General features: G+C 41.2%; 11 protein-coding genes and 5 long non-coding RNA genes across 26 annotated transcripts in view; 10 read left to right on the top strand and 6 right to left on the bottom strand.

The window, feature by feature from the left end:
- Positions 1-17,863: 17,863 nt before the first annotated feature.
- On the bottom strand, positions 17,864-55,192 carry LOC143121398 (uncharacterized). Its single transcript, XM_076281757.1, has 6 exons — positions 55,159-55,192; positions 54,632-54,763; positions 54,441-54,503; positions 19,478-19,801; positions 19,302-19,406; positions 17,864-19,117 (listed from the first exon to the last, which is right to left on the bottom strand). The coding sequence occupies exons 1-6, from the start codon at positions 55,190-55,192 to the stop codon at positions 18,903-18,905; spliced, it is 873 nt and encodes a 290-aa protein (XP_076137872.1). The 3' UTR covers positions 17,864-18,902.
- On the bottom strand, positions 20,416-35,091 carry LOC143122237 (uncharacterized). Its single transcript, XM_076283096.1, has 7 exons — positions 34,998-35,091; positions 22,501-22,533; positions 21,981-22,289; positions 21,626-21,889; positions 21,106-21,399; positions 20,676-20,911; positions 20,416-20,424 (listed from the first exon to the last, which is right to left on the bottom strand). The coding sequence occupies exons 1-7, from the start codon at positions 35,026-35,028 to the stop codon at positions 20,416-20,418; spliced, it is 1,176 nt and encodes a 391-aa protein (XP_076139211.1). The 5' UTR covers positions 35,029-35,091.
- An 11,087-nt stretch (positions 55,193-66,279) lies between the features above and the next one.
- LOC143122024 (uncharacterized) lies at positions 66,280-72,082 on the bottom strand. 3 transcript variants are annotated; one of them, XM_076282805.1, is made up of 8 exons: positions 72,029-72,082; positions 70,680-70,709; positions 70,299-70,592; positions 69,778-70,065; positions 69,095-69,418; positions 68,878-69,021; positions 68,437-68,667; positions 66,280-68,173 (listed from the first exon to the last, which is right to left on the bottom strand). In XM_076282805.1, exons 4-7 carry the CDS (start codon positions 70,001-70,003, stop codon positions 68,453-68,455), a joined length of 909 nt encoding a protein of 302 aa, XP_076138920.1. In that variant the 5' UTR covers positions 70,004-70,065; positions 70,299-70,592; positions 70,680-70,709; positions 72,029-72,082; the 3' UTR covers positions 66,280-68,173; positions 68,437-68,452. The 3 variants fall into 3 exon arrangements, with proteins under 3 accessions (XP_076138920.1, XP_076138919.1, XP_076138921.1); XM_076282804.1 differs by having other exon boundaries at positions 70,321-70,592; XM_076282806.1 differs by having other exon boundaries at positions 66,280-66,462; positions 70,321-70,592.
- Positions 72,083-81,690: 9,608 nt separating this feature from the next.
- Positions 81,691-86,367, bottom strand: LOC143122023 (uncharacterized). The gene is made up of 8 exons (XM_076282803.1): positions 86,315-86,367; positions 85,528-85,557; positions 84,982-85,296; positions 84,626-84,889; positions 83,996-84,292; positions 82,939-83,262; positions 82,720-82,863; positions 81,691-82,551 (listed from the first exon to the last, which is right to left on the bottom strand). The coding sequence occupies exons 1-8, from the start codon at positions 86,343-86,345 to the stop codon at positions 82,340-82,342; spliced, it is 1,617 nt and encodes a 538-aa protein (XP_076138918.1). The 5' UTR covers positions 86,346-86,367; the 3' UTR covers positions 81,691-82,339.
- A 3,982-nt stretch (positions 86,368-90,349) lies between these two features.
- Positions 90,350-96,464, top strand: LOC143122022 (uncharacterized). 2 transcript variants are annotated; one of them, XM_076282801.1, is made up of 9 exons: positions 90,350-90,592; positions 92,819-92,848; positions 93,042-93,356; positions 93,448-93,711; positions 93,919-94,212; positions 94,483-94,776; positions 95,010-95,333; positions 95,410-95,508; positions 95,717-96,461. In XM_076282801.1, the coding sequence occupies exons 1-9, from the start codon at positions 90,553-90,555 to the stop codon at positions 95,860-95,862; spliced, it is 1,806 nt and encodes a 601-aa protein (XP_076138916.1). In that variant the 5' UTR covers positions 90,350-90,552; the 3' UTR covers positions 95,863-96,461. The 2 variants fall into 2 exon arrangements, with proteins under 2 accessions (XP_076138916.1, XP_076138917.1); XM_076282802.1 differs by lacking the exon at positions 93,919-94,212 and having other exon boundaries at positions 95,717-96,464.
- A 5,538-nt stretch (positions 96,465-102,002) lies between these two features.
- LOC143122021 (protein KHNYN-like) lies at positions 102,003-124,784 on the top strand. Of its 6 annotated transcripts, XM_076282797.1 has the most exons (10): positions 102,003-102,369; positions 103,204-103,328; positions 119,209-119,292; positions 119,472-119,601; positions 119,687-119,811; positions 119,915-120,045; positions 120,147-120,219; positions 120,318-120,413; positions 120,681-120,738; positions 120,953-124,784. In XM_076282797.1, the coding sequence occupies exons 5-10, from the start codon at positions 119,807-119,809 to the stop codon at positions 121,025-121,027; spliced, it is 438 nt and encodes a 145-aa protein (XP_076138912.1). In that variant the 5' UTR covers positions 102,003-102,369; positions 103,204-103,328; positions 119,209-119,292; positions 119,472-119,601; positions 119,687-119,806; the 3' UTR covers positions 121,028-124,784. The 6 variants fall into 6 exon arrangements, with proteins under 6 accessions (XP_076138912.1, XP_076138915.1, XP_076138911.1 ...); XM_076282800.1 differs by lacking the exon at positions 120,318-120,413; XM_076282796.1 differs by lacking the exon at positions 120,953-124,784 and having other exon boundaries at positions 119,526-119,601; positions 120,681-120,929.
- Positions 116,406-117,546, bottom strand: LOC143121246 (uncharacterized). Its single transcript, XR_012986454.1, has 3 exons — positions 117,433-117,546; positions 116,852-117,008; positions 116,406-116,754 (listed from the first exon to the last, which is right to left on the bottom strand). It is a non-coding gene; the product is annotated as an uncharacterized LOC143121246 (long non-coding RNA).
- A 5,391-nt stretch (positions 124,785-130,175) lies between the features above and the next one.
- Positions 130,176-137,756, top strand: LOC143121244 (uncharacterized). The gene is made up of 12 exons (XM_076281617.1): positions 130,176-130,353; positions 130,734-130,821; positions 131,537-131,623; positions 132,175-132,307; positions 132,657-132,778; positions 132,983-133,110; positions 133,206-133,278; positions 133,818-133,913; positions 134,093-134,150; positions 134,270-134,347; positions 136,248-136,325; positions 136,746-137,756. Exons 1-12 carry the CDS (start codon positions 130,206-130,208, stop codon positions 137,718-137,720), a joined length of 2,064 nt encoding a protein of 687 aa, XP_076137732.1. The 5' UTR covers positions 130,176-130,205; the 3' UTR covers positions 137,721-137,756.
- Positions 137,757-147,448: 9,692 nt separating this feature from the next.
- Positions 147,449-154,862, top strand: LOC143121243 (uncharacterized). Its single transcript, XR_012986453.1, has 3 exons — positions 147,449-147,531; positions 154,481-154,555; positions 154,737-154,862. It is a non-coding gene; the product is annotated as an uncharacterized LOC143121243 (long non-coding RNA).
- On the bottom strand, positions 150,320-151,414 carry LOC143121242 (uncharacterized). The gene is made up of 3 exons (XR_012986452.1): positions 151,395-151,414; positions 150,496-150,556; positions 150,320-150,389 (listed from the first exon to the last, which is right to left on the bottom strand). It is a non-coding gene; the product is annotated as an uncharacterized LOC143121242 (long non-coding RNA).
- A 100-nt stretch (positions 154,863-154,962) lies between the features above and the next one.
- Positions 154,963-162,852, top strand: LOC143122019 (putative ribonuclease ZC3H12C). Its single transcript, XM_076282793.1, has 10 exons — positions 154,963-155,082; positions 155,207-155,467; positions 155,806-155,936; positions 156,457-156,586; positions 156,732-156,818; positions 158,353-158,479; positions 159,278-159,408; positions 159,516-159,646; positions 162,304-162,376; positions 162,473-162,852. The coding sequence occupies exons 3-10, from the start codon at positions 155,846-155,848 to the stop codon at positions 162,570-162,572; spliced, it is 870 nt and encodes a 289-aa protein (XP_076138908.1). The 5' UTR covers positions 154,963-155,082; positions 155,207-155,467; positions 155,806-155,845; the 3' UTR covers positions 162,573-162,852.
- A 2,913-nt stretch (positions 162,853-165,765) lies between these two features.
- Positions 165,766-170,666, top strand: LOC143121241 (uncharacterized). The gene is made up of 5 exons (XR_012986451.1): positions 165,766-166,690; positions 167,419-167,452; positions 167,609-167,686; positions 167,930-168,010; positions 170,294-170,666. It is a non-coding gene; the product is annotated as an uncharacterized LOC143121241 (long non-coding RNA).
- Positions 170,667-171,099: 433 nt separating this feature from the next.
- LOC143121240 (uncharacterized) lies at positions 171,100-172,435 on the top strand. The gene is made up of 3 exons (XR_012986450.1): positions 171,100-171,180; positions 172,089-172,196; positions 172,333-172,435. It is a non-coding gene; the product is annotated as an uncharacterized LOC143121240 (long non-coding RNA).
- Positions 172,436-173,618: 1,183 nt separating this feature from the next.
- On the top strand, positions 173,619-182,973 carry LOC143121397 (uncharacterized). The gene is made up of 11 exons (XM_076281756.1): positions 173,619-173,701; positions 173,938-174,070; positions 175,174-175,275; positions 175,734-175,990; positions 178,235-178,362; positions 178,458-178,530; positions 179,035-179,130; positions 179,310-179,367; positions 179,487-179,564; positions 181,465-181,542; positions 181,963-182,973. The coding sequence occupies exons 1-11, from the start codon at positions 173,619-173,621 to the stop codon at positions 182,935-182,937; spliced, it is 2,061 nt and encodes a 686-aa protein (XP_076137871.1). The 3' UTR covers positions 182,938-182,973.
- An 8,985-nt stretch (positions 182,974-191,958) lies between these two features.
- LOC143122018 (uncharacterized) lies at positions 191,959-211,378 on the top strand. Its single transcript, XM_076282792.1, has 19 exons — positions 191,959-192,035; positions 194,381-194,455; positions 194,637-194,766; positions 194,852-194,982; positions 195,107-195,367; positions 195,706-195,836; positions 196,357-196,486; positions 196,632-196,718; positions 198,196-198,322; positions 198,746-198,876; positions 198,975-199,105; positions 199,996-200,068; positions 200,165-200,260; positions 205,828-205,876; positions 205,975-206,129; positions 207,727-207,760; positions 207,917-207,994; positions 208,238-208,318; positions 210,819-211,378. The coding sequence occupies exons 2-19, from the start codon at positions 194,385-194,387 to the stop codon at positions 210,927-210,929; spliced, it is 2,007 nt and encodes a 668-aa protein (XP_076138907.1). The 5' UTR covers positions 191,959-192,035; positions 194,381-194,384; the 3' UTR covers positions 210,930-211,378.
- An 11,271-nt stretch (positions 211,379-222,649) lies between these two features.
- The window catches only part of egln2 (egl-9 family hypoxia-inducible factor 2), a 31,285-nt gene continuing 21,434 nt past the window's right edge, over positions 222,650-232,500 (top strand). Inside the window, exons 1-2 of one of the 3 annotated variants that reach the window (XM_076282791.1) lie at positions 222,650-222,943; positions 223,939-225,393. In XM_076282791.1, the coding sequence (XP_076138906.1) occupies positions 224,140-225,393 (1,254 nt within the window). In that variant the 5' untranslated portion in view covers positions 222,650-222,943; positions 223,939-224,139. Of the gene's footprint in view, positions 222,944-223,916; positions 225,394-232,500 lie in introns of all 3 variants that reach the window. The other 2 variants (XM_076282790.1, XM_076282789.1) reach the window with 2 other exon arrangements.

The following is a 232,500-nucleotide window of genomic DNA, read 5'->3' as shown; positions in this document are numbered from 1 at the left end:
ACACACGCACACACACACATTTACACTGTACACACACACACACACACACATACAGAGCAGCTCACATGAATGAATGTGTGGGTGTATGTGTGTGTATAAAATGGTGTGTCAGTAAAGTATGTGTGTGTGTGCATGTGCATGCTTGTGTGTTTGAGAAAGAGAGAGTGAGAGAGAGAGAGAGAGAGAGAGAGAGAGGGAGAGAAAGCAACCAATTATCTGATATATTCAGATTCTGTTTTTTCTTGGCTTATATTTTCACTCCCTCATCAAATACCACAGCCTCATTCACACATGATATCAGCCAACTCCAGAAACTGACTTGGCTATGAGCCCATTTCTGACACTGGCCCTCTGGGGATGAGTTGACAAAACTGCTATTTTACAGTCGTTTAAGGCTGTTCTTAGTAACGTAGCGTTGTGTGTAACATCCATACAAGACATATACTCTAGTACAGTGGTCTCCAACACGGTGCCCGCGGGCACCAGGTAGCCCGCGGGACGGCTATGAGGCGCCCCCAGCGCACTTTCTAAAAATAGCCAACAGGTCGCCTGCAGATCACGCTCTAAAAACACGCTCCATTGTGAAGTTTTCAATAGATATTTAAGTCTAGACCAGAACCATTTTAAGAATGTATGTAGCCATACATCTGTAACATTAAATTGATATTGGTGATACCTTTGTAGCTGCGTTAAATTTTAGCCTTTGGCTCCAAATCCGTTTCCCATTCAATCTTTAAACAACAACGGAAGCGGAGCGCATACACGATGCTCGCACGCATAGACAGTAAAGGGGGAAAAAACTTGCTTGTCTGGTGTAGCCAATGGAAGCATATCTTCAAAAGTTCTGTGGCCATTCCATGTTCGTCAAATACGGTTCTTGCATGATTGTTCAAGGACTGAAAAACAATGGCTTTAGCTCACAGGCCTTTTCTCCTCCTAGGCAACTGCCGAATAATAGCGCTGAAAATGTTATAGCATGTATGACTGAGCAGGACTGTGCATTACCCTTTTTGTCAGATCATGGATCATTTCAGGTGTGCAATAACTTTAAAATGAGTTTTCATATGTTAGGGTGGTGTGGGCGATTACTATTGAAATGTTAAAACCGAATTGTCCACTGAAATCAGAACTTAAACAACCCCTGAATTCATAATGGTGGGTGGGTATAAATTGGGTACAAATTCTAACCCAAATTATTAATTGCACAAAAAGATAGTTTTTTTTGTAAAAAAAAAAAAATAGATTAGATTCCCCATGCAAAGTATGAAATGAACAAACTGAACAAAAATTTTGGTAGTGTTGCATAGGTTATTGATATTAAATTTGAAAATACAGTTGCTTAATATATAAAGATGTATAGGCCTGCACAATATTGATAATTTAAAAGTAAAAATCACATACAGTAGGCCTATTATTTAGGAGGACTACCCTCGCAAAAAAGGGGTGAGGGTATGTTTGTTTTAAATGAGTAGCCCTCCATATGATTTCGGGTCTTCAGGTAGCCCTCATTCCCAAAAAGGTTGGAGACCCCTGCTCTAGTACATACAACATACATGACAGCAATGGAAATAAGAGAAATGCCATGGATAACCATTCAGTGTGACCAGCGGTTATTAGAGTTTCCTTGAGACTAAGCTGTTCACAAGGTCACCTTGGGCAAAATGTCTCCAGCCACAGAAGATCCAAGATGGCTGACGGAAGAGCTGTTAATTATCAACAGCGGTCCTCGCTCAGCACTTTTCCAATAGGGATCCAGAGTGGCATAAATCCTAGCTGTCTGTGTCAGTGTGAAGCATATGTACGATGGGCTTTTAAGCATGCATTGATGTGTAACTTGTGTGTGTGTGTGTGTGTGTGTGTGTGTGTGTGTGTGTGTGTGTGTGTGTGTGTGTGTGTGTGTGTGTGTGTGTGTGTGTTTACACATGCATGTGTGTCTGTGTAGATGTGTGCGTGTATGTGCATGTGTGAGTACAAAATGCATTGATCTGAGCCAGAAATACCCTTGTCCCCTGAGACACACTGACGCACACACACACACACACACACACACACACACACAGACACACACACTTGCCGTCATGACTGCTGTGATGTGGTTTGCCTGAGTGATCACCACTGAATTTCAATAAGCTCCCCTGTTCACATCTTTCTCTCCTTTCTTTCACATCCATGACCTCGAGAGCAGCACAGTCCAGTCCGGGAGATTCCAACGTCATCTGCCCCATTACAGGATGGCTTTCTCGGCAACCAAGATCAAGATCATCATGAGCATCTCTCATGCTTTCTGGGTAACTGTGCAAAGCTCAGTGCCTTGTATTCAGTTCGCTTCTGATAAAAACATGAAATATAATACAGTATTTATATTTATAAATCATTAGTAGCTTCAGAAAGGCATGTCAATTAATACAAGTAAACACTTGAAAGTCAGATCAGGCAATAATAGCTACATGGTACTCTCACATATATGAATATAAAACCACTACCCTGGATAAAACAGTCTAATTAATTAGACAGGAATGTGGTGACTAGGAGGGTTAATCGGCTCTCCCCAACCCCCGTCCACACACACACACTCACACACACACAGACACACATACTACATTAATGTGTATGCTAGCTCTCTCATGGCATTACTGAAATTAAACACATCACATGACAAAGACACAGGACCCATTTATAATATGGCTGTTGTTCAGATGTTAATCGCATTTTAAGGGGCTTGTGGAGATGGTTATAGATTTGAAAAAAAAAAAGTACATTTGTTTCAATGGCCTGAAACATGTGTATTTCATATACATCTCATAGTGCTTGTGTCGTCGTGAGATTCAGACAGGTCATGTATGTTGTCTTTCTGCAGTCATAGGTGCGTGCACACACACACACACACATACACATACACACCACTATCACCACCACTTTATAGTGTGACACGGGGAGAAAGAAAGAAAGGAAGACAGAAAAACATTATCATCTAGCCTGACGTAGTCATACTCAATTCTAGTCAGAATATGGGTGCATTCAGGGCACTTCGGAATGACAAGGACCACCCCCATGGCTACTTTGTTTTTCTGACAGCAATTGTTCATTTGCTTTGCCGTCGGAATGTGTGACAAACACGGATGCCACAACAAAGGTTAAAACATACACTCACTAATCCTAAACAAACAACTGTATTTGCCTAAATAGTGTAAGACGCTCGTGAAAGAAAGATATGCAGCTTTCAAGTGCCAAAACAGCAAATTCCCAAGTTCACATTAAAACTGTTGGACATGAAAGGCCACATGGACTACAAACGAACTACAACGTGACGACAAAAGTGATGACAAGCCCCTAACTGCACTGTAAAAAGTTTAACGTAAAATTTACAGCAACTTGCTGGCAGCAAATAACCAGCAAGTTGCTGTATTTAACTCTACAGTACACCTACTGTATATGAAATCACAGTACCTATGCCTGATACTGTAAATGCAAACTACAGTAGTACTACCAGTGCTGTAATGTATACAGCATTGAATTGTCTACCGTATTTTTAATCACAGTACTTATGGATCGATCATACTGTAACTAAGTACAGTAGTAATACCAGTGCTGTAATATTATATACAGTAATTTTGGGAAATTCATATCCTGCTTTATCTACAGCCAGGATAAATTTGGCTAGGCCTAGGTATGGTTTAGGCTACACAAACTTGCATAAATAACCATTGACAACTTGTTATCAGTTTGAAAAAGTACATTTATTCACTTTTTTCCGTTTAGAAATTCTCGTGTGCTGCATCCTAACGTTAGACCAACGGTTGCAGTCAGCCTGATCCACCACCAGTAGCAGAGTGAAGCAGCACCTAGCAGAAATAGAAGAAAAGATAAACAGTGTTAGATAACAATTTTCAACTGAAACTGAAGGCTACTTACAAGTGAAACTTTAGAATAATAATTTATATATATACTGTATGTTTTTTGAGTTTACTGTCAAAATGCCAGGCTGAAGATGATGTTGGCATAACTCAGTTTCGCAAGGTAGCAGCTATATTTAACGTTAGCCAGCTGGGTGAGCTCATTGATGATGTTTGCTTGCAGCAACAGCCATTCGCGCTGTTCGTCCGAACAACGGTTAATGATAGTCAGATGTGACTTAAAGTTAACTTATATCAATATTGCTAAAGTTCGCCTATTAAACTCACAAAACCGTACATGATTACGAGGAGTTAACGTTACATAAGTCAGCTAAACCTCCACGTTAACGTTAACCAGCAACACATCATCTTCAGCCTAACATTGTGACAGTAACATACTAGGCCTAGCACTACTAGTGAATGTTTTATATAAATGATATGAATATAATAAACTGTAACTTACTGAGAACTAAGGTAGGCCTAATATAAATGAGACTACCATAACGTTAACGTAACATAAAACATTAACGTTAATGCCACCGTCACAGCAACAGCAACTAAGTTATGATAGCTAGCCTAACGTTAGCTGCTAGTTGATCCAACAAGCATGGATGAGTTGTAAGTTAGACAGTACAACGTACATAGACTGTACACATGCCCGAATTTAATGTAGTACAATTTCACAATGAAACATTAACGTTACATAAATAATTGCTTGCTTACCATTAAGGTGGAGCTGCGAACTTGTCAGAGTGCTGAACACCGTTGGTCTGACTGACTGAACTGTTGCTCAAAAATGATCTCCCGCCGGACAGTTCAAACGTCGTCGCGCGGTGCACGTTTCAATCACCACGTCAAGATTTCCCAGTAAACCATAAATCCATGACTTTTCAATATCTTTTCAAAATGATGATTTGGATGGAAAATCAACATAATATCAATGTCACCTTGCTATCTGGGAGCTTAACTTTGTATTTATGTGCAAAAAGAAAACAGAAAACCCCAACTGATTTTCCGCCATGTTTTTTCAAAATTTTCAAAAAGCTGACAAGTGAGGGAGGAGTCAGATTTATTACTGTGTTATGATTCGCAGCAAGTTTTTATTACTGTAGTTTGACTATTTTTGACCATAATTCATAGCGAAACCACAGCAACATACTGTATTCACAAATACAGTACACATTTTCCCCAAAAACAGCAGTGATGCTGTGAAAATCACAGAATCTTGTTACAGTGTGGGCAACTCTGTTAGCAAAATCTAGCCCCAGTTTCCGACCTCTGACTCACACATTACGTGACATGAATGACGGTGAATGATGATGTTTTCACTCGGAGAAAGGTTTTTCCGAAGCCCATGAATGCTAGGAATATGAGTCTGATACTGCTCCATTAGGACGTAATTATGGGGCGTGTTTCAACCAATACAGGGGGGGAATGCCTCTGCACTCAATTGGATAGACCTAACCAATCAGAGCAACAAAATAGCTTACCGTGAGGTGTAGGAAGAAAACACTCGAACCATCCTTCTTCTCCTATATCCCCTCCGTTTTTAAAAATAATTCTGTTGAACAGTGATATGCTACAAGCATGTTAAACAGCTGGGAAAGGCTGTCGCAAATCCCTCGAACAGGTGGTCAATCAGAGATTTCAAACGAACGAGGGAACATGTTGCAATGCAACAGCACTGTTTTCCCCTTGAAAGTGAAACCACGAGTTTTCCCACATCTCAACTTTGACCAACGTTTTCAGAAATAATCGTTTTCAGTGATACAACCTCATTAAATAATATGAATTTTCAATATGGGTCTTAAAAGCCATGTATCCTTCTAGCCACAGCATTTTTGTTTCAAACATAAGACTAATCTAAGCGTGCTCAGATGACGTGATAGACCAGGCACTGTTGCTCACCTGTCCATCATCGTAAAGCCTGATTTGATTGGTCCGATTCGATATAGGGCGAGCATACTTCCATCACAATGAAGCAATGCCAGACCGAACTTCCCGACCTCAAATGTTGTGGGCGGGACTCGGAATGGCACCCAGGCTAATTATCACCCCAAACAGTTCAGAACATAGCCAGACCATTCCAACGACACCCATGTGATCATAGCTTACTACAGAATTCAGAGGAACTGTCTAGGATTAAAGTCAAGTCACTCATGCTTTTGTTACAGTACGTAGTGTGTGTGTGTGTGTGTGTGTGTACTACATTTAAAGGAGAAATACAGCGATTTTTCATATAGATCTCTTTTTATTGAGGTCATGAGTACTGTTGGTATGAACCCCCCCCCCCAAAAAAAAACTAAACAAAAAACAATCAGTTTCATCTAGCTCGAGTTGCCTAGCTCGAACAGTTACAGCTTCCAGGTAGCTACGGTGCTACACTCTGGGGGCATGTTCATGAGCCCCCATGTTCATGACCCCAGAGTTTAGCACTGTAGCTGCCTGGCTGCTTTACCAATTGTTTTTGTTGTTTTTCATACTGACATTACTCAGTGACCTCAAGAAATGGAGATCTATATGAAAAGATTTCTCCTTTAAAAGTAGCTTATAGAGTAGCTTGTAGCTTTGCTCACTACATTTTGCCCATCACTGTGTATGTTGCATCAGATCTCCCTTTCTGTGTGTATGTAAACATTTGTGTGTGTGTGTGTGTGTGTGTGTGTGTGTGTGGTTGTGTGTGTGTGTGTTTGTGTGTGTACAAGTAATGCCTACATTATAATACTTGGTGAAGTTACCTTAGTAAGAGTGTAATGGTAGTTTCATGTGCCACAGTGTAATACATGATGATGTTGCATCAGATCTTCCTTTGTGTGTGTATTTGAACGTTTCCCCTTATTCTAGGGGTGTGTGTGTGAGAACGTTTCCCCTTACTCTAGGAGGTGTGTGTGTGAGACGTGCTACATTAAGTAATTTGTGAAAGTCTCAGATAGGCCTATCTCGTCGTACTGTAATAGAGAGTGATATTGCATCAGATCACCCTCTGTGTTTCCTGTTTGCACACGAGCAGAGTTTTATACACCCACACTTAAACACACACACACACACACACACACACAGACACATTCATATTGGCATACGCACACACACACATAGGCATACACACGTGCACACGCACAAACACACACTCAAATACCACCACATAAATGCACATGTACTAATGTACAATCAAGCACATGGGACCAAATACACACACACTGTGGACACAAGGTGTGGGAGCAGCATGCTTGTGTCTAAAAATCATAATGTCCATCAAACAACGTACTCTGTCAACGTGGCGGTGTCTAAAGATAATTGATACACAATAAGTGATAGGTACAGGTACTACTAGGGCTGCAACTAAAAAAACTGTTGATTAGTTGTTTTGGGGATTTTGCATCTTGTTAAATATAGAGGACACAAATGTAATGGGATACAATGACATTTATTTTGATTGGAATACTCAAAGTCACAAATGTCAGACATGATAACTTTACATAACTATAGATGACATGAACACTACAGTACTATACAGTAAAAACAATACAGTAAACATAATTGTAATTCCAGTTCACCTAACCTGCAAGCATACAAACATCACACATAATATCTTCTCTGACCAAATATCTGGGGAAGTATGGTCTTGAATGGAATATGCAGTGGTATCCGTGGTACGCCTCCACATCAATGTTGCCATGGACCCCTCTTCCATCACCTAGAGGAGAGTTGCATGTGTGTGTGTGTTATGTCCTGGTGTGTCTGTGCTGTGCTTTGACCTGTTCTGTCCTGTGTCTGTCTGTGTGTGTGTGAGCTGTTGCAGGAGGCCCTGGCGGTGGTGTAATTTGCTAGTCTGCTGCTGCCATGATTGGTGATTGGGTGTGCGGCTGTATAAAAGAGGCCTGTTCCCTTCCTACGGATCTACGCTTACGGGCCTACGGGCTGTGCTCTTTCGCCCGCCATGCTCTGCCCAGCCACCCTTGCCGTCAGGGGCGTCAGACTGGGGGTAAAACCATTAGTTGTCAGGGGCGTCAGACTGGGGGTAAAACCTTTAGTTGTCAGGGGCGTCAGACTGGGGGTAAAACCTTTAGTTGTCAGGGGCGTCAGACTGGGGGTAAAACCACTACTGATTATAGAGGCCCAAGGGGAGAGGGGGCCCTAGAAAAGTCTGGAATATATTTTATTGTAATAAAAGGAGGAACATGTTGAGAAACATGGGGGCCCATCAGGACTGCCTTTGTAAGGGCCCAGGATCTTGAGCTATGCCCCTGCTTGCTGTCATTGCTGATTTTGCCAGAGTGAGAGGCTGGCATGGCCTTGACGCGAGGCTTCGTCGTTAGGCCTTGTTTTCGGATTATGTTTCTACTTTCCTACCTTTTTTTGTTTGTTGTACTTTTGATTTCTGAGCCAACGTTTTATTTTATTTTCATTCTTATTATTATAAATTCACTTTTTGTAAAATAAAAACACAAATTTGACCGACCTTTTCGTTCATCCGCCTTGTTGGAGGTTCTCGTAATCTCTAGGCCCTACCCTTTTGTTAAGTGTCTCACCCCTGTAGCCTATTGTTCCTCTGTGCTCTATACTCAAGGAGGCAACCGTCAGGATACAACTATAGGCAACTTTTATTCATTTTTCTTCTACCTAAATACATATCGTAACACCTCCAATTATCACCCATTTCGTTTGAAAATTCTAAAACAACAATGTTTTTTAATACTTTAAAATAACATTTTTTTCAGTAGCCATAGGTGTGTAGATTTGAACAAAATTTGGTTTGGTTCTTACCGGGCTTTTACTGCCTGAAATATCCGATTTTGTTTACCGCACATGGAGGTTAGTGCTGGTGGGTCGTCTACTTCCACCGTTTCAATGGGGCACATGAACGGTTTGACTGAGAATTCTCGTCGCTACTTCAAAATTCTACTGGAGCTCCAAGCGGATTTGTACACGCAGCCTTACAAGACTGTTTATAGCTCTTCGAGTCACGGTAAAATGTAATTTTTGCTACATAGCTAATTTAGATACACTTATGTTGTGGGTGCTTGCGTTTCTTTAGGAAGCCGCCGTCTTGGTTTGTATAGAAATGAATAGTAAGTGACACATACACATAAGAGGACGGAAACACGGGACTGGTGGTAATAGGGGGCGATCCGATAGATATCATTGTCAGTAGAGCGGCGCCAGGTGGCCATAACCTATGGAAGCATATGAGTAGCTTTATTCAAATGAGAATGCAATCTGCAATATGCAATTCAAAATGACATTACATTATGCAATTGCCAATTCATTATGTAATTTAATATTGCAATTTGCAATAATTTCCAACAAATTGTATTTTAATTTGCAAAGTGACAATGCAATCCTAAAATCAATTTGAATAATTTTGGTTAAAAAATAGAATAAACATGGATTGAATTGCATTCCATTTTGCCATGGTACTTCAGTCTCAAAATTCAAATGGCAATTCCTTTTGCATTTCAATTTTCAATATTCAGTTTAATCATTTAACTGTCAATTCGTTTTGCAATTTAATATTTAAAGTGCAATGTAGGATTGCATTTTTAAAACATATTTGGCAAAACTGTCAATGCCAGCTTGAAAAGATTTTGGATTATTTTGGGCAAAACGTTTTGCCATCGTTTTGAGGCATTTTATTCAAATAGAAAAGAAATAGCGCCCCCCGTGATTGCATTGCACTTTGGTCACGCTCTTTGTGTTGCAAAATTCAAATGGCCATTCAATATGCCAAACGCATTGCAATCTGTCAAGTCTCTCGTCAAGGCGGGAACTAGGCTACGTCACTTCCGTGTTTACGTCTTACCCAGTTAATGCTTGCAATGGAGAAGTTTGCAGCTGCACTAAGGCTGATTATGTAGAACACCACCGTGTCAACGAGTCTGACTCAACGGACAGATTACTGAAAATGGACGACAGAGTGGGCTATCTAGCCCTAACGTTACTTGTCCGAAATGATGTCAACCTGGTCCGTTCAAAGATTTCTGAGGCCTTACAGCTAATGGGCGCTAGACGGTGGGGAGACCTTCTGTGGATACCACTGGAGGGAATAGAGGGTTACCTCTCCTATTAGGGAGATCGCGGAGCTCTTTGGAGTTCACAGGACAAGTAGGGCTAGATCGCCCACTCTGTCGTCCATTGTCGTTAGTTAGGCTAAAACTCACAGCCTTTCCTTGCCCTGCTCTCTCTCTCTCTCTCTCACACACACACACACACAACGGAGACTCCCCTCCGTGTTCTGGCTAGCCTCATAAGCAAACCGGGGGGTGCGGTCGCTCCAGGCCCACGTTTGGCCAAATCTATCTCGCTGAATTGTTGTATACGATGCTTATTTGTAGGCTACTAATTGCTGGGGGGAGGGATGCTACTAAAGATGCCGCTGGTTGGCAAAGTTATCAGCAGCAACATAAGAGCCTTAATAATGTAAAAACACAGCTGGGTCTCGCGGACACTAGGCCTACTCGCGGTCACGGTTAACATTATTCATCAACTGTGACATGATATGTTTGCGGCGCCAACACCCCCCCCCCCAAAAAAAAAAAATGTGCCCCCTTGAAAATCGCAAATGCCCCCTCTGTCACTGTACTCTACAGCCGGGTCTGTCGGCCAGAGACTGCAAACTCCTCCATTGCAAACGCTAGGTAAGAACAGAGAATGTCTAATTCGTAACATTAGCCGTAGACGGGCTCTGGTAAGAAGACGTTAACACGGAAGTGACGTAGCCTAGTTCCCGCCTTGACGAGTGACTTGACAGATTGCAATGCGTTTGGCAGATTGAATGGCCATTTGAATTTTGCAACACAAAGAGCGTGACCAAAGTGCAATGTAATCACAGGGGGCGCTATTTCTTTTCCATTTGAATAAAATGCCTCAAAACGATGGCAAAACGTTTTGCCCAAAATAATCCAAAATCTTTTCAAGCTGGCATTGACAGTTTTGCCAAATATGTTTTTAAAATGCAATCCTACATTGCACTTTAAATATTAAATTGCAAAACGAATTGACAGTTAAATGATGAAACTGAATATTGAAAATTGAAATGCAAAATGAATTGCCATTTGAATTTTGAGACTGAAGTACCATGGCAAAATGGAATGCAATTCAATCCATGTTTATTCTATTTTTTAACCAAAATTATTGGAATTGATTGTAGGATTTCATTGTCACTTTGCAGATTAAAATACAATTTGTTGGATATTATTGCAAATTGCAATATTAAATTGCATAATGAATTGTCAATTGCATAATGTAATGTCTTTTTGAATTGCATATTGCAGATTGCATTCTCATTTGAAAAAAGCTACTCATATGCTTCCATAATAACCAGCCAGTACAACCCCTAGACTGGCACCTAACAAAATTGGAGGCATTTCCACTTCATTTTTCTCGGCTAATTGTTTTTGGCTAGGTCTTGTTTAGGTGCTTACCTGAGGTGTCAAATCAATGACAGTTACATCTTGGGAGGAATGAACACAATTTTGTCTTTTCACTATTTCTCTGATACCAGAAAAAATAGAAGGAAATGGCACAGAGGAAGGCTGAAACTCTCTTTTTAAAAACAATGTTTTGCATTTTGCTGTCCATTGTGTAATGATTGATTAAAAGCACACAGCGATTTGACAAGAATTTGTGATGTCTGAATGCAAAATTTGCTTTTGCTGCATGTTTTAAAGCGACACCAAAGAACTTTCCCTCTGTCGCACCCACGCTATTTGTTTATCCAGCACCGGCTCTGCAAATGGGCTTCCCTATGTTCCCCAGGTCCTATGTTCCCCGCTCGGGGTTAGGGTTAGGATTAGGGTTATGGTTAGGGTTTTAAAAAAGGGTCCTATGTTCCCCGGTCCCATACAAAGCGGGGAACATAGGACCCGGGGAACATAGGTACGCTCCCCTGCAAATAACGATGTCCACAGACAAGGTAGAATATTTTGCATGACTTATAAAACTAGATGTACCGCGTAGCGGTACAAAATATGACCGCCGCTCAGTCCTGCACATCCATTCCGCGAAAATAAATCATATTAATGAATTTGTCTCCATCTTCTACTCCATTCCCCACTCTTGAAACTTTTGTGTATGCTTGTTTGAAATGTGTGTTTGCACACATTCCGCACACAAAGTAGCCTACTGGCGCTGCAAAGGTGAATAGATTTGTTTCTGGGCCAAAAAATCTGTAACATTGTTATAAAACCTTTAAAATCTCTAAACAATCACAAGTAGGGCAGTTCATCACAGTCCATCCATTCCACTGGACTGATGAAAGGTACACCTGTAGGCTACATTGTATTTGGGAAAAGCAGAAGGTAGCAGCATAATGTATTTATTTATTTATTATTAAACAAAACAATCCCTGTCAGTTCCATGCAGTTTTCAACAGCTATCAAGAAGAGAGGTCATGTCATGGATTTTTGTGAATGTTTCTTCTTCTACATATGCATAAGTTTAGTCATCTAGTTCAAATGATATTCAGCTTTATTGTCAATGCACAAATGAAATACCAGTAGTCTAAAACAAAATGCCGTTTTTCCCAGTGGTGCAAATAACTGACATGTCCAAAGGGCCTTCATGAAATGCGTTGCGAGACTGTTCATACACATTTTAACGGGCAAAGTTGAAGAGCTACTCTCCGTTATTGTTTGTGCAAATAATATGCTGATTCATGTTCCCTTGAATTTTGCAACCATGAGGTCAATGGTTAAGCTCAATCTTTTGATTTTCACCCAGCCTAGTCCATGGTAGGCGCCCGATAGAAATATTGTTTAATTTTGCGATTGAGATATCCACGCACTGGCGCCCCCCCTGCGACGTGTTCGCCCCCCGGTTTTAGAGCTATTCTAAATGCAAAAATGCATAGAGGGAGTTATGACAAAACCGTGACTGTTAACAAACTATAAGCTATATAAGGTAGGCCCTATGCTAGGCCTATTACACAACACAAATTGTCGCTAGGCTATGCTGGCGACCCAAATAAAATCTCCGTTGGAACCAATGGCTTACACCTTACAGTATCAAGCTGCCACCTCTTGGCGAAAAAGTTAATAGTTTTGCATATCAGTAGTAATACATTTCACGTAGCTGTGAATCACGGAAAGGGCGAATGAAGTGGACACTTCTAAACGGAACCCAACCCACTGTACAGTAGCTCAAGGTCTGTGGCTAAAGCAGCCATAATGAAAGCGTTATCATTGTTTGGATACTTCACACACACGTGTTTTTTTAATCGCATAGACTACAACTACCAAGCTGGAATCAAAGCACATCGACTCCCCTCTCACACCCTAAACACGCACTTCGAACAAACAAAAAGCGCCTCAGTCTCACGGAATAGCCATAGGCAAAACTGTATCTGACCCTTGTAACGTTGGTACTAAATCATTCATCGCAAAGAATGATTTTTGTAGCACGTGCAACAAATATGTGTAGGTACAGCCCTGCCCTGAATACATCTCAACGTGCGCTCTAAAACATCTGGTTTAAATGGAGATTGTAGATCATCACGGGATCATAGACAGGTTATCTTTCAGGTAGCCTATATATTTTCCATTAAAAACCATCACGTAGCGAACGTGTTGTGGCTAACTCACTTAGCTCCTGTTAGTAGCCTAGGTTATGGTCATAAGCAAATGAGATGACAGTCGAAAGATACAATTAGTGCTGTTATCGATTTGCTTGGTAGCTTATAAACGCATTTATGGTTTTCTACAAATACATCAATAATCAAATTGGCCTCCATCACTCAACCATGCTAACGGTAACATTATTTTACCTACGTTCTGCTATTGATAGGATTAACGTAGCCTACCTGCAGTAAAAAACAAGCATGTCCGATAAACATTCTCAGATTTATTTCGGCTTCAAGAGGAAATGGGAATTACATGTCATGCAGAAATCATCCTACCCTTAGACGTTTTCTGCGGTAAACTACTGTAGCCTACAGTCTTGTCCTTGTAGGAAGCATAGTGTCTTTCCAACCCATTTAAGATTAACTTCCAACAAAATTACGTCTCACTGCAACGATGCGCCATCTAGTGGACAAACGACTACTTATCGCCAATACTGGAAATGCAGCCATGATGATGATGATGAATATTTATTTTGGTTTTCTTTTAATCCTACTGAATTTGTAATTATGTATCGGCCGTTCTAATACCGATAGTATGTGGGTGCCTGTGTGTGTGTGTGCATGTGTATATGTGTGCACCACCATCTACAGGCCAATGAGTGTAGAGTCACTAAATGTACACATAACTTAATTTTTTAGACCCCCCCATGGATGAAATTCTACGAAACTTGGCATACCCCCAGAGAATGTCAGGTTAATCATACACATAAAATTTGGTGCAGTTCTGAACGTCTTTACTGAAGAGAGGGGCGATTAAAGCAGAATGATATTGCATTTTCATTTTTTACCGGGGGGGTGCAAATCACAAATGAGTGATTATGGGCTAAGTTGATGTGGGCCCTTGAGACCAACATACCATAAAAATTTCTTCATCCTCGGTGCCACGGTTCAGGTAGTTATTGAGGAAAAACTGCATTTTTTGGGTTTCGGGGGGCCCAGCGCGGAGGGGGAGTGGCCCCCGGGGACCAAACGAAATTTTTCCGTAAAAGTCTAGTGGGGCTACATACCCACCAAATTTCATGTGCCCTGGTGTTTCGGTGCCCCGGGTATCGTTGACCAAAATTTCAGGAAGTAGATGACGGGAAAAAAAAAAAAAAAAAAAAAAAAAAAAACTTTGACAATCCCTATATGACCGCTTCGCTAGCTTCGCTAGCGGCGGTCATAATTATGATGTATTGCAACATCAGATGCAAGTCAAATTTGTAGTTTCTTATGTCTCATTCCATCGAACTACAGATCCGCTACCCGATCTGGCAAACTTACATAGTGCGGTTATAGCCGATAGAGGGCTGCGAAGCGAATGCAGAATTGCTGTTCACCCTGTTACGAGTTGATGAACCACTGAAACGATTTTGGAAACATTATTTTAAGGTACAAAAATCTCTTTGGTGTTGCTTTAAATGTTTTAGTGTTAGTCTTTTGCAAGCAAAATGTGCCATTTTGGCCAGAGTGCTTCTCTGTTTAGCACTCTGTTTTGAAAACATGATGTCATAGTTGACTTGTCCACCTTATCTTCTTAGTCCCAGTCGTCCCCTTACACATTGTTGTGCACACCAAACTGTGATCCTGACCCCCTTTAGAGTTAAATATCTGATTTCGGGGTTATCAGATTGGTTACATCTTAGGCTACAAGTGTTTTGAAGTGTGCATTTTGTGTGCAGATTATTGATGGTGCTTAGTTTCAAATTATGTGTCTAATGTATGTGTTTAGTTGTATGCAGAAAGAGTGCTGTAGAATTTCAATTTCCAACATGGTGAAAAGATGACCATGTAAGTCTAAGGTTGATGGTCAATAGATAATATCTAGTTGACTCAGTGGTTTCAGTAACTGTGCCAGAAATACCCGCTCTTGTGTCTTAGCAATTGCAAAAAAAAACAAAAACCTGTAATCGCTCTCTCTGTGTCCAAACCCACCCACGCCAAGCACATTCCACAATGCACTGAGCTCTGTAGTTCCCACAGCATAGACAGCACTGAGGCTCCTTAAATAGTCTACTAAAGGGCTCTATCAGAGAGACTGTTCACTCAGCCTGTTCTGGGTGATTGGACATTTAATGTCAATGTGGAATGAAGTACTGTATGTACTCTGGACACAAGGGCTCTAACTGTGCCTTACTTGACCGAGTGTGATGTGGTGTGTGTGTGTGCTTGTGTGTGTGTGTGTGTGTGTGTGTGTGTGTGAGTGCATGTTAAAGGAAGAGGGACCATAAATATGTGAACAGCTGCAGATTAGAGGAAAAGCACACACGTACACACACACACTCTCACACACAGACACGTCACATATGCAATACACTTGTCATCTACTGGCCATCTAGCGAGTCATGTTTACATATCCGTTTATTGTTTACATTTGATCAAGTCAAGTCCATGTAAAAATGACACAAAGAAGAAAAAAGGTCTTAAACAGTGGTTTTATACTACATACATTTCCCCCTTAGACTGCATTTCCCCCTCTACTAGTTAGCCTACATTTTCCCGTTCACTCCAAGGAGAATTCCATCCTTTTTTTACATAGTTACAGTGCTATCTTTACATCTTGGGTAATTCCATGGAAAATTACATTTTTGTAACATCCATATCGCCAATAAAATGTGATGGTATGGTATGATGTGAATGATTACATGACATTTGAGCATTTGCTATTTTTGGCTGAAGAATGTAAATGAGAAAAAATGCTCAAAAAATGAATGTTATCATTCACATCATGCAAATGCCAAGGCATTTCACTGGCGTTATGGATGTGACAAAAAGTCCATTTTCCGTGGAATTGCCCTCTTACATATGGTGGTTGCTATGCCAAACAAAATGGTTGCTATGTTTTAAAGGGAAACTGGGCAGGATTATCTATATTTCCCCCTCTGCTGGAAAAATTGTACATTATGCTATTTCAAACTGTGGAAAAAAGGTAACGATAAAGCACATGGATTTGTTTACAAGCTAGTGAAATGGTTAGCATAAGCACAACAATGTGGATGTTACAAGGTAAGAAACACGATTTAAAACGAGTTTCTTGTTTCTCACTTCTCTTTCCAGGACGGTAGTCTCAATGTTGCAAGGTTGGTTCTCCGCCTGGGGAGGCTAGGGGCAGCGGGGAAAGTCACCATTTTCACTGGAACAAGTCATTTAACCATCCAAATGATTTCTAAACGGGTTTATTACATTGAAATAGTTGCCAAGTTTCCCTTTAAGTCATATACTTCTTTGGACATGACTTCATATCTTAAACTTGATTACCCCCCTTGACCATGAGGCTGTTAAGGCCAGAGTGGACACCCACCAGGAGCCTCAATGCTCTGCTGCTCCCTGCAGCACCACAGGGGAGTCAGGGGGAAGAAAGGTTGTGCTATACTAGAGTGACCTCTGCTGGATGGCAGTAGATGGTGCAATGGTGCCTTGGTTCAAAGTCATTTTCTGATTCTAATAAAAAAAACGTATCCCATAATTTGCCGCTGCACCCTTAAATATATTCATAATATTGAGGAATTCTTTACTTTCCTTCACTTTACATTCAGATTAATGAAGCAATATATTCATAATATTGAGGAATTCTTTAATTTCCTTCACTTTACATTCAGATTAATGAAGCAATATATTCATAATATTGAGGAATTCTTTACTTTCCTTCACTTTACATTCAGATTAAAGGAGAATTCCGGTGTGATATTGACCTAAAGTTGAAACATGATACCGAGTGTGAACGTATGTCTCATAGCCCATCTTGGCTTGTCCCCTGCACTCCAAAATCTGGCGCTAGTTAGCCGATGCTACCAACAGCTTTTTCAATGGTGGTGCTTCGGCATCGAGCTAGCTATGCATATAAATCGTCTTGTAAGTAAACTACCAGTGCTTTTTTAAAGTTCTCAATGTCTCGTTTTAAATGTCAGGGCCCTCGGAAGTCTACCAATGAAGTGTGGAGATACATTGAGCCTCGTAAATGGTGTAAAACAGTGATTTATTTGCATGGCTAGCCCGATGCCGAAGCACCACCATTGAAAAAGCTGTTGGTAGCATCGGCTAACTAGCGCCAGATTTTGGAGTGCAGGGGACAAGCCGAGATGGGCTATGAGACATACGTTCACACTCGGTATCATGTTTCAATACACTTTAGGTCAATATCACACCGGAATACTCCTTTAACAACAGCACTATAACTTTCTCCTTCAACTGTTATTCCATACATTTTCTAATCATACTGAGAGTAGCTAAGGTAGACAAAGGAGGGTTCTCCGTCGTTTGGCGACAATCCGGTGCAACCAGGCCAGGACAGATACTTTAGAGAGGAGAGACGCCAGTGCAGCTCAGATGTCTTCTTAATTTTCTTTATTCTTTACTAAAAGGTGCAGAACATTATTAAACTTTGACTAACGTTTCGATGTAGTCACATCTTCATCAGAGTCCTTGGAAGGAATGGGGGGTAAGGCCCTAATAAGGATTAACAACAGGTGTGATTGAGCATAAAGGGGGCGTTGGCTACCTGAAGATACACCCAAAGCTACCAAGGAGCTAAAATTAAAACCAGTAAAATACATGCCAAGTACATTATGTTTTTCCCTCAGGGAAAAAATACATAAATTAGCACTTTATTATTTAGATGATATAATAGTTTATTTAGCTTCACCAGAGGAATCAAAACTAATGAAAATGGAAGAATACAGTAGTTTCAGGATACAAATTAAATGAAAATAAATTCTTAATTGCAAAACAAATATTCAAACTTTGATATAAAAGATTGATATAACTACTGGTTCTAACCGGAGGGTTGCCGGTTCGATCCCCGACCAGTAGGAACGGCTGAAGTGCCCTTGAGCAAGGCACCTAACCCCTCACTGCTCCCCGAGCGCCGCTGTAGCAAGGCAGCTCACTGCTCCGGGTTAGTGTGTGCTTCACCTCACTGTGTGTTCACTGTATGCTCTGTGTATTCACTAATTCACGGATGGGATAAATGCAGAGACCAAATTCCTTGTATAGTATACTTGGCCGAGAAACCTGATTTACATTTTACATAATAAAATACTTGATTCATGCAGCAGCTTACAGTGCTGGTTTAGTTAAAACAATGCATAGGCCTTCATACAATGCATTCTGACATTGTATGATGCTCAGCATGCATTGCTTTAGCACAGCACTGTAGGCCTGATGGTAGACCTGAAGACAACTATACCAATCTAAACAAATCATAGGCAGAGCAGGTTATCAATAAGGTGGGTAACACCCAGAATAGGGAACAGGTGGTGATCAAACTTGGCAGGAAGGAGGAAAAAGCACATTGTGGACCAAAACAAAGGCAGACAGTCAAAACACAGAGAGCCAGCAGAGGGCTACACATGAACAGAGTCTCAGGACAGGGATACTGACAGAACAGCTTTTAATCCACATGTACCAGACCGGTCTCAATTATAGTTTTGATAGATGTCATCCTCTTCATAGTCGTTTTCTACGGCAGTTGGGCGACACAGCTCTTCTACATTCACATAGTCTTCTTCCAGATCTCCATCAGCCTCTTTATCATGATCCCTCTGGTCAGCAGACATGACTGCATTCATATAGATGTTCTCATCTTCATCAGGTGACCCACCTTGTCCATGACCATATGAGTTCGCAGAACCTGTTCAAATGGAGTGAATGAACACATTCTTCATGCACAAGTGGAGAAACTTGTTCAGGGTATTTGCCAATTCAGATGTTACATTATAATGGTTTAATATTTCAAAGCATTAGGTCAATACATTACACAAAGATGTAAGATAAGTAATACATTTATTTAATTGATGAGATGATTTCTGACTCACTGTGTGAAAAACACTTTTTCTTCACCAGGTAGAAGATCACAGGGATCAGCAAAAGCAGGAACAACCCTGAAATCACTCCAGATGCAATGATAGGCGCCGGGGAGGCTGGAAAGGAACAGTAAGTTACAATAGCAATCAACAAACAAACAAATAATACTCAAGTGCTGGAGGTTTACCTCTTACGATGACTGTCAGTAGTGCTGTCTGTGTTGACTTGAAGGTGCGGCTGGACACAGTGACCTCATAGACACAGCTGTAGCTGCCCTGGTGGGAGTAGTCTGCCTCAGGAATGTAGAAGGAGGCTGAGTGGTCGACGGCGAGCTGAGTCCTGGTCCTGTTAGACCCATCAAAGATGAGGTGGAAGGAGCCTCCTTGGTGCTGTGGCTCAGTAGAGCAGATGAGGGAGAGGCTGTGGCCCCTGGTCACCTCTGGCCCCTGAGGCCCCCAGAACAGCCCGCCATCTGGGGCACTGAGAGAGATGTTGGGCTGCACAAGCACCACTGGGAAAGGAGGCAGTTTATCAGTGGAGGATTAGTATGAGATGACACGTGACTAAAGGCTAGAATGGCTCTTTATGTAAGTCAACGATGCCTCCACAAATTCCTTAATAACCACAAATGTATTGTAATTATTGAACTGTGTTATACATTGCAGATCTGGGTTTGCATTTAAAAAGTGAAACATTTCACATATTATAAGATGGAAGTTTTCATATAAAACAATATCCTAACTGCTAATATCCTAACTCCTTATGTCTAAATCCATAAACATTTACAACATTACTTAACAAAACACAGAAATATTTGCATATGACATATGATCACATTACCTATTACAGAAAGGCTGACAGTAGCACTTTGGGGGGATGTGAATTCACGTGTGGAAACCCTTGTTTGATACTGGCAGTAGTAGGCTCCTTCATGGATAAAGTCCACTTGAGGAATGGTGAAGAGGGCAGAGGTTCCAATGGAGATTTTTGTCTCTGTAAATGACCCAGAGAGCTGCTGTAGGGTGAATGTACCATCCAGGTACTGTGTGGAGATGGAGCACCTCATCTGGGCAGACTGACCCCAAGAAACCTCTTTACTGGTTCCCAGTGAAATAATTGGCTGCTCTAGTACAACTGGAAAAGGAATTAGGGTGAGATGCAAGAAACAAATATAACCCAGTGGGAAATTTAGTTATACATTTATGTTTTTTATTTTATTTGTTTGCAATGAATGTGAATTCATAATATTCATAACATAAATGCAAGATGTTAATGTTTTTAACAAAAACACAAAAATATGTCCATATATGACATATGATCACATTACCTATTACAGAAAGGCTGACAGTAGCACTTTGGGGGGATGTGAATTCATGACTGGAAACCCTTGTTTGATACTGGCAGTAGTAGGCTCCTTCATGGATAAAGTCCACTTGAGGAATGGTGAAGAGGGCAGAGGTTCCAATGGAGATCTTTGTCTCTGTAAATGACCCAGAGAGCTGCTGTAGGGTGAATGTACCATCCAGGTACTGTGTGGAGATGGAGCACCTCATCTGGGCAGACTGACCCCAAGAAACCTCTTTACTGGTTCCCAGTGAAATAATTGGCTGCTCTAGTACAACTGGAAAAGGAATTAGGGTGAGATGCAAGAAACAAATATAACCCAGTGGGAAATGTAGTTATACATTTATGTTTTTTTATTTTATTTGTTTGCAATGAATGTGAATTCATAATATTCATAACATAAATGCAAGATGTTAATGTTTTTAACAAAAACACAAAAATATGTCCATATATGACATATGATCACATTACCTATTACAGAAAGGCTGACAGTAGCACTTTGGGGGGATGTGAATTCATGACTGGAAACCCTTGTTTGATACTGGCAGTAGTATGCTCCTTCATGGATAAAGTCCACTTGAGGAATGGTGAAAAGGGCAGAGGTTCCAGTGGAGATCTTTGTCCCTTTAAATGACCCAGAGAGCTGCTGTAGGGTGAATGTACCACCCAGGTGCTGTGTGGAGATGGAGCACCTCATCTGGACAGACTCACCCCAAGAAACCTTTTTGCTGGTTTCCAGTGAAAGACTTGGCATCTGTAGTACAACTAGAAAAGAAATACATAGAGTAGTGTGCAACAAGACAAACAATACTGAAAAAAACATAATAAAACACATGATATCATGGCAGCTTTTTATTGTGTTACATACAGAGGGGACATAAGGGTCATTTTGATAACTATGCTTAACTTGTTCCCAGCTTGATATGATTAGTCCATTTACCTAATTATTTCCATCATTGTGTGCCTGGTTAGCTGACACCTCTTTACTCACCTACAGTGATGCTAATGGACTGGCTACGAGTAGAGGAGGAGGAGTAGGCACATGTGTAACTGCCCTGGTTAGAGGAGTCCACATTAGACAGAGTAAACGTAGCACTGCTCTGGGAGGAACTAAGAGCCGCTGAATTCACGCTAACTCCATTTCTGTACAGAAGTAAGTTACCATTGCATTGGTTTGCACTCCTAGAACATTTGATCTTAACAGTTTTTCCAGCTGAGACTGCTGAGTATGAGGAGATGAGAGAGATGGAGGGACCTGGAAATGGAGAAGAGTCACATTCACAAAGATTCACTTTGCTTGAGTTTTCAGCAAGTTTACTTTGATGCCATTATACAAATGCACTCACCTTCCATGGAACACACCACCCCTGCATCCTCACCATGGCCACAGTTATGGTTGCTATTGTAGGAGCACCTGGTCAGAGACTTTTCAGTACCAGAGCATCTGACATCATCCATCAAAATCTCTCCAGTCCCTGCACCATAGAAGGCTAACCCAGGGGCACAAACAGCAGTGCCACAACCATGCTGTCTGCACACCACCTCAGCATCACTCATGTCCCAGTCATCATCACACACAGTTCCCCACTGGTTAGAGAGATACACCTCCACTCGACCTGAGCACCGACCGTTCCCATTCACCAGCCTGATCTGGGCTACAAAAAAATACAACAGACACAACCCTCATAGCCAATGCATGACTGTGAAATGCCATTATATCATCATGATGATATCTTAATGGAAATCTACTGTGCAAGAGGTTTAGATGTGAGATGTTCACAATTCTATTTCAATACAGTAGCCTATAGGCTTATACAATGCTGAGACGGATTGAATTAATGAACTTAGAAGAATTATTTCGCTTACCAGATGCTGAGGTGATCCTGACACACAGAACTACTGAAGAGATAAAACAAACCCAAGAGGTGTTATGTAAATGTAAATGTCATGTAGGTAAAATCAAACGTGATATTTGTTGAACAATAAGAATATTCAATATACACTGTACAATAATTCATAATACATTCTTATTGTGCTATGCAGCATGTTCTGATTACAGTTTTTTCTGATTGCTTAAGCACATTTTGTGTAACTATGACTTTTTTTGCAAAACTCTACACACAAATAGGAAAACCTTTCACCCAATCAGCAAAACATCGTAGTTCTCTTGCAAAAGCCAACACACCTTGCTTAACTCTTCACACCTTCGTAAAAATGGTGTTTTCGTATCAAACAGTAAACACAAGCCATCACAATAGTAAGCACACAATGTGCCAAATACACCCTGATGGTATGAATAAAAAACACATCTGGCTTTTGCTTTCTCTGTGCACAAGGTAGACTATGTCAGTTTGAGGTCATGCTTTTGTCATAGTTCTGTAAACATACAGGGATCCAAACTTCAAGTATTGGTGTTTATTTACACACATCAAAACAAACACAAGTGTATTTTTCCAAGCCAAAACACAAAATAGCAATTTCACTGAGACAAAACAAATCAGTCTACATCGGGTCGTCTCTCTCAAAATTTCGTCTACATCACATGCAATGTCCTAGTCCGAGGCACCGGGGAAAATATATTCTGGAATGCCGTATCCAGGCCTGACATGACAATATCCCCACATGTAGACTGTTTTTTTGCCTGTAAAAGGGCTATTTCTTTCTCTTCTTACCCTTCCTCTTCTAGCCTCGTGAGACCATCCTGATCTCGCGAGCTTCAGGGTTTCACTCGTAGATCAGTCTGGATACTTTCCATTAAAGAAAATTTGGAGCAGTTCACCAAACGAACGTCCAATCAGCGTTGGCTTTGAGGCGGGTTGAGGTGTGACGCAACGAACAACATGACGGCATCCACAGAGATGAGAATAGCTATCGCGCAAGTTTTATTCAAATTAGAAAGTATTCCTGGGTAAACTGTGAAGCTATGAGTCTCAGCCATGCAGCTGGGAGGAATGAACGACACAGACATCCTCCACGGCTGATTCCAGTTCATAATGGAGGAATATACTATCTTCAGAAGTGTAGGGCCTACCGTGAAAACTTGATGGGAATTGTCGTTGATTAGGTTCATAAATGGTAAGTTAAAACATCTTAACGTTTGTCACGTTACCTAACTTAATTGTATGTTAAACGGCATTAGAAGAATACTTTGTTCATCTAATTGGTTGATTTGGCCCGTCGATAACCAACAAAGGTGGTGATAGACAGATGGTTTATCCAATCAGCTAACCAGTATGTCCGCCCCTTCCCAAAAGTTCTTCAATGAAAAGTTCCCAGATGGATATGCGGAGCAAATCCATCTGGCGGAGTCAGGTTATTCCTCTTCCCCCTCCTCGTCCTCCTCTTGCTCCTCCTTGTCCTCTTCCTCTAACTTCACCTCCTTGTCCTCCTCCTCTAACTTCACCTCCTTGTCCTCCTCCTCTAACTTCACCTCCTTGTCCTCCTCCTCTAACTTCACCTCCTCGTCCTCTTCTTCTAACTTCACCTCCTTGTCCTTGTCATCCTCTCCCTCTCACTTTTTCACCTCTGCCTCTTCTTCCTCCTACTTCTTCACCTCCACGTCCTATTCTTCAGCCTCCTCTAATTCTTACTCTTCTCACTCTTCCTGCTCCCTCTATTGTACCCATTGTACATTACCTGTGGCTTATTTTTAGTTCTTAGGCTGATTGCAAAGTGAACTAATTATCTAAAACAGTTTTCACATGAGAAAGTGTGCCAGAGAGTTGGCAAAATAGTGAAAATAATAGCCATACATGTGTATAGATTTGCTAGGAGTGTGTTGATCATTTGGAAATTGAGTGTAAAGCATGAGTTGTGTTTACAGTTCCGTAAAAAGAGTGCTGTGCAGTGAATTGTGCCTACAGTTGTGCAAAGTGTGTGTTACAAAATTGCAAACTGAGTGCAAAGCAGTGTTTGTGCTTTTAGTCTTGCGAACTCAGTGAGTGGTTTTGCTATAATAGAGGGAGAGCAGATAACTAACAAACGTTCAGAAAAAGTCCTGTTGGCAAATTTGAGGAAAAGTCGGTAAAGGGGCTATTTCACACAATTTGAGGGTGCTGAATTCAAATATTTTGTTTACAAAGCTCAATTTTGAGTTTTAAGCTTGCTAATAATTAGCATAATTCACATACTTTTTGGTTTTGCCATCAGATATCATAGGAATTGCAAAAAATAAGGCATTTATATACTCTTTATGTATCAGATATGTTGTAGGACAGGACAGGAATTACCCCAATGACCCTCAAGAAGCAAATGAAAATAAGCTACAACTAAAATATTAATTGAAATAATAGCTAAAATTCAGTATGACGTTTAGAAACAAAATAGATTCCTTGATAATAAATTGATAGAATAGTAGGTGACTGCTCATTTTTCTGTAGAAAGTACTTTGTCACTAACTATTATGAACAGTTGTCAGTCTTTACAGAGGATTTACACTGTATTTTATTTTACTGTAAAGGCGACTGTTAAAACATCTCACTGGTGCTCTTTCCTATCATTCCAGCCATGCAGAAAAATGGAAGAGTGTGCATGTTTGAGGAGAGCTGAAGAGATTGCATTATTTGCAAAAAATGTATGGTTATGGTTATGGTTATGGGATTTTGCAGACGCCTTTGTCCAAAGCGACACACAAATACAAAAACAACATAATATTTAAAATATAACAGGGAACAGATTAGAATGTTGGTCAAACTATAATAAGGAGGATAGCAATAATAAACAACAATGTCAATTCAATCAATAGCCTAATAAAATGAGCAATGAAAATGAGGGAAAAAGCAATAATAAACAATAATGTCCATTCAATCAATAATATAAAAAACAATGACACGGTGAGACTATATTAAGGAGAATATCAATAATAAACAATAATGTCAAATTAATCAACAGCCTAATGGAAATAAAACAATATTATACAAACCATCACGCATAAGAAGCACTTAAAGAACTAAGTGCATGTTGAACAGGGATGTCTTTAGACCCCTCTTAAACAACCCAAAACTACCACATGAACGGTGTGACACTGCCACATTAGTTTAGGTGCCATTACTTAAAATTAGTATTATTTATTACATATATGTCAGTAGGTCTCATATAATATCAGTATGATATGAATATGTACTTATTTATATGTATTTACCATGCTTTATTTCCACTGTGTATGATGGTATGGATATGGGTGATTTGTATGGGGACACTGCCGGCCGATACGCCTATCACCGTGCACCCAAACTTATATAGGGGAGCGCGCTAAATTATGGGGGCGTTCTGAAGAGAGTAGCAAGCGTGTGTGAGATTTTTGAATGTGTGGCGCCAGTACTCAGTGCTGCAGCTGAAAGTGTTGTAAAACTGTTTCTTGTAAGGGGTAAATAGAGAGAAAGTATCCCTACGGAGGAAACGGACTTTATATAAATTAAACGCCGCTTGTACTGTCTGGGAGACCAGCGCGTTACCAAGAAGAGGACACGTCAAGGAAGCCTTTGCAGTCGGCTGGCTGGATTTATTCACCGGAGTTGGTGAGGCCGATTGTTTTCTCCTTTTTCTATTTTGCGTGGGATAACTGAAATCCGATCATCGCATTTTTTCCCTTTTTTGTGGATTACCTTTTTTGTTTGCACGTCGCGGGACAATTCGCAGGCAGCGGCCTTCTCGTTTCCTTGTTGGGATTATACATACAGACTCTTGCGGGCGTCCTGGCAAAGGACATGATATCTTTCGCTTAGTTTGGATTTTTAGGTTTATTTTCGGGACTGAAACAAAGGACATTGAATTAATTTGGGGTTGTGTGGGTCATTTAATGTATGAAAATATAAAGCGCTATACTGTGCGCGATTCTGGTTTATTGTTTGGTGCGTGTTTTCCTTTACTGCTGGTAATCTGAAGATACCGTGGTCTATGCTATAGTTTTGATTAAGTGTCGGAGGCACTCTGATTTGTACATTGTTTCAGGCATCTCATAACAAACTGACCGTGTTTATTGTTAACTGCTTAATCTTTCAAAAGAACCCCTTGTGCGTTTTAGTTAACACATCCAAAGGTAAAAGGTTGATTGTTACAACGGAGACCACTGGGCAACTCATTCCACCAACATGGAACCACTGAGGAAAAGAGTCTTGAATTAGACCTACAGTAGTGTTTATGACTGGTCGACATAACAGACGCTCATCAGAAGACCGCAGTGGGCGGTTGGGGATGTATGCCTTGATTATTGAACTAAAATAACTAGGAGCAGATCCAGTCAGTGTCCTATAGGCCAAAGTGAGAGATTTAAATTGAATTCTGGCTACTATAGGGAGCCAATGGAGAGTAACTAGGAGAGGAGTTATATGCGTCATCTTTGGCTGATTGAAGACCAGGCGTGCTCCAGCATTCTGAATCAGCTGTAATGATCTTATTACACAAGCAGGTAAGCCAACTAATAGTGAATTACAATAGCCCAGCTTGGAGATGACCATGGTTTAAACAAGAAGTTGTGTGGAATCTTGTGTTAGATAAGGTCTGATCTTCCTAATGTTGTAAAGCATACACTGACATGATTTTGCAATAGAAGCTACATGCTCAGAGGTCATCAATTACAACGCCCAAGTTCTAGTTGGGGTTAGTGAAGTTGGGTCAAGCTGGATGTTAATCTGTTGGGGAATAGCTGTTTTAGCTGGAAACACCAAAACAATTTAGACAAGATATCTTTATAGTGCAACAAAAAGAAACATTCTCCAGTGCATCATTACTGCATATGATGCTGAAAGGGAAGTGGACCTAGGACAAATCCTTAGCTATGAACTGATTAATGTACTGTAGCTATTGCAGATAGCGATGGTTATTTGTGAAGTGGAAATAAGTCTATCCTCACTCAAGTGCTGTCTAGCAATGTGGAATGTCCAGTAGTGATCACTGCAAAAACTGCTCATTCAACACTGGTAATAGATGCTCAAGATCTAGTTATGTCATTAGGACACCCATCTGACTGCAGCACATTTAAGAAGTATGCAGCAAAGTTTGTAAGAAACTTATGTATTGTTATTTGGTATTTGTTATGCGGTAGCAAATTATGTTAACTATCAAAGAAATAGACCTAATGTAGGAATGCACACAGATATTGCAACAGATAATGGTGTAGGCCTATCTGATTAAGACCTGAGTGGTTGAAACATACTTATTAAATTACACTGGGAGCAAAGAAGACTATCTTCACTTTTTTCCCTTTGCAACTGTCAAAGAAATCCCATAAACACAGGAAGGCCTAGGGTAGCCTACATCAGATGGCCTAAAGATTGGCTCTTCTGCATAGCATTAAGTGACTTGCATGCAGTAATTTGAACACTGACCTTGATCTAGCCTACTTTGGCTATTTAAAAGTAATTTATTGCCAAAACACCACACAATATAAATGAGCTATAACAAACAATAAAGGACTTAATCACACACAAACTACTATTTTACTGACTACAAAAATAATAATTATGTAGGAAGTTTAGAAGTTTAAAACCCAGAATTGACCAAAAGTGCACCAAATTCAACACATATGACTCAATACACTTAGAGGAGACCTGCGTCCTTTCTTTTCCAGATATTTTAGGATTTGGATATCGTTTCAGTATCGAGTATCAAGATATTTATGGCAGGTATTGTATCGAAGTCATAATTTTGGTATCGTGACAACACTATGCCAGAGCCACTCTGTTTTCTAGATGTCGAGGATCGGAGGCTCTACCACCAATAAGTGATGCTGCTCAATGGTAAATTAGAAGAGCTCATTATCAAGCTCTAGTATGGAGGCAAGCACACATACCAAAATCCAGTGTTACTAGAAGTAAAATCTTTTTTACTTGTCGGTTGTTGCTGACGGTAGATGCAGTTCTGCATTAGGCTTATTCCCGCTATCTAAGTTCATATGTACTGTAGGATATATTATGAGTTGAAGGTTATCTGTGCTATTGTGATTAAATGCATTAAACACCACATGAGTGACTCACTATGTTAGCAATAAAAATATGGTTGTGTTTTGATTAGAATTTCCGAGTTTATTACATGTTAACTGTAATCATGTTCCCATTAAATACATTAATAAACTTATAGTATGGTTTCTTTAATGCTCAAACATGTATTAAGTGTATTTAGAGAACACTTTTATTATGGTTTTAGTGATTACTTTTGAAATCAACCCAATTTAGGGAAAAATAAGCAAAGGAAATCGCTATTTTATGTTAAAATGCTGATTATGTGGCTTAGAACTCAGAATTGAGCTTGGTAAACAAATTATTCAGAATCAGCACCCTCAAATTAGGTAAGAAGGGTGGTTTACCAACTTTTCCTCAAATTTGCCGTCAGAAGTTCTCTTCTGTGAAGCTGCTCTCCCTCTATAAGTATTAATAGTTTTAGAAACTGTGCTATAAGAATCATGGTTGTGTTTAAGCATTCAGAAAAAACTGTAATGACTGGTGTCTTATGCAGAAGTCTTAGTTTGTGCAGTGTAGACTGATTGTTGTTACACAGCCCACCCACAGATCCAGCTTCCTATTTCAACTTTTCAGCTTTTCAACAACGCTTACAATTTTACTTTTGTAAATTAAAATACTTTTGTAAAATTGTGTAGAAGTGTCTTGATGGGGGTAGGAGAGAGAGAGAGAGTGATGTCCCTGGCTTACCTTACTGAAAACTGTACAACTACGGGTTTGAACAACCCATTCTTGGTTTTGCTTTCATTTTTAAATTGTGGGTACAGTCTATTTTCCTTGTAAATTTGAGAACAAACAAATATTTGATTTGACATTTGAGAACACAAATGCACAGCAGATAATTGTATTGAAAGCATGTTAAAAGCATGTAAAACTAAAAGGGAAACACAATTCTTTTCCATATACTGTATGTGCTCTCTAAGAATAGAACACTTTTTTCAGACTGGGTTTTTATTATGTTGAAATTGTATGACTGCAAGTGCTATTGTATGACACCATCAGCACCTGGAGGAGGAAGGGCTGTGCACAGGGATTTTGAACCACAATAAAAACCCTGTTCAAAATTGTTTTTGTTGAAAAGTTGAAAACCAGAGAAATGTTATAAATGTATCTCATCCTATATATGTGATAATAGCCATTTTTTATTTGATTTCTTGTGGCCTGTATAGTTAGCCTGCATGAACCCAGATGTGCCTGTGTGTTAGAATTTGCTCTGCAGGTCAGTCAGGAAAGCATCCCATTGACACCCATTTCCGAATCACTAAAAACCCCCAAGATCCAATCACAGTCGCGTGCATTCAGCACAACCAACGGCTGCGCTGATGGTGACAGTGTTCAATAGGCATGGACGTGTATTTTCTCCTGAAATATTTTTAACTAGATGTACCACAGAGCGGTACAAAATATGAATGCCGCCCAGTCCTGCACATTCTCTCCACAAAAATAAATCACATATGTTAATTTGTCTCCATCTCCTACTCCATCCTCTTGCCACTTTAGTGTATGTAAATTAGTGTGTGTATGCGTGCGTTTGCTTTTGTGTATGTGTGTGTGTGGGGGGGGGGGTTATGGGGTGTCCATGTGTGTGTGCTTGTGTCTGCTTGCCTGCATGTGTGTGTGTTTTATGTGTCTGTGCGTGTGTGTGTGTTCGACTTGTGAGTGGGTGTGTGGGGTTAATGGGGTGTGTGTGTGTGTTTATGTGTGTGTATGAATGTGCCTGCTTGCCTGCATATGTATGTTTTTATGTGTGTGTGCGTGTTTGTGCATGTGTGTGTGTGAGTGTTTATGTGGTGGCTTGAGTGTGCTTGTAAGCAGGCCTGTGTGTGCGTGTGAGTGTGCGTGCGTGCCTGTGTGTGCGTGTGAGTCTGTGAGTGCATGCCTGTGTGTGTGCATGTGACGGCGTGTGTACGTATGGCTGCATGTCTACTCTGTGTGTGTGTACCTGTTTGTATGTGTGTGTTCATTTTTAACTAGGTGGCGCTATACATCAAATGAGTGGATATGGGATGGGTTTACATGGCCCTTGTAGGCCAACATACAAAAAAATATTGGTCATCCTAGGCCCTACGGTTCTTGAGATATTCACAGAAAACTGTCTGGCCATCTACAGGTCAGTTGGTGTCACTAAATGTACACATTAATTAATTTATTGTATGGCCCCCCATGAACGGAATTCCACAAAACTTTTTAACTACGTGGCACTATACATCAAATGAGTGGTTATGGGATGGGTTGACATGGCCCCTTGAGACCAACATACAAAAACAAACAGTGGTCCTCCTAGGCTCTACGGTTCTCAAGATATTCCCAGAAAACTGTGTCCGCCCTACCCTCCTTTCGGGGGTGCAGTCAGACGGAGAAAAATTAGAAAAAAAAAAACTCTTGACTAAATCTATATGACTGCCGCTGCACTGCGCGGCGGTCATAATAAGCAAGGGATAATGTATCCCCGACACGCAGTGGAGGGGTCTTGTTCCGCCCTGAAGGGACTTATTATGACCGCCGCGCAGCGAAGCGGCGGTCATATAGGTTTAGTCAGATTTTTTTTTTTTTTTTTTTTTTTTCTTTTTCGCATGTCCAAATTTCCGTCAATGATTCCCGGGACACTGAAAGACCGGGGTAGACGAAACTTGGTGGGCATGTAACCCCATATGGATAGCATGGAACCATTGTTTTTCGTTTTGATCTGTAGCCCCCCCGCTGGACTGCACCCCCCGAAAGGAGGGTAGGGCAGACACAGTTTTCTGTGAATATCTCGAGAACCGTAAGGTTTAGGAGGACCATTTATTTTTTGTATGTTGATCTCAAGGGGCCATGTCAACCCATTCCATAACCACTCATTTCATGTATAGTGCCACCTAGTTAAACACAAAAAAGTAAAAATGAGGTGTTGTAATCGCAGGTATCTGTGACCTAACTTAGTCAGAACTGCACGAAATTGGAAGTGTAGGATCATTATGACACCCTCTGAATGCACGCCAAGTTTCGTGGAATTCCGTTCATGGGGGGCCACACAATAAATTAATTTATGTTACTATACACCAACTGGCCTGTAGGTGGCCGGAGACAGTTTTCTGTGAATATCTCGAGAACCGTAGGGCCTAGGAGGTCCACCTTTTTTTTGTATGTTGATCTCAAGGGGCCATGTCAACCCATCCCATTACCACTTATTTCATGTATAGCGCCACCTAGTTAAAAAATTAAAAAGCAAAAAATTAGGTGTTTTCATCACAATATCTCTGGCTGACATGGTCAAAACTGCACGAAATTGAAAGTGTAGGATCATTATGACACCCTCCGAATGCATGCCAAGTTTTGTGTACTTTCATTCATGGGGGGCCTTACAATAAAACAATTTATGTGTACATTTAGTGACGTACACCAACAAGGATTCCCGGGACACTGAAAGACCGGGGTACACAAAACTTGGTGGGCATGTACCCCCACATGGATAGCATGGAACCGTCATTTTTCGTTTTGATCTGTAGCCCCCCCGCTGGACTGGACCCCCCGAAAGGAGGGTAGGCCAGACACAGTTCTCTGTGAATATCTTGAGAACTGTAGGGCCTAGGATGACCATTTTTTTTCCGTATATTTGCCTCCAGGGGTCATGTTAACCCATTTCATGTGCGCACATGTGCACAAACAGATACACACACACACACACACACAGTAATCATACGTATGACACATACTCACACAGTAGACATATGTACGCTTCCATGCACAGACACATACGCAGGCACACACACAAGCACGCACACACACACACACTCACACACACACACACCCACACACATAACATAAACATAACACAAACAATCAAGAATTTCTCAGAATTATGAACAGGCAAGATGGAGGTGGGGTTGTATAAAATGAATTTTACATGTGAAATCTAGAGCCCGACCGATTTATCGGCGAGCCGATATTATCGGCTGATATTAGGCATTTTCCAAACTATCGGTATCGGCATTTATAATGGCCGATAAATGACTATTTTAAAAATAAAATAAAAACGGACGAAACACCCTTTAACCATGTCATGAGTGTTGGCGTTGTATAGTTTGTCCACCAGAGGGCACTCTACACCGTTCCTGCTGGCAACACTCGTTTATAACGCGCCACACATCCTGCAACCTGCTGATCCAGCCAGAGTCGGGCAGAGAGAACCAGTTATCCGCGAGTGAGATCATCCGTTAAGTGTGTTCATGGTGATTTGGTATAACAATTGAAAAGAACATCCCCATCAGTTCTCTTAACTCAAGTAAGCATGACAAAATTCGTGAAAACAATGTCCAGTTTTGCTGCTGTTAAATAAGCCGAGTGAAGCGGAATTAGCTAGTAATTAAGTTACGTTGTTACAGTGTAGTTGACTGTCTGTCCTTTTAACTTTTGACAATGTGACTGAATATGACTGTATTTCTTTAATAGCGTGACAGTTATAGCAGTGAGACGTATCATCTCTCCCCGGCCTGTTATTTTGAAAGCGTATGTTTTACAATTTGCAGTATGACGTTATCCATTGCTAAATTATGGCTCATCATAGACTAGCTAACCACAAAGCTAGCTAATGCCATGAATATCAGTGGAAGACCGCTAACATTAACATTAATGAGCTTGGAAACCACAACGAACTTATTCTGCCTAATAAAGTAATGATTACTGTATTTATAACTTGTATATCTGTAGTTACAGTCCCTGCATTGTAAAATGTAAGTTAGACGTGCGAGGAGTGAACATTTAGACATAGAGAAAAAGTATCAAACGTAGCTTGTGCATAAAAGTTAGCTTTTCTTTTAAACGTGTGTGAAATCCAATGACGCCAAGTGTGCGTTTCAGACTGTCGTTCAGCCGCAGCATTAACAAGTTACATAATGGATTTAGATCACTAAATAGTAGGTTTTAGAAGGCAGGCAGCAACTGATGAATGAAAATGGTTTGATGTACTGTAGCTTGATGGAAATAATTTTAAAAGTGCAGGTAAAGGGATAAGCAAGCTGACATTGTAATTATAAGGTAGCTTATAAGGCAATAGGGACTAATTATTACACACGCAAACATTTAGGAGTGACCTTTATCTTGTTTAATGATAATACAAATGATGATGATAGTAATAATGTCATCATTATTTTTTGTAATTAAGTCTTAGTTCAAAGTTATATTTATGAAGCTTACCAAGTCTTTTAATACTGGTAACTTTGATTTGGTTGTTGTTGTTATTGTGTTTTTGTTCAAAAGACTAAGTTTAATATCTTAAGTTTCTATTTTTATACATTTTATTTATCAGAACTTTAATATATTTCGATGTTCCACTGTGACAATATTATTTAAAAATAAACAAGTTTGTTTTTAAAATGCATTATCATATTATTTTAGTCAATACTCATAAATAACTACAAATAACTAATGTTAGGGAAATCTGTTAATGTTTTGTTTCGCGTTTCTGAAAAAAATAAATATATATCGGCCGATATATCGGAATATCGGGTTTTTAAATCAACAAATATTTGTATCGGTATCAGCCTTCAAAATCCTTTATCGGTCGTGCTCTAGTGAAATCTATGAACTAATCATGTTTTGGTACTTGTTGTCTAGCAGATACCAGTGAGAATTGAGTGTGGATAATGCAATTTAGTGAGACAGTTAGAATCATATAGGCCTTTCAGCGTGATTTCTTTTTGTGGAAAAAATGTGCTGGACTGGGCGGCGGTCATATTTTGTACCGCTCTGCGGTACATCTAGTTTTCCCAATAATGACCGGCGTTCTATATATTATCCCGCTTATTACACGGTTGCTTGCCAAAACGAAACAATAAACTCCCCACGATGTGACTCTTTAGCCTACATAGCCTAGGCAATATCCTATAGCCTATTTGTTACCGTTTTGTCGTGGCTTTTGTTGAGAAACAAATAGTTCGCAACAGCACAGTTGATTCGCTGAACTTGAATCAAACATTCTTTAGAACACAGCTGATCAACCGTCTACTTTTACTTTTGAATGAAGTTCCAGTCCTTGGGCAGTAATATTAAAGACGTAAATTAGAAGCACAAAGCCCATTTTCCTTGACAGCGGCGTTGAGAAGGCCAATTCAAGTGAATGGAGCATTCTGCAGCACTCTGAAGAGCCGTGTAATAATCATAGTTTAATGCACCTCTTTAAATTTAATTTCACGGCTGGTTATGCCCCTGAAAGTAGTAAAATAGTTCAGTAGTTCAGAAACGAGCGTCAATGGGATCCATTTCACCGGACCTGCAGAGCAAATGGCTAACAGGTTCATCTGGGTTCACCCAGGATACTGCATAGTGGAATTCAGGAGAAAACTCATAAAAGCACTCCTTAGTACCGGAGGAATTATTTTCTTTACTTCATTTTACACATTCAGATTAAGAGAAATGAGAAAATGTTACCTGAGACTAGAGTGAGAACAGCCATCGACATCTCCGTCTCTGATGAGAATTTTATGAAATGAACAGGTCTTCTTCTTCCTTAGTTCCTTTTAGTTTTTTTTACCAGACCACATTTACCTGTGTTCAAGTTGTGAAAGGTATGTCAGATGTCAGCACAGAAGCACTATTAAAAGAAAACTGTCCTGCACTTTCTCTATGCAAAAACAAATCACACTCGTCAATTTGTCTCCATCTCTAACTCCATACCCTACTCTTGCAACTTTTGTGTATGTAAATTAGTGTGTGCATGTGTGTATGTGTGTGTTTTTATGTGTGTGTGCGTGTTTGTGTGTGTGTGGCAGGGTTTCTGTTGTCCGGTAAAAAAAAATTAAATGTCCGATAAAATCAAATCTCTCCGGTCAAATTGTCAGATTGAAATTGGCTAATAATCCCGTTCCCCTAACACAATCTGAATTTGAGAATAAGCCTAAAATGTAGGCCTATACTAAAGCAAGAATATGCAGTCCTTTGCCCAAAAGAAAAAGAAACTAAACATTTTCCAGATGTTTCTTAATTTAGTGTTATCAAATAAAGAGGCATAACATTTGGGGGTACAGTATGCGTGAGCTCCATTCAATGTGTGTGCTCATCTGCGCAAGTGAAACTACTGGAGTGACGTGGGTAGAAGCAACAAAACAGTATTTAAAACAACGAACGAAGCAGATTTTTTCTGTCCATGAAAACAGCATAGAGACTGGCTGGCCTAATTCAAAATATGGAAATAACAGATCTTTAATATTGACACTATAAGCATGTTTAAGATAGGCTAATAAACATGTTACATTCTATACGGCCTGATTATGTCATTTTTAGTTTTTGCCCATTGCTTGAACACTAAAGACACATGCTTTGACCAAAGTAACAAAACTTGAAGCTTTTATTACTACAAGTGCAGTCCCCGTTCAAACATGCTATTCCTGTAGCCCAATTACATGCCTGCAGGTAGGCCTGCTTTAAAATAGGATGTGAGGGAAAAACATGATATGAGAAGGGATGATAGAGAAAACAAACTATTTTGTGGAATGATGCATCATCATATGAAATGTGCAACGGTGTGACTCAAAAACAGTCTGGTGGCCTATAAGTGACATCACACTCTGCCACTCGTTGCTTTTCGCTGGTTATGCTTTGCATGTGTGGCATTCTGAGACATTCTTTAATTCGGGACCATTATTGTTCGTTTCAATTTAGGACCTTGCAGTTGTAATTGTCGTTTGCTTATTCAAAGTTGTGATGTATTAAACTTTTGAGTTTTGGTATTTTGGTAACTTGGTTGTGCCAGCCTAGCTAGTGAATGCTGGGATATCTGTATTCAGTTCCTGCTTGAGCCGAGTAAAGAGCGAACGTGCAGCAAGAGTGCTGACTGTCTACTGTGTGTTATTTAGTGGAATACACCACAGAAAAATTGGCGACGAGGATAAAACGTCTAAAAGTTAGACAATACGGCGTTAATAGGGACCATAGGGGAATTCGTCCCGAAGATGGAGTCGTGGTCTGCGTACAGTATGTGGAACGTTTGGAACAGTTCTTCGTGGCTAACGACATCAAAGCAGACAAGCAAGTCTGTATGGGAGCAACGACTTTTAAACTATTAAGGAATTTAGTTCAACCACTTAAGCCAAAGGATAAAACCTATAAAGACATTATTGACGCATTGACGGCTCATTTCGAACCTAAGCCGTTTCTTATTGCAGAAAGATTTTTTTAACCATTGCAACCAAAAGGCTGAAGAAAGCGTGACCATCTATGCAGCTGAGCTAAAGCAGTGTGCAGTTCATTGTCAGTTCGGAGCAACGTTAGATGAGGCACTGTGGGATCGTTTTGTGAGTGGTATACGAAATGAGGCATGCCAGCGACGATTGCTGTCGGAAGCGAACCTGACTTTTGCCCGAGCGTTCGAGATTGCTTTGAACATGGAGACAGCTGAGAGGCACGCACAGCAACTCCGGAAAGAAGATTTGCGCGCGGAGGCAGTGCACAAGGTTGAGGTGCGTTCCTTCAACTCAACAGGGAGGAAGTGCTACCGGTGCTAACGGTAAAAATCACAGTCCAGAGGTATGGAACGTTGGTAAACCTCACTCCCCGACGCCTCAAGAGTGCTGCTGGCATGCGAGCCAGTAGCCTGGGCTATTGGCTCAATTGTTAGCGCCCTCGCCTCCCGATCCGAGGTGCTGCTGTTCGCGGGTTCGAGTCCGGGCATGTGCAGGGCTGAATCGCGCAGGTTCAACACAACGCAAGTTACATTGGTGCCGTGACCCGGATCGGGAGTGAGGTTTAGGGGGGTGAGTGTAACGGATGCCAGCTAGCTTAGCTGTGCTTGTGGAACGTTGGTAAACCTCACTTCCCGACGCCTCAAGAGTGCTGCTGGCATGCTAGCCAGTAGCCTGGGCTATTGGCTCAATTGTTAGCGCGCTCGCCTCCCAATCCGAGGTGCTGCTGTTCGCGGATTCGAGTCCGGGCGTGTGCAGGGCTGAATCGCGCAGGTTCAACACAACGCAGGTTACATTATGAAAGGAACACAAAATATGTGGAGGCAGAAGAGAATGAATTGCCAATGTTTACACTAGCCAGTGAAGACTGCAAACAAGCATTCAAAACGAATTTCATAGTGGATGGCAAAAACATGGAAATGGAAATTGACACTGGGGCTGCCGTGAGTATCATTTCCGAAAAAGTATTTCTGACGAAGTTCCCAGAACAGCCACTAGATGTTGCTAGTGTTAATCTAAGGACTTACACGGGAGAAGTAATGCCTGTGCTAGGGCAGTTTGAAGCCAAAGTTAGCTACAAGCAGCAAAGAGAACAGCTACCTTTGATTGTAGTGAAAGGTGCTGGCCCGGCATTGTGCGGCAGAAACTGGCTGCAAAAGCTAATATTGGATTGGAAAGAAATAAAAGTGAGATGCATAAACCAAAATCAATAGAGGAAGTGCTGAAGTTACACGCAGAGGTGTTTAAGGACGAATTGGGCACCGCATCACAGCCAAAATTCCCGTTAACCCAGAAGTCAACCCAAAGTTTTGCAAGAGCCGTCCATTACCATTTGCAATGAAGTGGAGATTACAAATTAACGGTCAATAAAGCGGCCACTACAGAGACCTACCCCCTGCCTCGGATTGAGGAGCTGATGGCCACACTGAGTGGAGGTACGATATTCTCAAAGATTGACCTGGCCTCAGCGTATCAGCAGGTCCTTCTGGAGGATGAGTCGAAGAAGCTACTGACCATCAACACACATCGAGGTCTATTCATGTATAATAGGCTAGCCTTTGGGGTTAGCTCCGCCCCCTCCATTTTTCAACGCATTATGGAGAACCTCATGAAAGATCTGGATGTAGTTGTTTATTTGGATGATTTGCTAATTACAGGAAAAACTGAGCATGAACATTTGCAGAAGCTACAGAAGGTGCTACAGAGACTCCAGGAAAGTGGTTTGAGAGTCAAGAAATCCAAATGTGAGTTTGGAAAAGAACAGATCGAATATCTAGGCCATGTGTTGAACAGCCAAGGCATTCATCCATCTCCAGACAAGGTAAAGGCAATCAAGGATGCACCAGCAGGAGCGGACAGAGTACACAGCTTCATTACTTGAGTAAAAGTACAGATACCCCTGGCTAAATGTTACTCAAGTACAAGTAAAAGTACAACAGTCAGATGTCTACTTAAGTAAAAGTACTGAAGTACTTGTTTTTAAAAGTACTTGAGTATCAAGAGTACAAGAGTACATTTTCTAAATATTGCATTACTACTGCCACAGTGCTTATATTTATGTACAGAAACGTCCTACATGGAGTTATGAAAAATGTTAATACCTTGGAGAATGTAAAATGAATTGAAAGTAAAATCAAGTCATTTCCATCTTTTTACCATGTTGCCTGGGATGGGCAGTATTTCTGATACATGTATTTAAAATATGTATTTCAAATACAAAATACTATTTTGTAATTGAAACACTTGAAGCGAAAACTATCATTAACTTGTTCAGCAAATTGAAATAGTCTGGCGAGGTGGGGCCACGGGTTGGCACATTCCCGGCATCCAGTAACCTGCTGCGTCTTCATCCATTGTTTCGTCCATGGTTTGGTCTCTTATCTAAATCTGACCATGGAGTTGACTTTGGCACAAAAAAAAAATTTTGGCTTTTTTTTTTAGAAGAAGTAACGGGTACTCACGGTTATGGATAGAAATGTAGTGGAGTAAAGAGTACAATATTTGACTCTCAAATGTACTTGAGTAAAGTCATGAGTACTCCCCAAAAATGATACTCGAGTAAAGTACAGATCCCTCAAAATTGTACTCAAGTACTGTACTCAAGTAAATGTACTCCGTTACTGTCCAGCTCTGTGCACCAGCGCCCTCATCGGTGAAAGAGCTGAGAGCGTTTTTGGGGCTAGTGAATTACTATGGGCGATTCATGCCATATCAAAGCACTGTGCTAGCTTCACTCTAAAGGCTGTTAAAAGATCAGGTGGAATGGGAGTGGAAGAGACCCGAGCAAAAGGCCTAAGAGTTGTTAACGAGTGACTACGATCCAGATTTACCTCTCACACTGGCTTGCGATTCATCAGCCTATGGCATAGGGGCTGTCATTCAACATGAAATGCCATCAGGAGAAAAGAGGCCCATTGCTTATACGTCACGGACGCTGACCCCTGCTGAGAAAAATTATTCTCAGATTGAGAAAGAGGGACTGTCATTGATATTTGGTGTTAAAAAGTTTCACCAGTATTTATGGGGAAGGAAATTCAAACTACTGTAGTGACTGATCATAAGCCCCTGCTGACTCTTTTTGGAGAGCACAAAAGTCTACCCACTATGGCTGCAGCTCGAATTCAAAGATGGGCAATTATACTGTCTGCTTAAGATTATACCATTGAGTACTGTGCATCGGAAAAACACAGCAATGCAGATGGACTTTTGAGAGTTCCCTTGCCGGAAACAAGCGATGCAGGGACAACAGCCATATCAGCGAGCATTCACGCACTGCTAACAGAACATCTAGAGCAGGCACCATTGAATGCTGACCAAGTAGCACGCGTGACACGTACAGACAGCGTGCTATCCAAGGTTCTGAAGTTCATCATGAATGGATGGCCTAATGACGTGGATAAAAGCCTGAGAGCCTTCCAAACACGCAGATGTGAACTGTCTGTTGAGCGTGGATGTGACCTTTGGGGCACCAGGGTAGTGTTACCTGAGAAACAGAGAAAAATAGTTTTAAAAGAGTTGCATTCTGCTCACCAGGGTGTTGTAAAAATGAAAGCCCTCGCACAGAAGTATGTGTGGTGGCCTAAGATTGATGTGGATGTGGAACAGGTCTGCAAAGCCTGTGAGTCTTGCCAGATGGAACAGCGGATGCCTCGACAGGTGCCATTGCATCCATGGGAGTTTCTGTGGTGGCCTAAGATTGATGTGGATGTGGAACAGGTCTGCAAAGCCTGTGAGTCTTGCCAGATGGAACAGCGGATGCCTCGATAGGTGCCATTGCATCCATGGGAGTTGGAGCTGGAAAAGACTACATATAGACTTTGCCGGTCCAATCCTAGGTCACACTTTCATGATAGTTGTGGATGCATACTCCAAGTGGCTGGAGGTGTTCAAAATGCCCAACGTCACCTCACAAGCCACCATCACAAGACTAAGGAGACTGTTTGCAGCATACGGTCTTCCTGAGCACGTTGTCACGGACAATGGAACGCAGTTTACATGTACGTCTGAAGAATTTAAAAACTTCATGCGGCAGAATGGAATTCTGCACTCAACCAGCGCCCCTGGTCACCCTGCCAGTAATGGTCTCGCCATACCTGTCAACATTTAGCTTTCCAAAAAGGGAGATTTTTTTTCGGGGGGGGGGAGATGGTCAGTGTTTATACCGGATCTGTGTTTGCATATTTAATACGTTTCATACACGTGTTTCAACACTGCATTTCATTTCGGTCGTTGCTTTTACCTTACCATTACCTTACGCATGCCAGTTATGTATCCACCAGCTGCCTGCCTGCAGCCTACTTCCAAAACTCCAAAGCTGTCAGATTTGGTTCCGAGGGCACAAGTTCAGTGTATCAACAACACTCAATAACAGTTTATTTGATGTGTTAATCAATTAAATTCCCAACAATTTCACAACAGCTAGTTCTGGAGTAGGCCATTCAACTAGCCCGCTTGCTTACGACGAGACTCAGGCTGCGCAGTCGGCACCCGCTTCCTTATTTGGGTTTTGGGTTGCCAGGTTTTAGCCTATGACAAAATGGAATTGAAATTGAAACTAAGTGATCGTGTGTAGGGTGTATTTCATACACAATCTGGCAACCTGAATGGATCAATGATTTTAAAATGAAGTTTGATGGCCATGCAAATTACGGGAGTTTTCCGGGAGAAATAACAAAACGGGAGGGTGCTGGGAGATGACCTTTGAAATACGGGAGAAACCCGGGAAAAACGGGAGTGTTGACAGGTATGGGTCTCGCCGAAAGGTATATGCAGACATTTAAAAGTGGAATGAAAAAGCTTGGACAGACCACAATGGATTTAGAGGACAAGATCTCCATATTCCTGATGCAGTACCGCTGTACTCCAAATTGCACTACAGGCCAGTCGCCTGCAAACTTGTTTTTGAACAGCATATGCGCACTCGCCTGGATCTGATCCATCCTGACACAACGGTCACTGTTCGCAAGAAACAGTACATGCAAAAGTTCTACCATGACCAGCGAGCGGTGAACAGATCTTTTTCTCAGGATGACCCTGTGTATTTGCAAAATACAGCGGGGGGAAGAGAGAAATGGATTCCTGGAGTAATAGTGGAGCAAACAGGACCAGTGTCCTACAGAGTTCAAGGGACAGACACAGACATCACATACATGAGACATGGGGATAAGTTGAGATCTCGTGTCACAGCCGATGAACTGGATCTGAATACTGACTGTGCAAACCACTGACACATCAGCCCTACCCGGTGTGATCCAGGACAACATGTCAGCGGATGCTGATCCTGTGCACATGGACAGTGACGAGTTGCCAACAGCATCTCAAAGTCTACGTCGTTCAGCCAGAGAGAAGAAACCGCCTGAGCGCTATGACCCTTAAAAATGCAGTTCACTTCTTTTTGCAAAATAGGTTCAACATTGGACTATGGGTCGAATGGACTGTTTTTGATTAACACTGTTCTAGCACAATGTATTTAAAAACAAAAAAAATTATCACACTGGTTTCAAAAAAAAAACAAATGTTTGTTAGGATATGGGTATCTGTTACACTTACTGGTTTGAGTAATAAGGCACGGATTTATATGAGTTAAGTATCTGAGTAATAAGGCACTGATTTATATGAGTTAAGTATCTGAGTAATAAGGCACGGATTTATATGAGTTAAGTATCTGAGTAAAAAGGCACGGATTTATATGAGTTAAGTATCCAGTGTAGCAGAAGAGTAGCTTCATTTAAAAAGGGGGGTGATGTGATGTATTAAACTTTTGAGTTTTGGTATTTTGGTAACTTGGTTGTGCCGTAGACCAGCCTAGCTAGTGAATGCTGGGATATCTGTATTCAGTTCCTGCTTGAGCCGAGTAAAGAGCGAACGTGCAGCAAGAGTGCTAACTGTCTACTGTGTGTTATTTAGTGGAATACACCACAAAAGTCTAAAGACAGTCCAAAGTAGCCTGGGCTATTTGAAGTGTCCGATTATTGCACATCATGTTTTACGTCATTTTGAAGAGCCATTGCATACCTGTGTGTGTTGGCGTGTTGTTGCAAAATCCACGGAGTCATTTTATGCAAGCAAACCGCATACAGGGGGTCTTCATTGTTGAGGTCAGACATGTTAACACATCTTGCACTCACTTAACTCTGTTGCAAAATCCGCGGAGTCATTTTATGCAAGCAAACCGCATACAAGGGGTCATTATTGTTGAGGTCAGACAGGCTCGGACTGGTAATCTGTACAACCGGGCAAATGCCCGGTGGGCCGGTCCACATGTGGGCCGGTGACCTCCGGGATTTTTAAAAAAAAAGTTATTTAGCCTATTTGCGGCCCGTCCTATTTGTAGACCTAGGGCTAGCCTATAAATGCAGTTACATCCATTTGGATTGGGGGGTGACAGGTCAATCATTTTGGCCTCTTCATGACAGGTTCAGTGTGTGTTACGCCCCACCCCTCAAGTGGATTTGTCCAAGCAGCCGCTTGGTTTGTGGGGAAATATAGCCTACGAGTCCATGCATGGTAGCCTAGGCTATATAAGTGCCCTCCACTGGCTGGTGTTCACATCATCACAGTTTAACCGTAAACAGCAATCAGGGGTGTCTAGTTTTATTCCATAAATATATTGTTTTTATAGACGTTAGTTGCACGCGCTACGAAAAGCTTCCATTTACTGCACCACGTAGGCTACTGTAGTGCGGTTTGTCTGTCAACATAAAAAAAACCCCGGGTAGCCTACAATTTTTGCACAACTTGGTGGAAAAGTGTAGCACAGGTTAAAGAAAACCTATTCATGTTTGGACTCAAAAGGAACTTCAAAGTATTTCCCATATAGTAGCCTTTTAGCTCACAACGACAGTGAAAGTGAAACTTGGAAAGTGGAAGTCTCTCCACCGAGTGTTACATTATGCACAATCAATCGCGAGTCGATGCAGGTAAAAAGTATCAACTGGTAGGTTAGTAACGAAGGTAGCCTAATTTTGAAAAATGTGATGACGGCACACAAACTTGGGCAAAAACGTTTAGTATACACTTGTGGTGGGGCCTACAGTTAATGTGAATCGCTGACTATAACCAAAGTAAAGGAGAAGATTTGCACCAAATAGGCCTAAAGGCTGTGGTTGTGTTTCTACAACATCGTAATTTGTTTAATGGATGGTTTAATGCATGGGTTAACATGACGTGAGACAGACAGAAGATGAACCTGTCTTTAGTAGCCTATCCCTGAATCCTGTCCCTCTCAAATCACTTTAAAATGGTGTGATTAGCAACCAGAATTTAAAAAATAAATCCCGGAGAGACCCCCCTGGACCCCCGTGTTATTGTGATTATAATAACCTATAGGTCCAAATCTAAATGTTTGGGTTCAGTTTATGAAGTGTTGCTACAGCATGATACTGTGTGTATGTTATTTAGGGGGGGGGGGGGGGGGGTCAGGGGGGATTTTGGTATTGGTGGGCTTGTGTGTGTGTGTGTGGGGGGGGGGGGGTCGTCGGTCCAGTAGTGGGCCGGTCCAGAAGAAAATTGCCAGGGCCGAATTTTGTTCCCAGTCCGACCCTGAGGTCAGACATGTTAACACATCTTGCACTCGCTTAAGTTTTTACCCGTGTAACCTACACTGATCCAGTTCTGCCAAAGCCCTGCTTCTATCCTCACTGGTAGCTTATAGTACAGTGCTGTGTGGGAGGGGGAGTGGCTAGCGGCGAAAGCCAATGTGTGCTTCTTTTACCAATATATTTAACAATATCTTTTGCATTTCTTATTCAAACAACGTCAAATTTGGCGCTGCACTTACTCATGCCCGTAGCAACACCAGTGGCACGGTCAGCGAGATATCCGTGCCACAGACACACAGATTTAAACGGGGCATGTGTGTATAGTTTTGTTGCTATAATTCAATTTTTTGTTTGAATTGAATTTGATTGTTGAGTTTTGATTGCAGTGTTTCATTTTGGCATAGATGTGAGTTGTTTATCTCCAAGTGCTGTCTTATTTGGCTGTGTGTAGAGTTTTGACATAATGAGACAAATTCTGCAAAAATTGTGTAAGCAATAGGCAAAAACTGTAAATGAAATCTCATGGGTACCATTGGGACAACACATCTATGCAAAATACAAAACACATCGGCCTCCAGTTTTCCTCAACTTGACTAATTAAGAAGCGATAATAGGATATTTGACCGGCATATCAGCAAAATGTCTAGAAAATGAAACCTCACCATTTTTTTCAAGCAGAAACGCTGGTGTTTGGGTGTGTTTATGTGTGTGTGTGTGTGTCTGTACTTGTGTGTGTGTCTGTACTTGTGTATGTGTGTTTATGTGTGTGTCTGTGCTTGTGTGTTTGTGTTTATGTGTGTGTCTGTGCTTGTGTGTGTGTGTGTGTTTATGTGTGTGTGTATGTGTGTTTGTGTGTGTGTGTTTATGTGTGTGTGTGTGTATGTGTGTGTTTGTGTGTGTGTGTGTGTGAGTGTGTGTGTTTATGTGTGTGTGTGTGTGTGTGCATGCATAGTGTACAGTCACTAAATGTACAAATATATTAATTTATTGTATGGTTCCCCATGAACGGAATGAACGGAACGCTGCTTTGCTGCATGGCATTCATAATAACAATTCCATGAATTTCCTTAAACAATACTACCAAACAAATAAACAAACAATACTAACAAACAAACAAACCACCTGCATTTACATGTAACATTCTTGTTTTTTTTAATGTTTTTATGGAAAACCAATGCATTCACTTTTTGAAAGCAACACTATGCAAACATGTGGCACTTTTAAACACATGGTTTTATCAGGAAAGTCAGGAAAGTATGGTTTATCAGGAAAGTTTTTTTTTTTTTTGTCACCTTCAAATTAATTTGGTCATGTGACAAACAAATAATCACGTGCGGTTCCCACCAGTCACAGGACCTGCACACCGTTCTGTCTCCGGCAGAAAGACTCGACTCTTTCACTATAGATATGGCCATGTATTATAACACACCAGGGGGTGACATAACCACTATAGTAATGGTTGACAATACTCAACGACAACAACAACAACAAACTGCAAACTGACATCTTCTAGGGGTGTAAAGATTAACCGATACGTATCGGTATCCGTTTTTAACATGTAAGATACGGCTACATCGATACGTGAAGCCCCGTATCGGAAAAAAACTGAAATGAACCGGTCGTTATATCGATTTACTTGTTATGAATCGGTGCACAACCTTTTCTGCTCGCTCAGACTCATTTACGTTCCAAGCAGTGCGTTCATCCCACTTCCGGTTTTGAAACTGCACGTGGCACGGAATTGTGGGTAATGCAGTTCGTTTTTGGTTACATTCATTGCCCAAAGTTGTCAAATGACCTCATTACCCATACATCTATTGCAACTTAACCATGTGACAACTTGCACTCGGTCGGCTTTTGTTTTTCGAAATCCAGCACGAAATTAAGCACTTATAGCATTCCTAAACAGCAATGATAGTCTGTAGAGTAGCATTACCTTTGATGAAGGGATTTCCTTAATGTTAAATAATAATTTGGCCCTTGCTGCTAAAACGATGCATAAATTATTAGCCAATGATTTTGTTCATATTCACTCAGACTTGTGGCATTTTAGGTTTCTGCATTAGGTCTACTGTTGGAACAAAATAAGCCCAGAGAGTTCATTGATTTGTAGGCCTATTTTATTCTTGTAGGGTAGGCTAGGCCTATATGAGAAAAGGCCAAGAGTGTCTTAAGCACTGTTTTATTTTATTTCGGTATTGTCTTACCTCAACAAGGCTACAGCTCCATGAAAACAATCAGATATAACTCTATAAAATCTGTAAAGTCTATAAAAATGTATTTTTATGTTGTATTTGGCTGCTGTGCTTGACTGAAATGTAGACTATTCTTTTTTCATTTCAATACAGTATATGAAACAAACCTCAGTTTAGATAATCATATTCACACATTTTGTTGCCTAATTGACAACCATGACCATGATAATTGATAATATAAAATGAATGTGCACCTTGAGCAAATAATAAAAAGTCTTTCAGAATGCTTTCCATTCTTGAACTGCATCGAATTGCATCGAATCGTATCGCATCGAATCGTACTGAATTGTTTTTTATAAACATGTATCTTTTCTTGTATCGAATCGTGCCCATGTATCTAGATGCGAATCGTATCGTCTTTTACATGAGAGATTCACACCCCTAACATTTTCACAATCACCTTGCTTTCTATCAAGCAACTTTTCCAAATGTAAATAAGAACATATTATGATATGTTATAACAAGCTAAAATAGCAAACTGCAGTGAGTATATGTCCAGCACTTACCACAGAGAGTAAAAAATAGCCAACGTGTGAACTCTGACTACATTCTGTGTTCTATTAATCCACATCCTCTTTCTGCTGTAGCTTTTCCTCAGTTCTTTCAGCGCCTCTTTTTAATGTTTATTTTTTTAATGTTTATTACATGTTTTATTTGTTTAGAGTACATTCACTATCGTATTGATAAGTGTGAATCTACTTTTCTTTATTTCTGTAAGAATGTTTGTTTTTTGTAAAAACTTTTCTTGCAAAAAATGTCAGTTGATTACAGCAGAAATTCTACTTTTGAGTCCAAGAAAATGACAATAAAAATAGAAACACAAAGACTTCAGTGTTTTATATAAAATGCATCAGTGTGTTGCTGTTGATTTGAAAGAGTAATTTAAACGGTGCATGTGTGTATGGTTTTGTTGCAATAATTACATTTTTAGAAAGGATTGTTGAGTTTTGATTGCAGTGTTTCATTTTGGCATAGATGTGAGTTGTTTATCTCCAAGTGCTATGTCTTATTTGGCTGTGTGTAGAGTTTTGACATAAATTGTGTAAGCAATAGGCAAAAACTGTAAATGAAATCTCATGGGTACCATTGGGACAACACATCTATGCAAAATACAAAACACATCGGCCTCCAGTTTTCCTCAACTTGACTAATTAAGAAGCGATAATAGGATATTTGACCGGCATATCAGCAAAATGTCCAGAAAACGAAACCTCTGCCGGTCACTTTTACCGGCAACATTTTTTTTCAAGCAGAAACACTGGTGTTTGGGTGTGTTTATGTGTGTGTGTGTGTGTGTGTGTGTGTGTGTGTGTGTGTGTGTGTGTGTGTGTCTGTACTTGTGTATGTGTGTGCTTGTGTGTGTCTGTACTTGTGTGTGTGTCTGTACTTGTGTGTGTGTGTTAATGTGTGTGTCTGTGCTTGTGTGTGTGTGTGTTTATGTGTGTGTGTGTGTGTGTGTGATTATGTGTGTGTCTGTTCTTGTGTGTGTGTGTGTTTATGTGTGTGTGTGTGTGTGTTTGTGTGTCCTCACAATCACCTTGCTTTCTATCAAGCAACTTTTCCAAATGTAAATAAGAACATATTATGACATGTTATAACAAGCTAAAATAGCAAACTGACTTAAAAATGCAATGAGTGTACAGTATGTCCAGCACTTACCACAGAGAGTAAAAAATAGCCAACGTGTGAACTCTGACTACATTCTGTGTTCTATTAATCCACATCCTCTTTCTGCTGTAGCTTTTCCTCAGTTCTTTCAGCGCCTCTTTTTAATGTTTATGATTCAGTTGTACATTTCTCTAGATTACTAAATGCTTTTTTCAAATGGGATTTCAGACAACCCTTTAAAATTGTAAATTTACTTTTTCCATGAACATCCGTGGCCTACTGCTTAGGGAATCACACTTGTGACCGGAGGGTGGCCTGCTCGATTCGATCCCTGACTGGTAGGGAAAATGTGGGAGGAGTGATTGAACAGTGCTCTCCCACATACACTGATGAGATGCCCTTGAACACCTACTGCTCTGCGTGTGTGTGTGTGTGTTCTCCTAGTGTGCTCACTGATCTGAGTGTGTGTGTGTGTGTGCTCCTAGTGTGCTCACTGATCTGCGTGTGTGTGTGTGTGTATGATTAGGGTGCACACTGTGTACACTGTGTGTGTGTGTGTGTGTTGTACACTACCCCTGGATGGGTAAAATGTAGAGAACTTGACCAATAAAGTCAATAAAGTATCTAAAATAAAACAAAAAATGATTGAATATATATTTGAAGAGTTAAGCAAAAGCCTCTAAATGCCACCTCCGTCTAAAATGAAATGAGAGAACGATGGTGAATGAATGCTCTCACATAGTACACACACATAGTATCGCTAATCAAATAATGCCTCTTTAAAACCCGCTAAATACCACTCTTGTCCTGGTCTGAAATATCGATTTGAAGGCAAAAGCCTATAGAAGCCTGATAGAAAATGCTCATTTAAAAGAAATGTGGTCAGACGGATTTAGAGGGTTTTGCATCTGAACTCGTCATTTTAAAACATATATTTACTACATAAACTTGAACATGGTCATACCAACATCTTTCTTTATCTAAATCACCTCAAGTTACAGGGCAAAACACCATTTTGTTAGTACACACGTTCATGTGTTGAATTGAACTCATTAAAAACAAACTACAAATTGATATATGAGAACTGTAAATGTAAATTATTTATGTTAATTATTATTATGATATGTTTTAATATCACACCAGTTTTGAAAGGTTATAACGTCCTATTCTGTTAATACTTTTAAAGATGGCCTGTACAGTAAAGTTAAAAAAGAAAAAAGTTCAGAAAGTCTCCCATATCTTGTCATTGTTTTTCCAAGTCCAACTACCTTCAAACAATCGAGAGGTTATCCACGAACTTGAGTAAAAACACAATCATGAATTACCTGATAATAGAGTGAGCAGAGTCCTTAACATCTGCAGCGTTGTCTGATGCATGGCTTCCTCTTTCTTTTTTATCTGCACACATTCTCAACTGGTTCTATGGGTGTTACTAACTGATAGTATATTTTTACTACCATACTTCTCTTGAGACTTAATCAGGACGATGCAGATCAGAATCCAGGCTTTATTCTTTTCAATGAGGGGCCAGTGGCCCCTCAAGGGAGAGAGGTACATGTTTGGGTCACCCCATCATTGGTTTCCATAATTTAAAAAGTTATTATCATCAATCCAATTTCAAATTAGTTGTATTTTATCAATTTGAAGAACACAGTATCGTATCTACTCCAATGTTTTTACTTTAAACGGTGGAAAACGTCATTCGACGCCCCAACTATTACATTACGCTTTCAGTTCAACATCTTTATAGGCTACTTCAAACTGTGATCTTAGTTACACAATATAAAGATGGTTTCATACATCTGTTATGACCAGCAACACTCTTATGCAATTTCATTTTCAGGTGAGAGATCCTCAGGCGAGCAGTCCCCCTTTTTGGTAGACTTTTACAGAAGATTGGTCATTTCTCCTAACTACCCCAGAATTTTGACCCCAACATTCTCAATAGTGTCCATAGGACCGACTGCATTTTAGTCTTAAATGCATAGGCTATTTCCAGAAACACAACTGTTTCTAACGCCGAAAGCTTAGATTCATGGAACCGATATGATATTTATTTCAATACCTAGAGCCATTTCCAGAAACAAAGACTATTTCTAACGCCCGACCAGTCTGACTAGAACTGTTTAGGAGCTCCCTAGATCTCACCACCAGAAAATATAAATTACCTTACCTTAAGAGTGTGCCTTCAAACACGATGATGAAGATCTCTCAGCAAAATTTTAATCCAATTTAAATCCAAAATTTTTTATCTCACGGTTGGAACCTCCATAACTGATAGTATATTTTTACTACCATATTTCTCTTGAGACTTAATCAGGACGATGCAGATCAGAATCCAGGCTTTATTCTTTTCAACGAGGGGCCAGTGGCCCCTCAAGGGAGAGAGGTACATGTTTGGGTCACCCCATCATTGGTTTCACCAGATTCTCAGTATTTCTCTTCTAAAGACTACCGGAAGAGGCTGGCCTTTTATGCTCAATTTGCAAGGGTGTGGTTCACGTGGTGATCATAGGTACAACGTCCTCTGATCTTCCCGCCGTTTCCGTCAGCCACACCCAGACACACCTACACACACCCACTTACTATTTAACATACAAGACAGGCTCCTCAGGTAGAAATGTTATACAGGATGTTTTGAACATTCTTACACTTAATTCATTGTACTCCTTGTACTGAGACTATAAAAATGATACCAAACATGAATACATTTACAGTTAATAACACAAACATATGATTCAGCTAAGGTTTAACCCAGGGTCTTTGTTTAACCCAAAGACAGAACAGAGGTGGACAAATGGTAGGAACCAGTGGGGAGCATTTCACACCTACATCTGCATTGAATAGATCAAAGGGAGAAAGAGAATGCCCTCTAAATGTAAATGTGCTTAGCCTCCACCCAGTCTGGAGCAAGAAATGGTCATATAAAAATATTCCCTTCAAAGCTAACCAACTACATGTACCACATAGCTGTGCATAATATGACTGTTGCACGGTGCTGCATGGACTAGCCGATGAAAGTAATTCATGTTTCTCAACTTCTTCTCCACCCCCCACTCCTACAGCTCCTTGTAGACCACAAGTCTCACATTCTCCCCCCTTGTTGTCTTAATGATTGTGGATTTGTTTTGCTCAATTTGTACAAATACATATGTGTTCTAAAGCCACACTCATCCTCATATTCTGTACAAGGTCAAACACTGATATAACACACTGTTTTGCAGTGTGACTAGACTTTTACCATAATGTGATTGTGCGGGTGTGTGTATGGGTGTATGAGTGTATACCCGTATATGTGCACCTGTGAGAGTATGTGTGTGTGTGTGTGTTTGTACAGACTTGTGTGGAGTGCATCACTAAGAAATATCTTCAACAACAAAGTATATTTTGGTAACTCTCTCAATATATTTGTCTGTTTCCACTTTCAATTTCAATTTAATTTCACTTACTGTATAGAGCGCCAAAACATTACACATGTCTAATGGCGCTTTACAATCAGAGAAAAGAAAAGAAGGCCCATGGGTAACAGGGGCGAGGAAATACTCCAAAAGAATTGGAGATACATATAGGAAGAAACCTCGAGCAGATCCACTACTCAAGGGCCTGACCTATCTGCCTAGGGTCAGTTACAGAACAGTAAGGTCTGTATACATGATAAGTTAGTCAGGCAAATCACACGGATGGCGGATGACTAGTGATCAAAGATGAGGGCAAATCACACGGATGGCGGATGACTAGTGATCAAAGATGAGGGCAAATCACACGGATGGCGGATGACTAGTGATGGTATACCTCACAAGTGAGGTAAGGGGGAAGAAAGAGAGATGTAAAGTGGTTAGTACCGGTATTACTATAAATCAAAATGGTTAATATCAATACCGGTATATCAATGGTACTATGTAGTGTTATACCATAGTGAGAATAGGCAAGAGAGGGAGAGTTGAGAGAGAGGGGGGGGGGGGGTTTGTATGCCGTGACACATGAAAAAGTCCATGACAGCACTATAGCAGCATAACTAAGGCATGGTGAAGGGTAGTCGACACCAGCGCATACTATGAAGTAGTATGTCATGGTCGATGTTGTCAAAGGCAGCGCTGAGGTCCAGATATATCCATTATCAGCAGCAATGAGGAGGTTGTTAAAAACTTGATTCAGTACTGTGGTGAGCTCTGAAGCCAGACTGATATAATTCTTGGATTTTGTTCATATGTAAGAAGGCACCAATTTGTTTGGACACTATTTTTTCTAGTATTTTTGAGATTAGAGTTGGCCAGGTTGTTAGGGTCAAGGTTGTACAAGTACACTTTGGCCTTCATGTGGCGGCTCTATTAGCCATCGCTATGCTGTATGTCTAGATTTTTACAATGCGTGTCAGTGTGTGTGTGCAAGTGTGACTGTGTGTGTGTGAACAGTATGTGCATAATTTTGCCGGGACCAATCATAAGCTGGCTTATCCACCTGGGCCCAGTTCCCCGATAAGACACGCTCTTAAGAAGGTTTTCTACAATTCATCTTACGATCGTTCGTTTGTTTTTTCCGACTTTTTCCCGAACATGCTCGTAGCGTGAACGCGTGTGTACTTCTCTTAAGACGCTCTTAAGGGGAGCTGTCCACGTTAATAGTTCTGAAATATCCTCTAATTTGACGCGATTTGACGGTGATGTCAGGTGACTGCATGTCACAGCTATAGGCCTACCATTTAAACTTCGGATCTACACATTAATTCACATCAATACGAAAATAGAAACACTTTGACATCTGCATGTAAGCATCCCAAGTAGGTTATATACCACACAGAGACATAAATAATTGTAATTATTTTAAGATTAGATTGTTGCACCATGCAATCATTTTTCGCGGTGTCACATAAGAACACGTTTGAAGATAATAAAGAAGTCGAGTAAGAAAGTGAGGAAATGTGTAGGCTTAGATTTTGATGCAGTACAGACTAAACCACAAGTTGGTTTCTCCGCTTTTCACCTCATAGGCCTAATAAAATATAGCCTTCACTTAGCAAAGATAATGTCAAACTATTTTGGCAACGTCTCGTTTGATTGCATTTTTGTCCGCTTGTCATCACATTATTATGACCATTAAATGTAGGCTATGCTATTTTGCACGCTAAAATCTGATTAATCACAGGTAAACACAATAAAGAATGGGAACGTAAATTGGATTATGTATTCTAAGTTGTAATTCCTCTGTATGTCCTGTTGGTGACCTCAGTGAGAAGTACTGTTAAGACCCTCTTAGCCGGTAACGAGTACTCTGGAGCACTCGTAGATCTACGAGTGTTTTCACGACGCTCTTAAGCTACGATGGTTTCGGGAAACAGTCGGCAAATCTTAAGACGTTCGTAAGAGGGACTTTACGACGCTCTTAGGCTTAAGATGCTTTTGGGGAACTGGGCCCTGGCGCGCTATTGGCTATTAACCCCTACTGAGTTTCCGTGTCGTGAAACTTGGCATGCATTCTGTGGGTGTCATAATGATCCTACACTTTCAATTTCGTACAGTTTTACCTAGCCTGGATACCAGACTCTCTGACTTTGCAGAGAGTCCAGCCTAGATCCATTGGCAAACGTTTATTTCCTGGTTGGCGGATGCCTGTCTGAAGTTTGAAATCATTGGAGTTCAATCACTAACGTTTGGTAATGACGTATGTTAACCACAGGGGGACACAACGATAACGATAGGCTTGCAATTTAAACGTAATCGCTCTCAGGAACGCCCTCTGTTCGCTGGTTGATTCGGAGACAAGTTGCCAAAGTAAATGAAGTGAACGAGAGCTATTCCAGACAGAGTACTGTGGGGAAATGTAAATGAGCGGAAGTACGTAGACAGGCGGAGTCAGGTTAGTTTTGACTATGTCAGCCAGAGATATTGGGATTACAACACCTAATTTTTGCTCTTTCATTATTAATTAGGTGGTGCTATACATGAAATGAATGGTTATGGGATGGGTTGATATGCCCCTTTAAGACCAACATACAACAAAAAAAGGTGGTCCTCCTAGGCGTTACAATTCACAGAAATATTCACAGAAAACTGTGTCCGCCCTACCCTCCTTTCGGGGGGGGGTCCAGTCCGGCTGGGGGGCGAAAAACAATGGTTCCATGCTATCTGGAGCTACATGCCCGCTAAGTTTTGTGCACCGCAGTCTTTCAGTGTGCCGAGAATCCTTGACGGAAAAATCTCATGCGAAAAAAAAGAAAAAATGAAATGAAAATGAAATGAAAAAAACGCTTCGTTGCGCGGTGGTCATAATAATACTCAAGTGCTGGATGTTTACCTCTTACGATGACTGTCGTGGTGCTGTCTGTGTTGACTTGAAGGTGCTGCTGGACACAGTGACCTCATAGACACAGCTGTAGCTGCCCTGGTGGGAGTAGTCTGCCTCAGGAATGTAGAAGGAGGCTGAGTGGTCGACGGCGAGCTGAGTCCTGGTCCTGTTAGACCCATCAAAGATGAGGTGGAAGGAGCCTCCTTGGTGCTGTGGCTCAGTAGAGCAGATGAGGGAGAGGCTGTGGCCCCTGGTCTCCTCTGGCCCCTGAGGCCCCCAGAACAGCCCTCCATCTGGGGCACTGAGAGAGATGTTGGGCTGCACAAGCACCACTGGGGAAGGGGGAAATTTAAAATGAGATGACAAGTAACCAAAGCTAGAATGGATAAATAGACTTGGCTCATGTCGTACAACTGGAAAAGAAGCGCAGAGTAATGTGCAACAAGACAAACAATAAAGAGAAAACATAATAAAACATAATAACTACATCACTGACAGAGGGGGCTTAAGGTAACCTCAGTGAGGATCCCTTCTATAACTACACTGTATCCAGCTTAATGTATGATTAGTCCATTTACCCAATTATTTCCTGCACTTTATCATTTCCTCCCCCCCCCCCCCCCCAGACACACACACACACACAGGTACCAAGCAATGTTTCACTAATATTACATGATATTTGTCACAGCCATGCCAGGTTCCCCAGTAGCCACACCCAGTCACTCACCTTCTGACTCAACAAATCCCTCAGCCACGCCCATCAATCAGTCCCTCACAGCTCATGTCTCCCGTTGACTTTCCCCTGAGTACTGAATTCCCTACACCTGTGTTTCTCTGGACTCTAGCCCTATTTTTACTCCACTTCCCCAGTACTCCATGTCTGGTCTCATCAGAGAATGACTCAAGAACTCTCTGGTCCCGTCTTCCCACCTTTGTGCTAGTTTTTGCCGGAATCTCCAGTTAAGTTGGATCATTTGTTTGGACTACCTTATTATTTGAACTCTTTAGCTAATCTTCTGTGCTTTGGACCTTTTGCCTGATCTGAATTCTCTGTCTGAGTCAGTGTGTCCTGACAACAATAATAACTGTAAGCTATAACACCTGCAAACTATAACTTTATGGCAAGCTAAAATAACACTGTAAGTTGGACATAGTATTATTTGAAAACAAAGGCTATTAAAACACCACACACACACACACACACACTAGGGTGACCTCTTCCAAACCAGCAAGGACGAGGTTGTGCACAAAACTCTATAGGCTACTATTATTATGCATGTTTTAAGTCTGACTGAATAAAATTAGTCCTGTAATTTCCTATGTTGAGCATTTACACGTTTTTAGCCTACAATCTCCCCAGATACTATTAAGTGAAGATACACACATCCCAAAACATTTTCATTGTTACGGGCTATCATAATTTCTGTGTCATTCTAGTGTCTTTCTGAGTGCGTTTGTGTGTAGCCTACATGTGTGTACCTGCCTGTATGCGCACAGAAATGTGATAGGTTTGCTTGTTGTACTGCGTCAAGATTGACAACAATTTCGACCAATCATGACTGACTTCAGATCTCAAAAAGTTGTGTGCGTTCTGAGGCCGACCACTCGTTGATTTGTTGTGGATAACTTATTTTATTTTTTCTCCTCTCTGCGTCGACGTCAATCGAATAGCACAATGTAAAATGCAGATGGCTTCTTTGCTACAGAGCAGAGAAACACTCAAATGCATGTCAATCGAAAGCGGAGGAGCAGGTGGTCACCCAGCCCTCCACACACACACAACAGCCCTCCCTGCATGAAACGTCCCTCCTTCGTAACGTCTCTCTCCACCTCCTCCGAATCCACCTGTACTTCGCCTTTCTCTGTGTTACTACACTGCACATCAAAGCTGTGTTCCACTCCTTCAGCCTGTGCACTCGATGTTGACGGCCCTGCACCCGCTATAACAGTCGACCTTGCGGTGAACATTTCTGTGATTTTGACACATTTTGCTGCGTCCACTTGTAGGCTTTTTAGCCTTTTGTCTTGCAGCTTCTGTGCGCCCCCCCTATGCTTTTGTGGTTTATTAGGCCTACTATCCATTTTCACAATTTCACAGACGGAAACGCTTCTCTCCGGGGTCAGACAGCTCAAATGGCAAAATTTTATAACCCTAGGAAGGGAGGGAGAGGGCTGAGAGATGTCATTGGACTAGCCCAATGTCCGTCAAGAAAATCAACCAATGGGCCGCGTTTCGTGTCTCAAATACCGTCACGGTGGATATTTTTACAATTATTATTAAATTATGACCGTCGCCAGCCCAAAAATGAGCGTCGGCCCACCCAGTACGCCCGATGGCCAGTCCATGCCTGGGGGTTGTAGAAATTAACTATTATAACACTATCCCCTCTTGTCCAGCACATTTCCATAGCCATACACTCACTATCCTCACTCACTATTAGTCCCCTATATGGCAGACCCCCTTTCACAAAAGTGCAACACCCACTAATTCATATACAAACTTCTTAAATTCCTGCCCATTCGCCACTAGACTTCTAGCATTCCACTGTAATATGGTTAACGGGATTCCTGCCGTCCTTCAGGCTGTGACGGTTCACCATTTCCCTCTGCTAGCATTTTCATCATCTCATCCACAGGCAAACTAGCCATGTCCAAATGTTCCCTTGCAGCTTGTAATATTATCTTAATGCGATCTGTACGCGTAGTTGCCTGGGCAGAGCAGTTGATAACTTTAATTTATAAAAGCTAGAAAATCTATCTTGTCTATCAGCATTGTAGGCCTATCCACTCCTACTGGGGAATCACCCCTGCCTTGTCCTCCACCCTGCATTGATGCTTCTTCCTGACTTATCCTCTGAATGGTTGCAGGCCCCTTTGCTTTGACCTGTTTAACAGCCTCTGCATAAGACACCTGGTTAACTGACCTATATCTTTGTACCTCTTTCTCCTCCTGCTGTTTAACACAACCTTGAAATGCTGCGCTATGAGCCCCACCACAATTGCAACATCTAGGCTGCACTCCCTCCCCACACTGTCCATAGTCATGATCTCCTCCGCATCTACAGCATCTCCTTGCCCCTTTACAAACTGCCGCAACATGCCCCAGCCTCTGGCGCTTAAAGCACCTCAGAGGTGCTGGCACATAAGGCCTGACTGGGTAGCAAACATATCCAATCATTACCTGTTTAGGAAACTGCAGTTCACTAAAATGTAGCAAGATTGTTGTGCTTGGAACCTTTTTCCCTTCCTTGGTAGTGTGAAACCGAGTTGCTTTCACTAGTGTCCCTCCCTCCATACAAGTTCTCATCTCATTACAAATATGGGCATCTCCAGGTTACTTCCTCTTGGTCCCCCTGAAAGTGCTCTCTATCGCCACCTGCTGGTCGGAAAGCCTCGTGACAAAAGGAGCTTCCCCAAATCCTCCTCTGCCTCTCCAGGGCTTTCCTCGAGGAGAGGAAAACTATAGAATGTGTGGAGAGACTGTAACGCTTCCCGGAGGGGAGTGGGGTGAACAGTCTGTGGTTGGGGTGAGAACAATCTTTGATGATGCTGTGCGGCTTAAGCAACCATCGCTTGCCCTGGATGGCCTCGATGGAGGGGAGTGAGGAACCTGTGATGCGTTGGGCAGTTTTCTGCTCTGCAGTGCTTTCCGGTCAGAGGCAGAGTAGTTGCTATTTCTTTTGACAACTTTGTTTGGGCATTACATTTGTAACATAAAAGTAGAATATGGAGAAGTCCATTGCTCTGTCCAGATTGAAAGATTATATGCTCAGGAAACCATTGCTGGTATTTCGATTTAATTAGCTGATTAGAGCTCTTCCCAGGTCGACATTTCTGTATTATAAATTCATTATGCTAATATTTTGAGATTTTGGATTTTTGATCTCCATGAACTCTAAACTGTAATCAAGAGTGGACTAATCAAGATTAAAACAAAAAATGGCTTGAAATGCTTCACTTTATGTGTAATACATATAGATTATATGAAAGTTTTACTTTTTGAAATAAAGTGCAGGGAAAAATTTACTTTTCCATGATATTCTAATTTTCTGTGGTGCACCTGTATGTACATGTTTTCTTCCTTGTTTATAATCGAGGCATAACTTTGGGATAGATACTGTACACTATTCAACATAAATTCTGTGTTCTAACTGTTCTATCCTGTGTCCTCTCTTTGGTTCATTCTCTGTACCACAATCCAACACCAAACAATATCACACACTACACACACACTACCACTCATTACCACACAATATCACACACACACAGACGCACGCACGCACGCACGCACACACACAGACACAGACACACACACGTGCGCGTGCGCGCACACACACACACACACACACACACTATCACACACACACACACACACTATCACACACACACACACACACACACTATCACACACACACACTATCACAAACAACACACACACACATACACCAACACACACACACACACATACACACACACACACATACACCAACACACACACACACACACTACACACATGCATACACTTCCAGACACCATCACAAACAGCACACACACACACTACACACATGCATACACTTCCAGACACCATCACAAACAGCACACACACACACTACACACATGCATACACTTCCAGACCCCATCACAAACAGCACACACACACACACACACACTACACACATGCATACACTTCCAGACACTATCACAAACAGCACACACACACACACACACACACACACACACACACACACACCACCTGCTGTGTCCACACCATATCCTAACCAGCTGCTGTCTGACTAAAGGTCTCCACACATGGGTGCTGACATTGCACTCTGCTTTCTACGTCCAGTTACATTAGATTCCATTGTTTTCAATACAGCCCCACATACCACCTCCGAACACGTTCTCCCTGCAGATGTCTGACTATGTGACTAACCCATGTGCACTTGAGAGTTCACACTGCTGCCATCAGAACCTTCTGACCAATCCACTGTGACCAATCTCACTGTGAATCCCTGCAGCTACATTATCTGACCAATCCACTGTCCACTCAGGTGTTCTCACAGCTGCTATCTGACCAATCCACAGTCTGCTCAGGTCATTATATCAGAGCCAGCTACTATCCAACTAACCCTCTGTACACTAGGGGTTCTCACTGCTGCTGAAACGTCTTCTATTGAACTCGAGGTCACACACTGACCCCCTTCTCACCCATCATCAGCTTTGTTTCTTCATTCATTTGAAGTTCTATATCTTGGTACTGGTACACTTAGCTTCTGTTGTTTTAAAATTGCTTTATCTTGTTGTTGTTTATCCCTAATCACAGAGGAGTGCAAGGTTGCTGATTGGCATGCTTGTCTACTATAACCTCCGGTTGATTGGAAATAACAGTGATAAAATGTGTGTGTATTCAGTTGCTAATTTATGGCTCATAAACATGTATAAACAACATAGCACTTTTTTAAAATGTGTAAAAGTTTTAGGCATATAAGTTGTATCACAAGCAACGTGTTTCTCTTAGACAGTTATTTTGTATTCTTAGCATCATTATGGACATTAGGTCACTTGAAGACCATAAAAAAGACCATAAGGGCCCACAGGGAAGTGTCACATACTACTTCACGACACTGGACATTTATTTTCTCTACAGACCTGTTTTCGTTTGAGAAATTACATCTGTGGGCTCTTATGGGGTAAAGAAGTGTAAACTGCATGAAACAAAGCATCTTCATGATCTGTATTATAGATTTAAACACACCATGATTACTCTCTGAATGGCCAGGTGCTTTGAACCTTGGTGGCCAAAAAAAAAACTTTTACAGTATGTTGTCAGAAGCTGGTAGACTAGAATATCAGGGTGGAGGGGGAAGGGTGTCACCTGCCATATATAGCCTATGCCATCAGGTGGCACATACACTTTTCATACAGCATTTGCTTAATAAGAGCATTTTCATACACAAATTCACCAGGCAACAATGAACAATACAAAGGTGAGATTGTGACTGACAGCTCAATGAGCACATTGTAACAAGTCTGTTCTCTGTGTGTGTAAACAAGACCAATAACCCTGTGCCAGCGTGAGCAAGAGAGGAATGTTAGAATTTGAATTAAAGTTAAATATGCATGATAACTTAAATGTGCATGTGAACTTACATGAGTTAAATGTGCGTCTTAACTTCCAATGTGCATGTTAACTTACATGAGTTACAGTAAATATGCATCTTAACTTCTATGAGTTTAATGTGCATCTTAACTTCCATGAGTTAAATGTGCATGTTAAAGTGCATTCCTCCCTTATATTCATTGTTGATTATTATGACCGCCGCGCAGCGAAGCGGCGGTCATATAGGTTTAGTCAGATTTTTTTTTTTTTTTTCTTTTTCGCATGTCCAAATTTCCGTCAAGGATTCCCGGGACACTGAAAGACCGGGGTACACGAAACTTGGTGGGCATGTAATCCCACATGGATAGCATGGAACTATGGTTTTTCGATTTGATCTGTAGCCCCCCCGCTGTACTGGACCCCCCGAAAGGAGGGTAGGGCAGACACAGTTTTCTGTGAATATCTTGAGAACCGTAGGGCCTAGGATGACCAATTTTTTCCGTATGTTTGCCTCCAGGGGTCATGTTAACCCATTCCATGTGCACACATGTGCATAAACAGATACACACGCACACACATACATTCACAGTAATCATACGTATGACACATACTCACACAGTAGACATATGTACGCATGCATGCACATGCACAAACACACATACGCAGGCAAACACACAAGCACGCACACACACCCACACACATAAACATAAACGTGTACACGCACACATGCACACAATTCAAGAATTTCGCAGAATTATGAACAGGCAAGATGGGGGTAGGGTTGTATAAAATTAATTTTACATGTGAAATCTATGAACTAATCATGTTTTGGTACTTGTTGTCTAGCAGATACCAGTGAGAATTGAGTGTGGATAATGCAATTTAGTGAGACAGTTAGAATCATATAGGCCTTTCAGCGTGATTTATTTTTGTGGAAAAAATGTGCTGGACTGGGCAGCGGTCATATTTTGTACCGCTCTGCGGTACATCTAGTTATTATTGAAGTGATTGCAGACATGAAAGATGAATTCTGCAACCCACATTTGATACAAATATACTTTATAATTGCTACTAAGCAAAAATATGAAAGTTTAACTTTTTGATTTTTTCTATGAAAACTTTACTTCACATAGTGAACACTTTGCATGGTGCTTATGCTGGCCTTCATAGACATACCTTCATGATCAGCCGATGTCAACTCACCAATGAAATTGTCATGGATTGATTTGTTGGAATGTGTCATGTGTCATATGAAACATAAACTCCATCACTCATATGAAATACAATAGATAGCTCAATATTAATAAAAAAACAATATCACACTGTGAAGTAATTTTCAGTCTCAGTATGATGTTCACAACTCTTCACATGATTTTCAATACTTCCCATTTGCGTACACCACAGCTGATGGGAAGCCTTAGCTGTGGACAACTTCCCATGAAAAACCCATATGCAAAATAGTTGGTTGATTACAGTAATAATGGATGAACTGAACACGTCACACCCATCACATAAGAAGATCACAACAACTAGAATTGTCACTGACAGGAAAGTTCAGTGACAGTGTGTACTGTAATACGCAAGTCTATTTGTACTGTACATGTTTATTCCTGAATAATGAATTGGACTCATTTACAACAGTAATTGCTCTGTGTAACTCAAGCTGATGTGAAAGGAAGATCTGACAAATTAGTTGAGTATGGGAAGGTGTCACTCAGAAATTGCAAGTGGTGTGTATTTTGCTATATTCCCGGAAAAGGGCTTTTCATAGATACATTAACCAGGAGAGAGTCAGGAAAACTACAGGTGAGCTCACAATGTTTTCTCTTTTTTAATTTTAAGCAAATGGTGAGAAATGTGTCATTGAAAACATTGTACTTTAAGGGAGACACTCTCAGGACTAGTACAACTACACATATGATGCAGCAGTTTAAACTAATTGAGTTGCTTAATATATTCTGATGATTATACAGAATGGCAAATGTTTTTTGAGAGTAAAGGTTTGTGGATAAAAGTGTCATTAATGTCCATAATTTTTGTCACTTGATCTCTTTAGGGACAAAGAGTACAAGTTCCATCTGAAATGGAGGAATCTTACAACCAGACATCAGCATACATTACACCTACACCACCAGTTTTCCAAGTATGTTCGTATGAATTTGCAAGCAATATTTTTATCTTAGATTACACATATCACAATTTCACAATTAACTTAGATTACATAGATTACAATTTCACTCAGCCTACAGGTTCTAAGGCCAATGTTGCCTTGACAGCTGACTGTCTGATTTTCTCAGCTGCGATCCTTGGACTATGCTTTGTTGTCTATGGATTATACTCTCTGGTCAAAACTGGTCATTCTCAAGTGTTTGTTATAAACCTGTTCATTTCAGATCTGATTCAATCTTTTGTGAAATTGATTCAAATTTCTACAACATTTCTTATTTTCTCGGATTTGATAACAGTCTATCACTACTATAGGTTTTTTTTTTATATCGGGTTAATCTACAATATTGGTGTGAAAGCTAATATTTGCTTTATGGTGTGTTTATCTGCTGAGAGATATGTAATGATTGCTCATCCTGTTTGGTATAGAAACATCCATATGATCAGGACACCAGTTTGTGTGTCTGTCACTGTTTGGGTCATATCGTCCATCACTACGATCATCAGTTTTTGGTTCATGCATTCTATCTATAACAAAATATTGGAACTTTTGGCTATGCTTCTCCCGTATCCCTTTGTGATGTTCTTTTTCGTGGGGACATGGAGGGCTCTCTCCAGGAATACATCAGTACCTCGTCATGAGCAGAGACGGATTATGGGAACCCTGACTCTTGTTCTTGGCATTTACACAGTCTTATTCCTACCTTTTGTATTGGTGCACATTATAATTCCCCCCTTTACTGTCAATACTGTGAAGACCTCCTGGCGTTACCTAACACATTTTGCTCAAATTCTCCTAGCAATGAACCCCCTATTTGATTTCCTCCTTTATTTATTGATAAGAAGGGATGCTAAAGATATCTTGAGGGCCCTGTTCTTCTGCTTTCGTAAGAGGCATGAAAACGACAAAGTTCCAGAATCTGGGATGGAAGGCCAAGTCTAGTTATTTACACTCCGCAATTTCCCGCTTTTCAGGGATGTGTTTTCACTTGAGGGAAAAAAAAAAAGTTTGGTATCTTATTGACCACATTTAATTCACACCCTTTGGTTTTGTGGGCAGAATGGGCTTTTCAACCCGATCACTCATGGAATGTATGTACAAAAAGTTATACCGTGTAGGTCACACTTTTTCACATAATATGGACATCATTATTTTTGGTTGGTTAAATTAGTTTATTCTTGTCCATAACGTAAGAATAGCATTGACCAAAAAACAGAAAATACAGCGATCAATTCATTGCATGGCGTGAATCATCCATTTGTATCTCCCTGACACAAAACAATGTGTTTCTTTCAGAGGTCCATGCATGGATACAATGCTACAAATGTGTGTGTGTGTGTGTGTGTGTGTGTGTGTTTGTGTGTGTTTTTGTTCATAGACTAAAGGCATTACATGGTTTTGTAGTACATTAGCTGTTGTAACAGAATGTGTTCTCTACACTGCTTCACGTTTGTCACAGAGGATGCCCCATAATCTTCTAATGATTATTACTAAGGCTAAGAATAAGAATAAACTTTACTTCATTAAGAATACAATTTAATAAGAATAAACTTTACTTCATTTTATTCCTATCATATAATAATATTGACCATACTCTAACATCTGTGTCTTTTGGACTGAGTGCTAGCCTCCCAGAATGCAATGTGTGTGAATACTGGTTTGTGTAATGTCGGTTTTAGTGAGTGTATTTGCGTTTACCTTGTCATGTATGTGTTAGCTCGTGTAGTCTTTCTTTAGGTTGTACCTCATGTGTTTTACCCAGTGTATTGTATGTGACTACCCTGCTTGTGTATCGTGCTTGTTTTATTGACTTCCCTTGTGTTTCCTATGTAATGGTGTTTATGTGTTTGGCTGATTCTCGCTTCCGCATTAAACCTTTGATTGGACAACTGTGTGTGTCGCATCATCATTACAATACTATGGTTTCAGGTTTACATAAATGTATTCATCCCTTGGGTTTAGCTGGACTTTTCTGCTGAAATTGTCAGTGCATTGAATCCCTTGTAAGACTATGCATGCACTGATGAGGAAGGGTGCTGATTATAGTCTGAGGGCTCCTCTGTTGTGTTTTAGTAAGACACATGATGAAAACACTGTTTCCACGATATTAAATTAAGCGCAAGTCTTTCCTTTGTATTTAAGTGGGTATGTCTGAATATCTGTTTGTTTGTTTGTTTTGGTTATGCGTGCTTACAATGTTTGCAATATAATCCAGTTTGAAAATGTACAACAAGAGGAGGCCTCAAGACCTTCAGTCCACAAAACAATTACTCATCAGAATGTTTTGGACCCGTAACCCACTAGGCCAAATTATTAGACTATTCTTTAATGGCCCTTCAGTAGGGGCAGCAATACTACATGTTGAACATCATCAAGACTAAAGCATTGCCTTTTATCTCACAGCTTGTGTCAACCTTCATTTAACACACTGTTCTTGAATTTGTATTAACAACATAATGTATGACTTATGCAATTACTACTGCAAAGATTTAAGTTCATGTCTCAAAAATAAATATTTAAAATGTCAATGCCATCATAATGGCAACTCCTTGCATCATTGTTATCAAACGAGATCAAAAGACTTTGTCATGTTGTCAATATAATTCTGTAATCTAGGAATTTTCTGATCTAAAGCATGACTAGGCCTGTTGACGTATTGAAAATGCATAAAGCTGTAATTTTCTCTGGCTTATTTCAACAGTACAAAGTCACACATGTGATAGATCGATTGCAAGAGATTGGACGCTTTTCATATTTATGCACTTACTGATTTCTATATGATACAGAGAAAACATTACTGCTGCTTATAGTATTACATAGCACCTAGAACATTTTTCAGATAGAAGTTAAAAATGTAAACGAACACCTCTTGACATGTAACACGTTTACTTGTCAATTGAAGGCTTCGAGATGCATCTCTGAACTACTGTTAATAAATTGGTTGATAATTAACCCAGTGCTTCACACATCCCCATAAGTGAGAGTAAAGAGTCACCAATCTCATATCCTACTCTCACATCTCACAGCAACTGAACAAATCTCATATCCTACTCTCACATCTCACAGCGACTGAACAAATCTCATATCCTACTCTCACATCTCACAGCGACTGAACAAATCTCATATCCTACTCTCACATCTCACAGTGACTGAACAAAACTCCCATCTTCTATGAAACTGCTGCTGTACTCAACACACCTGTAGTGTCATAAGTCCACCAGCAGAGGGCGATTATGTACTACACTAGTTTGTTTCTTATTGGTGAGGAGGCCCTATTTTTGCATCTGGCTAGTGTACACAGTACACTAACCACAAAACCTTAGACCAAACCAGGAAAGCATTACAAATGTCTAGAAAAAGCACAGCATTCTTGCAAAACTATTCAATTTTAAAATGGAGTTTTTGTGTCAATACCGTTCCCACAACCATCATGTGAATAAGCACACAAAGCATCAACTACACACTGATCGCATGACAAACATTGCCTCTGGCTTTTGCTCTCTCTCTCAGAAGGACATATCAGTTTACGATACAGGTCTGTCAAACATGTAGTACTGTAAACATGCATACACACAGGTAAATGTGTAAAATGAGGATGTTTATTTCAAAGCAAATAAGAGTTCAAACAACAAAGCACTAGTAGAAGATAACAAAGTCCTTTCAGCCAGAGGAAAAAATATTTAACATATCTGACCAGATCTCGGGTGTCTTGCTACATTTGGCCATGACATTTCATGGGGTGGCTCTGTGTGCATCAGGGGCAACTGCTCAGAAGAATGGATAGAAGAGAACAGAAGTGCAGAACAGAGGGAAGAAAGAGTGAAAAGAGGAGGAGAAAGTGATGTCAAGGACAAGGGAGAAATAGATACACAGATAAATTCAGAGGAATGTTAGTGGAAATGCTTGAGATGGACTTTATCTTTACAAAAAGTAAAATCTGTCCGCTGTTAATGTTAGGCTAAGCCTGTTTTTGCCACAAATATTTGGACATATATTTAGACAGGTGGCTTTATTGATACATGCTTTACTATGGGTTGGTCCACACAATTGAAGCCTGAGACTGAGCACGGGGACTCCGCTGACTCCGTGCACCATATACGCTATATAGCCTGTGCTCTCAGGTGCCTCAGCTGCTTTTCCTTCAGCCTTGGAAAATAATTTTCATACACAAATTCACCAGGCTGAAAGTGTGCTCTGTTAAACAAGACCCATAACCCTGTGCCAGCTTGAGCACGAGTGCTGTTTTTATAATTTGAATGTAAGTTAAATATAGTTATAGTAACTTACATGTGTCAAATTGTTGAAGTGACTGCAGGCATGAAAGATGAATTCTGCAACCTCCATTTGATACAAATATGAAAGTTGTCCTATTAAAGTTGAACCTGATTTCATTTTCTATATATTTTTTATATATATATACGTACAAAAAAAATGCATATGTAATACAAAAACATACATATGAAGATTACATTTGGACCGACATGCTAGAATTCGGGAGATTAGTTAGAGATAAGATGAGTGCACCCCATTCACTGACTGTAGAGGCTCGAGCTTTATTTATTACTGCCAAGGACCTCTCTATACTGGCAATGCTTCTGTAGTGGCCTAGCTATTGTTATATTGATGGGGCAGCTGGAGTGAACCATGAATGTATGATAGTCTTTTTTGCTGCAGTAAATCCCTTTTTAGCATCTTTTAACCAGACCGCCGTCAAGTTGTCAAAGCCATGTCAGCAAATCAATATGTCAACCTACAAACTCTCTATAAAAAAACTGTCATACACTAAATAATCCAATAATATGACTTTTCACAACTGTTGGCTGACCAACTGCAATATTTCAGTAGTAAGTAATTACTACTCACAATAAATAGGCATATTCCTTAAAATAATATTTTCATGAATTACCTTTAACAATAGGCTACAAACATTGTTATGTCTGACATTTTAATTTCTTTTGAAATGTACAACATTCTATGATGGAAAACAAATGCATTCACTTTCAAAGCAATAGAGCAACACTACAATTTGCCACTCTCTGCGGTTTGATTTTATCAGAAGAATGAAAACTATTTTATCAGGAAAGCAGTCTTTGTATCATCTTCAAATTAATTTTGATTGGAATATGATGATGTAATGTGAAGGACAGATAGACACATGCGTTGTTCCGACCAGCTATAGGATATGAGCACAGTTCTGTGTTCCAGGCTGGACTGTTTTTGTGCAATCTGACTCTTTCACTACAGTTGATGTGGCAGTTGACTGGAGAGTACAGATCTAGCATGAATCAGGGCCAGAGTAAGCTGCTTTCGAGAAGCCCCTATAGCTGCAGTGTGTAGATTGGGGCTGGGCTCTGACCCCTGATGTAGGCTACACATGAATGACAGACTGAGGCAGTATGGGACAGGATCAGTTTGGGCTGAGCTCAACACTGAATTTCATCCCACATGATAAACATTGAGCTATCAGGGGTATTGCTGGAAAACAGAAGAGGAAGTGAAGACAACACAAGTGGATGAAAAATGAACTGCAGCCATGAACAGTAAAAATGTATGGTTATACACAGAGATATACTGTCACCTAGAGGTGAAACCAAATGTAGAAATAAGAAATGCACATTTTGTTTGTGATAAAAACAGACTGTTACAGTCTGATGGCAAATGACATTTTAATATTGTATGAAGCCCAGCATGCATTGCTTCCAGCCAGTGCTGTAAATAGCCTCAGAAGACGAACTCACCCAATCTGACAAAGAATCAGTTTTCATAGATGTCATACTCTTCATAGTCGTTGTCTGTAGCAGTTGAGCCATGCAGCTCTTCTGCATTCACATAGTCTTCTTCCAGATCTCCATTAGTGTCTTTACCACAATCCCTCTGGTCAGCAGGCATGACTGTGTTCATATAAATGTTTTCATCTTCATCAGGTGACCCACCTGGTCCATGACGAAATCCGTATGTGTTTGCAGAACCTGTTAAAATGAGTCAGAGGCCACAATACATTCTTAATGCACATGTGGAAAAACTGGTTTAGGGTATTTCAGTTCATAATTGAATGGTTGACGGAAGGCCTACATTATAATGGTTTAGTATTTTAAAGCATTACATGCCAATTCATTACGTAAAGATATACAATACATGCCAATACATTTATTCAATTATTGAGATGATTTCTGACTCACTGTGTGCAACATTGCTCATCTGGATGGTGTGTGTATTTGTGTCACTCAAACACTTTTTCTTCACCAGGTACAGGATGGCAGGGATCAGCAAAAGCAGGAACAACCCTGAAATTACTCCAGAGGCAATGATGGGAGCCAGAGATGCTGGAAAAGGAACAGGAAATTACAGCAAACAACAAACACACAAACAAATAATACACAAGTTCTGGATGTTTACCTTTTATGGTGACTGTCAGTGGTGCTGTGTGTGTTGACTTGAAGGTGCGGCTGGACACAGTGACCTCATAGACACAGCTGTAGCTGCCCTGGTGGGAGTAGTCTGGCTCAGGAATGTAGAAGGAGGCTGAGTGGTTGACGGCGAGCTGAGTCCTGGTCCTGTTAGACCCATCAAAGATGAGGTGGAAGGAGCCTCCTTGGTGCTGTGGCTCAGTAGAGCAGATGAGGGAGAGGCTGTGGCCCCTGGTCACCTCTGGCCCCTGAGGCCCCCAGAACAGCCCTCCATCTGGGGCACTGAGAGAGATGTTGGGCTGCACAAGCACCACTGGGGAAGGAGGCAGTTTATCAATGGAGGATTAATATGAGATGACCAGGAAGTGAGGAAGAACATTCTTAACCGCAAAATACAAACTGTACAGTCTAGTACTTGCATGGTAGGCTACATTACAGACCTGACATTACATCCAGAAGGTTTCAAATAAAACAATATCCCATTTACTAATATACTATCTTTATATCCAAGTTTATATCAAAGTCAAAACGTGACTTAAAAATAAATTCAATATAAGATAGGCAGCTGGAAGATCAAATAAAACCACTAAGATCCTATCCTTAAATCCACATCCTTCAAAACATAAAAAACTGACATTTTTACATACTGAATATGACATATTATCATATTACCTATTACAGAGAGGCTGACAGTATCACTTTGGGGGGATGTGAATTCACGACTGGAAACCCTTGTTTGATACCGGCAGTAGTAGGCTCCTTCATGGATAAAGTCCACTTGAGGAATGGTGAAGAGGGCAGAGGTTCCAGTGGAGATCTTTGTCTCTGTAAATGACCCAGAGAGCTGCTGTAGGGTGAATGTACCACCCAGGTGCTGTGTGGAGATGGAGGACCTCATCTGAGCAGACTGACCCCAAGAAACCTCTTTGCTGGTTTCTAGATTTGGCTTCTGTAGAACAACTGGAAAAGCAGTGCATCAAAAATCAGTACAGAGAAAACAATAAAAACTGAAGTAATGTCACAGCAGGCTTTTACATCTTGTAACAGATGTAGTTAACAGATAGGCTATAGGTAGTCTGTTGGAAGTGAAGACATTTTTAATAATGCTGCTTCACTATTTAGCTTGTCTCCAACTTGATACGGCTCATATCAGTTTCGATGTCTGTCCTTTTTTTGGATGGCTGACCTCTTACCTCTGACCTCTCATTCACTCACCCACAGTGATAGAAATGGTGCGGCTCTTCTTGTAGTCTTGTTGGTTGTAGTCAGAGCAAAGGTCACATGTGTAATTGCCTGTGTCAGAAGCATCCTCAATAGACACAGTAAATGTTACACTGCTCCTGTAACAATTCTGTGTCTTGATCAAAGCACCATTTCTGTATAAACAGACTTCCACCTATATATCCTGTAACAGCTGATTTCAACAGTTTCTTCAGGTGAGAAAACAGAATACGGGGAGAAGAGCCGGATGAAGGGTGTGTATCGACCTAGAGGAGAGGGTCTTTTAGGATTTGAATGAAATACAGTCAAAAACAACTGTCAGGTTTATTTGAATAGAGAAATATTTCACTTACCAGCTACTGAAGTGACACTGAGGCAAAAAACTAGTGAAGAGGAAAATCAGATGAAGAGGCGTTTAATGAATGTATAAATGTGCTTGCACATTATTCTGTTTACTATTACTATATTACTATAACTAATGCTATAACTATGCTTAGGCCGTTCATGAAAAAAGACACATATATTTATAGGTTATGATTTGTATCTGCTGTCATAAGGCCCCTTTGGTCAATGTTGCAACAAGGTGAAGTTACATTCACAGGATGTTATGACATCTGACTAAACTGGCCTCAGTAAGTATGTTTATTTAACACCTAAGTGAGGAGGGGGAAAGCAACATTGTGACACTGACATCACTGTGTTATCTTCTGTTAGGTGAACAACTCCTTTAAATTTGTATTTGTGTTTGATTGTATGATTTTGGTTTGAGTTTGATTGGATTTTTTAAACATACAATACATTATGATCAGCATATTCACCACTGCAGAGGCCTATCACAACAAGTGACAGATAAAGTCTGATTTCAATGTGTCTGATTCTATATCTGATGTTCTGGTGAATGAGTGGTGTCTTATGCAGAAGTCTTAGTTTATGCAATGCAGTCTGCTTTGTGGTGTTCCACATACAGTACCCAGCTTCCTATTTCAGCTTTTCTGTTTTTCAGTAACAATATACATTTTACTTGGTATGATGTATGTGTTGCTAGGAGTAGTAGAGAGAGAATGTGCCTGGATTACTTTTGCAGACCCCCTGCTTGAAAACTGTAGAGCTACCCATGTGTGAACTACCCATTCATTAGCCTGGCGGGCCATCCTATATGGTTTTGCTTTCATTTTAAGATTATCCAGCCATATCCAACTTCCTATTTCAGCATTTCTGTTTTTCATTAACACTTATAAGAGTGTAGATGTGTGTGTTGATGGAGTATGAGAGAGATTGAGGTCCTTATAGATGACCTTTCTTTACCCCTTATTGAAAACTGCAGTTATGTGTTTGAACAATTCTTGGTTTTGCTTTCATTTTTAGATTGTGGGTACAAACTATTTTTCTTGCACATATTTGAGAACAAAGATATTATTTCCATAATACTATGTGTTCTCTTAGGATAACATTGATCTTAACACTACAGTCATTACATTTAACCACAATTAAAAGCCAGTTGGAAAATTATTGTTATAGAATTTATTAAATTCCAGATAAATGCTGATTGTATCTCAACTGATTTGTGGGCTGTAATGGAATTAAGGAGAAAACAGTATGCCATAATGTCCCATTGCTGTTTCTATAACACCCCTAAAAATGCTCATACCACAGAGGAATTCACCTTATACAATCAGATGAAGAAAAATTAGCTTATTGTTACCTGAGGCTAGAGCGAGAACCGCCATCGACATCTCCCCCGTTGATGAAAATGTCATGAAATGGAGTAAAGTCTTCCTCTTTCTCAGTTCCTTATAACCTCTTTTAACCAGACCGCTGTCAAGTAAGTCATCAAAGCCATGTCAGCAAATTAATATGTCAACCTACAAACTCAACTGGCATCTATAATTTGCCACTTTGGTTTGAAACTTTGGTTGGAAACTATTTTATCATCAGGAAAGCAGTATTTGCGTCATCTTCAAATTAATTTTGATGGAATATGATGATGTCATGTGAGGGACAGATAGGCTACACATACTGTAATATGTGTTGTTCCTTTATGTAGTTATGTTATGTATGAATATTATTATGACCGCCGCTAGCGAAGCTGATGGATTTTATTTTGTAAACATTACATTACATTGTAAACATACTTTTTGGTCGAGTCATACTAGTTGCTACACTCTTGCTTACACAACTTGCGTTGTTTTAACACATCTCTGGGCCATATTTTGTACCCTGTGAAAGTAACTGCATATAACTGTCTGTCGTTGACTGACACCATGGTGAAGTTAGTTTCACTTTGCCAATGAGTTCAAATAATAGACAAGTGCAAATGCGTGAAGGCTATGCTAGGTTTTAGTAAAGCATGGTTTAGTGGAATTACTATTCCATACGGTCTCGCAAGCAGCCTCCTTCAAATGTGCCGTTGAATGTCAAAATACCGATGCATTTATTTGACATCGCGCTTTGCGCTGGTAAAGGGAATGGCAGATGTCATTCTCATTGGTTTAAATGATGTTATACGCCCCAAACACACCCATGACTGATTAAAAAACCTAGGAACACCTTGTCGCGCCATGTGCTCGACGTTTGATAACGAAAACCCTCCCAATGTGGACTGGACATCCTACTAAATTTGAATAAGCTTTTGACGTGTGACAATGCGCTTTTGACTGTCATGATAGAGCCCTCTGTGTCCAGATAGGGACCACACAAGTTTGTGTTGTCTCCTTTTTAAATTTGTTGCACAAAATGTGTTGCAAATAGCACAGCTTGCATTGAATCAACACAACTTGTGTTGTCTTTTTAACACATCTTTGTGTCCAGATAGGGACAACACACTCCTTTTAAGAGTGTAGACACCTGCTCCATTAGTGGCATACAGAAGCCAGAAGGAGCGCCACTTACAGTTCCCATCAGCATAGGACATGAGCACAGTTCCCATCAGCATAGGATATGAGCACAGTTCCCATCAGCATAGGATATGAGCACAGTTCCCATCAGTATAGGATATGAGCACAGTTCCCATCAACATAGGATACGAGCACAGTTCCCATCAGCATAGGATACGAGCACAGCATCAGCATAGGATATGAGCACAGTTCCCATTAGCATAGGATACGAGCACAGTTCCCATCAGTATAGGATACGAGCACAGCATCAGCATAGGATACGAGCACAGCATCAGCATAGGATATGAGCACAGTTCCCATTAGCATATAGGATACGAGCACAATTCCCATCAGCATAGGATACGAGCACAGTTCCCATCAGCACAGTTCCCATCAGCATTGGATATGAGCACAGCATCAGCATAGGATGAGCACAGTTCCCATTAGCATAGGATATGAGCAGTTTCCATCAGCATAGGATACGAGCACAGTTCCCATCAGCATAGGATACGAGCAGAGCATCAGCATAGGATATGAGCACAGTCCGGGCTGGACTTTCTTGTGCAGTTGACTGGACAGTACAGATTTAGTATGAAGCAGGGCCAGAGTCAACTGCTTTCAAGAAGCCTCAGACTGCAGTGTGTAGATTGAAGGTATACTACAGTATAACCTCCGCAATTTCCCCCATTTATTCTCTATGGCGAGTCTTAACAGTACACATGTAATACTCTTTTTGTCCACTGGTGGTTGTTTTGGCGCTGCTTCGCGTTTGCCATCGAAAACGGAATGAAATGTAGGCCTACCTGCAAACAATGTAATGCGAAGCGGAGATACCGCCCACAAAATGGATCTTCTTCATAGGTGTGCAAATAACATACGGTTAATGGTCATTCTAAATTACATAGGACAATAGGAAATTCAACCAAGCAGTGGAATAATTACAGTGCATGAAAATGCACTGTACTGTTCTTCCTAGGCAACAACTTTTTCTTCTTATTACAGTGCATGAAAATGCACTGTACTGTTCTTCCTAGGCAACTTCTACTTCTTCTTCTTATTCCGCTTACTACTTTTTCCGTACGCAATTTCTCTTGAACAGTTTAACTTAGAAACTTCATTCAAACTTTGTAACGTAGGTCTTCAAACAGATCAGGTTGGTATGTCTTTTCAACTTTGAAACTTTTATACTTTTTAAACTATTAAAGAAAAACTTTTTAAAAATCCCCATAGACTTAACATTGCCCATTATGACATCATAATACGGCCGTTAAGTAAGGGATAACGGCCGCCGAGGTGTCCTGTTATACGGAATTAAAGGAGAATTCCGGTGTGATATTGACCTAAAGTGTGTTGAAACATGATACCGAGTGTGAACGTATGTCTCATAGCCCATCTCGGCTTGTCCCCTGCACTCCAAAATCTGGTGCTAGTTAGCCGATGCTACCAACAGCTTGTTCAATGGTGGTGCTTCGGCACCGGGCTAGCCATGCAAATAAATCACTGTTTTACACCATTTACGAGGCTCAATGTATCTCCACACTTCATTGGTATACTACCGAAGGCCCTGACATTTAAAACGAGACATTGAGAACTTTGAAAAAGCTTACTTACAAGACGATTTATACAGACAGTATCTTCACGAAGTTTAGCGTTTGCAGCCATCTTGAATTATTGAGCCTCGTAAATGGTGTAAAACAGTGATTTATTTGCACGGCTAGCCCGATGCCGAAGCACCACCATTGAACAAGCTGTTGGTAGCATCGGCTAACTAGCACCAGATTTTGGAGTGCAGGGGACAAGCCGAGATGGGCTATGAGACATACGTTCACACTCGGTATCATGTTTCAACACACTTTAGGTCAATATCACACCGGAATTCTCCTTTAATGGACGAGGGCGAAGGGCAAAAACTCCCCGACGCGCAGCTTGTTTACAGTTGATTCCATTGTTGGGAAGCCTGCAACCAAAAGATTCTTGAGCGCTGCAACCGTCGTCCTACTATGGTTGTTATAGTTACCATTCATAAGCATTGATATGGAACGTTGTCCTGTTATTCAGAATTAAAGGCATTTGTGTAACCCATTAAACTACTAATGTAACCCATTAAACTACTGAACTTTTTACATTCAACTTTTAAATTGTCTACTTTTAAACTATCATTAAACTATCTATCTATTAAACTAGCTGTCTATCAACAACTTTTAAACTATCTACATTTAACTTTTAAACTTGTAAACTATATACATTCAACTTTTAAACAGTCTACTTTTAAACTATCTATTAAACTAGCTGTCTATCAACAACTTTTAACTTGTCATCAACTATGTCAACACTTGTCAACAACTATGACTCCTACCCACTGTAGCTAGTTAGCATGGTTAGCATAGTTAGCATTGCTAATATTTTTAGCATTTTTAGCAAAACTACTTAAAATGATTAGCTAGGTTAGCTAAGTCAAATGGTTAGCATAGTTAGCGTGTTAGCATTGTTAACATGCTAGTTAGCATAGTTAGCATAACTACTAAAAATGATAAGACAGGTTAGCTAAGTCACATGGTTAACATAGTTAGCATGTTAGCATAGTTAGCATGTTTAAGAAAACTGCTAGAAAACGTTAGCTAAGTAGCATGGTTAGCATGTTAGCATTGCTAGCACTGCTATAAAACATTAGCTAAGTAGCATGGTTAGCATAGTTAAAAATCTTAGTATATCTACTAGCAAACATTAGAGCCATTCCAACTTTCAGTTATCGTCAAATATCTACCTATAGGCCATTAAACTATTTGAATATCAACATTCATTAAACTTCCAGTCTGTCAACAACTTTTCAACTATTTACCTTCAACTTTTAAATGGTCTACTTTTAAACTATCATTAAACTATCTATTAAACTAGCTGTCTATCAACAACTTTTAAACTATCTACTGTCTATCAACAACTTTTAAACTATCTTCATTCAGCTTTTAAACAGTCTACTTTTAAACTATCAACTTTTATTAAGCTATGCAACCACCATGTCTATCCTAGCATCATCGTAGTAACCATCTCTGTATTATCTGTGTTAACTATACATGATATTTTACATCACAACTTTAGCATTTTCATGCACTGGTAATTCCTTGGAATTGCATTTCTAGTTATTATGACCGCCGCGCAGCGAAGCGGCGGTCATATAGGTTTAGTCAGATTTTTTTTTTTTTTTTTTCTTTTTCACATGCCCAAATTTCCGTCAATGAGTCCCGGGACACTGAAAGACCGGGGTACACGAAACTTGGTGGGCATGTAACCCCACATGGATAGCATGGAACCATCGTTTTTCGTTTTGATCTGTAGCCCCCCCGCTGGACTGCACCCCCCGAAAGGAGGGTAGGGCAGACACAGTTTTCTGTGAATATCTCGAGAACCGTAGGGTTTAGGAGGACCATTTTTTTTTTGTATGTTGATCTCAAGGGGCCATGTCAACCCATTCCATAACCACTCATTTCATGTATAGCGCCACCTAGTTAAACACAAAAAAGTAAAAATGAGGTGTTGTAATCGCAGGTATCTGTGACCTAACATAGTCAAAACTGCACGAAATTGGAAGTGTAGGATCATAATGACACCCTCCGTATGCATGCCAAGTTTTGTGTACTTTCGTTCATGGGGGGCCTTACAATAAAATAATGTATGTGTACATTTAGTGACGTACACCAACAAGGATTCCCGGGACACTGAAAGACCGGGGTACACAAAACTTGGTGGGCATGTAACCCCACATGGATAGCATGGAACCGTCGTTTTTCGTTTTGATCTGTAGCCCCCCCGCTGGACTGGACCCCCGAAAGGAGGGTAGGGCAGACACAGTTCTCTGTGAATATCTTCAGAACTGTAGGGACTAGGATGACCATTTTTTTCCGTATGTTTGCCTCCAGGGGTCATGTTAACCCATTTCATGTACACACATGTGCACAAACAGATACACACACACACACATGCATTCACAGTAATCATACGTATGACACATACTCACACAGTAGACATATGTACGCTTGCACAGGCACATACACAGGCACACACACAAGCACGCACGCACGCACACACACACACACACACACACACACACACACACACACATAACATAAACATGTACATGCACACATGCACACAATTCAAGAATTTCTCAGAATTATGAACAGGCAAGATGGAGGTGGGGTTGTATAAAATGAATTTTACATGTGAAATCTATGAACTAATCATGTTTTGGTACTTGTTGTCTAGCAGATATCAGTGAGAATTGAGTGTGGATAATGCAATTTAGTGAGACAGTTAGAATCATATAGGCCTTTCAGCGTGATTTATTTTTGTGGAAAAAATGTGCTGGACTGGGCGGCGGTCATATTTTGTATCGCTCTGCGGTACATCTAGTTAATAACTAACTAACTTCTATTCAAGTCATATTTCTGGGACTTTCTGGGATAATTATTTCTATTTTTTTATTCACTCGTCCAAATATTTCCCAACACTATACTCGGGCCGGGTCGAGCGTTTGTGTTTTTGTTTTTTTTAAATCATTGCTTTATTGGCCTAATCTGATGAGAAATCTATTCCATAAACAAAAATATAAGCCTATATATATTAAGCTGAGTAGGCCTAAGTAACAAATGTGTACAAAGTTACACAAAGTAAAAAAAAACAGACGCGACACATGTTGCAGTTCACGTGTCTCCTCCACTCGCTCGCATCACACAACGGGCCTGCTGTGCTGTGCAGCTAAGGTGCAACATGGAGCCTCTAGATGTTAAGGATAAACTAAAAACAGGAGAATTAACTTTGAGCCAGTCTGGAGGAAAGTCTGAGGTATGGAACCATTTCAAACAAGTTGTGGGCAGTGACAACATATGTGTCGGCTTTGTCCAGTGCATTAAGTGCAGCATGCTGCTAGCCTATGATAGCAAAAAAACAGGGACGTCAACGATGAACAGACACATGAAGCAGGATTGCATTGCCAAAAAGGATGATAGTCAGCCTTTAATATCCTCTTTTGTTACTATACCAAGTATACCCATGAAGGCGAGGCAAGCCCTCACAGAGAAATGCGTGGAGTTTTGCTGCAGGGACATAAGGCCATTTTACGTTGTAAGTGGCCAGGGTTTCCAGGCTATAGCTCAAGAATTAATTAATGTTGGTACTACATATGGTCGTGTGTCGGCCCAGTCCGTCCTGCCTCACCACAGCACCGTTTCCAAGCATTACCTTGAAAAGGCTGATGAGAAGAGGGAAGTTCTGACACAGACTCTCAAAGATGCTCTAAAGATCGGAGACATAGGGATGAGCATGGATATGTGGACGAACGACTACCGAAAGCTAAGCTATATAGCTATAACGTGCCATTATATCTCCCGCGATTATCAATTAGTCTCCAAAACTCTAACAACCGCAATGTTTCCCGTTGAGGAAGCGAAAATGGGGAAGAACATCAGGCGCGAGTTAGTGCGCCTGCTGGTGAATACATTTGGCCTAGACCCTTGCTCCCTCAGCCGAATAGTGTGGGTGACCGATCAGGGCAGTAACATTGTCAAAGCCCTGGAGCCGTACAGAAAGCTTTCCTGTCTGGATCATCTAATAAATACGGTTCTTCGCCATGGTCTACAAACAGACGCACTTGCCGACAACGCGCCTGACATAGGTGAGACTATATCGGCTGCCAAAGGTCTAGTCAGATATTTAAAACAATCTGGCCTGGTTTCGCAATTATCCAAGACGGTGCTACAGATGGGGGAGACATGATTTAGCACAGTTTATCTCACACTCAAGTCAGTGCAAGACATATACCCAGAGCTACAGGAGAAGCTGGAGACCCGCGGTGAGATTGCACGCATCGAGAATATTGCTCCTGATGCATTGAGTTTTCTGGTCACCTTTTTGGAGCCATTCTATAATGCCCAGAGAGAGTTGGAGGGCGACAAATATGCAACCATGAACCTGGTCTGCCTTTGATTTGAGAAACTGAAGAGACATTGCCAGCCCTCTCCCACCAACTCTCCGCAGCAAGCCTTTGTGCGCCAGAGACATGCTGAGTATTTAGTGGAAAAAATCCAGCTGAACATGACGCACAAGATTGGATTTTCCTCTGGCCCAAGTTCAACAAATTGAGGATGATGTCCCCTGTAGAAATATCCGAAGTACATGCCCACATTTGAGAACGTCAGATATAACCATGTATTAAAAAAATGTCGGGTTGAAATCGGGCTCGGGCTCATAATTACAGTTAATGGGTGTGTTCGAAACGGGAGACAGCTGCCTACTGCCTCCCTCCTACATAGAGAGCTGTCTCACTAGACATGACTTTGGATTAAATGCATCTTTTAAAAATGAGCGTAGCACTCTAGAATCTTTGGTTAACACTACGGTATGACGTTAGCAAAGACCTGACGTTAAACTAAATTAGCCAGGGCTGCCAACTTTTCAAAAAACCTTGGAGTGAGATTTGGTGGGGCCAACCAAAATTTTGCTGCATACATTTTTGTTTGGCTCATTCAGCATTATACCGTACAGTAAAAAAAACGTACATCAGTGGTTCTCAGGTGTAGGGACCAGGCATGGACGGATTATGAGCTTTCGGGCCCCTGGGCCCAGATGTATTAAGGGCTCCCCACTAATTGTCGCATATGTGGAAGGGGGGTTTGGGGGTACTCCCCCAGAAATTTTTTAATTTGTTTAATGTGATTTCCTGTATTCTGGTGCATTTTGGGGATGGGCAATACTAAATTCAATCAGATTCATAGCCTACATCCTGATGTGTTGATATTGAGGCAATGATTCCATGCAAAGGCTTGGGCTTCAGGGCCCCCTGACACCTTGGGCCCCTGGGCCTGGACCCGGTAGGCCCGTGCAGTAATCCATCCCTGGATGTACTTGAGTATTGGCATGGCATACGAGAAGAGAGATATGTAATTGGTGTGCTGAATTAACAATTTATTAACCAGTAAACCATAAGGGTAAATGTGACCAATATCGTTTAAGTTGAATGTAAAGTAAGTAGAGTACTCATACTGTTACATACTGTAACAAAGGAACAAAGGAACAAAGTAAGCTTAACCAAATAACAAATTTAAATGTAAACTTAAGAAATAAACAAATTAGAATGTCAAACAAATGTCAAATACACCAGGTAAAACAAACATCAAACATAAAGAAACAAACCCCAAATAAAGGAGAGAGAGAGAGAGAGAGAATAGAGAGAGCAAGGCCTCCAGAAGAGTGCGCAGGCAGGGCAGAGCCTAACCAGTCAAAGAGGCAGAGTCGAAGAAGAGTAAAGAGAAGTGAGAAGAATCTGTGTTCTCCCCTTTTATCTAAAACCAACTTAGCATAATTAACACATAGTATTCACATATGGAGATCATGGACCAATCATCATATCTCCAGATCAACAGGAGATGATGGGAGTGTTTTCATCAGAACACAGACCATTTTCTCCCAGACTACTGGAAAACATATACACACTTATTTTACAGTTCTACAACTGAGACTCTTTCACTTCTCACATGGGACATGATCAACATGCACTGAGGTCAACACTGAATTCTACCCCACATTGACCGCAGCCATCAGGGGTAATTGCTGGGAAAACAGAACAGAAAGTAACAAGACAATACATGTGGATGAAAAATAAACTGCAGCCATGAACAGTAAAAATGTACGGTCATCTACAGAGATATACTGCCACCTAGTGTTAAAACCAAAGATTAAAATATGACCGAAAAAGACACAGCAAAAGGACATGAAAAACAGAACTGTGCAGTCTGCAGTTACCTCTTCTTCCATGAGTTGATAATGCAACACTTTGGTGCTTATAAATATTAATTCCTTTCCATTTGTTTAGCCTCAATTAATAAAAACCACCAACGTCCTTTCAGTGAAAACCTCATTTATAAAATGTGTTGCATGAATACTGTACATCAAAACACGCTAGATGTAGACGTTTTTATATTAACAGCACTGCCAGTTGACCCATTGGATCCCAATGATTTTATCTGATGTTGTAGTTAATTTCTGAACGTCACATTCCATCAACAGAAATGGCTGGGCCATGCTGTACCAGGCTTTTGCTCATGTCATTTTGAGCTTTCTCTGGCACACAATTCCTGCAAACAACGACAACACTCTACTAGCCACTCTACTCACAGTACTGGCGCAGCAATGTTTTTTTTTTATTATTGTAAATGAGCTTCCTCTACCTTCTTTCCTCTGAGGCCAAACTGCTGCACAGGTCCTCCATAGAAAAGCTGCTGCACAGGTCCTCCATAGAAAAACTGTTACACAGGTCCTCCATAGAAAAACACTTGCACAGGCTGTAGTGGGGGGTGAGGGAGGATAGGTGGCTCTGCAGGCTGAGAAGCTGTCAGAGGTACCGTGGAGGGTGATCACTGCAGTAGCAGAATTTATTTATTTATTTATTTTGCCATCTCAGTAGACGGACTGGGAGGAGTGTTGCCAGATTGGGTTCCGCCCAATCACGCTCAAAAACCCGCCCTCTTCAGCAAAACAACGCCTCAACAACAATTTTGTCATAGAGAACGATTCAACTCAAAATTGTATTTGCCCGCCTAAAGCTTATTTTCCCCCGCCCAACCAAGTCAAAAGAAGCCCAATTAGGCGGGCACCTGCCCAATCTGGGCGGGTGTCAGATTGACTGGGAGCATGGACTGGACGAGCGCACAACTGACCATCTGACAAGGAATCACAGACAGAGCAGGGTACTACAATCAGAACGGAGAACATGTGGGAATCAAAACAGGCAGGATCGAAGTTCTAGCAGCACTGAGACAATAGGGAAGGAAATGCATAAATTATCACTCTAATTGGGATAATGTATTGTCCATCTGTTATTATCGGAAAATAAGTCCAAACAGGCCAAACAGGAACCCGACGCGAAAGCGGACAGGCCTTGCTTCATTCTGAGGGGACTCACATGATCGGCGGACAATACATTATCCCGCTTATTATACGGCTACTTGATCAGAATGGGGTGGGGATCAAAATTGAAAAAAGGAGACCAATGGTGGACCAAAACAAAGGCAGACGGAGACAAGTGAACAGAGTCTCAGGACCGGGATACTGACAGAACCGCTTTTAAATCCACATGTATCAGACCAGTCTCAGTTGTAGTTTTGATCGACGTCATGCGCTTCATAGTCGTTGTCTATGGCAGTTGGGCCATGTAGCTCTTCTACATTCATATAGTCTTCTTCCAGATCTCCATCAGTGTCTTTTCCATGATCGCTCTGGTCAGCAGGCATGACTGTGTTCATCTCATCTTCATCAGGTGACCCACCTAGTTCATGACGAAATCTGTATGTGTTTGCAGAACCTGTTCAAATGGAGTGTGGCAGACCACAAAATATTCTTAACGTGGAAAAGGTTGGAGAGGAGAAAGGTTGGTTTAGGCATTGGAGGCGTTACATTATAATGGGTTAGTATTTCAATGCATTACATGTAGGATAAGTACTATACATTAATCAGATGATTTCTGACTCACTGTGTGCTATAATGTTCATCTGGATGGTGTGTGTATGTGTGTCACTCAAACACTTTTTCTTCACCAGGTACAGGATGGCAGGGATCAGCAAAAGTAGGAACAACCCTGAAATCACTCCAGATGCAATGATGGGAGCCAGGGATTCTGTACAAGAAACAGTAAGCTACGTGTGCTATCAACAGACAAACAAACACATAATATCAAGTGCTGGATGTTTACCTCTTACGGTGACTGTCAGTGGTGCTGTCTGTGTTGACTTGAAGGTGCGGTTGGACACAGTGACCTCATAGACACAGCTGTAGCTGCCCTGATGAGAGTAGTCTGCCTCAGGAATGTAGAAGGAGGCTGAGTGGTTGATGGTGATCTGAGTCCTGGTCCTGTTAGACCCATCAAAGATGAGGTGGAAGGAGCCTCCTTGGTGCTGTGGCTCAGTAGAGCAGATGAGGGAGAGGCTGTGGCCCCTGGTCACCTCTGGCCCCTGAGGCCCCCAGAACAGCCCTCCATCTGGGGCACTGAGAGAGATGTTGGGCTGCACAAGCACCACTGGGGAAAGAGGCAGTTTATCAGTGAAGGTTTGATATGAGATTACACGTGACTAAGAATGGCTCGACAACTTTCTTAACAACCACAAATGTATTGTAGGCCCCAGCCGTGGCACAGCTGGCTGGGGCACCTGCAACATATGCCGGCTACCCGGCTTCGATTCCCGCCCCGTGGTCCTTTCCGAATCCCACCCCGACTCTCTCTCCCACTCGCTTCCTGTCATTCTCCACTGTCCTGTCTCATTAAAGGCAAAAAAGCCCCAAAAAATACTTAAAAAAATAATAATAAAAATGTAATTATTGAATAGTACACTGCGTTATGCATTGAGGATCTGGGATTGCAGTTAAAAAGTGCACATTTCACATACTATAAGATGGAAGTTTTCCTATAAAGCAATATCCTATAACTGCTAATATCCTAACTCCATATGTCCTTCATATCCTTGCATACATTACTCTTGCACTTTTTAGTTGATGTTTTAATTGGACAGTATGACAGTATGTTTTATGTTTCATGTTTTTATGTTTCTATTTATTATATTGTCTTTTATTCTGTCTCCCAGCACAGTTGGAGATGTTACATTTTACATTTCACTGCTGTTGTACATGTAAAATCATGCATGTGACGAATAAACTAAACTTGAACTTGAACTTATGTCCAAACCCATAAAACCTTTACAGCATTACTTAACAAAACACAGAAATATGTCAATATATGATATGTAATCACATACCTATTACAAAAAGGCTGACAGTAGCACTCTGGGGGGATGTGAATTCACGACGTGAAACCCTTGTTGCATACCGGCAGTAGTAGGCTCCTTCATGGATAAAGTCCACTTGAGGAATGGTGAAGAGGGCAGAGCTTCCAGTGTCTCTCTTTGTCTCTGTAAATGACCCAGAGAGCTGCTGTAGGGTGAATGTAGTACCACCCAGGTGCTGTGTGGAGATGGAGCACCTCATCTGGGCAGACTGACCCCAAGAAACCTCTTTACTGGTTCCCAGTGAAAGACTTGGCTTCTCTAGTACAACTGGAAAAGAAGTTAGAGTGAGATGCAACAAACACACAAACTAGAGGGGCACTTGGAGAGCGCAGACCTATGCTACTCTCTGTGACTACTAGTAACGTTACTGCTTCTGTAGTACAACTGCAAAAGAAGAGTAGAGTGCAACAAGACAAACAATACAGAGAAAACATCATTACATATCATGGCAGGTTTGTGATCATGTTATATATGTAATTAACACAGGGGCCCATATGGATCCCTATAACTACGATTAACTTGATTTACAATTGATGTGATTAGTCCATTAACCCAATTATTTCCTCCACTTTATCATTGTGTGCCTGGTTCTTTACTCACCTACAGTGATGCTAATGGACTGGCTATGAGTAGAGGAGGAGGAGTGGGCACATGTGTAACTGCCCTGGTGAGAGGAGTTCACATTAGACAGAATAAATGTAGTGCTGCTCTGGTAGGAATTAAGAGCCTTTGAATTCACATTAACTCCATTTCTGTACAGAAGTAAGTTGCCATTGCATTGGTATGCACTCCTAGAACATTTGATCTTAACAGTTTTTCCAGCTGAGACTGTTGAGTATGAGGAGAAGAGAGAGATGGAGGGACCTGGAAATGGAGAAGAGTCACATTCACAAAGATTCATTTTGCTTGATTTTTTCATCAAGTTTACTTTGATGCCATTATACAAATTTACTCACCTTCCATGGAACACACCACCCCTGCATCCTCACCATGGCCACAGTTATGGTTGCTATTGTAGGAGCACTGGGTCAGAGACTGTTCAGTACCAGAGCATGCAACATCATCCATCCAAATCTCTCCAGTCCCTGCACCATAGGAGGCTGACCCAGGGGCACTGATAGCACAGCCACACCCCAGCTGTCTGCACACCACCTCAGCATCACTCATGTCCCAGCCATCATCACACACAGTTCCCCACTGGTTAGAGAGATACACCTCCACTCGACCTGAGCACCGACTGTTTCCATTCACCAGCCTGATCTGGGCAGCTACTACAAAGAAATACAACAGACACAACCCTCAGTTAATACATGACTGCCAAATGCCACTATAGCATCATGGTGGGTGGATATCTTGTTGGTTGGAAATATACTGGGCAAAAGGTATAGATGGGAGATTTTACTGATTTTATTGTTTCAATACACTATATGTTTATGCAATGCTGTGAAGGATTGAAGAGAACTTTTGAGTTTGTGTAATCACTGGGGAAATACTTCACTTACCAGGTACTGAGGGGAAACTGAGAGAAAGAACTAGTAAAGAGAGAAACAAACCAAGAGGTGTTGTATGTAAACATGTAGATAAAATCAGATGAGATACTTGTTGAATTTATGCTAACACATAAAGATAAGCATATATTCCCAACTGCCATGACAAGTGACACATCAGTATAAATTCTGATTCCAATTTGTAATGACTGTTATTCAAATGTAATGTCAAATTTCACATAACCTAGACAAACATTGTTCATATACAGCATGTTCTGTGAAATGCCTGGCGTCTCATGCGAAAGTCTTAGTTTGTGCAGTTCAGTCTGCTTTGTGGTGTTCCACAGCCAACCCACATACCCAGCTTCCAAAGTTAGCTTTGTTGTTTTTCAAATTTGTAAAATTATGTAGATGTGTGTGTTTTTGGCAGTAGGATCACCTTTGCTGACCCCTTCTTGAAAACTCTAGAGCTATCAATTTGTTCAAACAACACATTCTTGCTTTCATTTCTAGATTTTGGATACAGGCTGTTTTTCTTATAGATATTTGAGAACAAATAAATGTTTGATTTGATATTTGATAAGACAAATACACATTTGGATTATGTTGAAAGCATGTTAAACTTAAAGGGAAAACAACATTATTTTCCATATGTATTATCTTAGTAACATTGATCTCAACACTAGTCATTACATTTAACCACAATTTGAATTATTGTTATTGAAAATATTACATTTCAGATAAATGCTAGGAATGTATGTATGATTTGTGGGCTGTAGTGGAAAAATGATTTTATTGTTACCTGAGACTAGAACGAGTACAGCCATCGACATCTCCCCCTTTGATGAGAATTTCAAGAAATGGTCAAGTCTTCCTCTTTCTCAGTTTCTTTTAGCCTCTTTTAACCAGACCACAGACAAGTAAGTCGTCAAAGCTGGGTCAGCAAATAAATTTGCCACTTTTTGTAATTTATCAGGAAAGCAGTCTTTATATCATCTTCAAATTCATTTTGATGGAATATGTCATGTGAATGACAGATAAACATATGTGTTGTTCCTGTAAGAGCCTATTTGAGTTAATTATTTGTTGCACATTATTATTTTGATAATTAGAATATTGTATTTACATGCTTAAATATGTAAATTCATAATTTAAGTTATGTATGAATATAATTTAATCCATTACTGTAATTTGTTAGTTCATCTGTAAGGAGAAATGCACCAGAATTTGCCATGTGCCAGGTCATGTGACGCATGTGTTCATAGTATGAGACGGTCAGGTGATGGAGCAACATAGCTTTCTGACCGACGACAACGATAACGATAAAGAGAGCTAACTAGTATATGAAAATAGCATTTTGATACAGGAACCAGATTACCGACGTTTCATTTTGTATTTTGATGCATTTTATTTTACTAAAAATCTGAAAAGAAGATTTGAGTTTGGATACTTTTTGGTCGAGTCATACTAGTTGCTAGACACCTGCTCCATTAGTGGCATACCGAAGACAGAAGGAGCGCCACTTACAGTTTCCATCAGCATAGGATATGAGCACAGCATCAGCGTAGGATATGAGCACAGCATCAGCGTAGGATACGAGCACAGCATCAGCGTAGGATACGAGCACAGCATCAGCATAGGATATGAGCACAGCATCAGCATAGGATATGGGCACAGTTCCTATCAGCATAGGATATGGGCACAGTTCCCATCAGCATAGGATATGAGCACAGCATCAGCATAGGATACGAGCACAGCATCAGCATAGGATATGAGCACAGCATCAGCATAGGATATGGGCACAGTTCCTATCAGCATAGGATATGAGCACAGTTCACATCAGCATAGGATACGAGCACAGTTCCCATCAGCATAGGATATGAGCACAGCTCTGTGTTCTGGGCTGGAATTTCTTGTGCAGTTCAGTGGACAGTACAGATTTTGCATGAAGCAGGGCCAGAGAAGCCCCTGGCTGCATTGTGTAGATTGGGGCTGGGCTCAGACCTCTGATGTACACTTGAATGACAGACTGAGGCAGTGTTGGACATGATCAACGTGGGCTGAGCTCAACACTGACCAACATTGAGCCCAGCCATCAGGGGTACTTGTGGCTTTCTGGGAAAACAGAACAGAAAGTAACAAGTGACAAAGACAACAACAAGTTGATGAAAAATGAACGGCAGCCATTAACACCAAAAATGTATGATCATATACAGAGCTATACTGCCACCTAGAGTTAAAACCAGATGTAAAAATACGACTGAAAAAAGACTTACAAAACATCATGGAGAACAGAACTGTGAAGTCTGCAGTACACCCACCATAGTTCCTCTAAAATCTTCTAAACCTGCAGATGGCAGGCAGCCTAGCAACAGCAACCACACAGTTTGAGGCCCACACATTCAGGTGTGGACTGGTGATTGGGAAGTGTTCTACAGATATCATGCAGATTTAGCAACATGGCTGGTGTGCAGCAACGTCTTTGTTATTAAACATCGTGAAGTGCTGTCCCAATCCCATTTATACCTATCTGAGCCCATGTGGCCTCACACACTCACTCACTTCGCACCTGAGATCAATTAAGTCTGTGAGCCCTTAGTCCTCAGTCCTCAGGGCTCACTTTGGGATTGGCCCCAAATTTGCAAGGACACACACAAACACACACACACACACACTCACACTCACACACACACACAGACTCACACTGCAAGGTGTGCCGGGTTCAAAATGCTAATAACATGTGGGCCAGTAGGACCTATCATTAAATGGACAATACAAAAAATGTGTTGTAAACACATTTAGATAGATAGATAGATAGATAGATAGATAGATAGATAGATAGATAGATATTTTATTGATCCCCAAGGGGAAATAAAAAAAAATCATTTCCATTTTATGGCAGTTGTTTACTGATGTTTTTTTTTTTCAAGTTTCCAGCCTCGTTCGTCTTGAGTAAAGTGTCCACATACAGCGTCTTGGGGAAAGGGCTCAGAAAGGGTGTGAGCCCTCAAGCACTTCACAGTTTCTGCAGTGGGACAGCCCTAAGCCCTCACTGAGTTCACAGGAGCGCGCACCAAAGTGTGTGAATGTGTCAGGGGAGAGAGTGGGATTGCAAACCCAATTTCATGTTACGACCCAGGCTCGTATGGGCAGCAAACATGAAAGGGACGCCAACACCAGATGAACCTTGAAATTTATTGACTATTATAAAAAGAGTTAGAAAAGAGTGTCTAGGAAATATGATAGGGCTTCTGGTTCTAGCCTGTAAAGTTGGATATGATGGCAATGACGGAGAAGAGTTTGTAAAATGGATGTAAGGTGGAAGATGGAAAAGAGAATGTGTACAGTATATGCACGAGTGGATGTTGGTTTAGAGTGTAGATACTGTGCCTATAAAAAGTCACCCTATTTCCCCTTTTACGGCTTTTATAAATGGAATCTTGATCAAGTTAACCTTCTTTATCGTTGTCGGTCAGAAAACTATGTTGCTCCATCGCCTGACTGTCTATGTTACATAGCCAATTTTAGTGCAATTCTCCTTACAGATGAACTGACAAATAAATATACAGTAAGGAATTAAATAAAAGTCATACAGTACATAACTTAAATTAAGAATTTACATATTTAAGCATGTTAATACAATATTCTAATTATCAAAATAATAATGTTGGGTAACAAATAATTAACTAGGCTTCTACAAGAACAACACATATATTTATCTGTCCTTCATGATCATATTTCATCAAAATGAATTTGAAGATGATACGAAGACTGTTTCCTGATAAAATAATTTTAATTTTTCTCATAAAATCAAACTGCAAAAAGTTTAATTTGTTGACATGGCTTTGACGACTTAGCCTACAGTACTAGACTGCGGTCTGGTTAAAAGAGGCTAAAAGAAACTGAGAAAGAGGAAGCCCTTTCCATTTCATGAAATTCTCATCCAGTGCCGGGTCAGACCTCTATGAGGCCCTAAGCAAAATCCTGCTAAGGTGTCTTCCAACCTTTTAAAGCAAGTAAAGTAAGTAAGTATTTATTTAGCACATTTTTCATCCACAGAGTACAACACAAAACACTCCACATACAAGACATTGACACACAAGACAAATGATGCCAGACGGAGCGGCGTAAAGTCACACCTGACACCCCGGTGCTCCCAATACAATTATCCCACCCCATTTTGGATGTCGACAGAAGTTGCTTAATATCATTTTTGCCCCATATGGCAAAAACGGGAAAGAAAAATAATTTTGTTTGAATCAACTTCACAGCTTTAGGGTGTGGGTAGCATGCTTTTGTGCTAGTAGGCCTACTGGCTGAGGCTGACTGTTCTTCACCTGTGTCTGTAGTAGGTTACCTGCCAAAGACATGTGTACTGGACTGGCTCTTTCAACTGATAGACTATTGTAATACTTCATATAATTTACCAGGTGCATCTATTGTCCAGTAGCCTATGCAGCACAGCAAATCAAAGTTAATTCATAGGCTACTTTACATTTTGCTTTAAAAATATAGGAAGAGTATAGGAAGAGTGAAATCACCCATTCGTTTAGACAGGTCTTCTTTGCATGTTTCTGCTGAAAAACTGCTAGTTTCATGATAAACACATTTAAAAGATAGACCCTACGGTTCTTTTTTTTTTTTATGTAGCCGGTCACTGGCATTCAAAAAACGGAATTATGTGGTTATATTTCACAATTTTTGCGAAAGCCACAGGATTCACTTCCCTGTTAGGCCACCAACACACGCTGGAGAGATGCAAATAAGCAGATCAACTTAACATTGCTATAGGCTACTCTTGATGTTTTTTGACATCAAACCAAGGAACGAACAAAAGTTTACCCGACTGTTGTTCCCGTTGCTCATTCTCGTGAAGTTTCTTCTTCCGTTTCTCATGCCCTGAAGGGTAATTTGATTTCATCTTCTATAACTGTATTAGTTTGACTAAAGGGGAGACGGGGAGTGGGGCTTGATTAACTTGCGGGGCCCTACGCAACGTGCATAGTGTGTGTATAGGGCGATCCGGCCCTGTTCTCATCAATGGGGGAGATGTGGATGGCTGTACTCGCTCTAGTCTCAGGTAACAATAAGATCATTTTTCTTAATCTGAATGTGTAAGGTGAATTGCTCTGTGGTATGAACATTTTTAGGGGTGTTATAGAAACAGCAATGGCAAATTGTGACATACTTTTTTGAGTTTTCTCCTTAATTCCACTACAGCCCATAACTCATACATACATTCATTTATCTGACATTTAATATTTTCAATAACTATAATTCAAATTGGCTTTTAATTGTTATAACTGTAGTGTTGAGATCAATGTTATATCCTGAGAGAACACATTATATAGGCTATGGATCACACTCTCTCCTACTGCCATAAACACACACATCTACATAATTTTACAAAAGGAAAATTGTGCAAAGAGTTTTACAAAAGGTACAAAATTGTAAGAATTGTTGAAAAACAGAAAAAGCTGAAATTGGAAGCTGGGTGTGTGGGTTGGCTGTGGAACACCACAAACGACTGCATTGCACAATCTACAGTCGTGAATTTTTAATAGTTTGTTGGATAAGTTAACAAAGTTACTGCGAGAGTTGCAACACGTGGAATTAAGAGGAAAGAATAGAAGAGATTTATTTTCAACCAAAGGATATCTGCTAAGACCTGAAACAAATCTCTTTCCACTTTAGGAAATTACACAAACTCATCAGCGCCAGCCAGCTAGCTAAAATTTCCCTCGGGATGAATAAAGTATCTATCTGCCTATCTATCTCTCTAGCTAGCTAGCTGCACACACCTCGGGATGAATAAAGTATCTATCTGCCTATCTATCTCTCTAGCTAGCTGCACACACCTCGGGATGAATAAAGTATCTATCTGCCTATCTATCTCTCTAGCTAGCTGCACACACCTCGGGATGAATAAAGTATCTATCTGCCTATCTATATCTCTAGCTGGCTAGCTGCACACACCTCGGGATGAATAAAGTATTTATCTGCCTATCTATCTCTCTAGCTAGCTAGCTGCACACACCTTGGAAACTAGATGGTAATGAGTTGTGAATAGCAGCAACCGAAGTCTGAAGTATCATCACAGAGGCTAGTAGTTTTTACTGCCATTGACGGCAATGCTACTGACAGCTTAGATTGCCTCTTCTATGTACTGTAAAGTAGGTAGCGATAGCCTTTTCACAACAGCGACACCTTTGTTCAGGAGAATATTGCAACTAGTGTCGCGACTACCACGCACGGCAAATACAGGGATGAATTAGTGCACAGGCCTGCCAGGGCCCAGGGGCCCAAGCCATTAGTGTCACGACTACCACACGCGGCGAGTACAGGGATGTATTAGTGCACAGGCCTATGGAATCATTGCCTCAATATCAACACGTTAGGATGTATGAATAGCCTGGTAAACCAGACCCTGGAATCTTTCAGATTAAGGGTCTGGCCACGAGTAATGAAAATGGCCCAATTCGAGGGGCGGCACCAAGCATGCATTTGAAACTCTCACTGCACGCAGTTGGATAACGCTACGACCAATCACAACAATTCACGGTGTGACGTATCCAGTTCTTGCAAAGGAACGATTTGAGGGCGATTTTCTGCTCCTCTTTTAGTTGAAAAGCCAAATCTAAATCCTTTATTGTAGCGGCCAAAGCTGTTTCAAACAACTGGTGTTCATCGGTAGCCATCTTGCAATGTTTTCTAGATGATTCCGGACGTCGCAGCACTGTCGTCATCAGTGTAGCTCGCCTTTGTCCCGCCTACACCGATTTGATTGGTCCCCCTCGCTCGAGAGATAGAAGAAATTTGGATCATTGCTCGTGGCCAGAGTATCTTGCAGGCACAATTCAAATTGTGCTCTCGCGAGAACTCTGGATTTCCAGGGTAGGCTATGAATCTGATTGAATTAAAGTATTGGCCATCCCCAAAATGCACCAGAATACAGAAAATCACATCAAACAAATTGAAAATGTTCTGGGGGAGGACGTCACAATGTCGCGCTACAGGTCGGGAATAGCGAGTATACAGTACACTTAAGGCTTTCGCATGAGACACCAAGCATTTCACAGAACATGCTGTATGACCATATGACAACAATGATTGTCTAGGTTATGTGGAATTTAACATTACATTTGAACAGTCATTACAAATTGGAATCAGAATTTATATTAATGTGTCACATGTCATGTTATGATTACATGCTTATTGTTATGTGTTAGCATACAACAAGTATCACATCTGATTTTATCTACATGTTTATATACAACACCTCTTGGTTTGTTTCTCTCTTTACTAGTTATTTCTGTCAGTGTCCCCTCAGCATCTGGTAAGTGAAGTACCCCAATGACTACACAAACTCTTTTCAATCCTTTTCAGCAGTGCATGAACTGTATTGAAACAAAACTAAACATTTAAACCTTTTGCACAATATTTCCAACCATCAAGATATTCATGATGGTATAATAGCATTTGGCAGTCATGTATTAACTGAGGGTTGTGTCTGTTGTGTTTTTTTGTAGTTGCTGCCCAGATCAGGCTGGTGAATGGGAACGGTCGGTGCTCAGGTCGAGTGGAGGTGTATCTCTCTAACCAATGGGGAACTGTGTGTGATGATGGCTGGGACATGGGTGATGCTGAGGTGGTGTGCAGAGAGCTGGGATGCGGCTGTGCTATAAATGCCCCTGGGTCAGCCTTCTATGGTGCAGGGACTGGAGAGATTTTGATGGATGATGTTGCATGCTCTCTAACTGAACAGTCTCTGACCCAGTGCTCCTACAATAGCAACCCTGACTGTAAGCATGAAGAGGATGTAGGGGTGGCTTGTACTGCTACAGGTGAGTGAATATACATATTATTATTGAAATGTTGAAATAGCCAGTGAGGTCAATCTCTGCAATTGTATACAACTCTCTTTTCCATTTCCAGGTCCCTCCATTTCTCTCATCTCCTCATACTCAACAGTCTCAGCTGGAGAAACTGTTCAGATCAAATGTTCTAGGAGTGCAAGCCGGTGCAATGGCAACTTACTTCTGTACAGAAATGGAGTCAATGTGAATTCAGAGGCTCTTAGTTTCCTCCAGAGCAGTGCTACGTTTACTCTGTCTAATGTGGACTCCTCTCACCAGGGCAATTACACATGTGCCCACTCCTCCTCCTCTACTCGTAGCCAGTCCATTAGCATCACTGTTGGTGAGTAAAGAGGTGTCAGTTAACCAGACACACTATCATAAAGTGAGGTTGGAAGCAAGTAAGCGTAGTTATTAAAAGGACCCTTATGCCACCTCTGTCAACTATGTAACACAATTAAAAACCTGCCATGCTATCATGTGGGTTTTATTGTGTTTTCTCTGTATTGTTTGTCTTGTTTCACACTATACTCTGCACTTCATTTTACAGTGGTACTACAGAAGCCAAGCATTTTCCTGGAAACCAGCAAAGAGGTTTCTTGGGGTCGGTCTGCCCAGATTAGGTGCTCCATCACCACACAGTACCTGGGTGGTACATTCACCCTACAGCAGCTCTCTGGGTCATTTACAGAGACAAAGATCTCCACTGGAACCTCTGCCCTCTTCACCATTCCTCAAGTGGACTTTATCCATGAAGGAGCCTACTACTGCCGGTATCAAACAAGGGTTTCCAGTCGTGAAATCACATCCCCCCAAAGTGCTACTGTCAGCCTTTCTGTAATAGGTAATGTGATTATATATCATATATGGACATATTTCGGATCTTAGTGGTTAGGATGTTGATTTATTTAAAACAGTTAATCTTCCAGCAGCCTGGTTATTAATTTAGTAGTAGTAGCAGTAGTAATATCAGTAGTAGTAATGGTAGTAGTACAAGTATTCATATTCCTTTTGTTAACATTATAAGAGACGTTTGCCATTGGCAGAGGTCTACGCTCTCCAAATGCCCCTCTAGTTTGTTTGTTTATTGCATCTCACTCTAACGTATTTTCAGTTGTACTACAGAAGCCAAGTCTTACACTGGAAACCAGCAAAGAGGTTTCTTGGGGTCAGTCTGTCCAGATGAGGTGCTCCACCTCCACACAGCACCTGGGTGGTACATTCACCCTACAGCAGCTCTCTGGGTCATTTACAGAGACAAAGATCTCCACTGGAACCTCTGCCCTCTTCACCATTCCTCAAGTGGACTTTATCCATGAAGGAGCCTACTACTGCCGGTATCAAATAAGGGGTTCCAGTCGTGAATTCACATCTCCCCAAAGTGCTACTATCAGCCTTTCTGTAATAGGTAATATGATTATATATCATATATGGATATATTTCAGTTTTATGTTTTTTTTTTGTTGTAATATTTAAAATTGTTCACTTTCTAACTGTTCTAACTGTCCAATAATTACAATTCATTTTGAGCTTATTAAGAAAATTGTCAAGGCACCATTTACTTATATAAAGAGCCAATCTATAGCTTTAATCACTGGCTAGTTATCTCATATTAATCCTCCACTGATAAACTTTCCCCAGTGGTGCTTGTGCACCCCAACATCTCTCTCAGTGCCCCAGATGGAGGGCTGTTCTGGGGGCCTCAGGGGCCAGAGGTGACCAGGGGCCACAGCCTCTCCCTCATCTGCTCTACTGAGCCACAGCACCAAGGAGGCTCCTTCCACCTCATCTTTGATGGGTCTAACAGGACCAGGACTCAGCTCGCCATCAACCACTCAGCCTCCTTCTACATTCCTGAGGCAGACTACTCCCACCAGGGCAGCTACAGCTGTGTCTATGAGGTCACTGTGTCCAGCCGCACCTTCAAGTCAACACAGACAGCACCACTGACAGTCATCGTAAGAGGTAAACATCCAGAACTTGTGTATTATTTGTTTGTTTGTTTCTTGTTTGCTCATGTAACTTGGTGTTTCTTGTACAGCATCCCTGGCCCCCATCATTGCATCTGGAGTGATTTCAGGGTTGTTCCTACTTTTGCTGATCCCTGCCATCCTGTACCTGGTGAAGAAAAAACATTTAGGTGACACATACATGCACACAATTCAGATGAACACTGTTGCACACAGTGTGTCAGAAACCATCTCATTAATAAAATAATTCTATGAGTAGAACTTATTCTACATGTAATGCATTGAAATACTAACCCATTATAATATAACGCCTAATGCCTAAACCAGTTTTTTCCACATTAAGAATATTTTGTGGTCTGCCACACTCCATTTGAACAGGTTCTGCAAACACATACAGATTTCACAATGGACCAGGTGAGTCTCATTATGAAGTTGAGAACTTCTATGGAGACCTGGAAGAAGACATGAATGTAGAAGAGCTGCATGGCCCAACTGCCATAGACAACGACTATGAGGATGACTAGCAAAGGTTGATCTAGCAAAGCTATAACTGAGACTGGTCTGATACATGTGGATTAAAAGCTGTTCTGTCAGTATCCCTGTCCTGAGACTCTGTTCACTTGTGGCCCTCTGCTGGCTCTCTCTGTGTTTTGACTGCCTCTGTCTGCCTTTGTTTGCCTTTGTTTTGGTCCACCATGAGCTTTTTTCTCCTTCCTGCCAATTTTGATCCCCACCCCATTGTGATCAATTAGCCGTATAGTACAGCACTCACTGATGCACTTATTCTTACTGTACTCTACCGTTTTTAAATTGTCCTAAAATTGTTGAGAGAATTGCTTTAATACTTAACTGTTACCATGTTGTTAGTCGCTTTGGTTAAAAATGTGTCAGCCAAATGTAATGTAATGTAATAATAAGCGGGTTAATGTATTGTCTGCCGGTCATATAAGTCCCTTCAGAATGAAGCAAGGCTCCTCTGCTTTCTATTCTGACTTATTTTCACATAATGACCGATGGACAATACATTATCCCTTACATATCATCTAAATAGAGTGATCATTTATGCATTCCCTTCCCTATTGTCTCAGGGCTATTTTAGTAAACATTTGAAAATAAGCTTTCTGAGTTTGGATACTTTTTGGTCGAGTCATACTAGTTGCTAGACACATGCTCCGTTACTGGCATACTGTACAGAAGACAGAAGGAGTGCCACTTACAGTTTCCATCAGCATAGGATATGGGCACAGTTCCCATCAGCATAGGATATGAGCACAGTTCCCATCAGCACAGTTCCCATCAGCATAGGATACGAGCACAGTTCCCATCAGCATAGGATATGAGCACAGTTCCCATCAGCACAGTTCCCATCAGCATAGGATATGAGCACAGTTCCCATCAGCATAGGATATGAGCACAGTTCCCATCAACACAGTTCCCATCAGCATAGGATACGAGCACAGTTCCCATCAGCATAGGATACGAGCACAGTTCTGTGTTCTGGGCTGGAATTTCTTGTGCAGTTCAGTGGACAGTACAGATTTTGCATGAAGCAGGGCCAGAGAAGCCCCTGGCTGCAGTGTGTAGATTGGGGCTGGGCTCAGACCTCTGATGTACACTTGAATGACAGACTGAGGCGGTGAGGGACATGATCAACGTGGGCTGAGCTAAACACTGAGTTCCACCCCACATTGAGCACAGCCATTAGGGATATTTACAGCTTTCTGGGAAAACAGAACAGGAAGTGACAAAGACAACAACAAGTGGATGAAAAATGAATTGAAGCAATGAACACCAAAAATGTATGGTCATATACAGAGATATACTGCCACCTAGAGTTAAAACCAGATGTAAAAATACGACTGAAGAAAGACTCAACAAAACATCATGGGAAACAGAACTGTGAAGTCTGCAGTACACCCTTCACAGCACCTGTGAAAGTAACAGTTTTCCTATGGAGGACCTGTGTAACACTTATTTTTATGGAGGACCTGTGCAGTAGTTTCTGTGTGGAGGACCTGTGTGTGTTTTCTATGGAGGACCTGTGCAGTTTGGCCTTGGAGAGACAGAGCAAGAAGAGGAAGTTCATTTAGGACAAAAAGATCATTGCTGTGCGGTTGTTTGTAGGAATTGTGTGCCAGAGAAAGGTCAATGGGCCATGGCCATTGCTGTTGATGGAATGTGCTGTTCATAGACATACTGATGATAAAATTATTGGAATGCAGTGGGTCAACTGGCAGTGCTGTTGTTCATGCATCTTCTGCATCTATGTATGTTTTGATATATTAATGAGATAGCAACACAAATTATACATAAGGTTTTCACTGAAAGGACATTGGTGCTTTTTATTGATTGAGGCTTAACAAATGAAAAGGAATCATCATCATCTGTATCAGACATAGTCAAAATTATGTATGGAAGCCAGACATAGTCAAAATTATGTATGGAAGCCTGTTTCTGCCACTTGAAAAAAAATAGTCAAAATTAAGTCAAAATGACAAGATACTAAGTCAAAATAATAGGAAAGAAAGTTGAAAATTCAAGATTCAAAGTCATTATGAGTTGACAGGCAGCCTACCAACATCATAGCAACCACACTACCACGTTTTGAGGCACGCACATTCAGGTGTGGACTGGTAATTGGGAAGTTCTTGTCAGTGTTATACAGATATCATGCAGATTCAGCAACATTGCTGGTGTGCCTGTGAATGCTACAGAATGTGACTCCAATTGGCCTATATACTGCACAAAACAGAATGCAAAACAAGCAAGTGACATCTCTAAATCCAAAGCTCTTGGGTCTGAGCTGTGGATGTTTAAACAAACTTGTGAAAGGCCAGAAAACCAATGTGCAGCTTAATGCCAAAATCCAAAGTGTACCGTCAGCTATTAGTGTTAATATTGATAAAATATCGATAAAATAGCACTAAATAGCGATTTTGATGCCCCTAGCACTCCCATTCAAAATTTGACCCGAAAACGACCATTTGACCCGAAAAGCACAATACGGTCAATCTTAAAAGTGGCGCTTCCGTCCAAATTATGCTTTTAAATGAAAGTTTGACTCGGGTACATTCACAAAAATACCCTTGGTTGCATTTTGGCGAGAGTCACACTTTAAGTAGTAAAAATATACAGTGTATCTGGATCAATAAAAATCTTTGTGCAACACAATGTGTTTCCAAAAATGTTAAGTTGAACACATATTAATGAATAATAAAATAAATATTCATACAATATCAATACACATATGTTATAAACAAAAACTTAAGACCATATGATATGACGTTGATTGAGTAATGACAAGTGGACCATTCAGATTAGCTAGCTTCTCTTCAGCCCTCCTCACTCTTTCATCATTATGAGTATGGATCTGCGCTGACAGAATCTCAATAGTGACCCCCATCCAGAGCCGGACAGTAACGGAGTACATTTACTTGAGTACAGTACTTGAGTACAATTCTGAGGGATCTGTACTTTACTCGAGTATCATTTTTGGGGAGTACTCATGACTTTACTCAAGTACATTTGAGAGGCAAATATTGTACTCTTTACTCCACTACATTTCTATCCATAACGTGAGTACCCGTTACTTCTAAAAAAAAGGAAAAAAGAAAAATCTCGGAAACCCGTTAGCCTGCCTCTGTGGTGTAAACTGATCCTGCTTCGGTCGGCGGGTAGGATACACCGAACTTGCAAGTGGGACATTCTTCCTACAGGCAGTAGGGGCGGGCGAGAGAGCCTTCATTCGCCCCGTAATGAGTCATTTAACCATATACCGACGAAGATGATTAATTAACACGAAAACGTTGCCTGGTGTCCCTTTAATCTTAATCTTTCTAGATTATCAGGGTCTGGATTTTCCAGGCTAGCAAATTAGCGCTAGAAGTGTCAAATTTAAAATGCGCTCAGTACCACTATGGTACGTATAAATGTAGGATAAAATAAATATAACGTGCAGGATAGTGTTATTATATTAATGCATAAATATTTCTGCGGAGATGCACAGTACCATAGTACTAAATAGATCAATCAGTCGAGTCCTTGCACTGTGTGTATGGATGTTCAGTCCTCTGCCTTCCTTCCTCCAGAAGTGTGCAGTTGTACAGTCTGATGGCATGAGGGAAGGACTTTTTGATCTGTTGCTGAACAGGCTTCTCTGGTGACAGCGGTGTGCAGGGGATGCTGGCATCATCAAGGATGGCCAGCAGTTTGTCAAGAGTCTTTTTCTCCACCATCCACTGCCACCAGTGACTCTAGCTCCATGCCAACCACAGAGCCAGCCCGCCTGATCAGCTTGACCAGCCTTGAAGTGTCCCTCTTTGTTGTGCTGCCCCTCCAGCACACCACTGCATAGAATAAAACACTGGTGACCACTGCCTAGTAGAACATCCACAGGAGTTTCCTGAATACGTTGAAAGATCGCAGCCTCCTCAGGAAGTACATCCAGCTTTGACTTATGTAGAGATGCTCAGTGTTACCCGTCCAGCAGCAGCCCAAGATACTTGTAGGTGCCCACTACCTCTATTTAACCCCCATCGATCTGGACTGGTCGTGGGTATGGTCTTGACCTCCTAAAGTCTATAACAAGCTCTTTAGTTTTTTAGTTTTTGTAGTGTTGAGCTGCGGGTAGTTTGAGTGCCACCAGGGTGTTTTTCGACCAACAGAGAATGTGTTCTTGAACTGGTTCGGTTCAGAATGTTTTGAAACTTGGTGCTATAGTGAACCAGCCTGCATTTCAACCAGTTTTGAGCAGAAGCTGGATGCGTCATCAACAGAGTGTTGCATGCATAAACAAGAGTTAATGACATGCATAAACAGGAGATAATAACGACAGTGGTGGTCCCCGTAAAAATGGTAGAAATTAGCTACAGTATGTAAGTACGGGATAACGGCTGCCGAGGTGTCCCCTTATAAGGAACTAACGGATGAGGCGAAGGCAAAGATCTTTCCTCTGCCAAGTCCTTTAATTCCGTATAACGGGACACCTTGGAGGCCGTTGTCCCGCGTATCACCACTATAGGCTATAATTATGCCTTATTAGCACGCAAAAAAAACAAGTGGTTCTGTTTGAAAAGAAGCCGACTTGTTCAGTTTGTTGTACAACTGTCTTTGGCCCTAACAGTGATAATGGTGGACATTCCATTGTTGCAAAGCCTGCTTTCGAGACTCAACTGTCGTCCTACTATGGTTGTTATAGTTACCATTCATAAGCAATGATATGGAACGCTGATTCGACTTTTTTACCAGATCTACTTCATAGGTGTCCCGTTATTCAGAATTAATAGCCACCCACCAGCCAATCAGATAAGAGTATTCCTTCTGTAGTGTGTAGGTAGTTGTCTAGTTTTGTTTACTCATGGCATGGTAAAGTTGAGACGGAGAGAAAAGTCATGCTTTTAACCTTCTCTGAACCAAAGTGGCACATTCTGAACTGGTTTTTGTTTAGTAGAAACGCTATGAAGGTTCAAATGTTGGTAGGGGAACGGGAACGGAACTGGCTTTTTGTCGGTGGAAAGGGATAAAAGTCTCTCACCAGACCTCTTCCTGGTCACCCCTGATGCACCCAACGATGGCTGTGTCATCAGCAAATTTCTGGATGTGACACAGCTCAGAGATGTAACTAAAGTCTGCCGTGTAGAATGAAAAGGAAGGAGGCCTCTGTGCTGCTGACCACAGTCTCGGATGTGATGTCATTCAACCTGGTTGTGTGTGGCTCTAGTGTTGAATGAACATCTGTGTGTGTGCGAGTGCAAGAGTCAGAGAGTGTCCAAGAGAGTCAGAGTGAAGTGAGTCTGATCTTCGGGCCTATAGCCCACACCCACTCCAGGTAAGCTCCATCACATTTAATAACCCTGTTGTAGTATCCCCACAGTCCATGCATAGGCCTCTACATAGACAGCAGGGGTGTGTGTGTGTGTGTGTGTGTATATATATATATATATGAGAGAGAAAGAGTGTGTGTCTGTGTGTGTGAGAGAGTGTTAAAGGAAGAGGGACAGTAAATATGTGAGCAGCTGCAGATTAGAGGAAGAACACACACTCTCATACACACACATACACACACACACACACACATACACACACACACACACACACACACACTCATACACACACACAGACACAGCACACACACTCTCATATACAGTACACACACACACACTCTCCATATGTGAAGTCCATATGTATAAAAGACAAAAATGAAAGCATATGAGGTCCCAAACACTACTGCCCTATTCTCTATTATTCCCCCCGCTCCTCACTCTTAAGTCATATACTTCTTACTTCATGTTATTGAAACAATCATGCTGATGTTTGTTTTCTCTGTCAGACTCACTTGGCCATTTAAGTCCATGTATATGTGTGGGTGGGGATGAAGATGGAGGAATGGGGACCTGTACATCGTATGCAGTATGACATTTCGGAGACAGTCAAAGACTACACTAGGCTACACCTCAATACTTTGGCAATACTTTTTGTCTTTAAATTGTCATGTCAATCAAGTGCATTGAATTTAATTTAATTAAACTGACTACAAAGTCCCTGACAGTGCATACTGTACATGCCACTATATGAGAATGGACACAGGAGAGCCCAACCCCCTTATCAACGTCATTCTGAAAAGCATGTGCGCTAGACTATTTCCTGTGTCATTTAAGGAAGTACATCAGACTCGGCGTTGAGGCATGTGAACATTGCATCAGAAAAACAAAGCAAAACGTTTTAAGAGTGAGTGCTTCTTTCTGCTTTACTCTTGAGTGCTTCGGGAGATCAGAATCAAGTGTTTGTTTGGTTTATAAAACTTGCATGGACTTGAGTGATACTGTAGCACAAGAAGATCAAGAGCAGGAAGAGAAAAGGGCACAGGGTATATCACCAAATGAAGAAGGGATGTCAGTGCCCATTCAAGACGATGGTATGTCTGTTAGCCAGTACCATCATAAACATCAGCCCTTCAAGCTTCATTTGACTCAGACCGAAGGAGATCCAGATTTGAGATGGTTGATTCTTGATGGCGCAAGAATTGCACAAAGGTGAGTAAGAAAAGAATGAAAGGTTGTCACATGCAGTATGAAAATACTTGACTTAATCGGTGTGATCGTGGCTCAGGAGGTAGAGTCGCCGCATAGCAATCAGAGGGTTGGTAGTTTGATCCTCTTGACTTTGTATTTAAGTGCTCTTAAGCACGACACTGAACACCTAACTACTCCTGAAGTGCAAGTTGGCACTTGCTTTCAGCCTTTGCCATCGGAGTGTATATGTGAAAGGGTAAAAGTGCAGCATTAACCTGTAAAGCTCTTCTGAGTGCTCTGATGAGTAAAAGAGCACTACATAAATGGGTAATACTTTACTTGAAGGTATCTACATAAGAGTGATAAGAGTCATAACCCTAACACTAACCCTAATCCTAACTTGTCATGACAAAAACCGAATGACACTAACCCTAACTCTAACCTGTTATGACAAAATACGAATGACACTAACCTTAACTAACCTGTTATGACAAAAACCTAATGACACTTGACAGAAGCGTTATGTTATAAACGTTTATGACTTGTTTATAATATTTATGACAGGTTCATGACAGTGCCATTTCACTCTTATGTAGACACCTTCAAATAAAGTGCCATAAATGCAGTACTTTTACCATTTAATAGACAGACAACAATAATGAATAGTGGTGAGCTAGATAGACAATAATTGAATTCTTGAATTTCCCCTTGGGGATCAATAAAGTATCTATCTATCTATCTATCTATCTATCTATTTATCTATAATTAGGAGTGAGATTACATTAAAGCAGCAAGTTTTGGCGCATGAGTGATTTACTTCAGCTCATCTCTGTCTCTGATTATGTTTCATGGCAGTGGACAAGTCTACTGCTATCATAGGCTCGCCCAGGCTGTCAAGTACTTCTGGGAGAGAGGGCATAGAAAGATCATCATCTGTATTCCGGAGTGGATGAAACTACATGAAAATATTCTAATTTGCGGTAAGTGTAAAATTGCAGTAGATTCAGCAATACATCATGAACAGATTACTTTAAGGTCATGTGTCTGTGATTAGCAACAGTGGTTGCTTACTGATCGGCAATTGCAAACATTAGAAAGAACATACAGATTTATGCTCCTTGTGTGCTGCATTTCCTCAATGTCAGCTGGCATATACCTTATAAAAGGCAATCTCAGTAGATACTGTTCTTTTTGATGTTAAGAAATTAAATGTTTCTAGAAGTACAATAATAAGTTAACATACTCTGAAGTACAATAGATTCCAATCATCCTTGTTTCTTCAGTGCCAGTGATGCCAGTAACGCGTTACTTAGTAACGCGTTAGTCTATTTTGACCACTTTTTTCAGTAATGAGTAATCTAACGCGCTACTATTTACAAACCAGTAATCAGATTAAAGTTACTTATCTAAGTTACTGTGCGTTACTATTTTTGTCATTTTCCTTAATAAAAAGATATATTCTTTGCTTTCTTCTTGTCTTGGGGATTAATGTCATGTACGTAGGCTATGCTCATGTTTTCAGCATGAGCACAATTCACGTGTAAAACCACGCAGCGACACAAACGTAAACAATGGAGGGAGAGAGAGATGCACATTTCATCAGTCATTACTTTGAGTTTGTGTCAGCTAAACATGACAACATTAAGGTAGCCTACATTGTACATTCTGTGCTGGCGACAAAGTGCTGTCTAGCTAGACATCCCAAGTCTCCCGAAGTTTTGGGAGTCTCCCACATATTGATAGCGGCTTCCTGACATTCCTGAAATTACATAAAATCTCCCGGAACCTAGAGCGAACAAGAGCACGCAAGCCAGACCGGTCTTCAAATCGCGTGTGCATTATGAGTTTAACGCGCACACAACGGCGAGGGAGAGAGAGAGGAGTGGTGCGTGTGTGCCTGCAAGCGCATCCAAGACAGAGAGCATCCTGGTCTGTTTTGCTAAATCAACCAATCAGTTTTCAGTGTAAGTGTGCTTATATCTCTTTTCTCCCAAACTTAATTAATCAGTTCAGTCAGTGTATCTAGGAACAGGAGTGTGATGGCAGCGTCAGTGCCCCTCAAAAAGGAAGATTTAAGACCCATTTCACATCAGACTACACAAAAGTACCAGCTGTTCGCAGGTTCGAATCCGGCTGTGTGCAGGGCCGAGCCAACCCAACGCACGAAGACCAGAGGACCAGGCTGCGCAGACTGGGCTTGCGACGAAGACCCATAGACAGTAAAAGAAAGCGAAGACCAGACTCAGCACACAGCCGGATTCGAACCTGCGAACAGCTGCCCCTCGGAGCGGAAGTCGAGCGTGTTGACAACTGAGCTAAAATCCCCCGGGTTGCTCGCGAAAAAAAAACCCCACCAAGATGTGGCAGCTAACCATAGACGGCAGTTCAGGGTTTGTGGCCTTATATTTTGTGAAACGTAGCGAGATATAGGCACTATTAATCCAAAACTTTGGTTTGCTAACCAAATAATACTGCTGAGCTTGTGTAAGCTACAATTTAGTTTGACCAGACCTAACTGTAGTAAACAACGTCTAAACGTCTCTCTTTAGCACCCCCGCTGGGTTGCGTGGCTAGTTTGCACCTCAGAAACGTGTCTGGTGGAACGTTTGGCTGGGTTTGCCAAAATGTTCCCAGGGGAACGTTTCCCTAATGAGACCAGGTTGCTAATACACTACGTAAGGGATAATGGACGACACGGTGGTCTGTTCACAGAAGTTAATGCACGGTCGAGGTTGTAAAACGGCCCCGACGCGAAGCGTAAGTGCATTATCCCGCTTATTCCACTGTTGCCACTTGCGTTGTGTTCATTTCCTGTTACAATTAAAACGTTTTAATCGCTAAAACTTGTCTTGTTTGTAGAACTACTTTCCTCCAAAACATATCAACTAATTTCTTAACTTGCAGGACAAACTGCCGTTACTAGTTCTACATGGATGGTTGCTAGGGCCAAAGGCCAGTCGTTAGTTCTATCTCTTCCGTTGTCAAGCGGGCGTATCCCAAGATTCTGATGAACTTTAGCTTGGAAACATCGCTATTTTACTTAGCCTGCTGTCATCCATCTAGCTAAAAGCCACCTCCGTCATATGCTACAATGTTGCCATGTTCTGAACGTCTGCATTTTACAGCTCAGATGCAACGTGCACAGTTAATTTAAACTTCACAACGAGTTCGGCGAATTAATATACAAGCAGACATCCCAACCTGCAAAAAGCTATTTCAGGGAGGTACCCCCCCAAAAAAAAAAAAATAAATAAATAAATAAGATACTGAAATAGTGAATAGCCTGTGTTTGTTAATTAATTGTCTCTACTCAGCACACCAAATAAGGCCTATTAGAAATTGTGGTAGTTTGGTCTTATGCCTTGGCAAATAGCCATCTGGTAGGCTAGTCCTGAATAATATGCACATGAAATGACAGTTAATCTCACCTCACCATGTTTTGCAAACATTTAACCCGCCATGGTTGGGCAATGCTAAAGTCACTGTTACAAACAGTGCAGCATGAAAGACTATCGTTATTTTGAACTCTTATGAGACAAGGGTCGTGTAGTCTGATGTGAAATGGGTCTTAAATGTTCCTTTTTGGGGGGCACTCTGCCTCTGCCATGACGCTCCTGTTCCTACTGAACTGAACTAAAAACAGGCCAATCAGGATGCTCTCTGTCTTGAACAGACACACACGCACTACCTCTCTCTCTCTCTCCATTCCCGTCGTGTGCGCGCTACACTCAGATGCACACACGATTTGAAGTTTCGGTCTCGTGCGCGCGCTCTTGCTCGCTCGCTCTAGATTCAGGGAGATTTTATCTAATTTGCGGGCATCAGGGAGCCGTTATCAATATGCGGGAGACTCCCGGAACTTCCGGGAGACTTGGGATGTCTGTACAAGTGTGATACGGCCCACAAAATGGATCTTCTTCATAGGTGTGCAAATAACATACGGTTAATGGTCGTTCTAAATTACGTAGGACAATGGAAAATTCAACCAAGCAGTGGAATAAGTAAGAGATAATGTATAGAACACCGGTCATTATTGGGAAAATAAGTCCCGACAGGGCGAACCGGACCCCGACGTGCAGCGGAGGGTCTTGTTCCGCCCTGAAGGGACATATTTTCCCAATAATGACCGGCGTTCTATACATTATCCTGCTTATTACACGGCTACTTGCCAAACCGAAACAATAAACTCCCCACGATATGACTCTTTAGCCTACATAGCCTAGGGCAGCGGTTCCCAACCACCGGGCCGTGGGACATTCCTAACCGGGCCGTAGCCTACGACATGAGTTTTAAAAAAAATGCATGCAAACTAAACTAAATTTAATTCGCAATAATGTCACGTTTTTACATGGCATAGGCCTGTTTGCATTTTGCAAGGTCTATTTTCTTACGTCTGTCTGTCCCGCCTTCAACACTTTACATATTGCCTTCAGCGCTGCGCAGCCTCATATGGAACATTGAACCCCCAACCCCAACCCCCCGGTCCGTGAAAAAAAAAATGGGAATCAAACCGGTCCATGGCACATAAAAGGTTGGGGACCCCTGGCCTAGGGTATAGCCTATTTATTACCGTTTCATTGTGGCTTTTGCTGAGAAACAAATTCACAACAGCACATGCTGAACTTGAATCAAACATTCTTTAGAACAGTGTTTTTCAACCACTGTGCCGGGGCACACTAGTGGGCCGTGAGAGATCATCAGGTGTGCCGCAGAAAATTACCCAAATGTCACTCACTGGTCCAGAAAAGCAACTGTTGCATCAAAGAATTTATAACCACATGCTCTCATTGATTGAATGATTGCACTATTTGTGGTATGCAGGCATTGTACAACGGGGGCCCCATATCCAGTATTCACAGAATCATCACATATCCAGTTCATAACAACAATTAAATTAGATATAGTCACCTACAAATGAAACAGAGGGCGCTTGTTTTATTGAGCAGGTCTTGCACAGAAGCCATAATAAGGCCATATCTGTGTAGCCTATTATTTAAAGTTTTAGGCTATGGTATGTTTATTTTTTCTTCACACAGGATGTTAGTGTGCCGTGGGACATTTTAAGTGTCAAAAGTGTGCCGTGGCACAAAAAAGGTTGAAAAACACTGCTTTAGAACACAGCTGATCAACCGTCCGCTTTCACTTTTGAATGAAGTTCCAGTCCTTGCGTAGTGATATGAAAGACGTGAAATAGAAGCACAAAACCCATTTTCCTTGACAGCGGTCTGTTATACTTACAGTGGGCAGTGCTTCGACTTGGCAAGCTTCACTCACGGTCCGCGCGTGGGATCACGCGACTTTAATTTGTATTTTCCCAGTGAGACGCTGCAACAACCCAAACAACCGGTAGATGGCTCAAGTGAGAAGAGTGTCTCGTAAAAAGAAATGGAGCCTGGAAAACCCTACACAGACTTCACTACAGACTTTAGCAGACTGGTTTAGAAATAATTTAATAGCCAGAAATATGCCTGCCTTGCCCTAATAAAGAAATATTTGGTTAACTGCGAGTGAATCCCGTTTGCAGACGTAGAAGAAACGCAGGACAAATTAAACATTCTGGTTTTCTCCGAGTGCAACGATGATAGACAGACATCATTTGGACAAAATATAGAGCATATTAACCTCCGTTGCTCAGCCAAATGCCTTCCTGTTACGTCCTGTTATCACGGAGTTACAGGCGATAAACGATTTTTTAAGGTCACAAGTTTACTTCATTAGCGGTTTATTTTTTTGATTATTAAAGAGTGTTTTTCATTTAAAGGTTTGACTTCGTGCTTATTCAGTAGAGCATTTAGTGCTCTTCCCAATCCCAGACGTTCACATTGCATGTTTGTTTGTAATGGATGCAACCGCGAGATAGGCTAAGCGTTTGACGGCAATGAGTTGTGAACGGACATGAACCAAGACATATAGCCCAGCAGCAATCTAGGAACTGTTCGTTATTTATTGAAGGGGCCACCGGAGGAATTTTGAGTGCTTCAGTCAAAAATTGCATGACCCTCCCTTGCCTGCTAGAAATTGTTCAATGACCCTCCGACAGAATTGTTAAAGACATGACCCTCCCCTTGCCAATTGTCGCATGTCTTCCGCCCGCGCTGCTTTGCGCCACAGCCACACACTGTGATAACATTCTTAAATCAATCTTTCGTGAGCTTGCATGCTACCAGTCCTTCCTTTTCAAATGTGTTGCGCCTGTTTGCACAATTTCACAAATAATCATATGTGATTAATAATATGACAAATAATCCCTGTGCATGGTGACCGAAACAATGCATGCCAACTTTTTCCGTGTTTATCACGTATTTTAACTTTCCCCCGCTGTCTTGCCGTAGAATAGGCTATCCCAGATTTTAATACTCTCATAACAACCCTGCCATCGGGCCTGTCTCTGTGTTACCCTGTTGCTACCCCTTGCCCTTCCAACGAAACAGATGTCTTCAAATAATCGTTTTCCTTACTTGAATGTCATAAACATACAACTTTATGCAGCAGAATTACGCAAAGGCTACTTGGAACATAACACATTTGACAAAGGACAGATGTATCGTAACACCCCCAATTATCACCACTTTTGTTCAGAAATTCTAAAACAACGATGTTTTTTAACACTTCAAAATAACATTTGCTAAATTAACCTTACATTTTTCAGTAGCCATAGGTGTGTAGATTTGAACAAAATCTGGTTTGGTTCTTAACGGCACATGGACGGTTAGACCGAGAATTCTTGTCGTGAAATTAAAATTCCACTGGAGCTCCAAGCGGTTGTGTACACGCAGCCTTACAACACTGTTTACAGCTCTTTGAGTCACGGTAAAATGTCATTTTTGGTACATAGCTAATTTAGATACACCTATGGTGTGGGTGGTTGCGTCTCTTTAGGAGTCCGCTGTCTTGGTTTGTATAGAAATGGATATAAGTGACACGTACACGCAAGACGGTGGAAATACGGGACCGACGGTAGTGGGAGTTCCGATATGTTGCTAGTGACAAAATATTAACTTTCAGTGTTTTACGATGTCTTTGTCATGGGGAAGTGTTTTTCCCCATGTATTTATTCTAGGCTACTGTCAGTGACTGCCGTGAGAGAAGCGGGTTCTGTGTTTCGTTCATGTCAGTGACTGACGCGAGAGAAGCGGTGTCTGTGTTCTGTTGCATTGCGTTGCGTTAATTTATTTTCATTGGGCATACCGTGCCGTGCCGTCCACAGCTCTTCAGTTCTGAATCTTGGAAGCTTGCAAGCTGAAGCTTGGCCTCACAGATGCGCTCGTGCCTTAGATCAGGGGTCCCCAACCTTTTACGTACCATGGACCGGTTTGATTCCCATTTTTTTTTCACGGACCGTGGTGGGGGGGTTCGGGAGTTCCATGTTCCATATGTGTTGTGCATGCATTACTTGAAAAGAACTAGCTCCAGTTATGTATGAACAGTGAAGGTAACGAACTCTTAAAAACGTGAAAAACGTGAACTTGAAGAAGTGAAAATGGAACAATATGAACAATGAAAATTTAACAACTTGAAGCTACATCTATCAAGTGTGAACATGCTTAACAAAATATGGGAACAAAACATGGGAACTAAACGTGCATTACGAATATAATCAGTGGGAGCCCTGTGCGTGTTTCCCTGCAACAAGACAGTGACACCCTCAGTGTGTTTGAAATGTCCAGTCGATTGCGCAATTTGGTTTTAGTTGCAGTCATTGCAGAAAACCCGGCCTCGCATAGATACGTGGTGGGAAATGGTAGCAACGTTTTCAGCGCTTTTACGGCTATCTCGGGATATTCTGCTTTGGTTTTGATCCAAAAACCCGCCAGAGAGGTTTCCTCATACACACTTTTAAGACCACCGTCATTTGCAATTTCGATCAACTGCTCTTCCTCCTGCGCTGACATGTTAGGACTATTCGGGATATTGACAAATGGGTTGCGGACCCACTCATTGGTTTGCCGTGGATCTTTGGAGGATGGGAAGTAGCCTAACGCTCAAACTCATTTGAAAGCGCAACAAGGTGATCGCGCACCAGCTGCAAGAGAAAGGGCCCTGCCTCAGTCTCTCCCAAAACCCCCACTACTGTTTGGAACATATGAAATACACCCTGTCCCCATTCGTCCCCACAAATCAAGCTTGGCTTTAAATGCAGCGACTTTATCTGCCAGTTTAAAGACAGTCGTCATTCTCCCCTGGAGTGACAGGTTGAGGCCATTAAGCAACCCGAATATGCCACATCAGTCCTCATCACTAAAATGTGCAGCTAACGGTGACTTTTTTTCTGTAAGAAATCTCTGCAGCGGCTCTCGCAACTTAAACACCCTGGCCAGTGTCTGCTAAAGATGCTTGTTTTTTGTTGCTCATTCTAGCAGTTTAGCTAATTTCGTGTGACACTACCGTTCGCCAAGAACTGATCAAGTGAAGTGAGCTGACCTGAGGCTGCGCAGCGCTGAAGGCAATATGTAAAGTGTTGAAGGCGGGACAGACGTAAGAAAATAGACCTTGCAAAATGCAAACATGCGTGCAATCAAACAGCTGCATATAGGCCTATGCCATGTAAAAACGTGACATTATTGCGAATTAAATTGAGTTTAGTTTGCATGCATTTTTTTAAAACTCATGTCGTAGGCTACAGCCCGGTTAGGAATGTACAGGCCGCGGCCCGGTGGTTGGGGACCGCTGCCTTAGATGGCAGGAAAAATCTTCAGCCTATTAACTGACCACCCGATTCACGTTGGCTGGGGGGGAAGGGGGGGCATCAGACATTTGTGACCAGTTAATCCGGCCCTGCCCCCCAACAAATCACACCTTCCCACCTCTGACAGCTTAAAAGAACTCACAGACCTATTCACAAACCTGCAACCGTTTTGAAATCCTATGCAGCTTTCAATAGTGAGGAAGCAATTTTGCATTGTAGGCATAACTAACATGCAATAACGCCACCAACAACAACCAAAACTAGGCTAATCATTGTCAAAATGTAAATTAAATGTAACATTATTGTGCATCAAATTAAAATGTTCTCTTTTACAAACGTAGGCATAGTAACAGAATAATTTAATAAATGTTACAAAGATACTACATCAATCCGTATGTTTCATTAGGCTACTAGGCTATTTGTTTTGCCTTATTATTGATTCATTTAGGCTAGGCCTTTTTATTCAGGGGCCGTATTCACAAAGAATTTTAAGGCTAAAAGTAGCTCCTAACTGGCGAATTTAGGAGCCACTCCTAAAAATAATGGGCGTGTCACTCCTAACTTTAGGACTCCTAATTTTTTTCACAAAAATAATTCACGAAGCATTTTAGACCTAAAAGTATAGCACCTAAAAGTCTGGGACAGCTTAAAAGAATTCGAGAGGACTCCTAACTCACTAAGACCTATTCATAAACAGCTTTTTGTGGCATTACGCTGCGATGTTTTGAAATGCGCTATGCGGCAACAGGAGCTTCCAATCGCGAGGGAACAATTTTGCATTCATAAAAGGAATGCAATAACGCCACCAACAACAACCAAAACTACTCATTGTTAACATGTAAATTAAATGTAACATTTCATTGTGAATCAAATTAAAATGTTCTCTTTGCAAACGTAGCCTAGGCATATGGTGACAGATTAATTTAATAATGTTGCAAAGGTACTGCATCAATCCATAGGCCTATGTTTCATTTGGCTACTAGGCTATTTGTTTTGCCTTACTCTTTATTCATTTAGGCTAGGCCTTTTTATTCAGTTATTAATCATCTTCCGTCCTTCTCACTACTTGTGTAGCGCACGCATTCTCCGACCTGTCACCTGTCACTCATCATCGGAAGCGAGGTGTTTGGAATCATTCCCGCGTTACAATCGTCAGCCAATCAAGGTGGTCACTTCAGTCAAGCTCGTGCATGAGTAATGACGTCATCTATAGCAACGAAGACTCACCAAAGAATGTTACTTCTATACTCTTTGGACTCACTCCTAGTTTAGGAGTTGTCTGAAAGGCTTTGTGAATAACTTTTAAGAGAAAACTCCAAGCTAAAATCTTTTAGTGCGATTTAGGAGTAGCCTACTCCTAGTGGTAAGATAAAAGCCTTTCTGAATAGCCTACGGCCCCAGTTATTTATCATCTTCCGTCCTTGTGTAGCGCACGCATTCTGAGACCTGTCACCTGTCACTCATTATCGTAAGGGAGGTGTTTGGAATCATGCCCGCGTTACAATCATCAGCCAATCAAGGTGGTCACGCTTGCCCATTTACACAAATTAATGGTCGAATATTACTGATGATCATTGTTATTTAAGAACATGCAGTGTGCGTAGGGCACCAAAAACATCTTGCTCGTAAAAAAGCATCATACCGCACATTGTGGCGGGTCTGTTATTTACTGTAGGCTGCGCAAACCACAGGGCAAGCCTGCATTCGAGGCCTCCTGTTGAAGAATTGTATATAAAGCCTGCGCTAACAGTAATCCTCCTGCCCCTGATAGGCCTACCACAGCTGTGGATATGTGTGGAATGTTCAAGTAATAACACAATCCAATGTGTGTCTCAATTGTCCCACGCTGACCACCTCACACATTTCTCTAGATTTTGCAACGAATTTACATGACACATTGCCATAAAATATGCCAGTTTTAGGACACAGAATAATGTTTGTAATGATACCAGTTAGGCCTACGTTTAACAGTAACAAGTGTAATGAGCTATTCATTGTCGAAGGTGCATGGTCAAGTGAAATTCTTACTTTGGAAAACAAACATTTGCCGATATCATCGCCGATCATCAGAATATTGCTCTGGACTGCAGGTAACTTGTTAAGCCAGTGGTTCTCAAACTTTTATTTAATTCCCCACTTTGATCAAGGGGCATGAGTGATCATAGTGGAGATAACGTGTTATCCCGAGGCCTTTGCCAGTCAGCATCTCCGACGGTAGCCTAGTCTACCCTATTAAAAATATAAGTTTTCGATGTCCCAAACGGAGAGACATAGGCTACTTTATTGTTTTTAACGATCTCTATGCTACTCACAAAAATGTAGGCATGGGGACATGATGAAGTAGGCTATCCAGCTGTCGTGTGTTAAATTATTGTGATTACGTGCCAGTGGTTTTCAAACATGCGTGACTCGGACATCTAATTAAATGCAACAGGCTCATATCGTCCTCGCATTCGCAAAATGAGGACCAGTGTTTTGTCAAATTGCAAATAGCTATTCGTTTTAACGAATTTTTATGATAGTATGCTTTTTGTATAGGCTACTATCTTAATCTTGGAATATTGGGAGGGAAGTGGCGCGTCTGCAGTCAGCCAAATATGAATGTAATTCTGCGGCATAAAGCAGATGTATTTGTTTATTGTACAGAAAAATAAAAATGACATGTCAAGCAGTCAATTGACTACATTGCAGTCAAGAAGTAGGGCAAATTAAGACACTGTTTTGATTTGCGTAGTTGCATTGCCCCCAACACTGACAATAACATAGCAGATTTCGATTTTCGCTACCACCGTGTAGTCAAGCCTTAAGCCATACCCAAGTAGCCTTAATCGAGGTAATGTTTAATTATGCATGATTTATTTTGTTATTGAATTCGTAGGCTGGGATTCCTCTCGGTAACAATTATGTTTGGTAGCCTCCTGCTTTTTCAGAGGGGGCGGCAGTCTGGCTACTGACAGAGCGATGTACAGTGGCAGAGCGACGCACAGTGGCTGAAAGTGGTACTAAAGCTTCACGCAGCTTCACGCCTCGTAATGCGCGAATGAAGTGGCCATTTGAAAGCGATGCCCACTGTAGCAATGGTCTGTTATTGAGAATTAGCAGACCACTGAACGCTGGGAAGGCCCATTCAAGTGAATGGAGCATTCTTCAGCATTATGAAGAGCCGTGTAATAAAAAGACAAAACTAATGGGCCACCTGCTGTTATGCCTACAGGAATTTCAATAACATCCTATTCTAAATCCGTAGGCATTAATATGAAGTGGGTCCCTCCCTTTACATCTGTAAGGGGGGGCTGAATATTAATTTAGAATGAGATGTCATTAAAGTTCCTGGTGTAATGGCAGACGTTCTGATACTTTTGTCTACATAGTGGCCCATTCACACCAAGAACGATAACGATAACTATAACGAAACATTCACACCAGCCAACGATATCGTCCTATGACGCCTATAGAATATAGGCTCGCGATGTGCACGATCCCTTGAGACTGCAGCTAATAAAAATGGATCTCGATGTTTTGTTGGCACTGTATGTTGCTCAAAGAAAAAGAAAAAGAAAAAGGAGCATATGGGTTCGCGAAATCCTTCAAAGCCGGGCAGATTTAGGGGAAGCCAACACCCTTTTACGAGAGTTATCATCTTATGAGGATAAATTCTACGAATATTTCTGTATGAGTGAAGAACAATTTGATGGCATCCTGGCGATGATCAAAGAGAGAAAACCCACTACTACAGAGACCCAATCAGTGCCAAAGACCGCTTGGCAATATGTCTCAGGTAGGTCCTATTTGTTGTTTTTGTGGTCTCTACTGTGATGAAACCATGTAGCCATATCGAGTTGTCACTACACCATCACAAGTCGACTAACTTTAGCCAATGAAATAAGTTAACACTTACTTATTCGCCGTGTCCATTTACATTTCGCCGATTGTTTACATTGCAAGTGCTGTGCTATCGCTAAACTTTTCCCTTCGGCAGAGGTAGTAAACAAGAGTAAGGTTTAATTAATTTGGCATGATTTCAATTGTAGTTAGCGCCCTCTTTTGGATTGAAGTATAGCAAGCAACATTAAGGCATCACTCAGGCTTACAGTTGCACTTGTTGTGTCTGAGAATGCTGTAGCCTACTGTAGAATGAATACGAGTACTACAAATAATATTGAATTGATGGTTAATTAACTAAAATAAATCTGAGTGCATAACAGTAACTTATACTAATAGATTGTCATTACTTTTTTTTTGCTGTTGTTCAGGTATTTGGCCACAGGGGACTCATACAAGACAATTTACATGAATTACAGAGTTGGAAAATCTACTGTTGCGTCAATACTACCAGAGGTGTGTGGTGCCATATGGGATAAATTACAACCTCTGTACATGCCATGCCCGACAGAGAGTCATTGGCTGGAAATTATTGCTCTGTTTGAGAAAAATGGTCCGTTCCCCAATTGCATAGGTGCCTTGGATGGCAAGCATGTGGTCATCCAGGCACCACCAAATTCAGGCTCTGTCTTTTTTAACTACAAAGGTAGTTTTTCTATTGTTTTGATGGCCCTGGTGGATTCCAAATACTGTTTTACCATCATTGATGTCTGTGGTCACGGTTCCAGCAGTGATGGAGGCATTTTTGCACAAAGTGCCTTAGGCAAAGCCATGAGAAATGGCACACTGGCTATCTCTCCACCAAGACCACTTCCTGGTACCTCACAGCCAGTTCCCTGTGTTGTTATAGCTGATGAAGCCTTTCCCCTGTCAAAGAACATAATGCGCCCCTTCCCAGGTAGGGAGCTGGATGAAGCCAGGCGACTGTACAACTACAGGTTGTCAAGTGCTAGGAGAGTGGTAGAAAATACATTCGGCATCCTTTCAACTAAATGGGAAATTTACCAACGGCGGATCAGGTTGCAACCTCGGAATGTTGATAAAGTCATTAAGGCCACTTGTGTCCTTCACAATTACATAATCAAGACATCAAACCCAGCAACCCAGCATCGTCCAACCAATACTGCAACAGTTCCACATGCAGCAGTGGTGAACCTACCCCAGTGTGGAAACCATCCATCAAGGGAAGCGTTTGAAATCAGGGAGGCCTACAAAGACTATTTTGTGTCCACTTCTGGAACAGTCAGCTGGCAACGTACATCTTGCTTTGGAGTAGCTCAGTAGAGTGACGTCACAACATATGTTTTATGTATGTATTTATGTTTGTTTTGTAGTTCATACTGTTTGTTGATTAGAAATGTAATGAAACTTGGACTGTTGGAACTCATCATAATAAATACTTGTAGTTACATTAAGTAAGCTTTATTGGCATAATTAACAAAGAACATGTTACCAAAGCATTCTCATTAGAGACAGTTGTATTCCATGCTACTGTCCCAGACAGTTGCCTGAGAAGAGGTGAACATAGTTTCCATTTCAGCTCTGTGTACCATCTCATGTATTCTGAATTTAAGTTTACACCTGATGTGCTCTGGCATCTTTCGCATGCTGGTTGCCATTGACTTAAAAAACAAATCAAGGTCATCCTCCTCCTTTTTCCTACCCTCCAGTAATCCACTATAGCTTTATCAACAGCAGATTGTCCACTGCTGGATCTTTTTCTGGAGTATGGGGCAGGAGTGGACATTTCTGGCACTGCCCTTTCTTTCCCCTGTAGCATCTGTTCTGACACTCCCTCATCTGCCTCCTCACCTTCCTCTGGCAGGTTACCTGATGTTCTATAAACATAATTGAGTTTTAGTCATTAGTGTAGCTAGGTTTAGCTTGGGCTAAAAGTTTAATCTGTAGACTACAAAATGTTGATCATAAACTCACTCTCTGTACTGGAGGTGTGGGATCATAAACTCCAGTATCCCAGCATACTTATATGGTTTTATGTTTTTTGCTGGGTCACCACTCTTGCTGATGTTTTTCTTCCTGCTGAGCTGATAGGCGTCTCTCACATTCATCCATTTTTTTCTGGCATTGTCACCTAAGGTTACAAAATAATATTCAGAAAACATGTAATGTCAAGGATAGCAAACTTCTAAAGCACTGTTTTTTGGGGGATTCTGAAAAAACATAAGTTGAACTACTTGAGGTAAGATAAGAATCAGATCCTTTTAATGATAGGTATGTAGCATCAAACTTACTACATGACCATGGCTAGCTTGACAGATCCAGTCAATGAAGTCACATCGTGAGGTACTGTTAGTAGGCTTGCTTATATTAAGACTGTTTTTATGTTGTACTGTAGCCTCGTTCATACTGACATACTGAGAAGTAGGCCTGTTGTCTAACCATTTAACCTACTGCCATTTAGCATTAATGTTAAAGTTAGCTAACATTATTCATGACCGTCTCTTCATTCATCTCCGATAGACTAGATCAATTATAATCCATTTCGGAGCACTTACCAGAGATTCCGAGGCGGCTCCCAATGGTGTTCCAGATGTCCCTCTTCTTTAATGCGTCTTTATAAAGACTACTTGTTTTGTCGAATAATGGTGCGTTTTTCTTAACCTCCTCAATTCGCCTATTTCACGCCGCCATTTTGAATATCGATAAGCCGTAAACTCACTTCCGGTTAACGATGTCTTATGGAGAAACTAATGTTATCAGAGCTATCTACAAGTTTACAAGGAAGAGCGAGAAACGTGTGCCGTTCACCCACCATAACACAAACACGAAGTTCGTCTTTCATATCATGCCGTAGGCTGGTGTATTTAGGAAAAAGGTGGAAGCTAAATTTGTGTTTAAATATCAACTTGAAACCGAGCAGACTGGCACACATCAGTGCTAATCAGTCACCCATGGTTTTAAGAAGCTTAACACTTGCACATTTTAATGTTATTTCTTACGTTTTTGGTACAATTTAAGTACTCATTATCTAGTGCACAGAGCCAGTAAAATCCTCCAAATAAACATAATGTATATGCAAATGTACACCTGGCTATTTATCTCCTTGCCAGTTCATCTACTCAGATCAAATCTTACCAGGGGATGGTCGTGCGTCGTAGTCGTGGTCCGTAGCTAAGCTAGCTAGCTTAGCTAGCTATCAACATCTTCGTTTCCACAAGGTTGTTGGACTTCATGAACATCAAACCCCAATCTCTTAGTTGTCCTCTCAAAAACAGACTTCCTGGCTTGGGTTGTGTCAGAGACCCATGAAAAAACAAAAGGTACCGCGTCTTGTTTAACTCTGGTTTGTTAAAACCACTAGGTGTTTTGTACAGGTCACTGCTATGGAAATGCATACTAGAAACGACTGTGCTATTAGAGACGTTAAACAGTGGGCCTTCATCTCTCCTGATGGCTTGAATCCATTTTCTTCTTCGACGGTCCACATTGCGGGGAAAATTATGAAAGCTCAAATATGGTTGTTTTTATCTGCTGTTGGTACACAGAGGTACATAATACCGCCTTGTACAAATCATCTGTGCAATTGCCATTCACCGTGAACGGTTTTCCGCATGACCGGAAGTAGCGATACGTCTTAACGTAGCAAAACGGAAGAGACGCCATTTTTAGATGAGATAGGCTTATTAATTTCTCCACAAGATCTGCTGCATCTGCCTTGTTGAAATGCTAACTTTAACTCTCGTGAGCAGAGTAAACACAGCATGACATTTGTATCTATGACGTCCTTTAAATTCTATAGGATTCTGATTGGCTGTCAGTGTTTTTATCGTTGTGAAAATCGCTCTGAAAGTGATCCCCAACGATATCGTTCTTGATGTCGTTATCGTTATAGTTTATGTGTGAACGCCGTCATTTATATTAACGAGAACGATATTTATTTATAGTTATCGTTATCGTTCTTGGTGTGAATGGGCCTTAAGGCAGGATATGTGAAATCCAAATGGAACCAATGATTAGATTATTTCAACAGTAACATTGTACAGAAATTCTTCATTGTAGGATATGTTTTGACAGCCATCTTTCAGCAACAAAACAGCATCATGCCCTGTCATATTCATGAACTGTCATGTCAAATACTCTGGTATACTGTATAAGTCTGAGAGTCACTGTTACCAGTAATAATAAATTAACATTATCAAATCATTGGACATTAAATTACATGCCTATGAACAAGAGGAAACATTGGCAGAGTTCAAGAATTTCCACTATATCTGGGGGAATGTGTGTGTGCATTCCTAGGTTTCATAACTTAAAAATCATCTGTGTTACAGCTTCATGGAAAAACTAGCTAAGAATTCTGGTGCGCTGATTGTTACTTTGCCAGGCCCAGACAGCTGGAGTGAACCATACCACAGGTAAATGTAGGGATGCTAGCAGGTTAACAAGTGGTTACCAAAAACCAGTAACCAGTTTTTCCAACTCTTTTGGTTTGGATTTAATGGATATGCCTGAGTTTCTAGTGGTTTTCAATAATATATCTGTCAAAGCTCAATAATACAATATATAGTATATCTATATTTTCTTTCCTCCACAGAATTCTTCAGTTTACATTTATGAAAGATTCCTTTATGTTTCCTGATGACCCTAGGGGCAAAGAGGGACCAGATCTTTCCACTCTGCTTCTCTCAAAAAACAATATAAAGGAAATATCTGTTAAGATATTGGTATGCCCATTAAATTCTGTAAGTCATTTCAAATTGACCATCAATTGTTACAAGTCACACAGCCAATGTTTCTTCTTAACAACAGATTAAGGACCTGCTGGGAAAATGGGAGGACTAGGACTTTAAGGAACTTAACCTCTCCTTTTCTGAAGAACCAGGAAATGATGACCTACCACTGGTGATTATTGATGGTGGCAATGTGGCTATGAGGTAAGATACGGAAGACTATCAGTATATAATAAAAATGCTATGCAATAAATAAATGTTTGTTTTTTTCGATACAATATCTCAATATCATGCCCTTCTTTTTCAGCCACGGCCTGAACATATTCTACTCATTCTTTGGTATCTACCGGGCTGTTCTGCACTACTGGAATAAAGGTTATCGTAACATCATTGTTTGTGTGCCAAACTGGAGAAAGAACTCTGAATACACCGGCTATGGTGAGTCTTGTCATTATGATTGGCATAGATCTGTATACATAACGTTATAGATGTGTATACATACTGTTTATTGCTTGCTTATGTATTTGTTTGTTTCACAGGCTATGAGTATCTACATAAGCTGTCCGAGAGAGGCCTTGTGGCGCTGACTCCTAGCATATGTTATGATGATAGGTGAGCAAGTATCTGGGGAGGGGTATCAGTAGTATCAGATACAAATATAAAATCCCCATATTTCTTCATTAAAAAAACACGTTCTTTATCTCTCTTAGGTTTATGCTTAAAGAAGCCAAGGATAAAACTGGTTGGATTGTGACAAATGATCAATTTAAAGATTTTGGCAAAGAATGGAAAGATACTAAAAACAGGTAAACAAAAAAATCCAGAAACCCTTTAATTACCAACCATCATAAAATCAAATGAATCCAGGAGGTTGTATACAGTACATATTCGGGATGTATGCTTTTCATGGCAGATTATTTCCATTCTTAAGATGGTGGCATGTTAACATTACCAAAAACTTGATCCGTCAAAGAAGGTGAAATGATAGTAGACAAAAATGGTGGACAATGTACAGTATACTATGGAGATACAGTAAGGTCAGACCTTTTGACCTCTTCTGTTTCCTGTTACAGATGCATTCCCTTTGAGTTTAATGGAAATCACTTCATTCCGATTACAATTTCATCTGAGGTAGGAATTGGCTTGTACTCTCATCACACAACTAAACATCTCACTTGTAATAACAATCAATGCTTGCAGCAAGGAGAACCAGTGAGGGCCTTAACTGGGTAAATAGTAATTAGGGGACTGTAAAAGGAAGGGTTACCCAATATTGCAAAAAGTAGCTTCAGAAATGATTTGCAATTGCAAATGGTTTAAACATGTTTTTACTCAATGTGCACAGATCCATCAAGACCCACAGATTCCGGCATTCAGCAAGGTGTATAACTATGGAAAGGCGATTGTCCAAGATCCTTAGAAACGTACTCTGATAAAGGCCAAGCCTATGCAGGAACTAGAACCAGCACCCTCAGAAGACTCAAGGGCTGAACAACATCAGATATCATCACAAGATAGTGGGGGGCTGAAAAAACCCATCTCAACATGCTCACAGGGTCTGTCCACAATGTTGGAACCAGCATGCCAACAAGCTCACCTCAACAGGCTCAGATCCGGCCAAAGAGGAACCGACAACGACGGATATAGTGGATTAACATGCTCACCTCAACACGCTCAGATCTGGCCAAAGAGGAACCGACAACGACAGAAACAACAAAACAACAAGCTCACCTCAACAGGCTCAGGGGATCTGTCAACAGCGGAACCAACAACGTTGGAAACAGTGGACCAACAAACTCATCTCAACACGAGCACATGTGGGGTATACTACGAATCTCGATTAGTGGGTTAGCGAGGTATGTTGCGCTCAAAGTCAGGGTATGCTGTGACACGAAAGTGGATCTGTTTTAGTGTCGCTATATCACCATGGTATCTTATGCTGTCAACCAAACCTGGTCGGGAGGAGGTTATGTGCTAAGTTATAGCGCAAATCGTGTAATCTACCGCAGACTGACCAATCAATTGTCTTAAAAACAAAGTTCTCTCACGTGTAGGACTCTGTCATATATCTTACAGGTGGAACTCCGCCTCTACTAACATTTTGGATCTCGAATGCGTTTTAATAGTGCTGTGCGTGCAAATATCCCACTATGGACGTGCATACCATACAACAACTGATGACAATTGATTTATTTGATGTTATAGGTTAGACACAAAAAATGACCGCAGTGTAGATTAAGCTATCGCTCATGAATACGGAAGTAATTGTTTTTAAATAGGCAGTCGTGTGCGTCTCAACGTTTCACGATTGGCCAACGTCATCCCAACACCGAGAACGCGCACAGATCTGAACTGAAAGCCTAGTTTGACAAAAATATCACATAACTGCAATCGTAGTATCACTTAACGTATACCCCTGAGTCAAGGCTTTGTCAAGCCTCGATATGTCTACATAGCCTAGATATGTCTAACGTGCTTCGTAGTATACCCCAATGGTCTGGCAACAGCGCAATCAACAGTGGGACCAACAATGTTGAAAACAGCATCCCAACAAGTTCACCTCAACAAGCACAGAGGGTTCGTCAACAGCAGAACCAACGTCGAAAAGGGGGGACCAACAAGCTCACCTTAATATGCTCCAGGGCTCCATCAGCAGAACCAACAGTAGAGTCAACGACGAAAACAGTGGACCAACAAATTCACCTCAATATGCCCAAGAGGTCCATCAACAGCGGAACCAACAACGTTGGAAACAGTGGATTAACAACAACAAGGTCACCTCAACATTCTCAAGGGGTCCGGCAACAAAGAAACCAGCAATGGTGGAACTGAAAGTTGGAAACAACGAACCAACAAGGTCACTTCAACTGGCACAGGGGGTCTGGCAACAGCAGAAACAACATCGGAAACAGCTGACCAACAAGCTTATCTCAACGCGCTCATGGGATCTGTCAACAACGAAACCAACATCAGAAATGATGGACTGAAAAGCTTATTGGTCTTGCTCTTATTTCTATTTTTCTATTTATTTTTTTATATAAACTAGTCCAGAGTCCATACAAAATGGCCCTTACAGTTAGTGTCTTAAGTAACTATCAGCCAGTATCAATATCTGCTATTTTTGAGCTAAGCAAAGTCTTAGAAAAAGTTGTGTCTCTTCAACTATCATCTTTTTTACCTGACAACAAATTCTATGCCATTTTTCAATCAGGTTTCAGGGTATTTCACAGTACAGAGTCTGCTGAAGGTGACCAATGACCTGTTATTGAATGCTGAATGCTGGAAATTGTTCTGTTTTGGTTTTGCTGGACTTAAGTGAAGCTTTTGATACAGTAAACCATGCTATAATCATTTAGCGTCTGGAGCACTGTGTAGGAACTAGGGGCTTGCCCCTTCACTTGTTTACTTCATACATAAAGCATAGAACAACATCAGACATCACAAGATTGTGGTGGACTGAAAAAACCTACCTAGCAGAGTCTGTCCACAATGTCGGAACCAGCAGGCCAACCAGCTCAGCTCAACAGGCCCAGGGGGTCTAGCAACAGCAGAACCAACAACGTTAGAAATAGCGGACCAACAAACTCACCTCAACACATGGTCTGGGAACAGTGCAACCAACATGTTGAAAATAGCATCCCAACAACTTCACCTCAATATGCTCAGGAGGTTCGTCAACAGCAGATCCAGTAAAGTCAGAACTAGCGGATCAACAAGCTCACCTCAACACATTCATGGGACCCGTCATCAGCGAAATCAACAAAGGCAGAAGCGGCAGACCAACAAGCTCACTTCAACACGTTGTTGATGTTTATGTTTATGGTTCTAAGCAAACATTTTTGTCTGTTTGAAGGACAGACTTTATTTGTCACTTTTGTCACATTTGTCACTTTATTTGTTTCCAGTTCACAGAGCCTGGGCTGTGTATGAAGACAGTGTTTTTACGGTGTATTCAGAGAATGGCCAGCTAGTGAATCATGAGGAGATATTCCCCGATTGGAGAAAAAAAGTGTTACAGCTTAGAAATGCCATAGAATTTCTGAAAGTACCTACCTACAGCTACCTAAAAGTAGCATATAATTGCTGACAGTTTCTTTAAAGGTGCATGTACATTATATTTGAACCAAGGTAGCTCATCCCTACCTTCAGTATTCCCAGACAAACTCCATGCAAGGTTTCGTAATTTGTTAGGGGGACAGGCTACTCCCACTTTGTTTCTTTCCAGTTTTTGGGGCCTGGGATGCCTACAGAGTTTTTTTTGTTTTTTTTACAGTGTACTCACAGAATGGGCAACTAGCGGTTGTGTGGAGATGATTGCTGAATGTGACAAAAACTGTTATGGGCTTAAAATCGCGTGCAATTGCTGACTGCACAACTATTGTAACCATGGTAAATTGTTGCCTCTTTTTGCACACAACATATTTTACATGTTTGCAACTTTATACTTTCAAAGAATGTATTTTAAATTGACTGGAGAGGTAAACCACTGTACAAGCATATTTAACTTGATGCATTAATCCAGTTAATATAGGACTGCACTACGCTTAAATAGGAAAACCTGATGGACTTCAGCGCTCCAACAACTACTTAATCTTGCTCATTATCAGCTACTATCCTTTAATGCTACTGAAACTGACTTCACCTTCCTCCTGATGACTAATGATTATACAGACAATGCTAATGAGCGTTGTTTTGTGTGGTGTATTTGCAATTATTTCCTGTTTTGTATTCTATTTTTAACTGAACAAATTCAAAGTCAATACAAAATTGTCCCTACAGGCTCCTACAAAGCATGCCCACAAGCACAGTGCATTAGGCATTAGTCACCATATTGGTGAGGTCAAGATGAGCATTATTTTCTTACAACAAGATGTTTAGTATTTCTCATCCAAACAATGTCACAGTAAACACTACACTTGTTTGGACCCTCAGCAATACATCTGACAGATATCATACACTTAGGCTCCAATGTCTCTTTTTTTACAGCCCCTGCCAAAAACTATCTGGTAGCTACATTTCACACAGAGCCTTAATGCAATAACTGTTACTATGACACAAAACATTACTGTATGTTACCTCAATTTTACATTACAATGGGCCTCCCATTTTAATGCACTGGAATGCACAGCATTAAATTGTCCAATTACTGTAATATAAAATGTAAATAAAAAAAAAAACCTGGAAAAATATCTTCATTTCAAGGTTTTCTGATAAAGTAACTTCTTCCTGTATGTTGACATGCTAACCAGCAGATGGCAGTATTTGGCAACACATGTGAGAAGCCTTCACACTGTTCACCGTAAGGCATATTAATAAACAGCGACGATTACAGAGACACATGTAACAACCACATATGTAACAACCACGACTTTTGATTCATAGATAAATTGATCCATTCATGTGTATTTATGTGTGTGTGGAAAGGGGGGCGGTACGGGAGTGTATGAGTATATATGAGTTTAATGTATGTGCTTATGTATGGCATGTGTCTATATGTGTAAGTCATTGTGTGTGTGTGTGTGTGTGTGTGTGTGAGTGTGTGTATGTGTGAATGTGTGTGTTTGTGTGTGTCTATGCATATCCACTTGTGTGGGTGGGTGTTTTTTTTTTTGGGGGGGGGGGGTTATGAGTATACTGTATGTGTGTGTGTGTGTGTGTGTGTGTGTGTGTGTGTGTGTGTGCATACCTCTGCAGTGCTGAGAGACATCGTTGTTGAGAGGCAGACGTGTGGAGAGGAGACTCAGCCATCTTCTCCTCTTCCTGCCATTGATAACAACAATTAACCACAACAATGATAACCTCCCCTTTAGACACACTTAGAGTGACATGCTGTACATAACTCATCCTATGCACTCAAGCACACACACACAGGAACACACATATACACTCACTCACAGACACACACACACACGCAGGCGCACACAAGCACACACACATACACATGCACCGATCACCCACAGCGCCTGTAATAAGGTGAGAGCAACCAAGTAGGCTAGACTTTCCAGTTCTACGCAATTACCCATTTTTCTATGCGTGAAATGTTAAATCATTGTGTGTTACCCATATGATATGCTATGATCAGTGGAGAAATCTATAGGCAACGGAAAGTGGGACGAATATTTAAGTTATAACATAGTGTTACCATGGTGGCAGGTTTGGTGTCTGTAGGCTACATACATAAGATATGCGATTATTTACAGTAACTGTAACAAATGTTATGGGGGAGTTTTATCCCCAAGCATGGACATAGCTTACCTTGCGTAAGCGACCTTTTAAGGAGCTATTTTGGTCTTAAAGTTATGTGTAGGCTAAGATATAGGCTGTAATAACCAGGCATATGCTACCTCCCGACCGTTGCGCTCCTCAGACGAACGACGTCTAGCTCTGCCACCGGTATGCTCAGGTCAATCCAAACTTTTTTCATCTGTTGTTCCTCATTGCAGGAGCGCACCATCAGTTCCTACTAGAACAGGGACATCCCTCTCCATCTTCAAAAAACTCCTGAAGACCCAACTCTTCAGAGAATATCTCCTCTCGTAGCACTACTTACAACTAGCTAATTCTAGCACTTATCACCTGACTAGAACTGACACTTGACTGTATAAAAACAGCACTCACTGATGCACTTTTTTATTGTACCTTTTTAAATTGTTTTAAATTGTTCTAGAATTGGATTGTGGCCGTACTTCAGGGGTTCTCAAAGTTTTGATTGGTGAGGGCCAATTCAGGAACCCAACATTGAACTGAGGGCCGCCAAAGGGGCGGGGGGAGAAAAAGAAAAACCTGGGGGAAAAAATCCCATTTGTAATAATTTTAATGACCAGGTTGCATCTCTACAATTTATATTTATTGCATTAAACACATTTTGATTCATAACTGAGGCTAAACCTGGCAAAACTTGTGAAAATCTTAAGAAAAATTGCAATGCACACACAATCCCTGGGGTTCTTTACCCTCAACAGACACATTTGGGATATAACAGTTCTGGTTACAGTCCATTTCAAGTACAAACTTATTTAGAACAAGCAGTCTCAGTGTGCCTTGCTTCTTATCAGCATAGGCTTTATTCAGGGCCAATTCCAGCTACCAAAGCACCACAGGAAAACCTGACGGCCACGAAACACCACTAAACGGAGATTCATTCTTTTCAAAGCACACAGTACAGTTGTACAGTTTTAACAGTTTTACAGATGTTATCAGATGTTATTGCGGGCTGCCAGAAATGTTTCCACGGGCCGCCATTGGCCCCCGGGCCGCACTTTGAGAACCTATGCCGTACTTAATACTTTTTATTTAATACTTGACCAATGGCTGTTACCCTTTTACTTCAACCTATCCTTGTACTGATATATGTACTTGTCTACATTATTCTCTTATATGTCCATATTTATTTTATGCTGGTCTCTAGACTTTATTCTTGCAGTGTTGCACTGTTGACTTACTTATTTGCACCATCACCATGATACTAACTCTCATAGAGTACCTTACCATGCATAAGGAACTACAGGCTCAGTCCCTGCCCTATCACTGCAAGCGCCTCATGCTTGATCATCCTTAAGCACACTATGTGGATATTTGATTTAGTTTTTTTAGTATATTTAGTATTTAGTATTTTTGTATCGTCTACTGTCTCTATTGTTTTTTTATATTTATATACTTGTATTACTTTTTCTGCTGTAAGTGCATGTTGTGTGTGATGTCTGTATGCTACCGAGACCTTGAATTTCCCCTTGGGGATCAATAAAGTATCTATCTACTGTATCTATCTATCTATCTATCTATCTATCTATCTAGAATTGTTTTAAAAGCTTTAAACTGTTGTAAACTGTACCATGTTGTAAGCCGTTTTGGCTAAAAATGCATCAGCCAAATGTAATGTAATGTGATGTAATGTAATATTTTGATTTGATTTGATTAGATTTATTTGGAATAAAGCCATATCCAAGGGATAGAACAAAAACATGACAAAGTGTAAGCACTTATTTCCATCATGGTCCCTGATGTTACAAGACAGGACATATATCCACATAAAACAAAACAATTAAACATCATAAACATAGACTGTGAGACTAAAACATATAAAAGAATCTTCCCTAACCCTTCCTATCTGTATTTAAGTGTAATGTGCATACATAGAAAACATCAACAGAGGACAACAACTCACATGGAGGAAGACATGTTAGTGTCAGGGATTTAAATTCTCCATGAGCCAGGATTTTACCCTTTTCCTGAAACAATGATAGTTGTGTATGCTCTTAATTTCCAAAGGTAATTCATTCCAGATCACCACACCACTATATTTGTGAGTACACTTACCAATGTTTGTTTTGAACTTAGGCAAGTACAAGTCGATTTGTTAGGCATGGCGCACAGCCAATCATGATTAAGGACCAGAACCATCCATTTTAGAAACTGTGTTTTTATATTGTTCCTTCTATCTTTGTGACTGTGAGACCCACACAAGAATTTAAATGCACATGTACCAATCCAGAAAAAGTCAAGTGGTGAAGACTGACAATCAACCAGTCAGTGTTTCAGTGTGATTTGGAAATTTACCGCAGGCGTAAACAGTCCTTGTTAAGTCTTCATTTTGGACTCTTTTGTTTGTTTGCTTGTTTGACTGTTTGAACTATCTCTTTTCTTGTGCATTTAATGATGTCAATCCATAGCCTACATATGAGATCACAGATGCAGATGAAGAAAAGTTCAGCAAACTAGCTACACTGGCTACATTTAGACACACCCTCTCCCTCTCATCTCTACATATCCACAAAACTCTATACCCTGCTTATGAGCATGAAGGCTGTGAAGACTGCAGGTGTCTCCTGAAAACTGCAATGCCCCATATCAGTGGTTTTCAAATGGTGAGGTGGGCACAGCTGCCCTTATGTACCCTAAGGGGAGGCTCACATTCACCCAATTTGGAAACCCCTGCTCCATGCTCTACCACAAACTATAGCAGGGCAAAATGAGAGGGAAAAGAACAATAGAGCCACAGCGACAGCAAAAGAAAAGTGAGTTTCAAAAAAGATGGGATTTGATTCTGCCATTAAGTCCCACATCATATGAAATAATATTTCCTCTTCTATCTGATAAATAAACACCCAACTTGTCAAACTTGTCCATCTTTGTTTCTCTGCTCTCTGATGTCTGTCTAACAAATCAAGTTATTTAAATATGTGTTAGATAGGTATTAAGTACTAACACTGTCAACTTTTGCTTGCTCTAAGGATTATTTGTATGCTCTGACTGTGAAGCCCTTCTTTGAAACAATTGCTTTCATTAGTGCCCTTATATGACATTTAATTGAATAGTCTAACGTGAGTTATAACAAGCTAAACCTTACGACATGGACATGACACTACATATTCCCTGGCAGTGAGCCAGGACCAGGTAGGAATCGTTCAAATCACCCAATCACAGTCGTGGTGGGGGTGACGTAACTGGTAGGTGGCGGGAAAGGTAGTCTACATTAGTTTACGGATGTCAAGTTGGATGACACTCTTCAGTTGAACTTCAAATGAGATCCACTGAAACTGCGAAAAAGATGACATTCATCAAGTAAGTTGCTTTATGATTATCAATGAAAATAGTTATCAGAGGCTCAGAGAGTGTGCTGTTCTAAGACATGGGCCAAACTTTGCGGGGGCAGGGACCCATTCCGGGAGATTTTCCATGGATCCCTTCTTAATAATAACATGCTTACTATACTATGAACTCTTAGATGTAATTGCTAGTATATTATAATTTGAATGAAATATGCAATAGTTTACTCCTTACATTTGAGGTCTTTTGTAATTCTATGTTGATTTAACTTTTAGCTGGCTTCATGACTTTGTTTGCTAGCACTTGAAAATACACAATAAATTTAGAGTCGCTAACATTGTTCTGAGTAATACAAAACTCTTTTTTGTTAATTCAACTTGTTTGAGCTTAGTGTCACTTGACAATGTGGACCAACTCAAATATGTTATCATGCTTATCGTCAGGCAGCTAGCTGGCTAATCAGCTAAGTTAAAAGTGGCTCCGGCCCTCATGAGGGATTCTGGAAGTTTCTGGAATCTTCAAACCCTAACCCTGGACATAGACACCTAAGGTCAAAGTTATTTGGCTGTTTGTCTGAGTTGCTTGCTAACAGTGATGGTGTAGCAGTGTCTCCTTGTCTCTCACTCCAAGTAACAGCCTACTAACAAAAAATCCACATACAATTTGAACATAATAATGATATCACTAAAGTTTCCCATCAAACACTTTTTGTCCATTTCAGTGTAACATGGCTGATGGTGGTGTATGAAAAGTTAGACACTGAAGTAGGAAAACTCAATGCAGGTTTTATTCATTCAACTCATTCTCTCAAGCACCAAACAAACTGACCGGAAAACGTCATCTGCTCATATCACAACACAGTAATGTCGTAAACTTCTATTGTTGTAGTGACATAACAGGTGGGAGACTAGATGAGGTACTTTTCAAGCCCACTCGAGCGGAAGAACACAGACATTTGCGGTGGCTTATACTTGACGGCAAAACACTTGCATGGAGGTAAGAAATCTAATGAGAACTCCAGTTCAGAGTTAAACACAAGTACTTGATAGTTAATGCAGCTCTCTTCATTTTCTTACTGTCTCTTACCTAGTCATGGCCGGGATCTGAGATACTCCTATGAAGGTATCACCCTGGCTGTTGACAGCCTCAGGGGTATGGCTCTCATCCTCTCTGTGCCGGAGTGGATGACACAATGTGAAGGTTTGTGCCATTGTGGTAGTGGTAGTCAAACTGTTCACAGCAAAAAGACCAACAGGTCTCATCTGTCTGAGTACAACATGCTTTCAAATCAAGTATTGTTGAAAGATTGAGTAGGCCTAATATTTTTTTGTAAATTGACAATAACACAAATGTACTGTAATGTATACATACACTACCAGTCAAAAGTTTGGACACAATTACTCATTTGTATGAATTAGTAACTGTGTTCCAACTTTTGAGTGGTAGTGTGCATACAGTTTTCACCTCTTGTCAAAAGTAGTCAAGTACTAAAGCAAAGTGTAAGTAAAACACTTTCTAACACCATAAATGACATGCCGCTGTAATGCCCCTGACTGTGACATCTTTGTTCCCACCAACAGAAGCACACAACTTGAATTGTCTCCAGGACAAGGTCTTGCTGTTCATTACACCCACCTGCTCCGACCTCATTGAAGCTAGTGAAATAAGGTATGCCATTGTCCTTTCAACACAATGACAACATGGGAAATCAACATTACAACATAATGCATTATAACTCAGCCTGACAAAAAAGTTGCCGTCTATATTGTTGAACCACCTTTTTAGTTTTGCATTATCCATGATATTGTTTTCAGAGTTTTATGGAATGGAACAACATTAATTTCCATCCCAAGTTCAATCAAGTATTTATTTGATATACAACAGTTAGGTCTGGTCAAGCTATTTACTAATTTTTGATTGGACGAGGGGCATTCTATGAGTGGGGATATCCCAGGAGATCCAAACTGAGTCTCTTCACCAAGAGTACTCATTCCGCATTTTGCACTGAATTGTCCGGCGTGAATGTTCCATTCATTCAAAGAATGAGTGAGAATGAGAAAATGTAGTAAATAGAGTAGGTTAAATGTTCAGATTAGCATGTAACTAAGCAACTTAGCAAGTACACAAAATATTGTCCACATACAGCCTCCTCTCTCACTCAACTTGGCTGACTGACATTTCTTGGCGACAGTAGACACCAAGACTTCGGCTTGGAACAATTTTTTGGGATGGAACAAACAAAAAATTTATGATTTTTTTCAAAATTAATGATAGAAAACACAACTTGATGTCTTTGGTTTCTAATTTGGGAAGTATTAGAGTGTTACTTCATAAAAGCATGTTTCATGATTTTGATGACTAAAGAGAAAACTTTGATTTACAGCTTCATGGACGCACTGGCCAAGAAAACTGATGCCCTCATTGTTACACAAACAGGTCCAGACACCTGGAGTGAACCATGTAACAGAAGGTAGGTCAAATCAGGGAAGTCATTATGTTTGCCAGGGGAACTGGGGGTGGGTTTTTGAAGTGGTGAATCTTTTACATGGGTTAGGGTGGCTCAGAGGTTCTATAAAAAAACTTTTTTTTAAATGTCATTTGATTTGGACATGTTCCCTACCCATCCCTTGACTACATCCCTGTAGATGTGACACAGATAATGGATTTAAGTAAGTATAAGTATAAGTATATATACTCTTTTGATCCTGTGAGGGAATTTGCATTTATCCCAATAAGTGAAACACACTCAGCACACAGTGAACACACAGAGAGATGAAGCACACACTAATCCCGTGAAGCACATACTAATCGCAGTGAGCTGCCTGCAACAACAGCGGCGCTCGGGGAGCAGTGAGGGGTTAGGTGCCTTGCTCAAGGGCACTTCAGCCGTGCCTACTGGTCTGGGTTCGAACCGGCAACCCTCCGGTTACGAAGCGCTAACCAGTAGGCCACGGCTGCCCTGTGGCAGATTTGTGGGCACAACATTGCTCTCAACGTGGCCTCTATGTGTCACACCCACAGAATTCTTCAGTTCACTATGACAAGTGATTCCTTCATGCTGCCAAGAGACCCAAGGGGGAAAAAAGGACCAACACTTCAGGAGATGTGTCTATCAAACTCTGCTGTTCCAAATGAGCAGAAAGTTAAAGGAAAGGTAACCTATGTCTAATATATTTAACATTAACTGTGTGAATGCATGTTTTGTGTGTTATAGTATCGCATAATTGGATACATTTTCATGAAGTTTAAGAAGTTTAGGCACATGGTGTACTCATTCAAACAAACTATGAATAGACACAAATGTTATAGGTAGAGTATAGATTTAGATGAATGGAATATAGTATTTATTATTACTCCTGTACACATTTATAAACGAAGTTGTTATGTTTGCATTAGAATGAGTCATTTTTAATCAGAAATTTGAGAAAACATAAACACAACATTTCAATTTTTTTTAAAAATAAAAATCTGTTGTTCCAACATGCTTTATCCACCCTCTATAGATATCCCAACTCAAAAACACATTTGAGAGGTATTATAGGATCCTCGAGGGACCGCAAAATTCCTCTTCTGTTCAAAAAGATCCACAACTGGTGATCATAGACGGAAGCAATGTGGCAATGGCGTAAGTGACAGGAGCAGTTTCTTGTTGTTTCTCATGTTCATTTAGCTCTATTTTCTAATTTGTATTTATTAATGCACAATTTGTAGGATGGAACAGTGTTTGCAGGTACAGTATATGAATGAATGTTGAATATTTAAAGAAAACAGGAAAATTGCCCATTTTGTATTATCTTATTTTAAAATGAATGAAAATATTATCTTCCAGTCATGGCCTACACACATTCTACTCAGTCCGTGGCATCGAGTTGGCGGTTAAGTACTTCAAGAATGAAGGTCATCGTGTCAATGTCTATGTGCCAATCTGGAGGAAAAACTCTAAGAACACAGTCTTCGGTAAATTTCCTCATTATCTGTTGACAGACATCACACAATGGCACAGATCAGTCTATAGAATTCCAAAACATGTTTGTTGTTTGTTTGTTCCACAGAACATAACCTTCTACAGCAACTGTACCAGGATGGCCTTGTGACCTACACTCCTAGCATGGCTTACGATGATTTGTGAGTGAGGCCTAGTTTAGGCTTCGGACAGAGGCATTAATGAGGCTTTAGTATCTCCAGCAGAATCAGTAGAGTCACATATTTATAACTATGACTGAATCATGACTAATGTACTGTACATGTTAACTTGGCCAATATATATTTTTTTTAATCTCTGTAAAAATAATTCAGGTTCTGTTTAAATTTGCTAAACATAAAAAATCTGCATGAAAAAAAGCTATGACGTGTCTTAAGTCATCTCAGAGTTCCTACTGAGTGTGAATGCAAACAGAAAAAAGCCCTAGAAACTGTGTAGTTCTAGGCGTAGCCTCTCCAGTTAGTGTTGTGTCTGAATGCTCCTTATAACATACATCACATCTGCATCAGCATTTTCAAATCTTTAAATGTATCCAGACTCCAGAGTAATTTCACAGATGGACACCTTCTCTCCCTGTTTCTCGCTCCCTCTTCATACTTCTCTCTCTACCTTACCCTCTCTATCCCTTTCTCATTTCTTATATGTCTAATGCCCCCCACCCCCTCCCCCCTCTCTGTTTAAGGCTTATGCTTGAAGAGGCCAAGAACAAACATGGATTTATTGTCTCAAATGACCTATTTAGAGATGTGCCACCAGAATACAAAGATACGATTCAGAGGTAAGAGAAAATCATTCAACATATGATGTTATGTTATGATATGAACACCATTTCAAAGATACAGATACTACAAATGTCATCCAAATAACTTACTTACTTAATAGACTCATAAACATGTGGTCATGTGACTTAGAGTTCCGTTGTTACATGTTACCTAAACATAAAGTTTCTTCTGTTAGGCGCATCCCTTTCAGATTTGAAGGAAACCGCTTCCGGGTGCTTCCAAATCCATGTCAGGTAGGTTTTACAACTATACAACTAACACCACAGATTCTTTGAATATTGAAGTAATGATCTTACGTAAATTATGCTTTATGGGATTGAGTAAATTGTTAATCCTGTTTTCTCGCCCTCAGGCTCTTGACTACAGTGGCACTGACCCACCAGTAGTGTACGGACATGAAGCATGGCCTATCCACACACACTCTACCAAGGTATGTGAGACATACATACTCACATATAGTTAAAGGAACCATATGAAAGAAATGTATTTCAATGAATCATAAAATGGCCCTGATTTGTCACTAGACATTAAGAAATCATGTTAATTTCAAATACTTATATCACCGGCCACCGGCCTTATATCACATCATATTGTGTTTTGGCCTGATGTGCCACCCTCCACCTATCTACTAATCACAAAGTCAGCAGTGTTTCGGCATCCGGGTTGGCAACCTCAAATCAGGGGGGAGGGGGAGGGGATACATCGCTCTAGGGCAGCCGTGGCCCACTGGTTAGCACTCTGGACCTGTAACCGGAGGGTTGCCGGTTCGATCCCCAACCAGTGGGAATGGCTGAAGTGCCCTTGAGCAAGGCACCTAACCCCTCACTGCTCCCCGAGCGCCGCTGTTGTAGCAGGCAGCTCACTGCGCCGGGATTAGTGTGTGCTTCACCTCACTGTGTGTTCACTGTCTGCTGAATGTGTTTCACTAATTCACGGAGCGGGATAAATGCAGAGACCAAATGTCCCTCACGGGATCAAAAGAGTATATATACTTATACTCTACAGTAATATGAAAGTGATTGCAGTACCAGTTTTGGCCACAATCTTACGTATGGTTTCTTTAATGCTTTGGGCTGTACTTTGGGTCACCAGCGCATGCCGTAATACTCGTTATTCACCCGCGGAAAGTTGAATTCGGTATTTTGCACGTTTATTTTTTAAGCATTGCGCCCAGGGGTGTGGCAATTAACAACCTAGGGAGGGGACTCGCGCATTGTCTAAAAATCGCTATCATACACCACCTAAACCTGGTCAGAAGTCAATGGCGAGTTGTTCATATGCTATTTTAAGAGCGCATGTCAACAGTCATATTGGCAGGTGCACGCACCATCCTTCTATCATTCATGAACGCACACCAGCGCATGTCCATGCAAAGCATCAAATTGCACGATTACAATGGGAAACATAATTAGAATAAAGATATTACCAAATACTGTACATCTTATGATGAGTAGTTATTCACCATCATTTGCAAATTGGTAATGACGGTTAAAAGTGATTAGGGGAGAGGCAAGAGACACGTATGGAGCACAGCTGAAGACGCACTGTCACGAGATATAAGCAACTCCTCTGCAGGATAAATGTTGTTTTATTCAGTCATTTGAGCAACATTAGGGTAAGTGTTGCTTTTTCCAGCCTATGTTTTCGATGGTAACCCATTGTCAGTCAATAGTGAAAGTAACTGCATATAACTGTCTTGTCGTTGACTGACTCCTTGGTGAAGTTAGTTTCACTTTGCCAATGAGTTCAAATAATAGACTAGTGCAAATGCGTGAAGGCTATGCTAGGTTTTAGTAAAGCATGGTTTAAGAATTATTCCATACGGTCTCGCAAGCAGCCTCCTTCAAATGCGCCGTTGAATGCCAAAATACCAATGCATTTATTTGACATATCGCGCGTTGCGCCGTTAAAGGGAATGACAGATGTCATTCTCATTGGTTTAAAATGATGTTACGCCCCAAACACACCCATATGACTGATTAAAAGACCTAGGAACACCTTGTTACGCCATGCGCTCCACTTTTGAGAACGAAACCCCTCCCAATGTGAACTGGACATCCTACTAAATTTGAATAGACTTTTGACGAGTGACGATGCACTTTAGAATGTCATGATAGGGCCCTTTATCTTAGATGGACAAAAAATTGAGGTGGGGGATACTTTATTTTACTTATTTTAACCAAAACGAGAAACCACCTTTTTACACAAAGTGTTCCACTAACGATATCACTACTCTGATGAAAAACAGGTGAGAAATGGGCTGTTGTGTAGGCTAATGGATAGCACCCACAGAACAGTATTGCATTTTAACCATAATTTCTCCCCCTCAGGCTGTTGACAACGATGATACTGACGCAACAATAGTGTACGACAAAACAACATGGAGCATGGCCACACCCTCCACTGAGGTATCTCAGACATACACCAAGTTCCCTTTAAATTATCTCAGCAAAGTATCCATAGTATAGTACTGCTCGCAGATGTAATGGCAGGGCATATCTACACATTTTTGACAAGCTGCTGTTTGAGCAGGTCCTTGTGTCACCTAGTGGCACAATATTGGAAAGAAGTGTGTGTGTGTGTGTGTACACAGTATGTGAGTGTCTGGGGTGGGGGTGGGGTGGGGAGGGGGTTCTATGTTTAAATGTTTCCCGAGGTTGGCAGAAATGTTATGTGCTTGCCGCAAGGAGAACCAGTGAGGGCCTTAAATAGTAATCAGGGGACTGTAAAAGGAAGGGGTACACAATATTGCTTGTAGTAAAAGGGTAGCTTCAGAAATGATTTGTAATTGCAAATGGTTTAAACATGTTTTTACTCAATGTGCACAGATCCATCAACACCCAGAGATTCCTCCGGCATCCGGCAAGGTGTATAGCCATGGGAAGGCGATTGTCCAAGATGAGAGACTTACTCTGGCAAAAGCCAAGCCTAAGCAGGAACTACAACCAGCACCCTCAGGAGACTCGAGGGCTGAACATCAGACATCATCACAAGATTGTGGTGAATTGAAAAAACCCACCTCAACATGCAGAACAACAAGCTCACTTCAACAGGCCCAGGGGGTCTGGCAACAGCAGAACCAACAATGTTGGAAACAGCGGACCAACAAGCTCACCTCAACACACTCAAATCCGGCCAAAGAGGAACTGACAACGTCCGAAACAACAAAACAACAAGCTCACCTCAACAGGCCCATGGATCTATTAACAGCGGAACAAACAACGTTGGAAACAGCGGACCAACAAGCTCACTTCAACACATGCACATGGTCTGGCAACAGCGCAACCAACAGTGGGACCAACAATGTTGAAAACAGCATCCCAACAAGTTCACCTCAACAAGCACAGGAGGTTCGTCAACAGCAGAACCAACGTCGAAAAGGGCGGACCAACAAACTCAACTCAACATGCTCAAGGCCTCCGTCAGCAGTAGAGACAACGATGAAAACAGTGGACCAACAAACTCACCTCAATATCCCCAAAAGTAGAATCAACAGCGGAACCAACAATGACGGAAACAGTGGATCAACAAGCTCACCTCAACATGCTCAAGGGGTTCGGCAACAAAGAAACCAGCAATGGTGGAATCGACAAAGTCGGAAACAGCGAACCAACAAGGTCACCTCAACTGGCTCAGGGGGTCTGCCAACAGCAGAAACATCGGAAACGGCTGACCCACAAGCTCATCTCAAAGCGCTCATAGGATCTGTCAACAGCAAAACCAACATCGGAAATGGTGGACTGAAAAGCTTATTGGTCAGGCTCTTATTTAAAATTTTCTATTTCATTTTTTATAAATTGTAAGGGTGATTCTTCCCTAACAGAAATAAAAAAAACAAAAAAACATTTCCACTATTTTGTTTTTTCCACACTTACTACACATTTAGGGGAACCTATGTATATAAAAATTATTGTTCAATTATGTTGTTTTTTATAAAATAAGAGGCATGTTATATGTGTTTTTTACTATTTTGCCTCCGTCTCCAGGCCAGACTTAGGGTCTTTGACCTTATCTCACTTTAAATGTATTACTGATATAATGTTAAATTCAAGCATAAGTTATGGATTAATATCCATTTCAATCAAATATAATATTTTCTTTAGTATTTATTTTCAATTTGACATATTTTTAAGATGTTGAACGCTTGTCCCCTGGGTTCACTGTCTTTTCCACAATGCCAGGCTCAGTCTGGTAGGTTTGTATACTCAGTAACCATAGCAACAGACACTCCAGAGGGAACCACATGGCTGAATGAAAGAGGTATCCCAATAGGGGGTAATAAAAAGGAGATATATCAAGGTAAATATGGGTTATACTTAGAGTATGTTTATTGTATGTCATGCACTTCTGAACCGCTTGTAATTCATACCGACGACAAAATAACTGGATTTTTTAAATGTAATTAGTTCTTATTTACACAATTCACAATTATTTATTGCTAACTCTAAAACTAACACTATCAGGCTAATCAGGCTTGAGATTTGAGGGAAAGGGGGGAAATGTCTTTTCAACAACCGTCTTTTCCACAACTATCTCCATGGTTGTGGTAAAGACAGACGGTTGTGGAAAAGACATTTTGCCTTTGAAATTTGACATTGTCAGGGCTAAAAAGCAAAGTAGTTTGCCTATAGTGCTAAAACATGTTAACCTGACTCCGCCAGATGGATTTGCTCCGCATATCCATCTGGGAACTTTTCATTGAAGAACTTTTGGGAAGGGGCGGACATACTGGTTAGCTGATTGGATAAACCATCTGTCTATCACCACCTTTGTTGGTTATCGACGGGCCAAATCAACCAATTAGATGAACAAAGTATTCTTCTAATGCCGTTTAACATACAATTAAGTTAGGTAACGTGACAAACGTTAAGATGTTTTAACTTACCATTTATGAACCTAATCAACGACAATTCCCATCAAGTTTTCATGGTAGGCCCTACACTTCTGAAGATAGTATATTCCTCCATTATGAACTGGAATCAGCCGTGGAGGATGTCTGTGTCGTTCATTCCTCCCAGCTGCATGGCTGAGACTCATAGCTTCACAGTTTACCCAGGAATACTTTCTAATTTGAATAAAACTTGCGCGATAGCTATGCTCATCTCTGTGGATGCCGTCATGTTGTTTGTTGCGTCACACCTCAACCCGCCTCAAAGCCAACGCTGATTGGACGTTCGTTTGGTGAACTGCTCCAAATTTTCTTTAACGGAAAGTATCCAGACTGATCTGCGATTGAAACCCTGAAGCTCGCGAGATCAGGATGGTCTCACGAGGCTAAAAACATGTAGTGTAGAAACATGATTTGCATATTATGACCTAGGGAATGTTATTAATTAAAGTATTTTATTGGTTACAACTAGGTCTGACATACTGTAGTCTCTCTGCTGTTCCTTTAAGATGGTACCCCAAACATCAGCAGAGAAGGCCAGACTATACAGAGAAAGACTAAAATCTGATCCAGTAAAATATGCTGAGTTCCTAAGGAAAGACAGAGAAAGATATGCAAAGAAAAAACAACAAGGATTAGTTAAGACTGTTGCAGACATGTCAGTGAGAGACCAAAGAATGATGAGAAGACAGTGGCGAACTAAGCAACGCAACAGACGTAACAGACTTAAAATGGTCTCAGCAGCAGAGAGGTTCCTGGAAGGGGTAACACCACCACAATCCCCAGATAATGATGATGTTGATGAACCACATCAGCCAGAGAGAGGGGCAATGAGAACTCGTCAGAGAGAAAGAGGGAGAAGAAAGGTGGTAGGGGCAAGGGCAAAGGTCTACAGAGACCTTAATGAAATTAAAGAAAGGCTAGACCAGGAGTGGGCAAACTGCGGCCCGCGGGCCGTATCCGGCCCGCCAAGCACTTTCATCCGGCCCGCTGAGCATTTCATTTAGTTATCAGGCTGCTCGCTATTTTTTTCCTGCGATAGAGATGACGTTGGTTAGCTTTACTGCAAACTGCTTTTCACTCTCCTTAGATAACGTTTACAATGTCAATGTCAAAACATCATGTTAAATAGAGATAACATCATGTTAAACTAAGTTAACTCTTAGTTATCTCCTTTGCAGCATATCTAACGTGAACATGCAATCCATTTAATTGGGAACGCGTCTGCACTCACGAGAGAGAGAGCCGCAGGTTCCAGCTGGCTTGTGATTGTTGATAATTGATATCTCCTTCTTATAAGAAAGTTTTAAAAGGAAATCATGAAGGCAACAGTAGTTCCCACTACTGACCATTTAAAAACTGTGAGAGGGCCCAGCCGTAGGTACAGCACTAGCCATAGCGGAGCAGGCATAAAGAAGATCATTGAGAAATAAACGTGAATTAAAGCGACAGTGCACAATTCACAATTTATACATTTGTTAAACAGCATAAAATTAGCAGTATTTTTAAGCAATTAATATTTTAAAACAAATACTTTTCATACTAAATTATAGGCTATAAAAAATGTATTTTTTATGCGTGTGTCATGTGGGGGATGGGGTTGTTGTGCGGCCCACCGGCCAATTTTCAAAACCCAATGTGGCCCTTGAGCCAAAAAGTTTGCCCACCCCTGGGCTAGACCATGCCCTTAGGAAAGTGGAAAAGTAGGTGGTGTAGTCGTCTGAGAAAGAAAATGGATGAGGCTGAATCTCCTAAAAGGAAAACAAATAAGCAAATGAAGCAAACAACAACAGAGTTGAGGAGAAAACTACTCTCCCACAACAAAGTTCTTTCGGAAATAAAGAAAAAATATATGAATATCAGCAATAGCAAAGCAAGACAAGTAATTTCAAAAGTTGTGGCTGGAAAAATTCTAAAAAAGTACAGATTGGTCAACATGGTCTAGCCTTTCTTTAAGTATGATATTGTTTTGTATTAAAAATACATCTGTGAGACATATTGCATGAGTTATATTTTACTATCTTTTATATTTTTGTAAGCACCTGTAAAATTGACGTTTTTCAGTATGCTTAATATGCCTTTTGTTTCTGTATGAATTTACTCCATGTACCAGAATGCTTTGTAATTTACTTGCTTCTGTGATTTCCAACATTCTATACATGTGCACCAATCAAATGTCTTTGTTTGTTTTGCTTTTATTTGAATTGTTTAAGCAGCCAATCATTATTTGTTATTTGTTTATACCCGCGAAATCGCGGGCAATGTGAAGGTTCCATCTCCTCAGAGAGGAGAAGGCTCATCAGTCGCGGTCCTAGTTGCCCTGAGAGAGGTCACCGTTTTCTCTGCTCCGCCAGTCAGTGCTGCATCCGTTGGAGACCACTCGCACTTTTCGGTGTGTTTAGGCCCACATGCACGAGCATCAGTGCGGAGGGGTGGAATGACCTGTCTCGGGACTGCTTGATTGATTTTATGTGTTTATATATTGTGTAACTAGTTAGTTAGTTGCCAGTTTAGCTAACGTTAGCTAACTAGGAAACGCTGTTGCATTCTCCTTCGGAGACGGACTCTATTGTGCTTCGGTGCTGGGCCCACCGGAGCCAGACCTCCCAAGGACGACTGCGTTTTGCCTCCGGTGCTGAGCCCACCGGAGTGCCAACCGCCAACTACCCGCTGCTGCTGTTGAGGTGTGCACTGCAGGCTGACTGCAGCAATATCCTCCACCGGAGTCGCATCCTCGGCTAGCTGGGACATAGCTGCCTCCGATTCCTCTGGTTCAGGACTGAGCGGAATCTCCCGGTTTTGAGTGATCGGTCGTGAGTAACGTCAACTGCACTTACACTGACACACACACACACACATTCTCGTCTCGGTTTGGATCACCGGCAAGTTGGAGGGCCGTTCAGCGGTTGCTGTCCTGCCTGCAGCTCAGAGAGCTGCCGTCCTGTGCACCACCGAGCTCCAACGGCCAGCGCTTGGGGGGGTTGGGGTTTTATTTTATTATATATGATTAATAATATTGTTGTGATTGGTATATTCTTGTGATTTAACTTGAGTTGTGTATATTGTATTGTCTTCCACACTGGTGTCTGTTTAGCTTAACCTTTAACGGTAGCAGCTAGCTGCTACCATCCTTTAACGTTCGGTTTTCCCCTTGAGTGAATTGTTCGCTCGCTGACATTTCTCAGCTATTGGGTTGTCACTTTTATTACGTGGCTAATTATTATTAAATAAATATTTGATTATTATATTTCATTATACTTCGGGTGTATTGGCAATTCCTTTTTTTTGTATGCATCCACCACTGGTGTAATTACCATTCACCTACATTGTATATTTTTAGTCTGTAGGAATACATTATACACTAGCCTAAGGTAAGTGTAGTATTTTTACAGTGGAGGCACCGCGCTATTGAATTCATTGTCTTTAATTGTTAGCCTAGCTGCTACTGGTATTCAGGAATCTCAGCCAGCTCACCATTCCACCGCTGAGACCTTCAGGATCCTGTTTGCGCCATTGTTTTATGTATTGTAACTAGTGCCTATGCACACACCCGTTAAGAAGGGGTTACATTTTTACTAGATATTTTATACTGAAATGTATTTTTCACCATATCCCGTCTTTTCCACAACTCCTTGTCTTTTCCACAACCACACATTTTTTAAGGTAAAATGTTTAAAAATAATAGTTTATAGTAATGATGGTTGTGGTGTTGATATTTGTGCAGTTGATGGTAAGGTATATTTGTATTAGTTTAAAAATATCAGATTTCAAAATGGTAAAAATGTAAAAATATAAATAAATGTAAAATTTGGAAAGATGTGAATGTGATGTTTAAATATTTGCTGTTATACATATATTGGCCTTAACATTTTTGCTTTAAAACACATGTTTATCTTGGTGATGGAAAATTACAATTTCCTTGCTGTGCTTAGACAAAATGGCAAAACATATATATTATTCAATTAAAATCAGCATAGCCAACTTCAGGGCAGGTATCTAGACAGAATGGGGAAACAAAGTATGGCAATAATATTTGAATACAAAATGTTTTCTGAAAATGTTTTGGTCAAAAAGTACCATAGTTGAAGAATCACCCATAAACTAGTCCAGAGTCCATACAAAATGGCCCCTACAGTTAGTGTCTTAAGTAACTATCAGCCATTTTTGAGGAAAGCAAAGTCTAAGAAAAAGTTATGTCTCTTCAACTATCATCTTTTTTACCTAACAACAAATTCTATGACATTTTTCAATCAGGTTTCAGGGTATTTCACAGTACAGAATTTTCTGAAGGTGGCCAATGACCTGTTATTGAATGCTGACTCTGGAAATTGTTCTGTTTTGGTTTTGCTGGACTTAAGTGAAGCTTTTGATACAGTAAACCATGATATATTCATTGAGCGTCTGGAGCACTGTGTAGGAACTAGGGGCTTGCCACTTCACTTCACAACATCAGACATCACAAGATTGTGGTGGACTGAAAAAACCCACCTCGCAGAGTCTGTCCACAATGTCGGAACCAGCAGGCCAACAAGCTCAGCTCAACAGGCCCAGGGGGTCTAGCAACAGCGGAACCAACAACGTTAGAAACAGCGGACCAACAAACTCACCTCAACACATGGTCTGGCAACAGCGCAACCAACATGTTGAAAACAGCATCCCAACAATTTCACCTCAATATGCTCAGGAGGTTCGTCAACAGCAGATCCAGTAAAGGCAGAAACGGCAGACGGCAGTTCCACCGTGTGCGCAGAATATGCAGCGATAATACATCCTACTCTGCCCAGGCTGCAGACTTGACTAAAAGATTCCACAATAAAGGTTATAAACAAGACTGGGTCGGTCAAAATACGTTTTGATCACACAACACAAGAGGAGTGTCTTCGATCAAAAAAGCGCACCAAAGATCCAAGTAAGTCCCCTCTATGTTGCATAAAATATTCTCCGCTTGTGTCAGAATTCAGAAAAGCTGTCTACAAACACTGGCATATTATTGATTCGGACCCTAAACTTATAAGAGTTTAAACTAATACAATCGTCCACATACTGGCAAGACGTTATCCATTCGCGGTGTCATTACATGTTGCACCACACATGTTATTTATTTGATTCATTGCCCTTGTGGCCTAGCATATGTGGGCAAAACAACGCGAGCGCTTCGGACCAGGATCAGTGAGCACAGAAGCACTATTAGAACAGGTGATGAGCACAGTCCTGTCGCTGCTCATTTTAAACTAGCCAGACATAATGTCAGCGCCCTCAGATATATTGGGGTGGAGCGGGTCAATAAACCACCTAGAGGGGGTGAACATGACAAGAGGTTGCTCCAACGCGAAACCTTTTGGATTCACTTTTTAAATACAATGTCCCCCCATGGTCTTAATGAGGAATGTGATATAAAACCGTTCTTATAGTAGTAGTATATTCTGGTAAAAAACTGTCTGTATTTACAGGTTTTATAACTGTGGGTGTAATGTCCTTTCATTGTTTGGGTAGGCTTGTGTATATGGAACTGTTTATCCACTGATTGTTTTTTCTTTTTCATTTTTTTTCTTTTCTGTTGATAGCAATGCCATGTACTCATTTGGGGATATTGTTTTTTGTAAGCCCTTTTTGAAATGTATAGGTTTGTGTAATACCTGTAAGTGTTCTCTTAATTGAGTGACTAGTGGTGCTCTTAGACCCAATCATACCAGTCGACATCACATGGTATGTCAGCTGATTGTAAGGCCTACATATATATCCCTTCACCAAATGTGTCCACCATTTGCCTGAAGAAGACCCAGCAGGGTTGAAACGTTGCATTAAATAATTGGGAGTCAAAAGCAGTGTTGCGGACATTATATTTTTGGAATTGAGTATAGTTTTCTTTTGTCCTGCACCTGCCAGGTGGGATGTGCACACTATAACTGTTTGCAGAAACGGCAGACCAACAAGCTCACCTCAACACATTCATGGGACCCGTCATCAGCGAAATCAACAAGGGCATGAAGCGGTAGACCAACAAGCTCACCTCAACACGTCATTGATGTTTATATTTATGGTTCTAAGCAAACATTTTTGTCTGTTTGGAGGACAGACTTTATTTGTCACTTTTGTCACTTTATTTGTTTCCAGTGTACAGACCCTGGGCTGTGTATGAAGACAGTGTTTTTACGGTGTATTCAGAGAATGGCCAGCTAGTGAATCATGAGGAGATATTCCCCGATTGGAGCAAAAAGTGTTACAGCTTAGAAATGCCATAGAATTGCTGAAAGTACCTTTAAAGGTACAGCTACCTAAAAGAATTGCTGACAGTACCTTTAAAGGTGCATGTACATTATATTTGAACCAAGGTAGCTCATCCCTACCTTCAGTATTCCCAGAGAAACTCCACGCAAGGTTTCGTAATTTGTTAGGGGGACAGGCTACTCCCACTTTGTTTGTTTCCAGTTTTGGGGCCTGGGATGCCTACAGAGTTTTTTTTTTTGTTTTGTTTTTTTACACAGAATGGCCAACTAGCGGTTGTGTGGAGGTGATTGCTGAATGTGACAAAAACTGTTATGGGCTTAAAATCGCGTGCAATTGCTGACTGCAACTACTGTAACCATGCTAAATTGTTGCCGCTCTTTGAAACATATTTTACATGTTTGCAACTTTATACTTTCAAAGAATGTATTTTAAATTGACTGGAGAGATAAGCCACTGTACAAGCATATTTAACTTGATGCATTAATCTAGTTAATATAGGACTGCGCTACGCTTAAATAGGAAAACCTGATGGACTTCAGCGCTCCAACAACTACTTAATCTTGCTCATTATCAGCTACTATCCTTTAATGCTACTGAAACTGACTTCACCTTCCTCCTGATGATTAATGATTATACAGACAATGTTAATGTCTGCATGACCGTTATTTTGTGTGATGTATTTGGCATTATTCTTTTTTCTATTCTATTTTTTAACTAAGCAAATTCAAATTCCATACAAAATGGGTACTAAATGCTCCTATAAAGCATGGCCACAAGCACAGTGCATTAGGAATTGATCACCATATTGGTGAGGTCAAGATAAGCATTATTTTCTTATAACAAGATCGTCAGTATTTCTCCTCCAAACAATGTCACAGTAAACCCTACAGTTGTTTGGACCCTCAGCAATACATCTGATAGATATAATACACTAAGGCTCCAATGTCTCTCTTTTACAGCCCCTGCCCAAAACTATTTGGTAGCTATATTTCACACAGAGCCTTAATGCAATAACTGTTACTATGACACAAGATATTACTGTATGTTACCCTAGTTTCACATTACAATGAGCTTCCCATTGTAATGCACTGGAATGCACAGCATTAAATTGTCCAATTGTACTGTAACATGGGAAATGTGGAATGAAAAGACCAGATATTTGTATTCATCTGGCAGTATTTTGTTTATGATCGTATGATCTGTTATGCCAGTTTGCCTCTTGCTTTGTTCAAAATTAAATGTAAATTAAAAAAAAAACTTCATTTCAAAGTTTTCTGATAATGTAATTTCTTCCTGAATGTTGACAGGCCATAGCTATCCAGCAGATGGCAGTATTTGGCAACACATGTGAGAAGCCTTCATACTGTCCACCATAAGGCATATTAGTGAACAGTGAAGATTTACAGAGTTAAACTGAGAAATGCCCTATGCTTATGTCTGTCTAACAAATCAAGTTATTATGACCGCCACGCAGCGAAGCAGCCGAAATTTCCATCAAGGATTCCCGGGACACTGAAAGACCGGGGTACACAAAACTTGGTGGGCATGTAACCCCACATGGATAGCATGGAACCGTCGTTTTTCGTTTTGATCTGTAGCCCCCCCGCTGGACTGGACCCCCCGAAAGGAGGGTAGGGCAGACACAGTTCTCTGTGAATATCTTGAGAACTGTAGGGCCTAGGATGACCATTTTTTTCTGTATGTTTGCCTCCAGGGGTCATGTTAACCCATTTCATGTGCACACATGTGCACAAACAGATACACACGCACACACATACATTCACAGTAATCATACGTATGACACATACTCACACAGTAGACATATGTACGCATGTATGCACAGGCACATATGCAGGCACACACACAAGCACGCGCACACACACACACACACACACACACACACACACACACACACACACACACACACACACATACACATAACATAAACATGTACATGCACACAATTCAAGAATTTCTCAGAATTATGAACAGGCAAGATGGAGGTGGGGTTGTATAAAATGAATTTTACATGTGAAATCTATGAACTAATCATGTTTTGGTACTTGTTGTCTAGCAGATACCAGTGAGACTTGAGTGTGGATAATGCAATTTAGTGAGACAGTTAAGTCATATAGGCCTTTCAGCATGATTTATTTTTGTGGAAAAAATGTGCTGGACTGGGCGGCGGTCATATTTTGTACCGCTCTGCGGTACATCTAGTTTACATATGTGTAATATGCTTTAGATATGTATAATGCCCTTATATGAAATTTTAATGTAATTGTCTAACATGAGTTATGACAAGCTTAACCTTACGACATGACACTAGTACATATTCCCTGGCAGTGAGCCAATCAAATTACCCAATCACAGTCGGCGGTGATGGTGACATAACTGTAAAGGTAGTCTACATTAGTTTAAGGAAATAGCCTGGATGACTATTCAGTTGAACTTTCAGCAAGATCCACTGCAGCTCCGAAAAAGGTGACATTAATCAAGTAAGTTGCTTCATGATTATCAATACAAATAGTTATCAGAAGCTCAGAGAGTGTGTTGTTCTAAGACAGCGGCCAAACTTTGTGGGGCCAGGGACCCATTCCGGTAGAGAATCATAACAGGCTTACTATACTTTGAACTCTTAGATCTAATTGGAACTATATTCTCTAAATTTGTGGCAAGATTCAACCCATGTATTTGCTAGCTGGTATATTCCTAGTTACACAGTAATCATGTAAGTTGTCTTTACGCATGAAAAATCAGACACACACTTGTGGTCAGAAAGTATCGTTCAAAGACGGGCCAAACTTTTTGGGGCCAGAAACCCTTTCCGGGGGAGAACATTTTCCAAGGACCCCCTCGTAATCATGACATGCTTACTATGATTTATACTCTGATGTTACTGGAACTCTATGTATTCCCTGAGGTTGTTTCCAGTATATTCCAGGTGCTTTGTAATCAAACGCGGCTTTAGCTTTGCACGTGTTATAGCTTTGCTTGCTAACACTCCAAAAAACATGTCCAGACATGTCCAGTCTCCAAACATTGTTCTCAGTAAAGTCAGACTTAATAACTATCATCGTATTTGTTTTTTCAATTCAGCTTGTTTGTGTCACTTGACAATGTGGACCACCTCAAAAATTTAATTATGCTGGTCAAGCAGCTAGTCGGCTAATCAGCCAAGCAAAACCAGTAATGATTTGTTGCGCCCTTAGGAAAGTCTGTGATTCTAGAAGTTTCTATCGGCTGAACGTGGGTGTCTGTCTCAAAACTACCTGTTTAATCTTCACATCATTGTGTCACTTGTGCACATCAAAAAAGCAGTTTCTCTTTTCTCTACTCATACCATAAAATCCTATTTAAGGTAAGATATTTAGTTTTGACACATGAGTGAACTGTTGTGCTGAACCATCCAGGATATTTTGGCAAAAGCACCAAGAGTGTTGAGAACGTCCGGTCTGTTTCAAGAAATGAGCCAAAGCAATTGGAAAGGATCTTTGCAATTGTCGTGGCACTGACTCTTTATATGGGAAAGGAATTTAGTTTTGAAGCATGAATGAAAAGTTTTGGGAGAGATATGAACTGTAAGACCGTTTTGCCAAAATGTTTTGAGAATGTAATTTCTGTTTCAAGAAATGAGCCAAACCAATGGAGAAAAACTGTAATACATACAGATTTAGCCATAGATAGAAAGTTAGATACCACATTGTCCTTCGAGTTCTATTAGGTCAGTGTTTTTCAACCTTTTTTGTGCCACGGCACACTTTTGACACTTAAAATGTCCCACGGCACACTAACATCCTGTGTGAAGAAAAAACAAAACATACCATAGCCTAAAATTTAAAATAATACACAGATATGGCCTTATTATGGCTTCTATGCAAGACCTGCTCAATAAAACAAGAGCCCTCTGTTTCATTTGTAGGTGACTATATCTAATTTAATTGTTGTTATGAACTGGATATGTGATGATTCTGTGAATACTGGATATGGGGCCCCCGTTGTACAATGCCTGCATACCACAAATAGTGCAATCATACAATCAATGAGAGCATATGGTTATAAATTCTTTGATGCAACAGTTGCTTTTCTGGACCAGTGAGTGACACTTGGGTAATTTTCTGCGGCACACCTGATGATCTCTCACGGCACACTAGTGTGCCCCGGCACAGTGGTTGAAAAACACTGTATTAGGTGGCATATGTGAACATGGCCCCCATATTGCTTTTCTCCATTGGCCTCCAGTGCTTGTTGACCCCACCATGATGGTGGCGGTATTTACGTACATTCTGGAGCCCAATGCGGTATCTAGCTTTCTAATATCTATGGATTTAGCTGTTATTGAAGTTCCTGTGGGTGCAATGGTAGATGTTCCAATAATTTTGTCTATTATAGTGTATCTGCTGAGACAGGATATGTGAAATCAAAATTGGACCAACTAGATGTACCGCAGAGCGGTACAAAATATGACCGCCGCCCAGTCCAGCACATTTTTTCCATAAAAAGAAATCACGCTGAAAGGCCTATATGATTCTAACTGTCTCACTAAATTGCATTATCCACACTCAATTCTCACTGGTATCTGCTAGACAACAAGTACCAAAACATGATTAGTTCATAGATTTCACATGTAAAATTCATTTTATACAACCCCACCTCCATCTTGCCTGTTCATAATTATGAGAAATTCTTGATTGTTTGTGTTATGTTTATGTTATGTGTGTGGGTGTGTGGGTGTGTGTGTGTGTGAGTGTATGTGTGTGTGTGTGTGTGTGTGTGTGTGTGTGCGCGTGCTTGTGTGTGTGCCTGCGTATGTGCCTGTGCATGGAAGCGTACATATGTCTACTGTGTGAGTATGTGTCATACGCAGTGCCGGCCCAAGCCTTTTGGGGGCCCTAAGCAGAATTTGATTTGGGGGCCCCCTCCCACAACGCAGTCACCTGTGCTTGGCGATAATTGACAACTTCACACTATAATGTCATATTATAAATTAATACAGTGAGGTTATGTATTAATACAGCGACTGATTGTGAACTACTGTCCCCCTGGACACAGATGCATAAGGACCCTCTCCCCCTACCCTCTTTGTGCAAATGTGGGTACAAACGGGTGTGTGTGTGTGTGTGTGGGGGGGGGGGGGGGGGGTAGATGTGATTTCCTGTATTCTGGTGCATTTTTGGGATGGTCAGCTGGAGAAGGGCAGTACCTAAATTTGTTCAGATTCATAGCCTTTTGCTTTTTGACTTATTGGTAGTGAATTCACACAACACATTCACATTCACATTCACACAAAAAAATAGATAATTATTCCTACTTCGTTCCTGGTTTTTAGGCATCTGCAACTCTGCAGTGGACGAACCTGCAATGATTAAATAAATACATAAATAAATTTTTAAAAAACGATGTTAAATGTGTCGTGTCATATTAACAGGCTATGTAACCATTTGCCATCAAGAAAACCTCACCTTCTGGTAGGTAGAGTTAGGTAGAGGTAGAGATGTGCTCCAAAGGACTTCAACAGTGTCTCTGAAAAAAAAAAAATATTGCATAAGTGCATAGTTGATCGAGCAGAATGAGTTTATTTTGCTATCATTACTTACACTCAAATAACAAGCAATTCCACATGTAACAATTCATATTCTATTGGCAAATGAGGCATAATCAAAAGAGTATACTTAATTGCAGTATGGTGAACGCTTAACATGGTGATCTACTGCAGCCTAAATATTAGGGTAGCACCGCTACATCGCTTGCCACTATCTTAATCAAATGTAAATTTATTTTCATCACAGAAGTCTCCCCACCCAACATGGTATATTTTCTCAAACACTACCATCTCTCACCCAAGATCTTAGAGCAGAGCGCACGTACTGTTCCATCTTTGCCTATGAAGCTGGAATGTTACCGATGCCCAGAGTCGCGCTAGTCAGTGGGTTGGGTTGGGACTGGGAGCCTGGGCTTAGTCTGTTGTTGCTATCAGACTTACCACTATGTCACATATTATAGAGCAGTAATAAACTATCAACACTTTCAGGTGCGAAATCAGAAACAATCCCTCTGTGGTAAATTTGCCTTCAGCTACGTTTTCATGTAGCTACTGTAGTGCTAATGTCCACTTCAGTCAGCTAGCTTAATTTACGACATAATAAGCCCACCTAGAGCTAGGGTACATGCTTGATTGAACATCCAAAACAATCCCAATATCCTTGACATCTGAAATACATCTAGATAAATATATATTAATGGGAGACATTTCTCTGTTGATGGCGGAGATTTAGCTCTGGTGATGGCTTATATTAGATCATGACAGCTAGCTAGCTACCTCAAGCACAAAACATACTGTAAATAATCATGCAAAACATACCTGTATCTTGCTCATTTTTCTCCTCTGTCATTTTCTTCGTTCTGTTTTCGGCACCAGAGGGATACGTCCTTTTTTGTGACTTGTCTGAACATTACCTTCTCTTCCGATTGTTGAACTTGATGCAGTGTCTGCACGAATTGTATATGCACCCGAGGTGTCTACTTTATGCGCGTGACTCAAAGGCTGGCAGACACAGTAGCAGTAGGCAGGCATATTGATCATTAAATCATAATTTTCTTGATTTGAATGATAATTGTTTCATTTATTCATTCATTGATGTCACTTGTTTACGTTATTTATTATGTAAAAAAAAAAAAAAGAAACTCGATTGGGGGCCCCCTGGTGGCCAGGAGGCCCCAAGCAGCCGCTTAGTTCGCTTATGCCTCGGGCCGGCCCTGGTCATACGTATGATTACTGTGAATGTGTGTGTGTGTGTGTGTATCTGTTTGTGCACATGTGTGCACATGAACTGGGTTAACATGACCCCTGGAGGCAAATATACGGAAAAAATGGTCATCCTAGGTCATACAGTTCTCAAGATATTCACAGAGAACTGTGTCTGGCCTACCCTCCTTTCGGGGGGTCCAGTCCAGTGGGGGGGCTACAGATCAAAACGAAAAATGACAGTTCCATGCTATCCATGTGGGGGTACATGCCCACCAAGTTTTGTGTACCCCGGTCTTTCAGTGTCCCGGGAATCCTTGTTGGTGTACGTCACTAAATGTACACATAAATTGTTTTATTGTAAGGCCCCCCATGAACAAAAGTACACAAAACTTGGCATGCATTCGGAGGGTGTCATAATGATCCTACACTTTCAATTTCGTGCAGTTTTGACCATGTCAGCCAGAGATAGTGTGATGAAAACAAATAATTTGTTGCTTTTTAATTTTTAACTAGGTGGCGCTATACATGAAATAAGTGGTAATGGGATGGGTTGACATGGCCCCTTGAGATCAACATACAAAAAAAAGGTGGACCTCCTAGGCCAGGGGTGGGCAACTAATTTCCCCAAGGGGCCACATGACAAACTGGGACTGTTGAGGAGGGCCGGACCCAAAATACCGAACTCAAGTCTGAACTCAATTCTGTTCAATTCTATTCTGTTCTTGTATAACATTAAGTAAATCATATGGTTTTGTTTACTAGTCGTAAGAAACAGATGAAAATGTGAGGGAGACAAAGGAAAAACAGCAATATTTAATCTATGTCCACTATTTAATCCTCATTCTCGAAAATGATTTTTTGACATTGACATTTTTTTCAGTTTTCAAAGACTGATATAAAAAAGTACTACAATATCTATATAATTAGGCTAGGTCATGAAAATGTGAAGGAGTCAGTACAACCGATAGGCCTGTGCCACCATTTCATCAACACTCAGCAATATTTCATCATTAAATCATTACCATCATTAAATTAACTCTATGCAGAATTAGACTACGAAAATGTGGAGCAGACAATAGTAGGCTGTCATTAGTTGATCAACATGCACAAAGAAAACTATTTTAAAAATGTAGGCTATGTTTTTGCTTTAACTTTATGCACATAACTGTGATTGGTCAACTCGCTCTGTGTGTTGAGCCGGCTGCTTCAAGCAACCTTTGGGTAGTAGCATCATACTAGTTCACTAACATAAGCTTTGCAAATAAACTCAGACATATTTTGGTTACAATTACGGGGTTATCCGATTGTAAACTGTCTATCTGCCAGTAACGTTTTGAAATGAACACTTCGTATTGCCAATGAGCAGCAGTAGGAGTTCGTTCTAACAACCTTTGCGGTGGTGAGCGACGCAGGCATAAAAGACACAAAACTTTGAAAGTTTTACGCCGACGTAAAGGCAACTGCATTGTGTCGACGCAGAAGCATAAATTCTATTCACCAGCACATCAGTGAGGGTGTTTACGTCGTATGCATCCACGCACAAATGTATGGGCGTACAAATAGCAGTCGCTTTCAAAATAAAAACTATTGACTATTGTTCTTTCACAGACCTTATGCGGGCCGGTCAGGGAAAGCCCACGGGCCGGATGTGGCCCGCGGGCAGTATGTTGCCCATGTATGTCCTAGGCCCTACGGTTCTCGAGATATTCACAGAAAACTGTCTCCAGCCACCTACAGGCCAGTTGGTGTATAGTAACATAAATTAATTTATTGTGTGGCCCCAAATGAACGGAATTCCACGAAACTTGGCGTGCATTCAGAGGGTGTCATAATGATCCTACACTTCCAATTTCATGCAGTTTTGACTATGTTAGGTCACAGATACCTGCGATTACAACACCTCATTTTTACTTTTTTGTGTTTAACTAGGTGGCGCTATACATGAAATGAGTGGTTATGGAATGGGTTGACATGGCCCCTTGAGATCAACATACAAAAAAATAATGGTCCTCCTAAACCTTACGGTTCTCGAGATATTCACAGAAAACTGTGTCTGCCCTACCCTCCTTTCGGGGGGTGCAGTCCAGCGGGGGGGCTACAGATCAAAACGAAAAACGATGGTTCCATGCTATCCATATGGGGTTACATGCCCACCAAGTTTGATCTACCCCGGTCTTTCAGTGTCCCGGGAATCATTGACGGAAATTTGGACATGCGAAAAAGAAAAAGAAAAAAAAAAAAGAAAAGAAAAAAAAATCTGACTAAACCTATATGACCACCGCTTCGCTGCGCGGCAGTCATAATTATTAGATCATTTAAATGACAGAAAATACAGAGATTAGCATTTTTATCTCAGATGTTATGACAGTCATTTTTCAGCAACAAAACAGCATCATGTCCTGTCATAGTCATGAACTGTTATGAAACATGAGAGCATGTCACACGTCAAATACTCTGGTATATAAGAGTCTGAGAGTCATAGTTACCAGTAATGATAAATTAACATTATCAAATCATTGGACATTAAATGGCATATTGCCTATAGACAGGAGGAGAAATGTGGCTTATAATGCTAATATGTGACCCGGTTATGTCAGTGATACAGAGTTAAAGTATAACTACTATATTTGGGGGAATGTGAGAGCATTTCACTTGCTGGGTCACAGCATTTCATAACTAAATAATAATCTGTGTTACAGCATCATGGAAAAATTAGTTCAGAAATTGGATGCGCTGATTGCTACTCCAAGAGCCGGACATGAACCAAACAAAAGGTAAATGTAGTGATGCTAGCAGGTTAAAAAAGGGGTTACCAAAAACTTAACTAAGTTTACGTTCAACTATTTTGGTTTGGATTTAATGGATACGCCTGAGTGATGTCTCTCAATAACAATGTCAAAGCTCAATAATATAAATTATATATTTATATATATATATATATTCTTTCCTCCACAGAATTCTTCAATTTACATTTGTGAAAGATACCTTTATAATCCCTGATGATCCACAGGGTAAAGAGGAACCAGATATTTCCACTCTCTTTCTCTCAAAAAAGAATATAAACAAACCATCTGTTAAAAAATTGGTAAGCCCATTAAATGATGTATTTCATTTTAAATTGACCATGAATTGTTACCAGTCATACAGACAATGTTTTTCCCCAACAATAGGTTTAGGACTTCTTGCCAAAATGGGAGGCATGTTCTAGGATCATACTGGACTTTAAGGAACTTGACCGATTTTCTGAAGAACCAGGAATTGATGACCTACCACTGGTGACTTTAGGCAATGAGACTATAAGGTAAGATACAGAAGACTATCAGTGTATAATAAAAAATGCTATGCAATAAATAAATGCTATATCCTATTCTGAGATACACTTGCTATTCCAGGCAAGTAAGACTGATTTTTGTTTTTGTTTACAGGGCTTATGGAGGGATATTATATATAAACATTGTAAACAAACCTTTCAATCTAAAGAAGCCTAATACCAAACTACTGTATTGGGTGATTTTTGATGTCCGAAAACGTGAACTAATAGACCAAAGACGGCAATGGGTGATTCTCGCTCAGCAGTCCCAGCTCAAGTTTGAGCTCCTCAACACTTTCCATTCCCAGCTCTGGTTCCAGCTCCTGCATTGCAGACTGCACTGGGTGATTCTTGATGCCAGAAAACTTGCACTAAGGTGAGCAATAAAAGAAACTTGGATTGAGCTGAGAAATCAGAAAATAAAGGACTGATTACTGTAAAGGTGCAGTCAGCAACTGCGCATGACCCCACGTTTGTTTTTTATTTATTTTATAACACACCAGAGAGGTAGCTCACCCATCCCTTCAGTACTCCCAGAGAAACCAGTTTCTAATTTCAGACCCTGGGCTGTCTACAGAGACTGGAGGCATATGATTGCTGACTGCACCTTTAAAACATAAATGAGAATGAAGAGGGGAGGAGGAATAATAACTCTGCATCAATACACTAAGTTGATTGTCGATTCCATTCATTCTCTGACTATTTCTCATCTAGTCATGGCCGGGACCTGGTTTACTCCTATCGAGGCATCGCCATGGCTGTCCAGTACTTCTGGAACATGAATCATACAAACATCATTGTGTGTGCCCCTGAATGGATGAAGATGAAACAATGTAGAAGTGTTGGTAAGTGTCATAAGATCAACAATGAATCAAAAAGTTGACATATGCAAACAGATTACTAGAATGCCTTATTTATGTGATCTGAAAGTGATCAGTGATTATTTGACCCGACCCGGGCAATTAATTCAAGTTCATGCCTGTGACAGCCATGTGTCATTTTGCCATATTATGGCTGCAGCCACTAGTACTGGGAGAAAACAATTGCACAGGTCGGGTCAAATGATCACTGACCACTTTGTTTTCTCAGCGGAAGCCACAAAACAGTAACAAAAGTATTTTAAAAGACCCATTGTGTGAAGTTTCTTCGAGTTGGGGTTCTGCACACCCTGTTGAGACTTATATTCCGATAATGACTAGGGGACCATACATTCTCCCTTATATACAGTAACATCTAGCATCAGGTTTAATAAATCATGCTTAGCGGTTTGCACCTTGTGTCATTGTTTGCACAGTTTTGGCATATTGCATACAATATGCATGGAGTCAAAATCACAACTTGTCACCTCTGCTCTTGTCCTATTAGAAGCAATGGGTCTGTTAAATGAATCTGGCTTGAACTACTTCCCATCAATAGAAACACACTACTTGTTTGGACTGCAAGACCATCTACAGGACTTGCTAATCTTCATACCGTCTGGAGCCAGTGAATTATGGTACATTGTGAAATGAAACTGAGACCAGTAATGACATGATACATCATTATGCTAGGATAATTTACCCATTGGAGAGCTATCTCACTAAAACTTGTCATTTCATGATTTGGGTTTTGATAACTAAAGAGAAATCTTTGTCTTCCAGCTTCATGGAGGCACTGGCTAAGAGGATTGATGGCCTTATTGTTACCCAGTTAGATGAGGATACCTTCACTGGAATAAGTAACAAACGGTAGGTAAAATGTCACCACATAACAAGGGGGTGACAGGGTATTTGGGAATAGTTTGCTTGAAGAAACAAATCTTCTCCAAGGTTTAGGGATGGTTCAGGGGTTCTGTTAAACAGTATGAATGCATGGTTATGTATATACTGTAGCCTCGGTTTCTGAAGAAGAACACAGGGACAGGACACAACAGGAAGTGTTAACTAGTGGAAAGTCATTCTCAGATGACATCATCAATCTTCAATCACCCATCTCAGGGATTTTTCCGTGGGCCACTACCTATATAAGGCTGCATTGCCAGAAACAAGTCCTCTGTAAGCATTCTAAAGCGATCCAATGGACCAGGTCCCATGAGGCTAAAAAAAAGGGTTACAATTTGCGTGTAGAGATGCACCGATTGATCGGCTGGTGACCGGAATTGGCCCATATTCACGTGATCGCCCATGACTGTCTGTTCACCTGTTCCATTTTTTAACAGCCATTCTATTATTGAAAAGTTGATTACATTTCTATGTTAAAATGTTCTATTAAAGAAAAGATAGAAAATAAATCTTTGTGTGTGCTGTAAAGTGGTTAGAAGAAATTAAATCAGAATCGGCTAAAATCGGTATCGGCAGGTCAAACTCTATGAAAAAACGGAAATCGGAATCGGCCCAGAAAATTGCAATCGGTGCATCTCTAATCCCGTGCTCTCCTTCAGAGAACTGAGACCTGAGGCATATTCATAACCCAACATTCTCAAGTTCAAGTTCACTCGACGTCAACTAATACTGTAGGAACACATATACCACAGCACGTCACTGGCGATGGTGAAACAGTATTCACCATGAAACTCACCACCGGGGCGCTGTGCATACATGGTTGGTGGTAGGAACAGGCCAACAACTTAGTACAAGCAGGGTACTGAATGCAGTAAAGACTACGTGAACACAGTAACAGCTCCCTGGCACTGGAGGGCGGCCAGCCCAGCAATCATGGCACAGTGGGGGCAGAAGGTTTAAGAACATAGAAACGCCTGGGCATGGCTACACACCGACCGTACCTGTCCGATGCAGGGATGGTCTGGCCGTGTGGAGTAATCTGCCGCCATCCGTACTTTGGGAGTATATGGGGCCTTTAGAAAGGCTGCAAGTAGTTTCCTTGAAAAAGGCTTCTTGGTCAGTTCCAGTTTGAACAGAGACTGGGAGAAGCCAGCAAAGCTTGGGTAGGGGACTTCATAGACCGGTGTGCAGTGGAGCTTTCTCTTGCTGGCTTCATCTTCAAGTTCTAGTTTGAGATCTTTGTGATTCCTGAAGAATGCCAACAGGACTAGTTTCTCACAGTGCAGCCTTATACTGTAGGCTGTGGCCCGCAAAGAAATCTGGAAGACGGGTGATTGGTTAAGATCGATGACTGCCCATTGGATAAGGTCGAGTGAACTTGACTGAAAGATAACTTTTTAACTGATTTGTTCCCCATTACCAATCCCTCTGTCTACATCCCTATATTTATGAGCACAACATTGTACTAAAAGTTGCTGCCCTATGTACCCTTTGCTCACAGAATTATTCAGTTCATATTCACTGACACCTTCATACTACCTAAAAACCCAAAAGGAAAAGATAGGGGAGATCTTCAGACAATACTTCAATCAAACAGTGTTGACGAAGTAGATGCAGTTGCAAAAACGGTACTGTATGTCTATTACATTAAAAATAAATTCCAGGGAAGTATGTGTTTTCTCATACAAGATAGATATTTTGATTTTAGATAGACTTTTTCTAAAAGCTTTTTTCTTCATAAACAGCTCTTTTTTAATCTCATCTTAAAGGTGCTCTAAGTGATGCCGTGCATTTTTTAGGCTAAAACAATTTAAGTCACTTACTGCAAACATCACCTAACCAACCACTAGCTGTCTGTGTCCTGAATACAGTGAATAAACTATTCCAGCAAATCACAGACGAGATGCGCGTTTAGGAGAGTTTTAATTGCACGGGAGCAGCACAGGAGGGAGGGGGAGGAAGTAGTGAGCTAGCTCTCTGTTTTGTTTGAAAGTCAACAGAAGTGACGTTACCCAGCATCGCTTAGAGCAGTGGTTCTCAAATGGGGGTATGCGTAACCCTGGGGGTACATGAATAGAAGGCACTCCAGGGGGTACCTGAGATTTTAAAATATACATATCATTTGCAAAATATACAATAATTTGCAATAAATTTAGTCATGGATTATTAAAATATAAAATGTTCAAAATAGTTTTTTTCCAAATGTTTGAATTTTGTATGTGTTTATCAGTTCCAAAGTTTAATAAATTACACTTATGTGCACAGTGGCACAATGCTCTGTTTTAAGTCTTTTTTCTCAACTAAAAATGCTTTGCGCTGGTTAGGGGGTACTTGGCTGAAAAAATATTTCACAGGGGGTACATCACTGAAAAAAGGTTGAGAACCACTGGCTTAGAGCACCTTTAAGTTGGTCTGTCTACCCACAGATAGAACAACTCAAAAAGACCAGGAAGGATTATTCTTCTATCCAGAATGAAACAATAAATTATGGAATTTACACAAGTGAAGACCACAATCTACCGCGGGTGATCATAGATGGAGGCAATGTGGCTAAGACGTAAGTGTGTTTAACTATGACAATCATTGCACACTTTTTTATAAAGGAAACTTAAACATTTTAGGATTTTTCCAATAAATCCTAAAAATTAATAATTTCTCTTTCAGTCATGGCCTTAACATAGTCTACTCATGGCGTGGCATCTTCCTGGCAGTTCAGCACTTCTTGGGAAAAGGTCATCATGACATTAAAGTTTATGTGTCAATCTGCAGGAAATACTCCAAGTACACAATGGACGGTAGTTTTTCTCATTATCCTTTCACACACAATCTACAGAGGCTGGGAACGGCTTACTCTGACTACTGCAAGATTATAAAATATTCATTAACCATAGGAAGTAGTAGCACAGACCAAGTTTGATAAAGCTGGAAAGTGGCTATTTACACCTGTTTCCCCTGATCAATAAGTTACATTGCTAAAACACAAACAACACCTCCATTTATAGTAGGCTAGATAACAAGCTGCAACCCAGTTTTAATTAAAAAATTACTTTCCTACAAGATGATTAAATAACTTCTCAGACAGAGCCCAGGAACTGTCTATGAAGTGGACAAATCTATGTTTACACTTTACTTGAAGGTATCTACGAGTGACATGACACTGTCAAGAACGTGTCATAAACATTGTAAACAAGTCATAAACGTTTATGACATTACCCTTCTGTGATTAAGTGTTATTCAGTTTTTGTCATGACAAGTTACAGTAGGGTTAGGTTTAGGGTTATGACAGTGTCATGTCACTCTTATGTAGATACCTGTACCTTCAAGTTAAGTGTTACCAAATCTACTACAAAAATGTCAGTAACACTTTACTTGACGGGTTAGTTCATAACACATTCATAGCAGCTGTCATAAACTGCACATAAAGCATTCATGACTGTTTCATGAGACATGACTCAACATTCATACCAAACCTTTCATGAATGTGGAAGACAGAACGACGACAACTTGTCAAAATAAAAGCCCAACAAAACCTGAGTTTAACACTGGGAGGTGAACTAGCCTACATTCAGCTGACCCATATTTGTGTAACATGGATACCATTCATTTAATCTCTCCAGCCTTTGTAAATATTCATGAATATCTTATGAAGTCTACATCGAATGTCACTTTACTATAGGGTCATTCCACGTCAATTCAACCAGGGCCCACGCACTTAGGTCTCAAACAATTCTGAAAAAATTACCAGGTGTACCTATGTTACCCAGGAGACACACTGTAAAATTACTCTTATGTAAGATCAATACTTTCCAAGATACAGCCAGTTTCACAGGGGGAGGGGGGTGTCGATTTTGTTCGGCCTCTTTTTTTTGTCAAAGTTCACAAGCGCACAGCGCAAGAACTAAACCATGTAGGAGGCTCAAATTTTGCATGCTCTGGTACATAAATAGGAATAGTATGTAGCAAAATCGTCACATTTGGTCTGGATAATCCTGCATGGTCATAGCTGTCCCTCAAAGTTGATACAAATTTTATTGGAGTTTTTGGCTGGGCTCTGTTTAAGCCTTCAGAAGACATATTTGTACTCAACATAGGCTCTTGATTTATTTTCCTTACTGAGATAAGTAGAAACACTCTCAGAAAAAACAATGAACAGAAAATAAATTCTGTTACAAGTCTAAAAAATCATTTTGGTTCTCATTTTCAGAGCTCCCAAACACCTTGTGGGAATATACAAAGATTTTTTAAATTTCTCCATGATCTTTTCTTTTTAAAAACACCAATTTGACTTGTCTTATGCAAATCTTTCTTTTTCACTTTCCACCCTGAACATGGGCAAAATGCACCATTGACATCAATATGTTTTGTGTAGAGCTACCACAGGTTACTCTATACAACCACAAGTGGCAGTGTGGTGACTCTATATAAAACATATTGATGTCAATGGGGCATTTTGCCCATGTTCAGGGTGGAAAATAAAAAAGAAAGATTTGCATAAGACAAGTCAAATTGGTGTTTTCAAAAAGAAGGGATCATGGAGAATAAAGAAAACATATTTAAAAAATCTTTGTATATTCCCACAAGGTGTTTGGGAGCTCTGAAAATGATAACCAAAATTATTTTTCAGAATTGTGAGGTCTGCTTTTCAGACCCTGAAGGGATTTATTTTCTGTTCATTGCTTTTTGTGAGAGTGTTTCCACTTATCTCAGTAAGGAAAATAAATCAAGAGCCTATGTTGAGCACAAATATGTCTTCTGAAGGCTTAAACTCGACACCCCCCTCCCCTGTAAAACTGGCTGTATCTTGGAAAGTATTGATCTTACATAAGAGTAATTTTACAGTGTGTCTCCTGGGTAACATAGGTACACCTGATAATTTTTTTCAGAATTTCTTGAGACCTAAGTGCGTGGGCCCTGGTTGAACTGACGTGGAATGACCCTATACAAGTTGTGAAGTATTTGATTGTTGGACTTTTATTTTGACAAGTTGTCATCGTTCTGTCTTCCACATTCATGAAAGGTTTGGTATGAATGTTTAGTCATGTCTCATGAAACAGTCATGAATGCTTTATGTGCAGTTTATAACAGCTGCTATGAATGTGTTATGAACTCACCCGTCAAGTAAAGTGTTACCAAAATGTCCCCCAATTTCAAAATCATTTCAGTTAAATGGCCTGTTGTCGGTAATACTGCAACCTTTACTTTAGGACAAGTTATACATTCTGTATTTTAGAAGTGATTTTATAGGCTTAAAGAGACCGACTGAAATTGCTTTCCTCTATTTCGTGTCACACGTTGCAGAGGGTAGCCTACCTACGCACTAATATGTTTTGGTCAAATGTGCTCTAGATATTAAATTATATTCTCTCTGCCATTCCCAGGCTACACTGACATGCTTTGACTCAGGTTTGTTTTTAGAAATGTATAAACATGTGGTTATTGTTTGTTTGTTTAGAATATAAACTTCAAAAGCATCTGAAACATTACTGTCATATTGTCTACGTTGATTCTACAACTGACGATGATTGGTAAGTGAGAGCTTTCATTAGAATCAGATATAAATCCCACATGACATTTTCACCTCTCTCTCTCACTCTCTCTCTCTTTCCAAATATCCATCTTAGCCTTATGCTTGATGATGCCAAAACCAATAATGGATGGATTGTGACAAACGATGAATTCAGAAATTATAAACAACAAAGGAAGGATATGAAAAACAGGTAAGGGAAATCCAACAACCCTTTAATTAAACCATCATACAATTAAGATGGACTGTGACTGTTTACTGTGGTCCTACACCGATGCTGCATATGAATCAGTCTATAACATACATGGGCAACATACGGCCCGCGGGCCACATCCGGCCCGTGGGCTTTCCCTGACCGGCCCGCATAAGGTCCGTGAAAGAACAATAGTCAAGAGCCTAGCATAGAGATAATGCATGCAAATCAATATTGTTGTTTTTATTTTGAAAGCGACTGCTATTTGTACGCCCATACATTTGTGCGTAGATGCATACGACGTAAACACCCTCACTGATGTGCTGGTGAATAGAATTTATGCTTCTGCGTCGACACAATGCAGTTGCCTTTATGTCGGCGTAAAACTTTCAAAGTTTTGTGTCTTTTATGCCTGCGTCGCTCACCACCGCAAAGGTTGTTAGAACGAACTCCTACTGCTGCTCATTGGCAATACGAAGTGTTCATTTCAAAACGTTACTGGCAGATAGACAGTTTACAATCGGATAACCCCGTAATTGTAACCAAAATATGTCTGAGTTTATTTGCAAAGCTTATGTTAGTGAACTAGTATGATGCTACTACCCAAAGGTTGCTTGAAGCAGCCGGCTCAACACACAGAGCGAGTTGACCAATCACAGTTATGTGCATAAAGTTAAAGCAAAAACATAGCCTACATTTTTAAAATAGTTTTCTTTGTGCATGTTGATCAACTAATGACAGCCTACTATTGTCTGCTCCACATTTTCGTAGTAATTCTGCATAGAGTTAATTTAATGATGGTAATGATTTAATGATGAAATATTGCTGAGTGTTGATGAAATGGTGGCACAGGCCTATCGGTTGTACTGACTCCTTCACATTTTCATGACCTAGCCTAATTATATAGATATTGTAGTACTTTTTTATATCAGTCTTTGAAAACTGAAAAAAATGTCAATGTCAAAAAATCATTTTCGAGAATGAGGATTAAATAGTGGACATAGATTAAATATTGCTGTTTTTCCTTTGTCTCCTTCACATTTTCATCTGTTTCTTACGACTAGTAAACAAAACCATATGATTTACTTAATGTTATACAAGAACAGAATAGAATTGAACAGAATTGAGTTCAGACTTGAGTTCGGTATTTTGGGTCCGGCCCTCCTCAACAGTCCCAGTTTGTCATGTGGCCCCTTGGGAAAATTAGTTGCCCACCCCTGGTCTATAACATCACACAGTGGAGAAACCAAGAAAACCTTTGTGACTGCAAGTACAATATAGCCATATTGATATTTTGATCAATATTCATAATACTACTCTGCAGTATTAACAATTAGATTATAATATCTAACATGGGTAATGCTTTAGAATAACATGTGCTTATTAGGTATTAACAGTGCATAATAAACAGTTAACAATTCATTACTAACAGTTAGTTAACTGTTGTTATCCTTTAATAACATTAACGATTAACATGCCGCTTGTAAGTGTTAATAAGCAGCCTTTTAAGTTACTTACAAGCATATTTGTTAACAGTTAACATGCAGCTTGTTAATGCTTGTTAATGGTGTATAAGACAAAAGAGGTGGATAACTAATATGTATGTATTTACTTATAGTAAATTTTGCAGCCCCCAATCTAAAGCGAGGACCATGTAGCCTATAGTTCCACAAGCCCGATCTTCTATCTCTACTGTATCTATCTAGCTTGGTTTAGCTGTGAGATATGCACCTTCAAAATTGCTGCAGCAAGGTCAATTGGTAGAAATGCTTGTCAAAAACGGAGCTGGATGTGTGGATGAATGAAGCACAAATATGCTTTACTATGTTAAGCATGCACACTGTTTAAAGTTAGGCTACACGGTAAACTAAACTTTTTCGGGCTGTATAAAGTTGACCAAGTGAATATACAGTAGGCTGTTAGGCGTGAATAAAGTAGGCTAGTTTGTTGCTCCAACCCTTCCAACGTTAATGGGGACGAATGTTGACATTTTCCCGTATTTTGGGTGAGAAACCCGGGAAATCTCCCTTATTTTCAATGTTCAATGTTGACAGCTATGGAACGAAAGAAATCTGGCGACAGAAATCAACAATCAAACAAGCCACTTTGATTTTTTGCTGTTTTCATGAATACAAAAGTTGGGTGACCCCCACTCCTAAACAAAAAAAGTTGGGTGACCCTCCCCTCAACAAAGAATAAAAAGACATGACCCTCCCCTATTTTCCAATGGTGGCCCCTTCAATAAATAACGAACAGTCCCTAAGCACATGTTATTCTAAAGCATACATGGGCAACATACGGCCCGCGGGCCACATCCGGCCCGTGGGCTTTCCCTGACCGGCCCGCATAAGGTCCGTGAAAGAACAATAGTCAAGAGCCTAGCATAGAGATAATGCATGCAAATCAATATTGTTGTTTTTATTTTGAAAGCGACTGCTATTTGTACGCCCATACATTTGTGCGTGGATGCATACGACGTAAACACCCTCACTGATGTGCTGGTGAATAGAATTTATGCTTCTGCGTCGACACAATGCAGTTGCCTTTACGTCGGCGTAAAACTTTCAAAGTTTTGTGTCTTTTATGCCTGCGTCGCTCACCACCGCAAAGGTTGTTAGAACGAACTCCTACTGCTGCTCATTGGCAATACGAAGTGTTCATTTCAAAACGTTACTGGCAGATAGACAGTTTACAATCGGATAACCCCGTAATTGTAACCAAAATATGTCTGAGTTTATTTGCAAAGCTTATGTTAGTGAACAGTGTTGGGCAAGTTACTGAAAATTAGTAATTAGTTACAGTTACTAGTTACTTCTTTCAAAAGTAATTCAATTACGTTACCAATTACTGTATATTAAAAGTAATTAGTTACTTGAGAAAGTAACTTTTGAGTTACTTTTAAGTCTGCTTTTAAAATGTCAATATGAACAGTACTGAACAGTCACACACACAATAAACCTAATTTTTGGACCTATTTATTGTAGTTTCAACGGGCCTTCAAATCAATAGCCTTGTGCATGAGTTCTCAAACTTTTTCCGACCCCAAAACATTCTACAATGCATTAAGGCCTCCCTGACCTTGTTTTGCGCCACCCTCACCATCTAGGTGGTTTGATAGATATGTACAGTACACTGCCTACTGCTTGCAGTAGTAGTAGTAGTATGCATGGTGGTGCACTGACACTGAATTCTGCAATATAGTAATAAGTTATTTTTATCATTATTATTGCAATCCTTCTGTAGGCTACATGGAATGAGTTCAATGGGATGTAATGTGAAACAATGTTAAATGGCCTATTTTCAAAGCAGTTATTGTCTGCTCACACACACATACAACCGGTTATCCTCATCCTGCTTTGAACACAGTTGTATTATATAGCATTTTAAGCACCAGCAGTTTGGGAAAAGCCTGCGCTGCACAAGTGCTGACCTACCGAAATAAGTTCTAATGCATCTGAGAGTTTGGGATTGTCGTGCACTATGCAGAAGGTTACTCTTCAGATGATAAGGTGTTCCAGAGAGAAGTTGCATGTTCCATCGCAGACAAATGAATCCATAACACCATGGACGTCAATTCCGATGTAAACATACTGTGCAAATAACTCAAGTCGCTTAGGCTATTTGGAGGTTTCTTTATCTGGTAAGTGAAATCTGCATTTTCCTCTCGAGTTAAACGTGTGCTTGCTTGTGTCAAGGCTATATATAGGCTACTGTAGCCTATTGGTGTTGTGGCGTGGCTATGTTGTAAGAATGAGAAATTGATATAACGAGGCTTTTGCGCAATACGTGGAAAAATACTCTAATTAAGAAGTTGAAAAATACTGATTTTTGATTGGTTTAGTTTTTCTGAATAAGGCTTTCTCTCCCTCAGGATTCTGGCAGCAGTGTTCCTCGACACGCTCCAATCCCGGCTCCTCGCCACACTCGAGTTCAGGCTCCTCGACACGCTCCAATCCCGGCTCCTCGCCACACTCGAGTTCAGGCTCCTCGACACGCTCCAATCCCGGCTCCTCGCCACACTCGAGTTCAGGCTCCTCGACACGCTCCAATCCCGGCTCCTCGCCACACTCGAGTTCAGGCTCCTCGACACTCTGCAGTCCCTGCCTTGGCGCTCTCAAGCGGGTAAGTTCGGGCTCCTCAACGCTTTCCATGGCATCGGGTTGGCAGTTAAGTACTTCCAGAATGAAGGTCAGCAGCTAATGCAGCCAGGCAGTTACAGCGCTACACTCTGGGGGCATGTACATGGGACCTCACGGACATGCCCCAAGAGTGCAGGGTTGTAGCTATAGCAACTCGAGCTAGGTAAAACCGATTGTTTTCGGGGGTTTCTTTCATACCCACAGTACTCGGTAACCTCAAGAAACAGAGATCTATGTGAAAACTCACCGGAGTTCCTACTGGAAATTTGTTCTCTGCATTTTACCCATCCGGGGGTAGTGTACACACATTCATACACATACACATACTCACAGAGCAGTGAGCTCACTAGGAGCACACCCACACTAAGAGCACACATACACACCCGGAGCAGTGGGCAGCCCTTAATATGGCGCCCGGGAGTTGGGGGTTAGGTGCCAAGCTCAGGGGCACCTCATACAGTATGTGGATGTGGAAGAGGGCCGTTCAATCACTCCTCCCACCCACATTTTCCAGTCAGGGATAGAACCGGTCCGAGTCCCTAACCAGTAGGCCACGGATGCCCCCACGTTATGATATAAACACCATTTAAAAGATACAGATACTACAAATGTCATCCAAATAACTTACAATTATAGACTCATAAACATGTGGTCATGTCACTTGGAATTCTGTTGTTGCGTGTTACCTAAACATTACGTTTCTTCTTTCAGATTTCAAGGAAACCACATCCAGGTGCCACATCAGGTAGGTTTTACAACTATACAGCCAACACCACACAGATTCTTTGAATATTTATTCTTATTTATTATCCATTGACTTTGATGTAATGGATAATGATATCACCTGAATGATGCGTTATGCGTAAAGTAAATAGTTTTAACCCTGTTTTCTCACCCTCAGGCTCTTGACTACAGTGACACTGACGCACCAGTAGTGTTTGATCATGGAGAATGGTCTATTAACACACAATCTACCAAGGTATGTGAGGCATGCATACTCACATAGTTAATGCTTTATCTAAGATGGGCAAACATTTGAGGTGGGGGATACTTTATTTTTACTTATTTTAACCAAAACGAGAAACCACCTTTTTGCACAAAATGTTCCACTAACGATATCACTAATCTGATGACAAACAGGCGAGAAATGGGCTGTTTCGTAGGCTACTGGATAGCATCCACAGCACAGTATTGCATTTTAACCATAATTTCTCCCCCTCAGGAGGCTGTTGACGACAATGATACTGACACAACAATAGTGCACGACCAAACAGCAGGGAGCATGCCCACACCTCCCACTGAGGTATATCATACATACACCAAGTTCCCTTTAGAGATGCACCGATAGATCGGCTGGTGACCGGAATTGGCTGATTTTCACGTGATCGGCCATGACCGGCGGTCAGTCTGAGACATGCCGATTTTATGCCGGTCAAATGCACTCGCCTGCTGCAATTGTAACACCCAGCTGAGTTTGCAAAGTTTGAAGAAGCTAGCAACCAGGCCAACACTCAGGGCTGGACGTGCTACACAGAAAGCGCTAATAGGCTTGAGTTTTTCTATGCAGCGAACGCTGTGCTTTGCCATATTGCGTGCTACGTAAACATCGCTCATCACCGTCCATCCCTGCCACTAATTGCGTGCCCACAGCTGAACCACAAGTGCAGCTGAACGGAGATAACCGATTGCGACATTAAAAAGAATCAAAGTTTAGGTATCATAGGCTACATGATAATAAGATGTCAACAAGCGGCGACTTACAGTAGCCCTATATAGTTCTACTCCACTTAAAAAAAATACTAGAACTATTTACTGCATGTACACTAGGGCTATGCCTCGCAGATTGAGAAGTGGATGTCGTGAAAGTGAACAAACGATAGCCTATTAGAAAGGCAAACAAAAGTTAAAGTTACTTTTGACATTGTAGCCTACAATGAAGAAAACTGATGCTTTGAATACTGAATCAGCTGTCTGTGAAAGTTTCTATAGCCTAATTGATGCATTTAACCGGAATTTGGATTTAAGTTTTTCACCGCAAAACAGACGTGCGCTGTTTTCATATGGTGGAGCACCTAATCGCTATTATTAGCACTTCTCCTCCCCTGTGTTTGCGTGATAGCCTACTCCCACTTTTCCCTCGCCCTCCCATAAATTCATCAATGCATATGAAAATATGTTCCATGGTAGCATGTTCAAATGTATCATGAAAATTTCTCTTATATCTTTAGTTGGATATTGGATGTGAGAAGAAAAAAATGGATGTTCCATAACAGTGCATTTATATTAGTAGTCTGTGAAATGAATGTTCCACACTGTAGTTGGCATTATAGCATATGGCATTATAATTACACTGGCATTATAGTTTGATACTGCAGCTGAAGTTAGACTTGAAGAAGAATCTGTCTAATCACCGGTTCCATTTTTTTAACAGCCATTTCATTATTGATAAGTTGATTACATTTCTATATTAACATGTTCTATTAAAGAAAAGATAGAAAATAACTATTTGTGTGTGCTGTAAAATGGTTAGAAGAAATGAAATTGGAATCGGCTAAAATCGGTATAGGCAGGTGAAACTGTATGAAAAATTGGAAATCGGAACCGGCCCAAAAAAATTGCAATCGGTGCAACTGCTCGCAGATGCAATGGTAGGGCATAGCTTCACAAGTCCTTGTGTCAACTAGTGGCACAATATTGGAAAGAAGTGTGTGTCTGTGTGTGTGTAACGGATGCCAGCTAGCTTAGCTGTGCTTGTGGAACGTTGGTAAACCTCACTCCCCGATGCCTCAAGAGTGCTGCTGGCATGCAAGCCAGTAGCCTGGACTATTGGCTCAATTGTTAGCGCGCTCGTCTCCCGATCCGAGGTGCTGCTGTTCGCGGGTTCGAGTCCGGGCGTGTGCAGGGCTGAATCGCACAGGTTCAACACAACGCAGGTTACATGTGCAGTATGCAGTATGTGTGTGTGTGGGGTGGGTCTATGTTTAAATGTTTTGATGAGGCTGGCAAAAATGTTATGTGTTCAAAGCAGAATTTTGCTTACAGTAAAGCAATCAATGCTTGCTGCAAGGAGAACCAGTACCTGTTTTCAGACATGTCCTCCGCATAAGCAGATCTTTGTCAAACAGATGTCCGACCCTTCGGGTGATTAAGATATGATGCTTACAGTACATGCGGCCATTATGTGTGAACGATACCGACGCACAGAATCTCTGCATGATTCAACAGGTTGAACGTGGTTGAACACGTACATGAACAGAATCTCTGCATGTTCTTTGCTTCATTCAGACATGTGCTCATTTACATAATGTCCTTCCGAAATACTAGAAGGGGAGTAGTGTAAGATCCGGATAACTTTGGAGTTCCAAATGTCCGGTTATGTTGTTCAGATATAAGACCCAACCGCTTGATATCCGCCGAACATGCGGACTTACACCTGTGTCTGAAAGCAGCCAGTGACTGGGTAAATAGTAATCAGGGGACTGTAAAAGAAAGGGTTACCCAATATTGCTGGTAGTAAAAGTAAGTAGCTTCAGAAATGATTTGCAATTGCAAATGGTTTAAACATGTTTTTACTCAATGTGCACAGATCCATCAAGACCCACAGATTCCGGCATCCGGCAAGGTGTATAACTACGGAAAAGCGATTGTCCAAGATCCTGAGGACAAGCTTATGCAGGAACTAGAACCAGCACCCTAAGGAGACTCAATGGCTGAACATCATCCCTATCCTGGCAACTGAAAACTGCAATGCCCCATATCAGTGGTTTTCAAATGGTGAGGTGGGCACAGCTGCCCTTATGTACCCTAAGGGGAGGCTCACATTCACCCAATTTGGAAACCCCTGCTCCATGCTCTACCACAAACTATAGCAGGACAAAATGAGAGGGAAAAGAACAATAGAGCCACAGCGACAGCAAAAGAAAAGTGAGTTTCAAAAAAGATGGGATTTGATTCTGCCATTAAGTCCCACATCATATGAAATAATATTTCCTCTTCTATCTGAGTAATAAATACCCAACTTGTCAAACTTGTCCATCTTTGTTTCTCTGCTCTCTGATGTCTGTCTAACAAATCAAGTTATTTAAATATGTGTAATATGTGTTAGATAGGTATTAAGTACTAACACTGTCAACTTTTGCTTGCTCTAAGGATTATTTGTACGCTCTGACTGTGAAGCCCTTCTTTGAAACAATTGCTTTCATTAGTGCCCTTATATGACATTTAATTGAATTGTCTAACGTGAGTTATGACAAGCTAAACCTTACAACATGGACATGACACTACATATTCCCTGGCAGTGAGCCAGGAGGAATCATTCAAATCACCCAATCACAGTCGTGGTGGGGGTGACGTAACTGGTAGGTGGCGGGAAAGGTAGTCTACATTAGTTTACGGATGTCAAGTTGGATGACACTCTTCAGTTGAACTTCAAATGAGATCCACTGAAACTGCGAAAAAGATGACATTCATCAAGTAAGTTGCTTTATGATTATCAATGAAAATAGTTATCAGAGGCTCAGAGAGTGTGCTGTTCTAAGACAGCGGCCAAACTTTGCGGGGCCAGGGACCCATTCCGGGAGATTTTCCATGGATCCCTTCTTAATCATAACATGCTTACTATACTATGAACTCTTAGATGTAATTGCTAGTATATTATAATTTGAATGAAATATGCAATAGTTTACTCCTTACATTTGAGGTCTTTTGTAATTCTATGTTGATTTAACTTTTAGCTGGCTTCATGGCTTTGTTTGCTAGCACTTGAAAATACACAATAAATTTAGAGTCGCTAACATTGTTCTGAGTAATACAAAACTCTTTTTTGTTAATTCAACTTGTTTGAGCTTTGTGTCACTTGACAATGTGGACCAACTCAAATATGTTATCATGCTTATCGTCAGGCAGCTAGTTGGCTAATCAGCTAAGTTAAAAGTGGCTCCGGCCCTCATGAGGGATTCTGGAAGTTTCTGGAATCTTCAAACCCTAACCCTGGACATAGATACCTAAGGTCAAAGTTATTTGGCTGTTTGTCTGAGTTGCTTGCTAACACTTCAAGCAGGCTAACATGACACAGCAAATGGAATGTGATGGTGTAGCAGTGTCTCCTTGTCTCTCACTCCAAGTAACAGCCTGCTAACAAAAAATCCACATACAATTTGAACATAATAATGATATCACTAAAGTTTCCCATCAAACACTTTTTGTCCACTTCAGTGTAACATGGCTGATGGTGGTGTATGAAAAGTTAGACACTGAAGTAGGAAAACTCAATGCAGGTTTTATTCATTCAACTCATTCTCTCAAGCACCAAACAAACTGACCGGAAAACGTCATCTGCTCATATCACAACACAGTAATGTCGTAAACTTCTATTGTTGTAGTGACATAACAGGTGGGAGACTAGATGAGGTACTTTTCAAGCCCACTCGAGCGGAAGAACACAGACATTCGCGGTGGCTTATACTTGACGGCAAAACACTTGCATGGAGGTAAGAAATCTAATGAGAGACTGAGTAAAACATGAATGAGAGGATGGGGGGTGGGGTACAACTCCAGTTCAGAGTTAAACACAAGTACTTGATAGTTAATGCAGCTCTCTTCATTTTCTTACTGTCTCTTACCTAGTCATGGCCGGGATCTGAGATACTCCTATGAAGGTATCACCCTGGCTGTTGACAGCCTCAGGGGTATGGCTCTCATCCTCTCTGTGCCGGAGTGGATGACACAACGTGAAGGTTTGTGCCATTGTGGTAGTGGTAGTCAAACTGTTCACAGCAAAAAGACCAACAGGTCTCATCTGTCTGAGTACAACATGCTTTCAAATCAAGTATTGTTGAAAGACTGAGTAGGCCTAATATTCTTTTGTAAATTGACAATAACACAAATGTACTGTAATGTATACATACACTACCAGTCAAAAGTTTGGACACAATTACTCATTTGTATGAATTAGTAACTGTGTTCCAACTTTTGAGTGGTAGTGTGCATACAGTTTTCACCTCTTGTCAAAAGTAGTCAAGTACTAAAGCAAAGTGTAAGTAAAACACTTTCTAACACCATAAATGACATGCCGCTGTAATGCCCCTGACTGTGACATCTTTGTTCCCACCAACAGAAGCACACAACTTGAATTGTCTCCAGGACAAGGTCTTGCTGTTCATTACACCCACCTGCTCCGACCTCATTGAAGCTAGTGAAATAAGGTAGCCATCGTCCTTTCAACACAATGACAACATGGGAAATCAACATTACAACATAATGCATTATAACTCAGCCTGACAAAAAAGTTGCCGTCTATATTGTTGAACCACCTTTTTAGTTTTGCATTATCCATGATATTGTTTTCAGAGTTTTATGGAATGGAACAACATTAATTTCCATCCCAAGTTCAATCAAGTATTTATTTGTTAGATCTGGTCAAGCTATTTACTAATTTTTGATTGGACGAGAGGCATTCTATGAGTGGGGATATCCACGGAGATCCAAACTCATTCTCTTCACCAAGAGTACTCACTCCGCATTTTGCACTGAATTGTCCGGCGTGAATGTTCCATTCATTCAAAGAATGAGTGAGAATGAGAAAATGTAGTAAATAGAGTAGGTTAAATGTTCAGATTAGCATGTAACTAAGCAACTTAGCAAGTACACAAAATATTGTCCACATACAGCCTCCTCTCTCACTCAACTTGGCTGACTGACATTTCTTGGCGACAGTAGACACCAAGACTTCGGCTTGGAACAATTATTTGGGGTGGAACAAACAAAAAATGTATGATTTTTTTTCAAAATTAATGATAGAAAACACAACTTGATGTCTTTGGTTTCTAATTTGGGAAGTATTAGAGTGTTACTTCATAAAAGCATGTTTCATGATTTTGATGACTAAAGAAAAAACTTTGATTTACAGCTTCATGGACGCACTGGCCGAGCAAATTGATGCCCTCATTGTTACACAAACAGGTCCAGACACCTGGAGTGAACCATGTAACAGAAGGTAGAGGGAACTCATTATGTTTGACAGGGTAACTGGGGATAGTACTAGTGGTACATATTTTACTTGGGTTAGGGAGGCTCAGAGGTTCTATAAAAAAACACAAACTTTTTAATTTCATCTGATTTAGACATGTCCCCCACCCATCCCTTGACTAAATCCCTGTAGATGTGGCACAGATCTTGGATTTGTGGGCACAACATTGCTCTCAACGTGGCCTCTATGTGTCACACCCACAGAATTCTTCAGTTCACTATGACGAGTGATTCCTTCATGCTGCCAAGAGACCCAAGGGGGAAAAAAGGACCAACACTTCAGGAGATGCTTCTATCAAACTCTGCTGTTCCAACTGAACAGAACGTTCGAGAAAAGGTAACCTTTCAGTTCAACATTAACTGGGTAAATGTATGTTTTTTGTGTTACAGTATTGTATAATCAGATTCATTTTTGTGAAGTTTAAGAAGTTTAGGCACATGGTACACTCATTCAAACAAACTATGGATAGACACAAATGTTATAGGTAGAGTATAGATTTAGATGAATGGAATATAGAGTATAGATTTAGATGAATGGAATATAGTATTCATTACTCCTGTACACCTGTAACACATAAACACAGCATTTCAATAAACATCTACACTGCTCAAAAGAAATAAGGAAACACTTTTTCATAGGAGTATAGCATCAAGTCTATCAAACTTGTAAGCTATTGGCCAGTTACGTAACAGAGGTGGTTGTGAATCAGTTTCGCCTGCTTTGGTGTCTTCAAAGTTAACAACAGTTGCACTAGAGGGGCAACAATGAGACAACCCCCAAAACAGGAATGGTTTTACAACCATTGGTGGTGGCAACAGATCATTTTTCCATCTTTATCCTTCTTGAGTGATTTTTCACAAGTTTCGCATTTGGGTAGGGTCAGTGTCACTACTGGTAGCATAAGCCAGTACTTTTAGCGCCTCCGTGGCACTATTGAGAAGACGGTGCTGTGCTGAGCACATTAAGAACTGTGCCAGTAGCATTGCCGGTTCGAATCCGGCTTGGTGCTTCGGCTGCCGTTACGGCCGTTGTCACGCGGTCTCCCGTTCTTTTATGGGGCAGCCGTGGCCTACTGGTTAGCACTTCGGACTTGAAACGGGAGGGTTGCCGGTTCGAACCCCCAACCAGTAGGCATGGCTGAAGTGCCCTTGAGCAAGGCACCTAACCCCTCACTGCTCCCCGAGCGCCGCTGTTGTTGCAGGCAGTCACATCGCCGGGATTAGTGTGTGCTTCACCTCATTGTGTGTTCACTGTGTGAGTGTGTTTCACTAATTCACAGATTGGGATAACTGCAGAGACCAAATTTCCCTCATGGGATCAAAAGAGTATATATACTGTACATACATATACCTGGAGCCTACAAAGGTTGCACAGGTAGTCCAACTCCTCCAGAATGGCACACCAATAAGTTCCATTGGCAGGACTTCTGTGTCTCCCAGCGCAGTCTCAAAAGGAGATTCCTGGAGACAGGCAGTTGCTCTAAGAGAGCTGGGCAGTGTGGTAGAAGATCCTTAACCCAGCAGCAGGAGCAAGGAGGAAAAGTAGGAGCCCTGCCAGAGCCCTACAAAATGACCTCCAGCAGGCCGCTGGTGTGAATATCTCTGACCACACTGTCAGAAACACACTTCAGAAACAGAGCCCGATGGCCTCTAGAGGGATCTGTGCTCACTGCCCAGCACTGTGGAGCTCAATTGCCATTTGCCATAGAATACAAAACTGGCAGGTCTGCCATTGGCGCCCTGTGCTTTTCACAGATGAGAGCAGGTTCACCCTGAGCACATGTGACAGACGTGAAAGGGTCTGGACATGTTGTGGAGAACGTTATGCTGCCTGCAACATCATTAAGCATGACCGATTTGGTGGTTGGTCAGTGATGGTCTGGGGAGGCATATGCTTGGAGGGACGCACAGACCTCTATGGGCAAGACAACAGCACCCTCACTGCTCTTAGGTATCGCGATGAATCTTCAGACCCATTGTCTGACCCTGTACTGGTGCAGAGGCCCCTGGGTTCCAATGGCCGACCACATGTGGCGAGAGTGTGCAGGCAGTTCCTGGAAGATGAAGGAATTGATACCATTGACTGTCCCCCACACTCCCCTGACTTAAATCCAGTAGAACACCTTTTGGACATTGTGTTTTGGTCCATCCAACACCGGCAGGTTGCACCACAGACTGTCAAGGAGCTCAATGATGGCCGTGTCCACATCTGGGAGAGGACCCCCAGGACACCATCCTCCGTCTCATTGTCAAGCATGTGGGGTCCATACAAACTACTAAGTACCATTTTAAGTTGCTGCAAAATTTAGGCAAAATGGACTAGCTTGTCGCATCATTTTTTCACTTTTTTCATTGATTTTCGTGGGGGTCTTTGAATTCAGCCCTCTGTAGGTTGATCATTTTCATTACCAAAAAAATAATGTAGCATCCTTTACCCAGTACACATTACCCAGTGCATATCAGTATAGATATCCAGCATGAGTTTTTTCCCATTGAGATCTGATGTGTTTTCAAAGTGTTCCTTTAATTTTTTTGAGCAATGAATTTTTCTAACATGCTCTATCCACCCTCTACAGATATCCAAACTCAAAGAAACATTGGACTTTTACAGGAGACCGCGAAATTTCTCTTCTGTTAAAAAAGATCCACAAAGGCTCATCATAGTAGATGGTAACAATGTGGCAATGGCGTAAGTGACAGGAAAAGTTGCTTGTTGTTTTTAATGTTCATTTAGCTCTTTTCTGAGTTTGTATTTATTATGACCGCCGCGCAGCGAAGCGGCGGTCATATAGGTTTAGTCAGATTTTTTTTTTTTTTTTCTTTTTCGCATGCCCAAATTTCCGTCAATGAGTCCCGGGACACTGAAAGACCGGGGTACACGAAACTTGGTGGGCATGTAACCCCACATGGATAGCATGGAACCATCGTTTTTCGTTTTGATCTGTAGCCCCCCCGCTGGACTGGACCCCCCGAAAGGAGGGTAGGGCAGACACAGTTTTCTGTGAATATCTCGAAAACCTTAGGGTTTAGGAGGACCATTTTTTTTGTATGTTGATCTCAAGGGGCCATGTCAACCCATTCCATAACCACTCATTTCATGTATAGCGCCACCTAGTTAAACACAAAAAAGTAAAAATGAGGTGTTGTAATTGAAGGTGTCTGTGACCTAACATAGTCAAAACTGCACGAAATTGGAAGTGTAGGATCATTATGACACCCTCTGTATGCACGCCAAATTTTGTGGAATTCCGTTCATGGGGGGCCACACAATAAATTAATTTATGTTACTATACACCAACTGGCCTGTAGGTGGCCGGAGACAGTTTTCTGTGAATATCTCGAGAACCGTAGGGCCTAGGAGGTCCACCTTATTTATGTATGTTGGTCTTAAGGGGGCATGTCAACCCATCCCATTACCACTTATTTCATGTATAGCGCCACCTAGTTAAAAATTAAAAAGCAAAAAATGAGGTGTTTTCATCACAATATCTCTGGCTGACAAGGTCAAAACTGCACGAAATTAAAAGTGTAGGATAATTATGACACCCTCCGAATGCATGCCAAGTTTTGTGTACTTTCGTTCATGGGGGGCCTTAAAATAAAATAATTTATGTGTACATTTAGTGACGTACACCAACAAGGATTCCTGGGACACTGAAAGACCGGGGTACACAAAACTTGGTGGGCATGTACCCCCACATGGATAGCATGGAACCGTCATTTTTCGTTTTGATCTGTAGCCCCCCCGCTGGACTGGACCCCCCGAAAGGAGGTTAGGGCAGACACAGTTCTCTGTGAATATCTTGAGAACTGTAGGGCCTAGGATGACCATTTTCCGTATGTTTGCCTCCAGGGGTCATGTTAACCCATTTCATGTGCACACATGTGCACAAACAGATACACACACACACACACACATACATTCACAGTAATCATACGTATGACACATACTCACACAGTAGACATATGTACGCTTGCATGCATAGGCACATACGCAGGCACACACACAAGCACGCACACACACACACACACACACACACACACACACACACACACACACACAATCACACACACACACACACACACATAACATAAACATAACACAAACAATCAAGAATTTCTCAGAATTATGAACAGGCAAGATGGAGGTGGGGTTGTATAAAATTAATTTTACATGTGAAATCTATGAACTAATCATGTTTTGGTACTTGTTGTCTAGCAGATACCAGTGAGAATTGAGTGTGGATAATGCAATTTAGTGAGACAGTTAGAATCATATAGGCCTTTCAGCGTGATTTCTTTTTGTGGAAAAAATGTGCTGGACTGGGCGGCGGTCATATTTTGTACCGCTCTGCGGTACATCTAGTTTATACACAATTTGTAGGAAGGAACAGTGTTTTCAAATGAATGTTGAATCTTCAAACAGCTTTAAAGAAAACAGAAAAATTGCCCACTGTTTGTATTATCGTATTTTAAAATGAATAAAAATATTATCTTCCAGTCATGGCCTACACACATTCTACTCAGTCCGTGGCATCGAGCTGGCAGTTAAGTACTTTGTCAATGAAGGTCATCCTGTCATTGTCTTTGTGCCAATCTCGAGGAAAAACTCTAAGAACACAGTCTTCGGTAAATTTCCTCGTTATCTTTTGACAGACATCATACAATGGCACAGATCAGTCTATAGAATTCCAAAACATTTTTGTTGTTTGTTTGTTCCACAGAACATAAACTTCTACAGCAACTGTACCAGAATGGACTTGTGACCTACACTCCTAGCATGGCTTACTATGATTTGTGAGTGAGGCCTAGTTAATGTGGGCAGAATCAGTAGAGTCACATACATATTTATAACTATGACTGAATCATGACTAATGTACTGTACATGTTAACTTGGCCAAGATTTTTTTTTCTCTCTGTAAAAATAATTCAGCTTCTGTTTAAATTTGCTAAACATAAAAAATCTGCATGAAAAAAAGCTATGACGGGTCTTAAGTCATCTCAGAGTTCCTACTGAGTGTGAATGCAAACAGAAAAAAGCCCTAGAAACTGTGTAGTTCTAGGCGTAGCCTCTCCAGTTAGTGTTGTGTCTGAATGCTCCTTATAACATACATCACTTCTACATCAGCATTTTCAAATCTTTAAATGTATCCAGACTCCAGAGTAATTTCACAGATGGACACCTTCTCTCCCTGTTTCTCGCTCCCTCTTCATACTTCTCTCTCTACCTTACCCTCTCTATCCCTTTCTCATTTCTTATATGTCTAATGCCCCCCACCCCCTCCCCCCTCTCTGTTTAAGGCTTATGCTTGAAGAGGCCAAGAACAAACATGGATTTATTGTCTCAAATGACCTATTTAGAGATGTGCCACCAGAATACAAAGATACGATTCAGAGGTAAGAGAAAATCATTCAACATATGATGTTATGTTATGATATGAACACCATTTCAAAGATACAGATACTACAAATGTCATCCAAATAACTTACTTACTTAATAGACTCATAAACATGTGGTCATGTGACTTAGAGTTCCGTTGTTACATGTTACCTAAACATAAAGTTTCTTCTGTTAGGCGCATCCCTTTCAGATTTGAAGGAAACCGCTTCCGGGTGCTTCCAAATCCATGTCAGGTAGGTTTTACAACTATACAACTAACACCACAGATTCTTTGAATATTGAAGTAATGATCTTACGTAAATTATGCTTTATGGGATTGAGTAAATTGTTAATCCTGTTTTCTCGCCCTCAGGCTCTTGACTACAGTGGCACTGACCCACCAGTAGTGTACGGACATGAAGCATGGCCTATCCACACACACTCTACCAAGGTATGTGAGACATACATACTCACATATAGTTAAAGGAACCATATGAAAGAAATGTATTTCAATGAATCATAAAATGGCCCTGATATGTCACTAGACATTAAGAAATCATGTTAATTTCAAATACTTATATCACCGGCCACCGGCCTTATATCACATCATATTGTGTTTTGGCCTGATGTGCCACCCTCCACCTATCTACTAATCACAAAGTCAGCAGTGTTTCGGCATCCGGGTTGGCAACCTCAAATCAGGGGGGAGGGGGAGGGGATACATCGCTCTAGGGCAGCCGTGGCCCACTGGTTAGCACTCTGGACCTGTAACCGGAGGGTTGCCGGTTCGATCCCCAACCAGTGGGAATGGCTGAAGTGCCCTTGAGCAAGGCACCTAACCCCTCACTGCTCCCCGAGCGCCGCTGTTGTAGCAGGCAGCTCACTGCGCCGGGATTAGTGTGTGCTTCACCTCACTGTGTGTTCACTGTCTGCTGAATGTGTTTCACTAATTCACGGAGCGGGATAAATGCAGAGACCAAATGTCCCTCACGGGATCAAAAGAGTATATATACTTATACTCTACAGTAATATGAAAGTGATTGCAGTACCAGTTTTGGCCACAATCTTACGTATGGTTTCTTTAATGCTTTGGGCTGTATTTTGGGTCACCAGCGCATGCCGTAATACTCGTTATTCACCCGCGGAAAGTTGAATTCGGTATTTTGCACGTTTATTTTTTAAGCATTGCGCCCAGGGGTGTGGCAATTAACAACCTAGGGAGGGGACTCGCGCATTGTCTAAAAATCGCTATCATACACCACCTAAACCTGGTCAGAAGTCAATGGCGAGTTGTTCATATGCTATTTTAAGAGCGCATGTCAACAGTCATATTGGCAGGTGCACGCACCATCCTTCTATCATTCATGAACGCACACCAGCGCATGTCCATGCAAAGCATCAAATTGCACGATTACAATGGGAAACATAATTAGAATAAAGATATTACCAAATACTGTACATCTCATGATGAGTAGTTATTCACCATCATTTGCAAATTGGTAATGACGGTTAAAAGTGATTAGGGGAGAGGCAAGAGACACGTATGGAGCACAGCTGAAGACGCACTGTCACGAGATATAAGCAACTCCTCTGCAGGATAAATGTTGTTTTATTCAGTCATTTGAGCAACATTAGGGTAAGTGTTGCTTTTTCCAGCCTATGTTTTCGATGGTAACCCATTGTCAGTCAATAGTGAAAGTAACTGCATATAACTGTCTTGTCGTTGACTGACTCCTTGGTGAAGTTAGTTTCACTTTGCCAATGAGTTCAAATAATAGACAAGTGCAAATGCGTGAAGGCTATGCTAGGTTTTAGTAAAGCATGGTTTAAGAATTATTCCATACGGTCTCGCAAGCAGCCTCCTTCAAATGCGCCGTTGAATGCCAAAATACCGATGCATTTATTTGACATATCGCGCGTTGCGCCGTTAAAGGGAATGACAGATGTCATTCTCATTGGTTTAAAATGATGTTACGCCCCAAACACACCCATATGACTGATTAAAAGACCTAGGAACACCTTGTTACGCCATGCGCTCCACTTTTGAGAACGAAACCCCTCCCAATGTGAACTGGACATCCTACTAAATTTGAATAGACTTTTGACGAGTGACGATGCACTTTAGAATGTCATGATAGGGCCCTTTATCTTAGATGGACAAAAAATTGAGGTGGGGGATACTTTATTTTACTTATTTTAACCAAAACGAGAAACCACCTTTTTACACAAAGTGTTCCACTAACGATATCACTACTCTGATGAAAAACAGGTGAGAAATGGGCTGTTGTGTAGGCTAATGGATAGCACCCACAGAACAGTATTGCATTTTAACCATAATTTCTCCCCCTCAGGCTGTTGACAACGATGATACTGACGCAACAATAGTGTACGACAAAACAACATGGAGCATGGCCACACCCTCCACTGAGGTATCTCAGACATACACCAAGTTCCCTTTAAATTATCTCAGCAAAGTATCCATAGTATAGTACTGCTCGCAGATGTAATGGCAGGGCATATCTACACATTTTTGACAAGCTGCTGTTTGAGCAGGTCCTTGTGTCACCTAGTGGCACAATATTGGAAAGAAGTGTGTGTGTGTGTGTGTACACAGTATGTGAGTGTCTGGGGTGGGGGTGGGGTGGGGTGGGGGTTCTATGTTTAAATGTTTCCCGAGGTTGGCAGAAATGTTATGTGCTTGCCGCAAGGAGAACCAGTGAGGGCCTTAAATAGTAATCAGGGGACTGTAAAAGGAAGGGGTACACAATATTGCTTGTAGTAAAAGGGTAGCTTCAGAAATGATTTGTAATTGCAAATGGTTTAAACATGTTTTTACTCAATGTGCACAGATCCATCAACACCCAGAGATTCCTCCGGCATCCGGCAAGGTGTATAGCCATGGGAAGGCGATTGTCCAAGATGAGAGACTTACTCTGGCAAAAGCCAAGCCTAAGCAGGAACTACAACCAGCACCCTCAGGAGACTCGAGGGCTGAACATCAGACATCATCACAAGATTGTGGTGAATTGAAAAAACCCACCTCAACATGCAGAACAACAAGCTCACTTCAACAGGCCCAGGGGGTCTGGCAACAGCAGAACCAACAATGTTGGAAACAGCGGACCAACAAGCTCACCTCAACACACTCAAATCCGGCCAAAGAGGAACTGACAACGTCCGAAACAACAAAACAACAAGCTCACCTCAACAGGCCCATGGATCTATTAACAGCGGAACAAACAACGTTGGAAACAGCGGACCAACAAGCTCACTTCAACACATGCACATGGTCTGGCAACAGCGCAACCAACAGTGGGACCAACAATGTTGAAAACAGCATCCCAACAAGTTCACCTCAACAAGCACAGGAGGTTCGTCAACAGCAGAACCAACGTCGAAAAGGGCGGACCAACAAACTCAACTCAACATGCTCAAGGCCTCCGTCAGCAGTAGAGACAACGATGAAAACAGTGGACCAACAAACTCACCTCAATATCCCCAAAAGTAGAATCAACAGCGGAACCAACAATGACGGAAACAGTGGATCAACAAGCTCACCTCAACATGCTCAAGGGGTTCGGCAACAAAGAAACCAGCAATGGTGGAATCGACAAAGTCGGAAACAGCGAACCAACAAGGTCACCTCAACTGGCTCAGGGGGTCTGCCAACAGCAGAAACATCGGAAACGGCTGACCCACAAGCTCATCTCAAAGCGCTCATAGGATCTGTCAACAGCAAAACCAACATCGGAAATGGTGGACTGAAAAGCTTATTGGTCAGGCTCTTATTTAAAATTTTCTATTTCATTTTTTATAAATTGTAAGGGTGATTCTTCCCTAACAGAAATAAAAAAAACAAAAAAACATTTCCACTATTTTGTTTTTTCCACACTTACTACACATTTAGGGGAACCTATGTATATAAAAATTATTGTTCAATTATGTTGTTTTTTATAAAATAAGAGGCATGTTATATGTGTTTTTTACTATTTTGCCTCCGTCTCCAGGCCAGACTTAGGGTCTTTGACCTTATCTCACTTTAAATGTATTACTGATATAATGTTAAATTCAAGCATAAGTTATGGATTAATATCCATTTCAATCAAATATAATATTTTCTTTAGTATTTATTTTCAATTTGACATATTTTTAAGATGTTGAACGCTTGTCCCCTGGGTTCACTGTCTTTTCCACAATGCCAGGCTCAGTCTGGTAGGTTTGTATACTCAGTAACCATAGCAACAGACACTCCAGAGGGAACCACATGGCTGAATGAAAGAGGTATCCCAATAGGGGGTAATAAAAAGGAGATATATCAAGGTAAATATGGGTTATACTTAGAGTATGTTTATTGTATGTCATGCACTTCTGAACCGCTTGTAATTCATACCGACGACAAAATAACTGGATTTTTTAAATGTAATTAGTTCTTATTTACACAATTCACAATTATTTATTGCTAACTCTAAAACTAACACTATCAGGCTAATCAGGCTTGAGATTTGAGGGAAAGGGGGGAAATGTCTTTTCAACAACCGTCTTTTCCACAACTATCTCCATGGTTGTGGTAAAGACAGACGGTTGTGGAAAAGACATTTTGCCTTTGAAATTTGACATTGTCAGGGCTAAAAAGCAAAGTAGTTTGCCTATAGTGCTAAAACATGTTAACCTGACTCCGCCAGATGGATTTGCTCCGCATATCCATCTGGGAACTTTTCATTGAAGAACTTTTGGGAAGGGGCGGACATACTGGTTAGCTGATTGGATAAACCATCTGTCTATCACCACCTTTGTTGGTTATCGACGGGCCAAATCAACCAATTAGATGAACAAAGTATTCTTCTAATGCCGTTTAACATACAATTAAGTTAGGTAACGTGACAAACGTTAAGATGTTTTAACTTACCATTTATGAACCTAATCAACGACAATTCCCATCAAGTTTTCATGGTAGGCCCTACACTTCTGAAGATAGTATATTCCTCCATTATGAACTGGAATCAGCCGTGGAGGATGTCTGTGTCGTTCATTCCTCCCAGCTGCATGGCTGAGACTTATAGCTTCACAGTTTACCCAGGAATACTTTCTAATTTGAATAAAACTTGCGCGATAGCTATGCTCATCTCTGTGGATGCCGTCATGTTGTTTGTTGCGTCACACCTCAACCCGCCTCAAAGCCAACGCTGATTGGACGTTCGTTTGGTGAACTGCTCCAAATTTTCTTTAACGGAAAGTATCCAGACTGATCTGCGATTGAAACCCTGAAGCTCGCGAGATCAGGATGGTCTCACGAGGCTAAAAACATGTAGTGTAGAAACATGATTTGCATATTATGACCTAGGGAATGTTATTAATTAAAGTATTTTATTGGTTACAACTAGGTCTGACATACTGTAGTCTCTCTGCTGTTCCTTTAAGATGGTACCCCAAACATCAGCAGAGAAGGCCAGACTATACAGAGAAAGACTAAAATCTGATCCAGTAAAATATGCTGAGTTCCTAAGGAAAGACAGAGAAAGATATGCAAAGAAAAAACAACAAGGATTAGTTAAGACTGTTGCAGACATGTCAGTGAGAGACCAAAGAATGATGAGAAGACAGTGGCGAACTAAGCAACGCAACAGACGTAACAGACTTAAAATGGTCTCAGCAGCAGAGAGGTTCCTGGAAGGGGTAACACCACCACAATCCCCAGATAATGATGATGTTGATGAACCACATCAGCCAGAGAGAGGGGCAATGAGAACTCGTCAGAGAGAAAGAGGGAGAAGAAAGGTGGTAGGGGCAAGGGCAAAGGTCTACAGAGACCTTAATGAAATTAAAGAAAGGCTAGACCATGCCCTTAGGAAAGTGGAAAAGTAGGTGGTGTAGTCGTCTGAGAAAGAAAATGGATGAGGCTGAATCTCCTAAAAGGAAAACAAATAAGCAAATGAAGCAAACAACAACAGAGTTGAGGAGAAAACTACTCTCCCACAACACAGTTCTTTCGGAAATAAAGAAAAAATATATGAATATCAGCAATAGCAAAGCAAGACAAGTAATTTCAAAAGTTGTGGCTAGAAAAATTCTAAAAAAGTACAGATTGGTCAACATGGTCTAGCCTTTCTTTAAGTATGATATTGTTTTGTATTAAAAATACATCTGTGAGACATATTGCATGAGTTATATTTTACTATCTTTTATATTTTTGTAAGCACCTGTAAAATTGACGTTTTTCAGTATGCTTAATATGCCTTTTGTTTCTGTATGAATTTACTCCATGTACCAGAATGCTTTGTAATTTACTTGCTTCTGTGATTTCCAACATTCTATACATGTGCACCAATCAAATGTCTTTGTTTGTTTTGCTTTTATTTGAATTGTTTAAGCAGCCAATCATTATTTGTTATTTGTTTATACCCGCGAAATCGCGGGCAATGTGAAGGTTCCATCTCCTCAGAGAGGAGAAGGCTCATCAGTCGCGGTCCTAGTTGCCCTGAGAGAGGTCACCGTTTTCTCTGCTCCGCCAGTCAGTGCTGCATCCGTTGGATACCACTCGCACTTTTCGGTGTGTTTAGGCCCACATGCACAAGCATCAGTGCGGAGGGGTGGAATGACCTGTCTCGGGACTGCTTGATTGATTTTATGTGTTTATATCTTGTGTAACTAGTTAGTTAGCTGCCAGTTTAGCTAACGTTAGCTAACTAGGAAACGCTGTTGCATTCTCCTTCGGAGACGGACTCTATTGTGCTTCGGTGCTGGGCCCACCGGAGCCAGACCTCCCAAGGACGACTGCGTTTTGCCTCCGGTGCTGAGCCCACCGGAGTGCCAACCGCCAACTACCCGCTGCTGCTGTTGAGGTGTGCACTGCAGGCTGACTGCAGCAATATCCTCCACCGGAGTCGCATCCTCGGCTAGCTGGGACATAGCTGCCTCCGATTCCTCTGGTTCAGGACTGAGCGGAATCTCCCGGTTTTGAGTGATCGGTCGTGAGTAACGTCAACTGCACTTACACTGACACACACACATTCTCGTCTCGGTTTGGATCACCGGCGAGTTGGAGGGCCGTTCAGCGGTTGCTGTCCTGCCTGCAGCTCAGAGAGCTGCCGTCCTGTGCACCACCGAGCTCCAACGGCCAGCGCTTGGGGGGGTTGGGGTTTTATTTTATTATATATGATTAATAATATTGTTGTGATTGGTATATTCTTGTGATTTAACTTGAGTTGTGTATATTGTATTGTCTTCCACACTGGTGTCTGTTTAGCTTAACCTTTAACGGTAGCAGCTAGCTGCTACCATCCTTTAACGTTCGGTTTTCCCCTTGAGTGAATTGTTCGCTCGCTGACATTTCTCAGCTATTGGGTTGTCACTTTTATTACGTGGCTAATTATTATTAAATAAATATTTGATTATTATATTTCATTATACTTCGGATGTATTGGCAATTCCTTTTTTTTGTATGCATCCACCACTGGTGTAATTACCATTCACCTACATTGTATATTTTTAGTCTGTAGGAATACATTATATACACTAGCCTAAGGTAAGTGTAGTATTTTTACAGTGGAGGCACCGCGCTATTGAATTTATTGTCTTTAATTGTTAGCCTAGCTGCTACTGGTATTCAGGAATCTCAGCCAGCTCACCATTCCACCGCTGAGACCTTCAGGATCCTGTTTGCGCCATTGTTTTATGTATTGTAACTAGTGCCTATGCACACACCCGTTAAGAAGGGGTTACATTTTTACTAGAGATTTTATACTGAAATGTATTTTTCACCATATCCCGTCTTTTCCACAACTCCTTGTCTTTTCCACAACCACACATTTTTTAAGGTAACATTTTTAAAAATAATAGTTTATGGTAATGATGGTTGTGGTGTTGATATTTGTGCAGTTGATGGTAAGGTATATTTGTATTAGTTTAAAAATATCAGATTTCAAAATGGTAAAAATGTGAATGAATGGTTTCAGTGACCTATTTCTAAGCATTTTTTAGTGTTAACTTAATAATATCATAACAGTTACAGAGATATAAATAAATGTAAAATTTGGAAAGATGTGAATGTGATGTTTAAATATTTGCTGTTATACATATATTGGCCTTAACATTTTTGCTTTAAAACACATGTTTATCTTGGTGATGGAAAATTACAATTTCCTTGCTGTGCTTAGACAAAATGGCAAAACATATATATTATTCAATTAAAATCAGCATAGCCAACTTCAGGGCAGGTATCTAGACAGAATGGGGAAACAAAGTATGGCAATAATATTTGAATACAAAATGTTTTCTGAAAATGTTTTGGTCAAAAAGTACCATAGTTGAAGAATCACCCATAAACTAGTCCAGAGTCCATACAAAATGGCCCCTATAGTTAGTGTCTTAAGTAACTATCAGCCATTTTTGAGGAAAGCAAAGTCTAAGAAAAAGTTATGTCTCTTCAACTATCATCTTTTTTACCTAACAACAAATTCTATGACATTTTTCAATCAGGTTTCAGGGTATTTCACAGTACAGAATCTTCTGAAGGTGGCCAATGACCTGTTATTGAATGCTGACTCTGGAAATTGTTCTGTTTTGGTTTTGCTGGACTTAAGTGAAGCTTTTGATACAGTAAACCATGATATATTCATTGAGCGTCTGGAGCACTGTGTAGGAACTAGGGGCTTGCCACTTCACTTCACAACATCAGACATCACAAGATTGTGGTGGACTGAAAAAACCCACCTCGCAGAGTCTGTCCACAATGTCGGAACCAGCAGGCCAACAAGCTCAGCTCAACAGGCCCAGGGGGTCTAGCAACAGCGGAACCAACAACGTTAGAAACAGCGGACCAACAAACTCACCTCAACTCATGGTCTGGCAACAGCGCAACCAACATGTTGAAAACAGCATCCCAACAATTTCACCTCAATATGCTCAGGAGGTTCGTCAACAGCAGATCCAGTAAAGGCAGAAACGGCAGACGGCAGTTCCACCGTGTGCGCAGAATATGCAGCGATAATACATCCTACTCTGCCCAGGCTGCAGACTTGACTAAAAGATTCCACAATAAAGGTTATAAACAAGACTGGGTCGGTCAAAATACGTTTTGATCACACAACACAAGAGGAGTGTCTTCGATCAAAAAAGCGCACCAAAGATCCAAGTAAGTCCCCTCTATGTTGCATAAAATATTCTCCGCTTGTGTCAGAATTCAGAAAAATCTGTCTACAAACACTGGCATATTATTGATTCGGACCCTAAACTTATAAGAGTTTAAACTAATACAATCGTCCACATACTGGCAAGACATTATCCATTCGCGGTGTCATTACATGTTGCACCACACATGTTATTTATTTGATTCATTGCCCTTGTGGCCTAGCATATGTGGGCAAAACAACGCGAGCGCTTCGGACCAGGATCAGTGAGCACAGAAGCACTATTAGAACAGGTGATGAGCACAGTCCTGTCGCTGCTCATTTTAAACTAGCCGGACATAATGTCAGCGCCCTCAGATATATTGGGGTGGAGCGGGTCAATAAACCACCTAGAGGGGGTGAACATGACAAGAGGTTGCTCCAACGCGAAACCTTTTGGATTCACTTTTTAAATACAATGTCCCCCCATGGTCTTAATGAGGAATGTGATATAAAACCGTTCTTATAGTAGTAGTATATTCTGGTAAAAAACTGTCTGTATTTACAGGTTTTATAACAGTGGGTGTAATGTCCTTTCATTGTTTGGGTAGGCTTGTGTATATGGAACTGTTTATCCACTGATTGTTTTTTCTTTTTCATTTTTTTTCTTTTCTGTTGATAGCAATGCCATGTACTCATTTGGGGATATTGTTTTTTGTAAGCCCTTTTTGAAATGTATAGGTTTGTGTAATACCTGTAAGTGTTCTCTTAATTGAGTGACTAGTGGGGCTCTTAGACCCAATCATACCAGTCGACATCACATGGTATGTCAGCTGATTGTAAGGCCTACATATATATCCCTTCACCAAATGTGTCCACCATTTGCCTGAAGAAGACCCAGCAGGGTTGAAACGTTGCATTAAATAATTGGGAGTCAAAAGCAGTGTTGCGGACATTATATTTTTGGAATTGAGTATAGTTTTCTTTTGTCCTGCACCTGCCAGAAGGTGGGATGTGCACACTATAACTGTTTGCAGAAACGGCAGACCAACAAGCTCACCTCAACACATTCATAGGACCCGTCATCAGCGAAATCAACAAGGGCATGAAGCGGTAGACCAACAAGCTCACCTCAACACGTCATTGATGTTTATATTTATGGTTCTAAGCAAACATTTTTGTCTGTTTGGAGGACAGACTTTATTTGTCACTTTTGTCACTTTATTTGTTTCCAGTGTACAGAGCCTGGGCTGTGTATGAAGACAGTGTTTTTACGGTGTATTCAGAGAATGGCCAGCTAGTGAATCATGAGGAGATATTCCCCGATTGGAGCAAAAAGTGTTACAGCTTAGAAATGCCATAGAATTGCTGAAAGTACCTTTAAAGGTACAGCTACCTAAAATAATTGCTGACAGTACCTTTAAAGGTGCATGTACATTATATTTGAACCAAGGTAGCTCATCCCTACCTTCAGTATTCCCAGAGAAACTCCACGCAAGGTTTCGTAATTTGTTAGGGGGACAGGCTACTCCCACTTTGTTTGTTTCCAGTTTTGGGGCCTGGGATGCCTACAGAGTTTTTTTTTTTTTTTGTTTTTTTACACAGAATGGCCAACTAGCGGTTGTGTGGAGGTGATTGCTGAATGTGACAAAAACTGTTATGGGCTTAAAATCGCGTGCAATTGCTGACTGCACCTTTAACTACTGTAACCATGCTAAATTGTTGCCGCTCTTTGAAACATATTTTACATGTTTGCAACTTTATACTTTCAAAGAATGTATTTTAAATTGACTGGAGAGATAAGCCACTGTACAAGCATATTTAACTTGATGCATTAATCTAGTTAATATAGGACTGCGCTACGCTTAAATAGGAAAACCTGATGGACTTCAGCGCTCCAACAACTACTTAATCTTGCTCATTATCAGCTACTATCCTTTAATGCTACTGAAACTGACTTCACCTTCCTCCTGATGATTAATGATTATACAGACAATGTTAATGTCTGCATGACCGTTATTTTGTGTGATGTATTTGGCATTATTCTTTTTTCTATTCTATTTTTTAACTAAGCAAATTCAAATTCCATACAAAATGGGTACTAAATGCTCCTATAAAGCATGGCCACAAGCACAGTGCATTAGGAATTGATCACCATATTGGTGAGGTCAAGATAAGCATTATTTTCTTATAACAAGATCGTCAGTATTTCTCCTGCAAACAATGTCACAGTAAACCCTACACTTGTTTGGACCCTCAGCAATACATCTGATAGATATAATACACTAAGGCTCCAATGTCTCTCTTTTACAGCCCCTGCCCAAAACTATTTGGTAGCTATATTTCACACAGAGCCTTAATGCAATAACTGTTACTATGACACAAGATATTACTGTATGTTACCCTAATTTCACATTACAATGAGCTTCCCATTGTAATGCACTGGAATGCACAGCATTAAATTGTCCAATTGTACTGTAACATGGGAAATGTGGAATGAAAAGACCAGATATTTGTATTCATCTGGCAGTATTTTGTTTATGATCGTATGATCTGTTATGCCAGTTTGCCTCTTGCTTTGTTCAAAATTAAATGTAAATTAAAAAAAAAACTTCATTTCAAAGTTTTCTGATAATGTAATTTCTTCCTGAATGTTGACAGGCCATAGCTATCCAGCAGATGGCAGTATTTGGCAACACATGTGAGAAGCCTTCATACTGTCCACCATAAGGCATATTAGTGAACAGTGAAGATTTACAGAGTTAAACTGAGAAATGCCCTATGCTTATGTCTGTCTAACAAATCAAGTTATTATGACCGCCACGCAGCGAAGCAGCCGAAATTTCCATCAAGGATTCCCGGGACACTGAAAGACCGGGGTACACAAAACTTGGTGGGCATGTAACCCCACATGGATAGCATGGAACCGTCGTTTTTCGTTTTGATCTGTAGCCCCCCCGCTGGACTGGACCCCCCGAAAGGAGGGTAGGGCAGACACAGTTCTCTGTGAATATCTTGAGAACTGTAGGGCCTAGGATGACCATTTTTTTTCTGTATGTTTGCCTCCAGGGGTCATGTTAACCCATTTCATGTGCACACATGTGCACAAACAGATACACACGCACACACATACATTCACAGTAATCATACGTATGACACATACTCACACAGTAGACATATGTACGCATGCATGCACAGGCACATATGCAGGCACACACACAAGCACACACACACACACACACACACACACATACACATAACATAAACATGTACATGCACACAATTCAAGAATTTCTCAGAATTATGAACAGGCAAGATGGAGGTGGGGTTGTATAAAATGAATTTTACATGTGAAATCTATGAACTAATCATGTTTTGGTACTTGTTGTCTAGCAGATACCAGTGAGACTTGAGTGTGGATAATGCAATTTAGTGAGACAGTTAGAATCATATAGGCCTTTCAGCGTGATTTATTTTTGTGGAAAAAATGTGCTGGACTGGGCGGCGGTGATATTTTGTACCGCTCTGCGGTACATCTAGTTTACATATGTGTAATATGCTTTAGATATGTATAATGCCCTTATATGAAATTTTAATGTAATTGTCTAACATGAGTTATGACAAGCTTAACCTTACGACATGACACTAGTACATATTCCCTGGCAGTGAGCCAATCAAATTACCCAATCACAGTCGGCGGTGATGGTGACATAACTGTAAAGGTAGTCTACATTAGTTTAAGGAAATAGCCTGGATGACTATTCAGTTGAACTTTCAGCAAGATCCACTGCAGCTCCGAAAAAGGTGACATTAATCAAGTAAGTTGCTTCATGATTATCAATACAAATAGTTATCAGAAGCTCAGAGAGTGTGTTGTTCTAAGACAGCGGCCAAACTTTGTGGGGCCAGGGACCCATTCCGGTAGAGAATCATAACAGGCTTACTATACTTTGAACTCTTAGATCTAATTGGAACTATATTCTCTGAATTTGTGGCGAGATTCAACCCATGTATTTGCTAGCTGGTATATTCCTAGTTACACAGTAATCATGTAAGTTGTCTTTACGCATGAAAAATCACACACACTTGTGGTCAGAAAGTATCGTTCAAAGACGGGCCAAACTTTTTGGGGCCAGAAACCCTTTCCCTCGTAATCATGACATGCTTACTATGATTTATACTCTGATGTTACTGGAACTCTATGTATTCCCTGAGGTTGTTTCCAGTATATTCCAGGTGCTTTGTAATCAAACGCGGCTTTAGCTTTGCACGTGTTATAGCTTTGCTTGCTAACACTCCAAAAAACATGTCCAGACATGTCCAGTCTCCAAACATTGTTCTCAGTAAAGTCAGACTTAATAACTATCATCGTATTTGTTTTTTCAATTCAGCTTGTTTGAGCTTAAGTGTCACTTGACAATGTGGACCACCTCAAAAATGTAATTATGCTGGTCAAGCAGCTAGTCGGCTAATCAGCCAAGCAAAACCAGTAATGATTTGTTGCGCCCTTAGGAAAGTCTGTGATTCTAGAAGTTTCTATCGGCTGAACGTGGGTGTCTGTCTCAAAACTACCTGTTTAATCTTCACATCATTGTGTCACTTGTGCACATCAAAAAAGCAGTTTCTCATTTCTCTACTCATACCATAAAATCCTATTTAAGGTAAGATATTTAGTTTTGACACATGAGTGAACTGTTGTGCTGAACCATCCAGGATATTTTGGCAAAAGCACCAAGAGTGTTGAGAACGTCCGGTCTGTTTCAAGAAATGAGCCAAAGCAATTGGGAAGGATCTTTGCAATTGTCGTGGCACTGACTCTTTATATGGGAAAGGAATTTAGTTTTGAAGCATGAATGAAAAGTTTTGGGAGAGATATGAACTGTAAGACCGTTTTGCCAAATGATCTTAGTGTTTTGAGAATGTAATTTCTGTTTCAAGAAATGAGCCAAACCAATGGAGAAAAACTGTAATACATACAGATTTAGCCATAGATAGAAAGTTAGATACCACATTGTCCTTCGAGTTCTATTAGGTCAGTGTTTTTCAACCTTTTTTGTGCCACGGCACACTTTTGACACTTAAAATGTCCCACGGCACACTAACATCCTGTGTGAAGAAAAAACAAAACATACCATAGCCTAAAATTTCAAATGATACACAGATATGGCCTTATTATGGCTTCTATGCAAGACCTGCTCAAAAAAACAAGAGCCCTCTGTTTCATTTGTAGGTGACTATATCTAATTTAATTGTTGTTATGAACTGGATATGTGATGATTCTGTGAATACTGGATATGGGGCCCTCGTTGTACAATGCCTGCATACCACAAATAGTGCAATCATACAATCAATGAGAGCATATGGTTATAAATTCTTTGATGCAACAGTTGCTTTTCTGGAACAGTGAGTGACACTTGGGTAATTTTCTGCGGCACACCTGATGATCTCTCACGGCACACTAGTGTGCCCCGGCACAGTGGTTGAAAAACACTGTATTAGGTGGCATATGTGAACATGGCCCCCATATTGCTTTTCTCCATTGGCCTCCAGTGCTTGTTGACCCCACCATGATGGTGGCGGTATTTACGTACATTCTGGAGCCCAATGCGGTATCTAGCTTTCTAATATCTATGGATTTAGCTGTTATTGAAGTTCCTGTGGGTGCAATGGTAGATGTTCCAATAATTTTGTCTATTATAGTGTATCTGCTGAGACAGGATATGTGAAATCAAAATTGGACCAATTATTAGATCATTTAAATGACAGAAAATACAGAGATACTTCATTTTAAGATAAATGTTATTAGCATTTTTATCTCAGATGTTATGACAGTCATTTTTCAGCAACAAAACAGCATCATGTCCTGTCATATTCATGAACTGTTATGAAACATGAGAGCATGTCACACGTCAAATACTCTGGTATATAAGAGTCTGAGAGTCATAGTTACCAGTAATGATAAATTAACATTATCAAATCATTGGACATTAAATGGCATATTGCCTATAGACAGGAGGAGAAATGTGGCTTATAATGCTAATATGTGACCCGGTTATGTCAGTGATACAGAGTTAAAGTATAACTACTATATTTGGGGGAATGTGAGAGCATTTCACTTGCTGGGTCACAGCATTTCATAACTAAATAATAATCTGTGTTACAGCATCATGGAAAAATTAGTTCAGAAATTGGATGCACTGATTGCTACTCCAAGAGCCGGACATGAACCAAACAAAAGGTAAATGTAGTGATGCTAGCAGGTTAAAAAAGGGGTTACCAAAAACTTAACTAAGTTTACGTTCAACTATTTTGGTTTGGATTTAATGGATACGCCTGAGTGATGTCTCTCAATAACAATGTCAAAGCTCAATAATATAAATTATATATTTATATATATATATATATTCTTTCCTCCACAGAATTCTTCAATTTACATTTGTGAAAGATACCTTTATAATCCCTGATGATCCACAGGGTAAAGAGGAACCAGATATTTCCACTCTCTTTCTCTCAAAAAAGAATATAAACAAACCATCTGTTAAAAAATTGGTAAGCCCATTAAATTATGTATTTCATTTTAAATTGACCATGAATTGTTACCAGTCATACAGACAATGTTTTTCCCCAACAATAGGTTCAGGACTTCTTGCCAAAATGGGAGGCATGTTCTAGGATCATACTGGACTTTAAGGAACTTGACCGATTTTCTGAAGAACCAGGAATTGATGACCTACCACTGGTGACTTTAGGCAATGAGACTATAAGGTAAGATACAGAAGACTATCAGTGTATAATAAAAAATGCTATGCAATAAATAAATGCTATATCCTATTCTGAGATACACTTGCTATTCCAGGCAAGTAAGACTGATTTTTGTTTTTGTTTACAGGGCTTATGGAGGGATATTATATATAAACATTGTAAACAAACCTTTCAATCTAAAGAAGCCTAATACCAAACTACTGTATTGGGTGATTTTTGATGTCCGAAAACGTGAACTAATAGACCAAAGACGGCAATGGGTGATTCTCGCTCAGCAGTCCCAGCTCAAGTTTGAGCTCCTCAACACTTTCCATTCCCAGCTCTGGTTCCAGCTCCTGCATTGCAGACTGCACTGGGTGATTCTTGATGCCAGAAAACTTGCACTAAGGTGAGCAATAAAAGAAACTTGGATTGAGCTGAGAAATCAGAAAATAAAGGACTGATTACTGTAAAGGTGCAGTCAGCAACTGCGCATGACCCCACGTTTGTTTTTTATTTATTTTATAACACACCAGAGAGGTAGCTCACCCATCCCTTCAGTACTCCCAGAGAAACCAGTTTCTAATTTCAGACCCTGGGCTGTCTACAGAGACTGGAGGCATATGATTGCTGACTGCACCTTTAAAACATAAATGAGAATGAAGAGGGGAGGAGGAATAATAACTCTGCATCAATACACTAAGTTGATTGTCGATTCCATTCATTCTCTGACTATTTCTCATCTAGTCATGGCCGGGACCTGGTTTACTCCTATCGAGGCATCGCCATGGCTGTCCAGTACTTCTGGAACATGAATCATACAAACATCATTGTGTGTGCCCCTGAATGGATGAAGATGAAACAATGTAGAAGTGTTGGTAAGTGTCATAAGATCAACAATGAATCAAAAAGTTGACATATGCAAACAGATTACTAGAATGCCTTATTTATGTGATCTGAAAGTGATCAGTGATTATTTGACCCGACCCGGGCAATTAATTCAAGTTCATGCCTGTGACAGCCATGTGTCATTTTGCCATATTATGGCTGCAGCCACTAGTACTGGGAGAAAACAATTGCACAGGTCGGGTCAAATGATCACTGACCACTTTGTTTTCTCAGCGGAAGCCACAAAACAGTAACAAAAGTATTTTAAAAGACCCATTGTGTGAAGTTTCTTCGAGTTGGGGTTCTGCACACCCTGTTGAGACTTATATTCCGATAATGACTAGGGGACCATACATTCTCCCTTATATACAGTAACATCTAGCATCAGGTTTAATAAATCATGCTTAGCGGTTTGCACCTTGTGTCATTGTTTGCACAGTTTTGGCATATTGCATACAATATGCATGGAGTCAAAATCACAACTTGTCACCTCTGCTCTTGTCCTATTAGAAGCAACGGGTCTGTTAAATGAATCTGGCTTGAACTACTTCCCATCAATAGAAACACACTACTTGTTTGGACTGCAAGACCATCTACAGGACTTGCTAATCTTCATACCGTCTGGAGCCAGTGAATTATGGTACATTGTGAAATGAAACTGAGACCAGTAATGACATGATACATCATTATGCTAGGATAATTTACCCATTGGAGAGCTATCTCACTAAAACTTGTCATTTCATGATTTGGGTTTTGATAACTAAAGAGAAATCTTTGTCTTCCAGCTTCATGGAGGCACTGGCTAAGAGGATTGATGGCCTTATTGTTACCCAGTTAGATGAGGATACCTTCACTGGAATAAGTAACAAACGGTAGGTAAAATGTCCCCACATAACAAGGGGGTGACAGGGTATTTGGGAATAGTTTGCTTGAAGAAACAAATCTTCTCCAAGGTTTAGGGATGGTTCAGGGGTTCTGTTAAACAGTATGAATGCATGGTTATGTATATACTGTAGCCTCGGTTTCTGAAGAAGAACACAGGGACAGGACACAACAGGAAGTGTTAACTAGTGGAAAGTCATTCTCAGATGACATCATCAATCTTCAATCACCCATCTCAGGGATTTTTCCGTGGGCCACTACCTATATAAGGCTGCATTGCCAGAAACAAGTCCTCTGTAAGCATTCTAAAGCGATCCAATGGACCAGGTCCCATGAGGCTAAAAAAAAGGGTTACAATTTGCGTGTAGAGATGCACCGATTGATCGGCTGGTGACCGGAATTGGCCCATATTCACGTGATCGCCCATGACTGTCTGTTCACCTGTTCCATTTTTTAACAGCCATTCTATTATTGAAAAGTTGATTACATTTCTATGTTAAAATGTTCTATTAAAGAAAAGATAGAAAATAAATCTTTGTGTGTGCTGTAAAGTGGTTAGAAGAAATGAAATCGGAATCGGCTAAAATCGGTATCGGCAGGTCAAACTCTATGAAAAAACGGAAATCGGAATCGGCCCAGAAAATTGCAATCGGTGCATCTCTAATCCCGTGCTCTCCTTCAGAGAACTGAGACCTGAGGCATATTCATAACCCAACATTCTCAAGTTCAAGTTCACTCGACGTCAACTAATACTGTAGGAACACATATACCACAGCACGTCACTGGCGATGGTGAAACAGTATTCACCATGAAACTCACCACCGGGGCGCTGTGCATACATGGTTGGTGGTAGGAACAGGCCAACAACCTAGTACAAGCAGGGTACTGAATGCAGCAAAGACTACGTGAACACAGTAACAGCTCCCTGGCACTGGAGGGCGGCCAGCCCAGCAATCATGGCACAATGGGGGCAGATGCAGGGATGGTCTGGCCGTGTGGAGTAATCTGCCGCCATCCGTACTTTGGGAGTATATGGGGCCTTTATAAAGGCTGCAAGTGGTTTCCTTGGAAAAGGCTTCTTGGTCAGTTCCAGTTTGAACAGAGACTGGGAGAAGCCAGCAAAGCTTGGGTAGGGGACTTCATAGACCGGTGTGCAGTGGAGCTTTCTCTTGCTGGCTTCATCTTCAAGTTCTAGTTTGAGATCTTTGTGATTCCTGAAGAATGCCAACAGGACTAGTTTCTCACAGTGCAGCCTTATACTGTAGGCTGTGGCCCGCAAAGAAATCTGGAAGACGGGTGATTGGTTAAGATCGATGACTGCCCATTGGATAAGGTCGAGTGAACTTGACTGAAAGATAACTTTTTAACTGATTTGTTCCCCATTACCAATCCCTCTGTCTACATCCCTATATTTATGAGCACAGCATTGTACTAAAAGTTGCTGCCCTATGTACCCTTTGCTCACAGAATTCTTCAGTTCATATTCACTGATACCTTCATACTACCTAAAAACCCACAAGGAAAAAATGGAAGAGATCTTCAGACAATACTTCAATCAAACAGTGTTGACAAAGTAGATGCAGTTAAAGAAAAGGTACTGTATGTCTATTACATTGAAAATAAATTCCAGGGAAGTATGTGTTTTCTCATACAAGATAGATATTTTGATTTTAGATAGACTTTTTCTAAAAGCTTTTTTCTTCATAAACAGTTCTTTTTTAATCTCATCTTAAAGGTGCTATAAGCGATGCCATGCATTTTTTAGGCTAAAACATTTTATTACTGCAAACATCACCTAACCAACCGCTAGCTGTCTGTGTCCTGAATACACTGAATAAACTGTTCCAGCAAATCACAGATGAGAGGCGTGTTTAGGAGACTTTCAATTGCACGGGAGCAGCACGGGAGGGAGGGGGAGGAAGTAGCGAGCTAGCTCTCTGTTTTGTTTGAAAGTCAACAGAAGTGACGTTACCCAGCATCACTTAGAGCACTTTTAAGTTGGTCTGTCTACCCACAGATAGATCAACTCGAAACGCACTGGAAGGATTATTCTTCTATCCGGAAAGAAACAATAAATTATGATTTTTACACAAGTCAAGACCACAATCCACTGCGGGTGATCATAGATGGAGGCAATGTGGCTAAGACGTAAGTGTGTTTAACTATGACAATCATTGCACACTTTTTTATAAAGGAAACTGAAACATTTTAGGATTTTTCCAATAAATTAATCATTTCTGTTCCAGTCATGGCCTTAACATAGTCTACTCATGGCGTGGCATCTTCCTGGCAGTTCAGCACTTCTGGGGAAAAGGTCTTCGTGACATTAAAGTTTATGTGTCAACCTGGAGGAAATTCTCCAAGTACACAATGGACGGTAATTTTTCTCATTATCCTTTGACACACAATCTACAGAGGCTGGCAACGGCTTACTCTGACTACTGCAAGATTATAACATATTCATTAACCATAGGAAGTACAGTAGTAGCACAGACTAAGTTTGATAAAGCTGGAAAGTGGCTATTTACACCTGTTTCCCTTGATCAATAAGTTACATTGCTAAAACACAAACAACACCTCCATTTGTAGTAGGCTAGATAACAAGCTGCAACCCAGTTTTAATTTAAAAATTACTTTCCTACAAGCTGATTAAATAACCTCTCAGACAGAGCCCAGGAACTGTCTATGAAGTGGACAAATCTACGGTTACACTTTACTTGAAGGTATCTACATAAGAGTGACATGACACTGTCAAGAACGTGTCATAAACATTGTAAACAAGTCATAAACGTTTATGACATTACCCTTCTGTGATTAAGTGTCATTCGGTTTTTGTCATGACAAGTTACAGTAAGGTTAGGTTTAGGGTTAGTGTTAGGGTAATGACAGTGTCATGTCACTCTTATGTAGATACCTGTACCTTCAAGTTAAGTGTTACCAAATCTACTACAAAAATGTCCCCCAATTACAAAATCATTTCAGTTAAATGGCCTGTTGTCGGTAATACTGATACCTTTACTTTAGGACAAGTTATACATTCTGTATTTTAGAAGTGATTTTATAGACTTAAAGAGACTGACTGTAATAGCTTTCCTCTATTTTGTGCCACACGTTGCAGAGGGTACTTACGCACTAATATGTTTTGGTCAAATGTGCTCTCGATATTAAATTATTTTCTCTCTGCCATTCCCAGGCTACACTGACATGCTTTGACTCAGGTTTGTTTTTAGAAATGTATAAACATGTGTTTATTGTTTGTTTGTTTAGAATATAAACTTCAAGAGCGTCTGAAATATTACTGCCATATTGTATACGCTGATTCTACTACTGACGATGATTGGTAAGTGAGAGCTTTCATTAGAATCAGATATAAATCCCACATGACATTTTCACCTCTCTCTCTCACTCTCTCTCTCTTTCCAAATATCCTACTTAGCCTTATGCTTGATGATGCCAAAACCAATAATCGATGGATTGTGACAAACGATGAATTCAGAAATTATAAACAAGAAAGGAAGGATATGAAAAACAGGTAAGGGAAATCCAACAACCCTTTAATTAAACCATCATACAATTAAGATGGACTGTGACTGTTTACTGTGGTCCTACACCGATGCTGCAAATGAATCAGTTCATAACATCACACAGTGGAGAAACCATGAAAACCTTTGTGACTGCAAATACAATATAGCCATATCGATATTTTGATAAATATTGATAATACTACCCTGTAGTACTAACAATTAGATTATAATATCTGACATGGGTAATGCTTTAGAATAACATGTGCTTATTAGGTATTAACAGTGCATAATAAGCAGTTAACAATTCATTACTAACAGTTAGTTAACTGTTGTTATCCTTTAATAACATTAACGGTTAACATGCCGCTTGTAAGTGTTAATAAGCAGCCTTTTAAGTTACTTACAAGCATATTTGTTAATAGTTAACATGCAGCTTGTTAATGCTTGTCAATGGTGTATAAGACAAAAGAGGTGGATAACCAATATGCTTATAAGACCTTTCTTACCTATTTGTAGTAAATTTTGCATTCCCCAATCTAAAGCGAGGACCATGTAGCCTATAGTTCCACAAGCCCGACCTTCTATCTCTACTGCATCTATCTATCTAGCTTGGTTTAGTTGTGAGAAATGCTACTCAGCTACGAGTAGACAAAGAATTTCCCCTGTTTGTATATTCACTCCAAGTTGGCCTACCATTACTTACCAACTCTACACTGTAGACCAGGGCCAGGTTAAGGTCATCTGGGGCCCGGGGCAGAGGCCTCCCCAAGGCCCCCCCCATTTTTTTTCAATATATATTACTATTATTATTATTATTATCAATATACATAAGACAGAGAGAGAAAGAGGCAATACAATTATGACAGACATAATGTAAAAATGAAATTTGCATTTATATTGTGGACCAACATACAATTGTACCAACATACAAAAAACAAGTAGCCTACAAACATGGGGCAATGCACACACAAAAATCAACCATGAAATATTACATTATTACCATCAATTACTTCAACTAAGGCTTGAAAACTGCCAGTGGTACCCAGGTCAGACTAAAATGTGCAACTCCCGAACTCTGAACTCATGAAAAATTGTAGCCTAGAGTTTGGCGCGCACGCACACAGCCACATCATGATGCATTGTAACACGCTGTCTGTAATACACTGTAGCACGCAGCCCTAGCCAGCCACGACGTCAAATACATTGAAACACGCAGTCTAGCGCACACACACAGCCCAACCACATCAAATACAAACAAGGGGGGTGTCGCAGCCGATAACGGTAACGTTGTCAGGTACAGGGGTAGTATGCCTAGACGTGGACTTATCACTATTTTGATCCTCGTTTTGAAAAAAGTGGACAGGGCGCCTGCAGGAATGAATGCGATGGTACGCACACACCCACCTAACTTTCAACGCTTTGATAATATTTGTCCCGGTTAGGTTCCTGCATTGGTCAGTTAAAAAGTAGCCTACATACTGTAGTAGGCTAATAACATCCACATGCAATATCTTTGTAACAACAACGCCTAACAACGACCTATTTATTTGGACAACTTTGTATAGCCCTATAAAGGCTAAAGAAGGCTACGTTCACGTATGGCTTTAAACAGTGGTAATGCTAGCCTAACGTTTTGACAAGCAATAATCTTGCCTACCTTGTGCTTGCGGCTTGCCCAATTGAAATAACTCCTCTCGCTTTGCTGTCTCCATCCTTTCTGTTTTCGTTGTTTAAAAAAACGTGTTATATCCATGATGAGTCTCGAGTTAATGAATTAGTTTATACCATTGTGTGCTAATAACCAGCATAGATAGTAATAGAAAACAACAAGCTAGCCTACAACTTCTGAGGCATGCCTGTGTATCTCTCCTGCTCAAACAAAAGGTGCGCGCGTGTTCTGCATTAAGTTGATTTTGATAACGTTACAAACTTTATTTTACAGAAAATTGTAAATAGCCTACTGGCATGCAGTTAATGGAATAGGCTACTGTGCAGAGTTGAGAAGTTATGGTAGCCTAGGCCAATTTGGTGTGAATACACGCACACAGGGGAAATTCTCTCGTTGTTGAGTAGCCTGGCTGATACGCAGTGTGTACGACCATGGTTTTGGCGCGTTTTGGCTTAAGCTCTCTCTTTTTTCGAGATCCGCTTTCATATTTCCTAATTGTCTCATGCGAAGCCATTGTTGTCTGTATTAGCAGGCATTGATACGGGCAAAGACAGGTGACGATAAGACACTTGTTTTCTTTTTTAAATATCCCGCGCCGGGGCCCCCTAGTGGCCGGGGCCCGGGGCAGCAGCCCCTTTGCCCAATGCCCAAACGCGGCCCTGCTGTAGACCATAAACTGGCTATTTATGAAATAACCAAATGTATGTGTTCAATTTTATGAAGCAAAATTACGCACTGCTAGCAGGAGAGAGAATGACAGCGATTAACAAATTGCACTTGTTGCTGGTTACCAATAAATACTATATATTTTTTTGCAAACAACAAAAACAGAAAGGATGGAGACAGCAAAGCTAGAGATGGGCAGGAACAAGGTCAATTGGTAAAAATGCTTGTCAAAAGCGGAGCTGGATGTGTGGATGAATGAAGCACAAATATGCTTTACTATGTTAAGCATGCACATGCCCTATGGTAGGAGGCTAAGGTGCGGACCCCCGAGCAGTGGAAAAATCTAAGTGGAAAAAATGACGCGGCAAGCTCGTCCATTTTGCTTGAATTTCAGCGCAGCAACACATGATGGTACTCAGTAGTTCGTATGGCCCCGACATGCTTGATGGCATCGGGGCATGCTCCTAATGAAACGGCAGATGATGTCCTGGGGGATTTGCTCCCAGATGTGGACATGGCCATCACTGAGCTCCCTGAGAGTCGGTGGGCCCAGCGTGTGTTCAATCGGATTTAAGTCAGGGGAGTGTGGGGGGACAGTCAATGGTATCAGTGCCTTCATCCTCCAGGAACTGCCTGCACATTCTCACTACATGTGTCTAGCCATTGCTGTGCACCAGGAGGAATCCAGGGCCCACAGCACCAATACAGGGTCAGACAATGGGTCTGAAGTTTTCATCCTGATGCCTAAGAGCAGTGAGGGTGCAGTTGTCTTGCCCGTAGAGGTGTGTGAGTCCTTCCAAGGATATCCCTCCCGAACACTGGCCCACCACCAAACCAGTCATGCTGAATGATGTTGCAGGCAGCATTACAGTCTCCAAGACATTTTCAGACGTCACATGTGCTCAGGGTGAACCTGGTCTCATTTGTGAAAAGCACAGGGTGTCAGTGGTGAACCTGCCAATTTTGTATTCTATGGCAAATGCCAATTGAGCTGCACGGTGCTGGGCAGTGAGCATAGGTCCTTCCAGAGGCCATCGGGCCCTCAAGCCACCTTCATGAAGTCTGACAGTGTGGTCAGAGACATTCACACCAGCGGCCTGGAGGAGGTCATTTTGTAGGGCTATGGCAGGGCTCCTACTGTTTGTTGTTGCACAAAGGAGCAGATACTGGTGCTGCTGCTGGGTTAAGGACCCTCTACTATCCTGCCCAGCTCTTCTAGAGCAACTGTCTCCTGGAATCTCCTACATGCTCTTGAGACTGCGCTGGGAGACACAGCAATCCTTCTGGCAATGGAACGCCATTCTGGAGGAGTTGGACTACCTGTGCAACGTTTGTAGGCTCCAGGTACTGAAAAATCAGTCAAGGAGGATAAAGATGGAAAATGTATAATTTGCCACCACCTCTAAAACCATTCCTGTTTTTACAGACCTATTTCCCTTCTTCCTTTCTTGTCAAGGTTGTTGGAGAAAGTGGTCTTCAAGCAAGTCTTGGACTTACTATATCAGAACAACCTGCTAGACCCTGTGCAGTCTGTTTTCAAGAGTCATTCTACTGAAACTGCTTTTCTGTCTGTGACCATTGAGAGTAGCTAAGTCTTCATCTAAGTTGCTAAGTCATTAGTATTCATTCTACTAGACTTATCTGTAGCCTTCGATACTGTTAACCATGGCATTCTCCTTTCTACACTATCTGACCTGGGATGTCTAGGAAAGCCCTTGACTGGTTTAAATCCTACCTTAAAGGGCACATGACCTCACCACAGGTGTGCCTCAGGGATCAGTATTAGAGTCCCTACTTTTCTCTATTTACACACTTCCTTGGGTGAGACCATTCGCTCCCATGAATTTGATTATTACTGCTATGCGGACGATACTCAACTTTACCTGTCTTGAGCTTTTGGTTTTTCCTCCGCAAAGCACACCCAAGGACTAGGCGCTGAACGCACTAGCCAGTGTCTTAAAAGTGCTGGTTCACTGACTAGCATGAGTCCTAATGGGTCAGGAGGGAGCTAAACTCGTAAGGTATTACGTATTTAAATTAGCTTCATTGACAGGCATAATCATTTTATGGGATTCAAAATGTTAAACTACAATAAAACAAAATGGACCTTTTCAAACAATCACTATGAGCCTTAAAAGAAACTTTAGCATATGCTAATTGGCCCCACCCACCTCAATTTGATTAGGCTGTAGGACAGTAGGATGTGTTGGACTGACAGACACTAGCATCCATGGGTTTTAGCCTCCTTGCTAGCATGCCAACCTCTAGGGGGCAAATTAGAAGGATTGAGCCCAGGCAAGTGCAGGGTTTATTCACACAGTCGAAACTTATAGCCTAAACGCACCCCAGTTTTTGACTCAGTGTCAGAATGTATGGCTACTTCCTTAAAATTCAACATGTCTGCCATTTTAATTATGCATGATTCTCTCATTATGTATTTCATAATGCTGAAAGATGGCTATAGACACGTCATATTATGTGTTAAAAGCAGCATAGCATTATAAATGTAGAAAAAAGGGCATATTTTGGTGGCCATATTTGAAGTCAAGATAGGGGCCACTAGGGGGCGCTATGTGTTGGGGTCCATTTAAATTTTTGATCACTAGGGGTAGTACTATACCTGTACCAAGTTTCGTGCTTTCTGCAAAAACTGAACGATTCAGGTAAAAATCTGGCCTTAGCCGCTGTACTAATAGGCTGTTAGGCGTGAATAAAGTAGGCTACTTTGTTGCTCCAACCCTTCCAACGTTAATGGGGACGAATGTTGACATTTTCCCATATTTTGGGTGAGAAACCCGGGAAATCTCCCTTATTTTCAATGTTCAATGTTGACAGCTATGGAACAAAAGAAATCTGGCGACAGAAATCAACAATCAAACAAGCCACTTTGTTTTTTGCAGTTTTCATGAATACAAAAGTTGGGTGACCCCCCCCCCCCCCCCCGACAAAAAAAAGTTGGGTGACCCTCCCAAAGAACAAAGAATAAAAAGACATGACCCTCCCCTATTTTCCTCCGGTGGCCCATTCAATAAATAACGAACAGTCCCTAAGCACATGTTATTCTAAAGCGTTACCCTGACATGGCATGCTAATGACATGTTTACATCAAAATAAAGGTGAAATTCATGTGAAGGTCTGTATCATATGTGCACATTATCATGACAGCAAGGCTACATCTGTCCCAAATTGGATCGGAAATCAGTACAGAGAAAATATTTGACCTCCCCTCTCCTTTTACAGGTTCATTCGCTACAAGTTTGTCAGAAATCAATTTGTGATTACAAAGAAGGTATGTATTAGCTTACACACACACACACACACACACACACACACACACACAATACTGATTCTTCATTGGTTTTCTGAATAAAGCTTTCTCTCCCTCAGGATTCTGGCAGCAGTGTTCCTCGACACGCTCCAATCCCGGCTCCTCGCCACACTCGAGTTCAGGCTCCTCGACACGCTCCAATCCCGGCTCCTCGCCACACTCGAGTTCAGGCTCCTCGACATGCTCCAATCCCTGCCTCGGCGCTCTCAAGCGGGTAAGTTCGGGCTCCTTGAGGCTTTCCATGGCATCGGGTTGGCAGTTAAGTACTTCCAGAATGAAGGTCATCGTGTTATGAGTTGCTACAGCCAACAGCTAATGCAGCCAGGCAGTTACAGTGCTACACTCTGGGGGCATGTACATGGGACCTCACGGACATGCCCCCAGAGTGCAGGGCTGTAGCTATAGCAACTCAAGCTAGGTAAAACTGATTGTTTTCGGGGGTTTCTTTCGTACCCACAGTACTCGGTAACCTCAAGAAACAGAGATCTACTGTATGTGAAAACTCACCGGAGTTCCTACTGGAAATTTGTTCTCTGCATTTTACCCATCCGGGGGTAGTGTACACACATTCATACACACACACATACTCACAGAGCAGTGAGCTCACTAGGAGCACACCCACACTAAGAGCACACATACACACCCGGAGCAGTGGGCAGCCCTTAATATGGCGCCCTTAATATGAGGTGCCTTGCTCAGGGGCACCTCATATGTGGATGTGGAAGAGCGCTGTTCAATCACTCCCCCCACCCACATTTTCCAGTCAGGGATTGAACCGGTCCGATACCCTAAACCAGGGATTCCCAAACTGTGGTACGCGTACCCCTGGTGGTACGCGAGCTGCCACTAGGGGGTACGCGAGATGAAAAGGGCAATGGCGGAAAGGAGTTAAAAATGATTTATTAATTAATACTCTAATTAAATTAATGAATAAATAATACACAATTTCGAATCGGGTTATAATGATATGAAAACGTGAAATTAAAGGAAATCATTTGTAAACTCTATAATAGGCTATGTTTTCATTAAAAAAAATAAGCTACACAAAATACACGTGATTTCCTGCGGGCAGCCAGAATATCTGGCGCGTTAGTTTCGTTGAAGTATAGGCTAGGTAGAACGCTGCGTAAACATGGAAAAAACATGGAAAAAAGGGACACTGTCCAAAAGGTCTAATTAAAGCGATCGAAGAGGAGAAGCGAGAGAAACAGAGCAGGACACAGGTATCGATGGGATGGGGGCAGACTAATGAAGGTGGAGATGGAGCGCAGGGGGATAAAAGAAAGAACGAGACAGAAAGACTGCGCGAAGAAAACAAAAGCATGATGAGGCATATAGTCCTAGGCTTCACGTGGATTAGGAGACAGACTGCCCAAAGCCACAGTGCGTGGTCTGCAGTGAGGTGCTATCTAACCATTCTAATGTGGTTCTCCACACTGTTTTTTTTTTTTAACGTGAGAGCTCATAGACCAGTTGTACATTTTGATTATGTTATCATGTAGGGCGGCTAATTAAACAACGATGCCTGGAATTCGTCAATAGAATGTGTTACTTTTTTATGTGTTGGATGGTGGGGGTACGCGAGCCGAGTCAGGATGTAATAGGTGGTCCGCGGGGAAAAAAGTTTGGGAACCGCTGCCCTAAACAGTAGGCCACGGAGGCCCCACGTTATGATATGAACACCATTTAAAAGATACAGATACTACAAATGTCCTCCAAATAACTTACAATTAGAGACTCATAAACATGTGGTCATGTCACTTGGAATTCTGTTGTTGCGTGTTACCTAAACATTAAGTTTCTTCTTTCAGATTTCAAGGAAACCACATCCAGGTGCCACATCAGGTAGGTTTTACAACTATACAGCCAACACCACACAGATTCTTTGAATATTTATTCTTATTTATTATCCATTGACTTTGATGTAATGGATAATTATATCACCTGAATGATGCGTTATGCGTAAAGTAAATAGTTTTAACCCTGTTTTCTCACCCTCAGGCTCTTGACTACAGTGACACTGACGCACCAGTAGTGTTTGATCATGGAGAATGGTCTATTAACACACAATCTACCAAGGTATGTGAGGCATGCATACTCACATAGTTAATGCTTTATCTAAGATGGCCAAACAATTGAGGTGGGGGATACTTTATTTTTACTTATTTTAACCAAAACGAGAAACCACCTTTTTGCACAAAATGTTCCACTAACGATATCACTAATCTGATGACAAACAGGCGAGAAATGGGCTGTTTCGTAGGCTACTGGATAGCATCCACAGCACAGTATTGCATTTTAACCATCATTTCTCCCCCTCAGGAGGCTGTTGACGACAATGATACTGACACAACAATAGTGCACGACCAAACAGCAGGGAGCATGCCCACACCTTCCACTGAGGTATATCATACATACACCAAGTTCCCTTTAGAGATGCACCGATAGATCGGCTGGTGACCGGAATTGGTTGATTTTCAATTGATCGGCCATGACCGGCGGTCAGTCTGAGACATGCCGATTTTATGCCGGTCAAATGCACTCGCCTGCTGCAATTGTAACACCCAGCTGAGTTTGCAAAGTTTGAAGAAGCTAGCAACCAGGCCAACACTCAGGGCTGGACGTGCTACACAGAAAGCGCTAATAGGCTTGAGTTTTTCTATGCAGCGAACGCTGTGCTTTGCCATATTGCGTGCTACGTAAACATCGCTCATCACCGTCCATCCCTGCCGCTAATTGCGTGCCCACAGCTGAACCACAAGCGCAGCTGAACGGAGATAACCGATTGCGACATTAAAAAGAATCAAAGTTTAGGTATCATAGGCTACATGATAATAAGATGTCAACAAGCGGCAACATACAGTAGCCCTATATAGTTCTACTCCACTTAAAAAAAATACTAGAACTATTTACTGCATGTACACTAGGGCTATGCCTCGCAGATTGAGAAGTGGATGCCGTGAAAGTGAACAAACGATAGCCTTTTAGAAAGGCAAACAAAAGTTAAAGTTACTTTTGACATTGTAGCCTACAATGAAGAAAACTGATGCTTTGAATACTGAATCAGCTGTCTATGAAAGTTTCTATAGCCTAATTGATGCATTTAACCGGAATTTGGATTTAAGTTTTTCACCGCAAAACAGACGTGCGCTGTTTTCATATGGTGGAGCACCTAATCGCTATTATTAGCACTTCTCCTCCACTGTGTTTGCGTGATAGCCTACTCCCACTTTTCCCTCGCCCTCCCATAAATTCATCAATGCATATGAAAATATGTTCCATGGTAGCATGTTCAAATGTATCATGAAAATTTCTCTTATATCTTTAGTTGGATATTGGATGTGAGAAGAAAAAAATGGATGTTCCATAACAGTGCATTTATATTAGTAGTCTGTGAAATGAATGTTCCACACTGTAGTTGGCATTATAGCATATGGCATTATAATTACACTGGCATTATAGTTTGATACTGCAGCTGAAGTTAGACTTGAAGAAGAATCTGTCATTTTTTTAACAGCCATTTCATTATTGATAAGTTGATTACATTTCTATATTAACATGTTCTATTAAAGAAAAGATAGAAAATAACTATTTGTGTGTGCTGTAAAATGGTTAGAAGAAATGAAATTGGAATCGGCTAAAATCGGTATAGGCAGGTGAAACTGTATGAAAAATTGGAAATCGGAACCGGCCCAAAAATTGCAATCGGTGCAACTGCTCGCAGATGCAATGGTAGGGCATAGCTTCACATGTTTGATAAGTCCTTGTGTCAACTAGTGGCACAATATTGGAAAGAAGTGTGTGTCTGTGTGTGTGTAACGGATGCCAGCTAGCTTAGCTGTGCTTGTGGAACGTTGGTAAACCTCACTCCCCGATGCCTCAAGAGTGCTGCTGGCATGCAAGCCAGTAGCCTGGACTATTGGCTCAATTGTTAGTGCGCTCGCCTCCCGATCCGAGGTGCTGCTGTTCGCGGGTTCGAGTCCGGGCGTGTGCAGGGCTGAATCGCACAGGTTCAACACAACGCAGATTACATTGGTGCCGTGACCCGGATCGAGAGTGAGGTTTAGGGGGGTTAGTGTAACGGATGCCAGCTAGCTTAGCTGTGCTTGTGGAACGTTGGTAAACCTCACTCCCCGACACCTCAAGAGTGCTGCTGGCATGAGAGCCAGTAGCCTGGGCTATTGGCTCAATTGTTAGCGCGCTCGCCTCCCGATCCGAGGTGCTGCTGTTCGCGGGTTCGAGTCCGGGCGTGTGCAGGGCTGAATCGCACAGGTTCAACACAACGCAGGTTACATGTGTTTAAATGTTTCCCGAGGCTGGCAAAAATGTTATGTGTTCAAAGCAGAATTTTGATTACAGTAAAGCAATCAATGCTTGCTGCAAGGAGAACCAGTAGCTGTTTTCAGACATGTCCTCCGCATGAGCAGATCTTTGTCAAACAGATGTCCGACCCTTCGGGTGATTAAGATATGATGCTTACAGTACATGCGGCCATTATGTGTGAACGATACCGACGCACAGAATCTCTGCATGATTCAACAGGTTGAACGTGGTTGAACACGTACATGAACAGAATCTCTGCATGTTCTTTGCTTCATTCAGACATGTGCTCATTTACATAATGTCCTTCCGAAATACTAGAAGGGGAGTAGTGTAAGATCCGGATAACTTTGGAGTTCCAAATGTCCGGTTATGTTGTTCAGATATAAGACCCAACCGCTTGATATCTGCCGAACATGCGGACTTACACCTGTGTCTGAAAGCAGCCAGTGACTGGGTAAATAGTAATCAGGGGACTGTAAAAGAAAGGGTTACCCAATATTGCTGGTAGTAAAAGTAAGTAGCTTCAGAAATGATTTGCAATTGCAAATGGTTTAAACATGTTTTTACTCAATGTGCACAGATCCATCAAGACCCACAGATTCCGGCATCCGGCAAGGTGTATAACTACGGAAAAGCGATTGTCCAAGATCCTGAGGACAAGCTTATGCAGGAACTAGAACCAGCACCCTAAGGAGACTCAATGGCTGAACATCATCCCTATCCTGGCATCCCTACACTGGCTGCCTGTTAAAAGTCGCATTGACTTCAAAATATTACTTCTAACATACAAAGTCATTAATGGCCAGGCACCAGAATATATTAAAGATCTCCTAGTCCCATATAACCCACCCAGACCACTACGATATTTGAACTTTCTGACACTAAGCACAATTAAATTGAAATTGAAAAACATCAGACATCATCACAAGATTTTGTGGGAAAATTTCCAGTAATTAGACAACAATGCACTTCCCTTTCAAAGTGCTGAGACTTGTTCTAGAAGAGTAAAAAGAGTTATCCCCTGTCTTCACTACCCAGTTGTGACCTTGGCTTAACTCTGATGATGATTATTGGTCTGGCATATTTTTTTTATCATTATACTTTTAGTATATTGCATTAAATCATTGTATGTTATCTTAACTCCAATTTACCTACCGGTACTTCTATTCATATTATCATTGCATGTTGTCTCATATAATTCATGTACAGTATGTGATGGCACTATTTACTCCACTATTATTCCTTGTAGCCAACATGTATGATCTCTCTGCTTAACTGAAATTGCCTTTGTTGTTAGGGATAAATCCTAAAACTGGGGGAAATGTGGGGAAATTTCCAGTAATTAGACTACACTTTAGTTGTTAAATGTCTACTCAGGTTGTTGTTGTCCAACTGGCTACACTATAAAGAAATGTAGACATTTCAAGGATGATCTCAGTTATTTTGGGTTTCTCTTGTCCATGACCTCTGAGGTCAACCTCCCTTAGCGAGTTTGGAGTAATATGTTTTTTCTTTATTATGATAGCTGTTTTATTTTGATTTTATGTACTCCATCAAGAATATCTTTATCCTGTTTTAGTCCTATAAGTAATGGTAGGACTGTCTACGACAGATTTGTTGCTCTCATGCTCGCTAGGATGCTTGTGTGTTTGTAACCTGCCTCCGGCGTCGTGGATAAAGCTTTGTACTGCTTTGCCGTATGGTCGGCTTGCCTGTTTCCCAAATTGATCTTTGACCTTTATTTTAGGGTACTGTCATTTATAACTGACTAACATTTTCAAAATTTCTCAATGTAAAAAACAATGAATTAATGCTAAATGATTTTCCATTGACATATTTAATTGAAAATCACTTTCTGGATCAGGATCTTTCTGAAAAAACAAAAATGATGAAATAAATATGTCTGTGAATGATGCATTTTGAATATATCTAATGTAGATTAATGTCATAAAAATGTCTCTTCATTAGATAGCCTATGTCCCCTGTCGCTATTCATGTTGAAACTCAACCAGGCATTTCTTTTTTGGTGAAGCAAAGGTGAACATCACACTTACTGCACTTCACACTTACTGCACTGCACTGATATTTGGACAGGGCAGTTGTAATTTTTGCATCAGCCTTGCTTTTCAGTGTAATAAGCCCAGTGGACAATGCTATCCTTCCTGATCTCTACATATGGGAGTGACTTCTTCCATTTTTTGCTGCCAATGAACAGGAATTCACAGGACACTGGTGCCAAAATCCAGAATTTTGACACCCTCAGGCATTTTTGAGACAAAGTTCGCAACCAGTCTTACTTTGTCAATTTGGGTGTGCTGAATTCAAATCTGCAATATGACAAGCTTGAATTTCTTGAATTTCCCTTGGGGATCAATAAAGTATCTATCTATCTATGTATCTATCTAGCTCTATCTGACCTCTGGTGACCTCTAGAGGTCATTGAACTTTAGGGCTGTAAGCGTCCAGCTGGACCCAGTTTCTCAGCTTCATAAGCAATGAAATGTACTAGAATGATGAATTAACAAATGGCCTTGTTTGGTAAATATTGGGGTGCTGAATTCACTTTTTATTTGCAAAACCACATATGACCTCTGATAACCTCAGGTCATTAAACTTTGCCTATAGGCCTATGCATTTCACTTCATTTTTTAAATTATTTTATTGTACTTTCTCAAAGGGAATATGAACACACAAAAACAAATAGACAGGACCAAACAAGACAAAACAAAACATTAACTGACAGACTATGTGCATTTCAAATTTTTTCCTAAACGGCCACCATGAGAATGGCTAGGCTGTGACATTAGTGTGCTTAGTCTGCTTCGTTTATAGTAGAGCGGCTACAGGAAAAATCGTGCAAATTATGATACAAGCGTGGAATTCGGCAGGTATGTGCTCAAGACCAATACAATCAAATCTACCTGATTGGCCACTTGAAATGGCGGCCATTTTCCAAGATGGCTGCCAAAAAAGACCCCAGAAATTGATTTATTGCTCAGAATTGACCAAAGATATTATGATACAAGCATGAAATTAGGCATGTATGTGCTCAAGACCAATACAATAAAATCTGCCTGATTTGCCATTTTTAATGGTGGCCATTTTCCAAAATGGCCACCATGAAAAACTCTAAAAATGGATTTGTTGTACAGATTTGACAAAGGAAATTATGATACAGCCATGACATTTGGCAGGTATGTGCTTAAAGGAACACGCCACCCAATGTCAGTAGTAATATATGTTCTTACTTAACTTTCCCGACTTAAATACAGTTGCACGAGTAGTTAATAAAAATGTCTACGGTCACACAACATGAAACGTGGCGATTTTCCAAGCGAATAAACAGGAGAACTACAATGTGTGGGGCAATAGCACTAGGAGTACCTCGACCTAGCGTAGTAATATTAATTAACACCTAATTGTAGATCCTATCCACAGAGTTTAGAATCCATGTTTGATCGACCCCTCAGCCTCCCCCTCCCCTCTGAGCGAGAGAGAGGCACACACACTAGAGATGAGCTGATGGGCTATTATTTCAACCATAACTGCATAGCAAAACTTATCATCCATCAGCACCAACGTTTTTTGACCAATTTTCAAAACCGCACCCCGCCCACCATCCGCTAGTTGTTCTAATGTAGCCTAGGCTATATGGATATTGCAGCGCTGCTGACGTGAGGCTAGAAAGCCCTTGCCTGTTCTAGAAAGACTGATCCAATGCAGCAAATACAGTATATTAAAAGGCTAAAGTCGTACATTGGCTATGTTGTAGCCTATCCCCAGAATATCAGCAGCAAACTCAGTCTCTGTCTCAAAACAGTCTCCAAATAAAACGCACATCGGCCTGTTGCCTATTCTGCCAGCTTGTGACAATATATCATCCAAAATGCTTGATTGCATTGCATTTCCCCACATTTTTAGCAAAATGTTCATGTACCACATCAACATTTTTGTTCAGTGAATCTTTTGTAAATTGCTTTACAATAGCGTCGGGCCCTTGTCAGCAGCCTTCGGCTTGCCTCTTGCCACTATGTTCATACATTCACCTCCCTAAATAGAACCAACTTGACGTTGACTTCAACCTGTGTTATATCCTAGATGAGACTGCCTGGGTTATTTTGTTTTCGATATTAGCCTATATATAAAACACATAGTAATTGTAGTCTACCATTCAGGGAATAGCCTAGGCATTGAAAAGAGAGACAGAGTGATATGACTCAGAAATGACATCGGGCGATGGCAGTGCAAGATGTTCAGAATGTAAGAGCTAAAACTTCTACAAACTCAATAACATCCACAGCGGGAAAAGAAGGTAAGAAAAATAGTCGGAAAACTTAGATGTGTAGGCTAAGGCAAGCAAGCAAGTTTGGCAGTTGTTACTAAAAATGTGAACATGCACGTTGCACTGTTGTGCGGTGGACTTTCAGAACGTCCAAACGAATGGGAGTCTTCAGAACAGGCTTGTGTCACCCTGACATGACAGTGCGTAAAGTAGCCTATGTGAATGACTTGTTATTTTATCAAGGATTTCTTTCTTTTTGCAAAAAATAAAGTACAAAGGCATTAATTAGTAGGCCAGGAGCATGTTGAAATTAGGCCTATGTGGCAAATTGCGTTTTTTATTACAATGATAAAATTGTAAAAGGATGTGACCGAAGCTGCGGCAAGCCATGCAATAGGCCTATAGGCCCAACAGTAATTGTAAAGCAATTTACAAAAGATTCACTGAACAAAAATGCCGATGTGGTACATGAAAATTTAGCTAAATATGTGGAGAATGCAATGCAATCAAGCATTTTGGACGATATATTGTCACAAGCTGGCAGAATAGGCAACAGGCCGGTGTGCGTTTTATTTGGAGACTGTTTTGAGACAGAGACTGAGTTTGATGCTGATATTCTGGGGATAGGCTACAACAATGTACGACTTTAGCCTTTTAATATATTTGCTGCATTGGATCAGTCTTTCTAGAACAGGCAAGGGCTTTCTAGCCTCACGTCAGCAGCGCTGCATCACCCATATAGCCTACATTAAAACAACCAGCGGATGGTGGGCGGGTGCGGTTTTGAAAATTGGTCAAAAAACTTTGGTGCTGATGGATGATAAGTTTTGCTATGCAGTTATGGTTGAAATAATAGCCCATCAGCGCATCTCTAGTGTGTGTGTATCTCTCTTGCTCAGAGGGAGGGGGAGGCTGAGAGGTCGATCAAGCATGGATTCTAATGTGGTGGATAGGATCTACAATTAGGTGTTAATTAATATTACTACACTAGGTCGAAGTACTCCCAGTGCTATTGCGCCACACATTGTAGTTCTCCTGTTTATTCGCTTGGAAAATTGCCACGTTTCATGTTGTGTGACCGTAGACATTTTTATCAACTACTCGTATTAAAGTTTAAATGACGGCCATTTTCCAAGATGGCCGCCAAAAAATACCATAGAAATGGATTTGTTGCACAGAATTGATCAAGCAAGTTATTATACAAGCATGAATTTTGGCATGAAAAACAAAACAATCAAATCTACCTGACTCGCCACTTGAAATGGAAGCCATTTTACAATATGGCCACCAAAAGACTAATTTTAGCCCAGAAGTGAGCAAGAAAATGATGATACAAGTATGTAATTGTGTGTGTTTGTGCTAAAGAGCAATATAATCAAATCCACCTCATTTGCAACTTGAAAATGTAATATGGCAGCCATTTTTAAAGATGGCCACCAAATAAGACACTAGAACTTCATTAATTGCAATTAATTTAGCAGATGTGGCCCAAATCAATGTTAACATTCACTACATTTCTGTTTCCTTCTGATGAAGTCATTGGAAATTCAATCAAGCAAAAATCATCTTCAGGGGAAAGTCCGTAAGAGTCGATTGCTGAGTGTGGAGTAACACGCTCTGGAAATTCACAATTTCGTCGCCATTTTTTTTTTTTTAAAACATAGTCCAGTATTTTTTTCGAAATTGAAATGAAGTTGTATGGACTGGACTATGTTTTAAAAAAAAAAAAAAAAAACGGCAACGAAATTGTGAATTTCCAGAGCGTGTTACTCCACACTCAGCAATCGACTCCTACGGACTTTCCCCTGAAGATGGCAGCAAAAATGGCAACATTTCCGGAAAGGTACTGGCTTGATGAAATTCATTCTGGACTCTCTATCCGACCACATAAAGACCTCAGGATACTTCGGTTTGGCTTTAGGGACCCTCTACTCACTACCACGTAAGTGTAATGTTGTTTGGAACTGTAGAAGAGGTATAAAAATAGCGTTTTGTAGCGGCGAAATGACATGCCCGCGTCACTTCCAGGCTAACGAGTTTTGACTAAAAACGGTAACATTGAACTTTCTCAAAACACATCCGAATGACATGATTTGGATGTCAACTCAATGTATGTACTCCCAATCATCCGTAAATTGATCTGAAGTGCATTTTACTCCGGATAATTCCTTTAAGGCGAGTGAACAATTATTTACACCACATTTGCACTCTTGAAGACACAACAATGGCAGAGGCCTGGCTCTTGGTGCAATGGAGCACCATCCTGGTGTCTGCCTCTTCATGTCTAGCCTCAAGCTCTTCTATATTAACATCAGATGCTGAAGCTTCCACCGGCTATTCATCAGTGAATCCACCAGCAACAACAACAGTTTTGTTTTGTGGAGCCTGAAGCAACAACTGGTGAGAGAGAAATCTACAAGGTCTGCCTTGTTTTCCTCACTTGCCATAAAGTTCTCCCACTTCTGTGGCAACGGTACATCCCTGTCTTTGATATCCATATGCATTCATCCAGTTAACATAGGACTTGTTTTGTGTTTTTGTATGTTGTTTTGTGTGGTGTATTTGCCATTATTTCCTGTTTTGTATTCTATTTTTAACTGAACAAATTCAAAGTCAATACAAAATGGCCCCTACAGGCTCCTACAAAGCATGCCCAGCACAGAGCATTAGGCATTGGTCACCATATTGGTGAGGTCAAGATAAGCATTATTTTCTTACAAGATTTTTAGTATTTCTCATCCAAACAATGTCACAGTAAACCCTACACTTGTTTGGACCCTCAGCAATACATCTGACAGATATCATACTCTCAGGCTCCAATGTCTCTCTTTTACAGCCCCTTCCCAAAACTATTTGGTAGCTACATTTCACACAGAGCCTTAATGCAATAACTGTTACTATGACACAAAACATTACTGTATGTTACCTCAATTTTACATTACAATGGGCCTCCCATTTTAATGCACTGGAATGCACAGCATTAAATTGTCCAATTACTGTAATATAAAATGTAAATACAAAAAAAAACCTGGAAAAATATCTTCATTTCAAGGTTTTCTGATAATGTAACTTCTTCCTGTATGTTGACATGCTAACCAGCAGATGGCAGTATTTGGCAACACATGTGAGAAGCCTTCACACTGTTCACCGTAAGGCATATTAATAAACAGCGACGATTACAGAGACACATGTAACAACCACATATGTAACAACCACGACTTTTGATTCATAGATAAATTGATCCATTCATGTGTATTTATGTGTGTGTGGAAAGGGGGCGGTACGGGAGTGTATGAGTATGTATGAGTTTAATGTATGTGCTTATGTATGGCATGTGTCTATATGTGTAAGTCATTGTGTGTGTGTGTGTGTGTGTGAGAGTGTGTGTATGTGTGAATGTGTGTGTTTGTGTGTGTCTATGCATATCCACTTGTGTGGGTGGGTGTTTTTTTTGGGGGGGGGGGGGGTTATGAGTATACTGTATGTGTGTGTGTGTGTGTGTGTGTGTGTGTGTGTGTGTGTGTGTGCATACCTCTGCAGTGCTGAGAGACATCGTTGTTGAGAGGCAGACGTGTGGAGAGGAGACTCAGCCATCTTCTCCTCTTCCTGCCATTGATAACAACAATTAACCACAACAATGATAACCTCCCCTTTAGACACACTTAGAGCGACATGCTGTACATAACTCATCCTATGCACTCAAGCACACACACACAGGAACATACATATACAGTCAGTCACACACACACACACACACACACACACACACACAGGAACACACATATACACTCACTCACACACACACACACACACACACACACACACACACACGCAGGCGCACACATGCACACATCACTAATACACACCAGCACGCCTGTACGCACACACAAGCACACACACATACACACACACAGGAACACGCATACACTCACTCTCACACACGCACACACACAGGAACACGCACACACACACACTAGGACACACTCACTCTACACTAGGACACACTCACTCTACACTAGGATACACTCACTCTCTCTCACACTAGCACACACTATGACACACTCACTCTACACTAGGATACACTCACTCTCTCTCACACACGCACACACACAGGAACACGCACACACACACACTAGGACACACTCACTCTACACTAGGACACACTCACTCTACACTAGGATACACTCACTCTCTCTCACACTAGCACACACTAGGACACACTCACTCTACACTAGGATACACTCACTCTCTCTCACACACACACACACACTAGGACACACTCACTCTACACTAGGACACACTTACTCTACACTAGGATACACTCACTCTCTCTCACACTAGCACACACTAGGACACACTCACTCTACACTAGGATACACTCACTCTCTCTCACATTAGCACACACTAGGACACACTCACTCTACACTAGGACACACTCACTCTACACTAGGATACACTCACTCTCTCTCACACACACACACACACTAGGACACACTCACTCTACACTAGGATACACTCACTCTCTCTCTCACACACACACACACTAGGACACACTCACTCTACACTAGGATACACTCAGTCTCTCTCACACTAGCACACACACAGGGACAAACACGTAAACATACAAGGACGGGGGAGGGGGTTGGGGTGGCACAGACAACATAACTCCTGATATAACTCTGGCTTTTGGGAAAAATCTCTCACTCACTCACTCACTCACGCACTCTCTCTCACACACACTCTCTTACTCACACACACACACACACACACAGATATGCTGCATGCTGTTCTAGAGTGAAAACAGTGTGCCCACCATGGTCTATAAATAACTGTCATGTGAGTGGCATGACCCATTGAGGTGCCCCAAAATAGCTGGCTATACCCATCTCTTTCAGAGCCTCACCTTTTTTTTCTATTTATCAAATAGACAAGATATGTATGCTCTAACGAAACAACACCTGCCATTAGTGCAAAGTTTGTATGGACCTCTATTAAGCCTGCCTACTGTAAGAAGAGGGAGAGAGAGATAGAGATAGATAGAGAGGGCGAGAGAGGGTGACAGCAATGCAGTCTACGTGCAGAACCACACTCTTCGTGGTGGATGATGCCGGGGAATTTCAAACCAGCTGTTCAGAGTTCGCTGACCTTGGCGTTAGCAACTGTTTTTCTCTGACCAGACAAATCGGTCAGGTTTGAAAGGTCGTACAGCGGACAAACAGCACATTGGCTAGACTGTTATCGTGCCATAGCTAAACAACATGAAACGTTTCCTCTCAACAACGGCCGCACAACATATCCCGTGGTGGTGGCGGCCATTAGGCCTACATAGCCTATCTCATTAACGTTCAATAGGGCTACAAATACGAGAATTTGTTTTACATTTTAGGCTACATTTTACATTTGGCTTGGTGCATTAGCCTGAGTCCTGATCAAGGCTGTTAAAGCACCAACTTTATTTAATCGTAAATATGTAGAACTATCTATAATTTTAGTAGGCCTACTCGTTCTACTGACCAAAATATGTTTATGGATGACAGCAGCTGTTGAGCAGTTGGAAGCAGGAAAGTCTCTGCATGCGTCGGGAAGTTGAAGCCAGACTACAGGTGTGAATCACGTCACCATTCACGGCCATTGTTTGCTTCACTCTTTCTGTAGGTTATGCAAGTTGTTTTGAACAAGAAAAAGAAAACAGTTGTTTTTGTTATATCCGACAAGGCCTATAGGCTACATGCCGATAATTGTCGGTCGACTTGGATACATAGACAGTAGGCTAAAAGATAGCTTGGATATCGTTCTGTAGCCCATGTAAGGAAGCAGGTGAATGAACCGCAGCAAGCATAGGCTATTGTTTCGCCCAATGGCAGCTAATAGCCTAATAGCCTAATGGAAGTCCAATGAGTTCTAAATAGCCTAAATAGCCTACGTTTTTATAGGCCTATAGTTTTATTTTTTATTATAGGCTATTTATTTATATATGTTCCTATATTGTCCCACATCCTCGTCAAGAGGGCTATTTACAGTTAGCCCACATGGTTATTTTGATATTCTTCCACAATTTTCTTTTTTGGCTTTCAATTAGCCTAAGATAGCCTAGTATTTCTTGGACAGATCAATGCACACTTCAATAACTGGTTGAAAGTTGGTACAGATAACTGTATCACAAAACCAAATAATGTATGAAGAATTTGATGGTATTTAAATTTGACTGGATAAAGGTAATAGAGGCTACATTTAAACCCTCAACATCTCAATTTAATTTAGGCCAATGTAACAATTGGTATAGCTGTGCAGTATGTTGTGTAAACCTCCCTCCCTTGAGGTAATGTCAAAATATATTTTAAATTAAGTAACCTTTAAAAAAAATAGCATGATAGCATTATTAGTGGTACATTTTACAGAGTTGGACATATTTCCAGAATATCATGTCACCTGGGCGTCCAAAGTTACATTGTATCTTGATGTTATCAATTCTCACAATTCAAAATCACTTTATAATTTATAGTTCAGAAAAAATGGTGCTTATAGCTGTGCACACAGCTGGACTGAAGTTGTGTACCAATGGAGTCTAAATGTACAGCCTGGTGACTGCAGCTATACGGGGTCTGTGTATGTGTGTGTGTGTGTGTGTGTGGATGGGATTTGTTTGAAAACAGATTTGGTGGGGGTGGGGGGCAGGAAGTTATTCTCAGTTTAGATCTGATGGAGGCTGAGTCAGCATGGCCACTGTGCCAAGCCACAGGGACTTCCTGGGTGAGCATACACACACACACACACACATAAACCTACACACTCACACTCTCATACAGACACTCAGAAACTCACACAGAAACTCAACTTTCTCACACAGACACACACAACACACAGGGCACAATAAGTGTTCATGTGTTCTGCCATTGGAGATATGATACCATTTTCATCCTTGTCTACCTTGCACTGGCTCTACCTCACATGCAAGCTCCTATGAGACAGTTCATCACGTTCATCATGATGCTCTCATATTAGTCTCCCTTTGGTGCTGCCTCCAACTTGACTAGATGGACGTTTCTGCACCCATCCATCACCCTCACTGCCTACGCAGTCTGAGTCCACACCTCTGCTCTGGGATCCCTCTTCCTGAAGCGCCAGGCTTATACTTTCAATCAAAGCTGATCCCCAACACATGGATATGCAGACATGTTGTGTCACAGTAATGTTACGCACTTGATCTAAGGCAGCATTCTTTGCAGTCTGGGCAGACAAAGGCATTCTGAGACTTTAAGTCCGTTGACATTACTCACAATATAGGCATTGTATCCCGTAAAAATGAAGGCATATGCCATTTTTAACCGGTGTGTCAGACCATTTACATCTCTGCCTCGTTTTACAGTTCTTGGGATCTTGAGCCTCAAAACTTCTCAAACATCTGTAGGCTATACTGAAACAGAACATTTTCCCCTTACTGAGAAAGCATTCAGGGTGATTATCCCTCTTTGGTCTACTTCATTGCACCCAAAATAATAATTTCCTATAGGCTAAGAATTCTTAAGAGTTCAGCCCCCTGGCTTTGAATTCAAGCTCTGTGTGGCCTAGGGCCTAGGCTATAGGCTATGTGAGATTTGAGGGTGTTTTTTCGAGGTTCAGTGACCTCCGTCATAGTGCCTGTCTCTTCCCATTTAGCGCGAATAAAAGGCATATGTATGTAGCGTGTATGGAACAGGCAGAAGCATCGCGTCTACATTAATCCTACAAAGTGATGTGGTAATCCACACCCGGTCTATATTGTAGGCTACCCGGCAGATTTACAGTGCGCTAAAATATAGTGTCTGTCCCACGGTCTAAAACATTTTGCTGGACATCACCGGTGTTCATCGAAATCGTTTTAAAGGAAATTTTGAAAACGTGCCTTGAACTGTCAGGCCTTGACTTCAACATTGTGTTAGGTCACAGACTAGTTAAACAAAATTGTATATCTGATTCAGTCTTCTTCAATCGCAGTTATCTGAATATTAACAACGATGTATCCAAAATATGCTACATATGAAATCTTAATTTACAACCGCTACAGTCGCCTCTGTTGTTATTGTAGCATCTCAGTGTCACGTGATGCGTGTGTGCGCACGTGTAACTGACAGAGCCGTTCATGGAGAGCGCCCCAGCCCCGAGAGAGAGGAGGGCGGGAGAGAGATGCTAGGCAGAGACGCGAATCGTAACACTGGATGCAAACTATTAAGGCAGTTATAGCACACAGGGTGGGACCTGTCAGACCACAGGGCCCCCGCAGTATCCCCACTCGCGGGAATAATCGCTGCATCGGAGCTGCTGGCCCTTTGATCGGAGTAGCCTATTTTATATTGCGACTTGGACGGGCAGACCACGAACGAGAAAATCCCGGAAATCAGACATGCTCGGGCTTTGAACCGATCACCCACAGCGCCTGTAATAAGGTGAGAGCAACCAAGTAGGCTAGACTTTCCAGTTCTACGCAATTACCCATTTTTCTATGCGTGAAATGTTAAATCATTGTGTGTTACCTATATGATATGCTATGATCAGTGGAGAAATCTATAGGCAACGGAAAGTGGGACGAATATTTAAGTTATATACACAGTGTTACCATGTTGGCAGGTTTGGTGTCTGTAGGCTACATACATAAGATATGCGATTATTTACAGTAACTGTAACAAATGTTATGGGGGAGTTTTATCCCCAAGCATGGACATAGCTTACCTTGCGTAAGCGACCTTTTAAGGAGCTATTTTGGTCTTAAAGTTAGTCATTATGTGTAGGCTAAGATATAGGCTGTAATAACCAGGAATGTAGGCTACCGACTGAATAAGAACACTGAGTTTATTGATTCATCTTATACTGAATATGTGCTAGGCTACTGCTTTATTAATTTGTGGTGGGCTACCATGACTTCCGACAAGGATTAGGTACAATGGAAAGTGTAATTTTGCCACGTTCGTTTAATTCTTCGCTGATGATCTAAATTACAAATGCACTGTCCTTTCCCTTGTCATCTCATTTAAACTGACGTGAATGTGACCCGTGTACCATAGCCTACATGTTATCGACTGGGTCAATGTCCATTGCCTGTGACTTCTAAAGTATGCCGAGCTAGTGATTCTCTCGGACTTTAAATCAGGACGTTTTTTTCTTAGGCTGTGGTCCAGATCCAGTTGTCTTAGACTGCATTATTTTAAAGTAGCTCAGAGAGCTCAATTAATATGTTTAACATGCCTTTGTATTGTTATAGTGAAACATTCAAATAATATTTGTTACATTTAACTGTAGGCTATTCAATTGAAGAGTTGTTGGAATTTGGAATTGATCGCAGTCTTGGATCAACCAACTGATTCCATGATTGTTTACATTTGTTGTAACGTCTTAGTTCAGCAAATGTTATTTTCGTCGTAGGTAATATTTATTTCCATAGAAGATGGTGTACTTCAAAGAGACTTTTAATCAGCAACAGAAAAGACACGGAGATTTTTCGACATGAAGCTTTTAAATACAGCGCGCTCCCTCCGCGAACACAGCGCCGCCAGTAGAGCAGCTCTCCCGCTGTCGCGCAGAGGATCCGGTGGAACATGAGGAGAGGACGTGAGCTACGTGCGCATCCAGGAGTAGACGACATGACATGGAGGGCTTGGAACACACGGACCTTTTAAACACAAGCTCTTCTCGCGGACCCAACTGTGTTTGCCGTGCACAAGAAAGAGTCACACCGAGCTCGTCTGAGCCACATGCGGCAACGAGAATGGGACTTAACGCTTTCTGTGCCTCGCAGTCCAGGAGCTCCACGGCCGCTGAACTGCTGGCAGGACTGGCGTCTAAAACTGACGTTCCTGGAATCTCAGTGTTAAAGAAGGAGACGAAAACTGGTTTGCCCTCGTACAATGGCGAGGTCGTGTCTCCGTCGGCCACCAACGAAGGCAACTGCAGTGACCTACTGGCCCACACGCCCAGCGGCTTCACGCAACTAGAAGGGCTAACGGAGACCCCCGCTGGCCCTGCACAACCCCCGTGCAGAACCCGACCGCTGGAGAGCGGAGGGGAGCGGACACCACAATCTTTGCTGAAACGGGCAAACGGTGATATGCGGGCCCGCCAGGCACAGCATCAAAGGCGCAGGGACGGGGAGAACCGGGACACGGGGCTGGGGCCGCTGGTGGGAGGGGTCGGATTAGGCCCAGTGGGGTGCCCAGGAAACCCTCTCAACCTGGACAATTATTTCCCTGCCGAGTGCAAGAGGAGAAAACTGGAGGGGGGCGAATGCAAGGCAGATGTGGCGGCCACCGCCGCCAGGAGCACGCGAACCGTAGCACCCCTGGCTGCCAGCAGCACGTTCAACCAATGCAGCACCCCATCGCCGACATCATCCCCCACTGTCAACAGACTCCACCACCACAATTACAACCCCCACCCCTACCCCAACCACATCCACCACCAGGGTTTCCTCCACGAACTCAGCCCAACCCCGAGTGTCCTCCCTGGCCAGCCGTCGCCACCCGAGGCCCCCTCCATCCCCTCGGCACTGTTGGCGGGCTCTGGCTTGGCCTGGTCGGCGGAGCAGATCGCCCAGTACATCGTTCCGTGCATGAAGCACTACGGCATCTGCGTGAAGGACCGCTTCCTGGGCGCGCGGCTGGGCGACCGCGTGCTCGCCGAGGTGGAGAGTCTCAACCGCAGCGGCCGCTTCCGCGGCGGGCAGCTGGTCAGCCAGCGGGGCATCCCTTCGCGCAGTATCCGCGGCGACCAGATCGCCTGGGTGGAGGGCCGCGAGCCGGGCTGTGAGGCCATCGGCATGCTCATGGCGCACATCGACGAGGCCGTCATGCACAGCGCTGCCAACGGACAGCTGGGAGACTACGTCATCAACGGACGCACCAAGGTGAGACGAGAGCTCCGCACACAAACATGACAGTTCACCCTTGTAGGTGTAAATGTAAATGCCACACTGTGAGCTCGTTAGGTCTGACTTTGCCAGATCTGGGCCAGATAGCTGTAAATGGGGGAGACAGAGAGGCAGAACAGTGATCCTTTCTTGGAGCGGTTTCCACACAGAAGCTCAGTGTTGTGTGGGATCTTGTACTGGTCAGGGCCACGGTAGTTGTAAATACTTTAGGAAGGCGGACTGAAGAGTAGAGATGGACCATAGCGTATTGTTATTGATATACTGGTAGAATTTATTCCCATGATAAGACTTTGTCATATCGTTATAGTAATGACATAGTTGACAAAATGTATACAGTATGTGGAGCAAGGTGGGCACTCACATCCGGATCAGGGCAAAAGGTGTTCCAGAGAGAGAGAGAGAGAGAGAGAGAGAGAGATTCACCAGTGAATGTGATGGGAGCCTCTCTAATATTTCTTCAAAGTGGTTGTATGCACATCCCACCTCACTGAGGCCAGGTGCCAGGTCATGCCTGATGAAGACCCTGCTGGGTCGAAACGTTGTGTTATGTTTTTAACTCAATAAATGTAGTTCTTCTGGGAGATTGCAGTGTGCGGACAACTACTCTTCTTTTCTTTGATGGCCAGTGCTGGGCCAGGTCAGAGCCTGAAGTGTTGAAGAGTGACTGTTATAGAGTGAGAGTGACCGGGGGCCTTTACTTGTGATCCTTACGAGGGACTCCCTCCCCGCTAAGCAGCAGATGTTGGGTCAGACGTGGCTCAGATCCATGCTAGAACTTTCAGGGGTTCTTAGAATAGTGTTTGTGAAACTACAGGGACAAACTCAATTAACCCCATTTTGTTTTTTATAAAGAGCAGTGGGGTCATATTGCTGAGATCCTACACACTGTTACACAAGTGTCTGCAGTTACACAGCTCCTCTTTGGCACTGTGTGCGTGTGTGTCTGTGTACGTGTGTGTTTGCACGCTTGTGCAATGACTCAACAGCACTCATCACATAATCTTGCAGCATCACCAAACCACACACATGCCAAATATCATGACACTCTGTATTGTGCAAACATCATCAACTCATCAAAAGCCTTATGACAGCAGCATGACTATGGATGTCGCACAACATGTTACTGACAGACAATCGGTAAATGGGGATTTGATTACCAAACCTGCCGTTAAGAGTCCATGTCAATTTGGATAAAAGTGACCTGCTTTTCATTCTGATAACTTCAGACCATCGTTACACTAGAAAATTGAACCCTCAGATAGCTCCAAGTCTGTGATGGATTACCCAACACAAACGGCTAGAGAGCGGGTGAGTTTTGGGAACGCTGATGAACAGTGGGGATAATACTGTATGGTCCCATAGAGGGTTCTTGGTCCCATACGGTTCTTAGTCCATAGGGTTCTTAGTCCATAGGGTTCTTAGTCCCATAGGGTTCTTAGTCCCATAGGGTTCTTAATCCCATAGGGTTCTTAGTCCCATAGAGAGTTCTGGGCACAGCAAACATGCCACCCTGTGTGAGACCCAGCGTCTGTGTTGGGATTCGTTATGTAATGAGAAGTGACAATGGGCAGCACTAAACTGAGCACTCCCCAGTCTCATGTGCTGCTCATATCATGCCCACAGAAGAGTGGCAGTCTAGGGGTAGGGTATGCATTCTGTACCCATCTGATGGACCACGGGCACATCATGCCACACTGAGCAGGGTACACTGAGTAGCCTTTGTGCTGTGGGCATCAGACATAGCTTAGTCTGTGCATGCCCCCCTCACACACACACACACACACACAGACACACACAGACACACATACACTCTGTACTCTTGTACTGGTTCCATGGTGCCAGACTCAGAAGTGAAAGTTCTCTCTCGCTCTCTCTCTCTCTCTCTCTCTCTCTGTGAGTATCTGCATCGGCGATCAGTGTCTCTGCTGCCTTTGAAGGCAGGCAAGTCTTTCCAATCTTGATCTCGCACCCGTACATAAACAATGCATTCTTGCAGCTGGTTTGGCGAGGTTGTGTGTGTGTGTGTGTGTGTGTGTGTGTGTGTGTGAGAGAGAGAGAGAGAATGAGAGAATGGGAGAGATATAGTTTATGTGTGTGCCTCTGTGTGTGTGTGTGTGTTTGGGGAGGGGTGCAATTAATGAAATTCATTATTAACATAGTTATCAACTATGAATGATGCTCTCATTTAGTCTTGAGTTATACATCCAGCACACTCCTTTGCATTACAGTGGTAAGTGTTGTATACATTAACTTTTTGGCATGTATTTTAAAATCTGTTTTCAGTTATCTTTTGAACCTACTGCTTTTTTTTTTTAAGTTTAGAAAATGGATGATGTTCCCAAAATCATTGAGTAATTGTATTAAACAGTCGTGATCTCAATATTGTTTCAAGCAGCCATAGTGTGTGTGTGTGTGTGTGTCTGTGTGTGTGTGTGTGTGTGTGTCTGTGTGTGTGTGTGTGTGTGTGTGTGTAGTGAATGTTGTGGCTGCAGCCTCAGTGCTTCAGTTTTTTCCTTCACTAGCACTGCACTGTGTTCTTTACGAGTTGGTCCACCCCACCCCACCTCTCCCCCACCCCACCCCACCCCACCACCACCACTGTCCAGTCACCACCACTGTCCAGAGTCTGGCCACAGTCTGAATCAGTGGGCCGGACCGGCTCATCTACTCCCCAGCAGCAGGGCGCCCTGCATGTTGAGATCTTGGCAAGAGAACACTCTAAGCCCGCATTCATGAAGCATCTCCTGAGCCAATGAGAGGTGCAGGAGCATGTTTTTCGCTCTTTGTACGCCCTCATCTAGACTGCCGCTGGAATCCTGTCAAGAGGACAGATGGTCAGGTGATGATGTCACGTGGAGTGGGTTGTGTGATGTAGCCAGTGCAGGTCAGAGGTCAAACAGTGCAGGTCAGAGTTCAGGCATTCAGACACACCTGTTCCAAAACCCTGTCTCTGGCCTTGTCCGGCGTGGGTTGCAAGCTCCTCTGGTTCAGGATTTGTTTGTTTTTCTGGAGGTTCAGGATGAGTCAAATACTGACACGAGTTCAATACGCCGTGTTCAGGACTAGGTGTTAAACCTGTTTGGATAAAGTGTGGTATACGTTAAAGCCTGATCCAAGTTCAGGACTCAGGGTTTTAACAGCTGTCTCAGTGCACATCTCCTGGGTAATCCTGTCTGTGGTATCTTTATGTCCACATAAAACCACTGGCTGGGACATAATGTACGAGTCCTGAGCTGAGTGTTGATGCTGTTTGTCTGGTAATGGTATGGAGTGATGGCAGAAGGCAGGCAGAAGCACAGTGAAAAGCAAAACAAAATGAATCATAACTTTAGTCATGAGCTCATGTTGTTCCTGATTCTTTAGTAAAGGTTCTTAAAACCATTTCGACCTAGAGGTTTTCCCTGATGGAGAAGTTTTTTACCTGATGTGATTTTCCCTGGGGTGTTGGGACAACCAGTCGCTGAATTAATTTTACTTTTTGTAACAACACCCACCCAGAAACCCCCCCCCCCCCCTCCCCCCAAGTCAGATGATTTGTGTGTGTGGGACGAGTGTGTGTGTGTGTGTACATGTGCATGAGTGCCAGTTGGGCCAGAATCAACATCATGCTCGTCAAGTGATGTGGGAGAGGATCGAGGGTATCAGCAGTGTGGCATTGGCTGTCCTCGGCTCACCCTCAAGGTGTGTGTGTGTGGGTGTGTTTATGTGTGTGTGTGGGTGGACTGAAGCCACCCGCTGTCTCAGCACTGCAGAGGCCAGAGTGTCCCCTGACTCCTATCAAGTACATTGTGTGTGTGTGTGTGTGTGTGTGTGTTTGTGTGTGTGTGTGTGTGTGTGTGTTTGTGTGTGTGTGTGTGTGTATGTATGTATGTATGTATGTATGTATGTGTGTGTGTGTGTGTGTGTGTGTGTGTGTGTGTGTGTGTGTGTGTGTGTGTGTGTCAGATTTCAGATTTTTACATGCATTTACATGTATTAATTGTGCTTATTATTTTTTATTTAAGACCATAATAAAATATGTTGCATAGGCAAAAATATACAAAGCTATATTGCCAAAACAACAATTGTATTAATAAGAATAATTAGGCATGGTTGGCATTTCGTTGTGTCTGTACTCTGCACAATGACAATAAAGTTGAAACTAATCTAATCTAATCTGCAGACCACAATATCTACTCACACTGCTAATAAAGCAGGCTAACGAAGACAGATACGTAGATACATTTGGCATAGATGCATGCATATACTCAGGTATGTGTAGCTGTTGGATGTGATCATGTTTTTACGTTTCTCTCTCTCTCTCTCTCTCTCTCTCACACACACACACACACACACACACACACACACACACACACACACACACACACACACACACACTTCCCTGCTGTGTGTTTATTTAAGTCTCTTTGTCTGCCGCAGTTTTGATAGACTACTCTGATAAGTAAGACTCACTTCACGTGAAAAGAGCAGGCATGTAGACGTGTGTGTGTGTGTGTGTGTGTGTGTGTGGCTGCGTGGCAGAGTGTGTGACTTTGAGGGTGGTGACTGAGTACTTTCACTCAAGTGTGTGAATAACACACTTTTCCCCCTCCCCCTGTAAGTGAGTGAGATTTCGAGTAGATAATTTGCTGTTTGCACACACACATGCACAAACAAACAAACAAACACACACACACACACACACACACACACACACACACACACAATTAAAAGTATTAACTACAATAATTCAAAAGGACCCACTAAAGCCTCTAAATAGCGAGGCCAGTTGAGTTGCCCACAAATGCGTGTGTGTGTGTGTGTGTGTGTGTGTGTGTGTGTGTGTTTGTGGAATTAGACAGTGTGTGTGTGTGTGTGTGCGTCTGCATGTGGGTGCGTGTGTGTGTGTGTGTGTGTTTGTGGAATTAGACAGTGTGTGTGTGTGTGCGTCTGCATGTGGGTGCGTGTGTGTGTGTGTGTGTGTTTGTGGAATTAGACAGTGTGTGTGTGTGTGCGTCTGCATGTGGGTGCGTGTGTGTGTTTGTGGAATTAGACAGTGTGTGTGTGCGTCTGCATGTGGGTGCGTGTGTGTGTGTGTGTGTTTGTAGAATTAGACAGTGTGTGTGTGTGTGCGTCTGCATGTGGGTGCGTGTGTGTGTGTGTTTGTGGAATTAGACAGTGTGTGTGTGTGTGCGTCTGCATGTGGGTGCGTGTGTGTGTGTGATGCTGAATCATAGTGGATTAATAGAGCTGCGGTGGCCTAGCTGAGCCGTTTTACAGCAGAGGTGTGGATGAGAGAGGAGGAGAGAGAGTGTGGGAGGGAGGGATGCAGAGAGATGGGGATTAGAAGAGAGAGAGAGAAATAGAGAGAGAGTTAGAGAGAGAGAATGAGAATAAAAAAAGATGAGAGAGGGAGAAAGAGTGGGAGTAGAGAGAAATATGGGGGGGGGGGGTACAACTGCTTGCGTTTTTCCCTAAAACAAGACTGCTGCAGTGTAATGGCAGGTGTGATAGAGACCGACAGACAGCGATGCGTCCCCCCCCCTTTCTGTTCAGTGTGCTGCAGACCGCACCAGAGCCCACTCTCTCTCCTTTTCTCTCGTTTGTTTGGTCCAGTCGTCCCTTCTCCTCCTGCCTTCCCTCCCTCCCGCTTTCTTTTTTCCCTTCGTCCTATCTGCCCCTCATGGTTTAGCGAGCCAAAATATTTCGCTCGCCGTTGCCCTGGAAACCAGCCATGCCAGGAAGGCGTTGCCAGGCACGGCAGCGAGGGGGAACCGACCAGGGTGACGGTGCCCGGAACACACTGCCGCCATCGTTGCCCCTGGAGCTCGTGTTGTTGCCAGGTGCGACGGGTGACGGCCACAGCTGTCGTCTGTGGCGCTACTGAACAGAACCACGGGCCACCGTTATAGCGCTGTGTTTTGCCCTCGTGTTTGTGCGTGTGTGTGTGTGTGTGTGTGTGTGCGTGTGTGGGCGACAGATAGAAAAGGAGAGGGAAAGAGAGAGGGAGAAAGAGAGCGCGAGAGGGAAAGAAAGGGTGAGTGGGTGAGCCAGCGTGAAGCAGCGGCGGTGGCTTGGTAATCAAAACGTCTGCACCACTGTGTCCTCACATGCCCTGCCTGCATAAGGGAGAGAAGGAGTGAGAGGAGGAGGGAGAGATGCAGGTAGAGGGAGAGAGAGGTAGAAGAAGGGGGAAAGTAAAGATGGAGAGATAGAGAAGGCAGGAAGAGAGAAAGAGGGAGGGATGTAGAGAGGTTGAGCCCTCACCTCGTCTAGTAAGAGCTGGGTGAAAGAAAGGCAGGGAGGATGAGAGACAAAGAGAGAGGGAGAGAGAGAGGGAGACACAGAGGGCTAGATTTATGTACAGTTGCGAAGGCAATGTTATCAGCGTCATGGCCAAACCGCAGAAAGCGCACGCTGTGCCTCTGCATTTTTCGTGCTATTTATCATAGCTGTAGCTCATCTGGTAAACAGCGCCTTTCTCCGCCCCCTACCGCAATTTGCACTGCTCACAACTGAACGGCATATATCAATCACAAGCGCAGTTGAATGGAGTCAACTGAGGACAACATTAAAAGGAATCAAAAGTTTGAGGTCATGAAATAATACAATACATAATAAGATGTCAACAAGCAGAGAGATGATACAGAGCAGTATTCTACTAAGAAAATACTTGAACTACTTGAACGCACGTAAGCGTTAATAGCCAAATCTAGCAGGTAGAACAGTTAAAGGGATAATTACACTCATATTCCACCTCCCCTTGAGTTAAACAATTGATGTTTACCTTTCTCAAGTTCATCCAGCCATTTTCTGAGTCTGGCGATACCACTTTTAGCTCCAGCCTAGCATAGATCATTGAATCGGATTAGACCATTAGTATCTCGCCTGCTAGCATCACGTAATTTCCCTATTTAAAACCTGTTACTTGTCTCAAGTTAGAAAGGGTAATAAAACTAATTGAAAATGAAACGTGGCGATTTTCTAGGCTAACTTGACATAGAACTATACTCTCAAATCCTCCACAGAAATGCATGGGGTTAATTTGTAACGCCAATATGACAGTTGTCTACAGATATCACGCTCCTTTCATGGCAAAAAATC

Source organism: Alosa pseudoharengus, unplaced genomic scaffold (assembly GCF_046254945.1).
Source record: "Alosa pseudoharengus isolate Yale_2024_CS ecotype anadromous, Long Island Sound unplaced genomic scaffold, YU_APseudo_1.1 YU_APseudo_1.1_scf_13, whole genome shotgun sequence".
NCBI classification, from domain to species: domain Eukaryota; kingdom Metazoa; phylum Chordata; class Actinopteri; order Clupeiformes; family Clupeidae; genus Alosa; species Alosa pseudoharengus.
Note: the sequence above shows the minus strand (reverse complement) of the source record. Positions and strands in the feature narration are given on the sequence as shown.

Excerpts from the sequence above, each read along its gene's own strand:
- LOC143122237 (XM_076283096.1), bottom strand. The coding sequence starts at position 35,028 with ATGTCGATGGCTGTTCTCACTCTAGTCTCAG. Across the intron at positions 22,534-34,997 it reads TGTTCTCACTCTAGTCTCAG|TAGTTCTGTGTGTCAGGATC; the intron begins GTAACATTTTCT and ends TTATCTCTTCAG. Across the intron at positions 21,400-21,625 it reads GTCCATTAGCATCACTGTAG|TTGTACTACAGATGCCAAGT; the intron begins GTGAGTAAAGAG and ends TTTCTTTTCTAG.
- LOC143121398 (XM_076281757.1), bottom strand. The coding sequence starts at position 55,192 with ATGGGCGTGGCTGAGGGATTTGTTGAGTCAGAAG. Across the intron at positions 54,504-54,631 it reads TGAGCCACAGCACCAAGGAG|GTCACTGTGTCCAGCAGCAC; the intron begins GCTCCTTCCACC and ends TGTGTCTATGAG. Across the intron at positions 19,407-19,477 it reads ACTGACAGTCATCGTAAGAG|CCTCCCCGGCGCCTATCATT; the intron begins GTAAACCTCCAG and ends GTTCCTTTCCAG.
- LOC143122024 (XM_076282805.1), bottom strand. The coding sequence starts at position 70,003 with ATGAGGTCCTCCATCTCCACACAGCACCTGGGTGGTACATTCACCCTA. Across the intron at positions 69,419-69,777 it reads TGTCAGCCTCTCTGTAATAG|TGGTGCTTGTGCAGCCCAAC; the intron begins GTAATATGATAA and ends CTCCTTCCCCAG. Across the intron at positions 69,022-69,094 it reads ACTGACAGTCACCATAAAAG|CATCTCTGGCTCCCATCATT; the intron begins GTAAACATCCAG and ends TTCCTTTTCCAG.
- LOC143122023 (XM_076282803.1), bottom strand. The coding sequence starts at position 86,345 with ATGTCGATGGCTGTACTCGTTCTAGTCTCAG. Across the intron at positions 82,864-82,938 it reads ACTGACAGTCACCGTAAGAG|AATCCCTGGCTCCCATCATT; the intron begins GTAAACATCCAG and ends TTTCTTGTACAG. Across the intron at positions 82,552-82,719 it reads GATGAACATTATAGCACACA|GTTCTGCAAACACATACAGA; the intron begins GTGAGTCAGAAA and ends CCATTTGAACAG.
- LOC143122022 (XM_076282801.1), top strand. The coding sequence starts at position 90,553 with ATGGGGGAGATGTGGATGGCTGTACTCGCTCTAGTCTCAG. Across the intron at positions 94,213-94,482 it reads TGTCAGCCTTTCTGTAATAG|TTGTACTACAGAAGCCAAGT; the intron begins GTAATGTGATTA and ends ACGTATTTTCAG. Across the intron at positions 94,777-95,009 it reads TATCAGCCTTTCTGTAATAG|TGGTGCTTGTGCACCCCAAC; the intron begins GTAATATGATTA and ends AACTTTCCCCAG.
- LOC143122021 (XM_076282796.1), top strand. Across the intron at positions 120,046-120,146 it reads CTCTGAATACACCGGCTATG|GCTATGAGTATCTACATAAG; the intron begins GTGAGTCTTGTC and ends TTTGTTTCACAG. Across the intron at positions 120,414-120,680 it reads TGGAAAGATACTAAAAACAG|ATGCATTCCCTTTGAGTTTA; the intron begins GTAAACAAAAAA and ends TTCCTGTTACAG.
- LOC143121244 (XM_076281617.1), top strand. The coding sequence starts at position 130,206 with ATGCAGCTCTCTTCATTTTCTTACTGTCTCTTACCTAGTCATGGCCGG. Across the intron at positions 132,779-132,982 it reads GGAAGCAATGTGGCAATGGC|TCATGGCCTACACACATTCT; the intron begins GTAAGTGACAGG and ends ATTATCTTCCAG. Across the intron at positions 136,326-136,745 it reads TGGCCACACCCTCCACTGAG|ATCCATCAACACCCAGAGAT; the intron begins GTATCTCAGACA and ends CAATGTGCACAG.
- LOC143122019 (XM_076282793.1), top strand. The coding sequence starts at position 155,846 with ATGGCTGTCCAGTACTTCTGGAACATGAATCATACAAACATCATTGTG. Across the intron at positions 156,587-156,731 it reads TCTGGAGCCAGTGAATTATG|CTTCATGGAGGCACTGGCTA; the intron begins GTACATTGTGAA and ends TTTGTCTTCCAG. Across the intron at positions 159,647-162,303 it reads CTCCAAGTACACAATGGACG|AATATAAACTTCAAAAGCAT; the intron begins GTAGTTTTTCTC and ends TTGTTTGTTTAG.
- LOC143121397 (XM_076281756.1), top strand. The coding sequence starts at position 173,619 with ATGGACGCACTGGCCGAGCAAATTGATGCCCTCATTGTTACACAAACA. Across the intron at positions 179,368-179,486 it reads TGCTTCCAAATCCATGTCAG|GCTCTTGACTACAGTGGCAC; the intron begins GTAGGTTTTACA and ends TCTCGCCCTCAG. Across the intron at positions 181,543-181,962 it reads TGGCCACACCCTCCACTGAG|ATCCATCAACACCCAGAGAT; the intron begins GTATCTCAGACA and ends CAATGTGCACAG.
- LOC143122018 (XM_076282792.1), top strand. The coding sequence starts at position 194,385 with ATGGAAAAATTAGTTCAGAAATTGGATGCACTGATTGCTACTCCAAGA. Across the intron at positions 196,487-196,631 it reads TCTGGAGCCAGTGAATTATG|CTTCATGGAGGCACTGGCTA; the intron begins GTACATTGTGAA and ends TTTGTCTTCCAG. Across the intron at positions 207,995-208,237 it reads TTAACACACAATCTACCAAG|GAGGCTGTTGACGACAATGA; the intron begins GTATGTGAGGCA and ends TCTCCCCCTCAG.